This window comes from Enhydra lutris, unplaced genomic scaffold (genome assembly GCF_002288905.1).
Source record: "Enhydra lutris kenyoni isolate GAN:26980312 unplaced genomic scaffold, ASM228890v2 scaffoldscaffold59, whole genome shotgun sequence".
Taxonomy (NCBI): domain Eukaryota; kingdom Metazoa; phylum Chordata; class Mammalia; order Carnivora; family Mustelidae; genus Enhydra; species Enhydra lutris.
In genome coordinates, this window is record NW_019154143.1 from 57,158 (window position 1) to 307,214 (window position 250,057).

A 250,057-nucleotide genomic window follows, 5' to 3' on the forward strand; every position below is an offset into this window, starting at 1 on the left:
CTTGTTTCTCCTTTCTTTGACCACCTTTTGTGTATGTGTTTCATGCTCCAAATAAGCCAGTACATAGCACGGAAAATACGCTCTTTCCTCCCAATTGTGGAATCCTCTGTTCTCATCTAAGATGTGTAAATAGGTTTATGTTTTTCTTTTTAAGTTTATGGTGAGCTTGGAGTAATCTGAGTATTTCCTCATATAAGAATTTAGGGTTGGGGGTGCCGGGCTGGCTCAGTCAGTAGAGCATGAGACTTGTGATCTCAGAGTCGCGAATCCAAGCCCCATGTGGGGCGTGAGCCTTGTTTCTCCTTTCTTTGACCACCTTTTGTGTATGTGTTTCATGCTCCAAATAAGCCAGTACATAGCACGGAAAATACGCTCTTTCCTCCCAATTGTGGAATCCTCTGTTCTCATCTAAGATGTGTAAATAGGTTTATGTTTTTCTTTTTAAGTTTATGGTGAGCTTGGAGTAATCTGAGTATTTCCTCATATAAGAATTTAGGGTTGGGGGTGCCGGGCTGGCTCAGTCAGTAGAGCATGAGACTTGTGATCTCAGAGTCGCGAATCCAAGCCCCATGTGGGGCGTGAGCCTACTTAAAAAAAAAAAGAAAAAGAGAATTTAAAGTACTGAGTATGGCCCATGCGGAAAAACCCTGTGGGTGAAGAGAACTTCAAGAGCCTGGAAAACATAGCTCAGGGCTTCTCTGTTTGTGTTTTTAACTCTTAAGTAGTAGTGAATATGGACAGGGCCTTGTGCCCAGTAGGAACCCGGCTGTTCACATGGAAATATCTGGATTGCCCAGTCCTCGCCCCTCCAGCAGCCCCAGGCTGAAATGCTAACACGGAGCTAGACTTGAGACTCTCAGAGGCAGAAGTTCTGCTGTGCCCATGTTGCAGCTATCCTCGAGGACAGTGAGGGGCAAGAGGGTGGGGGGTTGGCACATGCGTTGGCCAGACTCAAAGTAGATGTCCTGTGACCCGCAGAGCCCACACTGTGAGAGTGCAGTGCAGAGGAGGGTAAGAGAACATCTGCGAGTTAAATCTGGGTGCGGATCTTACCTTCCAGACTTGCTGATGATCTACATGATACCAGGCAAGCCTCCCAGCCTTGCCGAGCCCCTTTGTCCTGAGTCCTTGCGGTGTGGCTGTGAGGCTTAGACACGGAGGGTCTGGTACAGTGCAGGGCACAGAACAGGGGCTCTGTACATTTGACCAGCCTTGAAGGTCAGATAGGTAGGTTCCGCTTTAGTGACGGTGGTTTTATTGCTTTCTTCTCCCCTTGGTTTTCTAAATAATACATATTCACCGTGAAAAATTTAAACAATAATTAAATGTAAGTGAAATAAAGTTAAAGTCACCTGAAGTTCCACCACCTTAAGACAGCCACCGTTCACGTTTTGGGGACTGTCTTCATCTCTCTCACGCGCACACACACACACATACACACACATCCTGTCTTAATTGTTGACATTTTTTTCTTTCTTTTTTTTTCTTTAATAGACTCTTTATTCTTTTCCACCCTCTTCAACTAAATGCCACCTCTCACCCTCTCGTAATCGGTATAAACAAATGGGTATTTTGCTCCCTACACATTATTGTGTATAAGTAAGATACAAAGATATTTTTTGTCCTTGTACATTTTATCAAAATGGGATCCTATTATGTCTGTGTCTGTGGATGTGGATGTATGGGTACATGCATTGGAGTTCCAGTTTGGTAAATTATATTACCTCTAAGACTTGTCTTATCATTACAACTTGGAAGAAGTTTTCTTTTTTCTTTTAAAGATTTGATTTTGAAGTAATCTCTGTACCCAACGTGGGCTTGAACTTAAAACCCCAAGATCAAGAGTCACATGCTCTACTGACTGAGCCTGCCACACACCCCTGGGAGAGGGTTTTGGGTTTGTTTTGTTTTGTTTTGTTTCAATTTTATTTATTTATTTATTTGAGAGAGAGCGCAAGCAGGGTGGGGGCAGAGGGGATAGGCAGACTGCACTGGGCGTGGAGCCCGACACTGGGCTCAGTCCTAGGACCCTGAGATCAAGAGCTAAGAGACGAAACCAAGAGACAAAACCAAGAGTTGGACACTGAACCCACTGGGCCTACCTCGGCGCACCACCCATGGAAGAAGCTTTAAGGCAATTGGTATTGATCTTTTTTTAAGAGTTGCATGATATTTAAGACATGGATGATGTGATCTCATGATATCATAGGAAATCTGTATTTAGTCTTCATCCCCAGTTCCTGCCCTGGAGCTCCTAAAGCCCTTATAACTTCCTGAGTGACAAGGGTGAAAGGAACATCTTTTGTTATTCATAATAAGCCCCCTTCCCCAAACCTGAGTTATGCTAATGAGGCAACTGGGGTGGAGAATGGGAGCTGGTTGCCATGGGAACCAGCAAGGTGATTAGAGGGTTGGAACTTTCAGCCTGCATCCCCTACCCCTCCTCCTGGGAGGGGGAGAAGAGCTGGAGATTGAGTTCATCACCAATGGCCAATGAATGAACCAATCCTGTCTTTATGTAGTGGAATCCCCATAAAAACCCAAACAGAGGCGTTTGGAGAACTTCCAGATTGGATGCTGGGTGGGTGGTGCCCCTAGGGAGGGCATGGATGCTCGTGCTCTGTCCTTCCCTGGCCCCCATGCGTCTCTTCTGGTTGGATGTTCCTGACTTTTTCCAGTCATAGTAAATGAAGTGCTTCTCTGAGCTTTGTGAGCTGTTCTAGCAGGTTTTCAACCTTGAGGATGGAGTGATGGGAACACCCAATTTCTAGTCAGGTGGTCAGAAGTACAGGTGACAACCTGGTCCAGACAACTGGCATCTGCAGTGGGGAAAGCAGTCTCAGCAGGGACTGAGCCCTCAGCCTCGGGTGGGTGGGTGGGGTCTGCCCTAACTCCCGGTGGTTAGCCTCCAAAGTGCAGTGGGAGGGGCACCTGAGTGGCTCAGTTGGTTGAGCATCTGACTCTTGATTTCAGCTCAGGTCATCATCTCAGGCTCATGAGATCGAGACCCGTGTTCAGCTCTACGATCAGTGCGGAGTCTGCTTGAGATTCTCTCTCTCCCTCTCCCTCTGCGTGTGCCCCCCAACTCGTGTTCTCTAAATAAATAAATAAATAAATCTTAAAAAAAAAAGAAGAAGAAATGTTGTGAGTGGAGGAGTAGTCTTCCTTTAGATAGTACCATTCACCGCCCCTCCCCCCATTGATGGGCATTCAGTTTGTTTCCAGGTTTTTGGCGACTTCTTGTTCTACCCACATTGCTGCCATGGACCTCTCTCTACCCATCTCCTTATGTTCTCTTGCTTCTATTCTGATGGATAGAGTACTGGGAATGGAATGGCCAAGTCAGAGAGCTTTTTAAAATTTTAATAGAGAACTTTTCAGACTCTTCTCTAAAAGCCTTGGATAATTCATGTTTTCATTAGCATTTCATTAGCAACACCCTTCTCCCCCCTGCCCCCACCAGTCCTGCCAAGGTCAGATGTCACCCTGGAATTGTTGCCAGCCTGATGTATGTGGAAGGACACCTCGTTGTGACTTTCATTTGCATCTTCTTGATCAGTGGAAAGGCTGGACATCTTTTCCTATGTTGTGGGTCATTTTGATATGCTCTTCTCTGTAGCACTTAGTGATATTCTGAGCCCATCTTTCTCTTGGTTGTATTTTTCCTATCAGTTTGTTAGCCTTCATTGCTGTCACAAGCCCTGCATGTTTTCTCAGGATATTTATTGTTTCTCTATTGACTCTTTCTATTTCTGTGGTATCATTTACTTTACCAAATTTTTAATGTGTGTAAAGCCAGAAATGTGATCCTTCTTTTATGACTTTTGGGTTTCCAGACCAAGTTAAAAGGGCTCCCCCACTCCTAAATTGTGCATGTCGTTTCCTGGGCTTGCTTCTAATATTTTTATTGCTTTATATTTTACATTTAAATAAATTCCAGATGGATTACAGATTACATGCTGGAAGGTAGAGGGCTGTCTTAATTTTCTTCCAGACAAATTGCCACCAATGCCGCCCCATCTATTAAGTAAATCATTTCATCTTCACTGAATTGAAGTATCACTTTTGTTAGATTTAATTGAAATCACTACCAAGCATCTTATTCTGCTCCTTTCATTCATTTGTCTAATCATATGCTGACACCATAGTTTTAATTATAGTAATTGCATATAGCATCTTTTAATATTCCTAGGATAGTCCTTTCCCTATCCCACAGTATTCCTTTTCATAATTTTCTTGACTCTCTTCAATTCCATTATTATCCATTTCAAAATAAATACATTAAGAACTCTAATAAGATCTGTATTACATTTATATATTAATCTTGGGAAAATTCATATTTTATGATATTAGCTTTTCCCATCTAAGAATATATTTATTTCGGGGCGCCTGGGTGGCTCAGTGGTTAAAGCCTCTGCCTTCGGCTCAGGTCATGATATCAGGGTCCTGGGATCGAGTCCTGCATCGGGCTCTCTGCTCAGCAGGGAGCCTGCCTCCTCCTCCTGTCTCTCTCTGCCTGCCTCTGCCTACTTGTGATCTGTCTGTCAAATAAATTTAAAAAAAAATCTTTAAAGAAAAAAAAAGTATTTATTTCATTTTGTTTAGATCCTATTTTATGTACTGTGAGTGTGTGTGTGTATGTGTGTGTGTGTGAGAGAGAGAGAGAGAGAGAGAGATGCTATGTATGTATTTTTTTAAGATTTTACGTATTTGACAGAGAACACAAGCAGAGGGAACAGGAGAGGAAGAAGCAGGCTCCCCACTAAGCAGGGAACCTGATGTGGAAGCTCAGTGGGGAGGCTGGATCCCAGGACCCTGGAATCATGACCTGAGCTTGAAGGCAGATCCTTAAACCGACTGAGCCCCCCAGGCGCCCCTGTGAAGCTGTATTGAGGTGTAATTTACATACAATGAAATTCATCCACTTTATACAATTCACTGATCATTATTTAAGGAGTTGTGCGATTTAATCATGCAATTTAATTTTAGAAAATTTCCACTACCCCAAAAAGAAAACTTAAGCCCATTTGCAGTCATTCCCATTCCCAACCCCAGTTCCAAGCAGCCACTACACAAAATCTATCAAAATAGAGAAAATATTTTTATATTTAGATTTGCCTTTTCTGAGCCCTCCTTAGTGTTTTACTGTTTATGCTTAAGTGTTTCACAGTGTTTTTCACTATTGTGAACACATTTTTTTTTCCTGTTTCTATTTCTAGCTGGCTGATTGCTAGTATAGGAAAAAAAATACTAATTTTATTACATTTATCTTACCTTACCAATTTTCTTGGGTTTTCTAGGTATATCATCATAACACATTTTATGTCCTTTTTTCCCATGTTTATCTTGAGGATTTAATTTTCTTATTGCATTTTTTAAGGAAATTGCAAACACTGCTTAATAATTACGATTAGAGAAGGCATCCATGCTTTATTTCTCATTATAATGACAATGACTTGAATGAAAATGTAATGTATTGACAACTCTTCATGAAGTGGTAGAGGCAGAGAAAGTAAAAAAAGGTAGAGGGGGAGTTATCTTTCTTTTTTTTTTTTTTAAAGATTTTATCCATTTATTTGACAGAGATCACAAGCAGGCAGAAAGGCAGTCAGAGGTGGGGGGTAGGGAAGCAGGCTCCCCTCTGAGCAGAGAGCCCGATGCAGGGCTCGATCCCAGGACCCCAGGATCATGACCTGAGCCGAAGGCAGAGGCCCAACACACTGGAGCCACCCAGGCGCCCCGGGAGTTAATCTTTCCATTGATGTTTATCTTTTAAGACTGGAATGGAATATGCACTTCCTTAATCATTGGCTGGAGCTGCACTGTGTAGTACCTTAGCAACTTAAAAATAAAGACATTTAGGGGCACCCGGGTGGCTCAGTCGTTAAGCATCTGCCTTCCTCTCAGGTCATGATCCCAGGGTCCTGAGATCAAGCCCCGCAACGGGCTCCCTGCTCAGCGGGAAGCCTGCTTCTCCCTCACTGCCCCTGCTTGGTTTCCTCTCTCCCTGTGTCTCTTTCTGCCAAATAAATAAATAAGATCTTTGAAAAAAAAATAAAGACAATTAAAATTTCAGTTCCTTAGTCATACTGGCCATGCTCAGTGGCCACACAGAGCTAGTGGCCACCTCATCTGACAACTCAGCTCCAGCATCTGTGTGGGCAAACCCTGATCGTAACCCACAAAGCCTAAAACTTTTACTCTCTGGCCTTTTAGAGAAAAAGTTTGGTGACCCTTGGTCAAGGGCATTGTCTCTTCACCTGAGTCGTTTACATATACCCTCTTTCCATTTTTCATGCCATCTACAAGCTGATGCTTAATATTTTTCTTCAAATAGCTCACATTTTTTGCTTACATATTTAAGAGAAACATATCAATACCATAAATGAGAATATGTACCATTAATAAATAGCTAGAAAAAGAAATACAATGAAAGCCAATCAATGTTATTAAATTCCAGTAGCAAACTAGACCTTGCTCTTCCCCTTATTAAAAAAAAGAAAATTTAACAAGTGCTAGTTATTAGCAGATGCACACCCACCCACGGAGAGGTTTTCCTTGATGTAATCAGAAGTATAGAGAACTTGTGATTCAATGCCATTTATGTCCAAGTAGTATACCTCTTAAAGTCACCTGTATACATTTTCCTCAATTTGGAATATGAGGCTGAGGGGAGAAGAAGTCAAGGAGCATGAATTTGGCTTAGGTGATGTCTGAGGTTGTGGTGGCCCCACTAGAGGGGTAATATTTTTTTAAGGTTTTATTTTTATTTTTTTTAAGATTTTATTTATTTATTTGACAGAGATCACAAGTAGGCAGAGAGACAGGCAGAGAGAGAGAGGGGAGAAGCAGGCTCCCTGCTGAGCAGAGAGCCCAATGCGAGGCTCCATCCCAGAACCCTGGGATCATGTCCTGAGCCGAAGGCACAGGCTTTAACCTACTGAACCACCCAGGCGCCCCTAAGGTTTTATTTCTATATAATCTGTACACCCAAAGTGGGACTCGTACCCACAACCCTGAGATCAAGAGTCACACGCTCTACCGACTGAGCCTGCCAGGTGCCCCTAGTGGAGTAATACTGAGATACCTTTCTAACCATTACCAGTTAAAGGATGGACAAGACATATTTGCATTCTCTTTATAGTACAGGTTAGAGCACCAAATATAAACTGATAATTGGGCTATATTACTTTAACACCCTGTAGAAATATCATCACTAAGTAAAAATTTAGTGTTATTTCCTCAACCCTTTATTGTTGTTTGCTCTATATTAAAAATAGTCACTGGAGAATATTTCTGCACCTTCTGCAAAATTGCAGTCAAATATATCTGGCATGTTTCTTACTCCTTAAAAAGTAATCTAGTAAATTCCTTCTGGAATTACCTACTTAGAGAGCAAACCTGCTTTTTCTAAAACATTCTGACTGATGCCTTCTCTTAAATGGTCAGTTGGATGGAGGGGAGTAATGAATTATTTGGAATTCAAAAGGCTTTTCCTGGGTAATCAGAGCTTCCCTTTTATCCAGCAATAGGAAGTTTTCCTTTCCAAACCATTTACTCCTCTGCTTGGACTGCCAGGAAGCTTAGTGCTAAATGTAATTCCTACTAAGTTCTATCTCGTTTTTTTCTGGTCTCCCTTTAGCAATTCTTTTTTGTTGTTGTTAAGATTTTATTTATTGATTGATGTATAGAGAGCGAGCACAAGCAGGCAGAGGGAGAACCAGGCTCCCCGCTGAGCAGAGAGCCCAGTGGGGGACTGGATCCCAGGATCCTGGGATCATGACTCTAGCGGAAGGCAGATGCGTAACCAATTGAGCCACCCAGGTGCCTTAGCAATCCTCTTTTTAAAATGTGCTTTGTTTTTTGTTATTGTTGTTTGTTTTTTTTTTTTAAAGTAAGCTCTACACCCAGTGTGGGGCTTGAACTCACCACCCCCAGATCAAGAGTTGCATGCTCTATGGACTGAGCCCGCCACACACCACTTTTTGTTTGTTGTTAAGTCAGCTTTGTTGGGGTGCAGTTTACATACAGTAGATGCATGGATTGTCCATGTACAGCTCAAAAGGGTTTGGACATACTTACATACCCGAGTAATCCAGTGACGGGGGTGTGGGTAAGAGGAGGCAGCTGCTGTCAGGAGAATGTGCCAGCAGGTGGAGAGGCCTCAGGTGTGCATGGGCAGGCCTCCACAACCAGGAAGCGTGTGCCAGCCTCCTGGCAATGAGATAGTAGGCCCTTGATCAAACAAGGTGTAAACGCAGGGCATCAGTTCCCAATGTGGAGTCCGGGGAAGATCTGGAGCACAGTACCAGGTGTCCGAACCTCCAGCTTCAGCATGTTGGACTCTAGTCTTTAGATTTGCCTTCGGGGTTAGGTCCCTGGCCTGGGCTGGGGGTGGGGACGAGGCTGCCAGGGACTGGGAACCAAGGGAATCTGGCCAGCTCTTCTGAAAAGTAGAAGGGGAAGAAACTGTATTTATCAGAGTCATTGGTGTCTGTCGTCAGTTCCAGCCCCACCTCTCTCCTAGCAGAAGCAGGTGAACAAGAAGAAAAGGGAATGCCAGCATCCGGGATGAACTAAGTGGGCAGATGACCATTTACTCCCATTTACTTGTTTCCAGAGATGCTGACCTCGTCCCTTTTCTTGGCAGTCACTCAGCAAGTGCTCCCTGTCTAGCGAACGCTCCAGGGAAGGGCTCAGTACCTCTTTTTGTCTAAGTGAATGAATTATCTCCACGTTTTCAGACTCAGCTGCCAGGAAGAGCCTTTTGAGCCCAATCAACCAATTGCTTGGTGTCTCCAACCATTCATTCAAGGAAGGCAGCAGCCAGATGGGCTGTGGTAAAGGAGGTGTTCAGCCCCTTTATGTAGCCATTTGAGAAGATGCTGCCTGGTCTGGAGCACCAGGGGACAAAGAGGAGGAAGGGGGCTCTATCCTATCGCCAAGGGAGCTATCCCTTGTGCTCCTCATCGGAAATGATGCCCTTGCAGGGCACCTGGGTGGCTCAGTTGGTTAAGTGACCAACTCCTGGTGTCAGCTCGGGTCATGATCTCAGGGTCGTGGGATCGAGCCCCCATCAGGTTGAGATTCTTTACCCACCCTCCCCTTCCTCCTGTACTGCTCCCCTTGCTCCCACTCTTTCTCTCAAATAAATAAATAAATAAAATTTAAAAAAAAAGAAGGAAGGAAGGAAGGAGGAAAGAAAAGGAAAGGAAAAAAGAAAAGAAAGAAAATGATGCTTGGTCCTGGCATGGGAGGTAGTGTGTCTTCCACTGAGATGGGGGACACTAGAAGAGGAGCTGAGTGGAGACGGAGTGTAATGAGCTCAGTTTTAGATGTGATCATTTCGAAGGGCCAGTGAGACGTTAAAGGAGAAGGATCTAATAGGCCATTAGATATACACATTGATGGTTAAATAAATGTCCAAGTGATGTTGACTTGCTAGTGAATTGCCTGCACTGGGGTGGGCTTCCTCAGAGCCCACTCTGTTTACTCTGGTGCTCCCGCCCCCTGACCAGAGCTACTGTGGGCTCCATAGCTGGTCTATTATATGCATATTTTTTACAGTCGAACACTGCAGAGAGATTGAGTCCTGCTGCAATTTACAATTCTTCGAGACAACTGTGGTTAACAGTTTAGCAAATAACCTTCCCAGTGTTTTATGCCAAGGCTCATTTTTATATATAAGTGAGTTGTCATATATAGATGAAAGGTTTATATATAAGTGAGACTTCATATTCATATATATTCAGCTATATATATCTCACTTATGTATACAGAAGTAGATACACAACACATACCATGAGTCCCGTTCTATAATCTGTTTTCTTCACTTAGTACTGTGTGGTGGATAACATCCCATGTCAGTACTTAAAGATCTACGTGAGGGGCCTCTGGGTGATCAAGCATCTGCCTAGGGCTCAGGCTCAGGTCAGGTGGGCTCAGGTCGGTTCAGGTCATCATCTCCAGGTTCTGGAGTCAAAGCCGTAAGTCCAGACCCAACTCAGCAGGGAGTCTGCTTCTCCTCCTGCCCCTCCCCACTGTTCGTGCTCTGTCTCTCTCAAATGAGTAAATAAAAAATCTTTTAAAAAAAGTAAAGAACAGGGGCGCCTGGGTGGCTCAGTGGGTTAAGCCGCTGCCTTCGGCTCAGGTTATGATCTCAGCGTCCTGGGATCAAGCCCCACATGGGCCTCTCTGCTCAGCAGGGAGCCTGCTTCCCTTCTCTCTCTCTCTCTGCCTGCCTCTCTGTCCACTTGTGATCTCTCTCTGTCAAATAAATTAAGAAAAAAAAAAAAGTAAAGATATACTTTTTCAACGGCTGCATAGCCTTCTATTGTGTGAATATACCGTTATTTATTTAAACAGCCCTCGCATTGACACACCTTAAGCTTGTTCTCAAAGTATTTGCTATTATAAACAACACTGCAACAAAATACCCTCATGATACATTTTTGGGTAACGGTCCAATTATTTCCTAGAAGAAATTCTTAGATGTAAAACCCAGATTTTAAGTTTTCGTGTAGATTTGTAGATTTCCTCCTGCTGAGCTTGCATCAGTTCGAACTCCTAGGAACAGGGTATGGGAGGCTTGCTTTTCTCCCTCTGGGCATTGTTCTTCTCTTTTTCTGTGCCATTACGCTAGGTGAAACATGTAATCTCATTGTTTTCATTTGCGTTTCTTTGATTATTAATAAAGACAAACATCTTTTCATTTGTGTCTTAGCTGTTTGTGTCCTGTCCATCCCCCAGGTTGCCTGTTTACATCCTTTGCCTATTTTTTCTGGAGTCTTTGTCTTTCTCCTAAGATTTATAAACGTTGTTACATACTATAGATATTCATCCTTGGTTGGATGGTGCAAGCATGTCCTAACCAGCTTTTGTCTTTATTAAATGTATTTTGCAGCATCTTTGGATACATTACAGTTTTTCTTTGTTATGTAGTCCTACCCATACCGATCTTTTCTTTTCTGGTTTCTGGCTTTGGATTATGCTTAAAAAGCCATAACCCATCCAAATTTATAAATATATCTTTCTATGTTTTCTTCTCGTACTTTACCCTTTGAATTTTTATGTAAAATGCAAATCTAATGATGTCACTTCTTGGCTTGCCCTACCTGCGATCCTTCTGGTCCCCGCTGGGAGCACATCCCCTCAGGCCTTGAATGGCTTGGGCTCCCTTCAGCTCATCAGACACACCAGCCATCCTGAATGCCCCCAGCTAGACCACACCACTCTGCTTCCTACTTCTGCTTCCTGCTTCTGGCTGGAATGCTCAGGTGTGACTTCCCTTTCCCCAGCAAGGTAAACTCCTAAACAACCGTCAGGGCTCTTCTCAAAGGCACTTCCTCTGAGAAGCAGTCCTCCATCCCGGTGTGTGTTAAGTGCCACCCCCTGCCCCCCTTCCTGATCCTGACACAGGCTTCTCCTAACTCACAGATTTTTGGTTTATGCCTCTCTTTCCACTCCAACCCTGTGAGCTCCCTAGGGCGTGGTGCGGTATCTGGCGCTTAGTATAGTGTGGGTGCTAAGCCCACCTCTGTGATCCCACTGGCATCTTAGCAAACTCAATGTGCTAACAGTGTGGAATCTGGGAGACCAGTTAGAAGTCTCCAGGCAAGAGTGATAGCTAAATGCAGATAGATGGTAAGGCCCGAACTGAGGCCGTCCGTTTGGAGAAAAGAGGATGGATAAGAAACAGATTTAGTAAGTAGGACAGGTAGTGCTTGAGTAGTGTTTTGTCTGAGGCGTCTCCTAAGTGTTCAACACACAAAATCAGAATGTCAGCCCATCAGCACAGTCCAGACCTTTTGATCTTTGTATTATTTGGTGTTTAGAATAAACTGCTGCTGCTCTTCCTTCCCACGAAGCTGTGTAACCTTGGCTGGTCATGACCTCCAGTCATCGTCTGTCAAGTAGAGACGGCCCACCATCTCCAAGGGCAATGGTGAGATTGTTTCAATTAAATGTCACGGTGATAAGAGCCTTCACGGCCCCTGGCGCTTACTACCATTTAGTAGGTGTTCTCTCTCCGGTTCTGCCATCCCCTTCGTGGGTGACTGGGTCAGTTGCCGTCGTCTGACTGATCTGAAGGGTTCCTCGAGAGAGAGGCTGAAATCGGCTTTCATCACTGGGTTTCTGTCAACCCCAGGCATGCCCTGACAGCTGGTCTCCATCTGTCCCCACCAACTCTCTGCTCTGCTCACCCGTGCTTCCATTTTTCCCATCTTTCCCAGTCTGTTTTCCCCTTCCTCCAGACAGCCTACCAGCATTCAGCCCTTTCTCGGCCCTGCCGTCCTCTTCTATTCCGTTGGCACCATCCGTTTAACCCATTGCAGCCTCCCGCCTGGATTACCACTGTGGCTGTTCTCCCAGCCTTCACCCAACCTGTGCGAGTAAAAAGGCAGGAAGCCCAGCCCTCAGATCATGTGCCCATCCCCTGACCAGCCTCGGGGTCCCTCTCTGAGTGCTCCAGGTCATCCTATGCCCAGTGGGTCTCATTCAGAGGTCTGGGCCTCTTGCCCTGCACACCCCTAGACCTCATATCCTGGCTCCCCAAGCTGCTTGCTCAGTCCATTCTAGCCTCTTGGCCTTTCCCAGCCTGTACCTGCTTATTCTGCCACTTTTTTTTTTTCTTTTTCAACCCAGACCATGCCAGCTTTGATCCTCTGCCCTAGGCTTTGAACCAGACCCTCTCACAGCCAGCATGGAACTCTTTGGAGAAGTCTTCCATCCCATTGCTCACAGCCTATTACTGTGGCTAACACTCTAACACTCTTAGCCCACTATCTCCTTCGGCCAGTCCTCGCTTCCTGCAGCTAGCATTTAGTGAGCCCCTCTGTGTGCCAGGGACTTACAAGGGTAAAGTGAAGCCTAGGTCTGCCGTCGAGGAGCCCCAGTCTAATATGGATGGATTCCAGTGCAGTTTCCTCATCCATAAAATGGGGATTATCCTGTCGAACTACTTCACTGGGGTGCTCTAAGCTTTCTTTGAAACTGCATCTGAGTCTGTCACACAGAGCTCAGTGATGACAATGTGGTGTTGATGGTGTTGACATCCACTTGACAGCTGAGAACATGCTGCGTGGGGCAGTCAGTGATGTGGCTAGAGGGGCAAAGCCAAGTTCAGTGCTCAGGGCACTGCTCCTCCCCTCAGCAGCTCCGTATCCTCCTCGTACCCCTTCGCACCCTTTCCTGCCCCATCTGCTGCTCTAAAATAGGCCGCTGGGATGCAGACACAATCAGGCTAGTGGCCTCACTCCCCAGGTGGAGGAAGTTGCCCATTTTCACCCCAGGCCTGCCTTCATCTCTGGAGAGTGTCCACTTGATCTGCCACTCCCGGTGGGCACCGTGCTTCTCACATGTGCCTGGGGGTGTCGCCCATGAGAACGTGTGTCCTGTAGGAGGTGACAGAGTTCACAGTGCTCCCCCACTTGGTGCCCAGCTCCCCAAAGCTGGATTCCATCAGTCATGTATTGTAGCAAACACTGGTGAGATTTGCTCTTCAGGCTCCAGAATTCTGGGTTAAAGTAAAAATACCTATTTGCTTTAGTGATGGAGGTGAGCCAGGTTCATAAGAAGGCAGCTGGCAGACGCAGGCACAGGAAAGGGGATGACATTGACCAGGCGGAAGCATTCTGGGTATAAAGTCAATGGCAGGTAAAAACACTGCATCTGGGAGGGAGAGGTGGAAACACATTTTTAGCCCAAGATGAAGTGTCCAGTACCTCTTTGAAGGAGTCTTACATCACAGGGGAAAAAAGTCTGTGTCCTTCAGAAATCTATTTGAGTCAAAATAAGGAAGGAAATTGGTTTGTCCTAAAGCCCAGTCCTTTTAGGAAATTTTCTAGGAGATGGGAGGAGGACAGCAAGTTTTCCTGAAAAAAAGATGGAACGTTTTCTACCTTATTTCATTTTTTTTTTTTCCAAATAGGATAAAGCTATTTGGGTGGCTTTAAATTACTGTAGTTATTTTACATTATAAAATCAATATAATATGATACAGAAAATTTGAAAAATTAGAGGAGTGAAATCACCTATTATCCCAATCAACACAGACCTCATTATTTATTCCCACCTGGTCTGTTTTTTGTGTGCGATGTTTTGACATAATTATAACAACACATAGCATATCATTTCCGTGTACTGACATGCGATTCTTCTTTTAAAATTTTTAAGTGTTTTATGAGATACATACAGAAGAGTGCAGAAAGTATGTCTAATTTAAAGAGTAATTTAAAGCAAACACCTGTGTAACTCCCATCCTTTTCAAGGAAGAGACTTGAATATTTGCTGTTCTCAAGAAGCTTCCCACCATGTGTCCCTTCCCAAACACAGCCCCACCTTGGCCTCCCAGAGATAACCAACCACCCTGACTTTCCTGATTTTCTTGGTTTTTTTCTTCCTATGACTATATACCTCCTAAACACTGTAGTTCAGTTTTGCCTGGTTTTGAATGTTCTATGGACCTGTCCTGTATTTACTATTTTGTGGCTTCAGTTTTTTGTGAGATGTTATATGTAGCTGTCGTTAGTTCATACTCATTTTTAGTTTAAAAGAGAAAATGTAGAATTTTTATGTATTTCCATTCAGTCTCTATCCCGAATCTCGACCTTATCGGGTAGCCCAGGTTTGAGACACTTTTCTTTTGATTTTATTTTTAAGTACTCTCTATATCCAATGTGGGACTCAAACTCAAGACCCTGAGATCAAGAGTCACATACTCCACGACTGAGCCAGCCGAGTGCCCCTGGGACACTTCTATAGTTAGGAAAATGCGTTCTGTTCCTCTACTTGTGACTTTCCCCACCTGCGAATAGGGCGGGGTGGGACGGGGTGGGGGATGGGTCTCAGACCGAGAAGCATCGCTGCCCCTCCCTCTTGCTGGCAATGGGCGCTGGCCACTCCGCCCTTTGGCTGGCATTCTACAAAGCAGCCACTCTGGGCCGCTGGAGTCCTGGAGCTGCAGCTGCCGTCCTTCCAAGAGAGCTGACGGAATTATTTCTGGGGCCTGCAGACAGCTGGCGAGAGCGGGGAAAGCACAGCAGGGCTGAGGAATCCGCCAGAAGGTCCGCCTGGGGAAGGGTTATGGTGGTGATGGTAACTGCCAGTCACAAAAGCCTGGTGCTTTCTGGCTGAGGCCTCGGTTGCAGGCCGGGATTCTCATCTCCCGTGTGTGTACACCTCCCTGATCTGGGCACACAGAAAGGGATTTACTCCCCTTTACTGGTGTTTGCTGGTGCTCAGTCTCCCCCAGCCTCAAACGTAAAGCCTCCGGGGCCAGGGAGCACTTGAAAGGAGCAAGGTTTCTGGCCAGACCCAAAGGCTGCACGCAGGGGCCGTGACGCACTGAGTGTCACATACGTGTCACCACGCAGCAGGCCTCTTCGATCCGGACGCCACACACGCTCGCCCTTACTGTCAGCCTGGCCTTCCCACAGCGGTCGGTTTCTCTCACGGCTAATCTCGAACAGATGGTCTGCAGCTCCATTTCTTACCACTCTCTTGGGCTAATCCCTTGGAATTTCACTCTTCCCTCTGTGCCCTGTTGGTGGAGTCCCACCAGGCCGGGCGGCCCTGTGAAGCCATGGGATTAAGACTTCTTACTCCATCTTAGCCTAAGGACTCGGCCCACTTGGGTCCATAGACGCCTTCCCAGAAGCCAGGCCCGCCCGCCTCTCAGGCTTTACTGATAGCAGCTCCTTTGTCCTTGTTTCTTTATGCTTCTTCAAGAACAATCCCTTGTTCTCCACATTGGGCTCTTGTGGCTTATGGCTGCAGGACGAAGGGTCCAGTGTATCTCCTGGGGGTGTAACATCGACCCCAGCCCGTGGAGTGTCCGCCCCCTCATGTGGGACCACTTGGCTTGATAGGCGCTTTTTTCTGCCTCTGGATCTCCAGAAGACGCCTGAGCCCCACATGAAAGACAGACCTGCCCTTTTACCTTCCCCAGTTCTCTCCCCACGGCTAGGTTCTACCTCCAGAATCTCTCCAAACATTTTGTACAAAACTCCTGGGTGACCCAAACAAGGCCCACCATTCAGATCCGCCCTCAATGGCAATGCTGGCCTGGTTGGTTGGAGAGGAGACTAGGAAGAGTCTCGGGCTTCTGGGTGGGTGATAAGGGATGGCGCAGCTGGTTTTGGACAGGCTGCGTGTTTGTGAATGGTCCATGGGCATTTGGATGTGAAATGCCCTCACACCCTCATTGGCATAGAATAGTTTCCGGATTCCTGCTTACCCTGGAAAGCAGGGTCCCAGGTACTGAAGAAATCCGTCATAAGGCAGGTAAAGTGTGATCATGGGACGTGGTTAGAGGTCGTGCAGCGGAAATGACTGTGAGCTTGTCTTTTTTATTTTGACTTGACACCTAATTGTTATTTTCATGAGTTCATACAAATTGACTAGGCCAGTGAAAGAGGTGCGGGACTGCAGGGTTAGAGACGATGGTGAGTTCACAGGTGTCACTTTGCTTTATACCCGACATGGATGTTATAAATACCATTTTAAATCGACTCAAGAGTTGATAAAGCCAATTAAGAATTATGAAATTATATTTGCTTTAATATTAGTTAAGAATTGTTTAGTGCTTTACTGTTTAGAAAGGCAGTTCACTTTATTAAAAAATTATATGTATTAAAGCCTTCGCTGTTGCCCACTCACCTCAAACTTCCCTTCTTGGCTCTTGTGTTCTGGCCAACCTTTCATCTGTTCTCATTTTTCATCTCGGGGGAATCATTGAGGATGCTACAAGTGCAAGTACTCCCATCTCCCCCGCCCCCACAACCCCCTTTAGGGTCGGCTCTCCCAGTTCCATTCTGTTACCTTTTCCTATGTGTTGATCAGAGGAAGAAAAATAGCTGCGTGTTTTGGTTTTCTTTTACTAACCACTGCCAATATTGCCTTTTGGTCCTTTGGTAAATGTTATCTGCTTGGAGCAAAGGAAAAGCCACACCATTCATTGTCCCCAGCAACCAGAGCTGGCTTCCCCTGCCCTACCAGTTAGCAGCCCATTGGCCATTAGGGTTGGCTTACCCGCTGTGGATCCTTCGTGCCCAAGGGCAGGTGTGTGCGCTTGCCATGCGTGTGCCTTGATATCACAATGACCAAACCCATTGTCTGTAAAATCACACCTTCATCTGCAGGCCGAAGAGGAAATGGGAGTCTTAAACCAGCCCCTATTCAAAAGGAAATCTGTCCCCTGCAAACCCGATTCCTATCAAGTTTGTTTTAAGGTCTCTCTGCGGGAAGCATCCCTTTTGCCCCATTCTGGCCCCACGAGTCTTTGTGGAGCCCAGGAGTCCCTGGCCCCCTCCAGTGAGCTGCCGGCAGGAGGCAGCTGTGCGGGCCAGACTGCTGGCTCTCTGCGTCTCACACCTCACTGCAGGCACAGGGGAGCTGGGGAAGGTGATGACAGAAGCAGGCACATGCAAGACGCGGTGTTCGGGTTGGCATTTCCTTGGCAGGACCACACTGCGTGCCTTCTAAGAGCCTGGGCTTGTGTGCGTTTCACGAATGAGAAGCAGCAGCTGCCATGACCTTGACCGTCCAGCCGGCAAGGTGCCCCCTGTGCAGTTTTGCATTGGAACGGCTCACTGCGGTAAGCAGCAGGAGGGTGGGCAGTACGGGAAATTGTCCTTTATCCAGCAAGACGGTTATTAGCAAACAGCAGTCACTGTCACTGTTTTAAACATAAAAAGGCTTTCTCAGGAGACACTGCACTCCCGGGTCATTCGGTGCTGCTCCCCCAGCTCGTGCATCACCTTGGCTTTCACCCAGCAGGGGTTTGGGAACATAAGGACTGCGTGCCACAGAATTAGGAAATTGGGGAATATATACCGCGTGCAGTTGGCTAAATCTTGGCGTATCAAAGATACCCATCTTGCTGTGGAAGGCATCATTGCTTCCCCACATAAATTGTAGAATTCTTAAGATCTGCACATTTGCAGTGTACCTGCATCCTCTCAGTCCTGACTGCCTCTCCTTTTCAAGGTCACTGTTGGTGGAGACCAAGGACTGAAGGATTAGTCAGGGTAGACTTGAGGAATCTCTGCAGCTCTAGAATTCCATAGTTCTGAGTTATTCCTTCTAATACCATTTAACTCCCTGGCATGCTTCCATTTCTGCCTGGGAGGACAGCCATGTGGTTTGAATTCTTTCATTTGCATAGATGAAATAGCTGGGTGATCAAAGTTTTGGATTAGACAAATGGGGATGTGGGATACAGCCAGAAGTCCTTAAAGGAGGTGACATTTATTTTAAGGCACAGTTGTTACTTAATGATGATTTGATTATAATGTTCACTTCTGTCTAATGTAGTATCTTAGTCAGCTCGGGCTGCTGTAATAAAAATACCATAGACTGGGTGGCTTAAACCATAGAAAATTACTCCTCACAGCTCTGAAGGCTGAGAAGTCCAAGATCAAGGCGCTGGCCAATTCACTTGTCGGTGAGGACTCTCCACCTGGCTTGCAGATGACTGACTGCCTTCTCTCTGTATCCTCACAGGGGGTGGGAGCTGCGGGGGAGCGGAGTAGAGGGAGAGAAGGAGGTGAGGGGTGTCAGAGATCACCTGTCACTTCTTCTAAGGCCGCTAATCCCGCTTATGAGGACTCTGCCCTCATGACCTAGTTCCCTCCCAAGACCCAGCTCCAAATACTATCACACTGTGACTGGGGCTTCAACATAGGAATTTTGGGGCTGATACAAACGTTCAGTTCACAGCGTATGTAGTAAACCATTGGGCCGATATTGGCTCTGTCTACACAGTAACTGTGTTTGGAATAAATGAGTGATTTGAAGCACCATAAATTAGTAAAACGGATACCAACGGTGACCACCTGACAAGAACGTTTTCTGAATATGGAGGGAAAGACAATCATAGCTAGTGGCATTTAAGGAGCTCATGAGTATGTATTTCGTGTATTTCAACAATGTGCTCAAATCTTTTCCCTCCCGAGGGACTCTCTAAGAGGGCCAAGGTGTCTTCCCCACTCACCCACCCCCTCACCGCATTATGTTCACAAATGTACGTACACAGACAGAAGGCTTATTGCAGAAAAAGATGCCAGGAACATCTTTTCTTCATTTAGTTTAGCAAAGACTAGCAGGGAGAGCTGGAGGACTGTGTGCTAAGGAGGTTACTGGGGGAGGTGAGAAGCGTAATGAATGCCAACCTCACTGGTGAGGGGGACTGGGCAGGATGAGACTTCTTGGCCAGCCAGACAATTTGGAAATCTAGAGAAGCGTGGGGCCGGTATACTGGTGTAGCAAGACCATCTTCCCACCGTCACCAAACCACTCCTCTCACTCTCAGCTCTGGCTGTCTGGTACTACGTGAGACACACCTGGTTTAAACCAATTCCTGGTAACTTAGTTTTTAGGCAAGAAGCGTCCCATTACCCGTTAGTCACTTTGTAATACAGTTTGGGTCTCTGTCACTCATGAGACTGAAGCTCTTGAGAGCAAGGCCTGTGTCTTCCTCAGGGCTGGGTCTGGTGCTTGACACTGGAAGAGACTGAGGTTCCAGACTATTTGAGGGCACACAGATGTTCATTTTTGTTCACACGTAACCCTAGCGTGTTCTGAAGCTAGACGTCTGCCAGAGGGTGGGGCTGGAGGTCCCAGCACCCACAGAACCGGCTCCACCAGGCGGCGCCCCTCCATGTTGGCAATATGGCCCGTGGCCAGGAGCCTAAGCTCTTTTCCGCTAGGGCTGCCGTAACAAAATACCACAGACTGGGGGGCTGATAAAACAATGTATTTTCTCACCGTTCTGAGGCTGGCGGTCTGACATGAGGGTGTCAGTGTGGTCCGTTTCCCGGGAGAACTCTCTTCCTGGCTGGTAGATGGCTCCTTTCGCACTTGGCCTTTTTTCAGTCCTTATGAAAAGGCCTAGTGGTGGGTGGGGGACTGAGCCCTATGGCATCTCTCCTTATAAGGATACTAAGCCTGTGGGATCCGGGCCCCACCCTATGATCTCATTTAACCTGAGAAACTTCCTCAGCGGCCTCACCTCCAAATGCGGCCACACTGGAGGTAAGGGCTGTCTGGTGTGATTTTGGAAGAACAAAACATTCAGTTCACAACAGCTCTGGGCATCGTCTGGCTTTCAGTCCCTACTTTGTTGCAAACTTGCTGTGTGACCTTGAGGATGGTTCCTTTAACTTTTCTAAGCCTCAGCCATCCCAGGGCGATAATGGCACAATCAAGCTGCGTATCCCAGGGCATTGTAAGGATCAAAGAAGATAAGGCAAATGATGGGTTTAGTGAGGACCCCAGTATACAGTAGGTGTGCACTGATTTTTAGCATTAATAGGGTCCCCTGAGTTATGAGAAGGAGTTCCCTCTGAGGTTATCCTGGGAATCTAGTCTATTCAGAGCTAGGTTAACTGTCAGGGATTTCTGCAAGAAAGAAGAAAAAGATAGTTTGGGTTGGGGACCCAATTTTATCCTATTATAATTTGAAAATACAGAAAACCATGAAGAAGATAAAAATCCCCTGTAACTCTTCTACCCAGAACCAACTCTGATAACCTTTCTGTTAACTCAGACATGAATATGAATCTGATCCTTCTTGCGGAGTTGTGTGGTCTTTTCATTTCCAAAACTTCTGTTTCCGCCTCTTTAAAAAGGAGACTAAGGTTCCTACTTCTCGGGGTTAGTCGGCGCGTGGCTGAACGCACGTGAAGTGTGCCAGGCACGGGGTGTTAGCTTACTAAGAGCAATTGCTCTCATTTCTACTGAAGAAGACACCCTCGGGGTTTGATACCAGCATCAAAGCTCAGATGGGAATTCCCAGTAATTCATTATCACATCACCCTTCCAAGGACCCCCCCTCCCCCTGCCCTTCAGGTGTGCGCTCTAAAGCAAATCAATATTCCCTTTACAACACTGACAGAAACAATAAGCGGTTTCCCAGCATGAATACTGCTGTTTTTCCTCTTGCCCTAGAGCAGTTTTAAAAGGTGAGGATTATATATTTGCACAGGGGGCTGGAAGTGGGGGTGCCTTCTTTCGGCCACCCCTACCACCACCATCACTTCCCTATAGTGCAAACTGAGAAGTCTCCTTTCACTGTCACCCTTGGCCTTGGCTGTGTAATGGGAGACAGGGAGATTGTATCTGTCAGCCTTTCTGGGCTTCCTTTGGCCAGGATGGTTGTATCCCTCACCTGTGAAGAAATTCATTTCCTAATTGCATATTAAAACTCCAGTTTTCAGATTTTAGGACAAAAGATCAAATATACTCAGCTTCATCTGACTTCAGACAATGAGCTTGTGGCAGCGACTGTCCCATCTTCCCATCTCTGTCACCTGACTCCCCATGGCCTCTTTGCTCACCACCTTCCTCACTAGGGGAAGGGCCCCTTCTCCCCAGAGGTTGGACTGACACCTATGGGGAGGGGTGCAGGTATTCCTGGGAAACAGCTGTTGCTGTGTAAGGGAACGGGGTTCACTCCCACCACCTGTCCTGTTCCTCAGCGCCACCCTCAGCAGCAGCCCCACAAGGGACTGGCCTCTCCTAACAGCAGGAGAGCCTCAGGGTCTACCCTGAATGGCCCCAGCCAACTTTCTTGGTGTCGGGACTCCCATGCATTCCAGCCTGGTCAGCTTGACAAAAATTGCTTAACCAGGTGTGTCTAGGAGAGCAGGGTAAGATCACCAGATAGCTGACCCATCTCCTTACAAGAGATATTCCTTCAACAGGTTCTAAAGCCTTTTCATCCTGAGAGACAGCCTCCTCACAGCTTACCTGGTGGCAGGCAAATGAAATGACAGGAATAAGAGGAAATCTGTTGGGTCCTCTGCTCTGTCCACAGTAATTTCCGGTACTGGAAAAGGGATGAAAGCTGAGCATTGTCCCGAACATACCCAGAAAACGAATACGTAACGGCCTACTACTTCTCATTGCTTGAAGCCTTTTGATCGTGTTGGGGTACAACAAGTAGATGAGGCCATTCTTTCATTTGTTCACTGGTTTCAAGTATCCTGTACTGGAGGCTGGGGCTGAAGAGGGAGCAGAAACAATGATCACTAATAAGGCTTTTGACCTTGAGAACCTTAGCACACAGGTGCAGAGAGACTCAGGGCCATGAAGTCTATGAAGGGGCAGAGAGAGTCGGGGAAGGCTTCTTAGAAAGGGGGATAACTGGATTAGGTCCTGGAGAATCAGCTCCAAGAGGAAGAGAATAGTTAGTGGTCAAAGAGGTCCACTTAGGGGATGATCCATTTTGAGTTGATTTTTGTGTAAGATAACATCATTTGCTGAAAAGACTATCTCTCCTCCGTTGAATTTTTTTGCACCTCTGTCAAAAATCAGTTGCCCATACTGACGTGAGCTATTTCTGGATCTTTATTCTGTTCCAGTGCTTTTGTATCTATCCCCCACCCGTACCACCCAGCTTTGATTACTGTAGCTATGTAATAAGTCTTGAAATCAGGTAGACTAATTCCTCCCATTTTATTCTTCTTTGTCAAAATTATTTTTTAATTTTTATTTATTTGAGAGAGAGAGAAAGACACCCAGCAGAGGGAGAGGCAGAGAGAGAGGGAGAGACAGAGAGAGAGGGAGAGGCAGAGAGAGAGGGAGAAGCAGATTCCCCACTGAGCAAGGAGCCAGACATAGGCCCAAGGATCATGACTTGAGCTGAAGGCTTACACTTAACCAATGAACCACCCAGCACCTCTGTCAAAATTATTTTAGCTTTGTCATTTCACATAAACTTTGACAATAAGCTTGCCTCTGTCTACAAAAGATTTTTGCATTAAACAGTATATATCAATTTGGGGAAAATTGGTATCTTTACCCTGTGGGGTGTTCTAATCTATGAATATGGTATATCTTTCCACTTAGATCTTTGATTTCTTTCATCAGCGTTTTGTGGTTTTTAGCATATAAATCCTGTATATGTTTTCTTAGATTTATGTCTAAGCAGGGGCACCTGGGTGGCTCAGTGGGTTAAGCCGCTGCCTTTGGCTCAGGTCATGATCTCAGGGTCCTGGGATTGAGTCCCGCATAGGGCTCTCTGCTCAGCGGGGAGCCTGCTTCCCTCTCTCTCTCTCTGCCTGCCTCTGTGATCTCTCTCTGTCGGATGAATAAATAAAATCTTTAAAAAAAAAAAAGATATATGTCTAAGCATTTTAATTTTTTTGCATGCACATGTATTCATTGCTAGTATATAGAAAAACTAACTTTTTGTATGTTAGTCTTGTATCTTGCATTTTGGCCAAACTCATTTATTTGTTCTAAGAGAATTTTTTTTTTTTTTTTTGGTAGATTCTTTGGAATTTTCTCCAAAGATGATCATGTCATCTGCAAACAGGGACAGTTTTATTTTTTTCCCTTTTTGATCTATATGCCTTTTATTTCATTTCTTTTTTTTTTTTAATTTGAGTGAGAGAGAGAGAGAGCACGAGAGGGGAGAGGGTTGGAGGGAGAAGCAGACTCCCCATTGAGCAGGGAGCCCGATGTGGGACTCGATACCGGGACTCTGGGATCATGACCTGAGCTGAAGGCAGACACTTAACAGACTGAACCAACCAGGCACCCTCACTTCATTTTTTAATAGCTGGCTAAAACTCCCTTTGTTGAACAGCAGTGAAAACAGTGGACATCCTTGTCTTGTTCCCAGTTGTAAGGGGAAAGCATTCAGTCTTTAAGCATTAAGTCTGATGTTAGCTAACTAGGTGAGAACATCATGGATGTTCTTTATTAAGTTGAGGAAGTTAACTTTTATTCCTACTTCTCTGAGAGCTTTTATCATGAATAGATGTTTGGATTTTGTCAAATGCTTTTTCTGCATCAAGTGATACAATTATGTGATTTTTTCTTCTTTAGCCTGTTAATATGGTGGATTACATTGATTAAATTTTCAAATATTGAACCGACACTGCATGCCTGGAATAAATGCCATTTGCATGGTGTAAAATTCTTTTTACATATTGCTGAACTCCACTTGCCAATATGTCGTTAAGAATTTCTGTATCTATATGCATGAGGGATATTACTCTATAGTTTTCTTTTTTGGGTACTGTCTTTGTCTGGCTTTGGTATCAGAGTAATACTGGTTTTACAAAATGAGTTGGGAACGTTTCCTTCTTTCTGCGAGAGATTGGCATTCATTCTTTAAGCATATGGTAAAGTTCTCTAGCTTTTTTAAAAATAGTTGTTCTGGGGGACCCAATCTGGAGCAAGTAAAGCTGAATCTTGGGATTGGGGCTTGAGTGAAGGTGCTTTAGGTGCTTTTCCAAAGCTCTACAGATGAACTAATTAAGTGTGCAGCCCGCTGTGGGGTCTGGTGTGGTAGTAGCCTTGAGGAAGGATGGGAGGGTGAGCTGAAGCAGAATCTGTTTAAAGAATGACATGAATTAAACAACGGGAAGGCTTAGAGAATTTGGCTCACAGAGACATGCTCCAGGAGCCCCTGCTATCTTTGGGACCATATGGTATAATGGGGACATTGGTCATGCAAAGCATCTGGGTTGACTTGGCTGCTTAGAAGCCATTGATTCCTTACTTAGCAATTTTCGCTTTCTCATTGGTAAAATGCAGCTCCTCGGGTTGTTTCGAGAATAAAACAATATGGAAATGCTTTTGAACCTACATTGATGTTTCTTTGGGCCCCAGATTTCCTCCTCACTGCCGCTGTGTGTGTCATGCTTCCCAGTAAATCCCAGCGGGAGACTTGGGACCCCAGTCGACTGCAGGACCGATGTCTTAGGCTGTGGAGAAACTTCCTCCCCTTCCCTGCTCACTTACTCTGCCCATGGAGTTTGGGCTCTGAAGGAAGAAGTAGGACCTTGGTTACAGTGAAACGGGACTCTGACCTTGACCAGTGCCTTCCTCTCACCTTTCATAGGAACATGCTTGCCAATTCAGGCAACGTGAGGATTCTCATCAAGGGAGGCAAGGTGGTGAACGATGACTGCACCCACGAGGCTGATGTCTACATAGAGAATGGCATCATCCAGCAGGTGGGCCGTGAGCTCATGATCCCTGGCGGGGCCAAGGTGATCGATGCCACTGGGAAGCTGGTGATCCCTGGAGGCATTGACACCAGCACCCACTTCCATCAGACCTTCATGAATGCTACGTGTGTGGACGACTTCTACCATGGGACCAAGGTAATGCTCCTGTTTGCTTCCCTTTGGCTTCTTCCGTTTGTGGGGCTGCTCCAGCCTAGACCCATGTGAACAGGATGGCCCCCCTCTGTGTTGCTAAAAGGAGAAGGGTGCTCTCCCGGGGCCACTGTGGCAACTGACATAGGGAATTCCAGGCTACATGTCCTAGATCTCCATGACTACCGAAAAGCAGTCGGGCTTAAAAATGCAGGTCTGTTTTACTGATCCCATCACTTACTACCTATGAACTGAGGCCGGACACTGATTTTACGTTTACGTTTCTGTGTCATGTCATGCCGGCCTAGAAGAAGAGAATTCGCTGGTGTTTGTTACTGTGCATGTGTGTGACGGGAGTGAGGCATGGATCTGATGGACTCCCTTAGGTGTGATAAGCTAAATGAATTCCCCAAAGATAGAGACAAAGAGATATGCCTCTTCTAGATGGTTTTTTTTTTTTTTAAGATTTTATTTATTTATTTGACAGAGATCACAGGTGGGCAGAGAGGCAGGCAGAGAGGAAGGGAAGCAGGCTCCCTGCTGAGCAGAGAGCCTGATGCGGGCCTTGATCCCAGGACCCCGGGATCATGACCTGAGCCGAAGGCAGAGGCTTTAACCCACTGAGCCACCCAGGCGCCCCTTCTAGACGGTTTTAATGGCAGCTAATTATGAAACAGACGTAGCTAGCTATCTTGTATTATCTCTCCTAGCTTGTTCATTATTTTTAAAAACAGCTGGGAAAAAAAAAAAAAAAAACTGGTGGCGGGCCTCTTTTCGAGTGGTCATGGACCAATATTTGCAATTATTGAACTGGGCCTGAGCTGCTGGACTTTCCTGAATGCAAAACACAAAAATTCAGGCCTGTGAAACAAATGAATTAGGAGGAAATGACAATTTGCGAAAAGAGTCACACGTGGGTTCTTTTATCCTTATTCTGTGCCCATAACCTCTGTTCTCGCTGCCATTCCTCTGCGTTGTGATTATCTGTCCCATGCCAGACTCTCCGTGAACACTGAACTTCTTAAGGTCTTCTTAAGACCTGACCATATTGTTCTGTCTTCCCAGAGCCTGGCCCTGACCAGGAACCAGAGTAGCTACCCAGTAAATGTTTGTTGAGTGAATAAGTGAATGATGCTTATCTGTTTGGGTCTCTGTACCCAGCTATGCATCAGAGTCACCTACAAAGATTTCTTTTTAAAGAGTTTATTTATTTGAGAGAGAGTCCAAGACTGAGAGAGCATAAGCTGGGGAAGAGGCAGACGGAGAGGGACAAGCAGACTCCCTGCCAAGCAGGGAGCCTGACATGAGGCTCGAGCCCAGACCCCAAGATCATGATCCAAGCTGAAGTCAGAGAGTCAACTGACTGAGCCACTCAGTCAGTTAAATGCAAAATGCAGAATTAAATCAGAATCTCAAGGACTACAAGTCCTTGACCCCAGAGGCAGCCCCTTATGCTGTCTGACTTCCAAAGGCTTTGGCCTCTAATACTCCCCGGAACTAACTATACTATAGTTAGCCCTCTGTCCTACTTTGGCCCACAGCCTCAAATCCCCAGTGGCTCTGCACCCTAATATCCCACCTCTGTTCTACCTGGAGTTCTCAGAGAGCCCTTCTCCCATGCTCAGGTGTCTCCTGCTAGGATCCATTTTCCTGGGGATTCAGTTTCCAGTGACTGACAAGGCTCTCCAAACCCACCCTCGGGGAGCCTGGCCAGTGCAAGTAGATGCTGGCCTTGGGGTCACTGCGCTAGGGCCGGCCCATCTCAGGCAGCTAGCCATTTAGGTCTCCCTGAAGACATCCCCCCTTCCCAGCCCAGAAGCAACAGACCAGATCCTTGAAAGACTGGGCTGGGAGGTGTCACAGTGGCCATGGCCTAGCCTGTTCTGAGACAAGGATGCTCCCAGGACTAGTACTCTAGCACGTGGGGCCAAATCCACCTGCTCTGGCGGAGCCCAGAGAAGTGAGGCCATAGGCAAACCTTCCTACTTTCTCTTCGGAGAATTCCTAGGACCTGTGGGTAATGCTTCACTGATGAAATGGGGCATCCCATCCCCATCAACTTTTACAGGCTCCTCTCACAGGATATGCTAGTGGCAGGATGGTTCCAGAGGGAATGAGCATATCCAGTTCCCCCTCCCCATGTCCTGGAGCCAGGCCAGGCCTGTTTGGTTTGTGGCCATTGTCATTGCTATTTTTGTTGAGGCATAGCCTGAGTACCAAGCCATGCACAAATTCTGAGTATCTGGAATGGTCACGTTGGACACACCCTTGTAACCAGCGCCCAGATCGAGAGGCCACACATTGCCAGACCAAAGTCCCTCCTTATGCCCCCTCCCAGTCACTGCACCCTACCAAGGATAACCACTACCCTGACTTGTAATACCACAGTTTAAAAAGCAGAAACCAAAACAGCTTCGTTGAGCTATAATTCACACACCATACAATTTACCCATTTAAAGTGTAGAAGTCAATAGTTTTTAATATATTCAACATAGATGGGTTCTGACTGTTTACTTTATGTAAATGAAATTAGGTGGTTTGTGCCTTTGCATTAGCTTCCTTAGCTCAACGTTAATTTTGTGCAATTCATTCATGTTGTACTTTACTCTCTTTGAGTGCTTTGCAGTTTGATGTCCCACATGGTACTTACCAATGGGTGTTGGGGGTTGCTAGTCACCGTTGCTGTGAATGTTCCTGTCCTTCTTTCCCCAAATGGACACACCCATTTCAGGGTGGGGGGATTCCTGGAAGTGGAATTGCTGGATCCTAGGGTACACGTGTGCTCAGCTTTAAGAGATGCCACCAAATTGTTTTCCAAACTGGTCACAAGGTCTACTCCCAGCAGAAAAGTTAGAGAGGCCATGGTATTTACCAGCAATATAACTCTGATGACCCCTTGGGTCCCTGCTGGGATCTATTCTTTTTTTTTTTTTTAAGATTTTATTTATTTATTTGAGAGAGAGCAGAGCAAGGAGAAGGTCGGAGGGAAAAGCAGATTCCCCGTGGAACTTGGAGCCCGATGTGGGACTTGATTCTGGGACTCGGGGATTATGACCTGAGCCGAAGGCAGTTGCTTAACCAACTGAGCCACTCAGGCGCCTGGGGGCTATTCTGTAGTGCGCTCAGACCTGGCACCCTAAGTTGTGGCTTTGTCCCCGCCCGGGAGACCTTTAGTCCAAGGTCAGATGCCACGCTGTCACCATGCTATCTACCAGCTTCTCAGAGGGCACACTGGCCTTCTTCATCTTATTTTTTCTCATCGTCATCTGTTGGGACCTCATTAGCCAGCAGTGACAGCTTTTCCCCAGAGAGCCTTTAGCTCTTTATAGCTGATGGAAACCTCAGCACGTGCATCTCCTCCGGAAAACTCAGAAAAGCCCCTGTGCTGTTTTAGCCCCTTCCATGTGCATGTCAGGCTCTAGTTGTGGAGTGTTTATGGGCCCATGGGTCCCAAGCCATGCTCCTGGCCACCGGTGTCACTTAAACCTATCCTTTGTTCTCTCCATCCCCGAAGCAAGACTGGATCGTGATGTCCTTGTGCCCCAGCCCTCAGACTGAGCGTGGTTTCTCCCACAGTTTCCCCTGGACTCAGTTTCTCCTGGATCCCATCTGTAGACCCTGCCCCAAGTTCTGCCTCTGTCTCCTGGCCTCCCAAGAGCTGGTTTCCTGCTGTGGTACTCCCACCCCTCCACTCCCGATCTCCCCTACCCCTGGTGCTCCCACAGCCCGGCACTTGGGCACCCTCTTTCCTCGGGGCACCCACAGTCTCCTGGGGACAGAAAACGTGCTACTGTTGCAGTGCCACTTCAGGGACCCATGTCCATTTAATTATTCACACAGTCTGTGGCGCTTGTTCAGAGGCTGTGCTCCCTGCTAGACCTACGCTGACCTACTTTGTATACATTAGAAGGAAAGTAGCAGTTGATTCACTTTAAGCATCTGGGTTTATAATAGAATATTAATCCTAAGGAATGGCTCACCCTAGTGATTAGCCTAGAGAGAAAGAGAGATCAAGTTGCATCTTTTTGTTCTTGTCCGACAGATCTGCGGAGCCTTGAACCCTGCACCCCCTGAGCTATTGCGTGCCTGTCAATTCGGCAGCAGCAGCCGGGGCTGGGAGAACAAAACAGTTGAAAGCCTGGCTCTTCCGAGAGCATCTGGGTCTCCATTGTACTGGGTCTAAAGGGATTTCTCTAGCACTATTAACGCCTTGCCTGCTTTCAGAGGCTGTGGCAGGCTCTGCCTGGCTCCCCGGGCTCTGCACCCCGTGCTTACAGCCGGGCCCTTGATCCTCCTCCCCGCCTTCTTACACCCTCCCAACCTGCAGGCCCTGCCCTCCCCCGGCCCAGAACCTGCGTCTCCTGGAAGCAAAGCGTCAAGACCACCTGCTTGTTAATAAGGCAGACGCCATTGAAGAAGGCGCTTATCTCCCGCGGGGGGAGGCAGGGGGCGGGAAGGAGGAAGGATGCCAAGTAACACCAACTGTGTCTGTAAAGGTCCAGGATTTCAGTGGGGTCATGAGGTCTTTTATTATTATTCTGCTTAAGATACTTTTAAGTTACATTTATTCTCTTGTGTGGAGCTGATGTTACATAATAAAGAATGTTAATGCGGGCCCTGGAGCTCCACCACACCAATGACTCTGCAGCGACGTGGAAGATCAGAATCAGGCTTTTTAACCTGTAGGTACAGCCCCTTCACTAAGATGCTGATAGAGGGGGCAGGCACGGGCAATTGGGAAAAGCTTCCCAGATGCCTTTTCTGCCTCCTGTTCTTCCAAAAATATATTAAGAACCACTGTCTAGGCCAGTGGTTTTCAACCCTTGGAAACAAACTACATTAGAACAACACAGGGAGGGGCGCCTGGGTGGTTCAGTGGGTTAAAGCCTCTGCCTTCGGCTCAGGTCATGATCTCAGGGTCCTGGGATCGAGCCCTGACACTGGGCTCTCTGCTCAGCAGGGAGCCTGCTTCCCCCTCTCTCTCAGCCTGCCTCTCTGCCTACTTGTGATTTCTGTCTGTCAAATAAATAAATAAAATCTTAAAAAAAAAAAAAAAAAAAAAAAAGAACAACGCGGGGATGGGAGCCACCCAGGCGCCTTTTCAGCTTAAGTCATGATCCCAGCGTCCTGGGATCGAGCCCCGCACCGGGCTCCCTCCTGAGTGGGGAGTCTGCTTCTCCTTCTCCCTCTGTTCCTCCCCCTCCTTGGGCTCTCTCTCTCTCTCTCTCTCAAATAAATAAAATCTTAAAAAAATAATAATGACTTGGGGGATTTTTTTTTTAAGACACCAGTGTCCAGGACCCATGCCAGATGGGTGAAATCTGTGTCTCTAGGTCTGCCCCTTCCCCCATCGATATTGTTTTTCTTAAGATTTATTTATTTTAGAGAGAAAGGGCTCAAATGGGGGAGGGGCTGAGGGAGAGAGAGAAACCCAAGCAGACTCCCTGCTGAGTGCAGAGCCCAACAGGGGGTCAGTCCCATGACCCTGAGATCCTGACTTGAGCTGAAGTGCAGAGCTGGCTGCCCAACCAACTGAACCACCCAGGTGCCCCCCTGTCTTTTTTTTTTTTTTTTTTTTTGGAAAGCATCCCTGCTGATTCTAACCCGGGCAGGTGGATTAATAAGGAACTTTCTTCACTCCTAAAAGCACTGGCTGTGACTCCTGCAGGCCTGACCCTCGCCTTGTGTATCAAGCTGACATCTGAATCCCATTTGAAAGCTCCGACTACTTTGCCTTGTCCTTGCCAGTCTTATTTATTTGCTCCTCTCCTTCTATTCACAGTCCAGGGTCCGATCAATGGGCTCCCAGATCCCAGCCTGGGTCCAAGAGCCCCTGTACTTGCTAGATTTCCCTGGCCCTGTTTTCTCCCCTCCTGTCTGTATGCCAGTGACATCATCAGGGAGTAAGAAGTTGGCCATGGTAGAGGTGTCATTAAACAGAAGTCCGGCTGGGTCTGTCCCTCTTCGTTGAGGGCCCAAAGACTCCCTCTCGTCTGTGCCAGGGCCATCTGTCACAGAGACAGCCGCCCATTAACTCAAAATCAGCATCAGCAGGACATCCATTCCTCCCTACAAGGGAAGCCAAATCCAAGAAGAGTGCTTGGCCAGCATGAGATCAAGCCCAGGGGCTGTTCTGTGGCGTGGGTTTGGATAGTCTGCCGCATCCCGCCCCCAGTGGAGGGTCCTGACCCTCCCTCCCCTTCTCTCACTGCAGAGCACTGGGTCCTGTCTGGCAGAGTCCTGAGATAGGACAGGCTGGGACATAAATTCCCTTCGCTGGCCAGCCTGCCAACATCCGTACCAAGGAACCCATTTATCCATTGGGCAGACTGTTTTTCTACTTTGCCTTTGAAATGTACTCTTTTGGAATTAACCCTCTAAATGCTGCTCACTTCCTTTTTTTTTTTTTTTGATTCTAGTATTTTGTACATTTCTGTTTAATTCTGGCCAAAATGTCTTTACAGTCTTTTAGCTCTCCAAAAATTTTCAGGACTCAGACTCATATGGTCTTATTTATTTATTTTTTTTTAAGTAGTCTCCATGCCCAGCATGGAGATCAGGTCCTGAGATCATGAACTGAGCCAAGACCAAGAGTTGGATGCTTAACTGACTGAGCCACCCAGACGCCTCTGCGGTCTTGCTTTTTAACCAATGTTCTCAAGTTCACCTGTGTCTTCATTCCTGTAAAAAGCTGGAAGGGACCTTAGAAATCGAGTTCCACCCTCCCACTGATGGAAAATGAATGAGTTGTCCCAGGTCCCGGTGATCATTGGACCTGAATGCAGGTTTCTCTGTCTGAGGGTCTTTTCACCATGCCCCTCAGGGGTTCTGAAAACCCAGAGCAGGACAGTCACCCCTTTCAGACAGCCTGTGACCTCTCAGTGGGCTGCATGCGGGGTCTCCTTGACACCACAGCTCTACACTTGCCTGGACCAGGTGAAGTCATCCCAGAACTGACATGCACTGGGCAGACAGTAGAGCGAGCTCTTTGCCTCCCTGAAATTATGGTGTTAGCAGAGACCGCTTTTCCCAGGAGGAATAACATCCTTCTTAGATGTTGACAGTTTTTGCCATTTACAAATGGGTGTTGTGGGGATTAAGTAAGGATACATGAAAAACGTTTCTCACTATGCCCAGCACAGAGTAAGCCTATGACCTGTGTAGGTCCCCAGCTGTGATGACCCACATCCTCCCTGGACCCACCCGTGGCTCTCTCTGTAGGCTCTGAGATCCATCCACTTTGGCTTTGCAATGTAATTGTTCTACTGTCCATTTAGTGCCCGTGCTGCCTGTATCCCTGGCTTTGCCAGCAGGCCACTCTGATGCACCTTCTCTCAGAATCTACCCTCCTCCCAGCTTGTTTTCCTGGACTGGCTGCTGCCACACCATGCCTGCCCTTCCCAAAGACCCGCCACCCTTCCTACACCATGGTCCTTGCAGGGATCTGCACAGCTAGGCTCCTCTCCCCTTTTGGAATCACCACAGTCCCACTGAAGATGTCCGTGGGCTCGTCATGGAGTGGCTTCCCTGGAGGTTGTCCCTTCTGCCTCTCCCAGGGGGACCCAGCACCTGTGCAGGGCTGTATTCATCTTCTGCTGCTTCTGTACAAATTAAGACAATACCCACGTGCTAGCTCCCAGTTCTGTAGGTCAGAAGTCTGGGCACAGTGGGACTGGGTTCTCTGCTCTGGGTCTCACAAGGTCTACAGTCAAGGTGTCGGCTGGGCTGCTTTCTCATGGAGTTCACAGTCCTCTGCCAAGCTCATGTGCTCATGGCAGAATTCAGTTGCTGGCCGCTGGAGTGCTGAGGTCTCCCTGTCCCTGCTGGCTATCTGCTGAGTCCCATCTCAGCTCCTGAGGCTGTCACCATTCCTTGCCATGTGCCCCCTCCATCGTCAAAGCTGCCACAGAGGCTTCTTCACTTTGAACCCCTCTTCTGTTTCAAATCCCTTGGACTTAGAATCTCTTTTGCCGGAAAGAAAGAACCCTGTCCCTTTAAGAGCTCATCTAATGAGCCTCAGCTCCACGGAGATCATCTCCCTTTCTTTTTTTTTTTTCTTTTTTTTTTTTCAAGATTTTATTTATTTATTTGACAGAGAGAGATCACAAGTAGGCAGAGAGGCAGGCAGAGAGAGAGGCAGAGAGAGAGGGGGAAGCAGGCTCCCCGTGAGCAGAGAGCCCGATGTGGGACTCGATCCCAGAACCCTGAGATCATGACCTGAGCCGAAGGCAGAGGCTTAACCCACTGAGCCACCCAGGCGCCCCTCATCTCCCTTTCTTAAAGTCAATTGTATCGTATAACAAAACACACGGGTGATGGTGCCCCATCGTATTCACAGGGCCCCTTCCATACTCATGGGAGGGGACTGTACGGGGCGTGGTTCCCTGGGAGTCATGTGCCTACCATTGGGCTAGGGACATCCTGTGCTAAAACTATGGCCAGCATATAGACATTTTGCCCTGGTCTGTCTCCAATCCACCAGTTTTGCTTCAACTACTTAAATCTTTTGAAGGCTCCATATTTACAATTTTTAAATTCAAAATCACCTTAGCCACCCTTCACTTCACCAGCTCTCCACGCCTCCTGTCGTTTTCCTGCCTGAGAACCTGTCACAACTCCCTGTTGTCTAAGACGTCAAGTTGGGATTTCTGGGTCATCACCCTGGACAGCTCCCCAGCCGACCTTGCCTCTCCCTCCAGTCCTCATTCCCAACACTTGAACAGGCATCCGCAAGTCCTCATTCCCAACACTTGCACAGGCATCCGCAAGGGGGTTTTCTCTCCCTTTGAACATCCCCCGCTCCTGCGGCCGTCCCTTCCCACCATCCAAGGGAACACTTCAAGGCTACCCGACCGAGCCCACGCCATGTTCTCCCTGCAGCTAATTCAAATCCAGGATCCTGCTTTCTCTTCCCCAGCTGAAATAATTTGTTTTCTTGGGGCTTTCAGATTGTTTCCTGCATAGTTTGTCTTTCGGCCAAATTGAAGAGTATTTGTGGAGCTCAGACCATAATTTACATTTAACTCATGACTCACCACAGACCCACATAGCTTGAAACATAGAGTAGATGTTCAAGAAACAGGTGGATGTCAGCACAGTGTGGTGGTGATGGGCACAGACCAGAGAAGACCACTATAGAATCTGAATTTTAGCTCCATATTGACTGTGTGATTTGGACAAATTAATCTCTCTCTGTCTCTCAATTTCTTCTCTGGGAAATGGAGATTATAATAGTGTCTTATGTGTGTTCATCGAGTTACTATTTGTAAAGAACTTAAAATAATACTTGGTGCTTACCAAGCCCTATATGAGGGTCCATTAAATCAATCAATCACTTGATCGTGCTCCCAAGCCCTGGAAAACACATTTGTGCCATTTCCTCATGAGCCTACATATTAAACTGTTAGGCATCAAATAGGAACTAAAAAGTTGGATTCTCTTCCTACTGTTAGGTCGACTATATGTGTTTTAGATTTCAAACGGAGTCTAATAGTAATGGTGATGATTTCTAGATAATTTTCTCTCCTCTCTTTTTCTCTTAAAAGCAGAAATAGCCAGTCATAAACTCTGCAGGCATCAGGAGCTATTTAAAGATGTCCCACTTCAAATCAGTTACCTTAACAATACCTTGCAACTTTCACTCTACACCTACATTAATTGGCCAGGCAAAATGTAGGCCAGGTTGACCCTTCTTAGAACAAATGTAAGAGGAGATCAATTGTTTCTTATAAATTTTACATCTAGTATTGGAATAAAATCTCCTATGGTGGCCAAGTAGCTCGTCAATTTCTAGAAGAGTGCTTGCAAAAAATTCATCTATGCAGAGATTATTGCTTCTTAAAATCTTTGGTTCAAGAATAGAAAGGAACGCCCCCCCTCTGTGATCCCAGACATACTGAAAACCTTTCATACCTCATATAAGAAGTTCTGCTTTCATACTCTCATCCTTTAGGGTTTAAAAAGAGAAAATAAAAAAGAAAAAACACATATACTGCATGTATATTTCAGTGATACATACAGTACATGAATGATGGATCTTCCTTTTCTTTTGCCTTTTTCTTTTCTTAAAAAAAAAGTCTTTTTTTAATAGTTCAAGGAATATTTGAACATAACCGTGTGGAATTCCTCAAAAATCTTAATTGTGAGTATCTCTTTTCCCAAACCTTGCTTCAGTTGCCTCTGATGTGAAGTTGTCATAGTCTTGTGTTGAGTGTAAGGTACACGTCTTAGAATGACATCCGGTTGGACAGGTAGGAATGTGTGTAGATGCCGAATCTTTTCCCCCTGGTGGTTTCAGCCTCGTGATTCCCTCAAGTGATCAGCACAGCCAAGCACATTTTTTTTTCTCCTTCGGATCCTTTTATACTTCTTGTTAATTAAAAATTAGGAGCTATAATGATCCTTAATTAGTGACTACACAAAGACAAAACTGTGGGCCAACTATAGTAAGAACTTGGTCACTGATGAGTTTTTGTCTCTCATACTCACACACATTCACACACTTTCACATTCTCACACTCACGTGCTCAACCACACACACAATTTTAGAGCTGGAAGTACCACTAAAGATTAATGAATCCAACTCCTAACCCATAAATAGCTTTCGAACTCTCCACAGTATTCTCAATTAATATTTAGAAATAAAATTAGGGGCACCTTAGTGGCTCAGTCAGTTAAGCATCTGCCTTTGGTTCAGGTTGTGATCCCAAGGTCCCGGGATCGAGTCCCTGGTCCGGCTCCCTCCTCGGTGGGAAGACTGCTTCTCCCTCGCCCTGCTTGTTCTTTCTCTCTGTCTCCCTCTCAAATAAATAACTAAAATCTTAAAAAAAAAAAAAATTAAACAATATATGTCGGTGATCTTTGTTTTGGGGGAGGAGTATGAATGGAATGAAGAAGGTCATGATTAGGTAATCTAGGAAACCACCTTTTTTTGTTTTAATCCATGTAATTTTTTTTCTCAACAAATTGATGTAGGTGTAGTGGACATACAGTAAATCGTGCGTATTTACGGCATATGGTTTGAGGGGCGCCTGGCTGGCTCAGGTGGTGGAGTGTGTGACTGATTCTTGATCTCAGGGTTGTAAGTTGGAGGCCTGCATTGGGTGTAGAGATTACTTAAAAAAATAAAATCTTGGGCATCTGGGTAGCTCAGTTAAGTGTCTGCCTTCGGCTAAGGTCTTGATCTCAGGGTCCCGGGATCAAGCTCCACATTGGGCTCCCTGCTCGGCGGGGAGCCTGCTTCTCCTTCCCCTCCCCACCTGTGTTCTCTCTTGCTATCTCTGTCTCTCTCTCTCAAATAGATAAATAAAATCTTAAAAAAAAAGACATATGTTGGGACGCCTGGGTGGCTCAGTTGGTTGGACGACTGCCTTCGGCTCAGGTCATGATCCCGGAGTCCCAGGATTGAGTCCGGCATCGGGTTCTCAGCTCCATGGGGAGTCTGCTTCTCTCTCTGACCTTCTCCTCACTCATGCTCTCTCTCTCTGTCGCTCTCTCAAATAAATAAATAAAAATCTTTAAAAAAATTAAAAAAAAAAAGATATATGTTGGTGATCTTTGTTTTGGGGGAGGAGTCTGAATGGAATGAAGAAGGTCATTTGACGGAGAGAGATCACAAGTAGGCAGAGAGACAGTCAGAGAGAGGGGGGGAAGCAGGCTCCCCGCTGAGCAGAGACCCCGATTCGGGGCTCGATCCCAGGACCCTAAGATCATGACCTAAGCCGAAGGCAGAGGCTTAACCCCCCTTAACTCCCAGGTGCACCTAAATAAAATCTTCTAAAAAATAAAATCTTAAAGTGTATAGTTTGATCCATCTTGATGTATGTATACACTGTGAAGCCATCATCATTAACAACCATATTCGTCACTCCCAAAAGTTTTTTTGTGTCCCTTATCATCCTTCTCTGCCCCTGATAACCACTGATCTATTTTCTGTCACAATAGATTAGTTTGCATTTTCCGACATTTTTACATAAATGGAATAATCTAGTACGTATTCCTTTTATGGCCTGGTTTCTTCCACTCAGCATTATTAAGTTTTTGGTTATTGCAGATAAAGCTACTATGAATATTTGGGTACAATCCTTTGTGCAGACATATGTTTATTTCCCTTAGGTAATTACCTAAGAACGGAATGTCTAGGTCACATGGCAGGTGTATATTGAGCTTTTTAAGAAATTGCCAAGCTGGTTTCCAAAGTGGTTGTAATATTTTATGTTCCTTCCAGGTTCCACATCTTTGCCATCACTTGTTAGGATCAGTCTTTTTAATTTTAGCCATTCTAACAGGTGTATAGCGGCACTTCATTGTGTGTGTGTGTTTTTGGTTTTGGATTTTTTTACTAGATCACTGGTTTACTATAAAAGGATATGATTCAGGAACAAGTAGATGGAAGAGATGCACAGGGCGAGGTGGGGGTGAAGTGGAGCCTGCGTGCCCCTCTCCAGATGCACCACTGCCCCCCATCTCCACGTGCTCACCAACCCGGAAGCTCTCTATTGTGGTTTTCATTTGAATTTCCCTTAATGGCTAACGCTGAATGTCTTTATGTATGTAGACCCTGTATATCTTTGGTGAAGTGTTCACATCTTTCGTCCATTTTTTAATTGAGTTGTTAAGTCTTTTTTAATTGATTTTTTAAGTAATCTCTACACCTAGCATGGGGCTTGAACTCACAACCCTGAGATCAAAGAGTTGCATGTTTCTTTTTTTTTTTTTTATTTAATTAATTAATTTATTTGACAGAGAGATCACAAGTAGACAGAGAGGCAGGCAGAGAGGTAGGGGAAGCAGGCTCCCTGCTGAGCAGAGAGCCCGATGCGGGGCTTGATCCCAGGACCCTGAGATCTTGACCTGAGCCAAAGGCAGAGGCCTAACCCACTGAGCCACCCAGGTGCCCCTGTGCATCTTTTTCAAAGTTGTTTTGGCTATTTCGTCTTTGGGAACAAACTTTTTGTAGTGCAGGCTATAAGCCAGAAACTTAAGGGAATTGTCAACTGAGTGCATGAACCAAACCCTTGATAAATATTCTCTGCCCTTAGCATGGTCCCTTTCTGCTAGACAAAAGTTAAGACTTTTCTTTAAAATTTTCTCAAGTTGGGGCACCTGGGTGGCTCAGTGGGTTAAGGCCTCTGCCTTCGGCTCAGGTCACAATCCCAGAGTCCTGGGATCGAGTCCCGCGTTGGGCTCTCTGTTCAGCAGGGAGCCTGCTTCCCTTCCTCTCTCTCTCTGCCTGCCTCTCTGCCTAATTGTGATCTCTGTCTGTCAAATAAATAAATAAAATCTTTAAAAATAAATAAATAAATAGATAATAAAATTTTCTCAAGTTATTTGGAGGGGGGAAATAAAAGATGTGTGTGTGTGTGTTTTAAAAGAAACTTTGTTAGGTGTTGGGGGTTCGGGGGTCCTTGAGGATATTGTCCTGCACAGTGCCAGGCTACACACTGATGTGACTGTCCTGTCTTCACGGGGTCTGTGTCTCACTCTATAGTAAACTGTGAGGACGTCGTGGGGAAGAGCCCACCTGCTCCGTTTCTGCCTGACACTTCATCCCTGGCGAATAGGGTGGCCTAGGCGAACTGAGGGACCTAGAAGATGATAAAGGTTTTGTGGACTGGAATTCTAACCACTGAGCCATTGCCATCCTCTCCTGGCTCCTCTGTCAGGTTTCCTTTTTTTTTTTTTTTTTTTTGTATCCCCTGTTACCACCAGGCTTGGGCTGCGGCATCTGTCCCAGGCTGGTGCCCCGAGTCACTTGGCAGGCTTAAGATTCTCTAGAACCCATGTTTGAGAGCACACGGTAGTTCCGAAGCTCTACGCGCTAGACTCAGTGGCCCATCAGAGAGTATGTTTTTCCTGCCGCGTGGAAAGTTCAGGGTTCAGAATGGAGCATACTGAGCCTCTGACGGCCTCTGGGATCCCAGTCCCCCAGGTAGCTCCTACCGGCGCAGTGGCTCTGCACGGGACCGCAGATGCGTTTCTGTCCCCTGCTTCCTACAAGCGCGGTGTGTGGAGCTGTCCAGGCCCACTGGTCAGAGCACCTGTATATACATTATTCATTTATTTTGATCTTTAAACCATCCCCCTCGGACAGGTTTTTGTGTTCTCTTATTATCTTTTCTTTCCAGGTGGGGCAAAAAGTGAAATACTTGCCACGCTAATCAGTGCAGGGACAGGTCTGCCTGCCTCCCGGCTTTGACTCCAGCCCATCCTGGGCGCCTTGTATCCAGGGAGACCCCAGAGCCCCGTCCCTTGGCAGTTTGGTGTATTGTTAATCACTTAGCTTTGGGACGAACATGAGGACTCGCCCACGGCAGGGTAGACAGGAGGGCAAGTTGGGTTACACGGGGTTTATTTCTGGATGGTTGATAAATCCCTCCTCGCTGGCATCCATGGGCAGCCTGGGCTTTTAATAAAGACGGTCCTGCCCCGCTCGCCTGTAGACTTTTCCGCTTTGGGCTTGGAAGGGGCTTTGCTAAGGAGGACGATGGCAAAGGGCCCCTCTGTGCTGCTCTGTTTTAGAATGGTTTCCCCAGGCCCCTTGGCTTCTTAGAAGCTGGCAGCCATGTTCTCTCCGCCACATAACCCCCTTTGAGGATCATCTCTGGTCTCCATGGTAACTGCATGTCGGGAGACAGCCTGCTCTCTGCTGTGGCTTTGTATTAAACACAATGAATTTAAATTGGATGCTCGGCAGCAAAGATAATCATTCTGGATTAGAGAGAAGCCTGGAGCTCTCATTTCGTAATTTTGGATGTTGGCACAATTCTCAGATTTAGCCCTGTAATTCAAGCTCAAGTCATACCTACCCCCCTGTTTCCAAACTGCAGTTAGGTCCGATTTCACTGGGGCTTTTCTCCATCGTTTCATAGTAGAATCTTGGAAACAGGGAGCGCCTCTGTCAGGCCAGGACTATCCTGAGCTCTAGAAAGGGCAGCATATACTATAAAGGAAACATGGGGGCTCTAGAAGCAGATGGACCCTTTTTCAGTCTGGCTGTGCGATTTCTTCTGAGTCCCTTTTCTTATCTATAAAAGGAGCAGAGTAACCTCCACCCTATAGAATCATATTTTAGAAAACAATTTTAATGGCCTAAAATATAACATTTGCCATTTGAGCCATTTTTAAGTGTATAGGTCGATGACATTAAGTACATACACAGTGTTGTCGCTGCGGTAATCCCATCTCCAGGGGCGCCTGTGTGGCTCAGTCGTTAGGCGTCTGTCTTCGGCTCAGTTTATGATCTTGGGGATCCTGGGATTGAGCCCCATGTCAGGCTCTGCACTCAGCCAGGAGTCTGCTTCTCCCTCTCCCCCTCCCCCTGCTCGTTCTCCCTCAAATAAATTTTAAAAATCTTTTAAAAATCCATCTCCAGAATTTTTTCATTTTAACTAGCTGAAACTTAGTACCCATTAAATAGGACTTCCCCATCCCCCTCCCCGCCCCACCCCTGGCAATCACCACTCCATCTTTTGTCACTGTGAACTTGACCACCCTAGGAACCTCATCTATGTGGATTCATACAATATTTGTTCATTCGTGACTGGCTTATTTCACTGAGCATAATGTTCTCAAGTTTCAACTACGTGGTCACATAGGTCAGAATTTCCTTCGTTTTTAAGGCTGGATAACATGCAGATATGCCACAATTTATTTACCTATCTGTGCATCCCCGGACCCCCGGGGTGGCTTCCACCTTTTGGCTATTAGGAATAATGCTGCTAGGGACACACATATCTGTCTGAATCCTTCTTTCAGTTACAGACTCAGTTAGAGCATCAAACAAGATAGGTAATGTTAAGAACACGGCCGGCCCGTACGTAGTAGGCCATCAGCAAATGTGACTCCCTGTCATGACATTGCGTTCAGCCCGGGAGTGAACTGCCCCAGCGGCCTCTGCTGGCTTCAGTGAGAGTGATGTCACTTTCTTCTGAGCGAGCTGCTTCTCTGTCCCCGCAGCACGCCCATCTGCCAGGCCTGGGAATTAACACAATTCATTCCAGGATTTAAAGGAAATGTCTTAACCGTGAAAATGTGCATCGTCTCATGCATGCTTTAATGTTCTCCCTCCAGTTGCTATGCATGTATTCCTCATTCCAGAAGCCAGAGAATGTTAGGGCTGATGTATATACTTCCTCGTCAGTTGTCTATTTTAAGTATTCCGTGCAAGAGCCCCTGAAGCCGGGAGAGATCACCGCAGGCAATGAGGTTCTGGGCTTAGTTACTATTTCATAGGTATCAGATGTGTTCTTAGCATTAACAGAAGAGAATGGGATTTGGAGTAAATCTATCTAGCCCCCAGTCTTGGCCCCGATCTAAGACACTGAGGTAGGCAGACCGCTGTCCCACGTGGTGGTCATGAAGACTGACCCACTCCTAGAGCACTCTGTGCATTGAGGCAGAGAGGGACCAGGTCCCTGGGCTGGGGTGCAGCTCTCCAGGAGATTCTCTTTGGGTCTCGTTTCATCCAGAGTCCCTAGCGTAGGGGTGACTCTGTGCTTCCTGGTGCGCCTCCATGGGTGAGGACCCCAGAGCTCAGGAACCATCCTTCCCTGCAGGGTCCTCTGCGTGAGCAGCCCCCCGAGAGACTCAGCAAGCACCCCTTTGTACTTAGGAATTTGAGACAGAAGGGAAGGAGGAGGCGAGCTCTTGCCAGCCTCCTGACCTGTGCATCCCCCGCCTGCTCCGAGCAGAACTGTCGGGCTGATGGGAGGAGGGGGACAAAGACTTCGCACACACGGAGGCTCAGACCCTTCTTGGCCTCTGCAGGGCTGCTCCAGGGGTGCTGTGTGTGCCCTGAGTCCACCTGTTGAGTGAGCCCCAGACAGGCTTACGGCAGGGCTTCGGGAGCAGATGTGTCTGTTCGCTGTCCCTGAGACCCCAAAACTGCCCTGTTTGGTTCACTGCTGGGGAGGGGGCTCTTAGGCCTCCGGGGGTGGGAGGAATCATAACCTCTAGGCCAGCGCCCTCTTGGAACTCTTGACCCAGGGAGTTTCGTGCTTTGGTAGGAGGGTTTACTGGGCTTCTGCGACCCCGGGCCAGGCTGGGCTGCTTCCTTCCTCTTGACTGTCTTTCCCAGTGTCCTTCCTGGTCTTGTCTCCCCCAAACTCAGCACGCCCACCACAACCCTGCTCCTCTATCAGGGATCCCGCCTTTTGGGAATGGCACCCCCATCCTCTCAGGCGGGAGCTCGCTCACCCGAGACCACAGGACACAGCAATACAGCCAGAACTCGGATCCAGGTCTGCGGGGCTCCAGAGTTCAGGTTTCTCCCACCTGAGAGCCTGCCTTCACACACTGCTAACAAGCTAAAAATGCAAATGTCGTCCTAAGCTCCAGCCAAACTCTGGGCCAGCCTGAGATGCCTCCCCCTTTATTGCCATGCTGGCTCTCTGCCTGGACCCTTTTGTGGGCCATCCCTCCCCCTTACCCCCCACCCCAGGCTCCCCACTGCCTCAGCTCTCCTGGGCTGCTTGCTCTGCCCTTGCTGCCAGCTTCCCCTGGCCCCTCATGCATGATTCTGCATGCAACTCCCTTAGGAGTGTTGGCTCAGTGCCACTCTCCTCTAATTTTTCCAAATCTTGCCCCTGGGAATTTGACTCCATTTCCTGTTTTGCTAAGCGGTCTGGGATCAAGGGTGCAGGCACCCTCTGGTCATTTCCTCCTTTCTCGATGCCCCACCCCTCTTGAATGGATGGGAAGAGGGGTCCCCCCCAGCCTAATAGATATAAAGATCAACCCTCAGTTTCCTCATCGGAGCAATGGGGACAGTAATGTCCCTCTTTCGGAGGGTCATTGTGAGAGTTAAAGGGGCACAGAGCACATGTTTGGGGGCGTTGGTTATCATCAGTGATGTTCATCTCCACTTGGGTGTCCTTCAATCAGATCTCTCTTACAAGGAACAAAAGATCCCTTCCCTCTCCTCATACTGTTTTCTTAGCTGCACAGGCATGAAACCTCCCTTATCGTTGACATCACCACCCCTTCTAGCATCAAACTTGGCTGCGGCCCCTTCTTCCAAGAAACAGCTTTCACATTTGTCCCTTCCATCCCCAGCCCCCAATTCAGGGCCATGACCCTGCAGCTGGCACTCCTCAGCCAGAGTATCGGCAGTCAGCCCTCATCATCTCCCCCTGCCCCGCAGCCCGCTATGACTACAGACCTGTTGGGGGCTGGGGGCGTGACAGCGTCCTCTCTGTAAGTGTGCCCGCATAAACGCCACACTCCCTCAGCGCCCTCAGGACCACCGCTTCTGCAGCACACAAGGTGCTCAACTTTGCTGACCTGATGGAATCCAGTCTGGTCCTAACTAGACCTGCCTCGGCCCAAACCAGACAGGTCTACCGTCTGTCCTCTGGCTGTGCCCCCGACTTCGCCCATGCTGTTATGCCCACCTTCCAGCCCTTAGCCTACCTATCCAGTATATCCCCAGTATATCCTTCCCTTCCTTTGGCCTTTTGTACCTGATGCTGCCGCCAAGAAGAATGTTCCTTTTTTTTTTTTAAGATTTTATTTATTTATTTGAGAGAGAGCATGAGCCGGGAAAGGGGCAGAGGGAGGGAGAAAAGCAGATTCCCCCATGAGCAGGGAGCCTGCCTAGGACCCGGGATCATGACCTGAGCCAAAGGCAGTTGCTTAACTCCCTGAGCCACCCAGGTGCCCCAAGAGGAATGTTACTTTTGATGACTTGTACTCTCAAAGTACTTCGAAGTCATCTCTACTACTAGTGAACCTTTTTCTTGTCCTGTTTGCCAACCACGTTTCTTGCTTACCCTTCTTGCTCCTTCTGGATCATCTGATACGTGTCATAGAGGGCACGTAGTGTGTGTATTAATGCTACCTGCAAATTTTACTTACTGGCCATAAACACTGTTGGGCTCCTACTATGTGCAGACACTGTGCTAAGGGTTTTCTATGCATTTTCTCATCTAATTAGAGTAACCCCATGGGTATATATTATCTTCATTTTACAGTTGAGGAAAAGGAGCTCAGAGATTAAACAACTTGCCCAAGTTCTTACATGTAAGTGATGGAGCTAGGATTTAAACCTGGATCTGCCTGCCTTGAAGTCCGATTCTTGTCACTATACTATTTGCCTCTAAATATAACATTAAAATGCCTGTAAACGGCAGGCAGAGTAAGTGTGGGTGAGAATGTCCTTTTCCCAAAATATGTTGTGGATTGAAGGTTGCCTGCTTCTTCTGCAGAAAATTCAAAGGATACAATGTGAGTAAATACTCTAAGTATTTTAGGGTAATACTTAGAGTAAGAACATTGCAAGGTCATACGTGGGACCAGCCGCCCCCAACCCCCATCCAGAAGGTGTGGGAGAGGCTGTGGACACAGAAGGTAGGAGTGGAAAGTAAAAGGAGTTTGGGAGTGCAGTTAATTGCAAGTGTACAATTTAGAGAAAACCAATCAGCTGCAGGATGAGCTCCACAGGCTGTAAAGTACGGGTCAAGAAAAGGCTTGAGAGCTGTCTGCAGCCATAGGGACAGAAAGGGTAGTCCCAGGGAACTAATCACACATCAGTCAGGTGCCCTGCAGAAAAGGGCCCCTGACTGATGCCCTTTTTTTTGGTTTGGTTTTTTTCAGAGAAAGGAGGCATTTGATAGAAAGGGGTTGGGGTCACTGCCAAAGAGACTGGAGCAGGGTCAGCCCTCAAGTGGCCCGGAAGGGAATTGTCAGATCAAGAGTCCATGTCCTGAGACCCCAGTGGGAGCTGGCTGAGTTGGTGGTGAAGCTTAGTGTAAACCCGTCAGAGCCAGATAACCCCCATCAGGCGAGTGTAGCTAATAAAAATGTGGGACTCCTTGTTCTAACATTAGGAAGAATTTTAAGATGATGACAGCAAAAATTTAAATACCAAGCAGAGAGCCTCTCTACATGCAAGGCACTGTGGGACCGCTTAGGCCACGAAAGGTTTGGACTGAGTGCCGGCCATCGTTCTAAGGACTGTACGTACACGTGTCATCTCACTTGATGTAATGCTCAGGTCCTTCTTTTGGAGAGTTTCTCAAGTCCCAAGACGTGGTGCTTAAGAGCTGGCCTTCCAGGGGCCTGTAAGCCCCCAACAGATTCCTGATGGTGAAGGAAGTTACTCAGAGCAAGAGAGAAACCACCGAGCTAGTGATTTTTTTTCTCTTGTACTTTGGGAGATTGTGAGTAAAAGATAGATGATCATTTTAATGTGCAAAGAAAAAGAACTGGTTCAGCAATAACAAGAGAAGCAGATGTAGCTGAACTGATGCTGCCTTTTCCAGCTGCATCAGGAAATGTAGAAATGTGTGCATCGTGCTCACTAGTCAACAAAACACATCCAAATACTTGTTATTTGACTCTCCGTGCTGGAGCATTCCCTCAAAGACTGTGTTGCCCTTGATCTTATAGGTCTAGGCGGTAGCAGACCTCGTTTTCTGAATCCAGTCACCTCCCTGAAAACAAACCCCCTTTTCTATGCACTGTATAGAAGGTTCGATACTCTCCTGGAAGCCTTTCACCCTTCCTCAGTGAAAAACCCCACAGATTACCTCTAGCCCCAAGTGCCTTCTCAACAGCAGAGCACAAAGGTTGTGCCTTGACCTATTGGTTCAGCCTTGGAACAACCCCCTTCTTTGGGGGAAAGATTATGGGGTGGGGGCAGGGAGGAGTGTGGAATTGGAAAATTAAAAAACCATTGCTACTGGGATCCCAGAAAAACATGATTCGAGTTGCAGCAATGCAGAAGACAGTAAGAGAGTGACTCTCCAAAGAGCTTTGTCCTGGGAGAGGCAGGAGGGCCAATACACTGTTCTCTCCAACGCTGTGATGCCAGCAAATGAATTGTATTTTTTCTGAAATTTCTTTCCAACTCACTGAGCATGGATCTGGTCCACATGGAGACTCTGTGTGCCCTGTAGTCATCTGATGAACTTCTGAAGCATAAAGACGACATTTCTATCAGGCTTAGTTCGAGTTTCAGTACAAGCTCTAGCCCAGTGTATGCCTGGAGAGTGGGTCATAAAATGGATTACCATTAAGTATATTGGGTTTTATTAGGAAACAAATGGAATTGACATTACTGAGCATCAAATAATTCCAGATTTACCCCACAGAATATCACAAATGTCAAAAACAAATCACGGCGGCACCTGGGTGGCTCACTTGGTTAAGTGGCTGCCTTGAGCTCAGGTCATGATTTCGGAGTCCTGGGATCAAGCCCCACGTGGGGCTCCTTGCTCAGCGGGGAGTCTGCAGCTCCCTCTGTCCCTGCCCCTCCCCCGTGCTCATGCTCGCTCTCAAGTAAATAAATAAAAATCATTATAACATTTTTTAAAAATTAAAAATAAAATCACGGTAACCCTGTCAAGTACTCAAGTTATGTTTCCTCTCCTGCCAAATGTGTATCATGATGCTGTGTCTGTCGGTTAAACGAATGGTCCCAATATCCATATTAACTTAACATTGAGAGATGTGAAGTCCCACATTCACAATAAAAACATTTGTCACAGACTCGGTAGAGCTGCTTGGCTGGAGAGCAGTTTAGGTAAAAACTCAAGGACCGGTGTAGGTAAATGTGCAGTTTTGGTCAGCCACGAGGCCCCAGGACACCGCGGTGAGAGGGCTGGTCTCTGGACCAGGCCAGTAGAATTGGAGGTGCTCATGCGCCGCGAAGCTACACCGCCACTTCCGGGTAACGTCCACCGCGACCGTGGGGACTGTTCCCGCGTGAGCGGAAATACTCAAGTGTTGTAAGCGTCCATGAACTCGGAATTGAATACCGCCCTGGAGGAGTATTCATACCATTCATTGAAGGGAATGAAATAGATCTTAAAGATGTTGAGTTTTTAAAAAGCAAGTTGCAAAAAGGTGTGGACAGTCCAATGCCATTGGTGTAAATTTTTTAAATTCACGAAACAAACATAATCTAAAGCATAAAAACGTAGATGGGAGCAATTTATATCAACCTCAGGGGAGAGGGATGGAGGGCTTTGGTTGGATTGCTCATAGTCCATTTGTTAAATGTTTTTTTAAAAAACAGCAAAAAGTGTTAAATCTGTTATGTTTGACTAGCAGGCTCATGCCTGTGTGTTGTATTATTTTTCTATACTTTTACTGTACATTTGAAATGTTTTGTAATTTTAGAAGAAAGTATTTTGAACACAGAAGCATGGTTAACTAAATTTTTTTAAGGATTTATTTATTTGAGAGGGAGAACTTGGAGGGGAGTTGGGAGAGGGCAAAGGGAGAGGAAGAAAGAGAATCTTAAGCAGACTCTCCACTGAGCAGGGAGCCCCATGGGGCTTGATTCCTGGCCCCCCAGATCATGACCTGAGCTGAAACCAAGAGTAGGACACCTAAACGAGTGAACCACCCAGGCGCCCCACATGGTTAACTAAATTTTAAATAATTTTTAGCTTCCCCCAAATTTATGTTTAAAAAAAGATATTATAACTAACGTAATATAATCTATTAAGTAGATTTTAGAAAACTAGAAAAAATAAGTAACTCAGACTCTCATCACTCAAAAACAGTCCTTGTTAATGTTTTGGTCTATTTCCTCCCATGTTTTTCCTTGTGTGGGTGCCTGTGTGTTTAAACATACTTCTCAGCATCTTGGGTACACATATTGAATTCTGCCTTTTTTGCTCATTATAGTATCACCCTTTTTCCATGTTATGACTTAGACTCCATGAACGTCATTTCTGTTGACTTCCATTAAGCATTATCCACAGCTTGCTAAACCAACACCATTTTTTGCCTCAAACCAGGAACGTTCAGCAGTCACACAGCCCCATATTCATAAACATAATCCCTTTGAAAGGCTCAGGAGCAGGAGTGAGTCGTGCTCTCTGTTGATTTCTACAAGGCTGTTTTGTGTGGGATGACAGTAAAAAGGTCTGTCACATCTGTGACACCACACTCCCAGGAATCGGAGCTTGTGGGCGTTCATCCTGTGGGTTGGAACTGTACATATTTTCAAAGCCAGCTCTGTGTCTGTCTTGCCTGGGAGGAAACAAGTGCTTGTACGTCCTGGTACATCCAGCATCTGGGCCGGACTCCTGAGCCTGCAGCTGGGGGAGTATTTGCTGATCCTGTTAAACTCGTGTTTTTAGACCGGAGGTTTTAGCAGAAATAATTAGTTCAGATATTTATGTGCCCCTTCCCAGTTTGCAGATGATCTCACACCATTGCCTCCAGATTGTCTCTGGGCCCCCACGAGGTGAGGTGCAGCGCGGGCGCACAGCTGGCCCGGGATTCCAGCCAGTAAGTGGGAAAGTCAGCACCACCGTCCAGAGACACCTACCAGAACCCTTCAGTTACTGTCCTTAGACTCAGGCAAGAGGGACCGTGTCTGCCCAGAGCCCACTGGCCTCTTCTAGACTCAGGGTCCCTGGGATTCCCTAACGAATGGTTCTGGGCACTTCCAGGACCAAGCTTGACTCTGTCCTCCTGGGGGCCAGACTACCAGTGTGTGTGCGCCTGGTCCAAGGGCAGCATTTTGCAGGGAGTGAGCAGACCTTCGACCCACAGGCTGCAGGATGAACCCAAGATCACGGGTGTGAGCTGCAGGCAGGTGCAAAGGCTGAAGGCCAGCATCCCCTACAGTGTAGCTCAGAGCTGCAAGGACTCCCAAGAGCTCTAAATTCAGACCTGGCCTTCTTGGCTGTATATTTGTCAGAGTAGTAGGAGGATAGAATGTATTCCGTGTAACAGCTTGATCTGTAACTTTTGACTGTTTAGAGGTTCAGCACATGGACCTCCTTTTCTACTCTTGGTGTGGGACCCACAGATCTTAGGAAGAGTCTTGGCTCTCTTATCAGACTGTGCTGTTTCCAGGTCCCCCTTTTTCTAATCAAGGCCACAGACATACTGGGGGAAGTGCAAAGGAAAGGAACGAAGAACCAATAAGATAATTAAGTGTATAAAATAAAATAATTTAGTATATGAAATCCCAATATTCGACACACCGCATGTCCACGTGTAAAGGCAAGAAATGCATTTCAGGGCAGAATAGAGTACAACCAGCTGCCATAAGGGTGAATCAGCCTGGCAGACCCAGCCGGATCACAAATAGAAGCCAGCTAGTAAAGCTACAATCTGGGGCTCTTCCCCTTCTCTCATTTCCCTGCCCCCACCAACCCCTGTTCCCCCTTTGTGTACCGCAAAACTACCGCCCTCTATTGGTTGCTTTAAGCCGTGCAAAAAGTGGGACCCCTGACTTTTCAAAACATGAATTGTCTCCCTGGCCCAACCAGGGTCAGCTGGGAAATCTGTGTTGCAAGAGTTTTCATTTTAATTGTTGTTTGGCCACTGAACTAATTATCTTTTTCAGTTCCCCATTCCCCAGCAATGTTTCTGATTTGTGATCAAGGATTTGACTGACTAGAGAAGCATGAAATCATTAAGACAATTTCATTGTCCTGTTTTACTCCCCTACAGAAAACGGAGATAGACAGTCAAAGTCTGGATAGTTAAGCACACATTAGGACAGACTTCACTCAGTCCATTTTATTCGAGATGTTTCCCTTGACTTTCCCAACTACCCGGCAAGAAAGCCAATTTAGGTAAAGCTCAGAGAGGTTAAGTAGCTATTATAGTAGCTATTATAGGTAAAGCATCTCAGGGAGGTTAAGTAATGTGACTGAGGTTATCCAGCTAGGAGGTGGAGAGTGGGGGCTCAAATTTGGGCCCAAATAGAAGGACGGGTTTTGTCCAAACTTTTACTCATTGGAAAGAGAGGGTCATCTTCTAGCAGAGCACTCACAGAGTGGTGGAGCCCTCTCTTAATTATTCTATTTTGATGAAGTTTTGTTTGGGAACAACACATTAGCCTGGAACAGCCTTTGGTCAGTGCTAGTTCTGGAAGCTTATGCAGGACACCCGACCAAACTGGTTTTTAAAAAAAGCATATGTGGGGAAGGTGGATCTTTAATAGAGATTTAGTAATTATTTCTGGAGGTATGCTTTTTAAAATTATTATTATTGTTATTACAAGTGAGGCTTTTTGAAGATTTCTTTTTAAGTGGTACCTTGTGGAGGTTGTGAATAGAGTAATTTTTCATCGATAAATCATACAGGGACCTAGAAACTACCTTATCTCAAACAAGAGAAATGGAAATGAACTCAGTGTGCTTGGAAAAACTGAAGACAAAACCCCATGTGGAAGGTGCATATGAAAACTTTGAATAAAATTGTTTTATGAAGGGGCACCTGGGTGGCTCAGTCGGTTAAGCGTTGGCCTTCAGCTCAGGTCATGATCCCGGGGTCCTGGGATCGAGCCCCACGTGGGGGAGTCTGTTTCTCCCTCTCCCCCTCCCTGCTGCTTACTCTCTCTATCAAATAAAAAATATTTTAAATAAATAAATAAAATTGTTTTGTGAAATATGAGAGAATAAAACAAAATGATATATCCAAATTAAGCTTTCCTTCAGTAGGATTTAAATACGTCTGGTGACTAAATAAATATTATAAATAGATGTATGACATGAAACATTTGGTTGTGTCATCTATAGATTCAGGTTGGCCAGAATCGTTGGGGGTGGAGGGACTCTGCTGTTTGGAAAGGAGAGGTTAGCCTCGGGCTCAGGGAACACCAGGTGGTTTTTCCAGAGTGATGAGCCACAACCCCAGACGCCACAACCCCAGACGAGGAAGAAGCAGGTTCGTGCGCTAGATCCGCAGTGGTGATGAGTTACCCACCGGCCCCTGCGTGTCCAGCTCCTTCCAGCTTCCCGTGTGTTGCTGCACTGAGGATTCACAGCCTATTGCTTGATAGGGTCTGTGGTTGGCCCGAATGTCTACCCAATGTCTGCCTTCATCGGGGACTCGGCTATGGGAAGGGATGTGACAAGACTGCTCTTCCTGTCCCCCACAGGCGGCCCTCGTTGGAGGCACCACCATGGTCATTGGTCACGTCCTGCCCGATAAGGAGACCTCCCTCGTGGAGGCGTACGAGAAGTGCCGGGGTCTAGCCGACCCCAAGGTTTGCTGTGACTACGCCCTGCACGTGGGGATCACCTGGTGGGCACCCAAGGTAACGGGGCTGGCTGGAGTCCCCAAAAAAGAATGAATGCTCTTTGAGGCAGAGGGGCCATTTGGTCGGAGTCGGCTAGGGTTAAGGATACCTCCCCATCCCATGCCATCCTAGCCACCCCCCCAAAATGCTAAAAGAAAAAAACACATGATTCCACAAGGGGATGAGAAGGCTTGTTCTGCATAATTTAAAGGGCCAGTTTTCCAGCAGACAGAGAGGGCCTAAGGCAGAGGTATGGGGAGCCCTGAGTAGTGGGGTTGGCAAGAGTCAGGCTCCAAGGGTCGTATCGTTTTCACAGTGGAGGGGACAACAGGGCCCTGCGGGCTCAGAACAGAACAGAGGTTGCTATCTTGACTCGGTGCTGCCTGGAACAAATGGACAGGGTCCCTTCTTCCCTCTGGGGGCCCAGCCCCCGTTCTGAGAGCTCAGAGGCTGGCCCTCACTCATGGCTTTCCCATCCTCCCCCTGCCCCAGGTCCCAGATTCCCACCTCCTGGCTTTTCCTAAAAACAGATAGATAAGCCTTCAGATTTTGCTTGTTTCTAGAGTTTTTGTGCTTATTACCCAAGGGAAGCAGGCTGGGTATTCGTTCTTTCATCAATTCCGTATTAACCACCGTGTGCCAGCACTCGCGTGGGTGCCCTGGAGTCATGAAAATGAACAAGCATTGGGGCGCCAGGCTGGCCCCGTCAGAGGAGCACGCAGCTCTTGATCTCAAGGCCATGAGATCAGACTCAGCATTGGGCGTGGAGTCTACTCTAAAGCAAAACAAAACAAAACATCAAGCATTAAGACATTTTACAAAGTTCTTCATCTGTGGAGCCTGGCCTAAAGGGCCTGACTCCCTTCTCAGATGGAATTAAAAGCCTCCTGCACTTCTGCCCTTGGGTTTTAGCTGGGAGCATGGGAGTCACCCAGTCTCCTCCGTTATTTCCAACCTGGCCCTCAGGAAAGGCCTGGGAGCCCCCCAGGCCTCACACCATGGAACCCTCCCTGCTGCTCTTGGGCAAAGGCGCAGACCACCCTGAAGGTCAGCCAGCCGTTACCGCAAGTGGGGGGAGGTTTGTGTTGGACAGCCTTCTGGATGGACAACCCTACCCCGAGCCTCTCTATCTCCTCCCACGGGAGTTGGCGGGAATAGCGCGTCCATTCCAATTCTCAGCCACACTGAGGCCAGGCCAGCCATCTCTAGGTCCCTGAAGATTGTGGGGACCTCCACACTTCTCAAATTCTTTTTTGTTAGTATCAAATCATTTCTTTCTCACTGTGGATTTTAAAAGTAGGAAAGAAGCCCATTATCTGGTCACGCCCCCCCCACCCCCCACCCCAAACACAGCCACTGTTGTTTTAGTTTATTTCCTTCCAGTCTTTTTTTCCATAAGTGCTTTTGACATAGTAACTCTTTAATTTAAGTGAGAAAATTTTTGATTTGCCTACATGGTCTTCATGGAGATAAACTTCAATTTATTTTCCTATTGTCAGACCGAGGTTGCTTCCATTTTCTCCTGATATAAATAATGTTGGGATGAAACTCCTTATTCACATAGCTTTGTTCATATTCCTAAATTGGATTTTCCCCAGGGCCTCAGGATTTTTTATTTTATTTTAAATTTTATTTTTAGGTAATCTCCATGCCCAACCTGGGGCTCAAACCCACAACCCCAACAACAAGAGTCACGTGCTCCACTGACTGAGCCAGCCAGGCACCCCGGCGCTCAGGATTTTTAGCATTATTGTGCCTTCTTTGTAATGCCACTTTCATTAGGGAAGCAGGGGACACAAGCCATGGGAGTAAAAGCTGTTAATGCTTTTACCGAGAAGGCTGACTCGGAGTCAGAAACACAGGACAAGCCTCTGGGGTAGCAGAAACACACCTGGACGGTAACAATATAGCCTATATTTATGTCACGCTTGACAGTTTTCCAAGTACTTCTGCCTCTGTTTGCTCACGTGACCTCCCAGCAGCCTATGGGAAAGTGAGATTCTGTAAGATGGCGGGTGGTCATATGGTCACTCTGCCGACCGGCTCACGTCCCCTCCATCCTCGGCCGGCACCCGCCAGCAAGCCTCTCAAACATCTGTACTCACATGGCATTGCCTTTGCATTTTGTCCTCCAGGTGAAAGCAGAAATGGAGACACTGGTAAGGGAGAAGGGTGTCAACTCGTTCCAGATGTTCATGACCTACAAAGACTTGTATATGCTTCGGGACAGTGAGCTGTACCAGGTGTTGCACGCTTGCAAGGACATTGGAGCAATCCCCCGAGTCCATGCTGAGAATGGGGAGCTTGTGGCCGAGGCAAGGCGATAGAGAATATTGGTGGGGGGGAGGCTGGGGCGCCCGTACAGGTAGTTCTCGGGGGGATCCCCTACCCACCCCCATCACCCATCCCACGATTTTGTTCAGATAAAATAAGTTATAAAAGAAAGTGTGATATGTTGACACCCCAGATGAAAATCCAGAAAATCCAAACTTGTCTACTGTCTGTGAAACAAAAATCTCTTTACAGTCCAAAATGGTTTCTGAGTCTTAGATAATGATGTCTTAGTCCTAATGATAGGATATTTAAATTCTATTACAGCGAAAGAATTTGGAGCACCTCTAAGAAATATTTTTAATGAGATTTGACATCAGAATAAATGAGAGTCAGCTCTGCTTTCCTGTTACCCCCCCACACCCCGCCAGAGGAGCCGAGATATTATTAGCGATTTCCTCACTGACAGATGAGCCCCTTTGCACTCCTGGAAATTAAATAGGATATTTGGGAAGGCTTCATCTAGGTGTTTCTGGAAGCTAGAGATTGAACTAGACTTTGAGTGGGGGCAATTCTGACTTTCAGACTTTCAGACCAATTGTCTTGGATGTCCCAAGCCTCTGGGCTAGTTACAGAACTATAATTTTAAGAGGGAAAAATATGTCCAGTCCTCATGAAGTGAGGCTCAAGAGAGCCCTATTGCAAGGGAGCCCTGTGCTGATTTTGCCTTCTTTGGGGAGAATACTGCAGAAGTGAAAAAAGTAGCAAGCCTACAGGGATGGGCTGTGTCCAGCATATTTGAGTGTCCCTGGGGTTTGTGATTTGCTTGTATCTGCATGGTTCTCTCAAATTTCTGTCTTTTATTCAGGGTGCCAAGGAAGCGCTAGATTTGGGTATCACTGGCCCAGAAGGAATCGAGATCAGCCGCCCAGAGGAGGTGAGGAAAATTTTCCATGCCTCTTGTTCTCTTCTTTCCTATGGATTCACAGGATCTTTAGGATAGAAGAGACATCAGTAAATCAAAGTTGTATATTATCGCTTTCTCCATGGGTGAAATTCTCATCTGGAAGCTTTTCAGGGAACGGCCTCCTCACTGCTGAAGCTAACACGGCCTTGAGCCTCCTTGGGAAAGACAATTTGGGGGGAACCAGACCCATGATTTGATTCTGGTTTCAGGGATCCGAGGGAGACAATGTGAGAATAGTGGGAAATGCTTTCCCCAGAATTGAACGGGGGTCGGGGGGGACTGGGAGGCAGAGTGAAATGGCCTTCAGGTGTTAGAAGAAATTCCAGACTGTAAGTCAGTGAGTAAGCATTTTCGGAACAGGTCCCCTTTCAGCATCTGAGGAAACCTTTGGATCCTTCCCACCAGAAACCGGGGGCACACCCATGTCTCCGCTCTCCGCCCTTTACTACCCTGTGACCCCTGGTGACAGTGATGAAAGGCCATGCCATCCTTGCCCTGTGGTTCTATCCTTGCTCAGCGTTGCATGGCGTCCACACACATCCCCGGTAGTCCCCCTCCCTGCTAGAGAATTCTGCTCTGGAGGGACCACATTGGACAAATAACGCCTTCTTGTCCTGTGACCCTATTCAGACATCCTCCGCCATTTGTGAGGAGAAAGCTATTTCCGTTTCTTCAAAGCCGTCAGTGCAGAGTGGTGGCTGCATGTCCATGAGAGACGAGGAGCCGGAGACAGGATGCTAGGGCCCTGCCATCAGATAGACAAGGCCCTGAGCGTGCCTGTGAGAACAAGAGTAGGCGGGTGGGCACAGGACTGGGCTTTGTCCAGTTATAGGAGGGCAAGAGCAAGGCTTTGACTGGACGATATTAATAGCATGAGTCGTCACCATCATCGTCTAGCAGTGAAAGGCTCCACATCAAGGGAGATTTTGCTCTCTGGACGAACTTCAGCAATGTCTAGCGATGTTTTTGGTTGTCCCACATTGGCGTGGTGCTGCTGTCATCTCATGGGTAGAGGTGGCAGAGGCTGCTTCAGGACCATATGGTGCCCAGCAGTCCCCACTGCAAAGAATTACCTCAGAATGCCCACAGTGCCGAGGTTCAGAAATCCTGCTGAGGTGGCTGTGGAGAGACCACACCAGAAAACACAGAGAGATGGGACTCTAGGTTTCCATTAGCTTTTGTTTTGTTGCCTTTTCTTTAAGGCCTGAGGAGCATCCAGTGAGGCTATGCCTGGCGTCCTAAGTGCTCGGATTCTCTTGAGGAGCAGAGTGGTTGGAGCTCAGTGTTCCTGGAAGGCAGCCCCTAGGGGTTACAGTGGACCCTTCCAGCTCTGTGTTGGATATTCCAGCATTCTCTACAGAGTGGACTGTTGAGCAGATGAGGGCATGCTTGGGAAAGATGGTGAAGCTTGTTTTCTTTCTGTCCTTTGTTTCCAATAGCTGGAAGCTGAAGCCACTCACCGAGTCATCACCATTGCAAACAGAGTAAGTAGACCCCGGCTTCCCCTCAACCTATTCTTGACTCCGGGATCAGAAGCTAGACTCTTCCATCTGCATGGCAGGGTCCCATTCTGCCCTGGCTGCCAACCCCATGCCTGACTTCGCAGGACCCCAGAACCTTCTGCTGGGTGAATGTTGGTATTCCCACAGACCTGGCAGAATCCTTGCTGCCAGCTCTCTGTCGTCCCCACCCCCCGAGCTTGCTGAGCCTGCCTTCACTGCTCAAGTGGAAATGGCTCCCTCGGGAGTCAGGTGGGTCCGGGGGACACAGAGCCTCCCTGAAATTGAACTCTGTTTCCTGTAGAGGAACTCGGTAGATGTTTGCTTAAACCTCCGCCTCTGGACCCCTTAGAAGTTTTCCTTGGTATTGCTCAGGGTCTGGGGGTGCAGGTGCAGTGTGCTGATGGGAACCGAGCAAGGGATGTGAGGCCTTGACCAAATACAAGCTCAGCATATGCAAGTCACTCAACCGCTCTGATCCGCTCTTCTGTTACCTAGAATTGGAGTGGTAATAGCCCTCCTCACGGCATGGTTGTGAGGCTGAAAGGAGGCAGAGAAGGAAAGGCACCTTGTGAACCGCAGAGCACTAGACCAAGGTTCTTTCTCCTTCTACACTATCGGTAAAGAGTTCGATTTGCTCAGCAAATCTGAACCGTCACCTCTAGCGCAGCTGTTTTCTAAGTGCGATGCCTGGACCAGCAGCACGAGCATGTGTTAGAAGTTTAGAAATGCAGATTCTTGGGCCCGTGCAGAACTATGGAATCCGAAATGGCGAGTGATACCCAGCCATCTGTTTTAAAAAGCCCACCGCTGATTCCAGAGGGCACTCATGCCCCAGAACCTCTCCTCTGGAAAGACGTGGACTGCCTCTAAGGGTGTAAACCTGAGGGGTGGTGTTAGGAACACCAGGGAAAACACACAGTTTGGAGGTCCAGCGGATCTCAGAATTAAACAGTAAAGTTGTGCCAGGTACATGACAAATCGGGCCTGTTCCTAAGCTCTCTGTCCTCTCAGAGAATCAGAAAAACATTTGGGAAAGGCCTCCCACTAGCAGTTTACAAGTCTGGGACGTTGTTTTACTGATCTAATGATACTTAGGATATTAATTACTTCCTGATGGAAACTTACTCCATAGTGAGGAGAGATCTGAACAACACAAGGCTGGCTTCCTATTTTTTAGCTCAAACTTATGCCCAGAGAAGCAAAGCCGTGAACCTTTGTAGTACAGCTCCGTGGAGGAGAAGCTCATCGACTACAGTCCAGGTGTCTGTTTGCAAGGCCAGTCCTGTCTGACATAGACTCTGAGCCCTCAACCTCCTGTATTCTGTTTCTTGTCCTGAATGCCTTCCGTCTACTGATAAAGCAGCCCTCACCCAGGCTTTGTCATTTTCGACACAGAGTATAATCCACGACTGTTTTAGGTCATCACACTCGCGAATAGAAAACAATCCCTTGTTTTAGGTTATAAATCTCTTGATGTCAGCTGACATCTTACCCCGATATTTCCACTGGCTCTGGGGCTGGGTGTTCCCGGTGGAAGACCCTCACCCTGAGAGTGGGGCTGAGAGGTGCAGGGGGAGGTTCTGGGGCCAGCGCTCGTGTGGCGGGGATCGTGCTCGTGCTTGGCTGGTTGACGGGATTGATGCTCTCTCCTTCCCACTGGGTTTCCTTATCTAGACTCACTGCCCGATCTACCTGGTCAACGTGTCCAGCATCTCGGCCGGTGATGTTATTGCAGCTGCTAAGATGCAAGGTGAGTCCTGGGGCCGGAATGGACAGTGCGCATGTGTGGTGGGATTGCCGCCCTACAGGGCCGCCAGCCCAGTGTATGCGCTGTTCTCTCCTGGCACCCTTGGAAGCACTCCGCTCTGGCGTCGGTTCAGTGCCTTAGAACCAGTGTTTTCCTCTGCACCTTTGTCTGCGTAACAGCTTTACGGAAGTGTCTGTCACCTCCCCTGGGTCTGGTCAAATTTTCCAAGTTTTCAGGCAACTCATTAATTGCTGTCTTTTTTGGCCTCTTGGGTTTTACTAGCAGTTGCCTGGGTAACCGACATAAAATCCTGGACCAGTTCCAATGGACCCTTCAGGGGATGCTTGGGAAGTCCCTGGAGGGATAACAGCATCTGAGCCCAACTTCCCTCCCGGCCCCCCGGTGTACGAGCCCTGGGGCACCTGTGTGTCTGCTGTGGCTGAGCACCAGGCAGCATCTGGAGGATTCTATATGTGCTTGTGGTCTCGGCCAGCTCAGGGTGCCAGTGAGGTCCTGCTGACAGGACAAACAAAGGCATGGTCACCGACCTGGGAATATAAATCAGAGGAAGGACCGCCAGGCTTCCGGGATCCCGCCTCTGCTCTCGAGGGAGCCCCGGCATGTCTCACCTGCACGGCTGCCCCTCTGTCCTGCCACCAGTGCCCCGCAGCACAGCACCTGTGGTCCAGCCGAGCCCAAGCACTGCACACTGCTGCCCCCCTCCCCTCGGTGCCCCCGCCCTTCCATTCTTCTTGCCTGGAGCCAGCCTGGCGAGAGGTAGCGCTCTCACCTTAAACCCAACTGTGCTCTCAAACGTGCTCGTGAGCTAGGGCAAGTCCCTTCCTCTCTCTGACTTTAGCTCCTTCACGTAGGGCCATTCGGACCAACGGTCTCTCGGGTCAGTGGCTTCCTACTTTAAGGTCTGGCCTTTCTGCTTGCAGGGAAGGTTGTGCTGGCTGAGACCACCACGGCGCATGCCACGCTGACCGGCTTACACTACTACCACCAGGACTGGTCCCACGCGGCCGCCTACGTCACGGTGCCTCCACTGAGACTGGACACCAACACCTCAACCTACCTCATGAGCCTGCTGGCCAAGTAAGGCGCTTCAGCAGAACCCCATGGCCCCAGAGCGCACCATTAACTCGTAATAGGCGCCTTCCCAGGAATTTACACGTCCTCATGGTGATGTCCTAGCGGCCCCGAACCTGACCTAATTTCATTGTGCCCGTGGGATGACTTGGCTTTGGTGACCTTCTCTGGAGCCCATCAGATAATTGACAACCCCTGGGGCTTCTCTGACCACTGGATTTGGAGTGAGAGTTTCTGAAGGGTGAGAGGCAGGAGCATATGGAAAAGTGTGAACAGTGGTGATGCAGAATTTCAAGGGACATTCCTTTTTTGCACTGAAGACCACGGCAGGGCCGTGGGATGTGTCCTCTGACAGGACCTACAATATACGTGGGCCTTTTGTCTCTTTGTTCTTCACTTCTCTCTCCTCTCATTGTTTTGCATGTGGTTCTTCTCCCCCACATGTCTCCCTTCTTTCTTTCCTCTTCTCCCTCTGCCTTCTGGCCTCTCCCCCTCGTTCCCCTCATCCTACCCTTCCAGATCCCCTTTCCTCCAGCTCCTCTTTTTCTAACACCTTTTCCCATGTGATCCGAATCTAAAGGCAGAGGTTTAAGGCAGGCCGAATTCAGAGGGACACAAACACGAAAAGCTTTTGTTTCATCCCAAACTTTTTGCAGCTTCTTCCTTTCCTTTAGAAACATCGTGGGTAGAGTCCGTTGCTTCCTCTCCCTTTTAGTTACCGAAATCCAGTCTAATTTAAATGTCCATCTCCTTCCTTCCCCATGCCCAGTTCGGGTTGGGAATTCGTCTCTGTTCCCAAGCACCAGCCTGTACTCCTGCTTCTCAGGCAGAAAGCGACTGGCCTTTGGGGCCCTCCCTGGGCAGGGCATATGCCCAGTGCGGGCTCTCTTGTGCCCCCCTCCAACAATCCCCTGCTCCGGGAGATGGAGTCCAGCCTGACCTCTTCCTCCTGCACCTTTTTGCTACCAGAGCTAGCGGTATCTCTGCAGACTGGGACCCTGGAAGTCCGCTCAAGCCTGGCCACCTTCTACAGTGTCTGGGGCCCCGCGAAATCTCACCCAGCTTTGCCACTATCCACGGTGGGAGGGAAGGCTGTCCCCATCGCATGGGCTTTCCTGACCCAGAGACTCAGGCACGTCCACTAATCCATCTCCCAGGCAAAGGCCCACTGCGATCGCCTCTGTTCTCCATGGGTGAGCCTGTTGAGATGTGCCCTCTTTGACTGCTAGGAGAGAGAGTAGGAAAGCCCACTCAAACCATGAAAAGAAGGAGGGAGGAAAGATGACAGACTCTCCATTCTGTAATACCTCAATCTCCCTGCCTGTTGTCCTTCGGTTTTATACATCTGGTGGTGGGGGGGGGTTGATAAGCTTCTTCTCTTCTAGGGTGATGGTGGGGATGATTGAGGGACATGGCCAGCCCCAACTAAAGATGGCTGTCTTTAGATAATGGGACCCTTATTTTATCCACCTCCTTACTTTTCCATCCTGGTTGCCAACAATTGGAAAATTCCCACCCAACATCCTGCTGTGTTAATAACACCTTAAAGATGTGCGTAGGGTACAGTCAATAAGGTCTCAGGGTGAAGGAGGCCCCTGGAGGAGCAATCTATGCTCAGCACTGTACAGTGATTATTTTCTATCCCTGATAAAGTAGGGAGCACACGGGAGGAGAAATGCCAGATTAGCTCATACTTCTAAAAATGCTTTTCAGGGGTGCCTGGGTGGTTCAGTCGGTTATGCGTCCTACTCTTGATCTCAGACTCATGAGTTCAGGCCCCGTATTGGACTCCACACTGGGCATAGAGCCTAGTTTAAAAAAAAAAAAAAAAAAAAAGATTTTCATTGGGAAAAACCAGCCTCCTTTTCATCATTATCAACACAACAAAAACAAACAAGTATCAAGGGCCCACTGTAATACTTCGGGCCCAATTCCAAAGTCAAAGAATCTTTCAAAACACCTCTGCTTGCCACAGGCAATTTACTGAAAGAACAGAAAGGTGGTAATTGCCCCCACACACCCAAATTCAAATAGGCCGGGGGGTAAAAGAGTATTATTAATTGAATAATTTAAGTTTTTAATGTCTAGCCTATTTTTAATTTCAATTATGTAAATAAATTCACTCAAGTCGAATTGTAATTTCATGTGAACTATTATGAGAGTAGTTTGAGTCCTTTTTTAAAATCAGCGCATATTGTAAAAATGTGCAATTTTATAGAATTTGGAGCATTGTTTTAACAACTCTGTGATTTGCAGGAATTTATGGTTACTTTTTTGCCTTTAGAACGCATTGCTGGTGCTAACTGACATTGCACAGAATACTTGATTGGAAACGCAGACACCGATTATCATATTCCTATAAGAGAATCCATGTGGCTTCCTCACGATCTGCTTTAGGATATGATTTCTTACATGTCAGGGTAAAAGGCACAATCTGTGGGTGGAAGGATTATCCTTTATTTAAAATCTAATTTCTTTTCTCTTTTCTTTTTTTATTAAAGTGTAGTTGACACAGGATGTGACATTACATTCAGGTGTGTCACAGCGAGTCGACAGCTCTGTGGGTTATGCTGGGCTCACAGGTGTAGCTATGATCTGTCACCCTACAACACGGTTGCAGTGCCATGGACTAGACCCCCTGTGCTGTGCCTTTCGTCCCGGTGACTTACTCATTCCAGAACTGGAAGCCTGTACCGCCCCCTCCCCATCACCCATTGTGCCCCTCCGGCCACCCCCCTCCCTTCTGGAAACCACCAGTTTGTTCTCTGTGCAAAATCTAATTTCTTAAAGGGGCCAGAAGGTTTTTGTTTTTTTTTTCATTTGACTATGGAAAATTTTAAAGGACTTCACAAAGCCAGTCATGTTTTAAACTTTATGGTTGGGTGTGTCATATCTCCTAGACACTTAGGGGACCTCAAAAGCCTTTCTGGAGGAGGCGCCTGGGTGGCTCAGTCTGCCTTCACCTCAGGTCATGATCCCAGGGCCCTGGGATAGAGCAGTGTGTCCTCAGGCTCCCTGCTCGGAGGGGAGCCTGCTTCTCCCTCTCCTTCTGGCCCTTCTCCCCCAACCCCTGCTCTCTCAAATAAATACAGAAGAAATCTTTTTAAAAAAAGCCCTTCTGGAATGTGACCACATTCATTCACACCTGCCCCAGGTGTGTATGAGTCTTTTTTTGAAGTGGGTACTCAGTAAGACCTGGTTAAAGAATGGGAGTTGAGGTCCCTAACCCTCTGTTGGTGACCCTAACAGTCCCCTCTTCTGATCTGATCCCTGCCTGGGTGTCTGGAAGGCCCCTGAGGAGAAGGTGAAACTCTGTTGAGTTCTGCAGGCCCAGGGAATGTGGGCAACCCCAGGGCCCTAGAACAAACCATCCACTGTGTGGGGAGTCCCTCCCACAGGCTCTGAGGAGGCCCAGAGCAGGAGCTTTGACTCAGGAAGAGCTAAGTCATCTCACTGGGGATCTGGCCAAGGACAGTAGTCATTTGGCAACAGCTGTGACTGATGAGCCCTGCCAGGGCTCAGTGTGTAGCCCAGTGCCCCATGTGCTGCCTGACCCCAAGTCATCTGAGGGCCTTACAGATCTGGTCACCAAGCCAGAGAATGCCTTCTGCTCCCAGGTCCCCCTCTGATGCGGGTAGCCATCAGGTACTCCCAAGACTTTATCACCTCCTACAAATAAACTAGATTCTCAGGGCTCCTGCTGTGTGGTCCCAGCGGTTGTCCCCCTCTCTCACATGACTTTCATCCTCCAACTCGGACCCTGCCTGCCCTCCAACAGTGTTTCTTCCTGAGGCTGCCCCAGCCTGGGCAATGTGGCACCCTTCCCCCTCCGCCCCTCACCACCTCTGAGCCCTCGGCTGCAGAGATCTCAGAATGTGGCCCAGCTCTACCACCCTCATTTGGCAGAGTCTGGCGTCTCACCATCCTGAGTCTCTGCCCTGAGTTCCTAGCGAGCCCAGAAGCCCAGAAGAGCCCCACCACACCGTAGCCTCCCGCAGCCTCGCATGGAGGCCAGCCTCAGTAACCCTCTGACACTCATGGAGGGAATGGGTGATGAACGGGTTGACTTGTACATTGTGACTGGTTTATGAAGGCAGACTTTTCTCTCTCGTCCCTCCTTTCCCCTTCGGTGCTATTAGAGCCCCACATCCAAGAAAGGCGACGGCTGCAAGTTGTTTAGCAAAGCTGAGCATTGAACCTGTAAATGTTTTGCCCAGCACAGGCTTGTCACCAGCAGGTACTGGTAGGGGTTGAGGAAGGCAATGAGAGGAAGCTGGCATCTGGGCCTCACATGAGCAAAATGCTAAGTTCAGTCTTTATTCACCTGCAGTCTTCGCTCTTGAAAGATGATGTCCCAAAAGCTCTCCTCCGTGTCTCCTGTGACGCTGACAGTCGGTGTCACACTCTACCCATATTCCCATTCTGTAGATGAGTCAACTGAGGTTCATACAGATTAAGTAACTTGTTTGAGATCATACTTCAGAGATCAGCTTGGCCTGGGTCCCAAAGGAAAGCTTTTCCCCTGCATCTGTCCCCACCGTCTGGGACCCTATCTTCCCTCCCTTAGCGGTCACATCTTTCTCTCTCTCCAGTGATACTCTGAATATTGTGGCATCAGATCACCGGCCTTTCACTACGAAGCAGAAAGCTATGGGCAAGGAGGACTTCACCAAAATCCCGCATGGAGTGAGTGGCGTGCAAGACCGCCTGAGTGTCATCTGGGAGAGAGGAGTGGTATGTTCTGGGGACCCATCTCCACTCCAGTCCTAGCAAGAGTTTTCACTCTATGGAGGGCTGCATCAATGGCTCCCTGTTTCATTCAAAAACAAAACCAAAAAGATATTCCCACCCTCCACCCACTCCCCCAAACAGAAAGGTAGTACAGCCTATTCTAGAAATTTGGAAAATACAGAGAAGTATTAGGGGGGGAAATCCCCATAATTACATACTGAGAAATTAAATGATTAATATTTTGATATATTTCTTCCCAGTTCTATGTGTGTGCTACATATTATTTTAATAACTGGGTTCATTTTCTTTTTATGTAACAGTCTAAAGTGTTTGCCTATATTGGTAAAAATTCTTTTTAAAACATCTTTTTGAGGGGCACCTGGGTGGCTCAGTGGGTTAAGCCTCTGCCTTCAGCTCAGGTCATGATTGCAGGGTCCTGGGATCGAGCCCCACATCAGGCTCTCTGCTCAGCGGGGAGCCTGTTTCCCCCTCTCTCTTTCTCTGCCTGCCTCTCTGCCTACTTGTGATCTCTGTCTGTCAAATAAAAAAATAAAATCTTTAAAAATAAATAAATAATAAAACATCTTTTTGAATAGCTAAATAACATTTCCTCCGATGGAAGTACCACATTTGTTCATCCTTCTCTGAGGTTTGGAACTTTGAGCTGTTTCAAATCTTTGCACTCCCAAAGAATGCTGCAGAGAATTTCTTTGTTCATAAGTATATATATTGTCAGCATTTCTAATTATTTAATTAGGATAGGTTCCTAGAAGCAGATTTCTGGCCCAAAGGATATGAACATTTTTAAGGCTCTTCATATATTTTGCCTAATTACTTTTCAGAAAAGATAGGGACTAGGACTTCATTTAAATACCACCTGTTCTCCCCATGAAGGATAGGTATCTTTGGTCTTGACCTATCACAGAGTAGCTACAGCAAAGTAGGAGCTGAAGGAGATTTGACCTTCTCAAGATGAGACCACCAGCACAGGGGGACGCAGGAGTGGCCAAGGAATCCCCCCTGAAGGGAGTCCACGGTGCTCTTGCTGGTGGCTGAGGCAGGAAGATGTTTTTGGACAGAACAGAATATATGTCCCTTCATGGGTGAAGGGAGGCTACCGACCCCTCTGTAGTGAGCCCATGAGTAGAGCTGGTTGTATAACAGGAGGTCGGTTTCCACCAGGTTAGACAGCCTTTTGCAAAGGGCCCACTCACCGTTGTTGCTGGATGAAGGAGCGAGGAGTGAGCAAGGGGACCGAGCCGACTAGGTTGGCTCGTCTGCCATGGTGCCCACGTCGTTGTCCTTCTTGGCTCCATGGTTCTGACCCACTAAAAGTCCACTGGCCAGAGGCAAGGGTGACCAGGGGTTTGAGGCACACGCAGTGTTGGGTTGACTTGGCACTTCTGCAATGTTTCAGGTTGGCGGAAAGATGGACGAGAACCGTTTTGTGGCCGTTACCAGTTCCAATGCAGCAAAGCTTCTCAACCTGTACCCCCGCAAAGGCCGCATCATCCCCGGAGCTGACGCCGACGTGGTGGTGTGGGACCCCGAAGCCACAAAGTAAAACCCCTGCTAGCTTCCAGCCCTGGAGGGATATGGGGTTTGAAGGACCTTATGTTCCCAAACTCTGCAAGCTTCTCGTCTTTGCCCGTGTCTAGCATAGAGAAGTCCGCCCCTGAGGTGTGACTCCATTCAACAACTATTTAAAGACCTGCCATGGTCTGGGCACTAGGAATGTGGCAATGAACAAGACCATCTTTTTTTTTTTTTTTTTCGAAAGAGAGAGAGAGAGGGAGGGAGTAAGCAGGGAGGGGCAGAGGGAGAAGGAGAGAGAAGATCTTAAGCTGACTTCCCACGCGGCGCAGAGCCCCACGCAGGGCTCAATCTCACAACCCTGAGATCCTGACCAGAGCCAAAATCAAGAGTCAGATGCTTAACCGACTGAGCCCTCCAGGCGCCCCGAACAAGACAGTCTTAAGACCGGCTACAGAGCCTCCCCACGGGCCCAGCTCTTCACAGCGTTTCAAAGCAGCTTCACATCAATGAGCTCATTTGATATCCATCCCTAAAAAACACTCGTGCTGGAGTTTTTATTTCCATTTTACTATTGAAGAAACTAAGACCAGAGAATAGCGAGCTCTCCACATCACAGAGCTAAGACGCAGCTGAACGGGACAGATACCCTGACGTTCTGCACTCTCCCACCTGCCCCCTGCTTCCCTCCGGGAGGGTGTTGGATACTCCAGAGAGCACGGTGCTCGACAGCCACACATTAGTGACCACGAGCCGAGTGATAGTACGAAGTGTGTCAGGAGTCACCATGCCGCAGGATACAGAGCATGGTTTTTACTCAGAGATCCGGGCAGAGGAGATGGAAACCCTTTTTTCTTATTAAATTTCATTCAGTCACTCAACAGATTTTTAAGTGCCCCTTTTTGCCAGGCACTTTGCCAGGGCACAAGCCAGAAGTGAGCAAGACAGGCAAACATTGAATGGAAATCCGAAAATAAAAAGTTGAATTGAAAAGAAGGTCCACCCTGTGTACCACCACCCGCCCTGGTGCCAGGATACCTACACTCTCTTCTCCAAAGAGCATTCGAGAAGCCGTGTTCTGCCTCCTGACGCCGGGGGACAGGTCCCTGCTGCTGTAGAGGTGTGGCTGTCATTGATCACTATTGGCAGAAAAGTCCCTAGAGTTTAGGGGCGCCTGGGGGGCGCAGTCGGTTACGTGTCAGACTCTCGGTTTCAGCTCAGGTCATGATCTCAGGGTCGCGAGATTGAGCCCCGCATCAGGCTCTGTGCTGAGCACAGAGTTTGCTTGAGATTCTCCCTCTCACCCTGCCCCTCCTGCTCACGCTCTCGCTCTCCTTCTCGCTCAAAAATAGATAAATCTAGGGGCGCCTGGGTGGCTCAGTGGGTTAAAGCCTCTGCCTTCAGCTCGGGTCATGATCTCAGGGTCCTGGGATCAAGCCCCGCATCGGGCTCTCTGCTCCGCAGGGAGCCTGCTTCCTCCCCTCTCTCTCTGCCTGCCTCTATGCCTACTTGTGATCTCTCTCTCTAAAAAAAAAAAAAAAATAGATAAATCTAAAAGCAAAAACAAAACAATGCTAGAGTTTAGCCCAGTTGATTAATTTCCTGGGACTACCCTAACCCTACCACAGATGGGGCGGGGGGAGGGCTCACACACCAAAAATTTATATTCTCACAGTTCTGGAGGCTTGAAGTCCAAGATCAAGGTGTCTGCAGGGTTCAGGAGAGTTGCTTTCATCTAGGGCCTCTCCCCTTGGGTTGTAAATGACTGCCTTTCCCTTCTGTCTTCATATGGTCATTGCTCTGAGTGTCCATGTCTGCTGTCTGAATTTCTTCTTATAAAGACATCAGTCAGATTGGTTTAGGGTCCACCTGTATGACCTCATTTTACTTTAATTAGCTCTTTTAGAGCCATGTCTGTAAATGCAGGCACATTCGGAGACTGGGGGTGAGGACTTCGGCGTATAAATTTGGGGGGTAATACAATTCAGCCTGCAACCACCAGCTTTGGGGGTTATTCCTTCCCACTGAGCATCCACCCCTCCCACTGAGCCGAGACCTCTTTACCTCTTCTCAGAGCTTTCTCTCCCACCGCTGCCTCTCCCCCAGGACCATCTCAGCCAGCACCCAGGTGCAGGGAGGAGACTTCAACCTGTACGAGAACATGCGCTGCCATGGCGTCCCCCTGGTCACCATCAGCCGGGGCCGAGTCGTGTATGAGAACGGTGTCTTCATGTGTGCGGAGGGCACTGGCAAGTTCTATCCCCTGAGGTCCTTCCCGGACACTGTCTACAAGAAGCTAGTCCAGAGAGAAAAGGTAAGATGAGGGAAGGAGAAGAAGGTTATGGGACAAGGTAGTAGCCCCCTTTTGGGGAATTCTGTAATGACTGTATTAAATCTCAGAGATGTTCTCTCTCTCTTCTCCCACTGAGTCCTAGTGTCTGGAATGGTCACTTGGGAACAATGGAAAGAGCACAGTCGCTAATGCCCCTGGAGCTAAGGGAATACTTACTACAAGGTGCTCACAGATGTCCCCAACATCTAGCGTCTCGAAGATTCTTGCCCATCCTCTGATGGGATTCCTGGCTTGGCCTGGGTTACTGGAGTTGCTCTTTCCCTGAAACCTCCCCCTCCCTTGTGACTGTGGTAAGGAGGGTGGGATTTGCCAGTGGTTTGGACTGCCCCCCCCGCCAACACTGCTAATGGTAAGTCCAGGTCTGGAATAGTTCATATCTCAAGGGTCCCGCCCAGACCTTGGAGTCCATAAGCACCCTGTTCACCAAAATTTGGGGCTTCTCCTCATTCCCAGGGATTCTGTCCTCTGAGGAGATAGTCACCCTAAGGAAGACTGGCTGTGCTCTGATTGCTCAAGGGTTGACTGTCCACCCTTATGTTTGAGAGCTGGCCTGGAGAATCTGGCCCAAATTCTTGCTGACGGCTCCAGGTCCTGGGAAGCAGGTCTGACCTCTGGGCGGAGATCGCAGATCATCAGGAGAGAACATCTCTTGACACTGTGAGAGCTGAAAGCATTGTGCAGTTTCCTCTCCCTGTGGCCTAAGGCAGCATTAGTGTGGCCTCAGAGGCTGCTGTCTAGATAGGGCAAGCGTTCTCTCACGACTGAGGGTCCAGCAGCTCTCCTGCCTAGACTCTGGGATGCTGGGGTTGGAATCATGGCACACTTGAAAGATGGTGATGTTTTTGTTGTTTTTTTTTTTAATTTCCTCACTCGGCTTCTCCTGTTCTTCTGTTCTTTTTGCCCAGTACATCTCAGTCCTCTGTACACAGGAGGTGCTCACTGTGTGTTCTGAAGGTGGTTCCCTGCAGATTTCTGGTAAACTGCCCAGCTCAGCCTTGTCCGTCAGCTGCTATCTGTGCAGGGGTGAGACCCAGTGAAATGGTCTGTGTGTTTTTCAGCCAGAGGCCCTAAGTAGCCACTGGCAGGGGCGCCTTTTCTGGACACTTCCAGGTGACCTCCCCACCCTCACCCTGCCCCCCCACATTGTGGTCACTGTCCCAGACCAGCATCAGCTTCCTACTCACAGGCCCCGTGCTCTCCACTCATCATCAGCTCTGGCTTCCAGCAGGGACCAGAGGTATGAAGGACCCTGACTGAGAAAGACTCGGCTGCCTTGTGACTATTCTAGAAATCTGCCTCCATGGTGTCTCAGGAATAGGCCTTTGAAGAGCCACCTGGGGCTTGGCGCACTTGCCATGAAATGATCATATGACCTCTCCCCTTCAGCCAAACTTCCTTAGTCTCTTGGTTCTCTAGTCCTTTATGCAAAACCCAAGCTTCTTTACTCGGTGCCTCAGGCCTCCCCTCTTTGCTCCCCTTCTCATTCCTTCCTGGAACTACCCAAGGCTCCAGGAGCAGTGGCCGCAGCCTGTGCCCTCCCAGCTATTCCCTGGACACCCACTCCTCTGGCTGGCCCGCGAGGCCCCAGCCCCGGAAGGAAGGTTCCACCAGGTGGGATGGGAGGCCAGTAGGCCTTCCCGAACTCTCAGAGTCCTCACCAAGACTTAGTTATTCAGTAGAGGCTGTCTGTACAGGTTCATTCACAAAAACCACAGCTTTCTTTCACAAACTATGGTGCCACCCTCGTGGGCTGGGAGGGGTGGGTAGTGCAAGTTTCCATTCCCCATCTTTGATTATCAGATAGAAGTTTTGTGTGTTTTTTTCTTTTCTTTTCTTTTCTTTTTTTTTAGTTTTATTTATTTAAGTAATCTCTGCACCCCATGTGGGGCTCAAACTCACATCCCCAAGATCAAAAGTCACATGTTCCTTTGACCGAGCCAGCCAGGCGCCCCTGATTTCCAGATAGAATTGTAAGTGATCTAGCAAACAGGGAGTTCCAGGTTCTCGAAGGCCCAAGAGCGTGTCCATGACCGCTGGGTTCCTCTTGATTCGCTGGCTGGCAGGCCTTCGAGGTTCCACCATTGCCTGATTCCTTCCCAGTCTCGATGAAGTAAGAGTGACCTCAGTTATCACAGTGTTCATTCCAAAAGCAAACTCAGGGTCTGTCAGGAGGTGAATGGTCCCATTTCCCTTCTGCTCCTCGGATGTGGATAATGGCAGAGGCCTCAGCCAGCCTCTGGAGAGTGTACCGGCAAGAACAGAGGGAGGCATTCATACCCGGGAATGTCTGACAAAGGGTAGCTGTCATTTTAAGAAGGAAACTGGAAAATAACCTGTTGGTTAGGCCATGGAGAAATTGGAACACTTATCCTTTGCTGGCAGGAATGTAAAATGGCGCAGCCACTTGGGAAACAGACTGGCAGTTCCCCAAAAGTTAGATATTAGAGTTACCAAATAAGCCAGCAGTTCTACTCCTGGGTATATCCTCAAGGGAAATAAAAATATATATCTACACGAATTTTTATTTGTAGAGCCCAAGAAGTGGATACAGCTCAAATGTCCATTAGCTGTTGAGTGGATAAACAGAATGAGGTATATCCATCCGTGTTCCTGAGCCAGAACAGGAAACAGTACTAACAAATAGTCCACCCTACATACCGGAGCCTTAAAAACCTGGTGCTAAGTGAAAGGATCAAGTCACAGAAGACCACATATTTTAGGATTCCATATATATGAAATATCCAGAAGAAGGAAATCCGTAGCTAGAAAATCTTATCAGTGGTTACTCAGGGCTGAGGGGTGGGGAGGGGGTGTGGGATTGCTTTTGTTGTGGGGGCGGCCCAATGTTGGGAATATACACCACTGAAACACCACTGAATTATCTACTTGATTGTTTGATTGATTGATTTTTGAGGAAGAGAGAGTGTGTGTGAGTGGCAGGGGGAGTCAGGGAGAGATTGGGAGAGAATCAGGCAGACTCGGTGCCGAGCCACAAGCCCGACATGGGGTTCAATCTCATGACCCCGGAGATCAGGACCTGAGCTGAAATCAAGAGTTGGACACTTAACTGACTGAGCCACCCACGCACCCCTGAATACTTTAATGACAAGTTTCACAGTTGATGAATTATGTTGCAATTTGAGGGGGGGTGGATATCTGATGACAGTTTTGTGGTCTTTCCAAAAAGGATATTTTAGTCAGGAAATAGGGTCAGCAGAGGGCAGAGGAAGTACTGTAAGGCCCTCTAAAAGCCAAGCTCACAAAGACGTAAGATGAACACCAGTTCACAGCATTCCAATCCTTAGGCCAGCCGCCCTGGAGAGGCGCCAGCTTCCAGAACTGGTGTAAATTCAACCCCCAGTCTCTTTATCTGAAGCGCGTATTACAATGATAATGTAAGGTTCCCAAGTGAAAGCCTGTTCTGTTGCCTGTTGTCACAGCCTTTCTGTAAAAGAATGCATGCATGCAGAAAAAGAAAACCAACAAAAAGTCTTTTCCCAAATGATGGGCCCCTAAAGAGCTGAGGGTTGGGTGTGCAGCCCGGACCGAGGGGGCTGCCGGAAGCCGGAGTGTAGCCTGCCAGGGTTGCTGGCTCAGGATTCAGCCAGCCCGAGCTGCCACCCTTCCCCCCCCTTCACTGCCCCACCCCCACCCTGGTCTCCAAAGCCAGGATACCAAAGTGAAGCCCGTTGAATACACAAATAGGCTGAAGTTCCCTCGGGAAATTCCCTGTATGTTTCAACAAGGTTTCCAGTAAGCAGCCAGCAGCAAGGAGTTGGAGATTGTGTCCCTGGTGGGTGTCTGGGGTGTAGACCATCTATAGTGTTGCTTCAGACCCTGTGTGCACACTCCAACTCCCTCGGTCCTCCTCCTAGTAGCACCTTTTAACGTGAACAACCGCGCGGAAAGGACGTCTGCCATGATTAGGGCTGCTGGTCCTTATGTCCCTTGAATCGGGCCAGAGCAGTTCTGAGAGCTCTGTGTGTATTAATCCGTTTGACGCATAACAGTTCTATATGTAATAGGTGCTGTCACCATCCTATTTTGACAAATAAGGAAACTGGTACAGAAATTAGGTAACTTGCATAAGGTCACAGAGTTTCCATGAAGCAAAACTGGGATTGGAGCCCGTACCGTCTGGACGTAGAACGTAGGCTCTTAGCGTGACTGCCTTTGTGAACACAAAACCAACCAGTATTGTCGTTGGGGCGGGGGGTGCGGGGGCGGGGGGTGTCTCATCTCCAAATCAGCTTTATTTTGCTTCGTTCCCCACAAAGTGGTCAGGTCATGGTAAAAGGCATGGCCTCTTGAGAGTCTGGCGGGTGAGGGGATAGCATTGCTCCAGGCAAGGGCGGTACCCCAGAAATCTGCCTGCTACCCTGTTACTCTACCAACACTGAGAGGGAGCAGACAGGGGCCCCCGTGTGCAAGCATGTGCTCACACACACACACATTGTTGAGGAGGTAAGAGAATCCTCCACTCCCTGAGCTCCAGACGTAGGGCGTTTTCGTCACAGCCTGTCATCTGGACCCTGAGCAGAGTGGCGACATCCAGCCTCCTCTCAGCTGTGGAGGGAGCTCTGGTGGCCCTGGCATCCGGGCTCTGACGGTGTCCTTTCTCCATGTTCTCTCCTTCTCCATCCTTCACTAGACCTTAAAGGTTAAGGGAGTGGACCGAACTCCCTACCTGGGAGATGTCGCCGTTGTCGTCCATCCTGGGAAGAAGGAGATGGGAACGCCCCTCGCAGACACTCCCACCCGGCCTGTTACCCGACACGGGGGCATGAGAGACCTTCATGAGTCCAGCTTCAGCCTCTCTGGTAAGAACAGGGGCTGCTCTGCCAGGGACCTGCGTCTCCCCCCGGTGGGGTAGCGGGAGCAGAGACCCGCCTAGGCAGGGGCTCTCCGCAGCTTCTCTCCATCTTCTCCCCCCACCCCTTGTCTAGAGAGGAGTGCCGCGTCCCGCAGTACAGACACACCAACATTAGGAGGGGTGGGAGGGTTCTTCCAGTCCCTGGGTGGGCACCAGCCACCCCAAGAGGCCATAGCTGATCGGGTGCTTTCCCCATGGCTTCTAAGTCCAGATGGTTTTTTTTTCCCTTGAAACCTCTTGAGGGCTGTGCACCCCCACTGCACTCTCTCCATCTCCATCCCTGTTCCCCAGCAGCCTCTGAAAGAGGTGTTTCCCTTATTCCCTTTCCTCCCTCACCTCAGACTCATGTTTGCCCCCTTTTCTGCCAGCAATTTTAATATATGTAATATCACGTATGATACATTGGGTGTGTCTGTGCTCTGGGACTTTGTTTATCCCAGGAGCTCTGCAGTAGTGAAAGGTGGGGGTCGTTGCCACAAAAACGGTAGCACGCCCCCCTGCCCCCCCACCTGGGAACGAGCAAGCAAGGCTATGATGTAGCCTGGTCCTGCGGGCAGCTCTGATGGATGCTAGGAGCCGCGCTCGAAGGTGGGAGGACTCTCCTCAAACGCGCTGAGTGGCCTTCAGAACCCAACCAGGTGGAGGCCTGGCATCACTCTGTGAGGGCCGCACTGGGACCTGAACAGTGAAAGGAGCAAGATCCAGAACTTTCCACACAGGGCGTGGCATTTATCAGCGCCTACAGGCTCTCCTAATACGAGGGGCCAAGGGTACTGAGGGGGAGGGGCTGCCCGCTGAGCTTCCCCTGTGCCCCCCATGTGCTGGGGGCAGCTCGGGTCAAAGGAGATATGCTTCCTGTTCTGAGGACCTTGTAGTCTGGGGGAGGGGGGTCCTCTCCATCCTCAGAGCCAGTCGTGTTGCCCACCCTGAGGGCCACGGCTGCTTGCACCAGTGACAAGACGTGTGCTGGGAGTCGGCACCGTATCTGCGGTGTAGAGTGCCGTCCCGGGAGCCGTCGGTTCCCGCCGTTGCCTGGGCACAGCCCTTCCCGCAGCAGCCAGCCCCACGGGAAGCCTCAGGGCGCCCAGAGCTATGGGCCCACTGGCCAGTGGCTTCTGCTCCCAGCACATCTCAGGGCACCACTCCTCTCAGATTCAGCAAATAGCAGGCGTCTTCCCACCTTCCTTCCTCCCAACCTTGTCTATTCTGGATGGGCTGGACTGAAGAATGTCCCACTCCCTCCCTGAGACACCAAGCCTCTTTTTCTAAGTCTTGGGATTTCAAGATGCTGGGCCTTTGGGGTGTGGTTCTTTGATTTTCCAGAACAATGGAATGCCCAGCCTTCTCCCCGTCTTACTCAGTGAGGCGTGTCTGCAAAGGTCCACATGCTGACGGGCTGATTCGTGGTCTGTGGTCTGTGTGCACCACGAGAGCCCACGTGCCCAGGCTAGAGCATAGTAGGGCAGTTCAGCACAGAGGCCCTGAAGCAGAAAGACCTAGATTGAAATCCAGGCTCTACCGCTGACACACTCTACAACCCTGGGCAAGCCACTCGACTTCCCTGAGCCTTAATTTCCTCATCTGGAAAATGGGATGGAGCTGTGAAGGTTCAGTTAGATCACACCCACGGAGGGCTTACCAGCTCCCCCCGCTAGATGGTGGCTGTGCCTTTACAGCCCAGATGAGAGCCCCCGCAAGCTCACCCTCTGTGTCCTTACCCGCAGGTTCTCAAATCGATGACCATGTTCCAAAGCGAGCTTCGGCTCGGATCCTCGCTCCCCCTGGAGGCAGGTCAAGCGGCATTTGGTAAAGGCACTGACCAGCCCCCCAAGTGAGGACGCACCGCTGCCACCAGCCCGCACACCCTCCGGCCACGGCTGCAGGGGGCGGGAGAGGCTGCGCTGGGCGGCGTACCACCTGAGGGGGGCCACGGGACCCGGGGGGGCCCTCCCCATGTCTGACACGTGATTCACTGTGCTTTGAGCCAACCCCTAACAGGCACTTTGAGATGTGTTCCTCCCGCTGCAGTCCTTTCCTGCCTTCGCCCCGGCAGGCTTTTGGGGGCCCAGCAAACCCACACTATGCACAGAGCCCAATGCATAGAGCCCGGCCCAGCCCCTCCTCTCACACCCGCCTCCACCTGCTGGCCTTGGGAAAGCCCAGCCTTGAGTGCCCCGCCCCCTGGCCCACCCGCCAGCTGTCCGGAGCACTTTAGCAGATGTGTGTTGGAGGAAAAGGACCCCCTCCCCCTAAGGAGGCCCTGTGGTCACTTCTCCCAAGTCAGACAGGTGTTGGCTTCCCAGCCATGCCCAGGGTGTCCTGTTTCTCCCGACTCTGCGCTGGCCCCTGTGTGGGTGTGGCAGGGACACTGCACCCTTGGCCAGCTTCTTCCTCCTCCCACTCCAGCCTCGGGTGGGGGGGGCACGGGCCCCGAGGGGCTCGCTGGGCGGGGCACAGGGCTGGTGCCAGGCGCGTGTACATGATTTTGTTTTGCACGTTTGGTTTGCGCAGTGGTTTGGTTTGACTTGTTTGTGCACCCTGTGAACAATAACGGTGCTTCGTGTCACTAGCATAGCATAGAAACAGGAGTAGATGTGGACCTAAGAGATGCTGCACTCGACGCCGACCAGACAGCCTAGGGCACAGACCAGGAGCGGGGTGGGGTGCTGGACTCACGGGCCCTTCTTCTCCCCCGCCTGGAATCTTCCAGGCTGCCGCAGTCCTGTCCCAGGCTCTCCTCCTGTCCCCTCCCCTCCTGGGGTAGTTTCCTACATTCTTCTGTGGCGCCTGGTACGCCAGGCCTGGGGATCTCCGGGAGCAAGAGTCAGGCTTCCCATCTCTGGCTCCGGCCACTCCCAGCACTCACACCCCCAAACACCCTGTTTCCCGTAAACTCCCCCCGCTGGACCGAGGCCCAGCCGCTCCTCCCGTGTGATTGGCAAGAGGCCTCATGCCTGCTAAGAGAGGGAGAGCGGGACTCAGGAGTGAGCAGGTTAGATGCCAGGGAAGGAGGCCAGGCCGAGAACCCACATTGCTACACGGGTGCTGTGGCCTCCTGGGGTCCTCACCTCCCTGTCCCCTGCTCGTGTCCTCCGTCTCCTCCCACGTCTGGTTGGGCTCTCCCTGCCTCGGAAGCGTGGGGAGGTTTCCAAGGAAACACTAGAGGCTGGGTGATCTCCATCCACCCCGAGTGAGCAGGGGGCATCCCAGCCACCCGCCCTTCTTAAGCCTCACCCTCCGGTCAGGGAGGTGATTTCATGTTGCACATTCGCTTTGCGCACCCCGGGCTTGCACTGGGGCCTTGGGCTAGTGGTCTACCCTGCCCATGTCTTCACTGCTTCACATGCTTTCAAAGCACTTCCATATATGAGTTCTCCAGTGCCCCACACGACTGCAGAACATGTGTTGTTCTCCCCATTTCACAGACGAGGCCCAGAAAGTTCAGGCCTTCTGACCCCATGAGTGTCCATGCCGACCCTTAAGAGCTTGGCTGTCTACCCCACCTGTGGAAAGGAAGAGTGGGTGGCGTTTCTTGTAGATCCCACCTGGGAATGGAACCATCCAGAAGATTTACTCTCTTGGTAGGCATTCTGCTTTGCAGAATTCTGTTTTGCACAGGTAGATCAACCTTTCTTATAAACCTGCTAACGCCTGTTCAGTCGGAGCCAGAACCTGTTAAATGTTGGGGAATTGCCACGTGGCTTGAGCTGCCGCCACATCCTCCTTTCTTGCTCATCTTTCTCACTTAGGAGCTGAAAGGACAGAGACGGTACCCCAGGGAGCAGAGGCAACAAAGGCACTCGTGGGGAGGGTGGCAACCACAGGGACAGTAGGTAGGGATCTGGGCCTCGGAAGCCGTGACACTGACTCCTCGGTCCAATGTACATCATCATCTTCATCCCAGCCCTTTGCTGGGTCGTGGGCCTTGGGCAGATGCCAAAGAGCCGAGCAGTGGTGGCAGCCAGCGGGCACAGCATCCTTGCTTGGGCTAAGAAAGCTTTACCTTCTCTGAGTGCCTCCGCCCGAGTGATGCACAGTCCATGGGATGTGGCTCTGGGAGGCCGCATCTTGGAGCAGCCCCCATGGGCCTTCCAGTTCATCTTACCGCCCCCCCCACACACATATACCCCCCGATCCTTCCACAGACCCCGCCCTTGCCCAGGAGCTTCTAGATGAAAATCAGAAGGAGGTTCAAGGGACCAAAGGAACGGTCAGCCCCCGCCCCCTCCCCTCCGCAGCCCCACTCCTTGCCCCCGTGCAGAGCTCCAGCGAGCTCCATCCGCGGCCCCGCTGCTCCTGGTTGGGATGCCAAGGGTCTTCGGTTGCACTGAATGCAGCTCTCAAACTGGTCTTGTACTTGCTGAATAAATACTGTTGTTCTTGCCTTAGCTGCTCTCTAGGTTTGTGGGATTAAGTTACCAGAAAATTGTGCTCCCGTGTGTGCGTGTGTGTGCGTGTGTGTAGTGCTAGGAGTCCACAGTAGGTCTCTGTCAAGCCAATGCCGTGAGGAAGGCTTTTCCAGTACTCACCCAGAAACCACAGAAGCACGCGAAAACCCAAACCCCAGCTGCCCGGGAGGCAGGCACGGCCTGGGGTCAGGTCGGGGCCTCCAGCACCCAAGTGACTTCTCACTCTGTAAATGTCATGGTGCTACGACCGTGTCAACCCCAAGACGACACATGGTCCTGTGCTTTGGCCACCTGTTTGAGGCAAAGACAAAACAGCCCGACACATTGTGTTCTGGTGCAGGTTTGTATTAAACTGTAGCTACTTCTCACTTGGTCTCGGTTGTGTTTCTTCAAAGAGGGAGCCTGGCAGGGGACCCTCCTCCCCCATCCCAGGGGCGAGGCTTCAGTTGCTAAGAAAACTCCGCTTTAGTTCTTCACTCGTGCTGGGTGGCAGGTAGCCTCTCACGGGGAGGTCAGAGCGGAGTCTGAAAGAAAAACAGCTGAGAGGTGGGAGCCTCCGTGCCCAGCACTCAGGGCTCTGTCCTCCTCCTGGTGGGAGCAAAACCAAGGCTTTTAGGGTCAGATAACCAGGACAAGGTTGCTGAGTTAACGGAAACAGGGGTAACTGGGGGAAAGCATTACTTACAAAAGGTGAGGGGAATGGGGCTCTCCCCACTTACCCTTTGTTCTCTGTTCTTGGCTACCATTTTGGCAACCCACAGACCCCTCTTCACACAGTGGAACTCTTGGCTGATGGAGCTGTGGCCTCACAAGATCGCAGGATGGAGGGCTGTCGCAAGGCCAGTGTGTCTGCAGGACCTTCACACTGCTCTCTGGTTCTCCAGAACCACTACCCCCCCCATTTTGGATTGGTCTACTGGACCCTCCAACCCCTTCCACTTGCACCAAGACTGCCTTCTCTCTAGATCTCAGCCCAACGTTGGAAGGGATTACTGGGTCAAACTCTCCCACACCAAAGAGTGAAATTGTTGTTTCCAAGTACTACAGGGTCACTTGTACTTATTTCTTAGCCCCTAAAGATCAAAACCCTAATGAGGGAATTTTAGGCAAATGTATAAAATCGTTGGTGGCAAGGGAATTTTCCCAGCTTTCACCAAATAAACAACCCTGCAAATAAGGCCATGACTGAAAGTAACACCTGGGGTGCTGCATTTGGGGCAAAGCACTTGGCTTTCATGAAATGAGCTGTATGTGCTAGCTCCAGGGCAGGGTGGGGGGCCAGGGGCTCTCTGAGCCAGACGGAAACACTATTACCTGGCTTGCGAAGGATGCCGAGTCCCTGGGATGGGACTGGGCCAAAGTGTCTGTTACCCTGATTCCCCATAACGTGAGAACACACCAGAATTTGATCAACTGCCAAAAATCCACGGCTTCAAGCCTTTGGATGAGAAATAACGTGGCCATATGTTTGCCAGGCCATGTGTACCGTATGGGGTGGTTGATAGAGAAAAAAATAAAAGCTACCCAGAAAGACACAGCAGGCCTTTGTGTGTATGTAGTTGTGAGAAAATAAAAGACCACAGACTTTAAAATAAGGCAACCTATTAAGACCATTTATAGGATTATCTGCATTCAGGGAAACCTCACCAGCCAGCCACTAGGCAAATTTCACTTTGAAGTCTCTTTACTCAGAATTACGGGAGGAATTTTATTTTATTTAAGATTTATTGGAGAAAAAGAGGGAAAGAGAGAGTCAAGCACAAGCAGGGCAGGGGCAGAGGGAAAGGGAGAAGCAAACTCCCTGCTGAGCAGGGAGCCTGATGCAGGGCTCCATCCTGGACCCCAGGATCATGACCTGAGCCAAAGGCAACCATTTAACGGACTGAGCCACCCAGGTGCCCCCCAGGAGGATGTTTTTGCAAAAGTATAACCTAACACTAAGAATTGCCTTGCAGTTGGTGGAGACAGGAGAGTCTCATGACACCCCAGATATAAAGAACAAAGCTCATGATACACAGGGAGGGGAGACGTTATATTACTAGATTAATAAAAGATGATTTGATAGTGTTGCTATCACAACACATTTCAAACACATTTGAAAGGGTTTTAGTCCTTCCCCACTAAAACATGGAAGGATCTAATATTCTGTTGAGACTTGATAACCGTCTTACAATGAAAGCCCATTTCTTCATTTCCTCCCCTGGTTTATTTATGAACCACACATTTATACCTGCAGGGATCTTGTCCTGGTTGTCCCAGGACAGTTCTGGGTTAAGTCTATTGCTCCAGAATAATTATGAATCATGCCCCCCACCCCTTTCACATATGTCGTGCTTTGGGCAGTAAATCCTACGGCCACCTCATACAGGCCTGTGTATTCGCCTGGCCATTCATATGCCTGTCCCGGAGGTAGAAAGTTTCCCACGGCTAAAGGATGAGGGGCAGGGCATCATGGGAGGTGGGGAAAATGGGTTCTTCTGCAGCGAGTGGGGACAAGGGTATCTTGTGACAAGCCCTGAGTCTTCACAGCTCTGGGAGGTTTCAGGAGGTCTCAGTGGCTGTGGATACATCTCAGTGGTGAAGGTCAGGGGCACTTCCCTAAACTCTTTAGCTTATAAATTTTCTGTTCCATTAAAAATGGCCAGACTATCAACTTTTACCATTTTTTTAAAAAATTTATTTATTTATATGATAAAGACAGCGAGAGAGGGAACACAGCAGGGGGAGTGAGAGAGGGGGAAGCAGACTTCCCATTGAGCAGGAAGCCCAACATGGCACTCCATCCTGGGACCCCAGGATCATGACCTGAGCTGAAGGTAGACGCTTAACGACTGAACCACCCAGGCACCCCTACCATTTATTTTAAAAGGGACTTCGATCCCATTGATCCCCTTAATTGAACACTTTACAACATTTCTAACTACCTTTGAAATTCTACTTCCTTTTAAGAATCTAAGTGCTAGGGGTTACCTGGGTGGCTCAGTGAGTTAAAGCCTCTGCCTTCAGCTCAGGTCACGATCCCAGGGTCCTGGGATCGAGCCCCACGTTGGGCTCCCTGCTCAGCAGGGAGACTGCTTCCCTTCCTCTCTCTCTCTTTCTCTCTCTCTGCCTGCCTCTCTGCCTACTTGTGATCTCTGTCTGTCAAATAAATAAATAAAATCTTTTAAAAAAAAAAAGAATCTAAGTGCTAAATGATTATTGCCAATCTAATCAATGAAGCCCATAAATATGTGACCTTAGAGGTTCATTAGATGTTTCACTGCCAAACAAAGAGATTTCATCTTGTGAAGTCCTAAATCTTAAGGTACCCATTTTAGTTATGAGGTACTCACTCTTAACAGGCCCCCATTTTTTTTTTACAAGTATGCAAAATACCTAATATGTACAGATTCTCTTAACACAAAATTGTCAATACTATGGTTCGGGTTCATTAAATCTTCCTTTTCTCAATTGTATCCTTTGCCAAATCTAAGTTCTCACTGGGCTTTGGCTGGAAGTCCTGGCTCCTAAGAGGATGGGAGGAAGGCCTACTTCCTCGCCCCACTCACGTGGCTCAGATTTCCAAAGTGATGTTCCAGATTTTCACTTTACCTCTCTCCGGTCCATCTACACCAACCAGAGAGTTATTAGTGTGAGATTTCCATGTAAGTTCCAGCCAAATGAATTCTGCCTCCTTTCACATTTTTTGGAATACATTAGATCCTTTGTATTTTAAGATTTCCTTACATTTTAACTTAACAAATTCTGGCCTTGTAGAGCTATCTTTTAAAAATAGACTTCATTTTTTTAGAACGGTTTTTGATTTGCAGAAAAATCGAAAAGATAGTACAGAGAGTTCCTGCATACCCTCCACGCAGCTTTCCCTACCAACATTTCACATTCACGTGGCACTTTTGTTATAATTAATGAACCAATATTGATGCATTCTGATTCACTAAAACCCATAAATTTAGGGGCACCTGGGTGATTCAGTTGGCTAGGCATCTGCCATCGACTTCTCTCATGATCCTGGAGTCCTAGTATCGGGCCCCAAGGTGGCTTCCTGCTCAGCGGGGAGTCTGCTTCTCCCTCTCTTTCTGCCCCTCCCCCGCCCCAGTGCGCACACACTCTCTAAAATCAATTAAATAAATAAATAAATAAAATCTTTAAAAAAAATAAAACCCATATTTTATTCAGATTTCCTTAGTTTTTATCTATTGTCCTTATTCTGTTTCAAAACCCCACCCAGGTCACCACAATACATTTAGCTGTCCCGTCTCCTTGGGCTCCTTTTGGCTGTGACACTTTCTCAGGCTTTCCTTGTTTTTGATGATCTCAATAGTTTTGTGGAGTATTGGTCAAGGTGTTTTGTAGAATGCTCCTCCATTAGAATTGGTCTGCTGTTTTTCTCAAATAAATGGTTAGTCTGGTATTAAGGGTTTTTAGGAGAAAGACCACAGAAATAAATTGTGTTGTTTTTTACCACATCGTATTAAAGGCAGTACTGTCAGCATGATTTATTACTATTGGTGTTGACTTCAATCACCAGCATAAAGTTGGGCTGTGCCTTTTAAATTTACACCATTCCCTTTTAAGACCTCCAAGCTCCTCTTTTTATAAAATGCATCTTTCCGGGGTGCCTGGGTGGCTCAGCCGGTTAAGCATCTGACTTTGGCTCAAGTCATGATCCCAGAGCCCTGGGATTGAGTCCCAAATCCGGCTTCCTGCTCAGCAGAGAGCCTGCTTCTCCCTCCGCCTCTCCCTGCCACTCCCCATGATTGTGCACACTCTCTCTCTGTCACACATAAATAAGTAAATCTTTAAAAAAAAATGCAACTTTCTTAAGCAACTAAATACATATGGCACACTATGTATTGTACTAAATTTTGTAGGCATTTGCTAAATGACTCTCCTAGCTGGGACTTCTTTTTTATTCAGTATCAGTTGCAAAGTCTTTAATTTGACTCTGGGAGATCCAGAAGACACTGGTGTCTTAGAATGGCACATAATTAGCAAGAAATATTCACCTTAAACACGAGCTGTTGAGGTTTTATCTGAACTCTTGACTCCTGTGCCAAAATGTAGACATTTACACACACACACAATTGCATGCACGCACACACACACACACACACACACACTATTTTTTTTAAGATTTTATTTATTTATTTGGCAGAGACCACAAGGAGGCAGAGAGGCAGGCAGAGAGAGAGAGGAGGAAGCAGGCTCCCTGCTGAGCAGAGAGCCCAATGTGGGGCTAGATCCCAGGACCCTGGGATCATGACCTGAGTTGAAAGCAGAGGCTTCAACTCACTGAGCCACGCAGGCACCCCTATTTTCATTTTCATTCTATAACCTCAATTTCATGAGGCCTTTGGATAAATACTTTTGGATAAATACAAGGTATCTATTATCTTAATCCTTGAATTCAAACTTCAAAAATCCAGTGAGAAATTCTAGGACAGTAAGCAAATGAATTTAATAAGCTAATGTTGGGGAAACATATTATCCTTTTTATTTATTTTTTTTTTAAGAAGATAGGGGAGGGGCAAGGAGAGGAGAGAGAGAATCGAGCAGATTCCCCACTGAGTGGGGAGCCTGACACAGGGTTTGAACTCACGACCTTTGAGATCATGACCTGGGCCAAAACCAGGAGTCAGATGCTTAATGGACTGAGCCATCCAGGTGCCCCAACATATATTAATCTTTTAATGCTATACAGGAAGTTAAGTTGACACTTTTGTATTGATTTATTTAACTTTGGATTATCTGAGGCTTTTTTTTTTTTGTAAGATTTTTATTTATTTATTTGACAGAGAGAGAGAGAGAGAGAGAGAGATCACAAGTAGGCAGAGAGACAGGCAGAGAGAGGGGGAAGCAGGCTTCCCGCCAAGCAGAGAGCCTGACATGGGGCTCGATCCCAGGACCCTGAGATCATGACCCGAGCTGAAGGCAGAGGCTTAACCCACTGAGCCACACAGGCGCCCCTGGATTATCTGAGTTTTAGTGAATGATTTGGTAAAAGACGTTTTTCCACTTGTAGCACATTTCAGTCTTAATATCTTTCATTACTATCAAAACTGGGTGTCTTACATCATATTTACAAAAATGCTTTAGCTATTTCATTTTAGAGAAAAAATTCAAATTCATGTTGAAATCAGTTATGCCATATTCAAAATCCTTGATTTTGCATTGTAGATTATCACCTCAAGTGGTGGGGAAGCAAAATTACATTTTAAAAAAATGAACTCATTGAATTTCCCAGCTGAAACATTATACAGTATGTTTTAAATGCCTTTTAAATCTGAGAGGCAGTTAATCCTGAATTCCCAAATTTGAAACCGCATTTTTTAAAAAGATTTTATTTATTTATTTAACAGAGAGAGGGAACACAAGCAGAGGGAGCAAGAGAGGGAGAAGTAGGCTTCCTGCTGAGCAGAGAGCCCGATGCAGGGCCCGATCCCAAGACCCTGGGATCATGACCTGAGCTGAAGGCAGACGCTTAACGACTGAGCCACCCAGGTGCCCCTTGAAATTGCATTTTAAAACAGCAGTAAGAGTTATAAATGATCCTCTTACCAACGAAGGGAGTGGAAATCACTGGGTCAGCTACCAACTTTCTAGAAAAGTCTTTGCCTTTTCTTCTTTGCCCTATGACCTGTTCTTATGAGGAATTTTTCTTTTTGAGCTTAAGACTATGCTAAAAATTTGGTTTAAAAACATCTTAATTTTCATAGTTTTTAGCTTTACTCAGTTACGGGCATGCTGTCCTATTGACTTTCTGGCTTGAATCGTACAAATGCATTGAATATTTTCCTGGAAATGCAAATTCTTCACATTTTTACTATTAGAAGTAAATGATGGTTCTTGAGACCCTGAGATTTTTGAACACAATTTTTCTTTCTGACAACACGTTATGTGAATTACAACCCTCCAAGCCCCTTTGGGAGGAGACAGATTCGCCACCTGTAAATTAAAGATCGCCTCAAAATGGAAAACAATTGCTTACCTTGATGCATATTTAAATTTTGTCAGCTACTCAGTGCCTCTCGCTTTACTAGAATTCTTGGTTTTAAACTGTCCTCTAAAGCTTTTCAGTCCCCTTATCTTTAGGGGAGTCGTTCCCTTTTGATCAGTTCCAAAAGACACCAAGTTTCAAGGTAGTTGGCAGCCCCTTCCAGTGAACTGGACTTCCACTGTTAGTCTTTGATGCCTTTACTGCTGTGGGAGCAGAAGTTGCTGGGGAACAACGTCTTCCAGGAGGATGTCCGGCCCTCTGAGCCCTGAAGGAAAAGAGGCTGGACCCCTAGAGACTCAGCTGTATAACAGCAGAATTCCAGATCCCTTCAGAAAGAGAGTTCTGGAAGCTCTATTAAGAGTGTTTTTAGGACAAAGCACCACGCATGAGGTTGCTAAAGGCTATTCACTCACTTTTCCAATGGCTAAGCTTTTAGAGTTATATTTTTCCCACTGTGGGCTGTTGGATAGTCAGGGCCTGTCCCTTATCTAGGTTGTGAGGGCTTAAGCTTATACCTTGGGAGCACTTTATAGTTTTTACTTGATGTCCATAATATGGTTTTATAATTTCTCCCGGGTAGCTGAGTGGAGATCTATGTAAGGATTTGGCCTTTCTTTTTGAAACTCCCCTTTTCATAGCCATCACACCTTCACCGGGACATGGTCACAGGAACTATCAAGACAAAATGAACTTTGGGGCATCTCTGCTGTTTTAACAGATTGGGTAGGTTGGGGTGTATAATGGTTCAACATGATCTGAGCAGGGGCGGGTCTCCCTTCCAAGCTCGGCTGAAGTAACCCATTAAGTCAATCCAGCTCAGTGGTTGTCAACCAGGGGCAATTTCGTCCCCCAGGAGACATCTGGCCATGTCTGGACACCATTTTGGGTTTTTCAAAACTTGGCGGGTGAGAGATTCCAGTGGGTAGAGGTCAGGGATATTGCTAAATATCCTACAGTGCACAGAACAGCCCTCCACAATAAAGAATTGTCCAACCCAAAATGTCACTAGCACCAAACTTAAGAAACCCTGGTCTAGCCTAAGGGTGAAAAGAGGATATTCAATCATTTTTTAAAAATCATGTGAGAAAATTTTAAGGGGAGAAGTAACTTCGTTTATGATGTTTACCTTGTATGGCAAAGTTTTTTAACGAAAAACACCCCAGGAGTGGAGCTGAAGCACAGCGGCCCCAGGCAGCAGAGGGAGGTAAGAAAGATGCCTACAGAGTAAGCCATCAATGGGTTTTACCACGTGTGCGCCTTGGCCTCATCCAGCAACCCTCTGCCACCACTATCCAGGGCCATGTTGTTTCAGATCCCGCCATGACTGATGTTAAAATGTTGCAGGAAATAAAAGACAGAATTGAAAATTAGATTTTGTCATTTACTGAGACTCTGCATGCGAGAAGGAAGGAGGTTAAGCCCTCACCAGGTGACGGCTGGGTGATGCTCCTATCCCAATTCCTTAACAATCAAAAGTATAGGCTTTCTCTGATCCATTGGGAATAAACTAAGACCCTCTCCAGGAATTGCCTTATGGCCAGTAAAGGAAGGCGGCTTCTTAAAATCCAGGAAGGGGAAAGATCTCAGAGGAAAATGAGAATTTTGGGAATTGTTTAGAATTTGGAATTCTCTAGAATTGCAAAAAAAAAATCTGATTCTATGAATCTTCCAGAGAGTGCAGACTTATAAAAAGAGACCAGGAAAAAAAAAATCTGGAAAGGCAAGAAGATTAGACAATCAATCAGTCTAACACCAGTTCCAGAAATAGGAGTACAGAAAAATCAAAGAAAGGGAGATTATCTAAGAAATAATAGAAGAAAATTTCCAGGTTTTCTGAAAGATATGAGTTTCCAGATTGAAGAGACATCATTGTGACACTTCTAAACAATGAAAATAATGCCTGGAGAGCTAGCGAGAGAAGGAAACACTAGTTGCATACAGCAAATTGGAAACTGAATGTCACGTGACTTAACAAGGAAACTATTAGGAGATGGAAGATCATGGCACGTGCTTTCCACATTCTGAGGGAAAAATATTTCCATCCTGGACTTCTATACCCAAATAATCTGTCAACCAAGTGTCAATGAGAAGTCACTTTCAGACATGCAAGATTGAAAAGATTGACTTTACTTGTAATCTGTCTTGGGAATGTCCCTGATGGTGTGCATCAACATATTAAACTAGTAACAAAAAATAGAAAAATATGGGATGGAGGAAATAGCCGATTCTGCATAGGTAAGAGGGTAAGGAATGGTGGTAGAGGGAAACCTCCGGAAAATGGATGTACTGCAGCCTAGAGAACAACAGGTCCGGACAGAGCCATCTCAAGAAAATCCCGAATAAGAAACAAGAAAAGCCATTTGCCCCCACATTTGCTCTTTTGTAACTGAGTCCTGTAAATACTTAGCTGGAAGCCATTGTCAGAAATGGCAGAACAACCAGAAAGCCTTGCTCTCACTCTTGATAAAAGAGAGCTGAAGAAGAGAGATATGCAAGAATTTATGGTGGATCCTCACAGTTTGGAGATTCCCCACATCTAAGTTACAGTCTGCGGAGATTTCTACCACATTCCTGATTGACCATCAGGCCCAGTGATCGAGCAGTGCCTTTACCAGGCACACATCACACACCCCAGAAGTTCTGTTGGTTCAGTAGTACCTCCTTAGGTAAAACCAAGTTCTGGGGCGCCTGGGTGGCTCAGTGGGTTAAGCGTCTGCCTTCAGCTCAGGTCATGATTCTAGGGTTCTGGGATTGAGTCCCATGTTAGTATTCCCTGTTCAGTGGGAGCCTGCTTCTCTCTCACCCACTACCCCTACTTGTATTCCCTCTCTCTCTCTCTGTCAAATGAATAAGTAAAATCTTAAAAAAAAAAAAAAAAAAGAAAAGAAAAGAAAAGAAATGAGTTCTGTCTCTCTGCAACTTGTACTCCTCCCCCTAGCTTTTCTCTCTGGGGACACAGAAGAACAAATAGCCATCTCATTCATATTTGCACATTTTTGTGGGCTTCTCCCCTGTCTCCCCCCATACATCTTTCCTCTAACTATTCTCAAACATCAACCTGTGCCAGAATCATCTGGAGGCTTTATTTAAACACAACTTGCCAGACTTCCCCCCAGAGTTTCTTACTCAATAGGTTTGGTGTGGGGCCTGAGAATGTGTATTTCTAACAAGTTTTCAGGTGTGCTGGGGCGCCTGGGTGGCACCCAGCTGGCTCAGTCGTTAAGCGTCTGCCTTCGGCTCAGGTCATGATCCCAGAGTCTTCGGATTGAGCCCCGCATCAGGCTCCGTGCTCAGCAAGGAGTCAGCTTCTCCCTCTCCCACTCCCCCTGCTCCTCTTCCCTCTCTCTGTCAAATAAAGAAATAAAATCTTTAAAAATATAAATAAATAAATAAAATAAAATCACAAACTCTTTAAAAAAAAGTTTTCAGGTGTGCTGAGAACCACGGCTAAGCAAACAGCTCCCTTTCCTCGGCTGTCCTCCCATGGCAGTTTCTCCATGCTGCTTACCCTCCTCTTAAGACGTCGCAACAAGCCTCTAGAACGAGGTTATGATTCTTCTCATAAACCAGTGACTTGCAGCCTGGGGAGGAGCAAGGAACAGCTGGAAAGGCAGAGGGTGGTGGGAAAGTGAATCTCCAAGCAATGACCTCCTTCAGAGGGCAAGTGCCTTCAGTTCCTAGGCAGCCAGAGCAGCAGCTGTAAACTGAAAATGCCAGGAAGGTATATCTTCACCTGCCCCTCTGCATGGCTAGACTGGCCTCCTTCTACCCTGTCTCTGCCTTGTTTGGCCTTTACCAGCTCCCTAAAATCCTGGGTCTACGGCAATACCCCTGACCATGGTAATACCCCTGACCACGGTAGTAGTACCCCCGAATGGCCTCCAGGTGGCGCGTTAAGCTCATCAGTGGCTGCTTTTTCCTCTTAAAGGCGCCAAGCTGACCAAACCTAGGGGAACAGGTAAGGCCTGGGAGAGGCAGACCCGTGCAGGTTACCATGGCCTCAATCCCAGTCCCCAGAGCAGCTGGGGATCAGGTCAGTCTTGAGTGTGAGAGGCCATAGTGGCCCCTCTGCCAGGAGGACCCCTGGGGCCAATCTCAGGGTTTAGGTTAAGGTTGCCAGATTTAGCAAATAAAATTACAGGATGCTCAATTAAATTTGAATTTCAGATAACAAATAGTTTTTGGGTTTTCCTTCATGTGGATGTGTCTCAAGGAGTGTGTGTGACATACTTATACTAGAAAAAGTATTTGTTGTTTAACTGAAATTCAAATTTAACTAGGCATCTTGCATTTATTCATCTGACAACTCTAGTTTAGGTTTATCTACCATTTTCCACCTTCCACATCATGCATTTTTATGGAATACGTGCCAGGCATGTGTTAGATACCAAAAGGAAGCAAGTGTGGCTCTTGCATTTACAGATTAGTTTGGGGAAAAGATATATAATTATAGTACAAATAATTATAGTACAGAAAGTTCAAGAAGCAATGGGGTAATGAGAGAAGTATGGGTTTGGGTGTTGGCTTTAGGTTCAAACCACGCTTCTGATGTTCACTAGCTGTGTGATCTGACGCAAGTTCATTAACCTCTCTGGGTCTCAGCTGTTATTATGAAAATGAGAATGATACCGACCTTAGGAGGCGATCAGGGAGGTTCTAGGAAGTTAATCCAATGAATCCCAGCCTTGATTACCCACCAGATCATGGTGGGCATTTTCCACAAAAAGCAGGATAACATCTTGCAATCGAAGCCACTCGTCTAGAGTTCCTGTTCATTCTGGCTACAACGCGTCACTAATGTTTGCAGGAGGTCTGTCTTAAGACCTTTGCAAATTCTACATTTGCATATTGGCTTCTATATGACTTAATAGGCTATAACTGAGGGGGTGATTAGGTGACCTCCTGACCCTTGTGGAAGTTTGGTTATTACCCATAGTTACCATTTATTTGGGTATTTACTGTGTGTGCCGCACTGCTAGCCATTTTTCATACATTATCTCATTGAACCATCGCAACAATAGATGAGAAAAACCAAGGCCCAGCGTCAGGCAACCAGGTAGGATCAGCCCCAGTGCTTATGCAACGCCCCCAGGGTTGAGGGCTTAGTCACTCTCTAGATAAGGACTCAACTGCTTCATGGCAAGTGATTAGAATTCGTCCCTTAGCAAACTTACATATTGCTTTACACAGTTGTAAATCTCAAAAGCATGTCAAGGGTTTCCTATATGTGGGAATCGGTCCCATTTGAGAGCCTGTTCCACTTCTAGCCAGTTTCAAACGAATCACGAATATTGGTTTCCTGACATTTACCAGCATCACAACTCCCTGCCCCCACCTCACCACCAGGCAGAGAAGCCCTGCATGTTCCGCCCCAACATCTAGCCCCCCACCAGCCCCAGTTAACCCATTTACTTAGATTCCCGCCACCACTTGGCTTCCCAATCACCCTGGAAGAAGGGTAGAAGGGTCAGATTGCTTTTAGCTTGCTTGGCTGTTTTTAGTTTTGTGTTAGTTGCTAAGAACACAAAGGTAAATAAAACATGGTCTTTGAGTGTGAGGACCGTCAGTGGGGCAAGGAGTGAAGATACAAGGTGAGAGGCGGGGACGTGATGAAGAATGTGCCTGGTACCAAGGAGAACAGGTCAGCTCTCTGGGAGAGGTCCCAGTGTCCCAGAGGGGATGATGCTGAAGCTGGTCTGGGAGAATAAGACTTTGCCTAATAAAGAGAAAGGAGGGGCTCCAAGCAGGGTGAACCTCATCACACAGGCTTGGCCACCCAGAACAACTCCTTGCTCGGTTTACTGCAAGCCTTTGCTCTTTGCCGCTGACATATAGGCAAGAGATGATGAGGCTGGGAGGCATAAAAGGAGAGGTAGGTGAAGTAGAAGAGGCTGGTAAAGACTAGATTCTAATACAGCTTGTCCACCCTGTAGAGGAGAATGAACTTTATACTTTTATCCTAGCCAGTGTTTCTTAAATTGGCCACTGGTGGAGGTGTCTTGAGTTCAAATACTTGGGGGCACCTGGGTGGCTCAGTCAGTTAAGCATCTGCCTTCCGCCCAGGTCATGATCCCAGGGCTGTACGATGGAACTTGTGCATCTTAGGTCATGATGCTAGGGTCCTGGGATGGAGCGCAACAGCGCGCCTCCCTGCTCAGTGGGGAGTCTGCTTTCTGCTTCTCCCTCTCCCTCTGCTCTCACCCCCATGTCTTGCACACTCCTGCACACGAGCTCTCTAGCAAACAAATAAATAAAATCTTTTAAAAATAAAATAAGATCATGTGATTCTTATATTCTCATTCATCATATGTCTATTTGTCTTCACATTTTTAATTTCTTTTTTTTTTTTTTTTTACTGAATCTCCAAATAAAAATTAAACTCTGGGAAGATGTAAGCCATTCTATAGTTGCTCCCCTCCATTTCCTTACATGAATTCCTCATGGCCAGAAGTTGCTTCAACCAGTTTGAGAAGGGGCAGCCATGGGGATTTAGGCAGAAAAAGTATGTGGTAAGATTGCTCTTCTAGAAAGAGCCTTCAGCAGTGGTGTTGAGGATGGATCAGAGGTAGGAGAAGTTGGAAGGAGAGACACGAGGGGGGAGACTCTGCAATCGCTCAGGCAAGAGATGGTAAAGGTGATGCAGATAAAGAAGGGTCATAGCTGAAAGACATTCAGAAGTGGAATTGATAGTATTGGAAAACTATTCCGGTATAAGGAGTTGGGGAGAAGATGTGGGATAAAATCATCCTTGGGTTTTTCTTAGTGAGGCCATTAACAATAATAAGAAATATAGAAAGGGTGGGTTTGGTGGGGGAAGGGTAAATAAGTTTAATTTAAGCCCACTGAATTTGAGGTGCCTATGGAACCTAGGGATGGAGATATCTAGAAGGCAATTAGATTTACAGGTCTGAGAGCTGGGAGAGCTGCCTGGGTTGGAGATACAGCCCCAGAAGTCACAAAAATAAATTAGGCCACTCCAGGAATATGTATAAAGGAAGGAGAGAGAAAAATGAGATGGGATTCCAGGGAATCACTGCCCAGTGTCTAAGGGCAGATTTAGGGAGCAAGGGAGAATGGAAAAAGGAACATCAAAAAGTCAGGAGGAGGGGCGCCTGGATGGCTCAGTGGGTTAAAGCCTCTGCCTTCGGCTCAGGTCATGATTCCAGGATCCTGGGATCGAGCCCCGCATGGGGCTCTCTACTCGGCAGGGAGCCTGCTTCCTCCTCTCTCTCTCTGCTTCTTTGCCTACTTGTGATCTCTGTTTGTCAAAATAAATCAATAAAATCTTAAAAAAAAAAAAAAGTCAGGAGGACCCATGGTTCCCTGGTGAATGGCCATTTCCAGGGGTGGGGCAGGAAAGGTACAAGATGAGCCTAGAACATCTTGTGTCAAAGCAAGGAAATGTTCAAAAAATGATGAAAACAAATCCAAAGGGCACAAGAGCCAACTTGGAATTTCTTCCACTGGCCAAATCTGTGACAAATTGCACATCAAAACAAATCATCATAGGACACGATTATAACGCACTGGGAGAAAAAGATCCATGTCGATGCTAATGTAAGTAAATGGGAGTGGGTCTGAGCCCTAAACCAGGAACTGGCAACATTTGCCTGGCTGAATTTCAGAATTGCCATGAACTGTAACTGATGTGTTTGCCTTCTGCTTTTCTCCTTTTTGAGATGATAATGCCCATAGAAATAATCCCAGGCCTGGGCCACGAGTGTATGCTAGGTGTACATAAGGCACATATGTGTTTCCTTACTTTGCGAGGTCTTCAGATCAAGACGACTGATACTCAAGGAGCTATGCCCAAGGAACTGGACCTGAGGAGCGATACCCACACAGGGACCTGATTTAGGCGATGGGATCCTGGACGGCAAGCTGGTGCTGTCATGGAATAAGACTTGGGGTCTTGGGGGAGGGGATGAATATATTCTGCATTGAATGGGATGTGCATTGTTGTCCTCAGAATGTAGGGTGTGGCAGACTGTATTTTCCAAAGATGACTTCAACAGTCTCTCCCACCCACGTGCTCTTACTATAGGACTTGGACATTCCTCCCATTGAAAGGTGGGGTCTGTGCTCCCTCTCCTTGATCTTAAGTAGCCTTTTGTGATTTTTTCCAAACAAAAGGTTATGTCAAAAGCGATATCTGCGGCCAGGTTATAAAAAGCGATACACCGGCACTCCTGGGAAGCTCAGTCGTTAAGCGGCTGCCTTTGGCTCAGGTCATGATCCCAGGGTTCTGGGATTGAGCCCTGCATCGGGCTCCTTGCTCCACCGGAAGTCTGCTTCTCTCCCACTCCCTCTGCTTGTGTTCCCTCTCTCACTGTGTCTTTCTCTATCAAATAAATAAAATCTTTTAAAAATAGCAATGCATCATTTCACTTATTCACTATTATACTCATCCTTGAAAACTTCAACTGCCATGTAAGTAGTCCGACGGCCCTGAAGCCACCATGTGGTGAGAAAGCTAGCTCTGAGACAGCAGGACGAGAGCAGAGGCGGTTGTCTAGCTGGCCCCCTGCTGTTTAAGCTGCTGCCACCGTCTGACTGGACTTGCAGAGAAACCCTCAGCTAGAATCACCCAGCTGAGCTCTCTTTGAATCCCCATCCCACAGAAATGGAGAGGACGAAATAGTTATTGTTTTAAACCACTAAGTTGGAGTGATTTGCTTTGTAGCAATAGATAACCGGCACATGGTAAAATGTTAACGTGGAGAATCCGGGTGAAGGATATGCTGGAACTCTTTGTAAAGTGGTCCTCTATCCCATATGTAGCGAAGGACATAATCTCTTCTCAGGATTACTCAGGGCAGTCTACACCACCCAGGTCTATACTTATAACCATGGACCTGAGCTGGACCTTCAGAATGGGGAAGCAAAATAAACTGAATCTGAATTTTCCCCTTGTCTTTATAGCATCCAGACACCCTGTGGAAACAGTTAGGAACAGCTTTCGTTCTCCAACTCTGTGGCTAGGAAAAAGTATAGCCTGGATTTTCACTCTCCTAACCCTTTGATTTGTCCTGGGAATTATCCGCTATAAGGAAGTCTCTCCTTTCTGAGAGCTGCCTTGGATAGGAGGAGAGGGTCTTGACTCAGCACTCTCTTTTCTTACTCCATTTGTGATGAGCTGCCTTCTCCTTCTCCCCCCAAAAAAATGGGTTCAGTCGGAGTCCTTTGACACCAATAGTCCCGGGATGGAATATCTGGGAGCTAAACAGGGAGACAAGGAAAAGAATGAATTCTTACTTCTGAGTCATTCAAAGAGAATGCAGCATCTCCAGTATGCCGACAAGCCCAGCAGAATCCAGTGATGTTCACCTAGAGGGCTTAGTCCAAGCTGGGTCAGCAGATGATAGAATGGTAAGGTGTGATGAGCTTACACTGATTACAGAGGGTGACAGGAGCCATGGAGGAGGTCAGTATCCAGTGAGGAAATTTACTCTATGGGTGCATTTGGAATAGGGTAGAAGAGAGACTAGCTATAGGCGAGGATTCGGGAAATACAGAATTCCAGAGTCTCAGATAATAGATGGCTAGAATTTTGGCATTTAGATGGAGAGCTAAGGGAGTGAGAGAGTTATAATAGTAGCAGTCGTATTAAAAATTAAATATGTGTAAAGATCATAGGGAAAATACTGACTGGGACTCGGAGGCAGCTCAGTCAGAGAAAGTGAGAAAGAATGACAATTTTTTTTCTATTTACCTTTTACCCCTCAAATAATTTTTTTCTATTTACCTTTTTACCCCTCAAAAGGTAAAAAGGTAGAGCACTGAAGGACAAGGACAGTAGGTGTGGACAGGGAGAAGAGGGATCTAGAAGAACTGGGGAGATCCATAAAAAGAGACTTGGTATAGGGAATTTGGGAATACCAGTGAACAACATATAGAGGAGGGAACTAGTTAAGAGAAGGTAGAATCTCAACCAGCTAATGGGCAAGATGAAGAAACAAGAAATGCATTGGATGAGAGACAATAAGCTTGATAAGAACTCAAGTGATATGTGTATAGACGATTTTGTTAGCTCAATTTAAGGGTAAAGGTATAGACATGGTAGGAGATGAAAAGGTATGTTTAACACAGGAAAAAAATGGAATTTGGAGATTAGAGTAATGGCCTGTGATTAAAAACCACAAACCGCGAAGAGATACTCAGCCTTAGCTCTCGTGTTGCTGAAAGAGAAGAAATGTGCTCCAGTTTTTCCTTTGCAGCAGCCGTGAGGCAGACAGGAATCCGTCTTTTGGCTACTACGGAGTCAGGTGTAAATGGTTGTTCCTTCTGTGATTAGTTCGGCAGGGTGGAGGAATTGTTACCCTGTTGCTAAGGAAAAAGGAAGGGGCTGTTCCCAGTTGCCATGGTGACGAGGTAAGAGCGTTCCCTCGGTACCACCATAAATTTATGAGGCGGTTTCTTCTCCTTGTTGCTATGGCAATGTAAAGGGACTGTTCTCGTTGCTCCCCTCCTCTGTCCCCCCGCCGCCGTCGCTAACACAAGGTGGAGGTTGGAGCTGTCCTTCCCTCGCCGCCCAGTTGCCTTGGAGACGGCGGGTGCCCTGGCCCCGCCCCGCTCGGACTGACAGCGGTGGCCGCATCGCGCCTGCGCAGTGCTCTCTTCCCCCGCAGTCCCTGTGCGTTGAAGCCGGAGACCGCGGCGGCCTCTGCTAGGACCCTTCGCCCCGGAGCCGCCGGCCGGAGCCGCAGCCTCAGCCGCAGCGCCCCCGCCGCCTGTCCCCCCCCCCGCCCCGCCGCCTCCGCCGGAGCAGCCTCGCGCACTGTGAGTCCGGGCCGAGGCGACCGACGCTGTGGGGGCTGAGTCAGCGGGAGGCCCGGGCCCGGGCGGGGGGAGGGGAACCGGGCTGCCCCCCTCGCCTCCTCACCCGCGCCCCCGCCCCCCCAACCGCACCTCACCGCCGCCGCCTCTCTCCCTCCATCCCTCTCTCCCGGGGTACCCGCGGCGGCCGTCAGGCCTTCGAGCCACTCCCCCTCCCTGCCCTCCCTCCGGACCCACCTTGGGGGCTCCTTCCCACTGGAGATGCCGCCACCCCGGACTGATTCCCCACCCCCCCTACCCCCCGGCATCGCCCCGAACTGCCTCCGGTCCGGCCTTGTCGCTTCTCCTTACTCCTCTTGGGCCTGACACCTCCGGCCTCTCTGGTTTTCCCCAGTGATATGCCAGAAAAAGAGTGACAAGGGAGAGGGCGAGGGGAGACTTGGGGGGGGGGCGGGGATATTCTGCCTGCCCAAACCTTGGGGCCTCAGGTTTCTTACCCACAAACTCCTGCCCTGGCTGGTGTGGGGAAGCAGGTCTGGACAGCTCGGACTGTTAAGAGCTTGTGGGGCTTTCGGAATAGATTTTGCCGAGAAGGACTCAGCCCCATGATGATTAGCTAGTGTTTAGTGAACACCCGCTAGTGCATGGTGGCCTTCTAGTGGGCTGGGCCATTGCCTTGGCGGGGGCTACGGAGAGGGACTAGAGGTCATGGCGGGAGGGGAGGGGGAAGGCTGAGCTGGGAAGCTGAAGTTCCTGCGCTTCCAGTGTGTTGTTGTGAATAAGCACCTTGCAGTACTCTTTAGTATGCGTTTTTCATTTTTAATTTTTTTAGTTTTTGCTGTACAGCCCTGGTATAATATGAGGTCTTCTATCATCGGTAGCAAGGGCTTACTGTTTGTATGTTGAGGGGTTGTGGCAGGAATTAATCTCGAATATCTGTAAATACCATGTGTAACCAATTGGGTGACAGTGAGTTTTAACATAAGGTGCAGAGTGGAGAAGAAGGAGAATTTCTCTACATCTAGGTCTGCGGCCTGTACCCCCACCCCCCGCCTCCTGCCGCTGTGGGTCTGTGGGGGCTGTCACCCAATAGGACTCCAGCATATCTGGACAATTCGCTGGGTTATGTTTGCTACCAATCCACCTGCCCACCCTGCATTCCCGATCTTGGAGGATCCCAAACTGCTTTCTTTTTCCAGCAGAAATAGAGCTGAAGTCAGAGTTGGTGCCTACAGCCAGAGGCCCTCTTAATAAACGTGCCTCAACTCGAGGGCTCCTAACTACTATGCTTGTATCTAACTGCCAGCTTCCTTTGATTCTTTTTTTTTTTTCTGTCTTCCAGATTCCAGTGTACTGTTAGCAAATATGTGTAAATATCAGGCAGTTAAAGCCTACAAGAGGCTTTGTATTTTTTTACTCCAGGCTGCCAAAAGAGTAGATAGTTTACTTCTAAAAAGCATGGTGAAGGACCCACTAATTTTGCAGTTTTGGGGTTGCAAACAGTGAGAAATAAGGATTTTGCTCCTTGACTTTGCTCAATCATGGCCTATTGGCAGCCTCCTCAGAGCCACTCCCCACCCCCATGCCCATCAGATTAGTTTACAGTAGCAAAGACGGCTGTCGCCCTAGTTTTAAACATAGAGATGAAGTTCAGGAAACCTACAGCCCCTATGCAGGAAGGCAGTTTCTTCTGTTTCGAATGCCAGTCTGGGGTTTGGCGGGATGCACCTGCCTGTGGGGCAATGGGAGCTGTGGGGCCTGACAGTTACATTCCTTCTGTGTGGTCCTCTGTGTTGCATAGCTCACCGAAATACCCGGGCAGGGCAGGAGCAGACAGCTGTGCTGGAGAGCTGCTCCTCCTGGGTCGAGTGTATTTTGGGAATCAGCAATATTACTGGGGTGGAGGGTTGTGAATTAAGAAGCAAGAAAATGTGTCAAGGCTAGATAGATGAGGAGGGTGTGAGTAAAATGTTCCCTTTCCAGTTTGTTCTGGGATGAACATTTTCAGAGCATCACAGTGGTTTTTATATGGGTTAATTTGCCTTTGAAACCCGTACCAGTGTTTTATGAGATAATGATGGAATGCTTTCTAAATGGCTACTATTGGGAAACAGACCTGTGTCTCCCATGTTGCCTACCCAGTTGTTACCAAATGTAATTGTTAAGATCAGGGAGAGGGAAACAATTTGAATGAAGTTAGACCTAAATCTATGTAATTTTTGTTGTGGTTTTATAGCATTATGTTCCTTTGATTCTCAAACACACCAGCAACTTACCAAAAGTTTTTAGTAAAATAATTTGCTGCAACCAGATCAAAATATATATGTTGATTCTAAGTCACATCCTAATTTCAGGAACAGTAAAATAGCCAGGAAGTGGCAAGACTTGAAGGTGAGATTTGTGTGTTTTAAAACTGAGAAAGGGTGATATTTATAATATCTCTGGGTATGTGATGATGCTATTAGTGACCTACCATCCTGAGAATGCTTGCATTGTGAAGACAGATTTTCTCCAAGTCCTTCCTCCAAGCTAGCCCACTTTATGGGGTTATGTGTGTGAGATGATTGACTGCCGTTAGGCACAGTATACTTGGCTACTGAACAGAGGGAAGTTCCCAGGTCAGAATCCAACCCAAGGCCTTATTATGGTACCTTCCAGAAGCTGAGCCAACTAGCTGGCAGCAAATGTTTTATGAGCTATACATGAATTTGGCTGAGTAACATCTTTCAGAAGCTGAACAGAAACTATTGTTTTTCTCAAGCAGAATGCATCTGCCTTGATTTGTTTACAGATACATTTGTAAAGATCCTAAAGTAAGTCCAGGCCCTGTACGATGTTAGATGTAGAGGGGACTTCAGATACATAGCTCAGTGTTCTCGTTGCCAGATTTTAGCATGAGACACCAAGAGTTAAGTGACTTGCCTAAAGTCACCCAGCTAGTGTAGAAAGTGTATGGATAAAACTTTGTAAACTGTGTGCACCATACAAATGAATGTTGGTGGTTATTAGTGGCTGAGTCAGAATTAGAACCCAGATTTCTAGAGCTAGTCTACAATACTACATTGTCTCATCCCTCATGTTTAATATTCCAGAGGGTTTTAATAAAAATAATTTAGCAGTCTGTAATTAGTCCTATAGACAAGGGCTTGTTTTATTATCCGAGATGGTGCAGAGCTAGGTAAAATCTAGTGTCAGACTGTCTAATTAAATATTTATTCTTGCCACCTTAAAAAATAATAATTTTGCCTCACACATGCTGACACTAGGAAGGTTTTCCTTTCAAAACTTTGCATCATCTAATATAAAGCAAACGCGAAGGTAGGGGCTTGCCATCCTCTCAACTTGTCATCCGTGAGGCCGTTGCATCCCAGGAGGCAGGGTGCAGGGGGCTGAGAGGGGCCAAGAGGAGCAGTAAACTGGATTATCTTCCAGCTCCCAGACCGGAACCTTCTGTAGTTCCAGGAAGCCCCAGTGAGATTTCTAACCCTTCTCCTGGAGAAAGTGAGGCAGTCTGGCCTCTGGAAGCAGACAGACCTGAGTTCAAATGTTGGTCCTATCCTGTCCTTGCCATGTGGCCTTGGGGGGGCTGTGGAATGTCTGCGGGCCATTTGCTCCTCTGCAGGCCTGGGATGATAACCATGTTTTGTAGGGTGGTCATGAGGGTTTAAATGAAAGAAAATATGTAACTTGTCTGCTTACTAAGACATAACAATCACTATTTCCTATTGCTAGGGTGTAAGATTTTTAAAAATATACATTTTGGGGGTGCCTGGGTGGCTCAGTGGGTTGAAGCCTCTGCTTTCAGCTCAGGTCATGATCCCAGTGTCCTGGGATCAAGCCCCGCATCAGGCTCTCTGCTTGGCAGGGATCCTGCTTCCTCCCTGCCTCTCTGCCTGCCTCTCTGCCTACTTGTGATTTGTCAAATAAATAAATAAAATCTTTAAAAAAAATACACATTTTTATCATGTCTTAAGTCTATCTTGGACCCTCATTTCAGTAGTCTCCATCTCCCAGCAGCGCTCTCATCATGTTTGACACGCACTGAGAGGTTTGTCCCATGAGGACCTGGCACTTGCAGTGTTATTCCAACTGCCAAAATAGGAGTATATGAAATGCCCCTTTGTATCCACATATTCAGCTGACCTGGTTATCTGAAAGACTAGCAGGGCAGGAGCACTTGCCTAGGAGAGCACGGACTTTGTGCGTTTGTGTGTGTCTTGAGGGCAGTGAGTCCTTCAGTTGGGGAGGCCAGTCTGGGGAGCGAACCTAATTGGAAATGAAAAAGCTGCTGAGCTCTCCCTTGTGACGAAAGCTCCCATGGCCTTCCTTCACTTTCTCTTCCATTAGAGGTGTAGCTCTCCTCCATGACTTTGCTCGGATCAGCTTCTGCATCTGTCCAGAAGATCCAGAGGGCCAGGCAAAGGAACTTCCCATCTTAGCAGGGAAACCTCCTTTCTAGTAAAGAGAGGTAAAGGGAGGTCATTTTGGATGGCAACATTTCCAGAGGGGTCAAGGCAGAGACTACCCAGTATTTCCGGAGCCAGGGCGACCCATTGAGGTAGAACGTAAATGAACTTAAATTTGTATAAATTTCATCTGGGGAGAAAATACCCAGGTATAGGCATCTAAAGACTGGAAAGATAAACACAGTAGGTTTTACCTCTTAGAAGTAGAATTTGGGGGGCGCCTGGGTGGCTCAGTGGGTTGGGCCTCTGCCTCTGGCTTGGGTCATGATCTCAAGGTCCTGCGATCGAGCCCCGCATGGGGCTCTCTGCTCAGCGGGGAGCCTGCTTCCCCCTCTCTCTCTCTACCTGTCTCTGCTTACTTGTGATCTCTCTCTCTCTCTCTCTCTCTGTCAAATAAAATCTTTAAAAAAAAAAAAAAAGAAGTAGAATTTGGGTATAGAGGAGGGAAAGGGAGATTCAAAGGAGAACTTTTACCTCATGTGCTTCTGTGTGTGAATTGTTATAAGCAACATGTGTGTTTTTGTCATTTCATGTAGACCAATAGAGTTAGCAGTGGCTGTTTTTCAGTGAGTACATTTTGATACAAAAAAGTCTTTGCCTTTACTTGGAGCCTTCAGTACATGGGGCAGATAGGGTTAGACCGCTTCCCTCCAGCAGGCCAAGCCGGTTTGCACCAAGCCAGTCGTAAGTGAGGGCCGGAAACTCCAAAGTGGCTGCTTCCCTGGCGGCCCAGGATGCTTCATTGACCTGCTACGTCCCCACCTCTTCCTCCTGTTTTCCTTCCCTTCTCAAGAACAGTCCCTCCTCTTGCCCAGTTGAAGACATCATTACTATTCCAAAATGCTAATCTAGTTTTCAACTGTTCAGGAAATGCCACCTGACCAGATGACCTTTATGAAAAACCCACACCCCTTACTTTACATCAAGTAGGGCTTGAAGTTTAGGGGCTGGATGGCTCAGTTGGGTAAGCCTCTGCCTTCTACTCGAGTCATGATCCCAGGGTCCTGGGATCGAGCCCCGTGTCAGGCTCCCTGTTCAGCGAGGACCCTGCTTCTCCCTCTCCCTCTGCCTGCTGCTCCCCCTGCTTCTGTGCTCTCTCTCTCTCTTTCTCTCTCTCTCTCTCTCTGTCAAATAAATAAATAAATAAATATTTAAAAAAAAAAGAAAAGAGGCTTGAAGGTTAAAGAACCTCCAGCCTAAGTGCTGGACACACTCTGTGGCATTAGCTGTGTTTTTGATCAGACCTGGCCGGTAGAGCACATCTTTCACTCAGCTCATTTACTAACTGCTCCTCCTAGGAAGTAGATAATCTGTGACAAAATAATTACGTATTATTGAACTTTAATCTTCCCATAAGTTGGTCAGTTGTGTTTCCTAGCCAGATGTCCTATTTATTATAGAAAAAAGACACACCTATCATTTGGACACATGCTTTGGCTTGCTTACCAGGAGTGAGGATGGGTTATGCCGAGTAATCCACATTCCATCTCCTAATCTTCCCTTTGGCCAAGAGTACAAATTTGTGACAGTTGGCAAAGGTTGGTGAGGCATTCAGTTGCCAAGGATGGTTTTTCCTCCGTGTTGAGTTGACCAGCCAACTAGCTTAAGCCCTGTATCTTTCCCACGAGCATCGTGTCCTACCAACTTTGCTGAACAGGGATGACGTAACATTAATGTTTTGAGCTCTGGATGCGTCATTTACCTGAAGTAAATAGGCCTTGACCTATTAAAATGTTTTGATTCCAAGTAAAATTATTTTTTTCCCGAAACTATTTCCTGTATATGGGAGATACATATCACAGTGTGATATGTTTAAAATAACCGAGCAAGAAGCATTGCTTCAAATCTAACCAGTAATTTTGACAATATATATCAAAAGCCTTAAAAAGACATATATCCTCTCTCTCTCTGCCTGCCTCTCTGCCTACTTGTGATCTCTCTCTCTCTGTCAAATAAATAAATAAAATCTTTAAAAAAAAAAGGATGTATATCCTTAAATCAGAAATTACAGTTCTAAGAATATTTAGAAAATCAAGTGTGTTTATGAAAATACTGTACAAGGGGCGCCTGGGTGACTCAGTGGATTAAAGGCTCTGCCTTCGGCTCAGGTCATGATCCCAGGGTCCTGGGATCAAGCCCCACATAGGGCTCTCTGCTCAGTGGGCAGCCTGCTTCTCCCTCTCTCTCTGTCTGCCTCTCTACCTACTTGTGATCTCTGTCTGTCAAATAAATAAATTAAATCTTTAAAAAAAAAAAAAGAAAATACTGTACAACGATTTTTATTAATGTAACATTATTAATAATATCTAACAGTTAAAACAACTAAAGGGTCAACAATTAGGGATTGGTCAGGTTTGCCCAGATAAAGGCATGTGTCCAAACCTACTTCCTAGGAGGAGCAGTGCCCTTATGTTTTGTGCGTGTATACCTCCCTGAACTCTTTTTGAAGGACTGTGCTCAAGCCTGCTGCAGACTCCTTCCTCCCTTTGCCTTTGTCCATATTCTGTTCAGCGATCAGCTCAAAGGTCCTTCTTCCTCCAAGGATAGAGAAGGTTGGGTGCCCGCCGGTAGCCACCTGATGGGTAGAAGCTCTCTGCAGGGACAGACTGGGCAGTTCCCTCTTCGCTACACCAGGTCCCTGGAGTTTGTGGCTGTGAAAGGAGAGGTGGCCCAGTAGCCATCCCCTCACCTCATCTTTCCCGTCCACACATGCACTGTACACTGCCTCTGTGACCTAGGCCAGAGGACTGAGTCCTGTCTTCTACTAGCAGGGGTATCTGCTCACCTCGGAGCACTAGGGATCCAGGTTTTAGCATTGAGGGACATATGGCCCCTCACACAGCTCGGCCTGTCACACAGTGCTGCCATAAATGTTCGTTGAACAGAATCTGCTTCCTCTTCCAGATGGTTCTGACTACCCAAACATTTGTCCTGGATGGGGTGGAGGCCTTCCTAGCCTCCTGGGATTATTAGTGAACAAGTCTTTGGGGATGGCTAGCTGGAGACACTCCCCACTTGGCGAGAGTGGTTGCCAGAGAGGCATTGAGGGTGTGGTTGTCCTGGTCACCTTGTCATTTAAATGGGGTTTCCTGATTGGTAGGAAATGAAATCTTAGCTTCTCTGAGTCAGCAAGATCATAGTTGGACTAACGTGTGTTGTGCCATGTGAAAGGGCAGGCCTTGGACCACTCTTCCCCTGTGAGGAGTGTCTCCCTGAAGCCTTCTCTCCCCTGGTGTCATAGTCACTGCATAGCCAGACTTTTCTGCAGCACCAGACTCTTGGCTGGTAGCCGCCACCCCCAACTCCTTCCCTGTGGATTATTGCCACTTCTCAGGGACTCTGATTTAGTCTCTGATTCGTTCTGCTTTTAGATGGGTAGAGTTCACCATTGAAAGTTTCCAGTTTGGGAATCCTATTAACACCTTTAAGTGACAGGACCACTGCTAAGTACAGAGATGTGTTATGCCGGCCCCAAAATAGCAAGGTGCAGTGTTCTGAGGCTTGATAAGACTCGTATTCCCCAGAAAGTACAGTTTCCAGGCTTATAGGTTAGTCATATATATTTACATATTTTCTCCTCAGGGCTTTATTCTAAATATACCCTCAACAGGTACTCCTCGGGTCCTTTCTGTTTTGTATTCTTAATCACCATGGGATTTAAAAGAAATGAGATTTAACCCCTGTCTCCATGAGGAGATTAGAGTCTGGTTTGGAAGATAAGATGCGTGTGTGGAATGACCAGGGTATTGACAACATCAGATGTCAGCAACACATCCCAGTGCTTTGTTGTGTAAGATGTGGTCTTGGCACTTAGGGAACTTGGCTAACATTCTGCTGAGAGTTGGACAAAAATGGTATGGCACAACAGTCCAAGGGTTTGGGAACTCCAGCAGCGATGGGAAGGGGTGCTGTTGGCAGCCCAAAAGGAGGGGTGACCCTGAGCCTGTGAGAACTGGGAGGGCTTCAGAGAGGGAGATGTCCTGGGGCTGGCCCAGCAGGATGGTGTGGGATCCTGTCCACCAGACGACAGAGGAGGGAGAGAGTTTAGGTAAAAGATATGAAGAGAACAGTGCATTGTGTGTCGCTAGTACTAGAGAGTCTAACTTCAACAAGGAGTGTGAGAGGAAAATAATCGGTGTGAACTGAGGTAATTGGAAAAGACTTCACAAAGGAAGCAGAGCCTGAGCTTGTCCTGGGAGTAAGTAGGCCTTCAGGAGACAGGACAGCAGGGGGCACTTTCCAAGAGGCACAGAGTCTGCTTAGGAATGACTGGGAGTGAGTGTGATGAGGACCATAAGCAGGCCACCCTTACCAAACTGAGGTTGTGACAGTTTGGGACAACACTGGTGATGTTAGCCAAAGTTAGGAAGTTGGGGAGGCAGTTTGGAGAGAAGTTTCACTTCAGACATGAAGAACTAGAGGTGACAGCCGGAATCCTCCAAGTGGAACGATCACATAGAACCAGAAGCAGAGGGTGAGGCTGGGATGGAGCTACAGACGTGAGAATGAGCGACACAGGAGGGATGGCTTTCCTGAAAGGCTCTCTGTCCAGAGCGCTGGCGTATAGAGCATGGAGACTAGCGCTCCAAGTAATAGAACTTCAAGAATCATTCACAACTAGGAAAAAAGCAAAGAGGTGTGGGCAAGTTAGGATGGTTCAGCAGCAAGGGAAGAGAAAAGAGAAAGATGTCAAGAAGAGAGCTTCAGTGCTGCTGGCTTAACTAGACTCAAGGATCTATCCAGAAGAAAATTATGATGATTGCTGAGGGTGTGAGTCCAGCAAAACACCGAAGATGGAAGCCAGGTTGGGTAGTGTGAAGGGGGGAATTGGGTAGAGAGAAAACAGAGGCAATGGATGGTCACCAGAGAGCTGCAAAAGGAAAAGGCAGAAAAAGTAGTTACCAGTAGCAGCAAGATCAATTATTTTATTATTCCAGTTCTTTTTTTTTTAAGATTTTATTTTATTTATTTGACAGACAGAGATCACAAGTAGGCAGAGAGAGAGAGAGGAGGAAGCAGACTCCCTGCTGAGCAGAGAGCTCAATGCGGGGCTCGATCCCAGGACTAAGTAAATGTATATAAAAATTTAATAAGTATATTTTTTGCTTATATAATTTTTATGTATTAAAATGTGCTTCATCTGCAGATTTCTCTATGTCCACATAATCCGTGTCCTTGTCACTTCAAATATCCCATTCCAGCACACTTATCTGGTGAGCACTGAGGAATTATATGGAAATGTTGAATCACTCACTATATTGTACACTGAAAACTAATATAACACTGATATGTTTACTACACTGGAATTAGAGTTAAAAAATAGGGCGCCTGGGTGGCTCAGTGGGTTGGGCCGCTGCCTTCGGCTCAGGTCGTGGTCTCAGGGTCCTGGGATTGAGTCCCACGTCGGGCTCTCTGCTCAGCGGGGAGCCTGCTTCCCTCTCTCTCTCTCTCTGCCTGCCTCTCCATCTACTTGTGATCTCTCTCTGTCAAATAAATAAATAAAAAATCTTAAAAAATAAAAAAAATAAAAAAAAATTAAAAAAAATTAAAAAAATAAAGTTAAAAAATAAATAATTAAAATAAAATAAAAAATAAAAAACAAATGTCCCACTCCTTCTGTGGTGTTCCATTATACGGATACCAAAATATGCTGAACCATCAATCTATTATTGGGCAATTGGGGTATTTCCAACGTTTTGCAAATTACAAGTGTAAATATCTCTGCTCTGAACATCACTGTACAAGCCACTGTTTTCCTTTTGTGGGCTATTTCTTCAGAGTATATCCCCTAAAGTGGCATACAGAGGCAAAGGGTACAAACAATGTTGGATTTTGTTTCGTTTTGTTTTTGTTTTTGATTTTCCTATTTGGCCCATTCCCTCCTTCCTCTCCCTCTGGCAACTTCCAGTTGTTCTCTGCATTTGTGAATCTTTTCCTGCAGGGTTTTTTTAATTGAGATATAACTGACTCATAACATTGTGGTGGTTTCTGGTGTACAACATAGCGATTCGATATTCGTAGGTATTGTGAAATGATCGCCACAGTAAGTCTAGCTAACATCCATCACCACACACATTGTTTTTTGTTGTGATGAGAACTTTTTAAGATTTGCTCTCTTAGCAACTTCCAAATATACCACACAGTAAATAACTACCGTGACCATGCTCTACATTATATCCCCAGGACTGCCTTTCTTTGTACTTTTTGACCTTCACTCATTTCTCCCACCTCCGCCCCAATGCCCCATCTCTGGCACCCATCAGTCTGTCTCTGTACCCATGGATTTGTTGTTCGTAGATTCCACGTATAAATTTTTGTCTTTCTCTGTCTGACTTATTTCACTTGGCACCGTGCCCTCGAGGTCCATCCATGTTTTGCAAACGGCAGGATTTCCTTCTTTTTTTATGAAGGAGTGATAGTCCATTCTGTATATTACCACATTTTCTTTATGCATTCATCCGTCAGTGGATATTTAGGTTGCTTCCATGCTATTCTTGTTTTTATAGTAGGCTCATTGTGCATTGTTCTCCACGGTGATCCAGCCAACTTACAGTTAGAATAAGAGTTTAGGATCGACTTGAATGCTTTCTGATAGTAAGGAGATCTGAACGTGTGTAATGGCAGAAGAGAGAAAGAGTTATTTGAGGAAAATAATTTGGATGCAAGAGAGAAAGGGAGCAAATGGGAAAGATCGTGGGTCACCAAGGAAGGGGTAACTTTGCAGAGGAGGGAAGGGCTCCCTTCTACTGAGACTGGTAGGAGGAGAGGGTATGGCCCTTTCTACCCATGACTTGCAGGGCGAAACCCAGGGAAAATTACTGGCGTTCCTGCCAAGAAAAGACCTTTTCCTCAGTGAAATGGAGCCAAGGCCACTTGCTGAGGTAGGGGGTGAGGTCTTGGAGGTCTGAATTAACTGCTGTAAGAAATGAGCCTGGGCGTATGAGAAATGAATAAAAGTCTTGTTCAGAGCCGAGGGCTGACTTGGACCTAGGGACTCCTAACGGGCTGATTCTCTGAAGTCCTCTAGCCTGGGGAAACAGCCAAGGGTGGGGGCATGTTCGGGCCAAGGTTTCTGGGAGGCAGATTTTTTTTTAAAAGATTTTATTTATTTATTTGACAAGGAGAGAGAGAGATCACAAGTAGACAAAGAAGCAGGCAGAGAGAGAGGGGGAGGCAGGCTCCCTGCCAAGCAGAGAGCCCGATGTGGGGCTCGATCCCAGGACCTGAGATCATGACCTGAGCCAAAGGCAAAGGCTTAACCCACTGAGCCATCCAGGCGCCCCTGAGGAGGCAGATTTAAGATGGCATTGAAGCAGCTGGTCCTAAGGTCAGAGGTGGAGGGAGGCGCTACAAATCTAAGAGAGGTGCTGGTTGTCAGCAGAAGGAGGGCGCAGAGGAATTACAAGCTCGAGTGAGAACAGAAAGCAGGTTTGGAATATGAGGGATGAGTATTAAGGAGGGTATTGACAGAAGAAGATTTTAATGTTAAAATTTGGAAGAGACTGCTTTTCCTTTTAATTATTTAGCTTTATGTAATGTTTGTGGTGTTTTTACATGGGCATGTATTACCAGTACCATTTTTAGAAAAGTATTTATTTATTTGAGAGAGAGCGAGAGAGTGAGCAGGGGTTGGGGCAGAGGGAGAGAGAGAATCTTAAGCAGACTCCACACTGAGCGGGGAGCCCAATGCAGGGCTCGATCCCAGGACCCTAAGATCACAACCTGAGCTGAAACCAAGAGGCAGACATTTAGCTGACTGATCCGCCCCGGCACCCCATCAGTAACATATTTTTTTTTTAACGAATTTAAAATCTCAGGAGTAGTAGAGCTGTGCCTCCAGAGTGTGGCTGGACGGCTCTGAGATTGCTGAAGGAGAAATGAAGATGCGGGAGGAATCATTCCAGCATCTGGCTTGATGGCTTGATAAGTGTTCAAACTGCGAGGTGTCTCTGCTTGTCAGCCAAGAGCTCCTGTGGCCACAGCTCATCTCTGCTGAGCGTCACCCACACATCAGCCTGGAAACACCCACACACCAGTAGTGCTTCATACCTGAGGACGTCAACCTTCCCCAGGCTTGGCCACATTTTCAATGTGATGCTTTGTGGTTCTGGCTGTTTATGACCCTCTGACCAGGTGCCCTCCAAAGCCATGGAGGCTGTCCTCTGTGTATATGTTGTCCCCACCCCACCCCACCCCACCCCACCACGGAGTGTGGCTTCCGTGTAAGCCTCACAAATCCCCTCCCGGGGTGCTTCGTGCAGGTTACAAATGCCACATCTATAAACAGCAGCCCTGTTTCTCTTCTGGCCTATTTTATTTTATTTTTTTATTTTTTTTATTTTTTTAGATTTTATTTATTTATTTGACAGACAGAGATCACAAGTAGGCAGAGAGGCAGGCAGAGAGAGAGGTGGAGGCAGGCTCCCTGCTGAGCAGGGAGCCCGATGCGGGGCTCTATCCCAGGACCCTGGGATCATGACCTGAGCTGAAGGCAGAAGCTTAACCCACTGAACCACCCAGGTGCCCCATCTTCTGGCCTATTTTAAAAGAGGCCCTTCCCTCCTGACCCCTCTTTTTCTCATGGACTCCTGGGTCACCCACTTTGACTCTGACCCTGACAGACACCCATGGCCTTGGCCTGCATTTCACTTGCCGGATTCACATTACCTCCAGGAGGCTCACCCGAGCCATTTACGGAGCTCACGGTTCCCAGCAGTTACAGGCGCCGATAGCAGGGAGCTGAGCAAGGTGGAAACATGCGGAAAGTCAGGTGCCGGCATCAACATGGGGAGATGGAAAAGTGGGGGCCAGTTCTCTGCACTCTTTCCAGAGTCTTCAGCTAAGACTAAACTTTGCCTGGCCATTTTGTAAATGCTGTTTGGCTAAAGCCAGGACTAAGCAGGAGTATGGCTCCCTGCCAGTCCCTACCAGGAAGAAACAAACAGCTTGCGGTGCAGGCCTCAAGCCAGGTGGGGTAGAGCTAACGTGCATTGTTTTGCATGTAGAATTTAATAGAATCTTTGTAAACACAGCCTCCTGCCGTCACTCTTTTTTCTCCTGGGCAGTCTAGGTGAGAATAATTAGTCCTTGGCCCATGACTACTAAATGGAGGAAGAGGACAACTGATAGGCTGTAGTATATGAGAGACCCTTGAACCTGGAGTTGGGAGACCTGGGCTCGGAGTTATGTGACCCGAAGGAATCACATCTCTCCCTGATTCCATTTCCTTTTGTGTAAAATGAGGGGTCTTTGCATATGCTGTTCCCTCCCCCCACCCCAGACCATTCTTTCCTGGACTTTTTGGGCTAACTCTCCTTAGCCTCGCATGTCTGGGTCTAAGTGTCATCCCCTCAGAGAAGTGTTTCATGACTCCCAGTTCCACTACAGGCTGGGGCCCCCTCACAGGACTTTTCAAATTGTGGATCACAAACTTTAATTGGTTGCGAGATCAATTTATTCGGTTGTAACCAGCATTTTGTAAATGAATAGACCAGAAAATGTCCTAGTGCAGAGTTCCTAATAAGAATAAGAATTGTTTAAGGAAAGTGTTGTTTTATCAAACATGTCTATATGTACACATATATTGCTTGAATTATAATGTAAAATACATTTTTTTACTAAATGGTTGAAAGCCATTGCTTTCAAAGCACTCTAGTTCTGCATTTTTCCTGTGTAGCACTTAATGTAAGTATAGTTACTCGTATGGTTATTCTATTACTATCTGTCCCTTTCACTAGACAACAAGCTCCATGAGTCAAGGACCAAGACTGACTGACTCATCTACATCAGACCCACAAGGAGTTGAGACTCAACAAACAATGGCTGAATGAGTGGCTTTCTGAGGTGTGTTTTGTTGCCCTCAGTTCTAGGTAGCTCTTAGGAGTGAGTAGACAGTGACTGTAGTGAGCAAATGAGCCCTCGCCTTCATTCCTAATGGACAAGAGGACCCGGAAGAGCAGATCTCTGCTCCTCTCTGGGGTGGGAGGAGCCCTGGAACCAAGAGGGCTCAAACCAGCTCCTGTCAGAGGGAATGAGGATGCAGATACCACTGCCGCCGCTCTATTCCGTAAGGCCTCACTTGTTCAGAGTCAGCTTTCCAGTAAGGTAGAGACAGAGACATTCAGGGAGCAAAGCCCACCACATAGTTTGTGCTTCCCTAAAAACAAAGTTGACTGGTCTAGTGCTGCCTCTCCCAAGGGCACATTTCTGGCTCTCCAGGGTGTGGGTGACCGGACCCTGACCTCGGAGCCCACCAAGTTCCAAAGGCAGACTTCAGAAAGCTTTTTCTCCCTGCAGCACCTCCACCCTGCCCGCCAGCACTTCCGGAGAACTAATCTACTTAGCGGGGCATCTTTCTGAAGCCCGCAGGCTAATAGCAGATAGACTGTGCCTTCCCGGATACAGCAAGCCTCTGATCACAGCCCAGAAAATTTCCTTCCGCCAGGAAGCCTCCATTAGCAAGACCCAGCCAGGCACTGCTCTGCCCGGAGCTGTTCTGGGATGTGCTAAAGGTCATAACTCAAGAGGACTTGTGACTTTTTTTTTTTTTTTAAGATTTATTTACTTGACAAAGAGATCACAAGTAGGCAGAGCAGGAGGTGGCGGGGTGGGGGGGGGCAGGCTCCCTGCTTAGCAGAGAGCCCCATGCAGGGCTCGATCCCAGGACCCTGAGATCATGACCTGAGCCAAAGGCAGAGGCTTAACCCGCTGAGCCACCCAGGCGCCCCAGGACTTGTGACTCTCGTGGGTGCTGGGAGACCCGTGATAACACAGTCCCTGTGAGGAGTATTTAAGAAGGTCCAATTCGCCCCTTCAGCTTTAAAGCTTATTCTTTGAACTCAGGTAGTCCTGCCAGCAGCTAGCTCCTCAGTGGAAATTTTGTTTGCTGCCTGGAGCAGATGACCTCTTTGGGGTCGGGGACAGGGAATAACCAATTATTTTAGAGCTCCCAGAACTGTTAGCTGAAACGTCTTAATGTGTACCTTGTATTCAGCTTGGTTTTCTGGAATTGGCAGCTCCTCTAACTGCCTCTCCAAAGAGGCCGCCTATCAGCTTCTCTCAAAAACTTTCCCGGGTACCTGAGCCACGGTTGGGTTGCTGAAGGCAGGGAGCCAGCTGAGAGAAACAACTGAAAAACCTCCCCCCCAACCCCCCCACCCCGTCCCTTCCCCACAGGGCACCGGGGGATCCGACAGGCGGTCCTGCACCACTGCCTGCCCGCCTGCCGACTGCCCACTCGCCAGCGATTTCTCTGAAGGACACGTGGGAATTTTGGATCTCTCGTCCCATTCTCACCTTAGTAATCTGTGCATCCTCACATGTAACCGTGCATTAGCTTTCCCGTGAATTAAAAAGAATTCTTGAAAATCACTATTAACTTGCCCGTATTTCAGAGAAACTTCTAAGAGTAATGTGTGTTTAACTAATAACTTGAGTGTACAGTAGTCATCAAAATCCCCTTTTATGGATAGCAAGTTTAAGTCAAAATTGCCTTTAAAAGTATTTTAAAATTAAAGTGTTATGGGGTGCCTGGGAGGCTCAGCTGGTTGCACGTCCAACTCTTGATCTCAGCTCAGGTCTTGATCTCAGGGTCATGAGTTCAAGCCCCACACTGGGCTTTACGCTGGGAGTGGAGCCTACTTAAAAAAAAAAAAAAAAAATTAAAGCCCCATAGAAACACATTAAGCAGGAAGTAGACGTCTTCCATGACCTTGTCCCTCAAAAAGAATTACTGCTGCTGTTTTGTTGAATATTCTTACTTTTTTCTACACACATATTATTTCTTTTAAAAAATATGAGATCTTACTATTTTTCATATATAGAAAATTGGAAAAGGTAGAAACGAGTAGTTGAAACATGAAAGCCATTTATAATTCTACCACTCAGATGGTAGCACTATCACAGGGTGGCTAAGGCACTTCCCCTCTCCCAAAGCCACCCCAGGGAAACCTACAACCCCATTGCAAAGGTGTGCTACTCTACTGCAAAGGCAGCTTTAAGGCCAGACCCTCTTCTAGTGCCCCTTCCCACCAGCCCACCAGCCCTCAGCCCCGCCCCTGCAGAAAACCTGGTGCTGTCATTGGCTGTTTACTACAATGACCATATCATTGCCTTTTCTCCCAATTTTTAACAAAATTAGAATCCTATCCGTTTACAGTTTTTCTAGTAGTCGTTTTTAAGTCCCAGTGCAGGACACACATATAAAGCACTTCCCATGGCTACAGATAGCCATGCATTTGGTTTTATCCCCAGTAGCACAATTTCCAAGACCCTGACATAATAACATGTTGGGGGACTTTGTTTTGCCTCTCTCCTGGAAGACACTCTCACTAGTGGAGAAACAGAAACGTAGGGCCAATGACTTGTTTTAGAGCAAAATAAAACTCTGGCTTAGTTCAACTTACTTATAGGTGTCTAAATGCCCGATATCACTGGCCGAATTGCCTACATTTGCTGAAACTTCTGGACAGAAGTAGAAGGGACATTCCTAGGTGCTGAATTCTTCCTGTCCTAGCCTGGACATCAGCTGCTCGGTACCATTTAGATAGCTGTGCTTCAGCCCTGAGACAGGTTGGTAAGACATATGCCGTAGAAACTGTTTTCCTCCCTTTGGGGAAGGATCCTGGCCTTTCCCCAGTCGGAATCCCACCTAGACCATCCTCCCAGTTCATGACATGTTTCACAATATTCTCGTTCTCAATTCTCTTCCATACATCTCACTTCTCCATGTGCAAACACAGCCAGGGAGAGTTCTGACAGTGTGGATCTGAGCGGGTGAAGCCATTCTCAGAGAGGGAACTGGCAGAAGTAGGCTCTGGAGACCCACTCCACTACCTCAAGCTTGGCCCAGATCAGTGCCAAGACCAACGAGCGATCAACATAATCCAGAGCAACCTCCATGAGTGAGAGCAAAGAGGGACTCAGAGCTGAGAGTGCGGGTGAGGGCAGGTAGGATCGGCCTGTGGGGCAGGTTCCTAGGGCAGCTGCCACAAATTTCCACCACTTAGTGTCTTAGAAAAACTCCGGTCTTTTGTACAGTTCTGGAGGTCAGAGTCCAGAATCAATGTCAGTGCAGAGTGGGCTGAATGGTAGCTCCCCAAAAGTCCCACTCCCCCGAAACTGTGAATGTCACCTTATATGATGAAAGAATGGATATTACCTTCTATGACAAAAGGTGTGATTAAAGATCTGGAGAGGAGGAGCTTATCCTGGGTTATCTGGGTGGGCCCCAAATGCAGTCACATGTATCCTTCTAAGAGGGAGGCAGGAGAAGTTTTGAGAGAGAAGAGGAGGAGATGGTGGGACCAGAGGCAGAGATGGCAGTGATGTGGTCACAAGCCAAGGAGTGCCTGGAGAAACTATAGGAGGCAAAAACAGATTTCCCCCAAGAGCCTTCTGAAGGAGTACAGCCTTGCTGACACCTTGCTTTTGGACTTCCAGTCTCCAGAACAGTGAGAGAATATATTTCTGTTGTGTTAGGCCACTCAGTTTGTGGTAACTTGTTATAGCAGCCACAGGAAACTACTGTAGTGGGCTAAAATCAAGGTGCTGGCAAGGCTCGAGGAGAAAATTCATTTCCTTGTCTTTTCCAGCTTCTAGAAGCTGCCTGCATTCCTCAGCTTGTGGCCCTGCATCCCTCTGACCTCCGCTGCCATCATCACATCTTCTCTCTACTCTTCTGTACTCATCTCTTACAAAGACCGTTGTGATTATATTAGGCCCACCTATAATCCAAAATAATCTTCCCGACACAAAACCCTTAACTTAAGTACATCTGCAAAGCCCTTTTGCCATTTAGGTAACCTCTTCCCAGGTTCCAGGGATTAGGACATGGACATCTTTCAGATGAGAAAGTATTAAAGGAAAACTTCTTTGGGCAGAGGTAGACAACAGGGAATGCATTATCCCCACAGGTTCTTCTAGGTAGAAATTGTAGAAGGGCTGAGGTCAGGTGTGGTAAAAAGAAGGGGCAAGAATGTGAGCCAGGCAATGTGAAGTTCTCCCTCTAAACTTTCAAGGTGATCATCAGGGGGGTGGGCTCCTACACACTCACCTTTGGGACTTCTTAGGTAGACTAAGCTGAATGAGTCTGTAGGGCATTGCATGCAGCCATCAGACATAAAACTCGTGCCTGTGGAGACACACCACCCTGAAGATGAGCCAAAAGTTGAGTCACAAGAAGTGTACATAGTACCGGGATTAGAAGTAATGGGGCAAGGTTGTTGTAATGGGAGTTACAGGGCACGAGAGAAATATGTGGGTCCACTGTAAATAATGGAAGCCTTTCATGCAGGGTGCTTGCTGGTCAGAAGGGAGAGTGAGAAGCTGAAAAGCCACCGTTTGGAACAAGTTTCCATCTAGAGGCAAGAATTCGGTAGAGAGCCATCCATAATACTCTCAAAGGCAGATGGAATGACTTGAGGTGATTTGAATCTACATTGAGACCGTCAAAAGCAGAGTTTCATTCTGCTTCTGCCTCTCTCTCCAGCTCTGAGAAAGAATACTTTCTTCCTCAGAAGTAAATAAAACTTCCTACTTGGAAAGGGTGAGAAGGCATTAATTATTAATGTTTATTTTCATATTTACAGATGAAAGGCATGCCAACTTCAAAGAAATAGTCGGGACTGGGGAAGAGAATTAATTCTCAGCTTTAAAATTATCTACTAGAAAACACTTGTGACTGTTTTGAAAGTTTTTCATGATTGAATATAAAGTTGGAGAATTTTTAAAAGAAATTTGACAACCAACAAAGAGACCAGGGAAGAGTCTCTTAAGACAGAAATGTGTGTGTTCGTAATCACTCAAACTCATTTCTAGGACAAGACAGTAGACGGAGGTGTCCTGCATGCTTGCAAAACACAATGAGAAGTTATGGTGAATGCCTCGGAACCTTGCCAGATAATTAACAGCTTAAGTCGGCTTCAGCTCCTCTTTTTATAACACAGAGGTCTGAGACTCCAATTAACGAATTTCACTTTAAAAAGCAGCAGCCTGCTGGACGCTTGCTCCAGTTTAGAATATAAAGCTCGAGGTAGGGGACAAAAAGAATCCATCATCCTGGGGCATCTCTCTGTAGTCAGCCCTACTCCCATCTTGTGGGCAGCTGGAGGCTGGGTTCTATTTTTTTGTTTTGTTGTAAGATTTTATTTAATTATTTGAGAGAGAGAGAGAGAGAGAAGGAGCAGGGGAGAGGGAGAAGCAGACTCCCTGCTCAGCAGGGAGCCAGATGTGGGTCTCGATCCTGGGATTCCAGGATCATGACCTGAGCCAAAGGCACACACTCAACTGACTGAGCCACCCAGGTGCCCCTGGAGTCTGGGTTCTAATGACCAAGGCCATTGTTACATGGTGTGTTTCTTGGCCCACTGGTCTGAGCAGCCACACGATGGGGCACCAGTGTGTTTCACGGGACCAGCATCCTGACCTGATGGAAAGGGAGGCTCCTTCTGGACGGTTCTTTAATACAAGAACTTCCAGTGTCTCAGCGTTCTGGGATGCTATGAGGTAATATCTGTCACAGTCTCTAGCTCTTTTATTTAAATTTGCATATGTGATCTTCAAGAAAGAACACTGTGTACACTTAGCTTCTTTTTAAATGTTGGCAGAAGAGACCAATTAGCTAAGTGGACAGTAAGAGCTGTGACCCTTCACTGAAATTTTTTTCAGCATCCATATAGGAAGTCAGCACATTTCTTTGTATTTGTTTCCGAAGTTGCTTTACTCCATCACAACATTCTAGAATCCAACCAGAAAGAAGACTGAAGCTTTTGGGGATGAGGGGAAAATGCAGTGTAAAAATTCATGCTTTCCCATGACTCAGCTTAATGCTGGTCAGGCCACTGATGGTTCACGGTGACAGAAGCAGGGCTGGTAAATGGAAAAATCTTGCATGTGCTCTCTAGAGCCCAGTGGTCTCTACTGTCGTCCTGCTACTGACTCATAAGGAAAGCCTGTGAAAAATGCAGACTTCTGAGTCCCAGCCCCCATCTATCTCTCTCAGGAGATGGGCTTGGGAATCTGCATCAGTAATAGACCAGTCAGATGATTCTCATGCACCATAAAATTTGAGAACCTCTGCTCTAGGGAGTTTTCCTTCTTGAGGGGAGGGTGGGGTCGAACTTGGTTTTCAGGGCTTCATTCAAAGCCAAAGTGACCCTGTCACTCCTTAGCAGAAGAATAACCCTGCTCTTCTTTTTTCTGTCTCCTTGGGCCTAGGGAAGAGTTGTGTCCTAGCTCAGCACCACCACCTGCTGTGAAGTCCCAGGTTTATTATTCATTTTTGCTGTGTGCCAAGCAGACAGCTTCACCTCCGTATCTTTTCTTTTCTTTTTTTATAAACAGCTCTGTAATTACAGCATCCTTGTCTCCCAAATTGACACAGAAGTGAAGCCTTGAGATGCAACTCTCTTTGTCTTTTTCATTGGCTGATGGCATTCTAAGGCTTTTCTTTAGAAGCCCTTAGAAGAAAAGCCCATGTGGAATTTCTGATGACTGTTTTGCAGCACATCAAGGAACATCCACTAAGCTCCAGAGCCCCTGGGCAGCCCCTGCTCAGTTGTGGTCAAGGAGAAGAAGGACTTTTCTCTGCTGTGATCTGGATGCTGTGCAGGCTGCTTTTCATACTTTGCCTCAATTAATGAGAAAAGTGATCCAGACTGTGCATAATTCAAGGGAAAGGACAATAATACCATGAACAGAATGAGAGGCAGGCTTGAATTCTGTTCCCAGCTTCAGTTTTGACTCAACATGGTAGGAGCCCCCCAGTGTCTCTGTTTATCCTTCTATAAAATGAGGTTATTACCAATTCCCATTGTCCAACCATGAGGTTAGCATTGGGGATACTTTGAACTCCTCAAATGAAAGAGGATATAAAACTACAAAGTAAAGAGTTGGTGTAAGAGAGGATGCCACAAAACTAAGAATGAGATGGCTAAATGAGAGAACAATGTAAGGATGTCAGGATCTTCTACTCTGCTACCGTGGGGACTTTCTGGGCCTCCATTGCCTTCCTTGCCTTATGAAGGATGAGATGAATACACACTCATAGAAGGAGAGGCTGTCGAGTGTAGTAAGTAAGAGCAAAAACTCAACCTGCTGAATCAGAATCTCAAGGTAGGGGATGGGGCAGCTGTAGTTCTAAGAAATTCCCAAGGTTATTCTGATACACACCAAAGTCTGAGAGACAGCAGGTTCTCACCAGGCCACTGGCGGTCCCCAAAGAGACTGTGTATTTCCACACCTCTCTCATGTGCTCAGGCTGTCCACACTCCCTGAACCACCTTTCATCTCTTACAGGCATTATCTCTGGTCTTTGCTTACTACTAAATGAACTCCAACTCCTCCATCAAGGCCCAGAGTACAAATCACTTTTTGTCCAAAATTTTTCCTAACTTTTTAAAAGAAATTAACTGTTCCTGAATACAAAAGAATATGCAACCATCGAGGAGAATGAGGTGAATCACTATACATGTCATAGAAAGATAACCATGGGGGCGCCTGGGTGGCTCAGTGACCTTCAGGTCAGGTCATGATCTCAGGGTCCTGGGATTGAGCCCTGCATCAGGCTCTCTGCTCAGTGGGGAGCCTGCTTCCCCCGCCCCGCTCTCTCTACCTGCCTCTCTGCCTACTTGTGATCACTGTCAAATAAATAAATAAAATATTTTTTTAAAAAAAGAAAGTTAACCATGATATTTTTAGAACAAAAAAAATCACAATATTTTATAGTATTTTTCTTTAGATAATGGAATAAATGTGTGTATATAGTTTGACTATGTATATTAAAAGGTCTGAAGAGTACACATACTTGATACTAGGAGACTCTACTTTTTAATTTTATACCCATCCATGTGTTATTGGAATTTGAATACCACTTCTGTAATTTTTCAATTCAATAACAACTGAAGTAATTACTAAGAGAGTAATTGTTCAAATAATTAACAGGGAAGAATTGTTGATGTTATAGCTCTTGCATATGAGGTTATCATTTGTGTGTGTCTCTCCATGTTTCAGCTGTGAATTCCCTGATATCAGGGGACTCATCTTGTTCATCCGCGTATCACCAGTGCCCAGCACTATCCCTGGCACTCAGTGGGTGTACAGTGCATGCTCACTGAATTTAAGAGATCTAAAACAGAGTCTGGGGAGGCTTAGTTGATCAACCTGGCTCAGCCTATCCATCAGTTGGCATGTCTAGTCCTAGTAGAAGGACAAGAGCAAAAAGGAAGTGGTAGTGGTGGTTGAGCATACTGCTTATAGCCTTGATCATTATAAAGAACTTGACGGTGGTGGTAGGGAGAAGAGGACTTTGGAGGTAGTAATTGGCTATAAAAGGTCTGTGGGACACTGTTATTCACTTTATTAAAAGTCACTACTCCATAGTTATGATCCATGTCTGCTTGTTCGAAAGTGAACCTACTATTTTTCAAATCGGAATAAAACTCCCCATTCTCTCTGTAAAGCCTACAGAAGTTAAAGAAACGGGTTTTTTTTTTTTTTACACATTGTCCTTAGTATCTCCTTTATACCTCTGTCCCTCCAAAATCCTGCAATCATGAGATTGCCTAAACCATCTCTCTGGGAGGCCCTAACAACTTCTAGGTTGTCTTACATTTCTAGATCAGACTCTCAGACTCTAAATTAGGCCAAATGTAAATGGGTAACAAGTGTCTGTATTTTCTCCATTCCACTAAAATTAGTGGGCATTCCTCCCCTCCTTCCCTCATTGAAACAAGTCACTCTCCTAAATCATGCTGGACTTTAACCTTTACCTTCTTAGGCCACACTTGTGAGAACTGATTCCCTGTCCTGCACTACCACCCCCATCCCACACACATCCTTTCTTTGTGCCAACTTCCTATGAGAAAGTGCATATGAGTAATGGTCTAATCTCAATAGTTTGGGAAATCAGAAACTTATTCCTCCTATAATTAAGGGAGAAGAATAAATGAGATGTGTTTGTATTTATTATATTTATATCTAAAAGCTATAGCAACTCCTTTTTTATTAAAAAATGTTATTTAAAAGTCATGTTGTACTCATTCTCATTGAGTAATGTTCTCAGATAATTTTTTTAAAAATACTACCTATTCTATGAGTTGGGGATGGGTTGTTTGAGGAGAAGAGAAGACAGGTCATTCAACAAACATTAAGCAGCTATTTTGGCCCCTGCTTTTAAATTAAAAATACAAATATGCGACACTGCCTCTGCCCCCAAGTTCCTGTTAATACATTCTGCTGTAATCGCTTAGTCCATGCAGGTATGAGTCCCTGGCTAGTGAGATGGCCAAGCTGAGGACCAGCTGGTGAGCCCTCTGTTTTCTTCTCCACTTTACCAACTCTGCTGGATTTAGGAGACAGGGCAATTCCTGCCCTTCATCCGACTACTCTAGGTCCAGCTTGGTCCTGGCCACTGGTCAGGTTTAAAAGTTCATGTCTGCAGGAAGGCCAGGACTATAATGGACATCTTGAGAACCATGCTCTTCCGAGTAGGAGGTGGGCTTCTCCCAAAAGACAGAGACTTATTGGGAACATTAACTCTAGAACACTCCCAGGATACCCCCAGAATATGGCTAGAGCCCTAATCTTTGTGGGTGGGAGCTGTCCAACATTTCAGCATACTTTTGCATCTGCCCACTTTCAAAGAAATATAATAATGATCTGGCTGTTTGACTGTTTTATTGTGTGTCATGTTCTAGGGGAATTGACACAGTTCAGGATCTAGCCTTTCAGGTATTTTTTAAAAGATTTTATTTTTAAGTTATCTCTACACCTACCATGGGGCTCAAACTTACAACCCCAACATCAAGAGTCACACTCTCCACCAACTGAGCCAGCCAGGCACCCCTCTCAGGTCTTTAGATCTTTAGTGATCAGTTCTCCTTAAGATCACTAAGCCCTGAAAAAAAATAAAATAAATAAAATAAAATTAAAAAAAAACTTACTTGCTCAGGCACATTTGTACCAGAAAGTAAATTAATATAGGAAGGGATATACTTGTTTCCTGTCATGGTGACATGACAATCAGAAAGGTAATCAGAGCTTGCTTTGTGAACACAAAATCAGAACAAGTAGAATTGGAAAATGTTAAGAAATGATGTATCATCCATACTATCATCAAGCTAGATTAATTCTCCCCTCCCCACTAGAACCAACACTGTCCTAGTGACCAGAATACCAATGCCATGTAAACAGAGTGCCACTTCACTGGATAGTGTTAATATTGCACTAACACAGTTTCACTTTCCAGCCATCATTTTTTCTAGATCCCATGATAGCCAACCCTGATGTTTATAATTGCCTTCCAGATTCTACAGCATACCAAATGACAGTTTTTCCAACTTTGTATTTTATTTTTGCATTGATAAATGTACTGACTAGTGACATCTAGAGAGACATGGGGAGAGATATTAATCTTTTTACATAATATCTCCAAGTCACACTATTCTTCTGGTAAATACTTGTTAGCAAGGATCAGCAGACATTTTCTATAAGGGCAAAATAGCAAATATTTTATATTTCACAAGCCATACGTCTCAGTCAGAATTACTCAACTCTGCTGTTGTAATATGAAAACAGCCATAGATAATAATAGGCTAATGCACTGGCTGTGTTCCAGTGAAACTTTCCTTACAAAGAAAAAGGGGCTCTGACTCATAATTGCTGACCCCTGCCTATTAGTCATAGTCACAGAGGGGGCTCTTTTTTGTCCTTTCTTGACTTGTTTTGGTCTTCCTTCATCATAAATATTAATATGATGCTTAAGTCTTCCAAAGCAGTTTTCACTCTTCCCTGAAAGGACCAGGAATCCTTAGAGAAATTGGCTTCTTTCTGACGGAGGCAGGGAAAGTTCAAGTTGAGTCTGGAACATCTTACTCCACCAGAAAGTAAGGAACTTTAAGAATGATGAGAATGTGTCAAAGAGACATGGGAAGGGGCTCCCAGTGGCCAATACCAGAACAATGTGAACATCAAAAAAATGATAGTAATGTATTATAACCCATTGAATAAAATAATCTGAGTTTATACTGATCTAAAAAGATAAATGAAAAAATTAATGGGGTAGGAAGGGAAAGCTCTTCCTTAATGATAGGGTTACGAGAAAAAAAGGTGTTTCTCAAACAGATTGGAGAGCAATTAAAACCACTTGGGGAGCTTTCCCACATACCTGTATCTTTTTTTAGAGGTGTGTGTGTGTGTGTGTGTGTGTGTGTGTTTTAGAAAGGCTCCCCTGGAGACACTGCTGGGCCTTCCCTGTTTGGGGACCACTGATATGTGACAGATGTTGGATCTTGAGCTTGCTTGGCCCAATCATGCCTGCTTCTCACCTCTATTCCATCTGTGTTTGGTCCTCTTGGAACCTGGTGGGTCCAAAAGGAAGAGATCCTGCCTCTAGGGTCCTTGGGCAGCCATAGGAAACAGATGAGATATTAAAAGACAGGAGTTTCCTTAACTAGCAGAGACTGCCCCCTCCAGTGTTTCCTTTTTAAGCTCTTAAAAGGAATAGGAAAATACTGGGAGGCAAAGTATCTAATGAAGAATTAATTCTTACTTTCCAGGGAATTTTCAGGAGGTAAAAGATAAGCCTGTTAAGAGACAAAGTCAAGTTATTGCAAAGTGAGCATTTAAAACGTTTTTATTCTATTTTGAACAAGTATAGATATGTGGGACCAAAGATCTGTAACACATGATATGTGATCCCTGACTTCAAGGCATGTATCTGTTTGAGAATATGCTGGGGGGGGGATTAAATGACAATATAAATGATTCGTAATTTAAGTATTGTGCAGCAGGCTACATACACACTTAATCACCAAATGAACTATGTAAACTCATAAAAATTCATTAAATATAGAGGAATAAGGGATTGCCAAGGGCAAGGGAGGGCAAAGAAAACAGAATAATAGAATTAGTATCTATTGGAAAAGACCTGAAGAGGTCACCTGAAAATAAAAGCTGACCTAGTTCAGCCTTTGGGCTGGTTCTTGACGCTACTAGAACATCTCCAGGGGGTATCACCCAGCTTAAAAACTTGCTATGATGGGACCTCACCTCTTCCTGGGTTAGGCTTGTTGCCTTTAGCCCTGCTGGGAAAGTTTTTCTTCAGTGGATCAAAATCTTTCTATACCTTCAACATTTGGATCACAGTTTTACCCCTTGTGACCACAGAGGAGAAGTCTAATCCTTACCCTTCCATTCATAGCCCTTCATGTAATTAAAGATAGTTCTCAGGTCACACTGAGTTTTTCTTCCATCTCTAAGCTAAACCCCCAGTTTCTCCCACAGACCTCACAGGACCTAGTAGGAGTATATTTGCTACATTCACCATCATGGTCATGGTCACTTTGTTATTCCAAAGGTATGCTACCCATGAACTGAACTCAGTACTCCAAGGGGAAATAGTATCACCTTCCTTATCCTAGAGGGACTATATAATCAGTTACCTGGATTTAAACCAGTTCTAACTGGCTATATTACTTTGGGCAAGTTACTCAAACGCTCTGAGTCCCAGTTCTCTTCTAATATCTGAGAACGTAGTATGTGTTGGGCACCATACTGGACGTTAAGGATGCAAAGACTTAATGCCAGCCCTCAAGAAGCTCGTAGAGAAGTAGAAGAAATAAATATGGTAAGTACTGTCTGCATTAGATGAATGCCCACACAGTACTACAGAAATAATTAGAAGGCCAACCTAATCCAGACTAGTAGGAGGAGGTAGGAATCAGGGAAAACTTTCCAGGTGAGGTGACACTTGGGATGAATCTGAGTTTAGGTGGGTATTTTCCAGGTGAAGATCAGTGGCGAGGAAGTGCAGTCATTTCCAAAGAAGAAAAGGATGAACAAAAAGCTCCCAAATTTGACTTTGCTGGTACCATGTCTTATAGCTGGAACATGGGGTGGGAAGGGGGAGAGGTGATAGGAAGTGAGGCTGGAAAGGCAGGCAGGTGCCAGTCACAGGAAGTTTAATGAGGGGCAATGGGAAGACATTGAATCAGGAGTTGCTTTAATGGTAATCTGCAAAGAAGTAGACATAAAGCCAGTAAAATGGGGCTAATGAGACCTCCCCAAATTGTGAAGAGCAGATGAGATCAATAAAATGTACAGGAGGGACAGGTGCATGCCAGCGGCTCAGTCAGTGATAGCCCCTTCTCCAGCCTCTGTCAGCCCCATCACAAAGATAACTCCTGTCAAGCTCCTATCTGTCTAAAAGCCTTCTGTACTTTGCATACTCCATTGCAAACCCTTATGTCTTCTGCCACATCTCTTCCTTCCATTGGGTTTTTAAGATCCAGGTGCAGAACCTCATATGTATTTCTCCTGAGTGGTTTAGCCTCTTGCCATGGCCTGCCATGGCAGTTTGGGATCCTGACTCCATCAGCCAGTCCTCCTGGAAATGGTGGGGTAGGATTTCCACCTTATAAGGAGGAGGGCATTCAGGAACAAGTCAGGGCAGGGAGGGAGTCAATATTAGGAAGACAGGAAGAAGGAGAACAACAATCTGAAGCTGAGGGCTTAAAGGATGGAGAAGTTGAAGAAAAGAATGGGGATGGTATGGAGTGAAATTGTGAATACCAGGCCAAGACATTTGGTCTTTATCCTCTAGGATCTGCATAGACATAAAGGGCCACTGGAACTTTGGCGGGGGGAGGGGGCAGGGGTTGGATTAAAGCAGTGTTTTTGGAAAGTTATCTTACAGTGAAAGGTAACAAAGTTGAAAGGAGACTAAGAGGAGGAATGCTGTTTGGTCACAGAAAGACAACAATCTGGACCAGGATGAGGTCAGTGAGAATGGAAGGGAACGAGATGGATGAGAGAAATCAATGATTTGACACCTTGGCCAAAGCAGGAGAGGCAGGATTAGATTCCAACATCATGCACTTTCAGTGCAGCATTTCACAGATCCTTGCAGACATTTTTTAAAAAGCATCTTCGTGGATAGTACATATTTAAAATATAATTTAGTTCTAATATTTTACTATTAAAACATTTGTTTCCACATTATCATTATGAATGCTCCCATTCCCCAATATTTTTAAACTGCAGTTTGGAAGAAAAAAATTATTTTTCAGGGGTGCCTGGGTGGCTCAGTCAGTTAAGCATCTGACTCTTGATTATGGCTCAGGTCATGATCTCAGGGTCATGAGATCCAGCCCTGCATCAGGCTCTGCTCTGGGCGTGGAGCCTGCTCAAGAGTCTCTCTCTCCCTTTGCCTCTCTCCACACCTCTCTCCCTCTCTGGGAAAAAAAAAAAAAAATTGTTTTTCCACCCTACTAATCTTTCTGCCAATACTCAGTTATTAATTCATGAAAATAATGGTGCCACAAGATCTTAATTTTTAGGATGCAAATAACTCATTTCCACTCATTTACATGGATGGCTGATTTTACACATAAGTGTGTGTGTCTCTGTCAGTATTGTGCTTTATCCAAATAATGAAACAATCCAAACATGTACTTCGCAGTGTCAGGCAAACATTCGCCAGGAGTGTACTGTGTGTCAGGTGTTATGAAAGGTTCTTGAAGGTCAGAAGGCACGGTGGCTGCTCAGGGAGCTCACCGCTGGTCAAGGGCGAGGCCCATGAACAGACAAGTGCAGGGCAGGGGCATGTGGAATGTGACCAAAGCACAGTTCCAGGGGCCTGTCATGCCCCTGGTATGCCATGGCCAAAGGAGGCAGGAGAAGGAATGGGGAAGGAGGGAAGAAGAGGAAAGAGAAGAGTGAAAGATTTTAAATAGGAGGGAAAAGAGGGAGGAAGAGCAAAGTATAAATACGAAGTACAAAGGAAATACCTTACCCTTCGTTACAGTTTGTGCTGGGTGAAGTTTTCAGATCGGTTATCTCATCTGATATCACCAAGAAGCTTACGAGAAAGCACAGAATGAGCGTCGGAGGGGAAGAGATGGGAAGCAAGGCCCACAGTGGAGAAGAGAGAGGAGCTGGGGAGAGCTTGGAGCACCTTGTGGCCTCCTGGCCATCCTGGAGCCTGAGCCCCCCTGCTGGGGCCAGACCTCAGCTGGCCTGGTTAGGAACTAGAGAGGACCTTTTAAAACCAGTCCAACCAGCAAGGAAGGGCTTGAACCACTTCAAAGAAGTCTGAACCACCCAGACAAAGAGCCACAGAAGCCTTTAAATGGTTCTTTTGGTGACTGTTGTCAAGAGCTTCTTGCTGCCTGACCACAGCTTTCTTCCATACTTCTCTCCCCTGGTTTTTATTTTTTATTTTTTTTTTTTTTTCTCCCCTGGTTTTTAAAAATAGAGTTTTTTCTTGTCACAGAAGTTATACATGTTCATTGTAGAGTCCAGACAAACCTGAAGAAGATCCCCTCTGGCCCTACCAGACAAACCTGAAGAAAATCCCCTCTGGCCCTACCGTTAGGTAGAACCACAATTATTATTTTAGAACATATATCCTCACATTATTCTTCTGTGCCTACTGGTGTATCTCTGCTCCGTAGTACCTTCCCTTCACTTAATATATTATAAATTGTCTTTCCATGTCTTTATCAGTTGGGATTGTGTTTTGATTACAACTAACTAGTTGAAGGACAACTAGCAGTGTTAGTCAACAGCAAACTCCAATCCAAACACAGTGGTTTAAACCTGTAATAGGGGTATTTTTCTCACAGGACGGGAGTCTGAAAGTAGGAGGTACAGGCTGGTAGAACAGCTCAAGGATGTCATCAAGGACACTCCAGCCCTTTAGCCAGTTGGGTGTTACCTCATGTCTCAAGGTGGCCCTGAGCTGTAAGGGAAGCAGGAAGCAAGTACTTCATTTTTCTGACCCCTCTGGTGGAGACCAGCAACGGAGAAGGGTGAGGGTCCTGGGAACTGAGTGGGCCCGCGGAGCCGGCGTCATTACGTCATTACGTAGTCCTCTGCGGTGGCGCTCTCTTAAGCAGCAGCGTAGTTTAGATGTCCTGTGATTTATCGAACTGTTCCTTATTGCTGAGCATTCCAGTTGTTCCCGGTTTTTTCCCATATTTATTATAAATATGCTTATACTAAAGTTTTACACATACTCCTAATTACTGCTTTAGTACAAAATTCCTAGAAGTAGAAATAAGGTCAAAGAATATACAAAGTGTATATCGCCCTCCGGGAAGACTGCTAAATGACGTTCTCACGACCCATGTCTAAAGGAGCGCATTTCCCTGGACTCTCAACAACTGGTTTTTGTTCGTTTGTTCATCACTAAGCTTTTATCCTATGACCATTTAACCGTGAATTTAACTGACCAGAGCTAGCCCTGACCAGCATCTGAAGTGCCCAGCAGCCCCTGGGGACCCCAAGTGGGGACCCCGAGAGTTTGAGCCAGCCCTCCACCCTTCTCCATTGCTGCCTGGAGGTGTGGGCTGGTGGGGCATCCTGTGCCCCCAGGCAGCCGGTACGGGTCCTCATCTTTTTTTTTTTTTTTTTTAAGATTTTATTTACTTATTTGACAGAGAGAGATCACAAGTAGGCAGAGGGGCAGGCAGAGAGAGGGGGGGAAGCAGAGAGAGAGGGGGAAGCAGGCTCCCCGCTGAGCAGAGAGCCCGATGCGGGGCTCGATCCGAGGACCCTGAGATCATGACCTGAGCGGAAGGCAGCGGCTTAACCCACTGAGCCACCCAGGCGCCCCACGGGTCCTCATCTTGACAAGCGTTGCATGGACTCGTGAGGTCTCTAGCGAGCATGTACCTCACTCTGCCCCATCTTAGTCATCCTCTGTTCCCATCCTCTGTTCCCATCTTAGTCCTGATTCAACACCATCCTGGCTTATTTGGAATTGAGGTACACCTAGTGTCTGGCCTCTTTTGAAACAGCCCTCCCATCTCCTCACACATCACTTTTACCTGATGTACCTCAAGTAGGGTAGCCTCAAGGGCCTCCTTCATAATCTGTAACAGAGCGAAGGCCGAGAAAACAGTATCTGTAGATTCAGGGGCTGTTTTCATCATAACAAGCTGCTTTTGGGACATGCCACAGTTTCCTGGCAGGGGTGGGGGGTGGTGGTCAGAGGAGTAAATTATCCCTAGACATCACTATCCTTTGAAATGGTGATTAACTAGTGAGCAGTTGGCCACTAGGTACAGTCCTACTCACTTACAAGGTGCCATCCACAGATGAGAGAAGAATTCCTCTGGCCCAGTCACCTCTCTGTACAGAGTAGGTATTGCAGTATTCATGTCTGTAGGCATATATTCACGTGTGGACAAATGAGTGAGTGATGAATCCAAGCAAGCCTTGTGCTTAGTGCAGGAACATAGGCCAACTCTCAGCACCACCTCATCACCCCTCTAAAATAAGAAAAAGAAAATTCCAGAATTCTGGTTCCAGGAAGGAAATGATAAGGATTCTATTTTGCTAGTCCCGTGAGGACCTCACCCTAACCTCCGGAGAGGTGACACCTAAAATATGAGCAGCTCTAGCTGAAGGAAACTGAGTTCTCTCTGAGCTTTGCTTATAGGGCACAGTTTGGAGCTGCTGTCAATTATCACCACCTCGAGGGAACAGAACAGAAGAGAAACTAAAATTTAATGAGGCACCTATTACAAACCCAGCTAAAGCCAGGATCATGATACCCTGGCCAGTCACTGCTGCCAAAGGCCCGGCTCAGGCCCCTCCACCCAGGCCCCTCACTTTTCCCAGCTCTGGAATGCTGCCTCATAAGATGCTCACAACATCGATCCCACTCACAGCTCACTGTATTTAACGGTGTAATAGTCTCCAGTCTCCTCTCCCTACCGAATTACATTGTCACTGGCTCGATGTCAAAGACTGAAAAATCCTGTCAGAACTGCGTTACCAAACTCTCACCAATGACTGTCACTACAAACGTTCTGTGTGAGTGCCCCAGTGAGGTTAGCCTTAACCTTCGTGACAGTTCGGCAGCATAGCTGCTTAGCTCATTCATGAAGTTGAACATTTTTCCCATTTCATACGTGGTAGCCATTTGTACTTCTTCCATGAATTGTCTGTTCAGAACCTCTGTGTTTTGGGTGCCCACGAGCCATACACATAGTGAGTGATGTCCAAGAGGCATTTCTGTTTCACAAGAAGAAACCAAGGCCTAGAGACACTGCCTTTGCCCAGAGCCCAGAAGAACATGAGAGGGAGGACTGGAGCTGGGTTCTTTGGAGTCTTTGTGTGTGTGCCATGCTGTCTGACCACATGGCCAAACATGCAAATATATTTCTTAGGAAATACACCATAAGGCTATGTGTTTTGGAGGTGCAATGAAAATGTGTACTTAATTCTCTATTTCTCCTACTTTCAGCAGAATCTTGGGTAATCCTAATTCACTTTCCCTTTCTTAACCTCTTTCCCCAAAACACTAGGCAAAAATATGAGGGATACATATCTTGGGTCATGTCTAACCTTCTCTTGGTTCCTTGGTGATGTGCATTTTCTCCATTGTTACCAAACTTCCACTTTTTCCAAATCAAAATACACTTTAGCGTAAGTGCAATATAGCAACAGTATTTTTTTCATTTTTATGATTTCCTTAAGTGAATCTTCAGAACCTTCATATGAAGACATTTTCTAGCATCTCATGTTCAGAATAAATTACATGGAATATCAGGCATCTACTAATAAAGTAACTATGTCTGTGGCCAGTACAAATCCATCCCAGGACCCTAGATCTTGAGTAAACGTGTCAATAGTGAGAATTTACAACCAGAATTTCTGGACATTTGTTAGACCACATGGATGACTTGTGGGTTCTTCAAACTCTACAGCCCAAACAGTTCACAGACAAATACAATTATATGGGCAATAAATGTAGAAATAATGTTCTCCTTCACCAGTAATCAAAGCAATGTTTTTTTAATATATATATATTTTTTAAGATTTTATTTTTATTTTAAGACTTTTTTTTTTTAAGATTTTATTTATTTATTTGACACAGCGAGAGAGACACAGTGAGAGAGGGAACACAAGCAGGGGGAGCGGGAGAGAGAGAAGCAGGCTTCCCACTGAGCAAGGAGCCTGATGTGGGGCTCGACCCCGGGACCTGGGATCATAACCTGAGCCGAAGGCAGACACTTAAGGACTGAGCCACCCAGGCGCCCCCAAAAATGTTTTTTATTGAATCAACACATTTTTTTAACATACTAACATTCCATGTTGGTGAGAGTGTGTTGAAATGAGCTCTTAACCTTCTGGAAGAAAAATAAAAGGTACCATCTTTTTGGAAAGCTGTTAGGCTTTAAAATACGCCATGCCCTTTGACATAGTAATTCCCTCCCCACAGGGTAATACTACATTTAGACAAAATCTGAATGTTCAAAGATATTAATTCTGGCACTCTCTCAATATCAAAAATGTCCAACTACGGAAGATTGATTTACTTAAACATGGACTATCACCCCATTAAATATGACGTTTCCTAATACCCTTACATGTTCTTCATATTCTTTGCAGTGTCTACATATGATATAAGTGAGCCCCTGGTCTTCACCCCATCCTCAGACCTGCTCCTCCTGTGCTTTTCTCCATCCTTCCCGTGCTGTGGCAAGAAACTGGGGGGGGGGTCATCCTTGGCCTCCCTCTCTCGTTTCCTACAGCTGGCTGGCAGCAGTCCGTCCGTTCTGCCTTCAGTACAATTTGCCCTACTTTCCAGGCCTCTTGTAAAGCATGAACTAAAAAGGCTTGAGGAGAAAAGGAAGCAACCCTAAGGGCCCTTGAGTGGCTAGGGTTTTGGTTCTGAAATCAAGGCCCGGTTTTTCTCCTTCTTGAATTATCTAACAATCTCTTTTTCCTAGAACAGAAACCATTGGGCCAAAAATCACCTCATTGAAAACATATCTAGAGGTAGGATAGCAGGATTCAAAGTATTAGTGCAAGGAATAGAAAAATATGTGAGGGAGAAAGTAATAGGATTTCACTGGTGCTAAGCCTATGTACTGAGAAATGTGTTTTTTCAGTGAGCTACAAATAATGTATACCATATGACGGACCATCAGATGGAAAGGAGACCCTAGAACAGAGTGTACGGAAGCCTCCACTAGCCTAGCTAGGTGAGTAGGCTTTGCAGCAGGAGGAGACACACTTCCGTAGACTGTTGATGTCTGATGATTCCCATGAGGTTGAGTCATAACACCAAAGGTTTGTCCAGACCTCACATGTACAGATAGGTAGAGAGGTTTATGATGGGTAATTAGGTAATTATGTAAGCCCAGAGTGGGAAGATGTTGAAGAGCTAATTCACAAAAGGCCTCTTCATGTTTAGATTCCTGAGGAAGAGGTCTGCCTACTGAGGACTTAACTTATAAGTGTGATGATTTAGAAATGTTGGAAAGTTGTGAATGGCCTATAGTCTGTCCAAAGGATAGGATTTACCTCCTTGGGATAAATCACGTCCTGAGCAATGAACTTTACTTTGACCACATTCTAACTTCTCTTTGGAAATATTGTGCCCTTTCTGAAAGAAAACTGTAGATCACTGGAATTAGTCTTAGAGTTTACCTGTCTTTAGAGCACAACGCAAGGTTATCCACAAGAAGAGTGAGGCATAAGGCACAAGGCATAAGGTACCAGGAGTGAGTCCTTGAGGTTGTAGTTGAGGTCTTGTGAAAAGTAGGTGAGGCCTCAGGAAACCTTTAGGGCATAACAGTTCAGGCATATTGTTGATTTTCCCAGAAGAAGGCAAACAAATGTTGACTCTTTAGACCTAAAGGAACACTAAAAAAAGCAGAACATATACCTGCAACTGTAAAATATGCAACCTTGGGAGGCACTTGAGATAAAAGAGTATTTGGTTCTGGGGACACCTGGGTGGCTCAGTCGGTAAGCATCCCACTCTTGATTTCGGCTCAGGTCATGATCTCAGTGTCCTGGGATTAAGACCTGCATCAGGCTCTGCACTCAGCATGGAGTCTGCTTGTCCCTCTTCCCCCTGCTCCCCACCACCACCTCTCTCTCTCTCTCTCAAATAAATAAATGAAATCTTTAAAAAATAAAATAGAGGGGTGCCAGGATGGCACAGTCAGTTAAGCATCCAACTCTTGGTTTCAGCCCAGGTCATGATCTCAGGATACTGGGATTGAGCCCCACATCAGGCTCTGCATTCAGCATGGAGCCTGCTTGAGATTCTGTCTCTCTGCCCCTCCTTCCTGTGCTGTCTCTCTCTCTCTAAAATAAATACATAAAATCTTTTTTTTAAGATTTTATGTATTTATTTGAAAGATTTTATTTATTTATTTGACAGAAAAAGACTGAGAGAGGAAATACAAGCAGGGAGAGTGTGAGAGGAAAAAGCAGGCTTCCCACTGAGCAGGGAGCCTGATGCAGGGCTCAATCCCAGGACCCTGGGATCATGACCTGAGCTGAAGGCAGACAGTTAACAACTGAGCCACCCAGGTGCCCCCAAATAAATAAAATCTTTTTTAAAAATAAGAAAAAAAAAACTTTTAAAAGAGTATTTAGTTCTGGTCAGGGAATGACTATTCTGTTTATGGCCCACAAGGTCCTGAGTAAATCCGTATCCCTACCCACTGGGTTTCTTGACTGAAGGGTAGAGGTGTTACAAGCACTGTTCAAGGTATTACGAGTCCTTTCTCTATTATCCTTTTGACTATTTCAGTCCTTCTTTAGTTTTGAGAGGGTATTGCACAAGCCTTTTTTTTTTTTTTTTAGATTTTATTCATTTATTTTACAGAGAGAGACACATCGAGAGAGGGAATACAAGCAGGGGAGTGGGAGACGGAGAAGCAGGCCCCCTGCTGAGCAGCAAGCCCAATGCAGGGCTCAGTCCCTGGACCCTGGGATCACTACCCGAGCCGAAGGCAGATACCCAACAACTGAGCCACCCAGGCACTCCGATATTGTGCAAGTTTGAGTAGAATTTAGACAGGCCATTCTGAACCTTAATGGATTCAGCCCCAATAATCCTGCAAACAATTGAATGTTTGAAACTTGGTCCCCTTTTTATCTTTCTCAATTTTGATCATATTGAATGCTCCCCAAATTGACTGCTATAATTCTAAATTATCCTTGGTAAAATTGTGCCATAAGAAGATAAGTTCACAAATTTGGGTTATAGAGTGAGTCATGTAAGAAGCAAGAATCCAGCCTATGGGGGCGGTCTTAGGGTTAGATTGAACCGCCACATAGCTTGGGGAGCAGTCAGTCCCCCAAGAGTTGCTTGTGGGCCTGTCTCACCCTCTCCCTCGAATCTAATGCCCCAGCCTCCCAACTACAAACCCCAACCAGCTCTGTAGTTCCAGAGGACAGAAAAACATGGAGAGATCTGTCCCAGAGCCAGACCTTCATGGACAAAGCAAGAGAAAGACTGAGGAAAGTTCTCATAGGATTTTTTGTAATCACCAAAAACTGTTAACATCCAGATATCCTTTAGTGGGTGAATGGGCAAGCCCTGGTATATCCATATGTGAACCATTGTTTTGGAAATACTACTCAGCACCAAAAAAGGATTGTCTGTGCAACAACCAATAGAACCCAAAGGCGTTATGCTGAGGGGGAGAAAAGCTAATCTCAAAGGGTTACTATATAATTCCATTTCTATGGCATTCTTAAAATTATAAAATTATGCAGGTTAGAGTTGGGGACAAGGCATGGCTATAGAGGGGCCACACAGGGGAGTTTCCTTGAGATTATAGAACAATTCTGCATCCTAGTAGGGTGGTAATTATATGAATCTACACATGTGATAGAATTTCATAGACTGGGGTGCCTGGGTGGCTCAGTGGGTTAAGCCTCTGCCTTCAGCTCAGGTCATGATCTCGGGGTCCTGGGATTGAGCCCTGCATCCGTCTCTCTGCTCCGTGGAGAGCCTGCTTCCCCCGCTCCTGCCTACTTGTGACCTCTCTCTCTCTCTCTGTCAAATAAATAAATCTTAAAAAAAAAATTTCATAGACTGTACACCAAAAAAAGAAGTGCATGTAAAAACTGATTAAATCCAAATAATGTCTGTAGCTTAGTTAATAATGTACCAATGTCAACTTCCTGGCCTTCACAACTGTTATGTAAGACCTTATTGGGGAAGCTGGATGAGGATACATGGGAATTCTTTGTCCTATTTTGCAATTCTGTGTCTAAAATTATTTCAAAATAAAGAGTTTCCAAAAATTTGGAGGGCACTGATTTCTGCAAAGCAGCACTTGGGAATCTCTTCAATGTTTACTAGAAAAGATAATATAAAATAAAGCCTCAAGAATTATAAATTTAATGCAGCTTCTAGTCACTGTAACTTCATTTGCTGTGATTTTGATTTGGAAACAATGCTGTTTTTTAACTCTAGTATTGTTACAAATATTTTTGTATTGTTGTAAATATAATATATCCAGGAGGGGAAAAAAAAAACCTTGATGAGTTTCCCCCAGGATGAAATACCTGAAAATACCTAAAAACCTCTTTACAGAGCCCCTGGTGTGTGGCTTCTGTCTACCTTTTTAACCTCATCTCCTGCTCCCAGCATGCATTCTGGGGTGAACTATTTGTAATCCTCCCCCTCTTTCCAGTCCATTCTTCTCTCCTCTTAACACTCTGTTTGATGACCTTCTCCTTCAAGACCCACATCAAACTATGCTTCCTCTACAAAGCTGTCCCTGGCCCAGGAAGCAGGGTTGCTCCAACAGCATGCCTTCCTGCCTATGGGGTTGTAGCATAATGTGGAGCATTTGGTTATTTGTTCACTGGCCTAGCTCCGACCCTGGTTGGTGAACGCCTTGAGGGCCCCAGCTGGGTCCCATTCCTTCCTATAGGCCCTGAACCTGGCTCAGTGCCTAGAACACATGCTCCCTAAATGGCGACATGCAAGGGACTGAATCGGAGGCCCTGGAAAGTCCTTAATAATAAATTTTGTCCAGGGCACCTGGGTGGCTCAGTGGGTTAAGCCTCTGCCTTCAACTCAGGTCATGATCCCAGCATCCTGGGATGAAGCCCCACATCAGTCTCTCTGCTCGGCAGGGAGCCTGCTTCCCCCATCCCCCCACCTGCCTCTCTGCCTATTTGTGATCTGTCTGTCAAATAAGTAAATAAAATCTTTAAAATAATAATAATAATAAATTTTGTGCACTCCACCCTGCCTTAATAGAGTACTTTTCAACAAGATGTGCAACGAAACTGGAGATCAAAAGGGAACAGTGAAACACAGTGGCAAATGAATTCTTAAAATATTTTTCAAACATCCAGCTTAGTTAAGACTTTATTATATTTTAAAAATTTCCCATTCTTTCATTCATGACACAGTGTTGTAAGAAGCTTTAGGAAGACCACGAGGTTGCATTTGTGAGTCTCCTTGGACAGATAAGATCTAGAACTTAAGAACAGGATACACGTTCTAGAGGAGGAAGAGTGGGATGTCCAAGACGAAGAGCACAGGCCTACGTTAAATCTTGTGTACTGCTTCCAGCTTTTACTAAAAGCAACGCGGTGTCCCCACCTTGCAGGCAAGCGGCTTGCTACTCCATCTACCATGGAAGCAGACAGAAATGCCCTGGATGACAAACCCCTGGTCTCCCTGCTCAGCATCCGCCTGGGTCAATGATCTGGGACTCCATAACTGTCTTCGGGTCTAGCTTCTGTCTCCAGCCTCCAGCAAGATGACTCAGACTTTCATCATCCCTTCTTGCACAATCTAATGGCCATTTCTCCATCAGAGGTCTGGTAACTTCATTAAACAGGGCAGATAACCTCCTGCTTGAAACCCGTCCCTCCCTTGCCTCCTGACGCTCTCCTACCTCTCCTATCTCCTCTCTTGATCACATCTCCTAAGATTCCTCTAAGATTCAAGCACTGGTCTTTGGCTCATTTTAAAAAATAAAAGTCACAACAAACTTCTTCCCCGTGTCTCTAATTGCCCATTTTCTCTTCACTGCTTTCTGATACCCTGTCATCTTTAAAGGGCCGAGTTAGGGGCCACCTTCTCCGAGAAATCATCTAACTGAGCCCACACCCATCCTTTGCACTGTCTTGGAGCACTTAAAATGCCAAATATACTTCCACTACTGAGCACTTCTTATGTTCTGGTTTGTGGGATCCCTTTACCGTTTTATGAGTTACTCTTACTTTTTCAGTCAAACAAAGACTTCTTCAGGACAAGATCCATGTCTTAAAATGATCCCGTGTCTTCATGGTGCCTCAAAAAGAGTTAGCACCTTATTTTAGTGGTCAGTATATACTTGGTGATTGAGATCAAGACAATGTCGCAGTGGCTTGGAAAAAGAAACCCAGTGAAGAAAGCCTTTGAAATTTCTTTTTCCTTCTTCTGTTGCTCAGGGCCCTAAATCAGAGCAAGTCATCACACACTGGCGCTGTGCAAAATCAAATCGCTTTTCCGGCCACAGTGCAGGGCTGTAGTGAGCGCATAGGGTTCCGGTGGGTTCATGCTGTAGGCTTGCCAGTGGTTGATCTTGAACTTCAGCAAGTCACTTGAACCCGGAGCCTTCATTTCCTCATATTCAAAATTGAGATAATTACTAAGGCCTTTTGGAGATGAAGTCTATAAACCGTAAGAGTGTCATTTGTGGTGGGAATTTCAGGAACCATGGTAGACCAGGGGAGAAGCTATTGGAAAGTAGGCAGGCCTTCCTGCACCGCTCCAGCGCATATCCCCCGAGGGAGGCCCACTGTCTCCGTCCGGGCAGGCAGCTAGAGTCTTAGGGACCTGAAGAATGACGGTCTGCATGAGAAGACAGAAACACAACCACTGAAACGTGTTGAGTTTGTTCTAGACATCACCAGGGTATTCCTTCTGGTGGCAAGGCTAGAGAATTAAATAAACAGTCTGTCAAAAAGGCAAGGAAATAAAGCTGGGGAATTCTGAGAGGGACTGGCTATGGGACTGGAGGAGCAGTGAGAGCAGAGGAGGGCTGACTTGGGATCAAAGCACGGTAGGCTTAACAACTGGTCAGATCCACTCGTTCCGGAGGGAGGGAGAACATGTCACGTGCCCCAATGACAATGGCAAGCCACACAGTCTAAAGAAACATCGTCCTAAAGGAAGATAAAGTGACATGGCTTTTATGTGCCTCCGGAGACACAGACCCACTCTTGAAGCGTGAAGGATCATGAAGGAAACACAGACACACTGGGGCCGCAGAAACAAACGTTCTCTCCTCAGCATGTCCCAGCAGCCACTGCAGCCCTGCTCCCGGTCTGTCCTCAGGCTAAACGCCCAGGGGCCAGCAGCTCACCCCTCCCAGAGCAGGCCAGGCAGAAAGGGGCTGACCAGCTGCTATGGGCCATATGGCAGCATTACCCAGCCTGGCCCAGGGATGCCTCTTGAGTTGAGATCACTGGTCAGCAGGTCCAGGACCCTGGTAGCTGGGACCTCAGCGGGATTCAGGACCTTAGAGGACAGCCACGTGAACTAAGAGTGTTGTGAGAACAGAACCCTGGAGAAGCTCCAGTCCCTACCTGAACCAACACCATTCAGATCTCTGGCCTGGATCTGCTGGAGTGGGCTTGTACTGGCTCCCCACCGGACCTGGAACTATCCCACCTGCCCACCCCACGCCTACCACCTTGGAATAATTCAGCTTTGAGAGGCTGAGCCTCCCTGTGAGTCAGGTCCCTGCCCTGCCGTGAGAAGAAGGTGATTGGCTGGGCCTGCCAGGGCTTTGTGACCCGCCAGCAGGACCCCTCTAGCCCCTCAGACCCCTTCGTGCCTGCCTATGCTATTGCCTCCATGCAACCCCAGAATAACCTGGATGTGTGACCCAAGGGCACCAGGGGTAGCAATTCTGCAGATTTTCCAAACAGTGACTTCAGCCCCCCTGGGCCTGGGCAGGAAGGGTTGGCCCAGTGACAATGGGCATTGCCCTACATCAGGAGCGGGAAACATTTTGGCAGACTCCTCAGTCGTCCTCTGATCCCACAGCGCCTGTTCCAGTTCTCCTGGCCGGTAGGATGGCATCTACGAAGCCAAACAGTTGGGAAATCTGGAGTTGGGGAGGGACTGAGATCAGAGGCCCAGCTTCAGGAAGCCCAGATGGCTGTCCCCAGGCAGAAAGGACAGAGTTCTGTAGTGTCTCCCTCCTGGACTGCCCTTCTTTGGGCTCGGCGACCTGAAGCTGGATATGTGCTGGGCAGCTGCCTTCTCACACAGGGGCCCTTGGATTCTCACTGTCTGTTCCAGTGACGCTGGTGACACGCACTGAAATGTACTATGTGCTAGGCTCTGCTCAGTGCTTGGTAAGCCTCTGAGAAGTGGAAACTGTCCCCATTTTATTTGTTTATTCCTCATGAGGAAACTGAGGCCCAAAGCCAAACTGCTAGGAAATGTTAGAGCCAGGATTTGAATCCAAGTGTTCTGCCTGGAGATCAGTATTCTTAAAGTAGCACATTTTTAGAGGCTGCTGAAGGCCTGCCCAGTACCCACTGCAGAACTGAAAAGACCTGGTCTTCCACAGCTGTGCTAGACAGAGGGTAAAGTCTTGGGAATTGCAGTGGGCTCTTCTAGGGACCAAAGAACTGGGGACTCCTGAATTATCTTGACGCTTTGTGGAAGATGGATTCCCACTGAAGTACTTGAAAACAAAAAACCAGAATCAGATTTAGGCTTGTGATATCATTATTAAATATTGGAATGTTTGCTTTCAGAGTTCTACAGACTTATTGATGATTTAGGAATATAAGTACCTAGAGCTAATGTCATCCTAGGTATCTGGGAAGGAATTGGATGGTTTCTAGAAACTCCTCTGACCATGGGAGAATGAGATTTAGACTTGGCCATTTCCAAGGCCTTAGGCCACAGAATGGTCAGTAGTGCCACGTCTCCCGGTGAGAGCTGTAACCGCCTTTCCCATCACCAGTAAATGCACCCTGAACCTTATGGTCCTAGCATAGGAAATGATTTAGCAAAATCACCAGATTAAACCTCCTCAACTTGTCTTTCCCATGACTGCAGCCCTGGTAGCCAGAGTCAAGGTTCTGAAGAGCAGACTTTGCCCAAGGCCACGTTCTCAGTCCGATCCTGGAATGGGGTTTCCAGCTAACTCGGCGGGTGACATACCACAACCCAGTCGGGCTATTTCCCTTGACAGTCACCATGTGCCAGAGATGATGGTAGAAACAAAGGGACAAGGAAGACCCCACTATGGTAGCTTTTGGAACAGAGTTTGACACCTGGTGTAGTTGACTACCATTCTCTCAGAAGAGGGAAAGCAATTGGTAACGGTTGTGTTAACTTAAAGAGTTTTCTCAGACCATTTCTCTACTGTAAGTGGAGGCAATGAGACTGCACAGAGCCAGATGCTTGAGTAAATGCCTTATATATCTTTGCCTCCAGAAGCTGGTCTGGTTTGAGTCTAGGTCTGAGTTAACTACCCAATACAAAAAGTCATCAGAAGTGGGACCAATTGATGAGTTTAACGTGCGGCTTTGAGGCATAGGGAGGTTGGTGTAGTTTAGTCCAGAATCTTAGATGCAATGTTCCAGGCCACTCCAGCTGGTCCAGTTCTTGGAGGACATCCAGGTCAGAACTAAGCACTCCATTCGACCACCCCCATGCCCTGATACCACGAGTCTTTGACAGAACCAGGCTTTCCTCTTTGGGGGACCAGATCAAAGTTAGGGGCTCTCTTTTTCTAAATCCAGCTAGGCAGAGGATTTGGGGATGGGGGAATGTTTAGAGGCAGCTTTGCTCAGGACCTGGGTGCCACCTGCTGGCCATAATTTAGTTGTATTTACAGGGTCAAACCTAGGAAAGGAAAATGAAATCCTGCCCTCCCTATCAGGATGAGAGGTAAGGGAACTAGGAGGCTGCTTCTTTGTGACCCTCTAGCAAGTGTGACAGAAAATCTTTGCAGAGACCCCTGGATGCCTCAGGTGAGTCCTCTACCCTGACCAGGGTAGAGAATAGCCAGTCCTGAGTGGAGGTAATGGCTCTGTTCCTAGTATCAGCCTCCCACCCCACCCCTAACCACTTTCCCCAAAGCCCCAGAGGAAGCAACAACAGGATTGTTGGCCCTGAAAGCAGACATTTTTTCCCCCCAACTTCCTTCTTACACGCCCTGTTGCCACCTTGAAGACACTAGATTCAGACTGATCGAATGTGTGGAAAATGCTCTCCCATCATGAGGCGCAGACAGAATTGGGAATTTCTGGCCCAGAAGACTTTGGCATTTTTCAAGTTCCTGTGTAGCTCTTAGTGACTCTAGGAGCTCTGATAGCAAGGTCTTTACTTGTATTCTGGAAGGAGAACGGGGAATGTTTCCTATGTACCAAGGAGGAAGATGGCTAACACTTTCCCCCCGGGGAGGTAGCAGTATATGTCCACATCCCAGCCTTTGCCTCTGTGGTGCAGGCCGGTCAGTCCAAGGTACGCCCCTGTGTCTAATGAGGGCAGTGTCCTAGCACCTGGCTGAGCACCAGAATCACCTGCATTGTGTGTGCGGGTGTGTGTGTGTGTGTGTGTGTGTGTGTGTGTGACTATATATAGTGGACTCTTGAACAACACAGTTTGAACTGCACAGGTCCACTTATATTTTTCCAGAAATATAGTACGGGACTATAAATATATTTTCTCTTCCTTGTGGCTTTCTTAATAACATTTTCTTTTGTCTAGCTCACTTTATTCTAAGAATACAGTATATAATCCATATAACATATATGTTGGTCAACTGTTTATGTCATCAATAAGGTTTTTGGTCAACAGTAGACTGTTAGTTAAATTTTTGAGGGAGTCAAAACTTATACACACATTTGCAGCTGTGCGGGGCATCAGTTCCCTTAACCCCTGTATTGTTCAAGGGTCAACTGCATGTAATACACTGCGTATGTTATGTATTATATATAAATACATACTGAAAAATTGGATATGCAGTACATTATATATAGTTATATCCATAACATATATAATATAGTTGTATATAATACGTATATAGTTATACACACACATATGCACTGGGGCTTTACTCTGGCCTACTAGGAAATCTCTGCAGGAAAATCTGACATGCTCTTCTAGTAAACAGTGTGGACCATCCCCTGTCCTGTCCCATCGAACCCCAAGAAGGCTGCCCTCAGGCTAGAAGACCCTTGAAGCTCAAATGATTTTCAGTCAAAACCTGGAGAACTAATTTTGACCTAGACCAATGCCTCTGCTTTTATTGAGTAATCAGCCCTTGAAACTCATATATGCTAAACAGGAAAAAAAAAAAAAATCCCTAAAGTGGCTCAGGAACTCCCAGGGCCAAACTAAGACCCCCTCCCCTTTACCTCCCAGGACCAGTCCTGACCAGCCCATTCCCTGGGAGGCCTAGCAGCGTGCAGAACCATAGCTCCCACCTATCCCCACCCCCGTCCCCTGAATCACCCTGCCCCAGGGGCCTTGGGGAGAAATAATCCCGAGCTCATGGAAGGCCAGTATCCAGAATAGCTTGTGCCCTCTGCCCTCAGTTCGGCAGGGCTCTGCAAGTTCCCTGGAGACCTGGCGGGGCTGACCACTCCTGGGGGGGCCATTCAAGCCCATTTCTCTTGCACTCTACTTGCTTTCCTTTCTGACTCCTGTCACACCTACTGCTTCACCACACTTAGGGGGCATTTGGTTGTACTCTTCTCCTTTGTGTTTGTCTCCCCAGTAAGACTATATACTCGCAAAGCATGGGGGCAAATCTTTCCTATTTCTCACAGTCCCTAACTAAATACTCATCAAAATAAAATGCCCTTCCCTCGACCCTACCCAGTCAAGTTTGGTGTCCATCCATACCGGCTAGCTTTCTGAGGTCACTCCAGGTGAGTTTCCTGGAAACGCAGAAGCACTCTCCTAAATGCAGTCTCTGCAGTTACTGTCCATGGGGAATTGGTCTGGAACCCACGGGTAAATGGAACATGGCCTGGCCATTGAAGAGCTTACATTCAGGTGGAAGGGAGAGACATACAAGTGATTTCAAGAGAACTGACATGCTGTGACAGCATGCTCAGGGGTCCTGTAGGAACAGAGAGGGGCAGGGCATGTCGCCATGCACAAGGTTCAGAGACAGTGTCCTGGAGGACATGACGCCAACATCCCAGCCTCAAGATGAGTGGGGGAAGGGGGGCCAGGCCAGAAGCAATGAAAAGATGATCAGAAAGAAGAGAGGCCGTGGGGAGGCATCACTCAATCACTCAACATATTTGCTGAATACCTTGCCTGTGACGGGCCTGGAAACCCCAGTCCTGGTTTCAAGGCTCTTACGGACAAGGGGGCAGGGATTTAAACAAGTCCTGTGGTTAGAACAAGGGTCAGAATACAGGGCACTGGGCTCAAAACCCTGTGTAATAGGAGATGCAAGTACCGTCCGAAAACCCTCGGAAATCTCTGGAATTCCCGGCTTCTGAGCCCTTGGAAGCTCCCAAGGAAATAATCTGTGTTTCTGTTGGCTTTTTGGCCTGCCTGGCTTCCCTTCCCCGGGGCAATGAAGGACAGAACTAGAGGGTTTCTCTCCTGATTTTTCTCCAAAATGTCCCTGAAGTTAAGTGTGCATCTAACAAGACTCTGTGGTGTACCTGTGGGGCGGGGGGCCCCAAGGGAGCGCAGCCTAGTGCTTGCCGCCGGAGGCTCCTCTCTACAGCGGCTTCTCCAGTTTGCACCCCCAGACTCTCCGGGCCTCTTGGTCAGGTGCAGATTCTGACTCAGTAGGTCTGGGGTGGGACTTAAGAATTGGAATTTCTAGCAAGCTGCTCCACAGACCACAGTTTGAGAACCATGGGAGTAGATAATGAGTGGACTTTGGAGTGGGGGCAGCATTCCAGACAGGGTAAGTAGGCAGCTGCTGGTGGCTCCCAGAGAGGCTGGAGAGGTGGGGCCCATTTAGGAGTCTGATTAGTGGTGGGGAGAGTCCCATGATAAGGGCAGGTGCCTCCAGGGGACCGGGGAGTGGTCTGGGTATAGTTTTCCTTCACAGAGACAGCTTGTGTGTTAAATCTAGAGAAATATTCTTCACTCCGGAAATAAGCACTCACAATTCTCAGAATACGCCGTGCTTTCGTCTGTTTTCTGTTTCTCCACTTCTGATAAAGACCTAGTTACAAGATACATTTCCCTCTTAACAGTGCGAGTCAGGGATAAACAGCAGCTGACCCTGGCCTCCCTCTGCCGCTGCGGGTGCGGCTGCGGGGCAGGGGAGGGCAAGGAGGAGCTCACGGCCGCTGGCCAGAAGGGGGTGTCTCTGCCCCGCTCCCACCATTGGTGGCTGTGCAGGAACAAATACCAGGGTTGCCCAAAAGCAGCCAGAAACCTGGCTTCTCTGCAGGTCATTTATGTGAGATGTCCCAACGTTAAGCTATTGAGCACTGATTCAGAAATGTTTACCACACTGCGAGTACTGAGCGGCTCAAGTCTGCAAGGCAAATTCAGCCAATGGGTGTCTCGTTCATGAGTGCGGTGGATAGTGGTGTGGTTCAGGCTGCTTTTACACAGATTCTGATTGCAGGAGCATCGGGGACGTCCTGGGAGAGAGGCTGGAGGCCGGGTGGCCTTGAGGAGGCTACTGTTGGCCTTGGCCAGAGAGCACGCGTGCATAACCCCCAAGGCAGCAAGAGAGGTGGGAAGAGCGGGGGGCACCCTGAAGCCGCAGAGCTGCCCAACCTGATGAATGACTGGATATGAGGGTGAGGGGGAGTAGGGCTGTGGAGGACAACTGCCAGGTTTCTAACGTGCGTGACTGAGTGACTGACTAGTGGTGACATTCGCTGGGATAATGAATACAAGAGCAGAAGCCTGTATTGAGGGGAGGTTCTAGATTGTAGGTGCCTGTGGTGTAGAACGTAGGTGCGTGTGGGTCAGCCAGCAAGCTATCTGCCACAGAAGTATGGGGTTTGAAGTCAAGGAGAGCCAGAGAGTTAGTCAGCTTTCTAAAACACAAATCCGGTCAGGTTACTGCTTGTTTAAAATTCTCTAATGGCTTCCGGTTGTCTGAATAGAAAGTCCAGACTCCTCGTGGAAAACAAAGCCCTTTGCAGTCTGTCCCTGCCAACCCCACTGGACCACACCCCAGCACAAACCCCTGCTCCCCAGGCCTGCTGGACAACTCGGAGTCCCAGAATAGACCATGCCTTTGTTCTTGCTAGCTCTTGGGCCCACGGTACCTTCTACCCCATCCCTCGTATGTTTGGAAAATTCCTAGTTCTCTCAGACTCCAGCGTCTCTGCCCTGAAGCCTTTGCTGACCTTGTCAGGCAGAAGAGATCACTCCAACCTTTGCGCCGCCTCTAAACTTTGTGCGCGCTGCTTTTTCTGCCCCGTCACTCCCTGCTGGAAGGATGTGCCTGTCTGTAAACTGCTTGAAGGCAGAGATCACTTCTTACCGCATCACCCGTTCCTTAGCACACGTCTGGCGCGTAGTAGACACTCGAGAAATGGCTGGAGTGAGATGCCTGAAGAGTTTTCCAGGAGGGAAAACTGCAAGGCTGGGCTAGCGGAAGATGCTTTTCACTTCCCCAGGGATTACCTGGCTCTTTCTCTCCTTACAGTTAAAGAACAGCTCGAGCACCCCGGGTGCTGACCTTGCCTGTCTTCTTTCTTTGCAGCTGGGGTATGGCCGTCAATGTGTACTCCACATCCGTGACCAGTGAAAATCTGAGTCGCCATGATATGCTTGCATGGGTCAATGACTCCCTGCACCTCAATTATACCAAGATAGAACAGCTCTGTTCAGGTAGGAGCCTCGGAGTGGGAAGGGGAGTGAAGGTGGGAGGCAGAAGGGCGACGGCAGACAGCATAGTTTGTAATCAGGATGGAGGAGAGCTGCAGAGCCCTGAACTAGTCAGAGTATTTGGAGGTGAAGGAAGTGAGGGTCTCACGGAACATCAGAAGTAAAGAGCAGGAGAGGCTCAAGGAAGGGCTGCAGGACAGGCGGGCCAGTGGGCTATCAAGAGCTAGGACAGGCAGTGAAGCCAGAGGGTAATAGCATGAGGTCCAGACTAGCCACTCGGGGCCCAAATCTCAGCTCTTCTCGCAGTGCAAGCCCAAGCAAATCACTGGGTCTCAGTTTTCCCGTCTGTAAAATGGAGATCACATGCCCTGTCAAACTAGGGCCGCTGGCAGGATGGAGTTCTGTACTCATGGAGTACAGTGTTTGGTGCGATGCTCGTACGTGACCGTGTCAGTCCAGAGTAATTGCTCTCATTCCTGGAAAGCTGGGGGGACTCTGGCCAGGACAAGGAGAGAGAAGACACTGGGTCATTTGGAGCAGAGGGCCAGCACAGGGCCTGGGCAAGGGGAAGCGAGGAGCCCTGGCAGCGGGGTGGCCAGACGCCCTCAGGCAGCTGTGCGTCTCCGCAGGGGCAGCCTACTGCCAGTTCATGGACATGCTCTTCCCCGGCTGTGTGCACTTGAGGAAGGTGAAGTTCCAGGCCAAACTAGAGCATGAATACATCCACAACTTCAAGGTGCTGCAAGCAGCTTTCAAGAAGATGGGTGTTGACAAAGTAGGTGCCTGCGCTCCGGGGGGCCCTGAGGAGCTGTGTGACCCTGGGGAAGACGACGGCCTGCCAGCCGGGGCAGCGGGGGCTGCTGGGGTCATTCCAGCTCTCACGCCTCTCTCCACACCCCTCTTTTCCAGAGGGAATGTTCCCCCAGCTCAAGGCATGGTGGGAAACCCCACACTTGACACCCCATCCTGACAACATGCCTGCCCCTTCCTTCTCTCTGGATCCCATCCACCTCAGCAACTGAGGCTCAGTCTAACGGCTTCTATGAAGTTCCTTCTCTATAGGGCCTAAGAAAAGTCTCTGGGCTCACTCTCCTGCCTCAGTGGCCCGCAGCCCCGGGTTCCAACAGACCCCAGCCGCCAAGCACGCGGCAGCACCGAGGGACACCTCCTCACACGGTGACCCCCAGGGCCTGGAGGAAAGGGCTGGCTCTGGATCCCAGCCCAGGGCCACAGCCTGCCCGGCTGCTCCGTGCCATGGGAGGGGGACCCTGTGGAGAAGGAGGACGCTGCAGCCCAGGGGCTGGCTTTCCTGAGAGCAGTGGCCCTCTCACCGAGGAAGGCAGCCCTACGGCAGCAGGTGGCTAAAGTTCTCTGCTTGTGTGGTCTATTTCAGATAATTCCCGTAGAGAAATTAGTGAAAGGAAAATTCCAAGATAATTTTGAGTTTATTCAGTGGTTTAAGAAATTCTTTGACGCAAACTATGATGGAAAGGATTACAACCCTCTGCTGGCGCGGCAGGGCCAGGACGTAGCGCCACCTCCTAACCCAGGTGATCAGATCTTCAACAAATCCAAGAAACTCATTGGCACAGCAGGTAACGTGCCCGAGCTGGGGGAGGGAGTGTGGGGGGCCGGGCCGGCGGGGCTCCACAGCCAGGAGCGCCCCCTGGGCCACCGGCCCGGCCCTGCCAGCCTAGAGGAGACTGTTATCACGGAGTTCAGATGACGCCGCCTGCTGCCCGCTAGACCAGGGGGAGTCACAGTAGGGAGGACAGGGCCACAAAGATGGCTACAAACGGAGAGCCACCAGCACCAGCCGCGGGAGCAGTGGCAGTGGGAGGCCCAGGGCACTTGCTCTGGTAGCGTGAGCTAAGCTGTTGGCCTCGAGATGACGGGGCGGCACGTGGCACAGTTCGTCTGTCCAGGTCCTTCCAGGCCAAGGGCCTGGTGCCAGCAGCACACACCTTTCTTGCCCCCTGCCCACTGGACGCCCAGGGACAGGAGTTTGCCGAGCTTCCCCCACTGGGATCACGTCTTCCCTGACTCTGAAGGTCCATAGCCTGAAGTCCTCAAAAGAGGAGTCTTTTGAAAGGAAGCTTTGTCTGGGTTCTAGAAGAGAAGGGAGAGAAGCGATAGGGCCTTTGGGGGACAAGAGGGCTGGGGAGAGGAAGAGACAGGAGCAGCCCCAGCATCTGAACCCGTCATAGCAGAGCTGCTCCTCCGTTTGCGCTGCTGCCCCGCCTGGGCCTGCCCCCGTTCACCTGCTTGCTTTGCGTTAGAAGCAGCCAGCTCTGACTAGGGAGCGGCCATAGCTAAAAGACAAGTGGCTGCAGCATGCCCGGCCTGCGGGGGAGGAGCTGGGGGCCCTGAATCAGGCCCAGCATAAGCACAGAGCCCATCCTGAGGCAGGGAGCCTGGGAGGGCCTGGGGCCCTGAGTCTCCAAGGTCACCCACAGGGAGGGAGGGCAGGGCTTCTGGTAGGAAAACCCAGCAAGTGCCAGATCTGAGACCCTGCCCTAGCGGCTCTTCCTCAGACTCTGGCTGACAGGACAAGAGGCCCAACCCTCCCGGCCCCACTTCCCAGATTCCCCTTCCCAGTTCCCCTCACCTCTCCCTCAGGCCAGCTCTCCTCCCTCCCCACACCTCATACTTTCTTTACTTCCCTGAAGCCCCTGCTCTCCCAGGCTTGCCAAAGAGCTGCCCAGCTGCTGTGGTGTCCGTGTGGCCATGGCTTGAGGCCTAGATGTAGATGGCCCTCCTGAGTGGGAGAAGAGGGGAGGGCAAGAGTGCCTGCCTTTCGCATGGGCCTGCCCTGCAGCCTTCACACCAGGCCGTCTCATGCCACGTGAGCTGTGGGCTTACGTGACCCCATCCGACTTCTCTCCCCTGGGCAGTTCCCCAGAGGACGTCCCCCACAGGCCCCAAAAATATGCAGACCTCTGGTCGGCTGAGCAATGTGGCCCCACCCTGCATCCTCCGGAAGAATCCCCCATCAGCCCGGAATGGCGGCCATGAGACAGATGCCCAGATTCTTGAACTCAACCAGCAGGTGAGGAGGGTGGGCAAGGGCGGCTGAGCGAGCCCTCAACAAAAAGCCGGGCCCTTGGGCATCATGACAGGAAGGGGAGTCTGAGGCAGGGATCTCTGGCCTGAACACCCCCTTGTCCCTGAGCAGTTATTGGACTTGAAGCTGACCGTCGATGGGCTGGAGAAGGAGCGTGACTTCTACTTCAGCAAACTTCGAGACATCGAGCTCATCTGCCAGGAGCATGAAAGTGAGAACAGCCCTGTTATCTCGGGCATCATTGGCATTCTCTATGCCACTGAGGTGAGCTCTGCCTGCACCCGCTCCCGTCCCAGGCCCACTGGGCCTGGCCACATCCTGCCCCGTGACAACCACAAGGGGTGGCACCCGAGGGGCCTGAGGGAACACAGTGAGGAGAGCCAGCTGACATCAGAGCCTAAGGCCACATAATGATCAGCCGGGAAGGGGGACTAGAACTCGGCCCTTGCTCCCGAGCGTCAGGCAGCCACCTCCCCTCTGCCTGGCCTGGCTGGCTCACCACTTCCCTCTCCTCTCCCACCCTCCAGGAAGGATTTGCACCCCCTGAGGACGATGAGATTGAGGAACACCAACAGGAAGACCAGGACGAGTACTGAGGGCGGCTCCAGCCCTAGCTGACTGCACGGCTTCCCGTGCCTCCCCTCCCGGTCCCCCCCACATTATAATCCTTTCCTTACAGCCTGTTGGCCCCGGGTGCTTTGTGTCAGTGCCGCAGCACTGGGGAGTCAGGCAAGGAGCGGGGGCTCTCGGGGAAGGGGCAGGTGAGCAGGCAGAGGCCCCGTCCTGCCGGCACCGGCCCAGCAGGCGAGGCCTCTGTCCACTCCTCCATATCCCTATTTATTTCCGTTGTCTCTACGCTGTGTCGGCCAACACTTCCCAGGGTGGGCTGGCTACCGCTGCCCCCCGCCCCAGCCAGCCGCCTGCTCCCCTGACAGCCAGCAGCTGTATATTTGACAAAGTCATTGGTATATTTTTACTTACTGGATTTTCCTTGCACTTTACCTGTTCTTTTCCCAGGGCTGACAGCACGGGGCTCCGGGGCAGTGTACCTGGCTTGGCTTCCCTTCCCTGGTGCTGGGAGCCGTGGCAGGACTCCCCCATTCTTATTTATTTTGTCTTTTGACTTCCCAGTAGTTGAGGGGAAGGCTGATGTCAGGAGAGGGATAAGGGGGACTAAGGGGAGGGGGGGGTGCCTTAGACCTCGGTCATCAGGGAGAGGGAGGGGAGCATGTGAGGGATGAAAATGACCTCCTGGCACCAGGCTCCCCCACCCTTGGCCCCCAGCCCCCAGCACTGAAGCCCAGCACTGCCCCGAGGCCCCCAGCCACTCCTCCCGCAACTTGGTTCATACCACACAGACTCTGCTTGGACCCTCCTGTACGTCCGCCTCCCATCTGCCCTCCTCCCCAACCCCGATCCCCTCGGGCCACCCAGCCTGCATATGTGTTCACTTTTATTTAAATAAACTTGTGTGGTAAAAGTCCATGCCCTGTCTGCCTCACGGGGGACTTGGCTTGGGTCTCAATGCTTCTCTCTTCCCAAGCACTCCCCTCTCCAGAGGTGGTTGGAGCACAGCGGCAGCTGCCACCCTCCGTCAGGCCTAGAAACTGCCATGGGCACGTGGCCTCAAAGCCCAGCTCTAACCCCGTCCCCATCTCTCAGCTCTGGTCCGGAGGCTGTAAGGGGAGGAAGACGTGGAGTCCGCGACCCCCAGTCGCCGTGGAGGAACAAAGTGTGGGGCCGTGGCTGTGACAATGGGCGGCAGCCCAGTCAGGTGGCTGGGGTGGGGGGAGTAACAGGGTGGCCTGGCCAAGAGGTGCTTTGTTTCAATCTCCTTCCGGCCAGTCAGGCCACATGATGTCCCCCACCCGTTGTCAAAGCTCACATCCCTCCCAACAGCGATCCAGCTGGGGACAAGGAGAGAGTGGAGTGAGTTACAAAGAGCAAGCAACTGTGAGTGCTGAAGCCCCAAAGGACAGCAAAGCCTGAGCGGTCCCTTCTGTAGAACAGGCCCTAATGGGAACCCGGAGTCAGCAAGGCTTTCACATCGTCTGCACAGCCCTACCCTCCTGGGGCATGCCCCAGCAAAGGCCCATAGTTAAGAATGTCCTGGAAACCCAACAGGGACCAAGGGTACTGTAACGAATGTGTGAATCAGACCCGCTCAAACAAAGCCATCCTCTCTATCAGACCCTGCACTTACTGATGAAAGGACCAAACCCTGCGTGTGACATGACTTGTTCAAGGTGGTAAAAATCTGGGTTAGAATTCAGACCTCCCAACTCATGATTCGGCACTCATCCCCAAAGACCACAGAGGTGGGACCTCCAGAATGTTCTCTAGCAATGGGCTGGTAGTCCTGGTAGGTGTCTCTTCACCATCCTGAACATGATCAAATTGGGACCATGTTTCTTCCGTGCCCCTGCTCCATGCGCCGCCTCCAGATCACCGCCATTTCTCTGATAACTCCAGACAGAAGTCTTAAAGAAGTAATTCATACTGTTCATCCCTCATTCACTTTACCTCCTCCTTTTGGCTCCCACCCCAACATAGATTCTTCTGGCCCTATTCTGGTTTTCTCCCCCAGTAATTTCCTTGCCTGCTTTTAACTCCCTTGCCTAATTTTTTTTTTTTTTAAGATTTATCCATTTATTTAAGAGAGAGAGGAGGGGCAGAGAATCCCAAGCAGACTCCTCACTGAGTGCAGAGCCTGATGCAGGGGTCCATCCCAAGACCCTGAGCTCATGCCCTGAGCCAAAACCAACAGACGCTTTACCAACTGAGCCACCTAAGCCCCTCCCTTGCCTAATTTTAAAGGGCTTTCCCTCCATTATTCCATGTAGATACTATAAGAAAATAAAGTAGTTGTTCTATGTTACCCAAAGTTCATCTTCAGGCCAAGACCTCACGCTGCCGTCTAAGTGGGTATGGGAGGCAGAATAATGCCTCCCCCCAGAGGTATCCATGTCCTAACTCCCTGAGCTGGGAATGTGTTAGGTTACATAGCAAAGGGGAATTAAGATTCCAAGTGGAATTAAATCGCTAATCAGTTGACCTTAAAATAAGGAGAGGATGGTGGGTTATCCAGATGGCCTCAGTGAAATCACAGGGTCCATACAAGTGGAAGGGGGGGCAGAAGAGGAGATTGGAGTGATGCCATGTGAACAGAACTCAGTCTGCTGTCACTGGCTTTGAAGACAGAAGGGGCCTGAGCAAAGAAATGCAGGCAGCTTCTAGAGGCTGGGAAAGGCAAGAAAACAGATACTCCCGTGGAGTCCCCAGAAAGGACCCTGCAGACATGGTATTGTAGCACGGTGAGACCCTGACAGACTCTTCTAGAACTGTAAGATATATAGAACTATAAGATTATAAATGTGTGTTGTTTTAATCCACTAGGCTTATGGCAATTTGTTACAGCAGCAATAGAAAGCTAACGCAGTAGGTCAAACTCAGCTTCAGCGGGCTCACCCTTCTTCTCGCCCCCACACTAGCCACCCACCTGTCCTCCTTGACCCCACATCTTTTGATTCTTCCCTCAAACCCCATATGGGTGGGTACCTGCTCCAGCCCACGTCCATGGCTGGCATCTGAGGCTGCTCTTAAACATCCAGAGTTCAGGGATACAAAGCCACTGCTGCCACCACCTCTTCCCAGTACCCTCATACTAAGTGTGTCTTTCTCACAGAACACTGAAGATGACGAACTATAATTTTCTGTTTACACATTTGTCTCTCACACAGGCTTCGAATTGCTCCCGAGCAAGTGAGACGAATCCTCCAGCTCTACCCACCACAGTGCCAGGTGTCTAGGTAGAGAAGGTTCTTAGGAAATGCTACAGAAAAAATAATGAGTGACTCCTAACCCCTAGATGCCAAGGTACAACCAATTACCGGCCAGACCACTACAAGGAAAACCAGCAAAGAAAGGCCCTCCCACCCTTTTATATATCCCCACCATGGAGCAGACCCCTTCTTTACCTCCATGGAAAGCTCGTTCTCTTTCTTTTCAGAAAACAGCGTCTCCTCTGTAACCATACACGTGACACAGAAGGGTTAAGCAAAGGGGATATTGGTGCTAGACTCTGAGAAGAGCTAAACCAATGATCTGAAAAATGAACTGAATCATGATCTGTTCAATTATGGTCCTTGGCAAAAGCGCTCTATCTCAGAGCAACCTGAGGCAAAGTCAGCCACAGTCAGAGCAAAAGGTGCTGGAGGACAGGCAGGAGGCAGCCAGAGCCGGTCACCTCCCATCTCCTGACTTTCCCCCGCCCACCCATACCCCATCCTTCACCTATCTCCATTCACCTTTCCGAAACAGTGGCTCACGCCACTTTTTTCACTGGTCTGGCATTCCACATTCAGCAGACCACAGTTTATCACAGACCACACCCTTTCCAACCTTCTTCACCTCCCAAATCCCATCAAGCATCACCACGCTGAACTACTTCCCAGGTTTGCCCTGTCTTGTCCTATCTCTAGGCCTTTGCTTAAATCAACAAATCCATTCAACTGGCCAATTCTCCTTACCTGTCCTGATCCCCCAACCAGAAAAAATTCTCCCATTCCGCATTTCAAAGGCCACCTCTTTTAGGAAGTTTTCTCTAATCTCTTTCCTAAGGAACTCCTCAGTCCTCAAGCTGTTCGTCCGCAGTAATTTGGACTCTATTCGCTCTAACTATAAGGGCTTGCCTGGTTTGCACCTCAGTATGGTAGATAGGAATCTCATTCTCAGATGTAGGAGCATACATGAAATAACACATTTCCTTTTTTTTTTTTTTTTTTAAGACTTTATTTATCCATTGCACAGAGATCACAAATAGGCAGAGAGGCAGGCGGGGAGGCGGGGTGGCGGGGGGGACAGGCTCCCTGCCGAGCAGAGAGCCGGATGTGGGGGCTCGATCCCAGGATCCCGGGACCTTGACCAGAGCTGAAAGCAGAGGCTTTAACCCACTGCACCACCCAGGCACCCCAACACATTTCCTTAATTGTAATAAACTACTTTCATTTCTCCTCCCCTCATCCTCCTCTGCTGGAATGCTTTAAATGTTGAGGTCCCACTGGGTACTACAAGCATGGCAGAAGGCCCTCCAGGGATAGTGGATGTCAGCACTAACCTGATAGACTAGTTCCTCAGGTCAGGGGCCCTTGATTATTCCCTGCCACATTTGGGACTTGGGACTGCCTCTTGTGGTGGAAATCGGAGCCAGTCTTTCCCATTACTTGGAAGGGGAAACAGCCCTGGCTGTCCCAGAACCCCAGACTTTTTTCTCCTACCAGAAGTGGTCTCCACTCTCCTCATTTCCTGCCCTCCAAACACTGCCCCCTCCCTTAAGTTCCGTCCTCTTCCTTGTTTTTCCACACTAGATTTTTATAGCCCAATAACGTGAAGTTTAACCACTAGCAACAAAGAAGCTAGCGCTTTCCTAGAAGGACGAAAGCATTTAATCTTCAAACTCTCCCCAGAGGGAAGGGGAACTTTCCATTCCATCTTTTGAGCACCACTAGAAAGGAAAGAAAACCCAAAACGGTTAAATTTTCGAGTCACCCAGTGCAGTGGCCTTCACACAGTAGGTGCTCAAGAAAGAGTTTCTGAATGCAATAGACTATCATCTCAACATCTTTGCCTGGATCCCTTTTGCTAGGAAGGAGACCCGAGTCCCTGCCCAATCCCTCGCTAGGGATAACCTGCCGAAAACGCAAGACTACAAGTCCCAGATTGCCTTGCGGTCGGCGCCGCGCGCCGCGAGGGCCTACGAGGAGACGTGGCAGAGCGCGGCGCCTCCGCGCCGGACGGGAAAGCCCAGGGAGGTGGCAGTGGCGGGAGGGTCGGAGCCATGGCAGCCAAGGCGGCTGGTGGGGGGCGCTGGGAGGTGGTGAAGAAGGGGCGGCGGCCCGGGGCCGGCGGCAGTGGTAGAAGCTGCGGAGGGGACCGCCGGGCTCTCGGGGAGGCGAACGGTGTGTGGAAATACGACCTGACCCGTGAGTACCCACCCGGCCGACCGCCCGCCCGCGCCGCCACTCGGCCCCGGGCCTGTCCCTTCGGCGAGGTAGCGAGCGGCCACCCGAGCCCCTGGGCTCTCCTACCAATCGGGACTCCCCCGGTCAGCTACCGCGCGTTGCCTGTTGAGCCTCACAGGAGGTAGACAGCGCTGAGAGGGAGCTGTCTTCGCCTCGCAGATGAGTAAACTGAGGCCCAGTGGAGTTAGATGCCGTCCCCGGGATCACATGTCAGAGGGGACCAGGACTGCGGTCTGCACACACACTCTACCAGCTGCTCCCGGCCCTAGCCTTGGCTCCCTGGGCAGGCGGCTGAGAGCTGGGGACAGGCATCTTCGTTGTACACGGTGCCGTGCCGCCTCCTTGAGTAACCAGCAGTGTCGCGGGGTGGAGGCTGACCGTCGGGCGGCCTCATTCGGGACAGCCACCGAGCATTGTCCGTGTTGCCTGTTTCCCCAAGTCTCCTGGAGGAGTGGCGCAAGCTTGCCACTTGTTGCTTAGACAGTTGTCACATTGGAACCCAGATGGAAAAGCTGACCTCCCGGACTGGTAGCCACTAACGGAGGAAGCCAGCCGTCTGTATCCAACTCCTCCATAGTTCCCACGTACTCTGGTTTATCTAATAAAGAAATGCCTCACGTCTGTGAAAGAGCCTGTAAACTCAAGAGCTGCCATGACTCAAAGAAGCTCCTCAGCCTGCTCCTTAAGCATGACAGCAAGAAGGGGTTTTGATGGGTGTTTGGGTGACTGTCATTAAGCATCTGCCTTCAGCTCAGGTCATGATTCCAGAGTCCTGAGATCAAGCCCCACTGGGCTCCCTGCTCAGCGGGAAGCCTGCTTCTCCCTCTCCCACTCCCCCTGCTTGTGTCCTCTCTCTCTCTCTCTCTCTCTCTCTCTCTGTCTGTCTCTGTCAAATAAGTAAAATCTGTAAAAAAAAAAAAAAAAAAAAAAAGTTGGGGGGGGGGTTGAGGCAGGTTCCTCGCGGAAAAGGAATTGGGTGACAATGTGCGGGAAGGAACTGCTGTTCCTGTGAGGCCCTCATGACCTTTTGTCTGCCTGTCATTACCCCAGCTCCAATCCAGACGACAAGCACCCTTTACGAGCGGGGCTTTGAGAGAATCCTGAAACGGCAGAATAAGGAGCAAGTTCCACCCCCTGCTGTGGAGCCTAAGAAACCAGGGAACAAGAAGCAGACTAAGAAGGTGGCAACCCTCACCAACCAAAACCAGAAGCAGAGTCGCTTCCGCAGCCTGGAAGAGGCACTGAAAGCTGTGAGTGTACCTAGACTTGAAGTGGGGCGACGACAGGGACATGAGGTATAGAAAAGATGAAAGGACCAGGATGGGGAGGAAGGCTGCTGAGGGACCTGTGGAATTTGGGAAGCTATTGATTGGGAGGAGGCGTTCAGGAATGGGCAGAAACCCCAAGGGATAGAATGTTTGCATTTAAGATAGATAAGGAAATAAGTTTATAGGGAAACCTAGGTTAGTGCCAGGAGAGCCTTGAAGACTCAGGGATACCAGGGAGGGGGTCAAGAAACAGCTGTGGTTCCTTGCCCAGTGGAAGCAGCGATCTTTCGTTTTCCATCTGGTCCCCTCGAACATGTGAAGGGCTTAAGAGAATTGGGCCTTGAGATCAGTAATTCCAGCTGTGCTATGTTTTCTCAGTATCTGCATGCAGCGATACTGTGGCATTCCATATACTTAACATTTAAAAGTAGAAATCCCGGGGCACCTGGGTGGCTCAGTCAGTTGAGTGTCTGCCTTCAGCTCAGGCCATGATCTCAGAGTCCTGGGATCGAGCCCCACAGCGGGGCTCCCTGCTCAGCAGAGAGTCTGCTTCCTCTGCACTTACTCAGCTCATGCGCAAGCGCTCTCTCTCTCTCTCAAATAAATAAAAGTAGAAATCCCTTGTTCTTCTACCTTCACCTAATTCAACCATTTTCCCACCTCTGCCCTGTTTCCCTCTACTCTCTCATAACTTACCACGGGGGGGCGGCCTGTATCCCTGGCAGCTGGACATAGCAGCTCTGCAGAAGGAACTGGACAAGAGCCAGAGCGTGTTCTGTGGGAACCCATCCGTGTGGTTGAAGGACCTGGCCAGCTATCTCAACTACAAGCTCCAAGCACCTCTAAGTGAACCCACACTAAGCCAGCATACTCACGGTTAGTTCTTCCAACTCCCTAAAATGAGACAAGTTCAAGAAAATCCTGAAAGGGCTGTGTGTAAGCCCATTAATCAGTAACAGAGCCCAGCGCCCCCCACTTGGTCCTCATTTATGTGCATGATTTAAGCTCTTCGCAGGTCATCGTGGCTATAAAAGTGGGCCTCATGGGAATAGGGAGGATGCCAGCCTAGTGCAGGGACCTCTGCGCGCACTCACTGTTCTCGGAGTGCAGCAGAACCCTCAGCGGGCCGAGGCTTCTGGTCCTAGCACTCATGTGGAGGCCTTTCGGCCCCAGATTACCCCTACAGCCTGGTAAGCCGCGAGCTGCGTGGAGTCATCCGAGGACTACTGGCCAAGGCAGCAGGGTCTCTGGAGCTCTTTTTTGACCACTGTCTGTTCACAATGCTGCAGGAGCTGGATAAGACACCAGGTGAGAGGGGAGCCCCCTTGAGGGATAGCCCTGTCCCATATGAGGAACCTACAACTCCCTTTTTCCTACTTCCAGATTGGCTGGGTGGTTCTATTTCCAGCAAAGAAATGTGCTAATCTCAATACTCTTTTGGAAAGAGAGAAAGAAATTAGGAGTTGCTGGTTCTGGGTCCTGGGCTCACAGCTGCTCGAAGGGAGATCTTGGGTTTGAGATACCGAGTAATGTACGTAGGTCTGAGAACAGCTGTCTCTCCAGGGGAGTCACTACATGGTTACCGCATATGTATCCAGGCCGTTCTGCAAGACAGGCCCAAGATTGCCACCATGAACCTGGGCAAGGTGAGCTCAGGGCAGGGGGTGGGGAGGGTGGGGACGCCAAAGGGGCTAGGACTGGGGAGGTTGGGCGAATCTACACTGTTGGGCTAACTAAGGGATCGTGGAAGATGCTGTGAGACTGGTAATGGTGGCTAACTCTGCTAGTACGTAGTCTGGGGCAGCTTTATATTCATATGACATAGGTACCACTGTTGCTCCTATCTTATAGATGAGAAAATTGACCCACAGTGGGGTTCCGTGACTTCCTTAGTTAGCGAACTAGTAAGTGGCAAGTATGAGTAAAGGCCACAGCCTGGTGCCAGAATGCACGCTTGGAATTGCCACCCTGTACTACTCTAGCGGGGCGATGCCCTGTGGCCTGTCTCTTCTCTCCCTTTCGACATCTCTTCCTGCCTGGCTTTGGGGGTGCTCCTGTTGCTTTGCCCTATTGCAGCCTGCCTTTCCCACTGGTCTCCTCAGTTCCTGGAACTGCTAAGGTCTCACCAGAGCCGACCTGCGAAGTGTCTGACCATCATGTGGGCCATGGGTCAGGCAGGTTTTACCAACCTCCCGGAAGGACTGAAAGGTAACAAAGAAGTGGGGAAGAAAGGGGGATGGTCTTGGAGGCAGGAAGGTCCTCTTTAACCTCCCCAATGGGCCCAGGCATGAGGCTTCCTCCCTGACCTTTGTCTCCTCAGTGTGGCTAGGGATCATGCTGCCTGTGCTGGGCATCAAGTCTCTGTCTCCCTTCGCCATCGCATACCTGGATCGGCTGCTCCTGTGAGTAATTGGCAGGTTGGGGAGAAGGGGGTTGACGTCCGCCAGGAAGGCCCATGGTGTCCAGAGTAACCATTGGAGCAAAATGGGGTGCTGCGATCCTGGTGTCCATAGATGTGAGGAAGCCAAGACCAGCGCCTCCCAATCAGAACATGATGTTGTGGAAGGAAAGGGAGGAAACCACTAAGGGATAGGGGGTAGGGCTGATTTCATGCCCATTTTCCTAGATGTTGGTCTCCGCTGGGATCACAGCCTGCCTGGTAGTCTCCAGCAAGTCTGTTTCTTCATTTCCCCGATAGGATGCACCCCAACCTCACCAAGGGCTTCGGCATGATTGGCCCCAAGGACTTCTTCCCACTTCTGGACTTTGCCTACATGCCCAACAACTCCCTGACGCCCAGGTAGGACTGCCCTGGGGCATACCTGCTGTGAGGGCTCCAGCAGCAGGTCGGGAGCAGGCAGGATATTTCCTGTCCCTTCTTCTCCAACTACCCCAAATTGGAGATTCTCAACCTGCAAGTTCGAGGGATCGGTGAACCCCCTAAAATTATAAGGACCCTCAAGTGTGATTGACATATGGGCATTTTCCTGGGGAGAAGATCCATGACTTCCAACAGATGTTCCAAGGAGTCGCTGAGTCTAAAAAGACTCTGAGCCATTATAAGGCCCTTAGCGACTCCCCTCCCACAGGCAGGGCAGAGATTCGGGCAGGCAGCGGGACACATCACGTAGCTCCATTTAGAGCCTGTGCCTGGCTCTCCTCCCCACCCCCACCCCAGCCTGCAGGAGCAGCTCTGTCAGCTCTACCCCCGACTGAAGGTGCTGGCATTTGGGGCGAAGCCGGAATCCACCCTGCATACGTACTTCCCCTCCTTCCTGTCCAGAGCCACCCCTAGCTGCCCTCCTGAGATGAAGAAAGAGGTGAGGAAATGACAGGAGGCCGCTGCAGAGGTCCGTACGGGCTGACAGGGGCCTTGCCTTCGCAGAACCTCTTTCCTGGGCCTCCCCTTAGTTCACTCCCGACAGCCACCCGCCCCTCTCCCTCGTGCGCCACCCTCACAAGGACCGAACTGAAAAGGACTCAACGTTCAGGTGTGGCTGGTCTGTGATGTCCTGCCTCTTGTTCAGTGGGTGACCTTCGAGCTCAGGCTCCAGCTTGGGAGCTGCAGCCTCCCCCTTGCAGCCTCTCAGAGATTTCTGGGGTCTTGGCAGGATTTCCCCATCCTTTAGGATGGGCATGTTGCATGGGTGGTGCTCTCCTCCTCCAGCAGCCCCGGGCCCCAGCAGTCTCTCCTGTCCCCTGTGCAGCTCCTGAGCAGCCTGACCGAGTGCCTGACGGTGGACCCCCTCAGCGCCAGTGTCTGGAGGCAGCTGTACCCCAAGCACTTGTCACAGTCCAGGCAGGTGGGGTTGGGGGGCTGCCCACCTCTGATCCATAGAGAAGCCTTAATCCATGCTTCCCAGCCTGTCCCTGGCCTAGAACCACAAGGGGAACATTGGTCGCTGTCCCTCGGGTTTGTGCCTCTCAAATTGGGAACATGGCTGGGGTGGCCTCTAGGAAGCTGCTCACTGTGGGAGGGAAGTGAAGGAGCCAGGGCCTGTTGGGGGACCGGAGGATGGGAGGGGTCGAGTGGGCCCCCTGACTGGAAGGGGTTGTGCTTTCCCTGTAGCCTGCTGTTGGAGCACCTGCTCAGGTCGTGGGAGCGGATTCCCAAAAAGGTGAGGAGCTGGGAGGACATGGTAGGCTGAGCCTCTTCTGGGTTCTGGGTTCGTACCCCTCGACCACTGCCCTCCCTTTGCTGAGAAGACACTGTATTTGTGCATTTGGCATGGACAGAGGTCCAGGGTGGACGCTCAGAGTCCCCTTACAGACCAAATGTTACCCTCTCAACACAGACTTTCTTATCCTACAGACGCAGAGGTCTTTGCAGGAAACCATTCAGTTCTTCAAGCTTACGAACCAGGAGCTGCTAAGGAAGGGCGGTGGCAACAGTCAGGAGGCCGCCACCTGTGACGCGGCCTGCAAGGTGCTGGCCCCAGCCCTCCCCGGCCTCACACAGGCCCATGCCTCTGTCTCAGCGCCCCCCACCCGCCCTGGGAGCCCGCCCTGCCTCCAGGATCATGTGAGGGCCAGATCCCCGCCCTCTGACCTCTGCTCCCCACCCCCACTCTCGTAGGGCCTCTTGCAGCAGGCACGGGGCTACCGGCTGCCTTGGACACGGCTCCTCCTGTTGGTGCTGATCTTTGTCATAGGTTTCCTGTGCCATGACTTCCGGTCACACAACTCTTTCCAGGGTAAGCAAGAATCGGCAGGCAAGGGAGAGAGCATGAGGGTGAGGCCCAGAGCCAGGCAAGGCACCCACTGGCCCTAGCACGTAGCTTTGCCCTGATAGTACAGAAGACAGGCTTTTCTGTCCACACCTTCAGCTTGTGCTGTTGCTTTGCTGGGTAGAAATGTCTGTGTCTTCATGTTCTCATTTGAGTAAGTGCTGTCTCCGTTTTAACCCCTGAGGAAATTGAGGGTCAGATTTAGCAGTTAGCTTAGGATCACGGCTGGCAAGTAGATGGGCAGACCCTCCGACCCAAGGCCTCCTGCCACTCCCTGGCTGCCTCCCTCCTGTTCACCAGGCCCAGGAGGAGAAATGGGCTCAGCGCCCCAGACCTGCCTCCCTCCCAAGCAGCCCCGAGCCAGCTCTGCAGCCCTGGGAGCACTTGAGTTCTGCTCCTTCTCTCACTGGGCCTGCCCTGGGGCCTTGCAGGGTCTGTCTCCCCACGCCCTGCCCCCCTCACTCCCAGCTCACCAGAAGCCCCCTTTACTCAGCCTCCCTTTCTGGTCGGTTGCTTCGATCATCTGGCTTCTTGCCTGCTGGCCAGCAAGTGTGTGCCAGGGTCTACTCCTACAGCCTGCGGGGCTACAGGTGAGCTCCTGGGGAGGGGAGAAGGGTGGGAGGGACAGGGCCTGGTGTTTAGGGTGGTGACGACATCAGTGGGAAATAATTACGGTTTTCCCTTCCCAAGGCCTCCCTCCCCCCCTGCAGCTCTTCTTGGAGAGCCGAGTCATCTGAGCAAACTCAGCCTTGCTTTCTCCCCAACCCCCCATCTTCTACAGCTGGCTAGAGGAGACATTGCCGGCTTGGGGCTCCTACCTTCTGACCGTGGTGAGGCCCGGTTTGCAGCTGGCCTGGACCCACACCAATGCCACAGTCAGCTTTCTTTCTGCCCATTGTGCCTCCTACCTTGCCTGGTTTGGTGACAGCCTCACCAGCCTCTCCCAGAGGGTAAGCCAGAGACAGGGAGGTCAGGGAAATGTTGGTCTTCCCAGGAGCTGGAAGGTGCATCCCCACATGGAGTGGGTCCTCAGGGCCAGGATGCATTCTCCCAGCGCTCTGACCCCTCCACTGTGCTCCCAACTACAGATCCAGCTCCCCGATCCCCTTATCCAGCTGCTCCAGTCTCTGAGGGAGCTGCTCCTGCTTCTTTACCAGAATGTGCTGCTGCCATGGTGGCTCATACTGTTGGAGGCCCTGGCCCGGGCCCAGGAGCACTGCCATGAGGCGTGCAGGTGAGACCATCATCTAGAGCCCCACGCCCTCTCCCCAGGGATGAGGCTTTCTGCTCTGTCTCTCACCTTACCCTGCCCTGCCCCTTGCACATCCCTTGGCCACTCTGGGACAGAGGTGCAACCCTGTGATTCGACACAGCCCTGCTTCCCCACACCCACACATATTCTGCTTTCCTCCCAGAGGTGAAGTGACCTGGAATTGCGTGAAGACACAGCTCAGTGAGGCTGCCCTCTGGGTCTGGCTCCGCCTACAGGACATCACCATGGCTTTCTTGGACTGGGCACTTGCCATGATCTCCCAGCAATAGGCCCTGCCTCCTTGGCCCCCAGCACTGTCTGGGACAGGCCGTTTGAGACTGCTGGCAGGGAGAGGAGAGGGTGGCAGTTCTGCATAGGAGTCTTTTTCACTTGGTGCCTGAGTTCTGTCTCCTAGGGAGTGGCTGGTGGCCTCTGCACCGGTTCCTCTGTCTTCAGTGGGGACTGAGCCCAGAGATCCCCCAGACTCTTCTCCCCGATCCCACTGAACACTTGTCTGGCCCTCTTGCATGTAGCTCCCGGCCTCCATCCTTGGGCTCCTAACCTCTGTCGCCCCCTCTCTTCTCCTGCTCTCCACTTCCTTCCATCATATTCCCAAAGCCCCAGACAGCTCATCTCCAGAACGGTGGGATTCCACTGAGTGACAGCTGCGTTCTTCTGATGAAGGATTCCTGCTCCCAGACTTTAGCCACAGTGGGACAAGGAAAGAGGCCTCTGGAAGAATGTTGCACCACAGTGGGCAACAGTAGCTTCACCTCGGCCCACAGCTCGGTCATGCCTGTCACTGGATATGAGGGCTGGGCGGAAAGGCCTCTCACTGCCCCCTCCGTCGTGGTCCTACTTCTTTTCTCTCCACTCCCCTTCAGGGTTAGGGGACTCTGCCTCAGGGTTCAGCTGTTCCCCGTTGCCCACCCCTACCATCTGTCTGGAGAGCAAAGCCCAAGTAGTTGTGTGCCTCGGGCCCAGTGAACCTTCCAGCAGCCTGTTGAGACAGGGTTCAGCATACGGCTCCTCAGTATGCTCCTAGGTGGAATAAAGGACACAGATTTGATTTCTAGCTTTCCTTTCTGCATCCTCATATAGGAATTCCCATAGTTGTGAACAGGAAAACAACCTGCCGGCCCCGCGCACGTCTCCTGTGGCCACCCGCCTCCTGGGGCCACCCGCCTCCTGGGGCTTGTCACCAGTGGCTGCAGTCAACCTTCTGACGGGGAAAGCGCTCACCCAGCGTTCTAAACTTTGGCCTTTTGAGGATTCCAGACACTCCTTTTGCTCCTCTGATCATCTTGTCTCACTTGTCACTGTGATTGGTGTCCCAAGATTTGCCTTGATAGCTTGAGTGTTTTAAGCTGGGAAAAGCAGGGGGAATCTCCCGGGGAATTCTTGGTCTATGATCGGTGGCGTCCTCTTCCTTACCAGGACCTTAACTTACTGGTTTTTATAAGGCAATGAGTGAAGGATTTAGGACTCCAAGAGACACGTGAATCAAGGGTCTCTCACCAAAATCCCTTTTTGTGTTTGACTTGAGACTCAAGTCAGCTAAAGAGTCTGTCCGCTCTCACCTCAAGTTTCCTTCCTTGAATGTTTCAGATCTAAACAGTACTAGAGCACATTGCCCACTCCAGCTCCCACGGGCTGGTTCCTGCGTCCACCAGGAGACTGTGAGGACAGCGCAGTGATGGCCAGCTCCCGCTTTCCCGTTCACTTGTCACTGAAACCCCGCCTTGACTCCCGAAAGGCAAGATGATAAAGTAGTAAGCGTAGAAAAGTCCTGACACAAAGTGAGTAGAGTCTCACATCTGTGTTCCCTTTCCTTGTTAGGACAGAACGATGTTACTTCTTGAGAGTTAAGCAGCCCACAATGGGCAAGAGCGCTGCTCCTCTAGTGGCAGATAACCATGACCGCTTTTCCCAGAAGAAAAAGAAAAATCCCACCTAGCAACTGAGGTCTAGGACTGCTAGGCAGGACTGTCCAAGGGTCCCAAGACCTCACTTCCTCCCTGATCAAGCAAACTGAGTCAGTTCTTAAGAACAGTGTGAATCCTTGTAGCTGGCCTGTATTCAAGGCAAACTGAAGAAGGGGCTGGTGTGAACCTGGGTTGACAACAGCACAGGACGGGTAAAATGATGACCCTGTCCTCATGACATTGAATCACCAAGGCCGCCGGACTGCTACGATCCAGCAGTTCCAAGAACATTGCCTACAGTGTGCACTGGCTTCTGGTGTGCGTGCTGGGTTGACTTGGGTGGGTTCATTCAGTTTCTGACCCAGAATCCTGGGATGCTACTGTTAATCAACATAGGTTAGCCTGGGTCTCCACAGCCTCTTGTGGGGACACCAACACCTTAGTTGACTTTATTTGATAAACACAGTTGTTGGACCTGATACTGGAATTGTCCAGAATTCTTACCTGGGTCAGAGAAGTAGTTCCAGCCTTGCACCTGCTGCCCATTATAGCTAAACCAGACCCCCAGACGTTTCACATTTTGCAGACCCATCAAAGCACAGGAATCTAAGTAAAGCCAGTGTGGACTAGGAGAGTAGACCCGTGCCTACAGGTGGGCTCTCACACCATGACGGTTGGTGTTCTTGGAGGAACAGAAGCAACCTGACACCTTGGAGGGTCACATCTCGACACTATAACTTTACTTTTCACACAGCTGGAGTTCCACAGATAACATGCCAGGAAAAGGGGCAGTTTGAATATGGTTATCTCTTACCAACTTGCGTTATGACCAACTCTTGTGTGGGCCTCCAAATTATAGCACATGACTCATTTGAAAGACTTCTTTCCAAAAGTCTTAAAGCATGTTTCTGGGTTTGAACCGAGTCTACAGCTCCAGCCTGATGGGTGGTCTGCTCACTAGGAACAGGTAGCGTGGCTAGACTCCGCTGCAGCATTGCCTGTCCATTCTCAAATGCCATCACCCTTGCGGTGGAGGGTTTCCCACGGAGAAAGGGAATGCCTGCCCTGCCCTATTCCAGAAGGACCCAGTTGACAATTACACAGAAATTTCAATGGTAGTCTGGCCTCTGAGCATTTTAGTCCTCTCTCCTAAAGGGCATTGTGTTTAAGTGAACACTTAGACTGATCTGTCCTTTTCTACATACTCTTCTCCCTAAAGGGCTTGAGGGGATGAAGGCTCCCTTTTCCCTATGTGGTATTCCATTTTTCTAGGCAGTCTCAGTGCCCCAAACTTGAAGTATAAGAAGGAATCTGGGGACAGCATCGGGGGAGCTCCCACCATTCAGGTTATGATTGAATACTGGTTGAATATTCAATAATTTTCCTATTAATAAAAACATTGAGGGGCGCCTGGGTGGCTCAGTGGGTTAAGCCGCTGCCTTCGGCTCGGGTCATGATCTCAGAGTCCTGGGATCGAGCCCCGCATCGGGCTCTCTGCTCAGCGGGGAGCCTGCTTCCCCTTCTCTCTCCCTCTGCCTGCCTCTCTGCCTGCTTGTGATCTCTGTCTGTCAAATAAATAAATAAAATCTTTAAAAAACAAAAAACAAAAAAAAAAACATTGAATTCAGACACATTGTTGGATGTGCCTTGGTATATATATTTTTTTTATTATGTTAGCACACCGGTTATAATTTTAATAGACTTATTTAGAAGTTTAGGTTCACATCAAAATTAAGCAACAAGTACAGACAGCTTGCCCCCTACACTACGTAGCCTGCCACTGTCAACATCAGTGAACCTACAATGACAGAGTGCTAGACCCCAAGTCTGTAGTGTACATGAAACATACTTTGTATGATTTTTAGTCTTTTTAAGTTTATTGAGATTTATTTTGTAGCCCAACATGTGGGCCATCCGGGAGAATGGTCCATGTGTGCAGGAAAAGAATGTGTGTTCTGCTATTGTTGGGTGGAAGATTCCATACATGTCTGTTAGGTCTAGTTGGTGTGTTGATCAAGGCCTCTGTTTCCTTACTGAGCTTATCACATATACATTCTTAATGTTAAAGAATTCTAACAAATCAGGAAAAGCCTAAACACAACAATAAAAATATGGGTAGAAGACAATTCATTTAAGAATGCAAATCAACAATAGACTGAAAGTCCATTTCATTGGCAAAGTGCAAATTTCAAGTAAGTTACCACTTAATTTTGCCAGAGATTTTTTTTAAGTTGTTACTGCTGTTGCTGGTTGTTGTTTTTTTTTTAAGATTTTATTTATTTATTAGAGATCACAAGTAGGCAGAGAGGCAGGCAGAGTGGCGGCAGGGAGGGGGGCGGAAAGCAGTCTCCCTGCTGAGCATAGAGCCTGATGCGGGGCTCAATCCCAGGATCCTGAGATCATGACCTGAGCTGAAGGCAGAGGCTTTAACCCGCTGAGCCATCCAGGTGCCCCTTGCCAGAGATTTTTAAGTAATAATATACTCAGTGAATGCTGTACTACAAATCACTGTAATGTTTCTGGGAAATGATTTGGTAATATTTATCAAAAGGTTTAAAAGTTTCATACTATTTTACCAAGTAATTCCACTTTACCAAGTAATTCCAAACTCCTGAAAATATATTCTAGAGACTAGAGAAATGTGGACAAAGATTTATGTACAAGAACATTTATTGTAGTAGTAGTAGTAGTAGTAGTAGTAGTAGTAGTAGCGTTTAAAATTTGGATGTAAATGTAAAATTTGGATGTAAACTGGGGCAATACCAAAATGAGAAATGACTATTTAAATGATGATTTCAAAGAATTTTTAATGACATAGGAAACTCTTATAATTGAGCTCAATTTGGTGAAATATTGGCTATAATAAAAAACAGAAGAATGTCAGCAAGGATATGGAGACACTGGAACCCTCCTACATTGCTGGTGGGGATGGAAAATGATTCAGCCATTGTGCAAAACAGTCTGGCAGTTCCTCAGAGCTAAACATATAATTACCATAAAATCCAACAACTCCACTCCCGGGTGTACACCCAAGATAAATACATATATCCACACAGAAACTCCTACACAAATGTTTATAGCACTTTTATTCATGAAAGCCAAAATGTGGAAATAGCCCAAATGCCCATGGAGAAACAAAATGGTATATTGATACAATGGAATATTATTCAGCCATTAAAAGGGAGGAAGTGCTGAACATGACACAATGTGGATGAGTTTCAAAAACACTATGGCAAGTGAAAGAAACCAGATACAAAGGGTCAGATATTTTATTATTTCTTTTATATGGAATCTCCAGAATAGGCAAATCGATAGAGCAAAAGCAGATTAGTGGTTGCCTGGGTATGGGGGAAGCAGTGGTGGGGAATGAATGCTTAAAGGGTACAGGGTGTTGTTCTAGAGTGATTAAAAAAATTGAGGGAACTAGAGAGAAGTGATCATTTGCACCATACTGTAAATGCACTAAGTGCCACTGAATTGTTCATACTTAAAAATGGCCAATTGTACGTTATGTGAATCTCTCCTTAAAAACAGAAAACTCAACATAATTGAATATTTTCTGTGTCCCAGCATCCCCTCCCCTCAAGAAAGATAGCCAGCACGCTAAACACCCAGCCAAGAAAACTGCCCAAGTTAATGCTCTCGAACACAATGGTAGCATTTGCAGCAACAGAATGAAGTTACACCAAGAAATTGGTGGGAAGACGTCAACCTCTTGCACTGGGGGGGCGGGGGGGGGGGTGCTCCAGGGTGAAAGCCGTGCTGTGCTCAGTGACATCAGAGACGTCGGATTTAAAGATCAGCCTGAGAGCACCCAGAAAGTGTCCGAGCTGCGAATGGGCTCGAAACCATCCCCCGACCTGGATTGGCGCCTGACCACTGTGACTCCAGGTGGCACATGCCGCAGAGCGGGGGGAATGGGCCAGGTGTCCCCGCACACCCGCTCCGCCAGACCACGAAGCAAGGCTTCATGGGGGCCTCGGGTATTAGGTTTGTCTCAAAGCCCCAGGAACTTCTGGTGGGCAGAGGTGTGGGGGCTGGGATTCCGGGCCCCTGGAAAGAGGCGCGAAGGTGTGACGGGGTAGGGGCAGGGGCGGCGGGGTGGGCTCGGTCTCGCTCAGGGCCAGGCTTCGGTTGCGAACCGCCGGGTTTGTGCGCTGCCCGCCGGTGCGCCGCCTGCGCGCAGCCGGCAGCTCGGTGGTTCGGCGGTCTCAGGCTCCAGCCAGAACGAGCAGTTCCTCACAAAACGGTGGTTAACTGACCGAATGAATGGCCTTCACGTCGGGAGAGCAGTAGGATTTTATTGGAGCCCCCGAGACACCGAAGGGAAAATTAGGGCAAATAACGAAAGTAAACCCCCGGCTTTGCAAACCGGGTCTGCGCCTTGCAGCTGCGGAGCACGCGGCGTCCCCGTCGCAGGGGAAAATGCTGCCCAGCGGCCGGAGGTTGCCGGCAGGATCTCAAAGTGTCCGCAATCCTAGAAAGGCCACGGGGGTGGGGGTGGGGGAGGGGGAGGGCGGGTGAGGAGGTGCGGGGCTTTTTGTTCGTTTTGTAAAAAGCAGGGAAATGGAAGGGAAGCGGATTGCCCATTTCCTACGTCCAGAGCTGGGAAGCGGGTCCTTTGCTCGCACTTCTCTTTCCAACTTCCTTTGTTCTGTGCGACGTGGAGGAGCTCGGCGGGGCGGGGTGGGGGGTAGCTTTCCGCAGAGTCCCTCAGATCTTGTCAGAGTAGGCGGCTTTGGTAAGCCTTAGAGAGGAACTGGCAGGGGTCGAAAGCAGCGGAGCCTTCGATAGCTCAGTTGGTAGAGCGGAGGACTGTAGTGGTGTGAGTTGCGGCAATCCTTAGGTCGCTGGTTCGATTCCGGCTCGAAGGACTTCGTACAACCTTTTTAGCTTCCCTTTAATTCAATTATCCCATAGGGAGAAAGTTTGACTCGGAGGCCCGCTGTGCATTTGCAGGAGCACGGCAGCTGTTCGCCAAAACACGTGTGCGGTACATAGTCAGTATCCGACCCAGCTCTTGTGGGTTAGTTGCGGAATTTGCATTACTGTTGCTAACGTGTGATTATTATACTCCTGCTGTAAGAAATCTTGCCCATGACACCACCGTACTCTGCTATATAAGCGTCTTCAACTACGGACAGTCCCCGGGTCAGCGACCGGCCGAGAACATCCTGTAAGGCAAAGGGAAGAGAACCGGCAGCAGGCGGGGGATTAGCTCAAATGGTAGAGCGCTCGCTTAGCATGCGAGAGGTAGCGGGATCGATGCCCGCATCCTCCACTCAGGTTTTTGCCCCGCGCATCAGAGGATCCCTTAATAGCGGGAGATCCTCTGACCCAGGAAGGTGTTTTGAAAAAGAGAGGAGCCCGGTGAGCACCGACTAGCTTCGCACATTGTCCTTTTATTTTGCAGGTGAGTCTTTTCCAGTTTAGTTCCTGGTCACTTTGTGTTTTCTTCCTGCTGGCCGGCAGGCCGTTAACCGTCTTCTGAGAAGATGCTGTGGAACCCTCCGGCGGGATTTGCCAGCCGAGCCCCCAAACGCCACTGGCTCAGGTACCAGCTAACGTGCGAGGGAACCCCTGCGTGCTGACCAATGGCAGCGAGCCTTACTGGGCGGTTAGCCAGCTGTACCCGCGGCCAATAGGCGAGAGACTTCTTGTTTCCTGGCAGAGCGGGGTCCCGGCACCGCGGCGCTCGGGTTTTGTTTGGGTCCCGGGTGGAGGGCCCGGGTGCCGGGGCCCGAGGTGGCGCCTCGCTAGCGGGAGAGGGAGCGGGATCGCCGGCCCCGAGAGAGGTGAGGGGCGCTGCGTGGAGCGCGGGCCCCGCCAGCCCCGGCCCCGGCCCCGCCCCCTTGTCAGCCCCTTTCAGCCCGGAGCCCCTCTGGAATGCCACCCCGCCCCCCCGGCCCGGCCCACCCCGCCCTTCCCCCCGGCCAGGGCCTCCCCGGCCCCACCCCCACGCCCGTGGCCGCACCTCTGACCCCTAGTCCCTGCCTAGAGTGTGTGTCTGTCTCGCCCCTCCATGCCTCCGAACCCCACCCTGCCTTGGGCGAGGTCGGTCAGTGTGAGACGAGGGTCGAGAAGCCACTCCTTGCCTCAAGTGGGTGTCTACCAGCCACTTTTTTAGGGGTGCTCAGAATACCCATCACTGACCCACAACTACTGCCAGCGTAGCTTTTTCAGGGACTCTAGTGCTTGGCAGGGCGGGAGGGGGCCGGAAACAGACCCATGCCCTAACTGGAATTGAGCTACAGGTGAGCAGGTGGCTTCTGCCCAGTTTCTTTTGTCTTCTTGGCAAAGGCCGCTGTTCTCTAGCTTGCTTTCATAATAGGAATAAGATAGTAACAAAAAAAAAAAAAAAAAGGAAGAACCGGCCCTTCCAGGGCTCAGGGGAGCAACAGACCCAGTGCCTGGTCGGTACTTGTGAGGACAGGGGAGTGGAGAGAAGCAGCTGTCCACTTAAACTTAGAAACTCGGAACTTGGTTCTCTCTGCTTTGCTGCGCTGGAGAGTGGGGAGCCAGGCTAGGAACCAGAGATCCAGAAAGGCCCATCTGTCAAGATGGCCATGTGTTGTGGTGGGTGTATCTGGGCTGGGTGTGGGAAGTCTGACCTCTCAAATGTTATTCTCTATCCTTTGGGCTGCAAAAAATTTAGAATCTAGCATTTCTCAACATGGTTAAGCCATTGAGTATTTCATTTTGGAATAGCCAAGCTGTTGTAAAATGGGGTCCCTTTAGGTCAGTTTCAAACCCTTAGTGTGGGGACAGAATACTGCTTTATCTTAGCCTTTGCCGGAAGGCCTCTTCTACCTTTTCTGAGGTTGAAAGAGCCTATTGCTTCTTAGGGCACTCCCTTAGAATAGTTTTCACTTATCAGGAGGTACCCAAAAAAACTTGTTTTCATTTTTCTTCCTCTCCTTCCTACACCTTCCCCCTCCAACTTTTCCCCAGCTCTCAGGGCCAGAGTGGGCAGGAGGATGCTTTCCCGGCCTCACCATGGAGCTGCGCTGTGGGGGCTTGCTGTTCAGTTCTCGCTTTGATTCAGGGAACCTAGCCCACGTGGAGAAGGTGGAATCTGTGTCTAGCGATGGGGAAGGAGGAGCAGGTGGGGCACCAGCTCCCATCAGCAGCATTGCCTCTTCCCCTGACTACGAGTTCAATGTGTGGACCCGACCAGACTGCGCTGAAACAGAATTCGAGAATGGGAACAGGTAAGAGGAAAGTAGAGGAGGGTGGAAGGAGAAGAGATGTCCGTGTCCCCAAATCTGTGCTCAGTCAGCTCTCTTGCCCCATCTCTGCCCTTCCTCTCTCTACCCTTCTCCCTCTCTCCTTGCTTCCTCCTTACTGAATAGGTCTTTCCCAGTTTCAGTTGCTCCAGCTGTCCCACATGCCCTGTCTCCAACCCTCAGTATCCAGGGACCTGTTTCTCCTCCTCTGGAACCTGCAGGTCATGGTTCTACTTCAGTGTCCGGGGAGGAACTCCAGGGAAACTCATCAAGATCAACATTATGAACATGAACAAGCAAAGCAAGCTGTATTCCCAGGGCATGGCCCCCTTTGTGCGCACACTGCCCACCCGGCCTCGCTGGGAACGAATTAGAGACCGGCCCACGTTTGAGGTAAGTTCTCCATGAGGAGGAAAGACAGACTGGGGTACTAAAAGTAGAGGAAGGACAGGAAAGAGGGGTTAGCCTCGATACGGAGTCCCAGGCAGACGGCACACCAGGTTTTGGCATCTACTTTCCCTCCAGTGCTAGCTGGAGTCCAAGATAAACCCCTGTCTCAGGAAGCCTAGAAGGAGCCGACTGTCCTATGGAAAGTCCCAGAGGGAGGGAAGCTGGTCAGTGTGCTGAGGGTGTAAGGTCAGTTTAAGGTCAGTTCCTGGTGATCCCAGTAGGATTAGTTCTCACACCAACGGCCCCTCCCTCTTCCTCCTCTGCTCCTCAGATGACAGAGACGCGGTTTGTGTTATCCTTTGTTCACCGTTTCGTGGAGGGCCGTGGGGCCACCACCTTCTTCGCCTTCTGCTACCCCTTCTCCTACAGTGACTGCCAGGATTTGCTAAACCAGCTAGACCAGCGCTTTCTGGAGAACCACCCTACCCACAGCAGGTGCCAACCCCGTCCTTACTCTTGCCACACAGTCCCGGACCAGACAGCATCTCTGCCGCTTCTGGAACTTGCCCCAGGAGCCCTGAACCATAAACATCACCAGTTCTTTTTTCTGTACAGAATATGGGACCTTGGGTACTTTTGACAAATAAGTGTCTGTGTGACCTTGATCTCTCCGCACCACCACCTACATTCTGCTCGTCCACCTGCCCAGTTCAGCCTCTTAATATCCCAGCTCCCGTCAGTTATCCAGAACTTGGTACTGCCATTGCCCAGCAAATGCCATTGCCCTTTTTTCTGTCCCAACAGAGGGCAACCGTATACACAAAGTCATCTATTGTAGGGAGCCATAGACTGGGGAGAAAACAGGGTCATGCTGTCCCATACTCTGCATTCTGGCAGTGCAGACCACCCAGATCCTCAGCCTCATTTAACATCATGAGGGACTGTAAGGTCCCAAAGGTTAAGGTGAAAGACCAGATCCTACAAATCCTAGGCTGGCGATGACGCTCGCCTCTTGTTAGGATGGTAGCAGCTTCTCCTGGCTTAATGACTTTTGTCCCCACAGTCCCCTGGATACCATCTACTACCACCGGGAGATCCTTTGCTATTCTCTGGATGGACTTCGTGTGGATCTGCTAACCATCACTTCCTGCCATGGGCTTCGAGAAGATCGAGAGCCCCGTCTAGAGCAGCTATTTCCTGATACCGGCACCCCCCGACCATTCTGTTTCACAGGCAAGAGGGTGAGTGGGAATTGCCTAAAGATAGTACCTTGGCCTTTCCTTAGCCCCAGACCCTGCCGACAGCTTAAGGCCACATTATCACTGGGCCTCCTAGCCACAGCCTTAGCCTGCACTGGGAGGCAGGCATGGCCACTCCCACTCCACTCGCAGACTCAGCCAGCTGAAAATCCAGTGGCTCTTCTGCCCCCACCCCCCCCATATCCTGTTAGCATGAGCTACAGAGTGACTGGCCTAATGACCACTCTCCTCTCCATCTCAGATATTCTTCTTAAGCAGTAGGGTACACCCTGGGGAGACTCCATCTAGCTTTGTCTTCAATGGCTTTCTGGACTTCATCCTTCGACCTGATGATCCCCGGGCCCAAACCCTGCGTCGCCTCTTTGTCTTTAAGCTGATTCCCATGTTGAACCCCGATGGTGTGGTCCGGGGCCACTACCGGTAAGAAGCCTCCCCAGCCCATCAGGATTGTTTCTGGTCCCCCTTGTGTCCTTGATCTCAGTGAAACACTATCAGCCTCTCCTTGAACTTCTGTGTAACAGTCCTCTTGCACCCCAACAAGGGCAAGCCCATCTCCTTATCCAGAGGCCAGAGAAGGAAGGTGGCCTATCTCGTGGCACTCTCTGGAAGGAGTAGTTAGAATGGCTGCAGGTTGCGCTGGGTGCAGGGAGCTGCACTTAGCTGGGTCTCCGTGGTAGGGGTGACGGCAGATCGGGGAGAGGGCTGGTCCTCAACGCTTGCCTTCCTCATGCAGGCTGAGCCTCTCATTTTATAAGTCCGTCTCCCATGGTCTCCCTTCCATCCACGCTCACGTCTTCCCCACTGGCCCAGCCTTTCAAGCCCGCTTCAGTCCCTGTCCTCTTACAGCACAGACTCGCGTGGAGTGAATCTGAACCGTCAGTACCTGAAGCCCGACGCGGCCCTGCACCCAGCCATCTATGGGGCCAAAGCTGTGCTCCTCTACCACCACGTGCACTCCCGTCTGAACTCCCAGAGTCCCTCTGAGCACCAGCACAGTCCCCAGCTCCCCGTGGATGCGCCCCTTTCCGACCTCGAGAAAGCCAACAATCTCCAAAACGAAGCTCACCTCGGGCACGCATCTGATGGGGACAACCCTGAAGCCTGGCCGCAGACCAAGCCAGCAGAACAGAAGTCCAGTGGTGTGTGGATTGTGCCCCAACAGTCCGCCGAGGCTGAGCAGCCAGCCCCCGACACCATCCCCCCGAAAGAGAGTGGTGTCGCTTACTATGTGGACCTGCATGGACATGCTTCCAAAAGGGGCTGCTTCATGTATGGCAACAGCTTTAGTGACGAGAGCACCCAGGTAGGGATCCCCGAGTGTCCTGAGAGTGTGGGGGTTGTGGCAGGTCAGGAGAGAAAGCTTAGGGCAGGGACAGAGGGGAGGTGGCCTTTTGGTGGGAAGGCCTGTGGCTGTAAGAGGTATTCTACCTCCCGACAAGCTTCCAAGGGCCGAGAAGTGATGCCAGTGGGGCTTTGTGTCTCAGTCATTACATCATGACCTTTGAACAAAGGTCAAGCTGTCAGCACTGTGGTCTTTATTCTAGACTTTGGGAAACCAGGGGGAAAGGAAAGGTTTGCATTATTGGAGAAAAGAAGCTAAGAGCTTAAAAAGAGGTGGATTTGTACCTTTCCAACACCTGGAAATAATGTCAGGCATCCGGTGAGAATTCCAGAACACCGCCTACTGCTGATGGTTGTAATGGTATCTGCCACGGGATTAGCCACACGGCCTCCTGCTTGCCATCTCTTCCTTGCCCGTTCCTCCCTTCCGCCTCTCCTGAGTTGCCTTTTTCCTCCCCGAAACAGGTGGAAAATATGCTGTATCCAAAGCTGATCTCCTTGAACTCAGCACACTTCGACTTCCAAGGCTGCAACTTCTCAGAGAAGAACATGTACGCCCGAGACCGCAGAGACGGCCAGTCGAAGGAGGGAAGCGGCCGGGTGGCGATCCACAAAGCCTCAGGGATAATCCACAGGTTGGCTGGAAGCTGGGGAGTAGCAGACAAAGTACCTCCCCGAGAGAAAACACCACCCGGTCTAGGCTGTCTGGGCAGCAGAGGACGGCCCAAGCCGCCTCAAAAGACAGGCTCCTCGTGCGTATCACTGTCTTTCGTCTGGGACTCTGTCTTGTGGGGACTTCCGGGCTATGCAAGGCTGTGCCGAGGTCGGGCCTTAGCATTTTGATCGTATCCACTTTTTCCAAGTGATTGCGTCTTAGAGCACCGAGGCTGTCCCCCATGGTTCTGTCCCGATTCTGTTGAGGCAGGACCCTAACAAAGGTCTCTGTGTCCTAGCTACACACTTGAATGCAACTACAACACTGGGCGCTCCGTGAACAGCATCCCTGCCGCCTGCCATGACAACGGGCGCGCCAGCCCCCCGCCACCTCCAGCCTTCCCCTCCAGATACACTGTGGAGCTGTTCGAGCAGGTATGGCTACATGGGGTATGTGGGGAATGGGGGAACCTCCAAGTCTGGAAGGGCCTTCGCTCCTGTGGCCTGACTCAGGTCCCCTGAAGAGAGGCTTACCACTGTCACCATCTCACCCCCGGGATTATTTCCCTCAGCTCGTCTAAAGGCCGGGCCTTGACGGTCATGGTATCGAGAGGCTGAGTAGGCACTATTTCTGCCCCCACATCACAGAGAATCCCCAGCACAGCTGACTCAGAGTCTTTGCCTCTGAGCCCGTCTTCCTCTTTATACTGTGTTTGTTCACTCCTGGGCTTACAGGCATCGCCTCTATGCTGGTCTTGATGACTTCTAGGTCCCAGGGAACACAGAAGTCCAAAGAGCTGCAGGTTATTGACGAGATCGAGGCACCTTCTGCTAGGAGAATTCCTTCCTGTGCCAGCCAGAAAGCACACCAGCTCATGCCCGTAAAGGAGGAGGGCCCCCCAATGAGCAATTGTTTAGGGAACAATTTAGGAAATCTGCTGAGATAAACAACCCTGGCACAAAATTTGGGGCACCCACTGAGAAAATTTGAGGCCTGGTCTCTCCTTCCCTTCCACTGTGCTGTGCAGCCCACCCCAACCCAGCAGCCTGGGCTGGAAGTCCCAGATGCTGAACCAGACTCCACCACCCTGCAGGTGGGACGAGCTATGGCCATTGCCGCTCTGGACATGGCAGAATGCAACCCATGGCCCCGGATTGTGCTGTCAGAGCACAGCAGCCTCACGAACCTCCGTGCCTGGATGCTAAAACACGTGCGCAGCAGCCGAGGCCTGAGCAGCACTGTGAGCGTGGGCGTCAGCAAGAAGAGAAGCTCTCGGACTCCGCCCAAAAGTAACAGGTAAGACCCACAGGGTGAAGGAGGAGAGGGTGTGCAAGTGGAACAGGGCTCTAGAGCTAGAAGTTCCAAGGGATTTGTGTTCCTTCCCCATCCAAAAGGACCACATCATAAATAATTTCAGAGTAAATTAAAATTGGTAAGATGAATGCATTTTTTTGAAAATGGGATCCTCTTCCCTTTTACCTGGGGCTACGTACTTCCTGGGCATCTGAAAACCAGGCCAGAGGCTTCCCTGCTCAGAGCCGTGCCCCAAATTAAATATAACTAGTGGAGGTGGGAGCAAGGTCTCAGCTTCCAGTGATGGGGAACGCCTCAGGGTCCAAGGGCCATCACTACTGGGATAAGAGGGGAATTCACTGAGAGTTCAAGCTGCCGAGAGACACCCTTGATAGTTCTTAGTATGCTCTCTGGGAGAGCAGCGATGTGCAAACAAGGGCTTGTAGGCGCTCCGAGATCAGCTGCCGTGCCCCGGGTCAGACACCTTATCCACGGACGCAGATTCCTCCCTTCTCCCTTGTAACGAGTCCCTGTGCCCATCCCCCCAGAAGTGCTTTCCTGAGCACAGACTCAGGGGGAGGCCTTGGGCCATAGGCTCCCCGGCCCGGGGTTAACCAGCCTCTGCTTCTTTGCAGCGGCTTGCCTGTGTCCTGCTCTGAAAATCCCTTGAGCCGGGCACGCAGTTCTAGCACCGGCACGAGTGCTGGGGGCAGCGGCGGCAGCCAGCAAAACTCTCCACAGATGAAGAACTCCCCCAGCTTCCCTTTTCATGGCAGCCGGCCCACAGGGCTGCCAGGCCTGGGCTCCAGCACTCAAAAGGTCAGCCACCGGGTGCTGGGCCCTGTCAGAGGTAAGCCAGTCTGGGAGCCCCTGCAACAGGTGTTCAGTTGTTTGGGGCACTGCTGGGGGAAGTGAGAGCTTGAAGAGACACACTTGGCTGGGACCAAGGGGTCAACCAATAAAATTAGTTTATAGCAGCATCTGCAGCCTTTCCTGTGACCTTGGTGTTCCCTGCGCCACGAGCCCCAGAGCAGTAGAGTGTTTGGCCCAGGCGGGAGGCCTGGGCACCTGGGCTGTGTTCCATGCTGGGGAGCAGGGGGCTTTCCAAGGCCAAAACACTAGCTGAAGCAGGGCCATGCTGAAGTGTGGAGGCTCCACGGCAGGGCTGGCATCAGTCTGTCCTGCTGGGAGCAGCGTGTGTCCTCACACCACAAGCCACAGCGCTGTAGGGCCAGAGACCCCTAGCCAAGTTCTCTGTGGGATGAACCTGTTCCTGGCTTCAGAGCCTGCCCCGAAAGTGGTATCAGAAGGATTCTAACTCTTCCAATGAGAAATGGAAGAACTACAGACAGCTTCCGTTTGAGGTTTACTGAGCAACAGTCTGGCCCTTTCCAGCGGTGGCCACGGCTGCTCAATGGTGCATCGGTAGCCCTAGGCTGGGCTGGAGGAGACCCTGCCTGATGAGAGTATGGGTTCAGATGTATAACAGGAACTGTGGGCCTTCAGGGAAAAAGAGGAAGGCCAGTGGAGCCATTCCTTGGGAGTGACTCAGACATTGGTGGGGAGAGACTTGTGCTGCCACTTCTAGAAATACACTAACCGCCAAATCAGTACTGTCCGTGGCCTCTGGGCTGGAGAAATCCTGCCAGGGCGTGGAGGCTTGTCAGCTGGAGCTAAGAGTTCTCGGGTCTTCAAGCTGCACTTGTCCTCGTTAGCGCTTCCCAGGTGCATACCAGAAGCGTGCACTGGGCCAGTGGCTGTGGCAGTCTGACTGCACTAGGTGGGGCAGCACGGGGAGGGAGCAGCTTTGACCAGTGAGACATTATCCCTGACAAGCGACGCTGATACCCCTGCTTATGTTCCAAGCCCCATTCTCTGAGATCCTCCCATCACTGGGATAGCATGCTTTTGTACACTGTGTTTGAAGGACAGATTAAAGTAATACTAACCGTGTATTTAAATAGCATTAAACAGTGAACAAAATGGTATCACATATATATTTCATCTGATCCTCACGAGGCCCTGTGGGGTTGATGGTATCTCTGTTTTTCTGGTGAGAAAACAGACGCCGTGGAAGGGGGACTTGTCCAGGAAGCCACAGCTGTTAGTGGCAGTGTTAGTCAAGCTTCTTACTATTCAAACTTCCTCTAATTTCTTTTCCTTTTTTCTTTTCTTTTTTCTTTTTTGTCAGCCTCTCATACCTTTTCACTCATAGCTCCTAGGAAGGAATGTCAGCATCCTAGATTCCCTTTCCCTGACTACAAAAGAGAAAGAGGAAAGATCCTCTCTAGGTCCAGGTCTTGCCTGGAAGATTCTAGGCAGTTTCTAATCAGTATTTTATTATTATTATTATTTTATTATTATTATCACCCCAGCCCACCCCAGTGCAGAGTGCTGTGTGAAGCTCCTTCAGTGAGGGACACGTTACTTCTCCCAGATAACAGAGAAAAGATGCATATTCAGTACTAAGGATTTCCTTACAGGAAACAGACCTAAAAACAGACAGTCAACAGCACATAAAAGCACACACTCATTATAAACACAGGGGACTTGGGGAGCCACTGTTGTAGATAAACTCAAGAGTAATTAGCCAAAGAATGTTCTGTTGAGAAATGGTTTTGAAGAATGGACGGTAGCATACGGCCTGACACAGAGATGCCTGAGATGAGAATGGGAGCCAGGACCAGCACTGCTCTGTAGAGAGGACAGGAAGCAAACGTTCCTAGCTGGCTCAAAGAGCCAGGCACAGAAGTTAGGAGAAGAGAGGTAGGAGGAATAAGTTCAAATGTCTTGAAAACAAAGATTAGGAGTTAAATGAGACATATGGCAATAATTGTGTGCTCCAGAGAATGATGAGAACGAAAGATTTATGGGAGAGCAGCCTGTGTGTACTGGGCAGGCGGGGGAGGGGAATCCTCGCTCTAGTTTATACGTGAGATGACTAATGGCTGTACCAGGGTCCGGGAAGGAGAGATGAATATATTTATCAGAAATAGAGGTGGCAGGGTTCAGTAATCGTGGAAGGCCAGACTAAGAGCTTCAAGGCTATCAGCCAAAGGAAAGAGTCACGGTGATGTTAAGACATTGTCTGGAAGAAAAAATGTTGAGTTTATTCTAGAGATGCTTGGATGTCATGATCTATCTATATGGAGATGTCCTGCGGGCAGAAAGAAGAGCCAGCCTGTAGAAAAGGTGACATCAAGCTTGGGTCTAGGTGTCATCCACACATCCAGGTAAAACAAGTGAGAAGCGAAGTTCTCTCCAGGGGAACGAACTAAGAAGCAGAACAAAAAGAGCTGTCTCGAGTAAGAGACACCTGGGGACTTGCACCCGTATTTGTAAGACCTGAGAAACTAGGTCTCTAAAGTCACAGAAGGTTGAGAAGGGGGTTACTAATGAGACCGAACAGGAATGCTTTAAGGAGGTGACAGGTCAGAGCGCTGGAATCTCAACTATAAGTGCTACAGTTTTTGCTGCTTCATCTCCTAAAATCCCTGAGAGGCCTGCAGGATAGGAGACTGGGCCTGGCTTGAGACAGGGACCTGCAGTGCAGACTGCGGTGCCTACACTGGGCTTCCTCAACCGACCCTCAGAAGAACAGCTTTGTCCGGCTGACCTGCCCTATAGCTTTGCGCTGTTTCCTGGCTCCACACATCTGGCTCTTTGGCCCCTGGCACGTCCAGACATCCTCTGTCCTCCAAGGTAGGAAGAACACAACTCCCCTATCTCCGAGACCTCACTACAAAGCAGCTGAGCCTTCCAAACCCAAAACTGAGATTGTGATTTGACAAACGGGTTTTTTCTGGCTTGTAAATTTATGAGAAATTTTCCACTAATGTATAAAGAACATATCACACTTAACTATAGAACCAATTCATGACTATCCTTTCTTGGCCAAAACAGAGCATGAGATTGTGCTATCCAGAAGACCTCAGGAAAGATCTAAGCAGCCAGCCCGAAACAGAAAGCAGAGGTCCAGGGAGCTAGTCTGGCAGGTTCTATCCGCAAGGCTGGAGGGCGACATTTTAGAAGGCCACCCTCTAAGGCAGACTGGGGGGAAATGGGAATGTTCCTGGGACAAAAGGCCGCGAGAGCCTCTGAGGAAGCCCTGACCCCCGCACCCTTCGACTGCGGGGCCGGGAGCTGCTTTACTGCAGTTCCCGCAGCTGCAAGGCAGGTCCCGAGCCACACCTTCCCGGCTCTGCGGTGAGGCCCCAAACCAGCGGCCGCGGAAGCGCTCATGGCACCAGCAGCTGCTCTTGCTGCCGAGGAGGGCGAGCTCACAGGAGTAGCTAGTCCATGACTGAGGCAGGGAAGCCCAAAGCCTGCAAGATACTGATACAAAAAAGTTGGTACCCACGGAGCTCGAAAGCAGGCTTGCACGGGGACAGTGGATAAATCACCGGCTTCTCCTGTCCTGGGGGGCATAGGACTAAGGGGAGGCCAGTGGGGCACCCAGGGCTCAGAGTCAGGCCGAGGCCTTCTCGCATCGTGCACCCTAGGTGCTTCCCCCAAGTACTGGCCGTGGATTCAGGCAAGTCTCTCTCAGTAACAACCTGGGTCCATCTGGCGGGCCCCTAGAGTAAAAGACGAGGGACAAGGTCAAAGTGGAGGCTGTCAGCTGGCATCCTTCCACTGTCCTCCTCCTTCCCAGCTCTGGCCCTTCCATCTGTGACTCCTAGACTCTCTCCCGGCCTCTGCCATGGCGTGGCTCAGCTGATGGGCCGCTCTCGGCCGAGCAGCTCAAGCCCCATGGTAAGTGAGAGGGACGGAGGAAGAACGCTTCCCGCCCCATCGCGCTTGTACTTTTTCCGCTGCATCCGGATTACAGCTTACTTGAGGGCAGGGCATGTCTCCTAACACATCTATTTATTCCCTTAGCACCTAGCACTTACTAAATGAGCAGCAAATACTTGTTGAATGACTAAAAGGCAAGAAGTGGGGAGCCGAATAAATGTTGGTCTCACCTTCCCGCCCTTCAGAGGGCATCAGTGAGGTCTGTGATCATACCAGTGAGTCACTAAGGGTGCTACACAGAGGAACAGTTCCAAAGAGGTCTCGATGGGGATGATGCTAGACCCAGGCCCAAGTCAGAGAACTGCTCCTCGAAGTTGTGAGACCTTTAGACTATCCATTCTGACTCCTGCCCTGGAAAGGGCAGTCCCCCTCTATCTCAGACCCTCACCCCAGGATTAACCAACCCCTCCCAGAATGAAATCTCTGGCTGATTACCATAAAAATGCAGTCTCACCACCTCTGGAAGCAAAGCTGATTCACATATCCCTCTGCACTCAGCCTTAAGCCACTGACTACAGCTCAGAACCAAGAAATAACGGGAGCTGGGGCTCCTCCCTTAAATCCTCTCAGTGGGGACTGAGTAAGCCTGGATTATACCAGGGGCCAGAAGTCAAAACACGAGAAACTGGGCTGTGTGCTCACACTGCCAAGTTTACAGGCAGGCCTGGCCAGGTTTTAAGACCATCTAAGTGAGTTAAAATGCTATCTTTAAATGCCTCATCCTTTCCATATTAGGGCTCTCTCCTAAACCGTAGTGGTCCCCCTTCCTTAAACTCTCATTAGGGGCAGGATTCTCGAGTCGTATCTGTAGTATCTTTCCCAGAATACCTACATTCACACAGTTTTTACATCATATGCCTATTTTGCTTCATACCTTCCTGAATATTTCTGTTTTTGCTGCAACCTACAAATGTCCCAAAGGCTTTCATTCGCTTTCCTACCTTTCCTGGGATAGGTAAGGTGGGATAGATGAGGGGATAGGTGAGGCTTCATCCTTTAACATGATTTCAGCATACCCCTACGTATAGGTAGGTATTCCTCAGATCCTCTAGAAACTCACTGTTTCCATCCTTGATCAAGTTCAGATTCATTTCTGCCTATTATATACTGTCATTTGGACATCATCCTGATATCACTGTTTTACTGAAGATTTACTCAGGCCTGGGTTCTACAGTATTACTAAGTCATTGGTGGTGGGTAACACTTCAGGTTATTTGATTGTGGCTGAGTCTCTGACTTCTCTTTTCTTTCACTGCTGTGTCACCTCTTACCAGCATCCTACGGTCTGTTTGTTGTTGTCGTTTACTGATGTAGAGTTGAGAGGTCTGGTTATTTTTGACTCTTGTCTGCAGCTGGTACCCAGCCTCTCAACAAACTTCTCAAAGCTACTAGCTTCTGTCCTGAAATCTCTCCCTTTTTCCTATTGCTTATTTATCTAAGAATCAATTTTTAAAAATCTGGGTTGGGACTTCCAAAATTAGCCTTGTCCCTGCTAGCTACTGCTCAGTATAGCTGGACAAGTTATTGTCACCTTCTTCCTGAATTAGAGGTGTTTTCCATCTAATACATGTTGCTCTGTTAGGGCCCAGCTGGCATCCTGGGACCTTCACTGACTTCAGCTCCGTGAAGGTTAATAGTCCATTTGGTCTGAGAGCATGTTGGCACCTACTGTCCCTCTGTGATGAGGAAGGACCTGCCAAACCCGAAAGCTTCCCCACCCACTCCAGCCACCATCTGCTCTCAGAGCTCGTAGCAGTGAGGCTTCGGCCACAAGGACTGGGCCAGAGAGCTGCCACACAGGGTTGTAAACCTGTGTCCTTAAGCTCAGAGATTACTGAAGGGGCCTGTGGTCTGTAGGGTGTCTGCTACCCAGGAAAATGAAACCTTTACTAAAGTGTCTGGTTTTCTAGGCAGAATTTTGTAGGCACTGGGATATATAGACTGGAAAAGACAAAGTCTCTATACTCGAGAGGCAAGTTTCAGCAGAATACTAGTTAAGATTTACTGAGTACTATGTGCCAAACATGATTCTTAAGTACTTTAGGTGACTAACTTATTTCATTAAGGGGACAAAAATCATAAACAATTACAAGCCGAGTGAACAAAGGACAATGAAGGGAGGGGAACAGTTAATTCGAGCTGTGATGGTCAGGGAGGCTACACCGAGGTGACATTTGAGATGGGACATGTAAAGTTTAACCAGAAGAGGAAATAGTCCTTGTAGAGGAACCAGAGGGCTCGCTGCCCCAGGGGCAACAGCAGAGGGTATGAAGGATCAAGTCAGCATCCTACCAAGGATGGGTAGACTGGAACCACAGCCGGTGGAGCTCTGAAGGCCATGTTAAAAGGTTGAGACTTTATCCTTTAAAAGACCTTTAGTATCTCCCCCTGGCCTGAACCAAATGATTTCTCATCAAGTCTAGGTTTTGGAATAATTTCTGGCACCAGCGTGAAAGATGGATTGTAAAAGGTTACAGATTCAAGCTAGGACAACCAGCAGGGCATTTTTCCAAAAGCCTAATCAGAGAGAGACTTGTATCTGGACACAGGCCACGGCAAGGTTCTCCTTTGAAGGAGGAATCCAAGCAAAGGCAGAGGCAGTGTTTTCCACATTTGGTTAAACACAAATCAAAATGTAAGCAAGGAGTCAAAAGATGAAACAGGGTTTCGAGCCCATTTTTCATCAAGATAAGAAAAACAAAAGGAAGGATGGGAGAAAATGAGTTTTGCTGGAGTCAGGAGAGACTAGCAGGGAGAGATGCTAATGGACACTGACCTGTAGCTCTGCAGAAATGGCCGGAGAGCAGCCTGAGAGTTTAGAGTATGCAGAGCAGGAAGGGACCAAGGGCAGAATTGGGAGGGGGTTGTGGGCATTGGTACTTGGGGTCAGGAAGAGCAAACAAAGAGGGGCAGTTAAGAGGTGGGAGAACCTAGAGGAGCCGTGTTTCAGAAGCCCAGCTCAGTAACATCTCTGCTGGAAGAGAACTGAACTGTTCAGAAATGGACAAGTGAATGAGGTTGTTTAGCCCCAGAGAGGTGGATGAGGGCTGGCTGTGGCCTGGGTAACCGGAATGTCACAAGTCTTCCTACCCATCTGAGATTTACCTCTGGAGAGGGCTGCTGGTGTGAGGACAAGCTTGACAGCCGGCATCTTCTGAGCAGGGGGCACCAGCAGGGCGGTGGGGTGCCAGGGCCTCACTTATTTGCCCTTTTCTCTCCTGTGTCCCTTCCACTCAGAGCCCCGAAGTCAGGACAGGAGACGGCGGCAGCAGCCACTGACCCATCGCCCTACTTCAAGCAGCCTGGCCCCGTCCCCAAATCCTGCCCCCGGTTCTAGCCTGGCCTCTTCACCCAGCATGGGCTCCTGTCTGCTGCCCAGTTCACTCAGCATATCAGGTCTGTACCCACTGCCACCGAAATCCGGGTGGGCTAGCCTTGGATCTTGCCACAGAGGGTATAGACCAGGCTCCCTACTAGGCTTAAACCAGCCCCTTCGGCTCCCTTGCCCCCTGACCTGGACCTCTTTCTTGACTTGATGTAATGCAGCCCTCTGCACACCAGGAACATCAGTTACCCTCCTGGATTATCCTAGACCCCTAAGCACCTATGCCCTTGTACAGGAAGCTGGAGACTGTCTTTGTAGAATAAAATAAGTTACCATTCCTTGAGTGTCTACTATGTGGCAGGCACTGCTCTAAGCACATCACCTCACTTAATCCTCATTTTCATAGCTGAACATCCCGAGTGCCTGCTACTTTGAGCTGCCTCACTCCAGGAGCTGGGCAACATTAGACAAAACTGAATGAAAAAGGCATCGGCCTTTCACTTGTCAGCATGGCAAATGCTGTGTAACCACATCATCCACATAAAACCCAGGCCACCTGCTCTCCTTTAAGTTACACCCCAGCTGTGCAGAGGACTGGGTGGGAATGAGTCCGAAGACTCCAGCCCAACATCTTGTAACTCCCTCAGAGTTCCCTCAGAACTCCCAACCTGTCCGCTCTCTTCATTGGGTAGCCCTCGATCCACCATCATGGCTACTGACTTGACCCTTAAACACTTACCCATCTGGATGGGATAGGCTCTAAGCTCTAGACATTCAGAATGGTTCAGCTTGATGGGCTCTGATTCAAGATCCAAGTTGCTACTGCAGCCCTTGGACCAGACTAGAACATGCCATGCTTCTCAAGCAGGGGCCATTTTGCCTACTAGGGAACATGTGGCAATGTCTAAAGACATTTCTGGTGGTTACAGTGGGGATGGGTTACAGGGGAAGAAGAAGGGCTATGTAGTGGGTAGAGGCCAGGAATGCTGCTTGACATTCTACAATGCACAAGACAGCCCCCCACAACAAAGAATCATCCAGCCCAAAATGTCAGTATTCCCAATACTGAGAAAACCCTAATCTAAAGAAATTTGCCTCTTCTTCTCCGTGGTCCCCTACCCTGATATGTTTCCTTTGTTCCCTAGGGAGCAGCTGCTCACTCCTGTCCTCAGGGGATAAGCCAGAGGCTGTCATGGTGATTGGGAAAGGGCTGCTAGGACCTCGGATCCCCTGTATCAGGACACGATTGCAGGTAACATTTCTGGGTCTTCCCCAGCCCAATTCTGGCAGAGCCCAGCAAGGCACTATACATCTGGGCAGTGGGAGGGAAAATGCTCAGCACTGCTCTAAGCCTCTCCCCTCGACTGTATCAGAAAGCTGCTCTCGTGCCTGGGTGCCTCTGTCTGTCCGTTGCCCCCAGTCCCTTCAGCCAGGCTTCTTGCTTGCTTCCAACCCTTGTCCCCTCCAGATATACCTCAACCTCAGCCTGCTAGCTTTGGCTTTGCCTGCCCCTGCCCTTAGCTTCTCCTCTCTTTCTGCCCAGACCTGCCCGAGGAGAGTTCCCGCCAGGAGGGGTCCCGGATTCCCCAGGTAACACATCAGGTTGCTGCTCCTAAGAACAGCTGTGCCGCCAGCTCCAATTCAGTCCGGATCCCCATGCTAAGTTCGCTAAAGCTGGGTACAGGCAGAGACTGGATGGGTGAAACCTAAGCTGCTCTGGCAGGGGCTGAGGCACAGAAGGCTCCGAGGGAGATCTACCGATTCTCCAGCTGCTTTCCATACACTGTTTCTCTATTTAGCCAGATGTTAGCCATGATACAACCATGGAGGTTAAATGCCTGATCCTTTTGCCTCTCTTAGTTAAGTAAGACTAGGAATCATAGACTGAACCCAAGAATTCTCTAGCTGTGACCCTGCCTTACCTTCTCAGCCAGGGACAGTACCCAGAAATTCAAGGTCCCAATACCTATGTTGACTCCTGTACTACATTCTTAACATGGAAACTCTAGAAGCAAACCCAGAAGCAAAACAGTTCATGGAAGAATACAGCCTCTTAGCCCACCCCCTATCTATACAGGCTAGGCCCAGGTTGGGCCGGGGCTCACCGCCGACTCGCAGAGGGATGAGCGGCGCTTCTGGCCCCACATCCCCTATACCCCGCACCAGAGAGAGCAGTGAGCCGGAGCCGGGACCCCACTCTGCACCAGGGTGAGCACCCGGGTCCAATCCCTCACCCCACCTCACTTCTATCCCTTCATTCCCATTTCTGCCATTCAGGATCATTTTCTTCCCTCTCTACTCCCTCTGGCCCCCAAAAGACTTTCATTAAGGTACTTTCATTAAGAATGTTGTTCCCGATTTTTTTCCATCATGGCCTCAGTCTTCCCTCCAAACAGACAAGAAAACAACTTCATGTTAGGGCCTAAGGCCTCGGAGCTGGTCCATTCCAGCATCGGCCCACTATGCAATGCTCAACCCCTCTATCCTTACCCATCTCACCTTTCCCACCTCCCAGCCCCTAGCGAACAGAGCAGAAGAGGGGCAGAGTTTTCACAACCCTGATTCCTCTCTCTTCTCTGTTGCAGGCTGCCTCAGGCCGGGCCCCCACGGCCCCGCTCTGCCCCTGCCTTTTCTCCTATTTCCTGTAGTCTATCTGACTCCCAGTCCCGGATTTGTTACAGCGGGGGGCCCTTGGGCCAACCTGAGGTTTGTTTTGTCCCTAAATCTCCCCCACTCACTGTTTCTCCCCGGGTCTGATGCCTCAATCTTCATGCCCAGTATATAGCCCCAAGATGGGAACACAGTGAGAAATGTGCTAGTCCCCTCCCTCAGCTGTTGATTCCATGTGACAACCATAACTCCTTGGAATGCCAGCCACCCTCTTCTGAGGCATCGCAGAGCATCACCTTGAGATAGGACAAAGCAGGAACCTGCTACCCCATCCCTCCCTCCATAGCACAAGATTTTGGGACCACAAAAATATATATCTATATTTTTATATTGGGGGGAGGGAGTAGAAAAGAAACCCCTATACTGGGCCCTACACAGTGGCAGCTTCTTGTTCCATAGGGTTAAGGAAGACTTTGAGGAAATAAAAGTTGTTTGAAAAAATCCAGGTGTAGTTGCTTTGTATGTTGTGATGGGTAGAGGGGTGAAGTGAAGTGTGAAGGCCCCTCATACCCTCCATCTTGCCTCAGACTATGTCCTGGAACCCTAGAAAAGAGCGGGAAAGACCTGAGGTAAGGAAAATGCTGCAGCTCTCCGCTGGGGAAATCCTTCAGGCATCAGCTTTCATCCAGCCTGTCCCCCCTTTACATTTTTGACCCACACTTAAGGCTCCCCCCCCACCCCCACCTTTCCCTAGGACTTGGGTCTATAGTAACCAACTGCTCACTCAGGGCCCCTTACCCCAGAACACGGAAATAGAATTCTACATCTTTACAACCACACCCACGCGCACACACACGCACCAATTCTGTCCAAATAAAAGCCTAAACAACCTTAGAGAAGTGAGGACTACTTAAGTGAAGAGCCCAAATGCTCATCCTCGGATGGTATCCTCAGTACCTTTATTCCTACCGGTGTCAGTGCCTCCTTGTAGCCAAACCCCCAACTTGGGCATAGGGGTACCATGAAGACGGGGGCTGAGGATTAGAAAACTCACCCCCATTCTAGCAGGGAGCAGTTTAAGGGGGGAGAGGGCAGGGCACTGCAAGGCTCTCCCTACTGTGTGCGGATAAAGGGGCTCAATTCTGGACTATATTATGCTTGGCCCGACACTTTCTGATTTGAAGTTTCGAACCCTGCAGGCCCTGGCGTGGCCTCGCCACTCCACTCTCCGGGGGCTGGGCGCTAAGCCCCGGACCGTTACCTGGGGCGGAGAAAGCGCCACTTTCATTCCTGCTTCTTGGGATTGTTGACGGCCACGTAGTGATAGAGAACGACCAGCAGGAAGAGCGACACGCCCAGCATGTTGGCGAAGATGGCGAGCTGCACGTCTGTGATCATCCTACGGAGAAGAGGAGGGACTGAGCCTGAGGCCCGCGCTCTCCTCGCCCATGCCAGGACCGGTCCTCGCCCCCAGTACCAGCCACCGCCGAAGCGCCGTGGAGCGCGCCTGCGTGCCTCTCACCTAAAATCAGCTGCGCTCCCCGCGATGCGGTCTGCGTACTAGCTGGAGGTAGGAGTCCCGGGCCGGAAGTCGGTAGCACAAGCGCAAGCCCAAACCGGGCACTTCCGGCCTGGCAGCTCTGCCGGAACCGGCTCTCTAGCCCCGCCGTCTCGCTTGCTCCCCGCCTCGCATCGCAAGGGGCGGGGCGTAGGGCGGGGCTACGGAGGGGCGGCTCCCCCGTAGGGGGCGGGGCGGGCAACCCGCAGACGCGCCCCTGGGGCCGGCGGGGCGCGACTGGCTGTAGCTGCCAGCCGCTAGCGCGGCAGGGGCCCGCGCAGAGCCGTGGCCACCCACCCGGAGCTCGGCGGTGGGCTAGGGCGAGGGTGCGGCGGCATAGCTGGGTGAGAGGCTCGGCCTGACCCCCAGACTCCCACTCCCTTTCCTGCCTGGCCCCCCGCGCAGCTGCCCATCCTCCGCTTCCCGGCTCGGCCCAGCCAGGTGCTTCCTTTAGGCCCTGCCCTCAGGGTGCCCTCCCTGGCCCCGGCAGCGAAGGGGTTGGTGAACGGCGGCTCAGAATGGGGAGAGAACTGGGGCGGCCGGGTGCTCCTCTTCTCAGCGCCCCCCTTTTTGCCCACGGCCGCCAAGTGGAAGGATCCTGCCTGTGATCTGAACAGTGCCTCCCTAACTCGGGCTGGCTCCCCCCACCCCACCCCCGGAGGTGGGCGTCGGAAATTGGGCGGACCCTCCCGGAATCAAAACCCAAACGGTGGGACTTGAGCCAAGTGGGAAATCACCCCCCGGATGTGAGGGAGGGGGTGGGGGGAAGGGCTGGGACGAGCAAGAGAGGTTGTGGGTTCTGAGCACAGTGGATCACTGAGGAGAAAAAGACTGTGGGTAGATGTCTGAGGGTCTCTGGTGAGTGGAGAGGCCCTGGAGCTCTACAGTCCTCTGCCCCAGGGAGATCCTGTTCCCCCCTCACTGCTTGCTTTCCCTCAGCTTCACCATAAAAGGGAACGGCACGGAGCCAGGCTGGGGCCGGGGGCTGGGCTGTTTCTCTGGAGCTGTCAGGGGTAATGGGAGCCAGTTGCTTTGCGGTAGAGGGGGGCCAGGGCTCAAGGGACGCCTCTGCTTCTCTGAGCCAAAGAAAACTACAGGAGCTGCTATGGGACTGGAACAGCTGGGGCAGGGGACCGTCTTACTGCCTGTGTGCACCATGAGCCAGGGGTGCACTAGCTCAGAGTTGGCTTCCCTGGCCTGGGACCATCAGTTCGTCCTCTGTGCTCCAGCCCAGTGACTCCTAAGCTCAGTCTCTGCCTTTAGCAGTCTGTAATTCCCCTGGCCTCCCCCATTTCACCCCCGAGCCTCCAGCCAGTATTTCCAGAAGTTTCCTATTTAAAATCCCAAGCCCATGTCCCCTCCACATAATAGTGAAACCCCAGGGGTGTACTTTCCTCATACGTCCCTCAGAGAGTGGTCTGTTCCCAGCTCTGCTCTGGGAGAATGAGGGTCTAGGTCTTAAAGGATTACACACATTATGCTTTGTGGCTCCTGGAAATTTGAAGCAGATCCAAGTCCAACCAGACACTTAGATCTACTGTTAAGACAGAACTAGACCCTGGAAAGTCAACTTTCTAGACTGCAAATGGCATGAGGAAAGGCCTTGGAAGTGCTTCAGATTTCCAAGGCTGTCCTGAAACAACTGACCATAGACTTTCAGAGCTGAAGGGGGCCTTCAAGAACATGTTACAAAGAAGGAAGCTGAGGCCCAGGATTCTACAAATGGTTTGAAACTGTCACCTTGATCCACTTTCCTCTATTCCACACTCTATATCCCACTATGGATTCAATGCGTTGGTTATCCTAGGGTCAGGGACAGGAGGAAAAGGATTTGTTTTAGAACCATCCAGAAATATCCTTCACCTCCCAGAACGCGCTGTGCCTAGGTCAGCGACTCTTTATCAGCCTTGAATAGGTCATTTGGCCTACTGCCTGGAGGAACTGAAATTAAAAATGGTCCCCAGGACTAAACTAGACTCAGCTAAGAATTAACAAAGCTTGAAAAGAGCTTGGGTGGAAAATTATGTGTGGGAAGTGAGACCGGAGAAGCCTCACCCTTGGTGGAATTGGAGGAGGGAGAGAATTTGGGGGAGGGGCACATGTGGAGCTTAATCTCTGCAATTAGTATGACATTTTCAAGGAGAAGACATGAGTTTAGGATTAGGCTGGGGAGTGAAAAAGCAACAAGACCCGGGAAAGGGGTCTTTCAGAAGGTGGCTCTGAAAATATTATACCTGTGGGAAGCGTTGGAAGGAAAAGGAAAATTCGCGGTTGAGCGGGAGTGGACTTTGCTCCGGAGTCCCCACAAGCTTAAATTCCCATCTACATCTACATTTGCATAAACCAAGGCCCGATTCCCGTTGCTCTCCGTTTTTTCCTCCCAATATTCAGTCCTCTGACAGAAGGCGTTAGACATGAAATGCTCCTTGCCGTCGGCACCCCCGGCTCTCCCAGCCTCCACGCGTGAGCTTGTTGCTCAGCTACTGCTGGCCGGCTGAAGGTGTCACTTGCCCCATATAGCCAAGATTTCCCACTGGCACTAGACCCTTGAAAATCCCTTATCTTGGAAAGGTTATAAAATACATCTTGTCCTAGTGCCCCTAAGGACTTGGCCTTTTTTTTTTTTTTTTAAGATTTTATTTATTTATTTGACAGACAGAGAGAGATCACAAGTAGGCAGCGAGGCAGGCAGAGAGAGAGGAGGAAGCGGGCTTCTTGATGAGCAGAGAGCCCGATGCGGGGCTCGATCCCAGGACCGCTGAGATCATGTCCTGAGCTGAAGGCAGAGGCTTAACCCACTGAGCCACCCAGGCGCCCCAAACTTGGTCATTTTTGATCTCAGGAATTCTCTTGCCAATTGCTTTGGAAATCTGTAGCTGTTCGACAATACCACCACCGCCGCCACCGCCAGTGCATCTTCTCTAACCTTCGTCTCCAGTTGGGGCCTGCTTGCCCAACAGCTCAGGCCTCCCCAGTGAACCCAGAGCCACTGATGCATTTGAGGTATCACAAACATTCATGTTAGCCCCTAGGTCTTGGCTCCTAATGACGGGCCTGAATGAAATTTAACCTACAGCAGTGGTATTTCAAAGCCAACATTTTTGGCTTGACACACTTAAAATACAACAGATTTTTAAACTGAAGGGAGGCACCCATTTAAACTTCAGGAATGAGTGACAACCAGGCAGTGACAAGATGGCTGGGATGACCTTTCAGGTTGTCAGAGGCCCCCTGAAGGGAGAGAGGGGGGCAAGAACTGAGAAAGAAAACTCAACAGCAGCATCGAGGGCAACCTGAAGCAGGTCGCCTTCCTCTCAGTGTCAGGGCCAGGGCCAGGGCCTAGAGCCAATGCAGAGACCAGAGACAACACTGCAACCTTCCACTGACAGTAGCTCTTGAATCAGGATCTCCTGAGTCTGTTTCTTTCAAGCCTCCCTGTGTGCCAATCCCTCCGCTCCTAAGGGGCAGCCACAAATTTCCATTTCCGTGGATTCCAGCATTCACTTTCACCATCCTTTCTTTTTGCCAACATGTCTCCCAGTCACCAAGATCACATACAGGACCATCGGACCTCAGAGACAGCTCACACAGAGTCACATTGAAGATTCGGTGGCCTCCTTTCTCGTGGCTTCCAACTATTGCCCTGCAGACGGTTCCCAGAAGCAAGATCCACATCTCTGACCATCTCCTGGACACTTACTGCCACCGACTATGTTATTCTCATCTTAAAACTCAGTAGGTCCAGACTAAGGTCACCTTTTTTCCAAAGCTGCTCATCGTCTCAACTTCCCCATCCTGGCTCAAAACCCAGAATCCTCTGCGATGTCTCCCTTCCTCTGGCCCCTCATTACCCAGGCAGTCCCCAGCAACCACAGCCTTCTGTTTCCAGGCTGCACCACTCTGCCGTTGTAGAATGGCGAAGGCACCTCAGACAGTAGCCGGCAGACCTCCAGCGGAGTCATGGCCTTGGTTCTCAGGGATAACACTTCTCAAAGGAGGAGCTGGAATCAGCGTCCTTGTGCCCAAAACCCTGCCCATTGCTCTTGCCTGCCATGTTTTCTTTCTGAAGGCCTGTCAGTCTCCTACTCAAACACTTGTAATCCAAGCTCTTACCCAGTCATCTGGGCCTCTCCCCAATTTTTCCACAACTGACTTCTCTGACTTTCTGTCCCGTTTCTTCCTGACACAAATAAGAGCTCTTACTAAGCATTTTCCATGTACCAGGCACTATTCTAAATGCTTTACCTGTATTAATTCTATCCTCACAGACTTAGGAAGGAGGGCGCTGTTAGGATTCCCATGTTGAGGAATGAGGAAACTGAGGCAGCCCTCATTTCCCCAGCCTGCAGTCTCTCCCCTCCCCCATCTCCGGGCTTCACTTTTCTACCCCAACACTGCTCAGCCTCTCTCTCTCTTCCAGCGGCTCTGCTCTGACTCCCCGGAGCATCCAGCTGTCTTTCCCCTCCCCCTATGCAGCTTGGCACGATGTCTGTCCTGCTTTGTGTTGCTTGTTTTGGTGCCTGTGTCCCATCCCCATGGTCCCAGGTGCTCCTTCCGGAGTGTTCCCCATGCCTTTGCTCCCTGGGGGCGTCCACACAGCACGCTCACCTCCCTTCTGTCTGGTCCTTCTGCTCGGAGCTGGTAAGCAAGCACCCCACCGCACAGGGACACCTGGGCCTGAGCACGGAGCTGAGGCCAGATGGTGACGGAGAGGACGGGGGCAGCTGACCGATTCAGACTGCTCTGAGAGGAGCTTTCGGGTCCGGCTGATGGTTGAGTGTGACTGAGTCCCTTGCCTGCTACACAGGGTCTCGGGCTTGCCTCCAGGCTAGGGAAGGATTTCCTCTGGGCTCCATGGATCTAGGCACCCCCAGTCAGCCTCGCTCCTTCTCCTCCCCCACTTAGGCCTGACCTTCACCAAGACAAGCCTGAGATCCATACTCATTTGGTTTTTTGAGAATGAGTCTTCCTCCTCTCGCCCATGTCGTCTCCATGCCTGACAGAAGGTTACCTGCTCATTTCCAGATTCCTTTTTTCCTCTTCTAGCTTCTCTGAGTTTCCTGCCTCCGTGGAGACCTCTTCTTCCTTCTCCCCAGCCCAATAGCCCTCTCTCCTCTCTTCTTCTTGTCCCAAGTTGCCGACCTAGGAGTGTAGATTCTGATCAGGGGCCTGCTCCTGGCTTGCCTGGACAGGTTACCTTCCAGCTCTGGGCCTCGTTGTTCACATCTGTAAAAGGACGCAGCTGGACTAGACGGTGAGTGGTGTCCTGCTGAGCCTTCCAAGTCCATTCTCCCTTTCACAGTCCTCCCCTCCTCTTCTCAGTTTTCTCTCTCAGGGGAGGCTTGCCCTAGCCCCAGGGGAGCTGTGGCTCCTGTTCTCTGTCTAAGCGACCAGCCCTGGGCCTCCTCCCCAGGCCTGGCCCCGGCTCCACTCCATGTGGCCCGTCTGAGAGGCTGGCCCCAAGCCTGGCGGCAACTCCACATTTCTCTGTTTTTCCTTTTTTTTCCCTCTCTTTCCCGGAGTTAACAAGAAGCAGATGTGGCGCACGATGGTTGGAGAGGTGGGGGGGGGGGGGGGAGGCTGGACCGCCAGCCAGACAGGGGGGAAGGGAGTGAGCAAGAGAGGGAGGCAGGAGGCCAGGGCCCGCCCCACAGCCACTCTTGCGCCTCTGAACAGCCACAGGGGCAAAGCCCTGTCACCTCCAGGATCCGGTCACTGGGGAAAACAGATAGGGAGACCAGAGGAGGGCCAGCTAGGGCGAGGGGGTGGAGGCCCAGGAAGGAGCATCTGAAAGGGGCAGGGACCAGGCACAGGAGGCCAGGAGGCGCAGAGAACACACTCCCCTCAGAAGTGGAGAAGAGGAGAGCGGAAGGAACCGAGGGAGGGACGGACAGGAGCCTGAGGAGGAAAGAGGAGGGGGAGAGGGGTCAGGCCAGGCGGCCAAGAAGGAGGCGTGTGGCTGGGGGCTGCCACAGGAAGCTGGGGACAGGACCCGGCCAGCGCTGTCCCGCGGAGCCCCGGCATCCCCTGCTCCAGACAGAGGCGCCAGCGGTCAGGCCGGGATGTGCCTCTGAGGGCCACCGCGGAGCCCCCCCACCATGGCCCCCAGCGCCCTCTGGAACTGCTACCTCTGCTGCCTGCTGACCACAGTCGTGGGGGCCGCCAGCTACTCCCCTCGCGGTTACAGCCTCTACACAGGGGGCGGAGGGGCCCTCAGTCCTGGGGAACCCCAGGCCCAGAGCGCCCCCCGGCCTGCCAGCCGCCACAGGTAAGAGTCTGGGTCCCAGACCCAGGCTGGACGCGGGTGGGAGGATGGGTCAGAAGGTGGGTGTCCCCACCCCCTCCTTGGCCACCCTCCCCAGGGCTAATGCGGGGAAGAGTGGGAGAGGAAGCCCAGCCAGGCAGCTCTGCACAAGCCCACCTTCCCGCAGAGCATTTCTGGGCCCCCTACATAGATAGGTCCCCCTCTCACCTTGGGGGCCTGCAGTTAGGTGCCCAGGGAAACCACCATGAGGGGCCTGGGCCAGGCCTCCCTGAGTGCTGCCAGCTCTGTACCAGCCTGCTATCCTCCAACAGACCTTTATCTCTTCCTCGGGCTCCGTGGGCCCGTCCAGTATCTGTGACTCTTTCGGACACCACTCCGCTCTGTTCCTTTGGGCTCTCCAGCCAGACACAGATCAAAAGCCAGCTTGCATGGGGCAGAGAGTGTAGAACGCAAGCCCCAAGGGGGCAGGGCTCATCAATGGCTTATTCTCTACTTAACCCTGAGCTGGACCCTTGCCTGCCCCGTCCTCTCCCCTGAGGGGTGGGTGGAAGCCAGCATCCAGGGGATCACCAGAGGGACCCAGCCAGCTGGCTCCAATAGGCCACTCCGAACTAGGGATTGACACAGAAAGGGACGTGAATGAATGTGTGAATTCAGAGGCTCCCCACGACCCCCAGCCATGAGGATCAACTTCATGTAGCTGTGGTTTTCCATTCTGTGCCTCCTCTCGCTGTCTTGAAAAGTCTTCACCAACTCCTACTGCTCAGGAAAGCGTGGGGGCAGCTGCCGCTGCCAAAGTCCTGGTTCCCCCTGGACCCCAGGGGCCCTTTGTCTTTTGACCCTCCCTCAGCCCCTCTGGTAGCCCCTGGGTCCTCCTCTGGGGCTCGTGTCTCTGGCCCTTGGGCCCAGGTGGGGTTGTGCCTACAGGAACTGGTGTGCCTATGTGGTGACCCGGACAGTGAGCTGCGTCCTGGAGGATGGAGTGGAGACGTTCGTCAAGCCGGACTACCAGCCCTGTGGCTGGGGCCAGCCCCAGTGTCCCCGCAGTATCATGTGAGCTCCAGCGCTGGGGGCTGGGTACTTGGTGGGGGCTGGGCTAGGGCAGAAGGAGGGCAGCTCCAGCGCTGGGGGCTGGGTACTTGGTGGGGGCTGGGCCAGGGCAGAAGGAGGGCAGCCGGCTCGGGGAATTTGTACAAAGCAGGTAGCCAGAGGCAGGACCGGGGGCTTCAGTCAGAGCCATTTTGAGAAGACCCAGAGGCAACAGTTTGGGGTGGATACAGAGGGCAAAGTCACCCGGACTACCCTGCTGGGCCCCAGACGCCTCTCTGGGCTGAGTCAGGCTCAAGATGAGGAGTTTGAGGTTCCAGCATAGGACAGGGGGAGGACAAGTGGGATTTGGCCATTGGCCAGCAAGCTGACAGCTGTCAACTGAGTGCAGCCACATGCTGGATGGTAAGGGGGACTAGGCCTGAGGGACAGGCCTTATCCACCACCAGCAGCTGCCCATCTCTGAGGACAGGACCCAGGGTCACTGACAGTACAGGGAAGAGTAAAGAGGCCTCCCTCTGTCCCTCCCAGGTACCGCAGCTTCCTCCGCCCTCGCTACCGAGTGGCCTACAAGACTGTGACGGATATGGAGTGGAGATGCTGTCAGGGGTATGGGGGCGATGACTGCACTGAGGGTCCCGCCCCGGCGCTGGGTCCTGCACTCGCCACGCCACGCCCCCGGCCCCGGCCCGCCCGCCCCAACCTCTCTGGCTCCAGTGCAGGAAGCCACCTGAGTGGACTAGGTGGGGAAGGTGAGTATGGGAGCCACTGGGGAGAGAAGTGGGGGCTGGTGCTGGCTGGAAAATGTGGGGCCAGGCTGCTGAGGGCCACGGAGTAAGTGAGATCCCTGAGATTCTCTGCCTGCGTGTGCACTGTGTGTAGCACGCGCGCATGTGTGTGTGTATGTTAGTCACATAGAAACTGAGAATGAGAGAGATCAAGAGAAAAAGAAGGCAGAGAAAGAGATCGTGCTCACGCACACCCACATGTGGCCTAGTTGGGAACGGCAGTGGGAGGAAAGGGGAATTCCTTCGAGAAGCTTGGGCACCAAGGGGATAGACCGTTCAGACTACAAGTCCTAGAATGCACTGCACCCGACTACAGGTCCCAGGCCCCTCGGTGGCCTCTGGAGACTGCAGGTCCCAGAATGCAGCAGTCCCCGCTGGCCTTCCCGCGTGTGCGTGCCGTGCACTGCGGATGTGCTGTGCTCGCCTGCCCGGGAGATAGTCATGCTGTAAGGATGGAAACAGGAACTTCTGGCTGACGGTCCCACCTTCCAGCTGGAGCCCCCACAGGCTTCCCGTGGAACCTCGTCTGTCCCTGTGCTGTTGTGGAGAGACGTTGCTCAGAATAGCCACTATGGTGGGGCCCACAGTGTCTCCCTGCGCTCCCATTTCACAGACAAGGAAGCAATTTCTCAGACTCCCTCTGAACTGTAGACTTGGTGGTCAGATGGGTGAGCTGGGTTTGAAACTTGGCTTTGCCACTGACTAAACTTATAATCCATGGCCCAGCTCCGTCATCTCTGGTTCTCTTTCTAACGGTATACAAAGTGGGAGAAGCTGCAGTGTCTGTCCAGGGGAGTCTGTTGGAAGGGGGCAAAGCCATGGTACGATTTTGGCCCACAGGCATTCAGTAAATGGAGTTTCCTTCCGCCTTTTCTTGCCCAGAGTACCCAGCCGAATCAGCGAGGCCCTCTCGCTGGAGCTGGGGAGACCAGGGTCCAGGAGGTTAGAGGCTCTGAGCTCTGAGGCCCGGCCCCCCTGCCTGATGCCATCCCCTCTCTGCCAGGTCCTGGGGACTCAGAGAAGGTGCAGCAACTGGAGGAGCAGGTGCAGAGCCTGACGAAGGAGCTGCAGGGCCTTCGAGGCATCCTGCAGGGACTGAGCGGGCGTCTGGCAGAAGACGTCCAGAGGGCCGTGGAGACGGCCTTCAACGGGAGGCAGCAGCCTGCAGATGCGGCGGCCCGCCCCGGCGTGCACGAGACCCTCAGTGAGATCCAGCAGCAGCTGCAGCTCCTGGACAACCGCGTCTCCACCCACGACCAGGAGCTGGGCCATCTCAACAACCATCACGCTGGAGGAGGAGGAGGAGGCGGCGGCAGGGCCCTGGACCCCACCCCAGCCCCTCCTGGCCACAGCGAGGAGCCGCTGCGGGAGCTGGAGCGACGGCTGCAGGAGTCCTGCTCCGTGTGCCTGGCGGGGCTTGATGGCTTCCGTCGGCAGCAGCAGGAGGACAGGGAGCGGCTGAGGGCCCTGGAGAAGCTACTGGCCTCCGTCGAAGAGCGGCAGCGGCAGCTCCCCGGGCACGGGATCCGCAGGCCCCTTCAGGAGTGCTGCCCTCCTGAGCTGGGCCGGCGGCTGGCGGAGCTGGAGCGGAGGCTGGATGTAGTGGCCGGCTCGGTGACGGTGCTGAGTGGGCGGCGAGGCTCCGAGCTGGGAGGAGGGGCCGGGCAGGGGGGCCACCCCCCAGGCTACACCAGCTTAGCGTCCCGCCTTTCTCGCCTGGAGGACCAATTCAACTCCACTTTGGGTCCCTCAGAGGACCAGGAGGTGGGCTGGCCTGGGCGTCCTGGGGGCCTGAGCCACTGGCTGCCTGCCGCCCGGGGCCGACTGGAAAAGCTGGAGGGACAGTTGGCCAACGTGAGCGGGATGCTGGGTGGGCGGTTGGATCTGCTGGAAGAGCAGGTGGCAGGGGCCGTGCAGGCGTGCGGCCAGCTGTGCCCCGGGGCCCCTGGGGAGCAGGACTCCCAGGTCAGCGAGATCCTCAGTGCCTTGGAGCGCAGGGTGCTAGACAGCGAGGGGCAGCTGCGTCTGGTGGGCTCCGACCTGCACAAGGTGGGAGCGGCCGGGGAGGCCCAACAGGCTGCCCTGGAAGAACTCCAAGGGCTCATGAGCCAGCTCCAGGGGCGCGTGGACGCACAGGATGAGACGATCGCAGAGTTGGCGCTGCAGCTGAATCTCACGGCCGCACGGCTGGGCCAGCTGGAGGGACTGCTGCAGGCCCGCGGGGATGAGGGCTGTGGGGCCTGCGGCGGCGTCCAAGAAGAGCTGGGCCGCCTTCGGGATGGTGTGGAACGCTGCTCATGTCCCCTGTTGCCCCCACGGGGCCCTGGGGCTGGCCCAGGTGTTGGGGGACCTAGCCGAGGGCCTCTGGATGGCTTCAGTGTGTTTGGGGGGAGCTCAGGCTCAGCACTCCAGGCCCTGCAAGGAGAGCTCTCCGAGGTCATTCTCACCTTCAGCTCTCTCAACGACTCACTGCATGAGCTCCAGACCACCGTGGAGGGCCAGGGTGCTGATCTGGCTGACCTAGGAGCCACCAAGGACCGCATCATCTCAGAGATTAACAGGCTGCAACAGGAGGCCACGGAACATGCTACGGAGAGTGAGGAGCGCTTCCGAGGCCTGGAAGAGGGACAGGCGCAGGCTGGCCAGTGCCCCAGCCTAGAGGGGCGATTGGGCCGCCTTGAGGGAGTCTGTGAGCGGCTGGACACGGTGGCCGGGGGACTGCAGGGCCTGCGCGAGGGCCTTTCCAGACACGTGGCTGGGCTCTGGGCTGGGCTACGGGAAACCAACAGCACCAGCCAGACACAGGCAGCATTGCTAGAGAAGCTGCTGGGGGGACAGGCGAGCCTGGGCAGGCGGCTTGGAGCCCTTAACAGCTCTGTGCTGCTCCTGGAGGACCAGCTTCACCAGCTCAGTCTGAAGGACCTCACTGGTGAGGGGGCAAAAGGAAGCATGCAGTGGGAGGTGGGGGGGGAACCCCTTTTAAGTCCTTTCTTTTTCCTTCCTTCCTCCACAACAGCCCCTCATAACCTTATATACTTTCTCCCTACTCTGCCCAGCATAATTACAGACCCACCACTGTCCTGGGGGATGGTTTGTCCACAAGAGATAAGCTCCCCACTCTCCCCTGGCAGCTCAGACAGGCCGGTGGGTCGGGGCAGGGCACAGCTCTGCCCGCCAGGTAGCCGGCATGAGCGGCAGCGGGCCTCACCAACCTGCCCATGGAGCCATGACCTTCCTTGTCCTTTGGAAACTCCTTTTATGGCTTTCCTTCAATTTAATTTTGTCGCCATAGGGCCTGCGGGTGAGGCAGGGCCCCCTGGGCCTCCTGGGATACAGGGACCACCAGGCCCTGCTGGACCGCCAGGACCTCCAGGCAAGGATGGACAAATAGGGCCCATCGGGCCACCAGGTACGTGAGCTGAGATCCCTACCACAGCTAGGCTTCCCCACACCTCTAGCAGCCTAGGCTTGACATTCATTCCACTCTGAACTTGACAGAGAAAGGAGGAAAGGGGCAAGGAGTTGGGGGGGGGGGTCTTACATGGCTGGCAGTGACTAGGAGCTGGGACACTCACTGTGTGGATTAGTTGGATATGGTGGGCTGAGCGCTGTGTTGAAGACTAAGGCTGAGCTATGAAGACAGGGCTATGGAGGGTGAGAGAGGCTGGGGCCTGGTTGAACTGAATGGACTGTATTTCTCCTTGTCTTGATACCCCCCATTCCTGCTGTGGAGTCTGTGTGACACCTACCACAGTGAGAGAGACTCAGCAGATGTTTGCTGAGTGACTTAGTGAGAGCTCCCCCACTTCTCACTGCTCCCTCTCCTCCTCCCACAGGTCCCCAGGGAGAGCAGGGTAAGTTCGTCTCATTTGGTGCTGGAGGGAGGGAAACAGAACTGGGGGTTGGAGGATGCAAGGCCTCAGGCAGCCGTGGAGAGAGAGACCCCAGAGGGGAAGGGGGCCAGTTAGCTCTGCACTGAGCATCCACTCTGACTCCCACCTTACCCCTACCCAGGAGTGGAGGGGGCACCGGCAGCCCCTGTCCCCCGGGTGGCCTTTTCAGCTGCCCTGAGTTTACCACGGTCTGAACCAGGCACAGTGCCCTTTGACAGAGTCCTGCTCAACGATGGGGGCTACTACGATCCAGAGACTGGTAAGCCTGGAGGCTGGCTGGCTGGGCAATGGGGCAGGCCGGGGAGGTGGTGCAGTGATATGTTCTCATCCTTGCCTCCTTGGGCAAGGGGGATATTTTCATGCTCTGGTTTGGGGAGACCTCTATTTACTTCATTTATTCATTCTCAGCACAGCGTGGTTGAAGGGTCGGGGGAAGGAGTGCTTATTTTGCCGGGGGTGGGGGCTGCTGGGGCTGCTGTAATGAACAAAACACCAAATTCCCTGGCCTGGTGGAACTTACATTCTAGTGCATGTCACATGACAAGACCCAGCAGGTGTCTCCCTAGTCCAGAAGTTCCGGGTGGGCTCCCCAAAACCTCCTTGGCCCCTGACACCTGTTTCGCCTCCTGACTACCATCCTTGTCCCCAGGCGTGTTCACAGCACCTCTGGCCGGCCGCTACTTGCTGAGTGCGGTACTGACCGGGCACCGGCATGAGAAAGTGGAGGCTGTGCTGTCCCGTTCCAACCTGGGCGTGGCCCGCATAGACTCTGGTGGCTATGAGCCTGAGGGCCTGGAGAATAAGCCCGTAGCCGAAAGCCAGCCCAGCCCTGGCGCCCTGGGCGTCTTCAGCCTCATCCTGCCTCTGCAGGCTGGAGACACAGTCTGCATCGACCTGGTCATGGGGCAGCTGGCACACTCAGAGGAGCCGCTCACCATCTTCAGTGGAGCCCTGCTCTACGGGGACCTGGAGCTAGAACACGTGTAGACACAGGGCTGAAGTGTCTACGCGGCCCAAAGAGCCAGCGGGGGTGACGGGGCTCCCCGGGCTCCCCGCCCGAGATGGGGCTCCGTTCTGGCCCCAGCCCTAGGCGAGCCGCCGTCCCCGCACCCTCTGTGGCCCAGGCGCCCAGAGCACTCCTCTCCATGGCCTGAGCGCGCCGGGTCGGGGACTCGGGGGTCCTCTCGTCCAGACTTTTGTCTGCTCACCGTCCGCGGCAGGGCCCAGACTGCGGAGGAGCCAATCAATCCTCGCACTCTCAGAGCTCCTCCAGCTGGTCTCTGGGCCGATGCAGGGCTCTCCCGAAGGGCTCCGGCCCCACCGCCATACTAAACTATTCAGGAATAAAGACACTTGGTTTTTCTAAAAAACAAAACAAAACAAAACAAACTGTCTGCTCCAGTATGTGTTCAAGGGTAGAGAGAAGTACAAAGGCGACGGGGTGAGGGGGGATCTCTGGGTTCCCTGTCGTGGTCGCCCCATCTCCCCGCTCGGTGGCTCCGCGAGCACTTGCTGTGCACCCGCCCGCGCAGAGAGGCGCGGTCCGCGGCCCTCCTCCGCCGAATGCCGGTTCCGCTGGCGTCCGCCAGGGGGACCTCGGAGCCGACTCCCGTCACGTGACCGCCGCCCCTCACCTAGCGGCCCCCGCGGCTCCGCGACGGAGGCGGGGCCTCGAGCTGGGACTGGCTGGGCCCCGGGGGCGGGGCGCAGACGGCGCGAGCGACGGCTGGGGCTGAAAGGGTCGGGCCGGTACTGCGAGGCCCGGCTCAGGTCTGTGGGTCTAGGGCCTGGAGTGCGAGGCACCCGTGCAGGAGAGGGAGGGGCAGAGGGTGCCTTAGTACTGCCCTTTTTTTGCATTCAGAAGATGGCCTAGCTGCGCTTTAGAGAGGTTTGCATTAGCTCCGAGCCTGTCTGACAAGTGAGGAAACTGAGGCCGAGAAGTGGGAGGCCTTGCCATCTGCTGGGCCACGCCACCTGCTAAGGGGAAGCCGGGGATCAAGACCTCGGGGTCTGCGCTCCCACGCCCGCTTGAATCCGTGGGCGTGAGGAGCAAGGGCCCTGCTCCTTTCTTTCCCTGCGGGAGGCTGCAGCAGGCTCCCTGGGGGAGGAGCTCGGGACGCAGAGGAGGAGCCAAGGCAACCCCAGGAGCAGGGACGCAATCCTCTGGGGTAAGAGGCAGAGCCCAGGAGGAACCCCGTCAGCCAGGCGGCAGAAAGCTCCGGGCGCAGCCTCATGGAAGACAAGCAGATCTTGTGCGTGGGGCTGGTGGTGCTGGACGTCATCAATGTAGTGGACAAGTACCCGGAGGAGGACACGGACAGCAGGTAGGGGCGCCCGGGCCCCTCGGAGACTCCTGGGGCCGCTGCAGCCCCGTGTTTGAGCCCGGCAGCCAAGACCCCAACCCCAGGTCTGCGGGGCTGAGGTCAGCCTCCGGAGCTGGTATCCCGTGCCCTCCGCCTCAGAGGACCTGGGGAAAGAATTGAGGCCTTTAATAGTAAGACCCAGGCTTTGCATAGCACTGTGCTGGCCAGTTCCCGTCTCAGGAATCATTATCCCCCTTTAGAAGCTCTTTTGAGATGAAGTGATTTATCCAAGGGCATGTAACTAATAAGGGGCAGGACCAGCTTCTTTCTTTTTAACCAAAAGACCAACGCACTTGTCTCTCACCAGTGGTCACTTCTAATTTATCTACTACGTATATCTCATCTGTTTCTTAAATAAATTTTGAGGTAGCTTACAATGTTAAGTATGCACAGATAGAGTGCAAGGACCCCTCAAACCATGGTGTTGAACTTCACTCTAGCTTCAGGGCTTGCTGGCACTATAGGCAAATTTAGAACTTCTGTGGGTTATGGATAAAGCCGGTTCATGTGCCATGACCAACGTTTCCCTGGTGCTAAATTCCACGGGTTTACCAGAAGTCCTTTTTACAAAATCAATGAACAACATCTTTTTTGGTTGTCTGGTAGAAGTCAAAGAGTCACTCGTTGGCCCTTGTATTTACTCTTAATAAGAACCTCACCATTACACTGTAATCCCAGAAGGGCATTTCTCTGGGGCGGAATCCGGGTCTTTCCCTTGGTGCTGTCTAGTGCTTAGAATCCTGACATTTGCTGCTTGGCTCTCAGCTTTCTCAGCCAAGAACTGGATAAAAGGCTAGTTCAAGGTTGAACTCAGGACACTCTAGCGCTCATAGCCATATCCAATTCTCCCTCTTCTAATTGAGGAGAGAGACCCCGGTAGTCTGCAAGCTCTGGGTCCACCCAGCACAGTCCCATACTTTCCTTACAGCAGCCCATGGGAAATGTGTAAGGATCAGTCAAATCGTCTTCTTACAGATGAGGAAGCAGCTACCTCTGTGGAGAAATTAAATAATTATTGTAAGGCCACTTAGTTAATGAGTGGCAGAGCAGTAATTACAATTCATAGGGATCTAGTGTTCCAGCCATCTGTCATCTCCTGCGCTCCCTCTCCCTTTGCTGCTGCCCATCTCATGGAATTGACCCTTTGCTTTGGGCTGCTCTGTTTGCCAGAGGTTAGAGCCCTTGCCAGGGGGGCAGGGGCAGTGGGAGAGGGGTACAGGGGTAGGCTGCTTTGCAGACCTAGGTAGGTCAAGCCAGCCGGCCTCAGGATGCAGGCACAGTGAGGAGTTCAGCCTCCTCTCAAGAGAACAGTGTGGGTTCCAAGGCCCCAGGTCCTCCCGAGGACTGATGGGCCCCGGGAAGACCCGGCTTGGAGTGCCACCTTCAATAACAGCTGCAGTCCCATTCCCTTTGAGCTTACTTACCTGGAGAGGCTAGGATAAGGAGATCCTGCTAGCTCCCACCAGGGTGGGCTCATTCTGAAGGTGGGCACTGGGGCATCTCTAAAGAGACCTCCCACCATATTCTCCATGTCCCCTGCTCTCAGGGTGTACCTCCCCCTCCCCCAGACCCATGGCTCTTCTCTGCAGAATGGTGTGGTTGTCCTTAGGGCACCTCTCTCTCTCTTTCTCTCTCTCTCTCTCTCTCTCTCGTGCCCAGCCCACCTGGCCCACCTCCTGGACTCCTGTGCCTCCCAGAAGAGCAAGCCCAAGTGAGGACCCAGACCTGCCCAGGCATTTCAGCCCCACCTGTCCCAGGGTCCTGGGCTCCCCAGGATCTGGGGACTCTCAGGAGCCACCACCTGGAACTCAGCCAGACCCCTGAGTTATGACTCTTCCTCCCAGAGTCCAGGCTGAGAAGAGCTTTCCAGAAAGTGTCCTCATACTCAGCAGGGCATTTCTGCACAGGAAGTTGGGTATCAGTGTGACGCGGAAGGCTTTCCACAAAGTAAAATTGCAGCCCCTTTCTTCGAAACCTCATCCAAGCTGGGGGCTAACGACGTTCTATTCACAACTACACAACACAGTGCGTGGCTGTGGTTGTGGAGTCAGGCCACTGGATTTGGATGGCCGCTCCGTCCCTGACTATGGATGTGATCCCGAGAGTCAGTCACATCCCGCGAAGCTCCCCTGTTCTAATCTGCATGAAAATTTCTCTAAAGCTCCTAGCTCATGAACTGTTTGTCCCTTTACAAATTAGTATCCTTCCCGGGGCACCTGGGTGGCTCAGTGGGTTGGGCCGCTGCCTTCGGCTCGGGTCATGATCTCAGGGTCCTGGGATCGAGCCCCGCATCGGGCTCTCTGCTCGGCAGGGAGCCTGCTTCCTCCTCTCTCTCTGCCTGCCTCTCTGCCTGCTTGTGATCGCTGTCTGTCAAATAAATAAATTAAAAAAAAAAAAAAACAAATTAGTATCCTTCCCAGTGAGGTCATCGACCCCTTTTCCCAAGACCGAAGGGAACTTCGGGATTAAGTCTTTGTGCCAGGATAACTTAGCCCAAAAATTCTGCTTCGTGAATTTCTCTTGATAAGTGGTTCTTATGGGAACTGGCCACAGGTGTTCTCTTTGGAAGAACAGAACCGGCAGCCAGGCGCTGTTGACCCCACAGGACTGTGGGTGCGCAGGGAGACACCATGATAGTGCTTCGATGTGCCAGAGTCATAGTTTTGTTGTTGGTAACCTCAACGCCCTGCGGGTGCAGCCTCCGGGCAGTGTCAGCGTACACCTTGAGTTAGATTTTCAGTCAAGACAGAGAAAAACTAAAGGAAAAAAGGTAACCACGTGATGGGATGGTGTGTTAACAAACCTTACTGTGGTGATCATTTTGCAATACCCCCGTTTCAAATCACGCTGTGTATCTTAAATTTACAGAATGTTATATGACAAGTATAGTTCAATAAAGCTGAAAGAAAGGAGAAACCAAAAAATGGAGAAAAACTGGTCTTCATCCAATAATCTCTTTAACTTTTGACATTCTTACATAAGTCAGCTTCCCCCTTCCCTCCCCACCCCCCACTTAAATGATCTCAATATCCAGTTTTGCTCCTGGTCTTACTTATTTTAACCTGAGTTTTCAAGCGAGCTCCCCGGAGACGGGAGCAGGGAGCCGATCTGACAGCTGTGAGAGGAGGAACTTGGAGCTCTCCAGCAATCGGGGCTGAAGGTACGGCAGCTCTGTGCCTCTGGGAGAGACCGGTCATCGTAAGGGAGAATGGGGTTACCCTACTGGAGCCCTCCTTTGTGATGGACCTGAGTGCGTGAAAATGAGAAGGCTGGGCGAGATGCTTTCTGAGGGAGAGCTCCCAGCTCATGCATGTCATGGGCCCTACCCAGGGCCCTGAGGCCGGCCTTGCTTCACCTGGCCCCCGCCTACCGGAGCTGCAGGGACCCTCTGCGTGTTTTGCAGGTGCTTGTCCCAAAGATGGCAGCGCGGAGGGAACGCATCCAATTCTTGCACCGTCCTGTCCCTGCTCGGAGCCCCCTGTGCCTTCATGGGCTCGCTGGCCCCGGGCCACGTTGCCGAGTGAGTGGTGGAGGGAGCAGGAAGGCCTGCCCGCAGGGTGGGGGGCAAAGAAGGAAGTCTTGACCCAGGGGAGGGGGGGCTTGGGGTGGAGGGCAGGGTGTAAGAAATGGGGTGTGGGGGTAACTCTGGATCCAGAGTGGGAGGGGCGGAGTAGAGTACCAGCATCCTAGACCGGCGTGGCTTATCTGCGGCTCAGGTGTGAATGCTCTCTGTTAAAGCTGTCGTTTCCACAGCCTGTTGCCTCCTCCCCTCTCCAGAGCCTGCTCAGCTTCCCACCTCTTCCCTCCTTGCTTCCAACAGACTCTGCACTGGATATGACTTTGCCCTTCTCCATCCCCCGTGGTCCTGGCTATGCTTGCGGCAGAAGGCAGTCAGGGACGTGCCGCACCCATCCTCCCCCGGGGATGTCCAGTCTCCGTGGTCCTAGGGTTCAGGCCCACAGTTCCTTTCCCCGTTGAGGGGGCAGGACCAGTGCTTGTGTCCTTGTTGTTCACTGAAGCCACAAGAGCACCCTGCCCGAGGACACCCTGAAGCCATGTGCTAACGCTGGGCCCAGACCCAGGCCTCAGCTCACTAGCCGGGAGGCCCCCACACTTTCTCTGTGTTGGCTGCTGCCGGGACCCAAGAGCCCTTTGACCCCTGGCACTGCCAGTTCAGCAAATGCTTATCAGGAGGTGAGGCCCACACTTTGCCCACTGTGGGCACTAGGGCAGGCTGCCAGCTTGCTGGCCTGTGGAGCTCAGCCCTTTGAACCCTGGTTTCGGGGGGTGGGGCTGCAGCCCAAGCCTAGCCCCCTGAGCTGCAGCTAGATTCCCTTTCTCGGTGAACGGGCACGAAAGAGATCAGGAGACAAGGGCCTTTCCTGTGAGGTGGGACAGAAGGGCCTGGAGCCAAGGGCTGGTCACTTGTTAACTTTCTTCAGTGGCTGTCTTCCTTCCCAGCAAGAGGCAAAACCTGAGTTTTGCATGGCTCTCACTCAGGGTAGTGGACTCCCCTTTATGGAACAATAATGCTGGGAGGTGGGCCACTCCGGATTCTCAAAACATTTAATGAGCCCCTACCATGTGCCAGGCACTGTGTGTGCAAAAAGGCATTTGGAAAACCAAACCGTAGTTGGTATGCTTTGGGGAAGTTCCTATTTAAAGGATCTTTGAGGGGTGAGATGAGGAGTGACGCCCCGAGCTGATCCCAATTTGGTCTGTATTGTCCAGCTTCGGTGTTGCCGAAGCGGGGTCCGGCCATAGTGAGAAAGGTCAGGATGGTGGCTGGACTAGTGGTCCCAGGATACTGTGTCCAGAGAGGGCCAGGAAACGTGGGCCTGGCCCCCTTGTTCTGTGGGTGCAGTCTCCTCGAGGGGCCACCTCCGGCTCCTGCTGATCGGAGGAGATCCTGGGGTAAGAGTCCCGGACCAGGGGCTCCACTGTGCGGAGCATTAGGCCCTGGGAGCCAGCTCTCTGCCTGGAGGGCTCACCGCGCAGCGAGAGGAGAGGGCTATGGGTGGGCTCCCCAAGGCAGCACCGCTTCCTGGCTGGGCATCACGGAGGCGGTTGTGGAATCACAGCACGGCAGGGGCCTTCAGAGAAGAGAACAGAAAGGATGAGTGTGTAGAGGGCAGCTGGGGGGCAAAGTACCACCTTGGTAATTATTAATTCTGCCTAGGCTTTGCATGAAACTGGCCACGGTGCCCTCGCCTGCTTTGTTCAAACAGGGCGCACATGCTCTAGGCCCCAGATCTACCCCATCCAGTTCCACGGACTTCAGCACATCCTTTCTGGCTTGAGTCAGACCAAAGGGACAGGTGTGGGGTTGGAGTTTACTTCAATCAGGCTCTAAAAGAACGTCCCTAGGTGTTTTTCTCACTGAGTTCCAGGCTATGCGCCCCTGCCTTTCCTGCCCCCTTGCACAGCCTGGGGCGGCATGGTGGTTTCCAGTTCCCTCCTGGCCCCCTCCGCTTGCCTCCAGGGTCCCCAGCGGTCCTGCCACCGACCCTCCAGTCCCCAAACCTTTGTCGAGCTTCACCTCCCCCCGACCCCGGGGTGCTCCATCCCGGCAGTTTTGTCCTGGATGACCTCCGCCGCTATTCTGTGGACCTCCGCTACACAGTCTCTCAGACCACGGGCTCTGTCCCCATCTCCACGGTCATCATCAGCGAGGCCACTGGTAGCCGCACCATCCTGCATGCCTACAGGTTTGTATGCCAGTCTGCGCCTTGCCAGCCGCCGCTGTCGCCGTCACTAACTCTCAGAACAGGACCCTTCTTCTCTCAGAGGCCCACGTGCTCCAGCACCCCCTCCCCATCCCTGCAGGAGGTCCAGGCCACGTATAGGCTCTAATCGGTGTCTCCTTGCCCTTCCCCTGACTCGGAATCCACCCCAAGCTTCCTAGTGGCTGACTTCAGGCAGCGGGGCGTGGATGTGTCCCAGGTGGCCTGGCAGAGCAGAGGGGAAACCCCATGCTCTTGCTGCATCGTCAACAACTCCAATGGCTCCCGCACCATTGTGCTCTACGACACGTAAGGCCCCCTGGCCTCGCCCTGGCACAACCCACCAATCAGTTCCCTCACTTGCCACCGGGGCATCCCGGCAAGCCGCCTTTCTTTTTGTACCAGAAATCGTCCCCATGCCAACCTGTTCAGTGATTTCTCAATTGTTTTCAATTAGGGGAGAAGTGAGGTGGGAAGAGATGTGCTTTGCTCCAATGACTTGGCCTTGGTCAACACCAAGGATGGGCAGGCAAGCCTGTGCAAAACATAATTCATGGTGTGATTCCTCCATAATTGGTCAATCAGCAGCCCGGGAGTGGATGTGGGGGAAATTGTTCTGAGGAGAGAGGGATGGATGGGAGATGGGATTCCACCCATCTTAAGCCCTGATGGGGACCCACTGGAATTTCCGGGCTCAGCCCCCAGAAGCGCCAGCCTGCAGCATGGCACTAAGGAGATGGGTTTGGGTGTTCAGAAGACATGAGCCCACCACAAAGTTCCCTGCATAATGAAGCCAGGCCAAAAGCACACACAATTCACGCCATCACTGAAGCAGAGGGAAGGGCATAATTGAGTTGGTAGACCAGGGCCATCAGATGCCATGTTAACTAGTGGGGAGGGATCCGCTTTAAAGTCCCAAGCTACCAGGGAGAGGCCCTGTGGACCCAGATCCTTCTCATCTGTCCCAGATTCTCTCCTGAAGAATCCCACACGTTTAGTTTCCTAAGAACCTAGTGTGTGCCAGATACTATGTTAGGACTAAGATGGTCCACACCCAGCAGTCTTGGGGTTTAGGGTGTCCCTACATGCCTAACATGACTCCTGGATCTGGGGGAGAGGGGGTAACTATATTAGAACAAGCTTTATGGCCAGTGGTCTCTGGGCTCCCTGTGTCCCATTTATAAGTGAGTGGGCATATGTGCTGGCAATGACCTTCTCCTTGGCAGTCCTAGTCATCCGCCCATTAAGCAACAATCTGCAATTTTGATCAAGGACACCACGTGGGTATTCACAGGAAGAGGAGAGGAGCTCAGAGGGGAAACATTTGTTGCCCACTGGCCTCGGTGCAGGGATATCCACACATATTACCTCCAGCTGCAGCAGGCTGGAGGGTTTGGACCACTTACCAACGGGCAAGCAGCCTCTGAAAGGCCCAGGTACACAGCTAGTTAATTAGATTCGGCTGCAGAATGTAGAGGGGAGGGCATAGTTTGGGGTAGGTCTCTGGTCAAGGCTGACCCTTCCCGGATCTCCAAACCGAAGTCAGCCAAACCTAGACTCTTCCTCAAGCACCAGCCTTGACCTCAGGGTTGCCAAACCTAGAACCCTGGTGCTGCCACTGCTGGGAGCTAAACTGTGCTGCTGGCAAGGGGGAATTCTGGGAATTGTAGTCCCTGGTGCTCTTAGAGTATTCTGGGAGATGTGGTCTCCATAGCTTACTCAACTGAATCTTGACCCATGCGGCATTAGCGTTCACAACTTAGTTAATACCCAAAGGGCACCCCAGCAAACTGCCTCCAGCTCCCTGTCTGGATGGAGCTGAGTAGGGCAAGGAGTGGTCAGGAGGTTAGCCTGGAAAGGGCCTGTCCCGGAGTTGAGCCTCAGAAGCCTTTGTGGGAGATCCGGCTTCCGGCCATGCTGCAGGTGGCACCGGGCATGGGGGCCCTGGCGGCCAGTTAGAGATCCCGGCCTTGGCCAACCTTACCATGCCTTTTCTCTCTCCTTCCTGTCCTGTGACTTAGGAACCTGCCAGATGTGTCTGCTACAGACTTTGAAAAGGTTGACCTGACCCGGTTCAAGTGGATCCACATTGAGGCAAGTCCTGCCCTACCTGTGTTTTGAGGGACTCAACCCGCCAGCCCTCCACGTATTCCACCTTCTTCTTAGTTTTTTTGACCCATGAAGTACCCTCAAGATCAATGACTCCAAGCCCCCTCATCCCCTCTCCATCTTGCTCTGTGTTTTAAGGCCCAGAAAGCATCGTACTTGGGTTCACACAGCAGAATGTAGGCACCAGAAGCAGGAAACTGGCTCCAGGCCTAGATCCGTGCTTTTCTGCCTTAGGGGCTGCCCACCTCAGCCACACTGGGAGAAATCCTGAGTTCGAGTCCTAGCCTTGTCTTTTAATTCACCATGCGTCCTTAGAAAGATCTTTTATTCCTTTATCTCCTCCTCGATGAAATCAGGGGACTGGTCAATAAGGTCTCCAAGGTCAATGACTGCTCTAGAATTTTGAAACTTAGGATGCAGCTCCGGCCCAGCTTCCCGGCGCCCCTATTCCGCCTGATGCAGAGTCCAAGCAGGGAGTGAGGGAGGAGCCAGAGGCCTGGCCCGGCCCTGCTTGTCCTGAGCCAACCCGCCCCGCCCCAGGGCCGGAACGCGTCGGAGCAGGTGAAGATGCTGCGGCGGATAGAACAGCACAACGCCTCGCAGCCTCCAGCCCAGAAGATCCGCATGTCTGTGGAGGTGGAGAAGCCCCGGGAGGAGCTGTTCCAACTGTTTGGCTATGGAGATGTGGTGAGTGGCCCACGCAGCTTCCCCTTGCCACATCCAGCTCATATGGGTGGCTTTTTATATATTTTTTTAAGATTTAAAAAAAAAAAAAAGTGTTTACATGAGAGAGAGCACAGAGGGAGAGAGAGAAGCCGACTCCCCTCTGAGCAGCGAGTCTGGCCTAGGGCTGGACCCCAAGACCCTGGGATCATGACCTGAGCTGAAGGCAGACGCTCAACCACCTGAGCCGCCCAGGTGCCTCTCATTTAGGTCTTAAAGGAACCAGCAGTTCCTTTGGTTACTGGGAACGCCCACCACAGCTGGAATGGCTTGGCGTCATTGGTAGGTAGAGGTCAAAGAGGCAGGCCCCCCGCTTTGGACTCCTTTGCAGGCCTCGGTGGTGGCCAGGGAGCAAAATTTCTGCATCCCAGTGGGTGTGAGAGCAGCCAGAGGGCTGCTAGCTAGCCACGGAGCACCCCGCATGGGAGCATCTCCTCTCCGGGCCTCTTCAGCCCTTTCCTCTGTCAAATGAGGGACTAGGACAGTTCTCCGGGGTGTCCTCCAACTCTGGAGTGTGTGGCATGCTGTGGGAGCCACTCAGGGTTGAGGGAGGATGGGGAGGGGACTTGCATAAGGTAAATTTGGGTAATGCTGGGATGGAATGAATTCTGCGGGACAATCCTTGCATCATCGCCCGAGCTGGTTGGGCCTCCCCCGTGGCTTGGATGCCTGAGCCACACCCCAGGTTTTTAGCTGAGTGGTAGGGGTGCAGCTCGGCTGAAGTATCTTTCAGCAAAACTCACTCTGGCGATTCTAACGTGTAACTGGTGTGGAGGGAGCTCTACAGCCCCTGCCCCTTTATTTTAGACCGAGAGGGAATAGTTTTTTGTTTGTTTGTTTGTTTTTAAAGATTTATTTATTTATTTGACACGGTGGGGGGGGGGGAGCAGGCTCCCTGCTGAGCAGAGAGCCTGACGGGGGGCTTGATTCCTGGACCCTGAAACCAGACCCGAGACCATGACCCGAGCCGAAGGCAGAGGCTTAACCCACTGAGCCACCCAGGCACCTGGGGAATAGTTGTTTTTTTGTTGTTGTTGTTTTTGTTTTTAGATTTTTTAAATTTATTTATTTGATAGAGACCACAAGTAGTCAGGCAGAGAGAGAGGAGGAAGCAGGTTCCCCGCTGAGCAGAGAGCCCGATGCGGGGCTCGATTCCAGGACTCTGAGACCATGACCTGAGCCTGAGCCGAAGGCAGAGGCTTTAACCCACTGAGCCACCCAGGCGCCCCTTGGGGAATAGTTTTATCAGGAAAACAAAACAAAGCAAACCGCTCCTGAGAGCCGGACGTGTAACTCGGCAGTGCTGGCTTTCACCGCAAGATGGCGCTCAAGGCTCGCTCTGGGTTTCCAGCTGCAGGGAAATTCGTTGGTCTTAGACCAAATAAACCCGGGGCTTTTGTGCCCGGTTACCGGGCTGTGTTCCAGTACATCTTGAGCGAGTATGAACACGCATTCCTGTGGGTCAGGGAACTGCTACGTTGGAGATTTAGGCGGCCGTGTTGGAGGAGCGGCATATAATACGGGGGCAACGCTGGGCCACTGGAGGTGAGTGACTGAGCCGGGCTAGGTTAGGGTGACCGTCAGCCTCTCGTCCACTGCTTGCAGGTGTTTGTCAGCAAAGATGTGGCCAAGCACCTGGGGTTCCGGTCAGCGGGGGAGGCCCTGAGGGGCTTGTACGGGCGTGTGAGGAAAGGGGCAGTGCTTGTCTGCGCCTGGGCTGAGGAGGGCGCGGATGCCCTGGGCCCCGATGGACGGCTGCTGCACTCGGACGCCTTCCCTCCGCCCCGGGTGGTGGATACTCTGGGGGCCGGAGACACCTTCAACGCCGCAGTCATTTTCAGCCTGTCCCAGGGGCACAGTATGCAGGAGGCGCTGAGGTTCGGCTGCCAGGTGGCCGGCAAGAAGTGCGGCCTGCAGGGCTTTGACGGCATCGTGTGACCGCCCTGGGGCGGGGGGGGCCCTGGCTCAGAGCACCCCCTCCCTGGAGGCTGGCGCCTTCCCAGCCACCACTGCCTTCTTCCCCGCTCCATGCAGCCCGGCATCTGCGCTGCACACCCCCTGGGCAGATGCAGGCTGGGGGTGCGGCGCGGGGGCGGGGAGGGGGGTGCTCCGCTGTGTCCTGGTGTCTCCGCTGAGCCACAGAGCAAATAAACCTCCCGCCCCAGGGCCCGCTTCCTTCAGCCAGTCTGTCTGTCCTTGATGTCCAAACTGCTTGGCTGGGGATGCCAGACGCTTTGATGCTACAGCCCTTCACCCTCGTCTTCTCTGTTCCTCCAATGAACCTCCCTGCGGAGGCCCAGAGGGGGCAGCCCGCTCTAGAGCAGCGGGAAGCACCCCCCCCCCCCACTCGCCACCAGCCGCGCCCTCGGTGGAGACCCAGCCATTTCTGGGGAAGAGGAGCCACAGGGGATGGGTAGAGACCCTGGGCCTTCCTGGCTGGGGAGGACGCTTGTCTCCTTGTACCCAGGGACCGTTCCAAATTAACAAGCCATGAGAAAATCTCCTCTGGATCCCTGGGCTGTGGCTCCGAAACTGTCCCCATGGCTGAGCCAACCTGACAGGCCAGTGGGCAGGGAGCCTACTCTGTGGTTTGGTGGCAGCTTCATGGTCCAAAAATATCTCCGTTGTGACTGTCCCGGAGCCTGAAGCCCCACCCTTGGGGCCACCTTGTCCTTAAGGCAGTGCCTCGTCCACAGATGTGCCCCTGGGACCCAGACCAGGCCTGAGGGCATATTGGGAATGAGCCAGGTTTCGTAAGGGAGTTGGGGCAGGGTGAGGCCCCAGACTGTGCTAAAGACCATGGGCTTTGCAGTCTGACACACCTGAATTCAAATCTGCCACTTAATTTGTGCTGTCTCCTTGGGTACGTTACTGACTCAGTCTTCCTCAATTTTCCTCATCTGCCAAATGGAGCTAATTCTGCATTATTGTGAGGATACAATCAATGTAGAAAATGCCCGGCATGATGCCTGGAGTGTACTGGGCTCTCAGTAAGTGGCAGATCTTGTTGATACTCTGGGGAGGGCTCCTACAGGGTGGTGGGGAGGACCGGCGTGGTGGTGGGGGGGACCAGCGTGGGGCTGCAGGAGGGTCTGGGGTGTCTGAACCACAAAGGAAGGGGAAGAGGAGCCTTTGGGCCCCAGGGAGAGGCGGGCCCTCCTGCTGTGTCTCAGCACCCTCTGGGACCACTGGGGAAGCCGAAGCCCCTCCCAGAGGCCTGTCCAGTCCCCAACCCCCTATGTCCCTGAGGCCAGGCCAGCCACACCAGGAAGTAGATGGCCCAAGCAGATAAGTTCATCAGTTCTTTATTGGTTGACTGGGCCCTAAAGCTGCTGCCCTCGACTTCAGGTCTCCCTGAGCTGCCCCTCTGGGGACCAGGAAGCGGACAAAGAGGCAGTCCTTGTCCCAGCCTACACGCCCCACTCTTCGGGGCTCATGTTCTGGTACTGAGACTTCTGCGGGTGCAGATCTCTTTCGTCAAGGTTCATATCTCATCATTCTCCAGTTGAATAACATGAACTTCAAACTCATTTGGGGTGTTCTTAGACTCCAATGTTTCCCCTGGAAGCTCCTCTGCATCCTTTACAGTGTCCCTGGCCTCTGCCTGTCCTGTAGCCTCTGCTGCAGGGCTTGGGCCTTCTCTTTCAGCCTCTGCCTGTCCCCCAGCCTCCTGCACAGGCTCTGAGGACTCCCTTCTGGCCTCTGCCTGTCCCCCATCTTCTCTGGGACCCAGGGCTCCCTGCAGCTCTTGTCCTGGCAGGCTGTTAGCTAATGGGGGCTGCCTCCCAATGTCTTGTGGCTCCGGGGGCTCTTCGGGCTGTGTGTGCCTTGGGGCCTCTCCTGGGAAGTTGATGAGCTCTGCAGGGGACATGAGCCCATCCCCGTTCAGGTCCTGGGTCTCGAGCACCTTGTCCACTACCAGGATCACCTGTGGAAGCACACAGTTGCCGTACAGGATCCACTGAACAGACATGTTCCCAGGAGCCCTGACCCTCCCCACACCTCCCCACCTCCCTGCCAGGCAGGCTCAGAGCACTTCTTTCCTAGTGGATTCCCCAAAACAGTCATGATGAAAAAGACTGAAGCCCCAAGCAGCTGAGTCTCCTTCGTGGGAGAAGCCCTCCTCCTCCACCAGCCAGCGGGGCTTACCGGGTTGGCGATGGGAAAATCAGCAGCTCCAGGTGCCAGAGCTGCGGTCAACATGGACAACAGCTCCAGGCCATCCAGCTGTCCACTCTGGTCATAGTCGTGGAGGGCAAAGAGGTAGAGGAGAACTAAGGAGGAGAAGCCAGATCAGAAGAGACATCAGGAACAGGCAGGGGGTGACCGATGGCCCAGGGTCAGTCTTGGGTGTGCTGCCTCGGAGCCCCTGCCCGCTGGCCCCAGTGCCCAACCCCTTACCCTGCTCCCGGGTCATGTGTTCGGGCTCCTTTTCCATCCTCTCCAGTCCCTGTAGGTAGTTCTGCAGAAGCCTGCCAGAAACGGGGAAAGTCAGCCCCAGAGGCCAGCGTGCAGACCCAGGCCTACCCCCACCCCCCAGCCCAGCCCACTCACCGAAGCTGCTCCTGGCCTGGCTGGAAGGGGTTGGACAGGGGCTGCTGCTGCACCTCAGGGTCCAACCTGGAGGAGAGAGAGAAGGGCCAGGCTTGCAAAGAGCCTCCCTAAGGATCCGGCCTACCAGCTGCCCATCCTCAAGCTCCTGGCAGAGTTCTCTCCCCAGACCCAAAGGGCGTTGTTCTCTCAAATTCCGCAAAACCCTTGTGGGGCGGAGGCCCTTCTGGTCTCAGAAGCAGAACCTCACTCCCTTGGACTGTTTTTACAGATTCCTAACTTAGACGTTAAGGGAAAACCCAAATAAAGTGTCTGATTAGAGGCCAGATGAGGACACACCTAGTAGATACAAGTTGGAGACCCAAGAAAACAGTGAGTGGGTGTCCGGATAGCAGGGATCGCGGTCACCCTTCAGCTCTGGGGCCCGGGCCAAGGGGCAGGTCTCTGACTCTCCCGGAGGCACTGCCCTGGTTTCTACAGACCGGATCTGCTCCACGACACATGCTGAGGGCATGCATGATGGTTTTGGAGTTTCCATCTGCTCAGGCTCTTTCTCAGTCCTTAAAGCCCAAGGTTTGCTCCCAGTTCTGGACGGGGCTGCCTGGTTGACCCAAATCAGTCCAGACCTGCGAGGCTAGATTGCAGGAGCCGCTGCGGCAGCCTCTGTCCCTGCTGCCAGCCTTGCTGCTCTCTGTCCCTCCCCCCACACCCCACATACCCAGTGTGGTCTTCACACCGGAGCCTTGAGGCAGATGAGCACACAAAACAGAACAGATCTGCTAATGATCTCGAAGGCTCTGGTATTCTCACAGAAGGTCTGGAGAAGAGGAGCGCAGCCCCTTCCCGGGCCACAGCTGCTTCCCCAAGCCTCATACCCTGTCGGAACTGAAGCCCCGGATCCCAGATGACCCACAGCTCCTTCCCCAAGCCTCACACCCCCTCAGAACTGAGGCCTGGGATCCCAGAGGAACTGATCCCAGCAAAGATGTCCCGTTGCCCGCTCTGCGAAGGGCACTCCTATAGGCAGAGGCAGAGGTCAGGGGAAGGGGGTGGATACAGAGCTCCAGGAGCATACACCCCAGGATCCTGCCTCCCAGAGGGGCCCACCACACCCTCAGACTCTCCAGACTCCCTGTATCCCAGCCTATGGCCCTGCCTTCTGGAGCCCATTACCTCACGGTTCCGTCCTTGGGAGCAGCCTGACTCAGGGGCAGCAGCAGCACTAACATTCTTGTTGCCAAAGGTAACAACATCCTTGCCGGAACTGGAACTAGGAACAGAGTTAGGGAGTCAAGGGGAAGGGATGTCTGCCACAGAGTGAGGGGACAGGAGGGTTAGACAGGAGCTGCTTCTCTCCCTGCCTCCACCCACAGCCAGGTGACAGGACTCCTTCCTGCTCAGGGAGGAGGCCCACACAGACATCAGCCATCCCCTGTGGAATCTGCCGGAAACAAATCTTACTCCAGACCCAGTGTGTAAAGCACGGAAAGCAGATCCGCTGTGGCAGAAGCAGCTCTGGGGGGGAGGAGTCCCTCCCCACACCCATCCCCCACTCTGTGGTGCCCCGCCTATCCCCCAACCCCATCCTCCCACTCACCCCCCAGCCGGAGGTGCTCAGAGAAGGACAATTCAAGTACATCTACCCCAGTCCAGTTCCTCACTTTGCAAATGGAAACTAGCTCAGAGACATTAAGAAAAAGGCCAGATCAGAAATGCAGAGTGTCACAAAAAGACCAAGACTTATGCAGAGGCAGATTATTAGCCTGTATTTATTAAAACTCACCCAAGAACAAATCAGTAAAGGCTCAGACTCCTTGAAACAGATCTAAACTCAGGTAAGGGTTGAAACAAACCAGAGTCAAGCCAACGGTGGCCCCAGGACCTATTCTTTTCTCTTAGGAAATCCCAATAGAAAAGAAAAAGACAAAAGCTTCCCCTTAGACCTTCACTGTGCGGGCCCACTGGCAACACAAGCTCTTGGTTATATGAAAAGAGTCAGAGAAAGGATCAGTCAGAAGCACAGAGCATGAAGCTTACTGACTAGTCCCAGGTAGGTGTACAGAGCCTACCAATTCCCAAGGAAGTACACACCCGCCATAGCTGAGGCCTGAGACTACCCCCCCCCAACTCTAGGAAGACAAATCCTCAGGTGCAGATGATAGAACCACTGTCAGGGTCCCTGACATTCTGGCTGGCACAGAATTCTCCCAGGGAAAGCCTGTCGGTTTCATCAGATTCTCAAAGAGCTCCGTAGCCCTAACAAGGTGCAGAAGCACAGCAAGGCTGGATTCCAGTGCCTCAGAGAGGTGGGGAAGGGCAGGGACACGGCTTTGCCCCTGGGAAGACGCATGTGGGAGGCTGCCTGTAGCTATGCAGAGCTGCCTTGAGGAAGAAACAACCAAACATGGAAGTCTACAAGAAGGTGAATCTACCAAGAGGCACAAAAACTGTCTTTAGTTTTCTCTGCATATACGTAGACCCAAAAGATATCATGAGTCTATGTAGTTGATTAGTGTCCATAATCCACAGTGGCCAAATGGGTGCTGAAACCACAGTTCCCTAAAGGTGTTCATGAACATTGGCTGCAAAACAGATCCTTGAGCTCCAGTTGTCACACCCAAGAGAGAAAACGAGTCACGGGCCCATCCGAGGGAGGGAGCTGGAACTGAGATCTCCATATCATCAGCTGGGGGCCCTCAGGGTTAGGGTTAGGTTAATCCAAACCCCAGCTTTAGATTTTCTAAAATAAAATCTGCCATGGTGCCTGAGTGGCTTAGTTGGTTAGGTCTCTGCCTTCGGCTTGGGTCGTGATCCGGGAATCCTGGAATCGAGTCCCATAACAGGCTTCTCCTGCTCTGCAGGGAGCCTGCAGGTTAGGTTAGGGTTAGACTAGGGTTAGGTTAACCCTAACCCCAACTGCCGTGGACACATCTCACTGAAAGGGTCATCTAGAAAAATATCCAAACCTCCATGTCTGGGAGTATGATAGGAACTGTCCCAATGAAAGTCATTACAAAGCTGGCTAAAAATAGAAAGTATCTTTACAAATGCATTGAGTTGGCAAGAAAGTAAGAAATTCTGAGTACAGCGAAACAGAAAGCACAGGGCAACGGTAATCCTGAGGGGGAATGAGCTTGAAGTAGGCTTTGGTTTTCAAACCAAACCCTGCTCAATTTGCACTCTCAGTTGGAGTGGCTGGTGCAGTAGTAGAGCTCAGAGATAAAGGTTGGACCCACCCAGTGGGAGGAGACTAATAGGAGATTCCCAACCTAGAGCTGGGATTCAAACAGCCCTACTCAATACATACTTTTTTTTTTTTTTTTAAAGATTTTATTTATTTATTTGACAGACAGAGATCACAATTAGGCAGAGAGGCAGACAGAGGGAGAGGAGGAAGCAGGATCCCTGCTGAGCAGGGAGCCCGACGCGGGGCTCGACGCGGGGCTCGATTCCAGGACCCTGAGATCATGACCTGAGCCGAAGGCAGAGGCTTAACCAACTGAGCCACCCAGGCGCCCCAATACATACTTTTTTGTGGAGAAAAAGTAAATGTGCCACAAAGAAGGGAGGGCAGCATAAATCTTGTCTGTCTTGACCTTGGTGCTGGGTGGAAGGGATAAAGTCTTCCCTGAGCATTTGTAACAAGCCTGCTCTAATGTGGGTCCAAGGCCTGAACTAAGCTACCACTGTGGTTCAAAAGCCAAAGCACATTGCTTGCATTTTAAGTGGTACCTGGTTGAGAGTACCTCCGGTCAACTAGTAAAGGAAAATACACATCTTGTCCGAGAAACACAATTCCAATTCATGCCCCAAAGAAATTCCATTGGTAAAGGGTCATGGAGCATGACCTCACAGCCAGAAAGTCATAAATACACAAGGAAATAAGACACTGTCAGTGAGAGCCAGCTAACCAATAGAGAGTGAAACCAGACTTGCAAAAGAAGGACACTGGAATTATCATACCAAGAACATGAAGTATATTTAATTTGTTTCAAGAAATTAAAGAGAAGCTTGAAACTACGGGAAAAGAGTATGAGCATAAAAATGACCAAGAAGATTTGAAGAAGAACCAAATATAACTTCCACAAATATAATGAAAAGATTAATTTTAAAATGCAATGAGTAAGTTAGATGATGTGAGAATTAATGAACAAATTATCCAGGAGGTAGCTCATTGAGCCAAAGACAGAAAATATAAAACACAGGTTAAGTGGCATGGAAAATGAAGGAGAAATGGGACCGAAGCACTGTTCTATGATATAACAGCTGAGATTTCCCCCAATCTATTGCAAAAACACAATACTCGAATCCAGGAAGCCCAACAATCCAAGGAAAGCTAAATAAACAGGATACACACCCAGAGCTATTCTGAAACTATATGATACCAAGAAAAAAGAGAAGTTCTTAAAGGTAGTCAGAAGGAAAAGACAAATCCCCAAAAGGACGATTAGACTGATAGTTGATTTCTCAACAGCAACAGTGATACCAGGTTACAGTAGTACAGTATTTTAACACATTGAGAAGGGGGAGTGTGGGGGGCGTGGGGGAGAACTGTCATTCTAGAATTCTCATCTCAGCAAAATTATCTTCCAAGAATGAGGTGAAACAAAAACAATTTTAATAAACAACAAATTAGAGAATTTGCCACCAACATTCCTCCATTAAAGGAAATTCTAAGGGATTTATTGCAGGAAAAAGGAAAATGATCCCAGAAGGGTTTGAAATGCAAGGAAAAATGGTGAGCAGAAAAAAATCAGAAAGTATTTGGGAAAATAGAAACAAATGTAGACTGATAATTACATTAATATAGGGAGCAAAAAATGGTGAACTAAACTACAATATTGGACAACATTAAGATGTAAGGTAAGGGGGCGCCTGGGTGGCTCAGTGGGTTAAAGCCTCTGCCTTCAGCTCAGGTCATGGTCCCAGGGTCCTGGGATCAAGCCCGCATCCGGCTCTCTGCTCAGCAGGGAGCCTGCTTCCCCCTCTCCCTCTGCCTGCTTGTGATCTCTCTCTCTGTCAACTAAGTAAATTAAAAAAAAAAAGATGTAAGGTGAGGATGGTTGTTTGAGAAGAGAGTAGACATATTGAGCAACTTTGTTAAATATGCACGGAAAGGTCTTAAGGAGAACCACTAAAAAAACAGAAATGGAAGAAATAGAATGTATGACCTCAAACCAGCAGAGAAAAAAATGAATGGAATTTTTTATTTTTTTATTAAAACAGGGTTATTTTTTAAGATTTTATTTATTTATTTGACAGAAAGAGAGACAACAAAGAGAGGGAACACAAGCAGGGGGAGTCGGAGAGGGAGAAGCAGGCTTCCTGTTGAACAGGGAGCCTGATGTAGGGCTCCATCCCAGGACCCTGGGATCATGACCTGAGCCAAAGGCAGATGCTTAATGACTGAGCCACCCAGGCACCCCATGAATGGAATTTAAAAAAAAAAATCATTTCAAAGGAAGGCAGTAAAAAAGAATAGAGAAACTTAAAAAATGAAAAAAATATGGCAAAAAAAATATAAATTAAGATGGTAAAAATATATCTAAGTTTATCGGTGGTCATAACTATAAATTCTTTAAATTCATTGGTTAAGAAATAGAAATTCCTGGGGTGCCTGGGTGGCTCAGTGGGTTAAAGCCTCTGCCTTGGGCTCAGGTCATGATCACAGGGTCCTGGGATCAAGCCCTGCATTGGGCTCTCTGCTCAGCAGGGTGCCTGCTTCCCACCCCCCTCCTCTGCCTGCCTCTGCCTGCTTGTGATCTCTCTGTGAAATAAATAAATGAAATATTAAAAAAAAAAAGAAATAGAAATTACCAAAATACATACAAAACAAGATACAGTTATATGTAATTTTCAGGAGATGAACCTAAAAAGTAGAGACACAGGTTGAAAGCAAAAGGATGGGAGGAGGGCACCTGGGTGGCTCAGTGGGTTGAGCTGCTGCCTTCGCTGGGGCCCTGATCTCAGGGTCCTGGGATGGAGTCCCGCGTCGGGCTCTCTGCTCAGAAGGGAGCCTGCTTCCCTCTCTCTCTCTGCCTGCCTCTCCGTCTACTTGTGATCTCTCTCTGGCAAGTAAATAAATAAAATCTTTAAAAAAAAAAAAAAAAAGGATGGGAGGATATATAAAACAATAAAAAAGCAATAATAGACAAAAGAAAGCTAGTGCAGCTTTATAGACATTAGACTAGACTTTAAGATGAAAGGCATTATCATAGATAAAAGAATGTCATTACAAAATTCATAAAAATTTAATACCCTAGGAAGATACCATAGTTCTGAACTATGGTATATGGACATATGGTATATGTCTAATAACATAGCCTCAAAACATCTAAAATAAAAACTGCCATGGGCGCCTGAGTGGCTCAGTTGGTTAGGCCACGGCCTTTGGCTCAGGTCGTGATCCCGGAGTCCTGGGATCGAGCCCCATAACAGGCTTTCCCTGCTCTGCAGGAGCCTGCTTCTGCTTCTCCCTCTGCTTCTTCCCCTGCTTGTGCTCTCTCTCTGTCAAATAAATAAATAAAATATTTTTTTAAAAACTGCTATAACACTGCACACCTATTAGAATGGCCAAAATCCAGGACACTGACAGCACCAAACACTGGAGAGGATGGGAAGCAGCAAGACCTCTCATCGCTGGTAGGAATGCAAAACGGCGCGGCCACTTTGGAAGACACTTAAGCAGTTTCGTATGAAGTTAAATGCATTCTTACCATACAACCCAGCAAATTCAGCAATTGCACTCCTTCACGTTTATTGAAACGAGCTAAAAAATCATGTCCACACAAAAACCTACACATAGATGTTTATAGCAGCCTTATTCATAATTGCCAAAACTGAAAAGCAACCAAGATGTCCTTCAATAGTGGATGGAGAGATAAACTGTGGTAGGTTGCCTGGGGGGGCTCAGTCATTAACCACCTGCCTTCAGCTCATGTCATGGTCCCAGGGTCCTGGGATCGAGCCCCGCACTGGGCTCCCTGCTCAGCAGGAAGCCTGCTTCTCCCTCTCCCACTCCCCCTGTTTGTGTTCCCTCTCTTGCTGTCTCTCTCTGTCAAATAAATAAATAAAATCTTAAGAAAGAGAGAGAGAGAGAGAAAAGAAGGAAGGAAGGAAGGAAGGAAGGAAGGAAGGAAGGAAGGAAGGAAATGTGGTATACCCAGACAATGGAATATTAGTGCTAAAAAGAAATGAGCTATTGGGGCGCTGGGTGGCTCAGTTGGTTAAAGCGCCTGCCTTCGGCTCAGATTATGATCTCCAGGTCCTGGGATTGAGCCCCACATCGGGCTTCCTGATCAGCGGGGAGTCTGCTTCTCCCTCTCCCTCTGCCCCTCCTGCCTACTCATGCTCCCTCTCTCTCAAATAAATAAACTCTTTAAAAAAAAAAAAATGAGCTAGGGGCATCTGGGTGGCTCCGTGGGTTAAGCCTCTGCCTTCGGGTCAGGCCAGGATCCCAGGGTCCTGGGATCGAGCCCCACATCGGGCTCTCTGCTCAGCAGAGAACCTGCTTCCTCCTCTCTCTCTCTCTCTCTCTCTCTCTGCCTGCTTCTCTGCCTACTTGTGATTTCTGTCTGTCAAATAAATAAAAAAAAATCTTAAAAAAAATGAACTAGCAAGCCATGAAAAGCCCTAGAGGAATTTAAATCAATATTACTAAGTGAAAGAAGCCAATCTGAAAAGGCTATGCACTGTATGATTTCGACGGTAAGACATTCTGGAAAAGGCAAAACTGTGGAGACAGTCAAAATAGTGGTTGCTATGGGTTGGGGTGGAAGGATGAAGAGGTGGAGCAGAGAAGATTTTAGGGCAGTGAAACTACTCTTTATGATACTACAATGACAAGACATGTCATTATACAATTGTCCAAACCCACAGAATGTTCTAGAATGAACCCTGATGTAAACTATGGACTTTTGAGTGATGATGTGTCAGTGTGGGTTCCTCCAGTTGTCTGGAATGCACAGTCTGGCCTGCGATGTTGATCGTGGGGGAGCAGTGCATGTAGGGGGGAGCACAGAGGTATACAGGAAATCTCTGTACCTCTCACTCAACTTTGCTGTGAACCTAAAACTGCTCTAAAAAAATAAAATCTTGAAAAAAAAAAAAAAACAACTAGCAGAACTACAAGGAGAAAAGTCGAATCTGCCATCGTGGTGGGAGAATTTAATAGACATCATCCAGTATTTGAAACATTAACCAGACTAAAAATGAGTAAGAATGTAGAAGGTTGAATAAAAAACTTAATATGCCTGAGCTAATGAACAAATGAGAGACCAATCCCCTAGCAAGTACATATTCTTCTCAATACATGTGGAATATTTATAAAAACTGACAAGTAATGGGCCAGAGCACATGGTTCAGTGAATAACAAGACTCTGTCTCATGCTATATTATATGACTAACATGTAATTACATAGAAACCAACAACAAAAATGATGCAAAAAATCTCACATATACGGAAATTTATTTATTTTTTTAAAAGATTTTATTTATTTATTTGACAGAGAGAGATCACAAGTAGACAGAGAGGCAGGCAAAGAGAGAGGGAGGGAAGCAGGCTCTCTGCTGAGCAGAGAGCCCGGTGTGGAACTCGAACCCAGGACCCTGAGATCATGACCTGAGCCGAAGGCAGCGGCTTAACCCACTGAGCCACCCAGGCGCCCCACATATATGGAAATTTAAAAGGCATACTTACATGTGGTTCAGAGAAGAAAATCATAATGGAAACTGTTAAATACTTAGAGTTGGATAATACTGGGAAAATATGTGTGAAAACAAGATGGGTAGAGCAGTATCAGAGGGAAAGTGGATTGACTTAAAAGCATCTAATAGAAGAAAGTGCTAAAAGTTCGTAAGTTAAGCTTCCAACTCAATAAGCTAGTAAGACAGAATAAACTTAAAGAAATGAGGAATGCCTGGGTGGCTCAGTTAAAGCCTCTGCCTTCAGCTCAGGTCATGATCCCAGAGTCCTGGATCGAGCCCTGCATCGGGCTCTCTGCTCAACAGGAAGCCTGCTTCCACCTCTCTCTCTGCCTGCCTCTCTGCCTACTTGAGATCTCTGCCTGTCAAATAAATAAATAAAATCTTTTAAAAAAATAAAGAAAAAACAAAAGATGGTAGAGATTAGGAATACGACTGAGAAGAGCGAGAAAAGCCAGGCACTGGTGTTTCTTTAAAAGGACTAATAAAATAGACAAACCTCTGACACATTAAGAACAAAGAGAAAAGGCACAAAGAAAGAACATTGGCAATGAACATGGGGACATAACTACGGAAATAGCAGAAACTTGGAAACTTAGAGGTCAGAGCTAATTTCCTAGAAAAGCTTGATAGCAAAACTGATGGAGGAAGAAATAGCAAATTTTAATAGTCCTATAACCATTAAAGAAATTGAATCAGTGAGGATAAGCCTCTGTTGTTTGAAGGATTGCAAACCTGACACTTTCTAGAGAGCAACCTGGAAATGTATGGTAATTGCCATGAAACTGACCCAGTGATACCATCCTGAGGATTACAGAGGGAGGAACTCAAATGGAAAAAGAATTATAAAGATATTTATAACCATGCCATTCATATTAGTGAAAGAAACATAATCAACCTGAATGGCTAATATTTAGGCAATGGCTAAGCAAAGCATATTAAAGGACAGAGCAATTAAAAATGACAAATATTGCAGAGTGCCTGGGTGTCTCAGTAGGTTGTGCACCTGACTCTTGGTTTCAGCTCCGGTCAGGGTCTCAGGGCCTGGGATTGGGGGGAAGGCCTACCCCACCCCCCTGCATTGGGCTCTGAGCTCCGTGGGGAGTCTGCTTCTCTCTCTGCTCTCTCTCTCTCAAATAATTTTTTAAAAAATGATATTGCAGGAGCACCTTGGTGGCTCAGTGGGTTAAAGCCTCTGCCTTCGGCTCAGGTCATGATCCCAGGGTCCTGGGATGGAGCCCCACATTGGGCTCTCTGCTCGGCAGGGAGCCTGCTTCCCTTCCCCTTCCCTGCCTGCCTCTCTCTGCCTACCTGTGATCTCTGTCTGTCAAATAAATAAATAAAATCTTTTAAAAAAATATTGCAAACTTGTAATTTTTAAAGGAAAAAAATAGATGTGAAAATATCAAAGGCTTAAACTTCTGTATCACAAAAGACACCGTAAGTCAAGTACAACAGGACAAGTGAGAGAGGACTAGGGGAGTGTAAGTAGGGTTCAAAACTACCTCAGTTCTTGGGAGGGGGAACTCACCACAGCCTGCCTCAAGGAGGTGAAAGACAGAAGTCTCAAGAGAAAGCCCCTGGGGACTGAGAGGAGATGCAAGACTGAGACGCCTGCTCCTGAGCCAGGAGGATCAGGGAGAAGTTCCAGCCCATGGGGTGCCCGAGCATTCTGGAAGCAGTGGCTGTAGAGGGTACAGGTCAATGGGGCAGAGGGCCCTGGTTCTTTCTGTGCAGAGTGCTGCTGGGTTTCTTGGGAGGCGGGGCAGTGGAGGCTGGGCTCAGCTGAGGGTTCCAGTATCTAAGACAGAAGAAGAGGCACATAATGGCTGAGAAGGCCAGCTGGCCAGAAGGAGCCAGGAGAATGCTGGCACATAGAGACCCTGGGACTAGATACCACAGAAGAGAGCCTGGGTTGCAACAGATGTCAAAAACCTTTGTGGCCGAAGACCAAGAGGGTGAGCATCTCCAGGGAAGGCAAATAGAAATATAAGTTTGTAGAACGAAGATAAAATTTATTTGCTGCTTTACTATTTATTAAGCGCCCACTGTGTGTGAGGCACTATCTTACAAGTGAGATGATAAAGTAGAATTACTTCTCCTTTTTTTTCTTAAAGCTTGCAAATATATAAGAAAAGATACAGATGTTAGACAGTGATTGAGGGAAAGACAGGGAAACAGAGATACTGAGGAAGAGGTCACACAGTCTAGAGGGGAAGGGTATGGGCCCCAACCTCAGGCGGCCTGAACCCCAGGCCTGGCTCTGGAACCACGAGGCTTCTGTGTTTTAGGCTGTTCATCTATGTGAGGCAGACGAGAGCACCCCTCATGGGGTGCGGTAAGGGTTCAGTGACACCTGATTGTACACATTCTACACATTTTGCACAGTGCCTGCTTGTACACAAACGCCCGTTTCCCTCCAGAAGTTTCCCTGGCTGGCTCTGCAGTGGCTTCACACACACACACCCTCCTGGTCTCCCCACCTGGATGCCCTCAGATTGTTTCCTGCACCCCCACCCCATCTGTTTACTGCCAGGACCTGGGCCTACAGGAGGCATTGGAGTAATTTAAATCCCTCAGAGCTGTCAAAACCTATCATCCGGGCAACTAGCAGTTGCCTTTTAAAAGAGGACTGTCCGGTGGGAGCAATTCAGGCATAAAGGGGAAGCACCCCTCAGATTCCACTAATCTACTCCCTCCTTAGGCCAAATATTCTGGTTTGCAACACAGGTCTACAAATTCCTTGACCCGCCTTCCCACAAAGGACCAAGTCTAATTTGCCTTTCCTTACATACGATCTGGACTTAGCCACTCACTTCGAACGAAGAGCTGAAATAAAGGTGTGGGTCATAAAAGGTGCCATAGCTTGTACCTGGTTCTGCTTCACTCTCCCTCTGTCTCCTCACACGCACATAGGCCCCTGTGGAGCCCTGAGCTGCCACGGAAGAAGTCTGGCGTCCCCGAAGCCGCCACGCTGGAAAGACTGTGTGGGGAAACCGCAGAAGCCTGAGGAGCTGCAGCCGATCCGGCCTTCAGCTGCTCTCGTCTCCCCCAGCCCGAGACCATCCAGGTGAGAGGGCAAACCTTCCGGTGATTCCAACTCCCAGCTTTCAAGGTGCCCCAGTCCACACGGAATGAGCAGACATATGCTGGTTTCCACAGCCAGGCCCAGACTGCACGCTCATGACCAAGGTCAACGTTCTGGCTTCCGGCCATTAAGTTGTGAGGTGGTTTGTTAAGTTGTCTTAGTAATCAGGACTGTGTGCGACATGGGCAGTGGTGACATGGGGCCCACCTCTCAGAGCGGACCTTGGCTTTAGCGTAATGCTCTGCTGACTCCATATTGAAATTATTTTTTTTTTTTTTAAATAAGTATGCTCCACCCACAGTGTGGGGCTTGAACTCATGACCTTGATATCAAGAGTCACCAGCCAGGTGCCCACGATCCTGAAATTCTTACTCTTGTTTTTGCCCAGGGCCCTGAAAGTACGTACCTGGTCCTGAACCCTACCCACATGAATTACTATTATCCTCCTCCTCTTGGTCCAATGCATCCATTTCATGTATGTAACCATTCAGGGGGTGCCTGGGTGGCTCAGTGGGTTAAGCCTCTGCTTTCAGCTCAGGTCATGATCTCAGGGTCCTGGGATGGAGCCCCGCATTGGGCTTTCTGCTCAGCAGGGAGCCTGCTTCCCCCTCTCTCTGCCTGCCTCTCTGCAACACCCCCCACCCCGCCTGCCTCTCTGCCTACTTGTGATCTCTCTCTCTCTGTCAAATAAATAAATAAAATCTTAAAAAAAAAAAAAAGGTTTTTTTGTGTAGTGGACTGAGAACAGAACTTTGGGACCAGCCCCCACCACAGGCTGTCCCTGCCACCTTGGGTGAATTAATTATCCTCACTGGACTTCAGTTACCTTATCTGCACAAAGAGATGATAACAGTACTCACCTCTCCTAGTTACAAGGGATAGGGAGTGCGTAACAAATTACTTGCACAAATTAATGTAGTAGCCTCTCTCTTGTCCTTGCCTCCAGTATCTTCTCCATTTAAGGAACCCTCCAGGGGTACCTGGGTAGCTCAGTGAGTTAAGCATCTGACTCTTGATTTTGGCTCAGGTCGTGATCTCGGGGTGGGGAGACCAAGCCCCATGTCCTAAGCAAGGAGCCTGGTTGAGATTCTCTTTTTCACTCTTCCTCTGATCCTCCCCCTATACACACACACACACTCTCTCTCTCTCTCAAATACATAAATCTAAACAAAAAAGGGGGGGGGTGCCTGGGTGGCTCAGTGGGTTAAAGCCTCTGCTTTCAGCTCAGGTCATGATCTCAGGGTCCTGGGATGGAGCCCCGCATTGGGCTTTCTGCTCAGCAGGGAGCCTGCTTCCCCCTCTCTCTGCCGGCCTCTCTGCCTACTTGTGATCTCTCTCTGTCAAATAAATAAAATCTTAAAAAAAAAAAAAGAACCCTCCATATCCACATCACATTAATCTTCCTTAGCTAGAACATCACTGCTCCAAAATCTTCAAAGACTCCCTGTTTCTGTTACAGTCCACAGTCCTCACCTTGGCGTTCAAGGTCTTCTGCAATCAGCTGTCAGGTCAGCATTCTATATTCATCTTCCAGTGCTCCATTACACCAACACTCGGCTTCAAACAGAAGGGCTACTGGAGTCCCCCTGCCCCCCAACACGCAAGTGCTTCTCGATTTCACTTTCCAGTGCTTTTGCCCAAGCTGTTCCACCCTCTACCTGGAACGCCCTGGGCCCTCCTGACAACCCGAGCATTCTGGTTATAGCTCATGTCACAAGCTTGAATAACTGCATGGCCCACCTCTGTTGTTTAAAGGAAGTCAAGCTAAGGAACCTCAAGTAATATGTCATGAGGTTGGTGTAATGTGATTTGTTCACGCTGAAGACATTTCTCAGCATTTACAAAAGCTTCTGTAAGCAACAGAAAAAAAGCCGTTCTTGAACCACCGCCCGTCAAAGGTGTTCCTAATCATTCCCTACAACTATAGAGCACACAAATGTGATTTACCCTCATGACCACCTGAAAGCCACAGCTCTTAGTTAACAGTCGTGATGTAGCTCCGTAGTTATTCACATCCTTCACACACACGCACATGCACACACTCACATTCACAATGACTCTCAGGTTTCACATTTCTTCAGGGCTTGCACCAGCACAGGTGAGAAGGGCCCAGCCTTGGAGTCAGACCTGAGATCAAATCCTGCCTCTGGGTCCTGACAGTGTGATCCAGGCGAGTGACTTAACCTCTCTGAGCCTGGGATAACGGTGCCTGCCTTGTAACAGCCTGGGGAAGAAGCCATGGGATAATGCAGGGTAAATGACTGGCACCTGAGTATTTCCAGAGAATCTAGGATGTGGCAGGAGCCTTTGATCTTGGGTAGCTTCCATCCAGGGCAAAACTTTCTTCCACAGCATCCCTGTCAATGGCCATCAGCCCTCGCTTGACTTCCAGGTCAGGAGTCCAGCCCCTCGTAGGGCATCCTTTCCGTTTCTGGCTGAGTCTAACTGTCCGAAAGTTATTTTGAACTGAATCCTAACACTTGACTTGTCCCTCTGGTGCCCCTGTCCCTCCCAGGACACCACCACCCCCCCACCCACCCCCCCCACCCCCCCACCCCCCCGCCAAAAGGAGACAGAGCGGTTCTACAGCCAAAAAGGCCCCACACCTGAGAGCCGGCCTTCACCTTGCCACTTCCAGCTGGGTGATAACCTGGGGCCCCTCTCCAGCCCCCCGCCCTTTTCTTCATCTGCCAAATGACGATGAAACTCCTGCCAGCCCCCAACCCCCTCCCAGGATGTCAGAGCGACAAAGGAGACACCGGAGGGAACCGCGGGTGGGGAACTGTGGAACCCCATCATCACACATAGGGAGCTCGGGATTCGCTTTCCAGCGAATCTTCCTCTACCTGCTCTCCGGACCTCCTCCCGGGAAGTGCCCCGAGGCGGGAGCCGCCGCTCCAACCCCGTCCACGCCGCAGGGGGGACGCAGAGGGGCTGCGCCTGCAGCCTGGGGACCCAGAGGCCGGGAGGGCGCCCCGGCCCCGCGGTCTCGCCCCGCGACCCGCGCGTCCCCCGCCGGCTTTGGTGGCGGCGGCGGCGGCCCCCAGCCCGCCAGCCCGGTGTCCCGCAGCCAGGGGACGCGGAGCGCGGACTCACCTGCGGCGAGCGCGGCGAGGGCTGGGCTCCGGCTTCGCGGCTGCTAGAGGCTGTGCGGCGGCCGCTCCTCGGCTCCCCGCCGGGCCCTCCCCCGGGCCGCTCCACGTGGCCGCTCCACGTCGCCCTCCGGCCGGCCGCCGCCCTGGCCCGGGCAGAGTCCGCAGCGCCCGCGGCCGGGGGCATGGCCGCCGCCCTCCGCAGCCCCCCCGCGGGCCCCGCCGGGCTTCCTCCCCGCGGTCCCCGCGCGTGTGCGAGCGTGTGCGTGTGCGTGTGTGTGTCTGCGTCTCCGTGATCTGAGAGACAGGACGGACATTTAGAGACACACAGACGAAGAGGCAGATGGTGACGCTGGTGTTCATGAGAAGCAGGTCTAACTGTGCGGGTGCCGCCCATGCCCCTGCCTGCTGGCCCCCAGATGTGCAGGACAAGACAAAGTGTAGCTGTTGGTGCGACCTTGACTCCTGGCTGTGGCCTTGTGTATGAGGTGCCTGTGACAGTAGGCCTATGGGACGCTGTATCCAGAGAGGTAAGATGGCCTTGAGAGGGTATGGCCAGTGTGTGAAGGACTGGTGTGTGACAGGAGAGGATATTCCTAGGACACAGGTCAGGGTATCTGGTGGAACTCTTCCTGAGTTGTCTGTGATGCTCAAGTGACAGCTGTGACTGCTGGTTTCCAGAGAAGGTGTCCTCGTGTGGCTGTGACCCTGTGCATCACTGAGAAGTGGTTCCATGTGAAACTCGATTGGGGAGGGGCTGGGAAAAGGATCATCTTAAGGGCGTTGGTGGCAGTCATTTGCCAGGACAGAGTGTAGCTTTGCGGTCAAAATGGTGTCACCTACTTTTGTCACAGTGACCAGTTCCACTACACTTCAGACTACATCCTCACCCACTGGCCCAAGGTCTTAGTTCTTTAAAAGAATCACTTCTTAACTCTCCAGAATCTTCCACTTCTCCCTCTCCATCAGCTCCTTCCCATCAGCATCTATCACCACAGACCCTCATCAAGGTCACCCTGTCCTCCTTCCTGTAGTGGACACTGCTGGATACTACCTCCTGGAATGATGGTATCCGATGGCTTCAGCAACACCATTCTTTCTCTTGGCATTTTCTTCTTCGTTTTCTTTATGTGCCCGAGTTCCTCTGGGCGGTCTCTTCACTTCCCATCTGCTCATATGTACATCTGTTCATGTAGCTTCCATCACTATCTGTTATGGGTGGAACAGAGTCCCTCAAAAAGCCCTACGTTGTCGGGGCGCCTGGGTGGCTCAGTGGGTTAAAGCCTCTGCCTTCGGCTCGGGTCATGATCCCAGGGTCCTGGGATCAAGCCCCACATCGGGCTCTCTGCTCAGCAGGGAGCCGGCTTCCCACCCCCCCACACCCCCACCTACCTCTCTGCATACTTGTGATCTGTCTCTCTGTCAAATAAATGAATAAAATCTTAAAAAAAAAAAAAAGTCCTGGGCGCCTGGGTGGCTCAGTGGGTTAAGCCGCTGCCTTCAGCTCAGGTCATGATCTCAGGGTCCTGGGATCGAGCCCCGCATCAGGCTCTCTGCTCGGCAGGGAGCCTGCTTCCTCCTCTCTCTCTACCTGCCTCTCTGCCTGCTTGTGATCTCTCTCTGTCAAATAAATAAAATCTTTAAAAAAAAAAAAAAAGTCCTATGTTATCATCCTAATCCCCAATACCTCAGAATGTGAGTTTATGTGGAAATAGTGAAAATGAGGTCATGTTGGCTCACACTACTCCAATATAACTGGGGTCCATAGACTCACACAGGGAGACCAGCATGTGAAGACACAGGCAGAAATTGGAATGAAGCTTCTACATGCCAAAGAAGGCCAGAGATTGCCAACAAACCACCGGAAGCTAGAGAAGAGGCATGGAGCAGACGCTTCCTCCCAGCTCTCAGGAGGAACCAATCTTTCTGAACCTTGGACTTCTAGTCTCCAGAATGTAAGACAATAAACTTCAGTTGTCTAAGACAGCCATTGTATAGTAATTTGTTATGGCAACTCTGCAAACTAATACATCATTTAAATGCTGATGACTATCAAATCTCAAATTCCAATCTCCAAACCCCAGACCACTTTGGGAATTGAACATCCTCTAATTTGTGCCTAGATTTTAATTTATAAAGGTGATGGAGAAGTCAATGCCACTGAAACATTTAATGTTACAGTTCCCCTAGAAACTAGAGGCACAGCTCACCACACAGGACTGCAGGGAGAGGCACCAGTGTAGAGGGCAGAAAGGAGCAAGGGAGAAGACCTAGGCCAAGGCCTTTGCTAAATGGGAAAGGCAAGGCAAGGCAGACAGTTTAAAATTGGCTAGTTGGAGTCAGTCAGGCAGGCTTTGGGACATAGGAACTATCCCTAGTTATCAGATACCTGCCCCTGGGTTGATCTAGGACAGGGGAAATATTAGTTTACTGAATGAGAATTAGATTAAAGAAGCAGGTCAGAGTATGGGCTCTGGATTGCGGGTGAGATGCCAACTTTGGCTGTTTGGCCTGTGATTCACGGATGCCAAGTAGACAAATACAGAATCTAAGAAAACACAACTAGAACATCTACCAGCACACTAACCTACATGTGTCTAGTCAGAACGAATCCTCTTTCTCCTCAAACCTCCTTCCTCTTGGCTCTGTCGCAGTCCCCTGTCACAAGGACTGGCACAGCCTTGCACCCCTGAGTCATACGGTCAGAAACCTGGGAGTCCTTCATGATTTCTCCTTCTCCCCCAGCCTCCAGTCTACCACCAGGTCCTATCAATTCTGCCTCCTGTCTTAAAGATCTTCACTCCTCTTAGGAGCTTCCTCAAGGCCAGGCAGCCACCTGCCATTCCAAAGTTCTCTTAACAGCTTAACTGGCCTGTTTCCTTTCTCAGCCTCCTCTAATCCATCCTCCAAGCTGCCTGAACGAATTCTAAAACACAGTTCTAGTCATGTCGCCCACCCCTTAGTAAAACTCTTTGATGGCTTTCCTCCACCCTTAGTTTAAACTCTAACGTCCTTTGTGTAGCTGCTCACTTTCTGATTCTTGACCATCTCGTATGCTCCAGACACACCAGATTTCTTTTGGTTCTTTTAAGAAGTCTATCACATCCAGGCTTTCGCTTACACTGTTTCCACTCCTGGAACTGTTCTCTCCCCAGCTCTCCTTTGCCTGGGAAACTCCTACTTGTTTTTTGGTTTCACCTTAAATGTATCATTTAACATCTGGGTACACTTTCTCTGACCCACGGAGTTTGGGCACCCTCCTCAGTGCTCTCACTGCAGCTCTACTTCCCTTACCCAGCCCTGTGCCCTATGGCAGGAGTTCAACCCTGACTATACATTTGAATCTTCCAGAGAAAGAAGTTATATCAACACCGAGGCTCCTCTCCAGACCAACTACATAGCAGGGGGCGAGGCATGGGCACTGGTAGTTTTTAAAACTCCCAGATGATTCTGATCTTCAGTCAAGGTTGAGAACCACTGCTGTTTGTTAGATGACATACTTGTTTCCACATTCCAGTAATGACAGGGAACCGCATCCTGGGGTTTCCCAAGTGCCTGGTACAAAGTGGGTGATGAGTACATATCCATCGCCCTTCCTTGATGGGGATTAGATGAGACAGCGCAGAGTGACATTGTGTGACTGTAACCTGTGTGTGTGTGACTCTATGTAGAATGCCATGCACTCAATAGCTGAGACCTAAGTGACAGCGGGGGGTGTCACAGCGGTAATGGTTGTGTCCAGTATGGGAAGGCCACTGTGAACGGCCGAACATGGTGGGACGGCAGTGTTGTCACAAGGTGAGTGGCCATGCCCTGAGTGTGAAGGTCACAGGATATCACCGCAGGAGTGGCCGTGTCCTGGGTGCCAGTGACTGGGGACCACGCCCAGGCTGCCTACCTCGCGCGGCCGGGCATGCTCTGGAGCAGGCACGGGAGGAAGCTCTCACCAAGATGGCGGCTGTGGGGAGGTCGTGGGTCCTCGCAAGGGGCGGCGCCGCTGGTGACCGCGAGGCGGAAGCAGGAGGCGTCCAGGCGTGCTCCCCTTGGGTTACGGGGCGGGGAGGCCATTTGCAGGTGACTCGGCTCAGCCCGGCGTCTGCCCTCACCACGCCTGCCGCGGGGCCCAGCGGCAGGGGGCGGGCTCCGGACCTCCGCACCAGCCGGCCGCAGAGGCCGACCCTGCACTCGCCCGGCTACGGCGTGTAACGGGCGGGGCCGGGTGCTGGAACCCCAGTCAGGGACTTGGGGATCGGAGCCCAACCACCCAAGATGCCGAGCTCCTCCCAGGGCCCGCAGAATGGCACCTGGGCAGAGCCCTTCTCCCTGCTCTTAGGTCTTGGCGCCACCCTCTGCCTGGGCTACTACTGGAGATATGTGCCACAGGTGGGTGCGGGCCCAGGATCCTCGGGCCTAAGGGGCCGCTTCCTGCCAGAGGCTCGAGCCCTTTGTGGGAGGGGGCACGATGGGGCCTTCCCCAACAGGTGAAATTTGATGCCCCCACGCCACCACCAGCCCTGCTTTGCTGGATCATGGATCATCTAACGGAGGATGTCGGTTCCTCGCCCGCCTAGATTCTCTGCATCCCGTATGCTCCCCGTACCAGCTTGGCCTTGCAGGCAGCGGAGGGGTGCTGCTCCCCGAGGATGCGGGCAAACATTTGGGGAAGGGGGGTAGAAGGCATCCTGAGGTGTCAGGGAGATGCTTTCCTCTTCTAAAAAAGGCAGTCCAGCTGTTTCTCACTAGCCTCACCGAATAAAGGAACTGGAGGCCTGTGTGGCTCTGGCTGATTCCTACCCCCCCACCAGCTTAGTAAGGCCTTGCCTCTCCTAAAGGCTGGTGGAGGTTCCCCGCCTGGCTCAGGACTAATGGATAACCCTGTCGTTCATTCTGCCCTGTTTTAACTTCTAGGCTCTCCATGTATATACGGTGCAATGGAAAATTCTGAAGAGATTTTTCTCACTGAAATTTAGATAAGATACAAAATTTACATATCCAGAAAAATTAAATCTTTTTAATCTTCATTAAACTGTTCTAAGTAACTGAGTCTAATATAAAACCCACTGATTCAAGCCCTTAAAAAAGATCTACAGGGAATTTAAATGTTACCTAGCTTTTCAGAGCTTTTTACATTTGCATGTATTGTCTGCCTTAATTAAAGAACCAAACCCCACAGTACCCTATAAATCTTACCTTCTATGCCTAATTTCAAAAGTCAGTCATTTCAGGGACGCCTGGGTGGCTCAGTGGGTTAAAGCCTCTGCCTTTGGCTCAGGTCATGATACCAGGGTCCTGGGATTGAGTCCCACATGCCCTGCTGCTTCCCCCTCTCTCTTTGCCTGCATTTCTGCCTACTTGTGATCTCTGTCTGTCAAATAAATAAATAAATATCTTAAAAAAAAAAAAAAAAAAAGTCAGTCATTTCAGACCAGAACTCTCCTTAACTAACCATTTTCCTCTGTTTGCAACCAGCCACAGAGAAGTCAGAGACCTCTGCCTCTTTATATTCCAGATCCTTCCTTGACTTCCATATACTGGTTAAATAGCAGGAAAAGTGCATTCTGGAAGTCCTAAGGAATTTGAATTGTCCAGCATGGTAATGGACTAGTATCGATTCATCCACAGAGACCAATGGCATCTCAAAAATTAGTCAAGAAACTCTCCACTAGAGCTAAAATGAAATTAACCTGTGACCTAATTTGTTCTCTACTGCTGAGCTGTTTGATCAGGGATTCCACAAATTGATAACAACTCAAAATCCTGGCAATGAGGAGGTAAAAGAGCACAATGACTAAGAGCATGAGCTCTAGAGTCAGACCTGGGTTGAATCCCAGCTCTGCCACCAGTGGTCTTTGGCAAGCTAACTTACTCAACATTCAAACCTGTTCCCATGGGGGAATCACAGGATTACGCCAAAGAACTGTTGTGAAAATCACAGGATATAATCATGTAAGTGCCTAGCACAATGCTTGAAATATACGCACTCAACAATTTTTACTTACTGGTATTGGTGGTAATACTGTAATTGCAAATTCCATCCACTTTGCCTCTTGCTTGCTGTGTGACTTTGGGCAAACGACTTCATCTGACATAGTTTCCTTGTTTATAAATATCCTAGCCCATGAGGTTGGGCTTAGCCTAGTACCTGCACATAGCACACAACGAATCACAAGCACCATTATTCAGGGCTTCAAGAGCAGGGTACAAGTCACATCTTGAGATGGCCTCTCCAGTTCATAATTTACCTAGCCTTTTTTGAGTACTGCTCCTGCACAAGACCTACTAGAAATCTGATCATAGGGATCCTTAGGGCTCACAACAGAAATGCAATTTCTATTTCTTGAGCCTGAGGCCTTTCGACTTTCTATAGCATACCTTTTTTGTAAGCCTTCTATGTGGCTAGGCCCTCTCATTCACTTGATTTGTGTCCAGAAGAACCAGCAGAGGCGTTGAAAAGTCAGGGCCAACTCCCCACTGATCTATCCCTGTCATACTACCGCTGTTACCTTTGCTTTGGCTGGCTTGAAAGAAGAGGAAAAATCTGTTCCTCCTTGGGAGTATGTTCTAACAGCAGGCCCCATGACTAAGACAATGAGGCGCTGTGGTCAAAGTCTTTGAGCGTGAGCACATGCTGTAGGGAACATATGTGGCAATGCGGTGCAAAGCCAGGAAACGGAATGGCCAGGGCTGGTTTTAGGAAGATGCCAGTGTGGATAATTCAACTGCAGGGCAAAAGTCACAGACTGAATGGTGCCGTACTTCAGCCTCTGACCAGGATGCTAACCGAACTTTCCACAAGGAGTCAGCTGGGCCATGTATCTTATCTGCTCTCTCTAAAATAGGGCTGGGGCACGGATATGCTGAGTGAGAGAGTTAGCACTCAGTCAGCTGCCGCAGCTCCCAGCCCTGGCAAGGAGTCGGTTCAGAGTCAGGCTGGGGACTAGGTTACTTGTGGGCTCTCACTGGACTATATTCACAGTAGTGACTTGGCCATTCCGGGCCAAGGTGTGCTCGATTTCTCATTGCCAGAGGCTGGCCTCTGGAGGGGGGTCATGCTGGTGTCGGGCACCTCACTGGCCTTACAAACCAGCTGGGGGGTGAGGCAGACTATGTTGTGGTTGCAGGGGACTCCGCTGGTGACTGGGTTCTTGGCCTTCCTGGAGCAACACTGTGCAGTCACTCTGGAGACTTTCTACCCTACGCTATGGTGTTTTGAGGGGCGGCTACAAACCATCTTCCAAGTCCTACTGCAGTCCCAGCCTCCAGTCCCTTACTGGAGGTAAGAAGGGACAGAGGGGGTAAACAAGAGGCTGCAACTACAGGGGAATCCCCTGCCTGCCTTCTTGAACCTGAAGGTAATCTTTGCCCCATCTACCCCGGTGTGCGGGGATAACAATCAGAGCGGTTATATGGAAGGGCTATTTAATTGCTCAACCATGAGGTAATATTTAATCTTATATGTCCCATTACAGCTTGTTATGTTTGGTTTTTGGTTTTTTGTGTTTTTTTTTTTGGTGTTTTTTTTTTAAGATTTTACTTACTTATTTGAGAGAGAGAGCATTATGAAAAGAGAGACAGAAAGAGAGAATACGAGCAGGGTGGCGGGGCAGAGGGAGCAGCAGACTCCCCGTTGAGCAGGGAGCCTGACATCAGGCTTGATCCCAGGACCCTGGGATCATGGACCTGAGCCAAAGGCAGATGCTTAACTGACTGAGCCACCCAGGCACCCCACACTTTGTTAGGATCCTAATGTCTTGCATAATGTATACCCTGAAATGATGCTAATGGGAAGGTTTGGGAGCTGTTTACTGGGGAAGAGAGGTAAACCTTCCAAAGTATATGGAGATCCTAGATCCTAAGTTTCTTTGTGTGCCCTTTCCTTTAAGACCACAGTGAAGTCCTCCAAACCCCAGAGAGAGGCCAGGTCCTGATAGACTGGGCTGGCCTGCGCGGCAGCAGTCAGCACCCTGACTCTACTACCCAGCCCATTGTGTTATTACTTCCCAGCATCATGGGCAGTAGCCAGGACTCCTATATCTCCCAACTGGCTAGCCAAGCTCTGAGGGATGGTTACAGGTAAGGATGGGTCAAGTCCAGAGGAAGTGGGTGGTGGCTGAGAACCTGTAATAGGGAAGGCAGTGAAGACCCTGACACCTCTGGGGAGAAGGCACTATATTATATGAAGGGCACCTTCTGACTGGGGTCTTTCTGTAGGCTACCAGAAGGGGAGGCTCTAGCTGGGATGTACCTGTGTGTGCCACAGAGCTGCTGTATTTAGTAACCGGGGCTGCCGTGGGGAAGAACTGCTGGTAAGTGCCCGCCTCGCTCCTCGTAGCCCTTCTCCCTTCTCCCTTAACAGATCCTTGGGCCTGGGGTTCTACCTACCTTCCTCCTTCCATGTCCCTGCCATCCTTCTGCCTTCTGGCCAGGGCCTCCCTCCCTACCCAATGATCTGGCTTGCCTCAGACCCACAGGGCCTTTTCTGCCAGCAACACTGAAGGTCTGGAGACAGTCGTGAACCACATAAAGCACCGCTACTCCCGAGCTCCACTGCTGACCGTGGGCAGCTCTCTTGGAGGGTAAAGGTTGTCTGGACTTGCCCCAAAGGCCCAGTCTTCGTTTCCTCCTCCGTGTCCTCTTCCTCTCTCCTGTGCCCCCGCTAATATCCTTCAGGACATTAGTGCTGAACCACCTAGCCCGAACAGGACAGGCTTCAGGGCTGGTGGCGGCACTGACTCTGTCTGCATGCTGGGATTCCTCTGAGACCACCCGCTCCCTGGAGACCCCACTCAACTCACTGCTCTTCCATCAGGGCCTCACTGCTGAGCTCTGCCACACTGTGAACCGGTAGGGTCTTGGGAAGTGGGAGGAGGCAGCAGACAGGTGGGGTGGCGGACAGACCAGGTTCTCCCCACGCTCAGGTCAGTTTTCTGTCTGGGTTTGCTCACTCATGAGACAGGGTCAGATCCAGCAGAGGCAAACCTCTATGAATTCTTTTGCAGAAACAGAAAGGTGATGGAAAAGGCGGTGAATGTAGACTTTGTGCTACAGGTACAGTCTTTCAACCAGCACCCCCTGCCCAAAGTTGCTCGGTATCTTCTCATTCCCTAGCCTCATCCTAGCCTACCCCACCCTCTACCCCACCCCCTAACCCAGGTAGGCCTGCACAATCTGCCAGTTTGATGAGCGCTACACCACTGTGGCCTTTGGATATCAAGACTGTGTTACCTACGACCAAGCAGCTAGCCCAAGAACCAAGGTAAATGCCATCCAGACCCCTGTGCTCTGCCTCAATACAGCTGACGACCCCTTCTCTACCATCTGCAGTGAGCACCCTGAATCTGGATGCTTTAGAGGCCCTAGGGGAAAATGGGCCATGAGGTCCAAGAAGAAAAAGCCTGGACTCTTAGGAAAGGCCCAGGTTCCTGACCTCCTTTCCAATCCCTCCCCAAGCCCTTCCCATACAGGCTGCCCAACGCTCTCCCCACATCGCACTGCTACATGACCCGCCTTTTACATCAGTACGCCAGAGCCGTCTTCCAGCACCCATCGGACCTGCTCAACCTCGGGGACCTCTTACCTTCCAACAGAGGCAAGAGCTGACAGCAGAACCACCAGGGTCTTAATTCCATCTTCGCTTATTTATTAAATACCAACTTTTCCTGAAAAATGGGTAGAGGTTCATTTTCCCTTTCCTCAAGGTTGGGTAGACCATCCAGGAACTTACTGTATATGTAGCCAAGCTGGCTTGGAGCTACCAGCTGGACCCAGAGACGACAGCTTGGGTCTTCCTTTTGCCCCTTCCTTCCCTCACTACAAGTCCCAGGCCAGTGCTTGCCCCAGCAAACACCAGGGGCTCACATGAAGAGCAGCTGATGGACAGCAGTACCTCCGGGGTCTTAGGCATCCTCCCATGTTTCTGGAGAGAGGACAAGCTCAACTCTGGAGCCTCTGTTAGGCAGACAAAAGGATGCAGGTGGCATGGCCTGGGCTGCAGATACCACTGTCCTGGACGGCTTCCCGGATGAAGAATGAAGGGCTCCCAGAACTCAGAGTCACCCAGGGCCGCAGCCAAACTTTCGCTGGGCAGGGCAGGCAGTGCGCATCAGTCTCCTGAGAAGCAACCCCAACCGTGGATGCAGGTGGGGTGAGCAACGGGGTCCAGGCCTCCACTCTGGTGTAGAAAATGGCAGTGTCCAGGCCCCTGACTCCCCAGGAGCAGGAGGGCTAAAGAAAACCTGGAAAGACAGTCTGGAGCAGCACGATGGTCATAACAATAAGCCCGACACACAGCAGGAGCAGCAGCCACACAGGAACACTCCCTGCACGAGGGAAAGGAAAGAAGTCAGAAGGCAAAGGAACTTCACAGCCCTAAGAACAGAAGACTTCAAGAAGGGGGCAGATGGCTACAAACAAACAAACTTGCTGGGGGCAAGTTTCTGCTACAGCTAGAGACAGGGTGGTACCGCCCACCCCAAGGACTCACTCCGCGACGGCAGCAGATGCAGCTGGCAACGACTATCCACAGCCACAGAGAACAGGGCAGTTTCATGGAACCCAAGGAGCTCTGGGCCACGACCCTTCTCAGGTAGAAAGGCCACATCCGTCACGACAATGCCATGAGCCTCCCTCACATAGTAGAGGCGCTGGAGACAAAAGAACTAGTGAGGGAAGGCCCAGTTGGAAATATTCCTTCTGGAAAACATGCTCCCTGTCCCCAGATGGCCTTCCCTCTCTGGCCTGGGCCAGACTCCTTCCCGCACCCTTAGACTGAAGCAGGCCTAGATAGCCACTGCCCCCCCCCACCCCCCGCTGAAGAGCGCTCCGGGCTCTACACCTTACCTGGAGAGAGAAAGCTATGTAGATGGCAACAGAGCCAGTGACTGTGCCCAGGCCTAGGAAGGTACCCGATTCACTGCAACAAACAATAAAGTGGTCACTGTTCTGAAGGCCTGTGCAGCAACACTCACTAACAGCGGTCTTCAGAGCCTCAGACCCGACACCTTCCCGAGCTCCCCCACACATCCCGCAACCAGTCAAGCCACCACTGCCTCACACCTGACACTAAGGCAGGAGATGACTTCATGGCCACAGGGCTTGGTCCGAAGGGGCAGGAAGGTGGAGCCATCCCAGGCTGTGAGGTAGCACGGTGGGGGCTGGCGCAGACGCTTGTGGGGTATCTGCACTGTGAAGAGTCGCAGCCTGGTGGGTTGGTCTGGAACCTGCCCAAACCTGGGGGGCCAGGCGAGAGGCCATTCAGCTCCTGGGGTCCGCTCAGCCCTTCTCAGAGGTCTGTGCCCTCCTGTACCCTGGTCAGGCCTGGGGAAAGCCCACCAAGACGGCAATCCTCCCCAGCTTCCCCCCAGTCTTTTCCCACTCCCCCACATCTAGGTTGTGCCTCTTTTAGCTACCCTCTGGGGTCTCACACCTGCAGGCCTGGTAGCGGTAAGGCGTGTTAGAAAAGGTGGGTCCGTTTTCTTGCCAGTGCAGCTGTGTCACCAGCTGATCCTTCTGCCACACGGAGGCCTTAAGGTCCCAGCCTACAGTTACCAACTAGTCAGGAATCAAGATTCCAAGGATGGACAGTTAGGGGATCCACTTACTGGACAAGCAGCATAATCACCTACTTTCTCCACCCTCTCACTTCCTCACCTTGCCATCAGGCCCCAAAGCCAGGTCCTCAATCTCTCCTTCGTGGGCTCTGAACTCCAGAACTTTCTCTAGGCTGGGTACCTGCAGCCAAACCACCAGCATGGTTACCCCCAAGTACCTGACCAGCCACCATGATCCCCACCCATCTTCTTTTCTGCCACCCAGTGCAGGCTTCACTCACAAGTTTCCCAGAACCCATGTTTGGTTTCTCACAATTCTGGGCTTGCTGCTACAGACATGGGTCCCCTAACCCCCAAAACCACACCTTCCAGATACGAACGTAGCCATCCGTCCCTCCGGTGGCAAGCAGGGTGTTATCGTGGTTGAAGCATACAACTTTCTGAAGCGGATCAGGGCTGAAGTCTGTCTGCACCGCTTGCAAATTCTCTACAGTGAGTTCTATCCCCTCCTGGTGGGTTTCAGCTCCAGACTTCTTCTCTACTGGAGCTGCCCCCTTCCTCTGTCGAGGTCCCTGCTCCTTGGAACCTGCAACACAAAGAGCCTGCCAGATTCCGGGCTTCTATAGTAAGTAGTACTGGTCTCCTCCCTAGTACTGAACATCCGGCTTCTTGCCGGCTACCATAACCCACACTTCCAGCCCCACTTTTTTTTAGAAACCAACATAAGTGATCTTTTTTTTTTTTTCCTTAAGGCTTTATTTATTTATTTGACAGACAGAGATCATGAGTAGGCGGGGGAGGGGGGAGGCAGGCTCCCCACCCAGCAGAGAGCCCGATATGGGGCTCGATCCCAGGACTCTGAGATCATGATCTGAGCCAAAGGCAGAGGCCTAACCCACTGAGACACCCAGGTACCCCCCCCAACATAAGTGACCTTACTAATTTAACCCTTTCCCCAAAGCTAAAGAGGGAGCTTCTCACCTGCCTTCTCTGCTTTGGTTTTGCCCTTCTGCTGATGGGTCTGGAAGCGCAGGAGCTGGCAGTGGGCATCCTGCCCTGCGGCAAGGATGTTACCAGCCAGCGCCAAGTTCATGGTAGCCCGTGTCTCTGTGTCATGCGAGTGTAGCAAAGAGGCACCCAGGCGCCCATTAATCTGCTCTAGCTGTAGAAAGTGCTGTGGAAGAGAGAACCAGGATGAGCAAGGCTTAGGGGTGCCCAGAGAGCACCTCAAGGGCAGACTTACATCCTATAGTCTAAAGCCCTACCCCTTTGGTTACTGCACTTTCTACTTTAAAAGGCTTTTTCCAGTCTGCTTGCTTCTCTCCCTTTCTTTGTTTCTTTCAAACCACAGAAATCTGTACAGCAAGCAGGGTTGGATTAATACCTCCAGTTTACAAAATAACAGGGTGACTCTCAGAGGAGTGAAGAAACCTAGCCTAAAGGCCAAACGCACCACTCCTGCCACTGCTGGAGAGCAGTGGGAAAAGTCCTTGTGGCCTCCCCAGAGAAGACCACGATAAGACCCCTGGAGCTGCCCTTGAGGTCGAGTTGAAGCTTAAGTTCCTGCCTAAGAGGTGCTGTATATTGGTTTTACTCTACCTTAGCAGTTCCTGGTGAGTAAGTTCTTAGCTGAAACTCGCGCCCGGGCGCCGGAAAAGCCCAGCTTCCCACCGGGGAGAGGCAAGGTCTGAAGCCTGAGGTGCGGCCATCCCCCAGACCCCCTACCACCATCACCCCTGGCGTGACCCTGCCCCAGTGACCCTGAGCGCTCACCACGCCATTCTTTATGCCCGTCTTAGCAGCGCCTCCTCCGCCTGCAGCGATGAGGAGCCCGGTGCTGGGGTCGACCTGAAGCGCATACAACGGGAACGGGGCCCGGTACAGCTCTGGCGCCCGACGCCGGCCCATCCTGCTCCCGGCGCGCTTCACTCTAAGTACCGCAGGACCCGGGACATGCCGCGCCCGCTTTCGACCCCTGTCCCGGCCGCTATTTAACTTGGTCCCGTGGCCGTCAGGAGACTTCCCGACTCCTCTCTCACACCCTCCGAGCTGCCAAAACTCTAACCCACAGATTCGCGAAAACGACACTCAGGGATCCGGCTCTCCGCCCCACCCCCCGTCCCAACCCGGTCGGCTTGTCGCGCAGTGCGCACGCGCACCTAGCCCGCGGCTCTCCTTGCGCAGGCGCAAGACCGCCAATACGCGTCAGCATTAGCCGGCCGGTGACCCGACACCCGCCCCAGGATTCCGTCCACCCTGTGACGTCAGCTTCCACCATGTTTGTGCAAGGTGGGAAGGCAGGCTCGGCGTCCAGGGTCTTGGTTGGTGTTTCCGGAGGAGGGGAGCTAATAAAAGCTAAGAGATGTTGGGGTCCCTGGATGGCTCAGTGGGTAAGCATGTACCTTTGGTTCAGGTCATGATCTCGGGGTCGTAGGATCCAGCCCCACATCGGGCTTCCCGCTCAGCAGGAAGCCTTCTTCTCCCTCTCCCCTGGCTTGTGCTTCCTCTCTTGCTGACTCTATGTTAAATTGATAAATAAAATCTTTTAAAATAACTAAATAAATGAAGTTTTTATTAAAAAAAAATCCTTGGTTAGGGCTGTCCCCATTTCACGAGTGATACACAAGCCCAGCCCTTACCTTTTATCCTAGAGTGGAAGTGATTTGTTCCAGTTCACACACCTTGGAAATTCAACATTTGGGAAGATGAATGGTGTCTTTTGCCTTCTGATGTAGGCAGCGTGGATTTTAAAATAAAACTGGCTTTAAATCCTCAATCCACCACTTTCTGGTTTGAAGAAACCGCTCACGTTTGAGAATTGGCCATTCTTGCAGCACTGCACGCTAGTCCCAAACCCAAATTCAAGGGTTTGGGAGGGGCTGCACCCAGCTGACACCCTCAGAGGGAGGTAACTTAGCTCCCAGGCAGGGCAGGTCTCTTTTCTGCCTGGCATTTCCATCTTCCTGAGGGGGCCCCTTGGGTTTCCGATCTTCAACATTAGATTCTTAAATGTTTCTCCGCAAGTGAATCTTAGGAATGTCCGTCCCTTCAAGGAGACGCCTCTTGCTGCTCCCCTGGCTGCCTAAGTAAATAACCTTGTTAACCTAAGGTGCACTCAGAGGAAGGAGCCCAGTGGCTTCATCTTTGGGAATGCCATTATCCATTCCATCAAATTAAATTAAATGTGTGAAGGGCCTCACAGAGCCCTCTGCACATCTCAGGTGCTCAGGAATTATGGATCACATGCCCTCCTCAGGTACATGGCACCTACTCTCCTAGCCACCCTGTTTCCTTTGACTGTCCCTCTCTCTTTGCTTAATTGTGGTCCCCAGTAGGTTCAGCTACCCCCTGTGTCTGCTCAGCAGAACACTGAGATTGTGGCAGGATTTTTCCTTTAGTGCCCACAGTTCTTGGTCACACCGTGTCTTCAAAGAATGAAGAGGTAGGCCAGAGGTAGGCCAGACGAAGAGTGGTGGGCAGCAAAGCAAAGTTTATTGACCGATATTATAGAGATCCCGAAGAGGGAGGGGACCCGAGAGGGTTGCTGATTTGGCGGTTAAATCTAGGGGTTATTACTTTGGTGTGGGCTCTTTTAATCTGATTAACTCTCCCTGTGCCTGTCACCCAATCAAGTTTTTGTCCACACGCTCATCTACCTATCAGGTAATTGTTCACGTGGGAAAGGGTGGAGGGCTCCTTCCGGGGTGGTGTTTCATAGTAGCCTCGGGGATCAAGAGGCGTTGCTACCACTGCCTTAAGGCATGCTGTCCAGCCACAGGCCACTGGATCGAGCTCTTAGCTTAAATATCCCACTGACTGTTGAGCTGCTCCCCCCCACCCCACCACAGGCCTGGGTTATGACACCCAAGGCCATTCCTTTACTTTCTGTCACATACAAGTTGTAAATCCTCCCAGTAGGAAGACTTAAAGCTGGGCCACTGAGTAAAGCCTAGAATAACAGGATGGGGTCTTTTTCCTTTTAAGGGTAGTTTTCTCTTAGGACGGACAGGGAGTAAGGGGGCGCTTACCCCTGCCTGCCTTTCTTCTGACTATCCTCCATCAATGTGGGAAACAAAGGTGAAAGAAAAAATTATATTTCTTTAGAACTTAACAGCCAGCCCATTGACAAGTCCTTGAGACAGGCAGTGACCTTCCTCTAGACACTCAACTGCCTCAATGTTAATACTTAGCTAGAGGCAAAAGGCAACATTAGCTTAACATTATCTCAACCTCTAGGATCCTGTAAGTCTCCTTTAACATATAAAAATTCCTTTGGAAACTTCTTTCATCTCTACCCCCAAGATACATGTTAGCAAACACCCCCCAAGCATTTAGCCCACTAATAACATCTGAAGAGTCTCATGACTAACATATTAGACAGTAAGAAACAACCTTTTCCCAACAACAGCTAGCCCCCTCGAGGTCCTGGAAACCTTGCTTCCAAAATTCCTTAGAGACTCACACTTTATCTAACCTCGCAACTTGAAAGTATATATAACCAGCCACTCCTCACAACTCTAGTGCAGCTCTTTCTGCCCATGGGTCCTGTCCTCCCCACCTTTTTTAAAGATTTTATTTATCTGACAGAGAGAATGGAAACACAAGCAGGGGTGTGGGAGAGGGAGAAGCAGGCTTCCCACCAAGCAGGGAGCCTGATGCGGGGCTGGATCCCAGGACCCAGGGATAATGACCTGAGCCCAAGGCAGCCGCCTGACTGACTGAGCCACCCAGGCAGCCCTCTGTCCCCATGCTTTAATAAAACCACCTTTTGGAGCACTCTCTCTGTTAAATAAAAATTTTCTTAAAATAATTTCTTAAAAAAAAAAAAAAAACACCTTTTTGCACCAAGGACGTCTCAAAAATTCTTTCTTGGGCGCCTGGGTGGCTCAGTGGGTTAAAGCCTCTGCCTTTGGCTCGGGTCACAATCCCAGGATCCTGGGATCGAGCCCCACATTGGGCTCCCTGCTCCGCGGGGAGGCTGCTTCCCCTCTCTCTCTCTGCCTGCCTCTCTGCCTACTTGTGACCTCTGTCTGTAAAGTACATAAATGAATCTTTAAAAAAAAAAAAAAATTCTTTCTTGACTGTTCTCTCCAAACCCCGACATTTCCACATCAGACACTCACACACGTTTGCAGGGTCAGGCTTTTATTGACACGCTAGAGGCTGAATGGGGTCTAAGGTGCTATTCATCCTCTTCAGCCAGGAGAGAGCAGATTCCACAAAGGGCTCCCAGGGTTCAACGTTGGAGAACACACCTGACCACCTGCCAGCCAGCCCTTCAGGGTGTCTCGGGGGCTCCCCAACATTTGGGGCCTGGTGGGGACAGCAGGGTTCAGAGGAGATACTCCAGAGAGCCTCCTTGGCTCCGGAACGAGGCTGGTGACTTTCGGAGAATGGGTTCTGGAGAGACTGGCCTCTTGGGCGCAGAGGAAGGCCCGGGTTTCGGGTAGATGGTGGCCTGTTTGGGTGCCTGAGGCTGAGGCCCCGAAAAGCATGTAGAGTTTGGTGATTGAAGGCCTGCAGATCTGAGGCTGGTGGTCTGGGAGGCTGCGCCCCGGGCTGGACCTGCCTGCGCCTGAGCCACTGGTGCTTGAGCTGCCAGAGCCGGGGACGCCTGGGTTTGACATCCATGGGCCTGAACAGCCTTGCCCTGAGGCCCTGCTGCCTCTGGCCTTCTTTCGGGCAACAGGTGCAAGGCCCTGGCCTGGCCCCGAGGCAGGCGGAGGCCAAAACCAATGCCTATGCGGAGTCGTCCGGATTCCTGGCCTTGTGCACAGGGCAGTAGCTGGAGGAAGGCAAGCAGCCGGGGGCCAGTCCTGTACCTGGGGATGGGGCAAGAGGGGCTGCGGGGCTTGAGGCACACCAGGCATATGGGATATTCTACAACGGGGGCTGGGCCAGGTCTGCCCAGCCACATACGCTGCAAGAGCAGTAGCTCCAGGTCGAGAGCAATGCGGCGGTGCCCCAGATGGGCCACCAGGGCCTGGGCCAGGGCTCCTGGGTCCCTGAACTCCGCAGGGTCCTTCTCGCTTGCCACGCATTCCCCCACCAGCCCAGAGGACCTGGTGTCCCCGTACTGATCCCGGGGCCACGCCTGCCTCTTTGAGTGGACACCACCAGAAGGTAGGCTGGGGGATGGGGAAGTGACAGTGGAGCTAGGGCAGTCTTCTGCGGGGGAGGGAGACTGACAATGAGTGTGGGGGAGAGAGGTGTTCTGGGGCTGAGAGGGAGAGGAGGAATGGGTGTGAGCCGGGGAGGGGTACCGCCCCTGGGAGGGAGAGGAAGAGGGTGGGAGGGAGAGAGAGGTGTAATTCTGATGAAAGAAGCTGGGGGAACTTGGGAGAGAGGAAGAGTGAGGGTGTAGGATAAAGTCAGAATTTGAGTCAGAAGAGTAGAAACGGGAGCCAGGAGAGTGGGACCGTGGGGTCCCCGGGGAGCAAGGGGAGTAGGAGAGAGGGGGCCTTCGCTGGGGAGGCAGAGGCTGTGGGTGGCTGGGTGGGGAGTCCACAAGTTGCGAGGGGCCCAGAGGGGGGTGCCCAGCGGCCGCTGTGTTCTGGAGCAGCACCTGGTCCTTATTTTGAGGCTCCATTGCCTTGAGTTCAGAAGGGATGCGGGGCAGGGGTGGGGGCGGGTGGGGGGGCTGCCTCAAGACCAGAGAGGAGAGACCTGGCAGAGTCAGGGCCAGTGTCTCTGAGGCCAGAGCTGGCTGAGAAATCAGGGCCTTCTGTGTGCAAGCTTGGCTCCGGCCCGGTGCTGGTGCAGCTGTGGGTGGCAGGACAAGGAGACACCCCGCCCGTAGCACTAGGCTCTCTGAGTGTGTGGGCCGGAGCTTGGGTCTAAACTTGGCCTCTTGCTTGGCCGTCAGCCATCGGTGAGGGATGTGTAGGGATGGAAAACCAGAGCTTCCTCTTGTTAGCTGAGGATCCGCAGCAGTAATCTGGGTGCGCCGGGGAGGAAGACACAGCCCATTGGACCTGTAGAGAAAGAAACAGAATCTAAGGTATTGGGAGAATTGGTCCACTTCTGGCTCTGAAAAAAACTGATTTACTAAGACCCTAAATCCACGTCACCTTTGGGGTCCGAAGAGCTGGCAAAATGCTCCAGGGAAGGCGAGAGATGAGGAGGAGAAGGATGGGGGTGGGGAGGTCGAATGGCATTAGAGGAGGGGGCTTGAGGATGGCCGCGGAGATAGGACTAGAAATTGGGGTGTTCTGGTGCTGCGAGCTCTTACCAGTGAGGGTTCCTCTGAGCTGGGTTTCACAAGGCACTTCAGCAATGAGGAACCTGGGAGAGAGAGGAAGCGTCACAAAATGGTGGATACACACCCTCTATCCATAGCATCTGTCACCCTAAACTCACTTTGACCCAGATTTCTGTCTGAACCTTGCCCTCGGTGGTCCTTCAGCCAGGAGGAGGTCTTCCGTTACCAATTTTTGCTCCCCTCAATCTGAGTCAGGGATTCTGCCAGCATCCTCATTTCCTGCCCCTCTGGTTTCCCTGACTCCTTGTCGCCCCTGATGCTGATGTCCTCTGGCTCTGCCGGGCCCTCAGCATGCCCAGCAGCAGAAGCAGGAGCAGCAGCAGCAACCCTGTGGCTGGCTAGTGAGAACTTCTGGGAGACTGAACTTTGTCTAAGGGGCGGCGTTGCCGCCCCCCTTGGGAACTATGAGCCCCATGCCCTGGGGGCAGCTCTCCCTGGCACCAAGTGCGGATGTCATAAAGGTCAGGTGCTGACATAATACACTCTCCGCCTCAAGGCTCTAGGACCTTCTTTCAGAGATCATCCAAAGGCTGGCCCTTGACAAAACTAAAGCAGACCTAATTCCTTGGGGCACCCAGTCTCCCCGTCAGGACCTAACCTTCCCCTCCTCCCTGCCTGTATATTTCACAGTTCCCACCGCCTCCTACATCCAGGGTTCCCGCCAACCACACGGCCTCTCTCAGCTGGCCTTTGTCTTCAAGGTCCTGTTTCCTTTTGCTCTCTGAGCAGTGGCTCACATTCTATACCATTTCCACCCTTGGGCTACACTTCTAGGTTTTAATAACTATTTTCTCAACAGCTCTAGGGAGTATAATTCACATACCATACCATCCACCCATTTAAAGTGTAAATTCACTGTTTTCCAGTTTACTCACAGGTTAAGTGCAACTATTATTTATATCTAAGCATGTTCTTCTTTATGATGGCGTCTATATCTAGAGAGATAAATGATAGAGCTATATCCTATTGGTGTCTTTCCAAAAAAGTATCCGTTTCATTTAAGTTGTCTATTCTTAGTGACATATGGTTGTGTATACTTATGTATAGTGATCGATAAATAGGTAGACAGAGATTGATTACAAGAAATTGGATCCTGGGGCATCTGGGTGGCTCAGTGGGTTAAGCCTCTGCCTTCGCCTCGGGTTATGATCTCAGGGTCCTGGGATGGAGCCCCACATCAGGCTCTCTGCTCAACCGGGCGCCTGCTTCTCCCTCCCCCTCTGCCTGCGCTCTGCCTACTTGTGATCTCTCTGTCAAATAAATAAATAAAATCCTTAAACAAAATTTTTTTAAAAAATTAAATAAAAAGAAAAAGGAATTGGATCTTGTGTGTATGGAGGGTAACCAGCCCGAAAGTCTGCAGTCAGCACGCTAGATACCTGGAGAGCTAACGGCATCGTTCCAGCCCAAGTCCGAAGGCCTGAGAACGAGGAGAGCCAATGGTGTCAGTTCCAGTGCAAATCTGAGTCCAAAGGCAAGAGAAAACTGATGCCCCAGCTTGAAGATAATCAGGCAACGAGAGTGAAGTCTCCCTCACTCTGCCTTTTTGGTTCTATTCAGGCCTTCCGTGACTGGATGAGGCTTGCCCATGTTAGGGAGGCAAGTTGCTTCACTCAGTTTACCAATCCAGATATTAACCTCATCCAGAAACACCCTCACAGACACACCCAAAATAATGTTTAAGTAAATATACGGCCCCCCGTGGCCCAGTCAAGTTGACACTTAAAATTAACCATCACAATATGTGGCTGAAAGATGAGATGCCCTTCCAAGGAGCTAGGATTCCTATATTAAAGGAGGCGGTGCCCATTATCGATATTTCTAACTGTCGGGGCACCTTGGTGGCTCAGTCAGTTAAATGTCTGCCTTTGGCTCAGGTCGTGATCTCAGGGTCATGGGATCAAGCCCCACATCGGGCTCTCGGCTCAGTGGGAGTCTGCTTGTCCCTCTGCCTCTCCTCCCATTACGCCCTTGTGCTCTTTCTCTCAAATAAATGAATTCTTTATAATATATATTTCTTATTGTCTTTTTTTTTTCTTCAGGTGACCCAGAGGTTTTTTCACTCCAGGACAAGTCGTAATAAATTTAGGATTGAGTAAGGGTCATGGCTTGTATAAAGTGAGAGAAGGGCACTGCTGAAAATGTCAGTGGTGGGAAAGGAAAACCAGGCAAAGTCTCTGGCACATCAGCTTTAGGGAGCTGGAAATAGGTAAGTTGAGATCCAGCCATAGGGACTGAGAGGTTTCCTGGGATATGAGGCTTTTAGTACTAAAACCAAGATGGGGTGCCTGGGTGTCTCAGTGGGTTAAAGTCTCTGCCTTCAGCTCAGGTCATGATCCCAGGGTCCTGGGATCGAGCCCCGCATCAGGCTCTCTGCTCATCAGGGAGCCTGCTTCCTCCTCTCTCTCTTCCTGCTTCTCTGCCTACTTGTGATCTGTCTGTTAAATAATCTTTTTTAAAAGAATTAGTTAATTAAAAAATTTAAAAAAATAAAACCAAGACCTTTCTGGATGAACTGGGACAGTTGGTCACTCTAGAACTTGGATCCTCTTGGAAAATACTCATGTTCCCCTAGAGGTATGAGGACCCCAATTTGAAGACTGCTGTTCACACAAAAATTTCTATAATAACTTCAATTTACACTAACCAATCTCTCCCTTAGTTTGTGTTAATTACTCTATGCTTAGTAAAATTTTAGTGACCAGGTGAGTAGAGGTTCTCTAAGCCCTTGGCGTCCAAGTTGGAAATGTGCTATCCTAATGAACTTGTTTCAGTTGACTAGTTGTTTCTTGTTATAGATACTATCTACCACACTCTTCCCACCTTCCACTTCTCCAATCCTAGGCAAGAACACTCTGTTTTATTTCCTTCAAATGCTATACAACATGCTCTTTCCAGAATTCTGCACGTGTTTCTTAAGAGGATAGATGAATGAATGGGTAAATTGAAAATTACCACGGAAAATTTGACCTTGGCACTTTTTTCTTTTCTTTTCTATTTGAGTTGTACATATGATACAGTCGGAAGGGACTGTTTGCAGAACTACCTTGAGCATTCATGGAGAAATCATCATTATAAGAGAGGTGTCAGATAACTGCAGTTTGGTAAGTATTTAAAAAGGGGGGAAAAGAGCACCTGGGTGACTCAGTCATTAAGCGTCTGCCTTCGGCTCAGGTCATGGTTCCAGCTCTGCTGGATCGAGCCCGGCATTGGTCTCGCTGCTCAGCAGAAAGCCTGCTTCTCCCTCTCCCACTCCCCCTGTTTGCGTTCCCTCTCTCGCTGTCTCTCTCTTTCTCTGTGTCAAATGAATAAGTAAAATCTTAAAAACAAAACAAAACAAAACAAAGAAGGGAAAGGAAGAGAAAACAAATTCTAGTGTAAGGACCTATTTTACTGTCCCTGCTCCCCTTCCCCCAGGGGACTTAAAAACAAGTTCCGGAGACCAGCTCCAGGTGTGGAGGCCAAGAAAAACAAGGCTGTACCCACCTTGAGTCTAGCCCTGACATAAGTACAGCCATCTTGGCAAAGCAAAAGCTGGCACCTTGCACTGTAAGAGTGGGTTAGCATAAGAATGGCCATCCTGGGGGCACCTGGGTGGCTCAGTGGATTAAGCCGCTGCCTTCGGCTCAGGTCATGATCTCAGGGTCCTGGGATCGAGTCCCACATCGGGCTCTCTGCTCAGCAGGGTGCCTGCTTCCCTCTCTCTCTCTCTGCCTGCCTCTCTGCCTACTTGTGATCTCTCTCTGTCAAATAAATAAATAAAATCTTAAAAAAAAAAAAAAAAAAGCTGC

The 250,057-nt window shown here is 49.8% G+C and overlaps 11 protein-coding genes, 1 long non-coding RNA gene and 2 other non-coding genes across 26 annotated transcripts; 10 read left to right on the top strand and 4 right to left on the bottom strand.

Moving 5' to 3' along the window:
- Positions 1-24,860: 24,860 nt before the first annotated feature.
- LOC111158474 (dihydropyrimidinase like 5) lies at positions 24,861-74,154 on the top strand. Its single transcript, XM_022520515.1, has 12 exons — positions 24,861-25,121; positions 50,971-51,129; positions 53,247-53,426; positions 54,251-54,319; positions 55,789-55,833; positions 57,526-57,601; positions 58,540-58,696; positions 63,283-63,424; positions 64,839-64,981; positions 67,061-67,268; positions 71,959-72,127; positions 73,905-74,154. Exons 1-12 carry the CDS (start codon positions 24,861-24,863, stop codon positions 73,988-73,990), a joined length of 1,695 nt encoding a protein of 564 aa, XP_022376223.1. The 3' UTR covers positions 73,991-74,154.
- A 20,178-nt stretch (positions 74,155-94,332) lies between these two features.
- On the top strand, positions 94,333-146,944 carry LOC111158412 (microtubule associated protein RP/EB family member 3). Of its 2 annotated transcripts, none has more exons than XM_022520410.1 (7): positions 94,333-94,365; positions 142,277-142,404; positions 143,031-143,176; positions 143,795-143,996; positions 145,296-145,450; positions 145,577-145,729; positions 145,993-146,944. In XM_022520410.1, the coding sequence occupies exons 2-7, from the start codon at positions 142,284-142,286 to the stop codon at positions 146,059-146,061; spliced, it is 846 nt and encodes a 281-aa protein (XP_022376118.1). In that variant the 5' UTR covers positions 94,333-94,365; positions 142,277-142,283; the 3' UTR covers positions 146,062-146,944. The 2 variants fall into 2 exon arrangements, with proteins under 2 accessions (XP_022376118.1, XP_022376119.1); XM_022520411.1 differs by having other exon boundaries at positions 143,795-143,951.
- A 4,353-nt stretch (positions 146,945-151,297) lies between these two features.
- On the top strand, positions 151,298-159,801 carry LOC111158464 (transmembrane protein 214). Of its 4 annotated transcripts, none has more exons than XM_022520490.1 (17): positions 151,298-151,446; positions 152,536-152,735; positions 153,479-153,629; positions 153,927-154,061; positions 154,317-154,399; positions 154,856-154,961; positions 155,074-155,155; positions 155,452-155,553; positions 155,932-156,073; positions 156,461-156,552; positions 156,823-156,871; positions 157,066-157,179; positions 157,330-157,447; positions 157,974-158,070; positions 158,262-158,430; positions 158,569-158,714; positions 158,896-159,801. In XM_022520490.1, exons 1-17 carry the CDS (start codon positions 151,302-151,304, stop codon positions 159,020-159,022), a joined length of 2,058 nt encoding a protein of 685 aa, XP_022376198.1. In that variant the 5' UTR covers positions 151,298-151,301; the 3' UTR covers positions 159,023-159,801. The 4 variants fall into 4 exon arrangements, with proteins under 4 accessions (XP_022376198.1, XP_022376201.1, XP_022376199.1 ...); XM_022520493.1 differs by having other exon boundaries at positions 158,638-158,714; XM_022520491.1 differs by having other exon boundaries at positions 158,262-158,429; positions 158,562-158,714.
- Positions 159,802-165,441: 5,640 nt separating this feature from the next.
- Positions 165,442-165,531, top strand: TRNAY-GUA. The gene is given in 2 exon segments: positions 165,442-165,478; positions 165,496-165,531. It is a non-coding gene; the product is annotated as a tRNA-Tyr (tRNA).
- Positions 165,532-165,865: 334 nt separating this feature from the next.
- TRNAA-AGC lies at positions 165,866-165,938 on the top strand. The gene has a single exon. It is a non-coding gene; the product is annotated as a tRNA-Ala (tRNA).
- A 244-nt stretch (positions 165,939-166,182) lies between these two features.
- On the top strand, positions 166,183-183,848 carry LOC111158500 (ATP/GTP binding protein like 5). 4 transcript variants are annotated; one of them, XM_022520563.1, is made up of 16 exons: positions 166,622-166,911; positions 167,609-167,868; positions 168,105-168,276; positions 168,605-168,768; positions 169,337-169,514; positions 169,774-169,952; positions 170,379-170,835; positions 171,339-171,508; positions 171,827-171,962; positions 172,622-172,824; positions 173,457-173,671; positions 180,856-181,014; positions 182,089-182,195; positions 182,487-182,533; positions 183,021-183,151; positions 183,529-183,848. In XM_022520563.1, the coding sequence occupies exons 2-15, from the start codon at positions 167,654-167,656 to the stop codon at positions 183,067-183,069; spliced, it is 2,451 nt and encodes an 816-aa protein (XP_022376271.1). In that variant the 5' UTR covers positions 166,622-166,911; positions 167,609-167,653; the 3' UTR covers positions 183,070-183,151; positions 183,529-183,848. The 4 variants fall into 4 exon arrangements, with proteins under 4 accessions (XP_022376270.1, XP_022376269.1, XP_022376271.1 ...); XM_022520562.1 differs by lacking the exons at positions 166,622-166,911; positions 182,487-182,533 and adding an exon at positions 166,183-166,211; XM_022520561.1 differs by lacking the exons at positions 166,622-166,911; positions 182,487-182,533 and adding an exon at positions 166,343-166,452.
- A 75-nt stretch (positions 183,849-183,923) lies between these two features.
- LOC111158501 (oligosaccharyltransferase complex subunit 4, non-catalytic) lies at positions 183,924-185,164 on the bottom strand. Its single transcript, XM_022520564.1, has 3 exons — positions 185,076-185,164; positions 184,815-184,952; positions 183,924-184,156 (listed from the first exon to the last, which is right to left on the bottom strand). The coding sequence occupies exon 2, from the start codon at positions 184,949-184,951 to the stop codon at positions 184,838-184,840; it is 114 nt and encodes a 37-aa protein (XP_022376272.1). The 5' UTR covers position 184,952; positions 185,076-185,164; the 3' UTR covers positions 183,924-184,156; positions 184,815-184,837.
- LOC111158503 lies at positions 185,063-190,698 on the top strand. The gene is made up of 3 exons (XR_002641357.1): positions 185,063-185,123; positions 188,653-188,846; positions 189,001-190,698. It is a non-coding gene; the product is annotated as an uncharacterized LOC111158503 (long non-coding RNA).
- Positions 190,699-190,710: 12 nt separating this feature from the next.
- Positions 190,711-198,480, top strand: LOC111158499 (elastin microfibril interfacer 1). Its single transcript, XM_022520559.1, has 8 exons — positions 190,711-191,379; positions 192,304-192,429; positions 192,955-193,175; positions 194,215-196,140; positions 196,504-196,620; positions 197,048-197,065; positions 197,226-197,363; positions 197,754-198,480. Exons 1-8 carry the CDS (start codon positions 191,210-191,212, stop codon positions 198,089-198,091), a joined length of 3,054 nt encoding a protein of 1,017 aa, XP_022376267.1. The 5' UTR covers positions 190,711-191,209; the 3' UTR covers positions 198,092-198,480.
- A 337-nt stretch (positions 198,481-198,817) lies between these two features.
- LOC111158431 (ketohexokinase) lies at positions 198,818-210,085 on the top strand. Of its 3 annotated transcripts, none has more exons than XM_022520444.1 (6): positions 198,818-199,428; positions 202,871-202,987; positions 205,365-205,499; positions 207,212-207,284; positions 207,840-207,986; positions 209,628-210,085. In XM_022520444.1, exons 1-6 carry the CDS (start codon positions 199,337-199,339, stop codon positions 209,958-209,960), a joined length of 897 nt encoding a protein of 298 aa, XP_022376152.1. In that variant the 5' UTR covers positions 198,818-199,336; the 3' UTR covers positions 209,961-210,085. The 3 variants fall into 3 exon arrangements, with proteins under 3 accessions (XP_022376152.1, XP_022376151.1, XP_022376153.1); XM_022520443.1 differs by lacking the exon at positions 205,365-205,499 and adding an exon at positions 205,041-205,175 and having other exon boundaries at positions 198,857-199,428; XM_022520445.1 differs by lacking the exon at positions 205,365-205,499 and having other exon boundaries at positions 198,857-199,428.
- A 1,292-nt stretch (positions 210,086-211,377) lies between these two features.
- On the bottom strand, positions 211,378-224,308 carry LOC111158485 (cell growth regulator with EF-hand domain 1). The gene is made up of 6 exons (XM_022520529.1): positions 224,149-224,308; positions 213,747-213,843; positions 212,577-212,642; positions 212,424-212,494; positions 212,172-212,296; positions 211,378-211,950 (listed from the first exon to the last, which is right to left on the bottom strand). Exons 2-6 carry the CDS (start codon positions 213,824-213,826, stop codon positions 211,507-211,509), a joined length of 786 nt encoding a protein of 261 aa, XP_022376237.1. The 5' UTR covers positions 213,827-213,843; positions 224,149-224,308; the 3' UTR covers positions 211,378-211,506.
- A 7,181-nt stretch (positions 224,309-231,489) lies between these two features.
- On the top strand, positions 231,490-237,072 carry LOC111158466 (abhydrolase domain containing 1). Its single transcript, XM_022520499.1, is given in 10 exon segments — positions 231,490-231,839; positions 234,578-234,732; positions 235,347-235,529; positions 235,717-235,762; positions 235,920-236,032; positions 236,127-236,300; positions 236,456-236,504; positions 236,614-236,779; positions 236,907-236,949; positions 236,951-237,072. Coding segments are annotated over 10 exon segments (1,149 nt in total). The 5' UTR covers positions 231,490-231,725; the 3' UTR covers positions 237,057-237,072.
- Position 237,073: 1 nt separating this feature from the next.
- Positions 237,074-241,158, bottom strand: LOC111158465 (prolactin regulatory element binding). 4 transcript variants are annotated; one of them, XM_022520495.1, is made up of 9 exons: positions 240,779-241,158; positions 239,987-240,179; positions 239,371-239,591; positions 239,106-239,186; positions 238,882-239,006; positions 238,512-238,685; positions 238,296-238,368; positions 237,940-238,099; positions 237,080-237,775 (listed from the first exon to the last, which is right to left on the bottom strand). In XM_022520495.1, exons 1-9 carry the CDS (start codon positions 240,911-240,913, stop codon positions 237,681-237,683), a joined length of 1,257 nt encoding a protein of 418 aa, XP_022376203.1. In that variant the 5' UTR covers positions 240,914-241,158; the 3' UTR covers positions 237,080-237,680. The 4 variants fall into 4 exon arrangements, with proteins under 4 accessions (XP_022376206.1, XP_022376204.1, XP_022376205.1 ...); XM_022520496.1 differs by lacking the exon at positions 238,512-238,685 and having other exon boundaries at positions 237,075-237,775; positions 240,779-241,120; XM_022520497.1 differs by lacking the exon at positions 237,940-238,099 and having other exon boundaries at positions 237,075-237,775; positions 240,779-241,120.
- A 3,179-nt stretch (positions 241,159-244,337) lies between these two features.
- LOC111158376 (proline rich 30) lies at positions 244,338-245,594 on the bottom strand. Its single transcript, XM_022520383.1, has one exon. It carries the CDS (start codon positions 245,592-245,594, stop codon positions 244,338-244,340), a length of 1,257 nt encoding a protein of 418 aa, XP_022376091.1.
- Positions 245,595-250,057: the final 4,463 nt, after the last annotated feature.

Bases quoted from the DNA above. Each gene is read 5' to 3' on its own strand.
- LOC111158485 (XM_022520529.1), bottom strand. From the start codon at position 213,826: ATGTTGTTACCTTTGGCAACAAGAATGTTAGTGCTGCTGCTGCCCCTG. The intron at 212,297-212,423 runs GTAAGGGGTTGG...TCTCCTCCTTAG, and splicing joins ACACATGACCCGGGAGCAGG to TTCTCCTCTACCTCTTTGCC. The intron at 211,951-212,171 runs GTAAGCCCCGCT...GTGCTTCCACAG, and splicing joins ATTTTCCCATCGCCAACCCG to GTGATCCTGGTAGTGGACAA.
- LOC111158412 (XM_022520410.1), top strand. From the start codon at position 142,284: ATGGCCGTCAATGTGTACTCCACATCCGTGACCAGTGAAAATCTGAGT. The intron at 142,405-143,030 runs GTAGGAGCCTCG...GCGTCTCCGCAG, and splicing joins GATAGAACAGCTCTGTTCAG to GGGCAGCCTACTGCCAGTTC. The intron at 145,451-145,576 runs GTGAGGAGGGTG...GTCCCTGAGCAG, and splicing joins TTCTTGAACTCAACCAGCAG to TTATTGGACTTGAAGCTGAC.
- LOC111158464 (XM_022520491.1), top strand. From the start codon at position 151,302: ATGGCAGCCAAGGCGGCTGGTGGGGGGCGCTGGGAGGTGGTGAAGAAG. The intron at 155,156-155,451 runs GTGAGTAATTGG...TTTCCCCGATAG, and splicing joins TACCTGGATCGGCTGCTCCT to GATGCACCCCAACCTCACCA. The intron at 156,553-156,822 runs GCAGGTGGGGTT...CTTTCCCTGTAG, and splicing joins AAGCACTTGTCACAGTCCAG to CCTGCTGTTGGAGCACCTGC.
- LOC111158376 (XM_022520383.1), bottom strand. From the start codon at position 245,594: ATGGAGCCTCAAAATAAGGACCAGGTGCTGCTCCAGAACACAGCGGCC.
- LOC111158474 (XM_022520515.1), top strand. From the start codon at position 24,861: ATGCTTGCCAATTCAGGCAACGTGAGGATTCTCATCAAGGGAGGCAAG. The intron at 51,130-53,246 runs GTAACGGGGCTG...TTTGTCCTCCAG, and splicing joins TCACCTGGTGGGCACCCAAG to GTGAAAGCAGAAATGGAGAC. The intron at 63,425-64,838 runs GTATGTTCTGGG...GCAATGTTTCAG, and splicing joins TCATCTGGGAGAGAGGAGTG to GTTGGCGGAAAGATGGACGA.
- LOC111158499 (XM_022520559.1), top strand. From the start codon at position 191,210: ATGGCCCCCAGCGCCCTCTGGAACTGCTACCTCTGCTGCCTGCTGACC. The intron at 192,430-192,954 runs GTGAGCTCCAGC...TGTCCCTCCCAG, and splicing joins CAGTGTCCCCGCAGTATCAT to GTACCGCAGCTTCCTCCGCC. The intron at 193,176-194,214 runs GTGAGTATGGGA...CCTCTCTGCCAG, and splicing joins GAGTGGACTAGGTGGGGAAG to GTCCTGGGGACTCAGAGAAG.
- LOC111158500 (XM_022520562.1), top strand. From the start codon at position 167,654: ATGGAGCTGCGCTGTGGGGGCTTGCTGTTCAGTTCTCGCTTTGATTCA. The intron at 181,015-182,088 runs GTCTGTACCCAC...TTTGTTCCCTAG, and splicing joins CAGTTCACTCAGCATATCAG to GGAGCAGCTGCTCACTCCTG. The intron at 183,152-183,528 runs GTGAGCACCCGG...TCTCTGTTGCAG, and splicing joins GGACCCCACTCTGCACCAGG to GCTGCCTCAGGCCGGGCCCC.
- LOC111158501 (XM_022520564.1), bottom strand. From the start codon at position 184,951: ATGATCACAGACGTGCAGCTCGCCATCTTCGCCAACATGCTGGGCGTG.
- LOC111158465 (XM_022520495.1), bottom strand. From the start codon at position 240,913: ATGGGCCGGCGTCGGGCGCCAGAGCTGTACCGGGCCCCGTTCCCGTTG. The intron at 239,592-239,986 runs GTGAGAAGCTCC...TTTGTGTTGCAG, and splicing joins AACCAAAGCAGAGAAGGCAG to GTTCCAAGGAGCAGGGACCT. The intron at 238,369-238,511 runs GTGTGAGGCAGT...TGTTTGTTGCAG, and splicing joins ATCTCCTGCCTTAGTGTCAG to TGAATCGGGTACCTTCCTAG.
- LOC111158431 (XM_022520444.1), top strand. From the start codon at position 199,337: ATGGAAGACAAGCAGATCTTGTGCGTGGGGCTGGTGGTGCTGGACGTC. The intron at 199,429-202,870 runs GTAGGGGCGCCC...CGTGTTTTGCAG, and splicing joins GAGGAGGACACGGACAGCAG to GTGCTTGTCCCAAAGATGGC. The intron at 207,285-207,839 runs GCAAGTCCTGCC...GCCCCGCCCCAG, and splicing joins TCAAGTGGATCCACATTGAG to GGCCGGAACGCGTCGGAGCA.